The sequence below is a fragment of the Hippoglossus hippoglossus genome, chromosome 12, assembly GCF_009819705.1.
Source record: "Hippoglossus hippoglossus isolate fHipHip1 chromosome 12, fHipHip1.pri, whole genome shotgun sequence".
NCBI lineage: Eukaryota > Metazoa > Chordata > Actinopteri > Pleuronectiformes > Pleuronectidae > Hippoglossus > Hippoglossus hippoglossus.
This window is the reverse complement of record NC_047162.1, coordinates 16223033-16452339: the sequence shown is the minus strand read 5'-3', so window position 1 is coordinate 16452339 and position 229307 is coordinate 16223033. Positions and strand designations below refer to the sequence as shown.

At 42.5% G+C, this 229307-nt stretch overlaps 2 protein-coding genes across 6 annotated transcripts; both read right to left on the bottom strand.

Annotated features, from left to right (window-relative positions):
• Positions 1–1115: 1115 nt before the first annotated feature.
• On the bottom strand, positions 1116–5923 carry tmem267 (transmembrane protein 267). 2 transcript variants are annotated; one of them, XM_034601835.1, is made up of 3 exons: positions 5883–5923; positions 3840–4304; positions 1116–3574 (listed from the first exon to the last, which is right to left on the bottom strand). In XM_034601835.1, exons 2-3 carry the CDS (start codon positions 4245–4247, stop codon positions 3239–3241), a joined length of 744 nt encoding a protein of 247 aa, XP_034457726.1. In that variant the 5' UTR covers positions 4248–4304; positions 5883–5923; the 3' UTR covers positions 1116–3238. The 2 variants fall into 2 exon arrangements, with proteins under 2 accessions (XP_034457726.1, XP_034457727.1); XM_034601836.1 differs by lacking the exon at positions 5883–5923 and adding an exon at positions 4471–4578.
• A 3983-nt stretch (positions 5924–9906) lies between these two features.
• Positions 9907–210835, bottom strand: cntfr (ciliary neurotrophic factor receptor). 4 transcript variants are annotated; one of them, XM_034601828.1, is made up of 11 exons: positions 210555–210835; positions 172687–172727; positions 127027–127108; positions 94064–94297; positions 40239–40356; positions 38564–38730; positions 32467–32630; positions 18876–18944; positions 18434–18554; positions 12775–12901; positions 9907–11561 (listed from the first exon to the last, which is right to left on the bottom strand). In XM_034601828.1, coding segments are annotated over exons 3-11 (1083 nt in total). In that variant the 5' UTR covers positions 172687–172727; positions 210555–210835; the 3' UTR covers positions 9907–11560. The 4 variants fall into 4 exon arrangements, with proteins under 4 accessions (XP_034457719.1, XP_034457720.1, XP_034457717.1 ...); XM_034601829.1 differs by lacking the exons at positions 172687–172727; positions 210555–210835 and adding an exon at positions 138451–138456; XM_034601826.1 differs by lacking the exons at positions 172687–172727; positions 210555–210835 and adding an exon at positions 127202–127451.
• Positions 210836–229307: the final 18472 nt, after the last annotated feature.

The following is a 229307-nucleotide window of genomic DNA, read 5'->3' as shown; positions in this document are numbered from 1 at the left end:
ACTGTGACAGAGTCTGATGAATCCCAAATGCTCAAGCTGCCTTTTGTTGTCTTTGTCAAAGAGGCCTTTAAGACGCACAACTGGTCGGAAATTGCTCTGGCGTTCGGGGCTCCACTTCCCATATTGCAAACATGTTGTCATGCAGGGTTCAGCTAATGAAGTCCAGGGTCCTCGGCTGTTCCCTTGGCCGTCGTTGATGTCAGGTGGACGACTTCTGTGTCTTTGTAGAACAGGAAATCTTTGGCTCCTTCTTTTTCTGGATAACATTTGATGTACAACAATCCTTTGTCCCGTGGAGAAAACATCCAGACAAACACAAGCAGAGTGATTTGGTTAGTTATGGACATTTTTCATGGATCTGTACATGTAGATTCATTTTCTAGAGCTTTCAAATTACGTACAGATATTTACTTGGACTCGCTGGTTAGATTTTGGTGGTCAAAGGTCAAAGGGGCCTCAAAAAACATGATTTTGGCCTCTTGAATGTGACACCAACACAGACGTGAGGGGATTTCTTCAACTTTTGATCAGTGTGATTTGGACTTGAAGATGACGTGATTTGCTTTCAGTGCTCCAAGGTCAATGGTCACAGTGACCTAAAATGAATCTGGGAAAAAATGTCCAAAAATTAGTAAGTTCAATCCAACTTGAACTTCCTCACTGAAAAGTTTCTTCTATTTTTAAACAGAAAACACACACACATGAAGAACGAGATAAACAGCCCGTCATCACAATGACTCACGCAGCTTATCACTGTTGCTTGAACTTCATGTTCTTTACAAACTGATAAGAACATGTTATTATTGTGTGCAGGGTGTGGTGGGGCTGGAGAGAGCAACACATCTGAAGTAATAAACCTGAACTTACATTTTGCAAGACCTTTAACATGTAACTTTGAATTTAAACATTTGGTTTTGGTTTTATTCACAATTTCCTGCCAATAACATGTTTGTTGTGTTGGTGAAAAGACAAACATGAGATTATTATTACACCGCAGCATCTTTTCAACTTATAGCAAAAATATTTACTCGTAGAAACATGATTGAAAGTCTAATTTTGATTGATTATACGAGTTTAAATGTGCGACATGTATTAACGCAAACCCACAGAATATATACATGATAGATTTTATTGAGATAAAAAGAACACAGCGTGAAATCTTCAAGCTATTCACATTTTCTCCAGATGAAAAGACAAAACTGGAAAAAACCCAACAACAATAAATAACATAAAATGTGCAAAATCCAACATAATATTGCATCAATGAAGGTCACATGGTAAAAAAATAAGCAGCAGCGAATGAGATTGTGTTTGACAGTAAATGACACAGGTGAGGATGAGACCACAGCCTCCGTGTACCTTCTGTTCGGTACAGGTCAGAGCTACAGATGGTGAAAGTAGATTAAATAAATAGTTTCCATGTCACTAACTTCTGCTTTGAACTGTGTTTGCATAATTCCACTGTAACACGATGATTCAAATTAGTCGGAACATAATTTAAATAAAGATTAAAGTGCGAAACAATAAGAAAAGAAAAACCTAAAAACACCCAAACAACAAAATATATAATTAAATTAATCTCATGTACCATTTCACGACTCTTTGAGCAAAGACTCCACAGAGAGAAAATATATTTAGTTATCAAAAGTGAAAGTAATCGAGAATCACTACAGCTCACTGCCGCCACCTAGCGAACAAAAAGCACCACTACAACAGCTTCACGAGAAAAAAAATCTGATGGAAATTGAAAAATTGTTTTCGTCTCAGATTTGAGAAGTTTTCAACATAAAACTAAAATCTGTCTCAGTTGAAAAAAGATTGGCCATTTTATAATTCAATCATGTACATTCAAATAGTACAAGCCTCTAAAACCCATTAAATACACTGGATTACATATTATTGTGTACTAATTAAAAAGCAGTATTAACAATACTGTGTGTGTGTGATCAGTCTACATCTAGAAGAGTGTGTAATGATTTCAGCTGTGTCTTAGTGATTTATAATATTTATGAATGACATCACTGAAAAGCCAATTAAGAATTCCGACTACTGTACATTATCATTTAAGTACAGTAGCATAAGAAGAAAATAGCAACAGGTCACATACAGCAAGTTAACATGTAATATGTAGATATTACTTTCAATGAACACACTATTGTAAAAGTTACTCCCTTGAATGTTTATAATAATTACACAAGAACCTGCCGAGTTGAACTTTGAATTATCTTAAGAGCTTTTGTTGCAGCAACTGAGCCAAATCCGTATATACACACACAACGATGATGGAGCTTCCTGTTTACAACGTAAGAATCTAGAAAAAAGCCTAAGAAAGAAATGTACAGCATCTTCAACAGAGCATCTTTTAAAAGTGGAATAATTCTCCCTCCTCTCCCTTGAAATGAGGACGTGTGTTTCCAGCTAAATCAAACAAAGTCAATTCAAGGTCAAGATGCTGTAAACGTCATAAACAAACAAGGAGTCAAGAAACTCCACAATCATCGTCCATCTGTGAGGCTCAAAAGTTTGGCACTGAAAACCGGTGCTGCAACTCAGAGGTGCAGAAACCGGTTCCTGTTAAAGCTTGATCGGAGATTAAGTGAAAGTCGCAGATGATTGTTGTTGTTTTGTGGTGGTTTATCAATGTACTTTTAAAGTATATTGACTTTCACTACTATGGCAGACGAAGAAGTTTAAAAGCACAGTGGAGTAAATGTGGTCAGCGTGACACTGCTGACCACGTGCCGGTGTCCAGCAGCCTGTGGTTGACCTTTGGTTGACCTTTCCTCGAGTAAGGACGAGGGCGGCTCGTGGTAGTGGAGGTGATTAAGAGTTCAGGGCCACAAGACGTGATGTGAACACTTGTGAGTTCGAGTCCCTCGTGTTGGTGACGATGAGCAGCCATCGACAAGTCTCTGCTGAACGATGTGTCAAAGCTTTAAAGGTCAGAGACAGTTATTGAAGAACAGCAGAGAAAAAAGAAAAATGTGATTGACACCTGATTTTGAAAAGCTAATCTGTTTCAATCTTTTTTCTTCTTCATCTCATAGCAACCGTTTCTTCATCCAACAAATAAATCAGAAAAAGATCGATTTGTCTTTCCACCAAAATCGTTCAAATACAATTTCCACGAAACTTCAGTCACGAACATCCTCCAGTTATTTCAAGTAGGTAAAAGTTGTTTCTCACATTTCTATCCACAGGGGATCAACACCAGACGACACTGGTGAGTCACTGGCCTCTAAACGTCAATGGCCACCCCGTGTTTGGTGGAGATCACATCCCTGGTTCCCGTCAGATACATGAGCACTGAACACAGGTGAGGGAGCGTCGCCGTGGTGCTGATGTACAGCCAGTAGGGGATCGGCGCCGTGTGGCCGAAGGGGCACATCCACAGCCCGTGGCGCACGGCATCCCGGACGTGGTGCGTCGCCATGGAGATGAAAATCATCCACGGCAGGGAGCACCAAGCGTCTTTGAGGCGTCCGATCCACATGAGGAAGCGGAGGGAGAGACAGAGCACGGGGATGAGGGAGGAGCAGTGGAGAGGAGGGCGCTGAGGGAGAGACACGGCAGCCTGGAAGGAAACAGGGAGAAGGAATCAGCCCTAAATACTTTGAAACTTGTTCTTTGGTCTGAGGAAATCAATCCTTAATATACAAATATCAATACTTCAAACCATTTATTGCAAGAGATCTGCAGAAATGTAAGAAACTTCTGAAATAACGATCAAGACTTGATTTTCATGACATTTCTTCTGGCACTTATTCGGTAAACGGTTTCACATGTAAAAAACACATTGAATATACAGGAGAACCATGATTACAAGGTGCCGCTCTTACCTTGAGTGACAGGGATCCAGCCATGTAGAAGTGGTCCAGGTCTATGATCGACGCCAGCAGACCAGCCAGGAGCACCTCGTACAGATCGCTCTTTTTCCTCAGTCCAATAACAACCGCCCACGACCACAGCCCTACTAATCCGTGTGTGGCGTTGTCCAGGGCGGCGCGCAGCCACAGGTGGTTCTGGATGACCGACATTTGGAGGGCGTGGTCGGCCACCACGCAGAACATCCCGAGTCCCGCAGATGCCAGCAGGGAGGCGGAGCTGAAAGTCTGTAGGAGGGCCTGAGCTTTCTCTGTCTCCACAGCCAGGCTGAGGGGTACAGGGGCCCCTTCGCCCCTGAGGCCCAGACCCAACAGCGGGGACGAGGAGGGGGAGGAGTCGAGCTTGGAGTAGAATCCTTGCATGTTGACAGACGGCTGTGGGGGCCAATCGCCACTGACGGTCAAAAAGATTCAGGTAGACTGGAGAAGGAAGGAAGGAGAGGGATTAATGAGGGTGTCACCCTCTTTCCTCTGCCGCCATTCACACATTTGAAAAGAAGTTGTGTTGGAGTTCCCTTCACTTCTGCTATGAGGCCAAGATGGCGATAGTCGAGGGTGAGAATCAATCACCCTGTTTTACTCTCACCTTGACAGTTCGAGGGAAATCCAGATTTGTTATGCACTCAAAATACCAAGTGGGTATTGAAGTACATAAATTGAGACACAGCTTCCAGGGATATTAGACACCTGCAGCCACAGGAGGGCAGTAAATTACACCATGAATGAAAGGAGGCATTTTTACATCCTATGAAGGGACTGAGATGAGATGAGAGGAAATATATCACCTCCACGTTGGAATCATTCTAATGAATTGTCTGAATTAAGATAAATTGAAGACAGGGATATAAACCATGGACTTGACTCTGTATTGTTGCATAGATGATTTATTTCTGGACACATTTTCCCAAGAAAGATTAATTTTAATTCCTGAGTGAATGTGTTAACGATCTACTAAAGTAGAGAAGCTGCTGATTGTATTTAAAATATGAAATCAATGCTATTGCCAATAACTACAGCTCTTCCATGAGGTTATGACAAAGCACATTATCTTATCTCATATTCACTGATGTGCCTCTGCTACATCAAGAATAGACAGATAGATAGATATTTATATAGATTGATAGAGAGATAGACAGATGGATAGATGGATAGATGGATAGATAGATAGCTAGATAGATAGACAGATAGATAGATTGATAGAGAGATAGACATATAGACAGATGGATAGCTAGATAGATGGATAGATAGATATATAGATAGACAGATGGATAGATATATAGATATTTATATCGATATATAGATAGATAGACAGATGGATTTATTTCTGGTCTAGAGGTTTAAGATGCAGCTGGTTGACTCCTTGTTTAACCTGGTGGAGAAGACTCAGTGTTTTCTTGTGAATCCACAGATGAAGTTAAATCAGATTCTGTTTCTCACGCAACACTATGAAATGTAGGACAGAGTCACGTGACATCTGAATCCACACCAACTCCTCCATCTCCTGAAGGAAGAAACGTTTTGTTTCCTCAGTATGAAACATGGATTAGCTGCTGGTTGAAGTCTGCACCTGCTCACAGCTCCAGGTGAACGTTAGCATGCTAACTGGGGTTAGCGCCGTTTTCATTCAATTCATTATTCTTCATCGCTCATCTTCTCAAACAACACCAGCATCACTGGGGCTAATAGCTAGCTCAAAGCTAACCGGCTAACAGTGACAGATGGGGCTAACGGCTAGCTCAAAGCTAACCGGCTAACAGTGACAGATGGGGCTAACAGCTAGCTCAAAGCTAACCGGCTAACCGGCTAGCAGTGACAGATGCTGTTGCTGCTGCTGCTTTGTGTTGGCGGACAGCAGCTAATTAGCAGCTAGCTAAGCTAACACCGCTAAATTCCACTGCACGACACGCGTCGCGTTACGTTAAAACACGTTATTAACTAGTTTTCTGGTTAATTCTCGTGTTGTTGTAGTTTTTTATGAATAAACACAAAGACACTCACCACATCTCCCTGCATCCGCTGTCGCCCACACTTCTTCTCTGGTGTTTTGTGGTCGGGTTAGCGGGTGAAGGCTTTGCTGCCACCCTCAGGTCAAGAGAGGAACAGCCGGGAATATCAACAATAAGAAACACAATGAATTTCAGTTTCATGTTTTATTTGTCATGTGCAAGTTAACACAGGGTCAACAGAGCGAGAGTTCAGTTACAATAGAAGCAAGGTAGAAAGGGCTACTTTAATAAAAGTCAAATACAATACAGAACTAAAGCTATATACATTCAATTAACTGTATGGAGTGTGTATGTTGTTATTGCACCGTGTGTGTATCAGTTGTTTCACATTTTTTCAAAATAAAATGCAAATAGGCAGGTAAACAGACATGCAGAGGGTTGTAAGTCTTGACACTGCACGAAAAGCCGAATTTTCGCGCCTGCAAACGCCCCTAATTCCTGACAGTTAGTGCCTGTTTGCTGCTGCAAGTTTAGGAACCTGATGTCCTGATGGTAGAAACCGTTCTTCAGTCTGGTGTTGCTGCTCCTGCTCCTCCTGCCAGATGGTAACACAGTGAACAGTCACTGTGCTGAATGGCTGTGGTCCTTAATGATGATGGAGGTAAACGTCCAGGATGGCTGGGAGACTGTTTCCATTTCTTTGTCTTTGAGCCGGTTCGAGTGTGATGACGGGAAATAGGAAACATTTCTATAATTAAAAATGACGAATTTCATCCTAAGAATAATGTTCCACAAAATCAAATGGGTAAATACAGCCTGAGTGGGAGAGAGGGCGGTTTTCAACATGTTTTCAATTTTTAAACTAGTTTTTAGTGTGTATAATTTAGTGACATCTAGTGGTGAAGTGTCATGTTGCAGCTGAATACCTCTCACCTCACCCTCTCCTTCCAAACATGAAAGAGAACCTGTGGGAACCTTCAGTTTTCAATAGATCCATTTCACCTAAATCTTACACACTGAACCTTTAATGACACATTTTTATTCCTTATTATTCTATGAATCCAGAGCTGGCCCTTCCTATAAGCCAACAAAACAGGTGCTTAAATTATAACCACTGACTGGGCTAAATCATGAAGCGATACATTTTAAAATAGATTTGGCCTTATTTAATTATTCTGATATACACAACTACTGACTGAAAAACCCTGTTGAAAATAAGGTAGATGTAAATAAGGAGTCTGTTGGGCCTTTGAGAGCTGACAGAGATAAGAGATCTTCCCTGAGAAGTTGATGAATCGTCAACAAGACCGACACATAGAGCAAAAGGCAGAGTAAACATCAGAATAATGACTTGTGGCCTTGATTGATTTGTGGGTCACATGATGATTTTAGAGAAGTGGGATAACTTTGAATAATTCAGCACCATGGACAGACACAGTGACAATAACTGTGTTCGAACGTTTCAGCACCACAGACAGTGCACAGTATCTGCTGCCCTCCAGTGGCCACAGGCAGGACCTGCATTTCTCTATGACATTTGTGCAACAAGTTTGTGTGACAGAAGATTAAAAAATAAGATAAAGTTGCACGAGTTAATAAACTCATGGGTCTGAAGGTTCATCTCGACTGTGGTTTTCTGGCGTTAGTTAAAAATCTGTAAAATTCAAAGGGAGAATCAGAATGACCCTTGAGTTGCCATGAAAAACAAATTAACAAATTAAAAAATTAAGGAAATTAATTTGTTTTGAAAAGTAAACAACACATTGCTGCCAAAATTAAAAGCTCAAGTGGCTTAATGAGCTGCTGGAGCTGAAATGGTATGAACAAATGAATTGGGGAAATAATGGCCAGAGCAGGGAATACAATAAAACGGTATAATTGTAGTAGAAATGAGAAAACTAATAATGTAAGATAAAAAATGTAAATTGAGGTGGGTCTGTCACTGGGAGAGGCCCAACATGAAGCCCAGGACAGATGGAAGCAGATCGCCGAGGCCTTATGCCCCCGAATGGATGAGGAGGATGAAGGAAGCAAGTGAAAACAGGACATAAACGATGGAGAGTAAGAGCGAGAGCGAGAGAGAGAGAGAGAGAGAGAGAGAGAGAGAGAGAGGGGGGGGGGTACGCTGAGGAGAGAGCGAAAAGCCGGGAAGCAGAGATTGTGTCATTCATCCAGTTATCAGTGAAAGGTCAAACCAGTCATTAGAGCAGAGCAGGGCTGTTAGAACTGACAGGCTCTGGATGAGACACACACACACACACACACACACACACACACACACAGGAGGTTAATGCGGATCACATTGTGGCTGCACACAAAGAGAGCGTGTCTGAACATTTCCGCTGCCGTTTAATTAAAGCTCAGTTGGGGTGAAAAATTCTAAATCGTCACCTATTAACTCGTTTTCATTAGACGCAGAAAATGTGATTTTCTCCAACACAAAAACAAGGAGGACAATAACAGAGCCGCCCTCCTCTTCACCCCCTTTCTTCACGTCATGCTCCGTCATTATAAATATTAATTGGGTTCTCATAGGCGCCACAATCTAAACAGAAAAGGAAAAAGAAAGGAGGAAAGAGTAATGAATTAAACACCCACACGAGCAGATACACGCAGGAGTTGGGCTGACAGCTGTTAGATGGTGTATTGACTCGTCCTGGGTCTCGGGATTGCTCTGCCAGAGCTCGTCAGAATAATGACAGAAAGAGAGCTGGAGAGAGACAGTATTGGGGGGGGAGAGAGAGAGAGAGAGAGAGAGAGAGAGAGAGAGAGAGAGAGAGAGAGAGAGAGGTCAAAAAGGAAATTTGGCCAAATGAATCTCCTATTTCATTCTCCTCCCATTTTTCTGTTGAATATATCTGTTGTTATTGTAAGAGTCTGAACAGTGTTATGGTTAATGTGGTTTTAGTTAAAGTTTTACTTGTTGTTTTGGCAGTTTTAACATCATAGTCACTAAATTAACTTCTCGCAGCAAATGATTGTAAAAGAGTCAGACAGGACAAAAGCGTTCAGTTTTATGTCGAATCACTTTCTGTCCCAAAAGTTGTCTCCACTTTTATTTTAAATGTGGTTTTCATATTGAGGTAAGATGGAGGAGGCCCCGACATCAGCTGTGTGCAACCAGCCGGTACTTCATGATGTCGGACAGGAAAATGATAAACTGGCCCACAAACAGAGGCTGGTGGTGAGTCCGGAGACTGGTGTCGAAGGTTAGTAAATGGAATAAATGAAGGATTACAGACCACACATCTGATTTCCCTGTGCCTCACATCCTGCACTGGCCACATTCAGCGAGCAATGATTCGTGATCTACCTCGTCAGGTGATTATCATTCGTCTGCATATGTGTAACCTTTGTTAGGGGGCGTATCAGAACAGCCGTGGACGATACTTTCATGGTTCCCTGTTCCACCAACGTGTCGACCATCAACTGACCAAGTGTTTCAGGAGCTTCAGTGGTTTCTGTGGCGGAGACGAGCTCCACATACTCTTTAAACTTTGCAGAACTTTAACAATAAAGGAAATAAAGTGAGAGAGCATCATAAGTTCGACTTTGAAGTCTTCGTTCAGATTGTTGCTTCAACCGATGAAGAGGATGCAACTGGTTTGATCTTTCTTTAACAAACAGCCGTTGTGTGAGCTCAACATGATGCATCTGAAACACTTAATATCAAACATATCGAGCATAAGGTTATAAAAAGTTTATAAAAATAATAAAGGCCACAAATCCTCAGCGGTGACAAAACCAACTGAAAGATACATTTTAAATGTCAAGAAAAAAACCGATGACCTATGAAACACCAATTTAATAAATCTGAAGCTGTAAATATACTTTGGCCCGGAAGCCAAATTGAGAGAAAATGTTGTTGTGACGAGTATTGATCTGTAAAACTTGAAATGAGGCGATGTTTGTTTATGGCTCTGGGAGCTAAGATGCATCAACTCGGGTTATTACACTGAAATATTATCTCGGCTGTGTTTAAAGGTTGATTTATTTTCTCCCCCCTCTCACCTCCATCTTGTAAATATCAGGTTCTGATACTTCGTGTTTGAAAAAAGGCGAAATGAGCACAAGGCCTCAGTGTCGTCATTCATTGTGAAATGGTCACATTTAATGGTTGAAACCTGTCATTGTATATACATCTATAAAAAAGACCCCAGGTACAGGTTACGACATTCTACTGCTAATACATACATTATTATTATTATTAAATAATAAACTTTTTGTTCAATGTTAAAGTTACATATCATAGTTTACAAAATAGGATCAAGGAGAATTAAGCCATTATGAATGTCTGAAAAAAAGAAAAAAAAAACTAAAGTCCTATATGTGTGTTTTTATTATTTGTCCATAAAATCAAAAAAATACAATAAAACACATCAATATTCCTTTGAATAACATAATATTAACTGGTGATATTGGCTACTGAAATGTAAACTGCAAAGAGACTCTTGTAAAGGCGTCAGAATCGGGAAAGCAAACAGTATTTTTGAGTTATTGTATTTTACAGCACAGAGCAGAATGGACCAAACCAACGTAGCTCGTTCTTAATGCTTCACTTTGTGGCCGTCATTACAAAGTCGAAATCAAAAACAAAAAATGTGTCGGGGAAAGAATAAAAGAAAAGAATAGTTCAGTCTCAAATCCACTTAATTCTTTTTGTTTTGTTTTACAATCCAGGTCCTCGTCGCCAGGCGCTGAAAGCAGAATGTAAAGCTAATCGTCTAAACAAGCCAGACTACAGATACCGAAATTTTCAAAGTGTTAGTCCTTGTATCGAAAAAAACGACCCGCCGCCGCCGCCGCTCCTGACTCGGCCGTCGGAGGCGAACGGATTCAGAGTCTGATTGAGTATAGGCTAGTTTTGTGGCGTCTTTGTTAAATGGTTGGTTTATACAAACAGGAGCTGCAGGGTTCCTCCGATTCATCCCAAAGTTTGATTCCTGTACCGTTTAATGCAGGACACACACACACACACACACAGACAATCACACGCACACACACACATACACACGCATTCAATTTTCTGGGGTGTTGAACCCATGACGAAGGCAGGCACAGGCTTCAGGAAGCTCGATGAATCGTTTGGGAGCCGTTTAGTTGGGGGTGAAGTTGAGTCTTTGGCATGATGGTTTAGCTGTATGGGGACTGCTGTGGGAACTATACACACAAACACACAGGCTCGATATATGTGTGTGTGTTTGTCTGTGCAGCGCTACGATTTTAGCGGAGGGGTTAAAATTAAGACTAAATCAATCGATCGATCAATGAAAATAAAAAATAAAAAGAACAGAAAAAGGTTTTGTTCTCTTCCTGGAGTTGATTTTCTTGCTCTGAAGAGGAGATTCCCTCAGTCAGTCGGCTGTGGCCCATCAGAGCCACCAGGGGGCAATATAAGACTATTGGTGCTGATGTGGTGCTTCTTGCTGCTCCTGTTGCTGTTGCTGCTGTTGATGATGATGATGATGATGATGTCACTTTCAGAAGCTCCTCTGAAGATCTTCCTTGTCACCATTTAATCCCAAAAAATGCGGAGTCGCATTATCATTGTCTGATTTCACGTCTGTGTAACCTTGGTGAGTGAGTGTGTGATGGACAGAAACGATCAATGCACTGAATCCTCGAAACATGTGCAAAATAGAAAAAAGACCAGCCGCCTCCTCCTCCTCTTCATCTTCCTCCTCCTCCTCCTCTGACTTCTCGTCTCCCTTCTGGAATAAGACGTTTGAATCTGGAGAAAGAGACAGAGGCACAAATTAGGAAGGTCAGTGGAGGATTTAGTGACCTCTGGTGGCGTGTTTGCAGATTGCAACGAACTGGATAAACCCCTCCCTTTAGAAGTGTTTATAGGAGATACAAAGGTTTCCCTCATGTAGAGGATCCTCTCTAGAGCCAGTGTTTGAGTAGTTTATGTGTAATATTGTTAACAAATGCAGACAAAACCATAACCTGATTCTTGGCAGAGATTTTTCATAGTCTTTATCCACCGACAGATTTCTGCACACTGGATCTTTGAATAGAAACTTCCTTGTCAAAAAGACCGAACGACTAGTTTCCTGTATTCTTATCACATTTTTATTTATCTGTAAAGTGACTGTAACTAACTTTGTTGTGGAGTAGAGTGCAATATTTTCCTCTTTAATGTGATGGAGTATAAAGTAGCCTTACTTTGAAATACTTGCATGAACCAAACATTTAACCCTCGCAAAGTATTTGAGTAAATGCACCTTGTTCCTTTCCACCTTCGCTGCCTGTGTGTTCATCTCCCTGTTTCTCTCTATCTGCCTTCGGTGTGTGTTCACATTTATAAAAAACGCTGTGGGCCCACATTACGAAAACAAATCATAAATCTGTCGTTCTCCTTCCACGATGTGTGAAGTGCACCTGACAGATTTATCCACCGGACTCGCTTCACCCTCCAGTGGTTCAACCCATCAGCTGCCGCTCTCTCTTCCAGGTGCGGCCATGTTTATATGTCCCGTGGTTAAAGGTGTCGGTACGGTCGCGCAAAAGCCATTTCCTGTTTGCCTTCATCGTCAACATAACCGCCGAGCACGACATTCACCATCTCAGCACTGGTTGTATCTACGTCCTCCACGGGTCTTGTGATATCACCACATGATTTACAGGGTGAAACCTTTCAAATGAATGAAATGGGGCAGCTTCAGTCCCTGTAGTGGTTCTTCAGAAAAATATGAAGACCCCCCCCCCCCCCCCCCCCCCCCACTCCCACTCTCACCTGGGTCATAAAGCGAACCCAATTGTTATTGCTCCTGACATCAATAGACATGCATCGACCTGCAGATATGTGACTGAAGTTCCAAGATCAATTCCAAGATGAGGGGTTGTCGACTCATTACAAGAGGCGTGTGTGTGTGTGTGTGTGTGTGTGTGTGTGTGTGTGTGTGTGTGTGTGTGTGTGTGTGTGTGTGTGTGTGTCTCACCACATGAGCAGCAGCAGCATTCCTAACAGCAAAGGGGAGAAGAACGTGAGGAGCCTGGCAGCTCTGCCCACTGGAGGTTCAGCCTTTTGTGGTGCGTTGGAAGATGGGATGGGAGATGTCTTGGTCTCTGGAAAAAAGAAAAATATAATAATGAGAAAACACAATAATCTTTGGGGCATATTTTTAAATTAACTCAAAAACTCGACTAAACCCTCGTTCTAATTCGTCCTTTATATAATTCCTGATGCTAAATCTTCCCCCGAACATCATTTTGATGAATGGACACTGAAAGATGCTCAAACCTACCAGGAAGAAGCAAACAGAAAAAGAAAATACAGTACGGAACCAAATCAATTCTAATCTGCAAGCTCAATCAATACGGGACTTGTCAAGGCAGTTATGAAGTGAACTGGACAGAAGAAGAACAAATTTCACTCACAGGGAAGCCGTGGGGAAAGTGAAGGACAGAGAGAGAGAGAGAGAGAGAGAGAGAGAGAGAGAGAAAAACAGATGATATATGGAGACGGAAAGAAAAGATAGCGAAGCACAGGATGAGGTAAAAACCCTGAGGTGAAGAGCAGGAGGTGGAAAGATGGAGAAGAAAATGGGGTAACGTGGAAATTAATAAATCGTTAGGGAAACAGATTAATACACACAATGAAAACGTATCCTTCTACACACCCATGATAGACTGTAGATCTGGATTTTACAGCCCATAATGAGACTGGTTTCACATTCAGGTCACAGAAATGAGGATTTTTTACTTTTTATGCTGTTGTCCATCTGTCCGTCCCAATCTCGTGAACGTTATTTTACTCTCTGTACCATCAGTGATGCCAAAATTCCCATAATGTACAATGATTTAGGAGTTAATAATAATCAATACAGTAAAATATGGATTCTATATGTGTTTAAATTTGTTGTACATGAAAACTGTTCATCTCTTCTCGTGTGACGTCTTTTCGCTAATCACAGTTGGAGGATGAAGACGACAGCGAATCAGAGCTTGAACTTTAAAACCCAGCTTATTTATGTGTAACAAGTTGTTTTAATTTGGCAAGATGTGAAGGTCAAATACTTCAAATACTTAAATACTTTGTCTAAACATTAGCTGTGTATTGATTTATTGATATTTCTTTTCTAGAATATGACTCACAGATGTTAATTTCGCACCAAAGTAATGTGCACATTTTAAGCCTCTGTTACTTGAACATCTCCTGCTTGGACTCAAAGTTGAGCTGTTAAATTTATTGACTATATTTACATATAAAATTAGAAAAGAGTTATGATTTCACTCTCCTGCATTTTCCAGTCGGTACAATTAAAAAGCTTGTGGCAAAAACACCAACGTGCGGAATAAGACGGTTTTAGAGCTTCACTTTGGTTTTTACACGGCGTGACAAATAAAAATATCACAGTTTAATGGTTTAATGTTTTCCAAAACGCGGCAACTGCTACAGCTGCAGGCAGCACAATACATATTAACTTGTGTGCACTGTTTGCTGCCTGGTCTAGAACCCAGAGCATTTCTTTCTCTAACTGGAGAGAGAATATGATTTCCCTCTTCTTCCAATTAATGACTGTTGTGTGGTGTCGGGGGTGGGGAGTCGGGAGATATTAGGAGGAAGCAGCCAGGTGTGAAATAGAGAGAGAGAGAGAGAGAGAGAGAGAGAGAGAGAGAGAGAGAGAGAGAGAGAGAGAGAGAGAGAGAGGGGGGGGGGGGGGTTCCGGTGTTCAGTGCAAAACTTCCAGCCCGCAGCAAAACATTGTGCTTCTGAAGTGGTGAGGAAAATAAAACTTATGCAGAAATGACGTGACGGCGGCGTGAAGAGACAGTTATGGGAAGTGTGTTGATGTAACGAGCTGGTCGAGGACGGGGAGACGAGACAAAGTGAGGAAGACACATCTGTGTGGACGCTGAAGAACAAGGTGGAGTTGTAAGATATTGGTTTATTACTGGAGTCAAAGTAAATTTCTATGTACACACATTTGATTTGTTATAACCAGACTGATTTGAGAGATTCTTGATTAAGTCGGGTTCTTTTCTTTAACATTTAAACCTTGGAAGAGCTGCAGTTGTCACTTATTCTACATCACCGATGGATAAACTGAACTTTTACTCCTTAACGATCCTGGATCCCAAAAACAACATCACCTAAATGTTAAGTTTTATAGCTTTTCTGCGCTTATCGATCAACTCAAATCGCTTTATAGTATTTATATTTCTGCTGGCACCATTCAGGGTTCTGAATCTTGCCCAAGGACACAGACTGGAGGAGCCGGGGATCAAACCAGCGACCTTATGCTAAGTGGACGACCCGCTCTATCTCCTGAGCCACATCTGCCCACCGGCCACTTTGCAGCTTGATATATATATAAAGTGGATTTCCTGTTCCTATTCTTTGGAAGCGGTGGTTGCTTATTAAACACTTGCATTCACATAATCTTGCTCCACGACATTTGTAGGATCAGGAACTACGTGTTTATCAATATTTCTGGACGTGAAGGATATAAGAAGTGAAGCATCTTTTACGAGTTTAGTGCTTGACAGCGTCTGAGACAGTGTCCAAGACAGTGTCCAAGAAACAGAGATGGTTTCAACTTTTTTAAAGCTGAAGACGATCTGCTCTTCACTTCCTGGAATGTGGTTGCTAGGCGATGGTCCACTCGCTCATGTGACGGGCTGAGCGTCACCGGACAGAACAAAAACTGAAATGCAACGATCTACTATTCTTCACGAAGCGTGCGTCACCTCATGGACACAAATTAACAGTAACAAGGGAGGTGGAGGAAACAAGGCAGAGGCAAGTGGACAGAAAAGAGAAGAGAGGAAATGGAGAAAGTGTAAATGTGTGTTCAGATGGCACACTACGCAATAATGAGTCATTTAATTTCCTTTTTGGCTGAGAGGACAGGAAATATTGGTCAGAGTGTAGATGTTAACAAGCTGAGTTGTCCCTGACTGAACCTTTTGTGTTTATTGGTCCAGTCATCGAAAGGCAATCAGATATTTTCCTTGTTTCCCTGCAGATGTGACTCTGCCTCATGTACATTGACAGACCGGTGGGTGCAAATTAAATAATTAGTTGATTCACATCCCAAAGTCGCATTTCTAGTAAATAGTTTTTAAGTAAACACGTGTTTTGTTTGTGCTTTTCCATCAAATCTGGCTTTTGCTCTCAGCTTTTTTGACAAACTGAAAATGTGCATAAAAACAGGCAGATTAAATTTCTTACTCCTCCACTGCCTTTATTTTAAAGACCCGAGGGGATACAAAAAAAACAGAGAGATTTTATACATCAGTGGGGAAAAAGCAAGCTGCCCACTAAACAGATGCAATCAGTCATTCAGGAAGAAGCATCTGTAAATAAAGTGGAGGGAGGCCAGAAAAACAGATGAAGTGTGACGTAGGAAGGAGGAGAGGGAGAAAGAGAGGGAGTGAGAAAGAGATAGAGACCTTCAGGCAAAAAGAGGGTGAAAGAGAGAAGAGAAAATGGAGAGAGGGACGGGAAGCAGGGAAGCAGCAGCTGGATCGAGAGGAGGCATGAGGAGAATCCCAATAACCTCCTGTTCTGTCCCTGAGAACAAGAATAACACAACGTGTACCGAGTGTTTGTGTGTGTGTGTCTGTGTGTGTGTCAGAGGGCGACACTGTGCATGTGTGTGTGTGGTGCTGTTTAAACATGTCTGAGTTAGAGCAGCATGTTCTGTGTGTACCGTGTAACACGTGTTTTTCTAAACATGCTCCTTCAGTGACGACCGTGGTGACGCTCAGCGTGTGATGCCGCCTGCGTCCAACAGGAGTCACTGTTGTATTGCAAAAACATGAGAGTTGAGAAGTTCCAATGGACAGAGACAGACAGACCAAACATTTTGTACTGAAAGGAATGAAGGAAGATTTCAGACTGCGTCGTATTTCACTGTTTTGCCCTGAAAATTGAATATTGTTTATCAATATGTTGACATTGAAGGGAGAAGCTTTAGATCCATGAAGTGAGAGATTAATGATGGTGGAAAACAATGAGGAACACAGTGTACATGTGCTGTTTACAGGTGGATCCCTCTCAGGTCCAACCTTTCCCAGAATTCACTGCACAGAGCTAAAGAGCTAGATACTGTTCATGGGTGAGCGATGCAAGGCCAACAGCGGGAGAAGCTGGTGACACAAACAGGATTGGTTTGGCTTTTTACGTTGGACTCGACAGACCGAGTCCTCCGAAAGGATGTGGCTTGGGGATTGGGAGAGAGTTTATATCTTGGAAAGGTGATGTTACTTCCTGGAGTCTCAAAATATTGCCCCATGAAAACACTTGGCTTTTTGTACTGGGCCTTTTTCACATACATATTTATACACAGTTTTCTAGGAACTAATGTAGTTTTGGATATCGTAGCGGCCTGGGATGCATCTGGGGACGGTGCAAATGAATCTGCAATTTTAGAAAGTTTCAATCAGCCACATGCACGATGAAACCTGTCAACTCTCATTAAGTGTTCATACAGTGGCTGCAGAGACGTGCACGGCGCTGCGCTCAGACTCGGGAATGTACATCTCGTTGTTCGGGGATCATCGGCGCGTTGAGGGATTTGGATTTGACGAGCGAGCAAGCCATCTTTGATCTGTGCCGCACGCTGAAGGGACGATGCCAACTGGATAATACCCACAGACAGTTGTTGTCCTTGTGTGTGTTAGAGGGCGTCAGGGCACGCGCAGAATATAACAAACTACAATGATCTTCATGTTAAAGGATCATTTATAATGCATTAAAAAAACTAGAACGTGCAGTTTTGTTATTCTGTAAGTTAAGTCAAATTGAAATAGGAGTAAGAGACGTGAGAGTTTTTTTTAAATATGTCAGCGTCTTTTCCTCGGAGGCGGCGAGCAGAGGCTCTCAGGCTGATGTGTGCTGATTTGTCTGGAGGTGGCTGGATCTTGTAACTTAAGCTGCGATAAAAGTTCAAGGCTATCAAACGCTTACAGTGTACTCAATTTAATGATAAAGGAAGTTATTAACCGAACTTAATTTCATACCTAACTGGCTCAGGAAATTTACTGTGTGACAGCCGCGAGCACAAAGAACAACATTAAATGGGGATCCAGCATTATCTCCCTCACGATGGTAATTCCACAGCTCATGGACTTCAACACTGATAAAAAACCAAACAGCATTAAATAAAAATGCAGAATATCTCTACAAACTGTCAGAGTCACACTCAATGTAAGTCTTTGCATTATTATTCTATATTAATCTTCAATCCACTTGCTGTGTGACTTGTGGAAAATACAGTCATGATCTCCAGAGGATAAACCGTATGAAATTTTCTATAAATGTTCCCTATAGTGCCGAGATAAGAAAACAAAATTTGGTTTATCATCACGCTGCTGTTTTCCCACCGAGCTACGAGCCTTGAACTTTTAGATCCGTTTCATTGAATTTCATTTTTATTTTCCTATTTTATTTCCGTCTCTTGTGTTTTTCAACAAAGAGGCATTGTCATGTTGAATCAGCTCAGTTGACTGGTTTTGTTTTAGAGCAGCAGAGAGATGTTTGTTTTGAAGTCAACTGGTTCCGGTACTTGACTCAACCACTGAGACTTTCTCCCTGGGGAAGGAACAGAGAGTTTAAGCTTTAGCGGGGGGTCGGGGGGGGTTAAAACTCACCGGTGGGAAAGTCTCCTTCAGTTGTGGAGGTGATGGGCAGAGGATCTTCAATCCAGGGCGTGGCGTGGACGGCGACGCTCCAGTCGCTCCATGTTCCGATCTCTGTGTCCTTGGCCGCCACCTGTGGATCACAACATATTCGGTTAATTCATTAAGACACAAGTTACACACATAAAATATTAGCAAATTTAAACAGTAGTTATTGTGGTAAATGGATGAAAGGCATTTTTTCTGGAATCAAACCACTAACCCTCTGATGACTGGATGACCCGCTCTACCTCCAGAGCCACAAATCTATAACTTTTAACATTGGTGAATTCTTAACCCCAGTCCAGGCTTTATGTTGTGGTAAGATAATTTCAAATGACCAGGCTATAACTATATTTACTGTGTGTAAAACAGTTTTTACTTGTTCACATTAGCAGTGAGATGGAGGCGTTACCTGGATGATGTATTCCTTCCCCACGTAGGCATCAGTGATGGTGTGGGAGGTGCTGTCCGATAACTCCACCTAAACAAAGGGAGGAGAGCAGGTTAGCGATTAACTAAATAAATCTTATTCAAGAATAAAGGTCTCATTTATATGAAATCATACACAGATTTCTGAATGTGTTATTTGACCCCAGGGATATGGAATTTCTCCAACATCAATTCCCCACTAAAAATAGGAAGTTATGAGTTCCTAAGTCAACTTTGGGTCTGGACGTCCTTCTCCTTCCAACCAGAGCTCTACCCATAAATTATGTGCTCAGTATAGAAATCCAGGCCCGAGCCTTTAATGTTTTATGGTGGGTAGATTCGGCTGTGCCATAGAGTAACCATGTTTTATTCAACGTCATTTATTGACAACACACCTTTCATCATTATTCCGTGCATAGGTCAAGTCTGTTGCTTTATTCTCACTGGGTTTTACATTTTCTCTGTGGAAGTGATTGAACCTCCACGTCCCTGCGGCCTCCACACGCAGGCACATACCAGCACACACACACACACACACACACACACACACACACACACACACACACACACACACACACACACACACACACACACGCACGCACGCACGCACGCACGCACGCACGCACGCACGCACACGCACACGCACGCACGCACGCACGCACACGCACGCAAAATACCAGCAGTGTAATTGATGATTACAGCAGATAGCTCTGGCATCAATGCCACATAATTTGGTAACATAATATGACGCACGGCGAAATTTAAAAAGTCCTTTGCTGCAGACTTTAATTTGCAAAGCACAGCGGAGAATGAACTGCATGTTTGAGTCACTGGGGAGTGCATGAGAGAATGATTTGCTGCTGCCCTGTAATTTATGGTTAGTGGTGTGTGTGTGCATGTGGGTGCATGTGTGTGCATGTGTGTGTATGTGCGTTTGTTTGCCTTTGGCCAGTGTCTGACGGACCGAAAGAAAAATAGGGAGAAGGAGGAGGGCGCTGCTTTTTCTACTCCTGAAGTCAAATTGAATGATTTAGTGACGTGTCGGTTGCTTTCTGCTGTCTGCCAGTGCAGCAACACACACACACACCCACACACACTCAGACACACAATCAAACCGACTCAAGAGCTGCAGGTTATTTGCAATCCTTCATTTTAACAAGTAGATATTTTACAGTATTATGTAAAATAGACAACAGACAACAAAAACTCCAATTAACATAATTTAACCAATTCTAAGGAATAATCCAGGGGATTTAATGTTTAGAAGAAAGTACATCATACTGTCTTATTAGAGATTTTAAAGAATTACAAACTAAATTGACTTTTATATCTCATTATGCTGCAGATATTTTGCAAATTTAACTTTTTTCCTCCATGTTGGGCTTCTCGCCAACATGCTAACAGCGATATCTCCAGTCTGCAATTTGGTCAGAAAGCCCCTCACACCAGTTCATCATTTTAACAACTCTCCGTACCCGAACCTCCGACTGGGGGTTTTCTCTCCTCAGTTCTTCAGGATGTGCAAATGTGGAGTTGATCTGACAAATAACCCCCTTGTACATCCCCAGCATCTGTGCCCCGTCTCTCTTCCTGTAATCTCCCTCTCATCGCTCAACCTCTCCGGAAAGTTGACCGCTCAGTTTTCAACATCGCCTTGATCTTCACAGCCTCCATTTATCTGCTCTAATTCTCCGTCTCTCTCTCTTGCTCCGCGGCCCCACCCTCGCCCTCACCCTCTGTTTGGAAGGAAAAGTTCAGGCTTTATCTGTCCAACCGAGCGCTACATTTACAGGCTTAATTTCATTAGCGGAATGCAATAACAACGTCATCCGAGTGTGCATGTGTTACATGTTCCCGCTGAGTGCTGTGTGCATGCGCGGGTGTACTTGAGTACATTGTATACAGTGTGCGTGCATGTGTGCGCTAACAGACATGTGTGCGGTGTCTTCCGCTGTTTACATGTGCACCAACCAGCGTATCCAACCGTAGCTTCTATCGGCATTCCTTCCCGACTCTAATGTGCACGTGTGTGTGTGTGTTTGCATACAAACGTCTATGTTTTGTGAAAGTTCAGCTCGAGTCTGCGTTTCATGTAAATCTGTGCAAGAGTCTTCATATTTTTTTCTTGCCAAGTGTTATGAGAAAATATCCCTCTCTCCATTTGTTTCTCTTTGTACTCGCATGTTTAGACTCATGTCAGTGTACCCCCGTTGCTTTGCTATTGGTGTTTACGAGGCCAAAGTGGAAGTAGTGCTTGTACAGGCAAGAGTGTACATGTGCACGGACTGTGTACTGTACGTGTGTGTGTGTGTGTGTGTGTGTGTGTGTGTGTGGAGGAGAAAGTAGCGTAAACAGCTTAGAGATAAACATTTCCAAAGAGATGGATGTGTTGCTGCGTTGCCAAGTGGCTAAACAGGGAGCAGCGAGAGCAGCACTTAATATCACGTAGTATAGGGAGCGGGGGGGAGAGGCAGCGATGACGAAAGATGAGGGGATGTGGTGGTGGTGGTGGGGGGGTAGATGGAAGGAAGATATGTTTTTTTGGAGAGGCTGTCGCTATCGCTGCCAAAGAAGAAACCACAGTTCACACTGCGAGACCGAGCATGTGAGCTGCCCAACCCTCAACGTTAAGATATGTAGACGTGAACTGCCAGAGCCGACGTACGACCTCTGACGCCTCCACGACCTGGAGGACTGAGACTGGTGTTCGGTGCTGATTGTTTGCGACCCTCCAGTGGATGCGTTGCTTAACAACCCCCGGCCAACGTAAAGAACAGTGAAGGTTATGTCATTTGAAATTGATATTTCTCTTTTCGTTTGTAAAGGCAGCACAAATGATCCTTAAGCTGTTTTGGGAGCTGCAATTAAAACAAAGTCTTCATATTCACTCAAATTGTTTTTGCAATTGTGTGTGACTCACCCCCCCCCCACACACAAACACCCAAATATTTACGTTCCCATAATCATGTCCCCTTGACTCAGGGTAAATATTCAGAAGACCACAGATATAATACGATAATGATAATAATAAAGCCAAATGGACTGGCCACAAAATGGACAATTTTGAGAGTAATGATCCCTAAATGTCGTCACTCAGGAAATAAATCTCATGCGTAAACACCTTATGTCTGTTTTGTGTAAAGAGGGAATGTGAGCATGAATGTTTGATGATGAACCTGAGAACTCGTGGAGCTCGGCCCGGTCTGACGGCAGAAATCCACCTGAGACGCGGCGCACCTGGATTTCCTGACCTCCTTCAAGGTGAAGAACCCAAATGCATTTCTGCCTGCTCCCTGAACCAGGGTTCAATCGCTTTGCGGTGGAATAAATCACACACGCACACCACACGCACACACACACAGCTACAATGCAGACACACTTCAAGAGCTTCTGCACAAATCCAGACAATGAGAGGGTCAGAGAGAGAAGATGTGAACATTCCTCAGGGATTGCATAAGGAACTGTGAGGAAAAGAAGTGACCCTTTACTTTTCACACATCCTCTCCTCTCCTGCCGTCTTCAACAACTTTTCAAGTGGGATCTATAAAGTTTGGATTCATCCAATCTCCTGCAAATACGCACGTGCACACGAGGTCTTATTATGGGCCCGGTAAGTCCAATAAAATCACATCAAACATTTGGAATCTGTGGAATGAATCGTACATATAGCCTGATATATTTTATGGTCCCAACTGAAGCGGCAGGTCAGAGGTGGAAAGGACAATAAAACAAGCACAACAGGAAGAGGAAAACACAGATAAAGGCAGGAAAAGAGTGAGAAATTAGGAGGATAAGAGGAGAGAGGGAACAGGGAAATGCAAAAAAAAAGTGAGCGTCAACAGAGAGAAGGAGAAGCAGAGAGAGGGAGGAGAAGGAGAGAATTGGCGTCGGTGGTCAGATCTAATCCAGTGAGCATGTCTGTTGTCCTGGAAAGGAAACCCAATTATATGGCACTTCTACTGGCCCGATGGCACTCTGTGTGTGTATGTGTGTGCGCGCACTGAGAAGGTTGGTCTCATTAGGTTGACTGACAGCTCCCATTTTTCCACCAAGCTCTCCTCCCCATTTGAGAACACACACACACACACACACACACACACACACACACACACACACACACACACACACACACACACACACACACACACACACACACACACACACACACACACACACACACACACACAGAATATGCCAGGTCCGGGGGTAATTTCTCAGACAGTATTTCTCTCTTTGAAGCCCCGATCGCCGCAGCGGCAATTACTGTAAAAGGAAGTTAACCCCACCCCCCCCTTCGGGAGGAACCCGGTTGCAAAATCCCGAACTAGACCTTGCACTCTTAAAAAGGCTGGCGGTAGCTCGAATAGCGCGGCGGCGGCGGCGAGCATTAACTCTGGTTTACGCTGTAACGCTGGCATGTCAAAAATGTCCAACGCGAACGCATCATGAGAGATAAAACTGAATTCAGAATTGATCCCCTGCTTCCTCCTGTATCAGCTCTAAAACCACTCCTGTCAATGTCAGCAGGTTTTTCTCCGCCAGCAGCTTTTGGATCCTGAACAAATGAGGCCTGCAGCGTTTTCCCGCAGTTTTCAGACGGACGTCGTCAAATGTCACGAGTGGCACGAATGAATGAACGTTAGCTGATGGAACCGAGGTCTATAACCGACCTTATGAGGGGCCTGAGGTCATGCACGTAGAGATAATGCATGTATGTATTCCTTATATATGTGATAAATATATTTTCCAAGTGGATTCCTACATTGCAAAGTCGTGACTTTGATTTTATAAGTGAGGTACAGGGCCTTACTAAAGACAAAGAAAAACACGGTTTACCCTCCACCACGACTCAATCTGAGCCGTCACCATTTCAACGTTTCCCTAATGGATAATTTAACTCTGGATTACAGATCAATTTTCTTGGCTGCCTGTTTGAAATCACAACACATTTGTCTGAAACAGATTATCTTTGAATAAACCGATCAGACTCAGACATGGGGGCAAATTCAGATCTGGGGTTTTTGCCAAAATACTGAATTAGAGCAAAATGAAGTCCAATAAAAACAAGTGTCGTGCTGCTGCTGACTGAGCTCACGCTGCTCATTTCTGCTCAAGAAATCTCGAGAACATTTGTCAAAAACCCTCAAACTGAACAACCCCCCCCCCCAAAAAAATGTCCCCCATGTGCGCCTGTCTGATGCAATGATGAAAGCCGAAGCTGACAGCACATGATGAGCTGTGAAACTGCTGTACGCTCGACCACCGCTCTCCCAAGACGACCGTGTTGCCAAACGGCAGCTGGCATCGCTCACTGGAAGTTGTAGCTTTTAGCAAAAACATTTTCAGTTTCTGTAAAATGTCCATAAATATCTAAAAAGACGGGGAATAGGCTGCACACAGAGATTATTTAGTGTTTACATCAATTTCAATGCAATCAACAGGATATTCTAATTCATCCATCAGAAAATGATGGATTAGAGGCTAGAAGCTGGAGCCAAACTTGGATGACAGTGGGAGACAGGGGGGGGAAACCCTGCACATAGGCCCTGGCAGAACCCAGGATTCGAACCTGTGTAACAGCTTAGGAGGTGCATCCGTTTCAAACAATGTAACTGTCGCTAACTAGAGGTCAACGCAGAGTCGAGAGTTTCTGACAACAACAAACACGGCGATGGTTGGAGGAGGTTGTGATAATGTAGCGGCAAAATTGTCCACGTTGAAAACTAAACGCAAGAATTAACGCAAAGTACGGCCAGAGGGCTCCGTCACTTTACATATTCTAATGTGACGTTAAGCAAAAATGAGCTTTAAGGCATCGGTACTATACTCAACCACTGGGGAGCCTTTATTTTATTCCTTTCTTTGCTGTGTTCATCTTCCTGAGCATGAAAAATCCCCCCTCGTGTGTCAGATATTAACAAGCTTTGTTGACTTCCTTGTGTCTTTCTATCAGAACTTTATTGGCCATGAGACACCAGCTCCCAGGACGAGGTCAACACAGTGTGTATATATGTGTGTGTGTGTGTGTGTGTGTGTGTGTGTGTGTGTGTGTGTGTGTGTGTGTGTGTGTGTGTGTGTGTGTGTGTGTGTGTGCTGACATATCAACAGAAGATCACAGTGTGTGCGTTTGAAAGCCCGAGGATTGACATGGTGATCTAGAAATCAATAGAGGCAGAGGAGAGGGCAGTGGTCCCCATTCGTCTTCATTCACCCTTACACAGTAAGTTCTCCAAAGAGCCGTGAATAGAAAACACTGAAATATCCCAAGTGCAATCTGGGTAACACGCTCGAGATAAGAGCGCTCGTTCTCCGATGCTTGATCTACGTGACACCTCTTTATATAATAGTGCTTAACGAAGAGAGCAACCGCCTCCATGTTGCACGTCTGCTTTACTTTTTATACTTTCCTCTACTGCCTGTGCCCCCTCTCTCTCCTTCCCTTATACATTATATAGTTTTCGATTACTAACAGAATGAGAACTGGTTTAAATTAAAGGAGATATTGTTGAGTTGAACTGTTGATAAGCTCATCACAGATTCACAGTATTTATCCCCGTGTGGATTTTGGTAAAGAACACAATTTGAGTTTAATGTAATTCGACAGCGGAGGCGAATGGTGATGACTTTCATACGTGGCAGCGCCGAATCTGTTACTGTGTGTGTGTGTGTGTGTGTGTTAAAAAGATGGGGTTTGATAAATGGTCTGTCTGTGGCAGTGTCCTTTAGATGGGATGTTTTCCCCAAACAAGGTCTAAACATTTATCATGTGCACCTATGGATACAAATGGATGGCTTGAGGGACGGATGGTTAGATAGCTGGCTTAATGCACGGATGGAGGGATAGAGGGAAAGATGAGTGGGGTGATGGTGAAACCCTGGAATTGCTGAGGGAGGGGAAACGGCGGTGGGAAGGTGAAAATGAAAACAGGGACTGAAAAACGCAGAAAATGAGGGAGAGGGAATCTGAAGCACTCATTACCTTCAGTGTCAGACTGGATGGAATAACCTCGTATTCAGTGTCAATACCTCTGTCATAATAATAATGTTACCATGCACCATCACATACAAAGAGTGTATCTACTCTCTGCGACGTACTTAGCATCACACAACACACACACAGACACACACATCTCCTGGCTCCCTATCGATTCATCTAAGTGCTCGCACGGACGGGAGTGACTTTTGGCAAAGATACAAAGACCATTACTACGTGGACGAGCTGGTGGAGGAGACGACCCGCAGCAAGGTGGAATGACACCGACGAGGAGAGGTGGGGAAAAAGAGGAGGGAATGATGGAGGGAGACAAAGTGACAAAGGAAGTGAGAGGGGGAGATGGATGGGCGGATGCAGCGTGTCAGGCAAAGGACGATGGAAGAAAATAAATGTAGGATAAATAAATGAATGAAGCTGCGTCGGTCGAGCGGATACAGATTAGACTAAAGAAGAGTTTTAAGTGCACCTCTCTGCTCCAGCTGCTTCAGTTAGTAGCTCTGTCTGTTGCTCTGAGCCTCTAATCTCATTTTCTACTGTTTGCACTGTTCTTTCCAATGTCTGATATATGGAGAGCCTGTAAATCTGTAACACTGCTGCATTTTTTACACTACACATGCCTGTAAACGAGGAAAACATCGGCTTCGGGTCGGGACACAAAAAAACAGAATATCCTTTTGGTTTGGGTCGGATTTGGTTTGTTTCCTCTCAGGCTCGGTCGGGTTCGGACAGAAAAATTGTGGCCTGAGACAAACTATTTGTTATTTCTTTGGCCTGGTCTGAATTGTTAGCAAGAGGCTGTTTAAACGCAACAAGTTCTGCACACACAAAAAGTTCTGCAGCTCAGGAACTTCATCAGAAAAATGTGATCTTTGACTTTCTTGTGTGAGTATTGTGTTCTTCTTGAGAACTGTGGGGATCAGTGTGTAACTTCCCTATGTGTTGACTGTCTGTCAGAATAACACTGATTATCTGGGACTGTGTGTTTGTTGTTATTATTGGATGTAAACTCATGTATATGAATGTAACAGAGCTCGGATTGCATTTGCATATATATTAATCTTTTTAATTACAAGAGCTAGTCTACAGTTGTTTGTGCGTGTTCATTTATTCATATGCACACCAGCATTCATGAGTGTAACTGCTCTGTGAACAGCATGCATGGCTTCGTGCATGAGAGTGTCTGCATGGAAACGCGTGTTCTCAGCAGACTGGAGTTCAGCCACGTCCCCAAAGGGCAATTACCGCAGAGCAGATGCAGTTTCATACCATGAAGATGATATTGAGCAATCTGAAATTGTTCTTATCACAGTCGCTGGACCATTGCTTTAATTGCTGTGAGAGTTCGAGTTCACGTCTCAGCGAAGGGAGCGTGGGGTAGGAATGGAAACAATGCAACATGAGGCCATGGGAAACAGAACAATGTACTGAACTCTTGCAGGCATGCAGATGAGGCGTAGCTTCATCCGTCAATTCTGTTTGACGATTAGCTCTCAGTTACAGATTGAAGTGCAGGAAAAGGTGCAGGAGTGAAGCGTCGTGCAAGAATACGCTGACAAACACCCGCACCTCAAGCCAATAAGTCACCGTTTTAGGGTTTTAGACTTTTTGATGGCTCACTTAAGTGCAAAGCTCGGAAGCTGTGGCACATATTGAAGTGTCATTTGATTTGTGTCATTCAAAGTCTGCAGCACACACACACAGAAGTAGTAGTCGAGGTACAGCCGGGCCTGTCGCGGCAGCAAATGTGATGAAATTGCCACTTTTCCGGAGCGCTGATGCACGCAGGGAATGAGACATTGGCGTCTCAACTGTTGATGTGTGTCAACAAGCAATAATGCAAGAATTCAACAGTAACCATGTGCGCTGCCCTGTGGAGGAAATGTCCTGAAACGGAGCTTGTTGCACCTGAGTGACTGTTTCTGTACCAGCCTGAGGACAATGCATCTTAAAGTAGTTTATCATAAACACGCAAAATCACATGTATACTATTTTCAACAATATCTCAACAATCTTGATTGTTTCTCAAGCTTTACAATTCTGTCGGAATTATTCTCCTGCAAAAACACAACATGGCTTGGTCTTTGTGCGCAAGACAGTTAAAGTAATAAAAGGTCTGCACCACTTGCAAAGCTGTAATTTGTTTTGGGCATATTCAAGAAAAGACAAGAAAAACATCCATCGACAACTGGTACAGCAGACGGGTTAAATACTGTAAGTATATAATAATCAGTTTACGCCCGAATAATAATAATATATGATTAACTTTATCTACATGGCACTTTTCCTGTGAGTGGTACAAAGTGCTTTACAAGGACGTAAACCCTCCAGACAGATACAATGAACAGAGAAGAAACATGAAACAACAGTAATTCACCCGCTGCTGCTGCTGCTGCTCCTGCCTCTCGACAGCTGTGGACAGTTAGTGAGGTGGTGCTGCAGCTACACGGCAGAGACCTGCGCACTGTTCGGTGAACTCCCGCGGCTTCACCTCTCATGACCACAGACGAGAACCCGGAGCTGGGATCAGTGTGCAGTCGACCTCTGCAGACGTACGCGATCGTTTGATTCGCTGGGAGATAGTTAAAAGTCCGGGAGCCACCTCGTGAGTTGTGTACTGATGCAGGGGGGGGTGAACGTAGTGACGCATTAACTTTGCAGTTTTTAGGACTTTAGCGAGAGAAAGTCACTGAAGCCTTTTTTTGGGGGAGATTGAAAAAAATCTACAGACCTAGAAGCTCCTGTTAAAGGATTGAATTTGCCCTCGTGACATTTTTTCAAACTGTCAATAATATGTTTTAAATCCAGCACCCATCTTTTTAAAAAACTTTTTTTTATAAGAACTAAAACTTTTCGGGCACTTTGTGTGTTTGAATTTTACATAAATTCAAAATAAGCAAATCAAATTCAGGTTGGAGTGTAGTCTGCAAAGCTTATGTCCACCACTCTAATTTAATTATTCTTACACCATCCTTTTAAATTCCTTGTATGTGAACACAATAAAGTCGACTCTGAATCTGTTTTCCAGTTTTCCTGCCTTGTGTCGTCTCTAACGTGTTGTTTTCTGCAGTTTTATCAGTTTGCAAATCATCCGGCTGCTTATTATAATGATCTTTTACTTTTTTTTAAAACATACTACTGTTACTTCTACAGGTAAAATCCACCAACATTTAAGGTTTCACTCTTTTATTGGTTTATCACAGTCAAGCCAAAGTTCTCTTGTTCGATTCTTCCGCCTCCGCCCACTTTTTTTCTGGCCTAACATATTCCAGAAGTTTTTCCATTCCTCCTCCTTTTCATCTCCCAAACCATTCATCTATCTTCCTCTAACTTGAAACACCTTGTAACTGATAGCTTATAAAACTTCCCTTTCAAAGTAGCCTCTCGTGCTCCCTTCTCCCTCTCGTCTGCGCCACTCTCATCCATTTATCTATCTGAGGCCGACGTCTCTCCATACATTTTATCACGCTCCCGTCCGCATGCCAGTTTCTCTTTTTCGCCTCACGCATCATCCATTTTTCTTCCCGTGTTCTGCAGTGTCGGACTCATGTGCTTTATTGAACATATTCAATAAGCACAACATTCTTTGCCCGTCGGCCCTGGACATGTGTGCATTTTAATCACCTTCCACACTCGGAGCCTGTTATTCATTCTAACTACATGTGAAAGCCGTTCTCTCTCACCTCTGCTGTCAAAGTAAATTGCTCAGCAACACTTTAATTAGCATTCAACCTCTGAGGCTATAATTAATGATGTATATAAACGGGGTATCTTATTTTGACAGCCTCGTTAGACGCCGCTTAATGATTTATGTGAAGGGATGACAATTTAAAATCTAAATGTTTTTATGATACTATTACCCAGTTTTCTTTTTAAACTAAGACTGGAGATGGTCGAGAGTCAAATTTAATGGAAAAGACGTAACAATACATTTTTATGTGCTGGTTGTTTCTCATTTCTATCACAAACTGACCTGTTGCAAGAACGTTCTTGAATTAATTTGGGCTAATTTATGCACATGCAAATTCCAAGAGCAGAGATCACTTAATTATCTATTAACTACATCACACACTTTCTTGTAGCACCGCCGACACTGTTTCCCCTCAGCACTTCATAAAATGGGCAGAGGTGCAACAGTAAAAAATGTCCAGAGGTGACGGGTTCAGACATCTCCCATCTGAAAACCAGACTAAGTGCTGCAAAACATTAAAAAACCACGACCACGGAGACATTCATCAAACGGCACGGTGCGAAAAAAAAGAAAAGGAATACTCGCAGTTTTCAGCTGTCATCGACTGTATTTGTGTAATTTCCAAATTATGTGTTCGTACCCAATCCAAATATTGACTTAAGGTTTCCCGCCCCTCACGTTACGCATTAGTTCACATATTGATTGATTAGTGGTGAGCGGGAGGAAGAAAAGAAACTGAGTGTGTGTCAGGTTTAATCAGCAGTTTGAACCGTGGAGATCTGAGGCGTTGTCACACGTTACTTCAGTTCAACTGCTGCGTGCACGTGTGTGTGCGTGTGTGTGAGAGAGAGACATATGGGGGAAAGAAGAGAGAGTGAACTTATATCTTTATGTGTGTAACTGTGCTGAGTGTGTATGCAACATGTGTTTTCTTGCACAAACGCAAACTGTGAATAACTAGTTAACTATCTCTAACCAGTCTGAACGGGATCATTGGGTCTGAAAACAAACTTCAGCTGCAGGTCTGTCTTATACCTTCAGAAACCCCCCCCGGCTGCCGTCGGGTTCACACCAACAACCTTCCAGCTGTGAGGTGACCAGTGCATCACCATGCCCCCCCCTCAGCATTTAGTCTTTCAACCACCAGAAACCTACAACAAGTTCCCAGAGGATAAAAGTTACATGTTCCATTTCCTCATTTTGTTTAGACAATTAACCCAAAACTAATTCAGTGGTCGAGAACTTAATAATGAACAAATCTTTACATGTGAGAGGCAGGATCCACTTAATACTTGTCCACTTTATAAATCACTCGAATCGGTGATTTTAACGGCTGTGATTCATTTGCTGTTGATCGATTCCAAAGTGTAAGCTCCCAGTTTATCTCGGTGAAGGAGCTGAAAGCAGCTTATTTAGGAGGAGGATTCAGATCAAGGATGCCTCGGGGGGGTGACTCATCTCAGGTGCATTTACTTTAGTTCAGGTTGTTTGAACCTGGTGAAAACAAGTAATTACACTGAGCGTGAAAATGATTTTTACACTGCTACACTGATGTTTTACATTCATTTCTTATGTATATAATGTACAGAGTACTAGAGCCATATGGAGATTTCTTTGAATTTAGAAGAAAGTCGTAATATTACAAGAATAAAGCAAAAATGTAATTAGTGAAATGTCACAATACAGCAGGAATAAAGTCCCAATGAAAAGAAAGGTGTAATATTACAAAATAAAGTCGTAATTTAGAGAAAAGTTGTGATATTACTAGAATAAAGTTAAATTAATAAAGAAAAAAGAACAAAAACATGTTAAGTGGCTCTAACACTTTGTTGTACTGATGTATTATACTGAACAAATTGTACAGAATATCACCAAGTTAACCCAAAACCAAAGAAAGTTACCTTACTTAACTTGAGAAAAGACACGTGAAAGATTGATGGAACAGAAGAATATAGAAAAAAGAGGATAAATGATACAAACAGGTGTGGAAATAGAGAAAAAGACATAAGACAAAATGCATATTGGTCTATCAATCATATACGTGTGCACCTGTGTTTCCATGTGCAGATCTGTAACCTGAGTTCTTGGAACAACACCTCTGCGAACCATTGACGTGCATGATAATAGCGCTGCAACGTAAGAACCCCTGAGCAGAAAGAGCTTTCATCCCTGGAATTCTACAGTGGACAGATTTGCTTTTGCCCTCAGGGAACCGGACCCACAAGAAACAGTGGGATACAGTAACATAAGCAGGTGAGCGATTATGTCTGTCTGACCACAGATCAAACTTGAACTGCTGCGGGTCGGGCCAGAGGCGTTTCTCTGGGTCACGACTCTTTTTGTCCTTCCTGTGTCTCTGAGATCCTGTTCAATTTACTACCGTTACTCAAAAAAATGCACAAAAAAAGCTTATTTATTGCAAAAGAAGCTCATTCTCAGAAAGACATTTATCAGCTTCTAAAAAATCTGCATTGAATTGAAACTGTAATACGTAGGAGGGCAGATCGGTTTCTTTAAAGCAGCACTTTCCAGAAACGAAACAATAACCAGAGGTTTTCATGTATTAAATAACGCTCCAACAGGTGTTTTCCAGTGTTGACTTACAGCTCTTGGTTATGGAGATCTGAACACTGATCATTTATAACCCCCTTTGTTTTTGGCTCGGAGAAACGATTCCGTTGGCTCCTGTGGATTCAACCTTTTTCCAGACTGTATTCCTTTTGCCACCTCGACTTATTGTCAATGACGATACGTGAATATCACACACACACACACACACACACACACACACACACACACACACACACACACACACACACACACACACACACACACACACACACACACACACACACACACACACACACACACACACACACACAAAGAACTCACATGCTGCCACTGGTCCCGGATGAGCGGTCGGTACCGGAGGAAGTACTTCAGGGGGAAGTTGTCGATGTCGGGCCAGGTGGCCGGGCTGTGCCAGGATACCTCCAGCCTCCGAGGGTTGAGACGGATCGGGGTGGCCGTCACTCGCTCTGGAGGATCTGGTTTGACTGTGGGGGGGGGGGAACAAACAGCTCAGATAAGGAGATTTCCAAACACGAAGTTTAACGACTATATTAAAGCAACAGATTGCCACATTTCAAAGTCGCAAGAGTGATTTGTTACAAACCGCACGTTGATATTCCTTCACACAAATGTGTTGTTTTTGATTAGAAAGACGCTTTATTATTGTGCGGTTCTGGAAATCGAGAAAAAAACCCATCCTTCGGTTGAAGCAGTGGCCAACAGAGATTGGAAGCATCCCCCGAAGATCAGAGCAGCTTGGCTCAAGGTTCAACACATTTGTCTCAACCCATCACAGCACAGCACACATTAACTAATGGACGGGGAAGTGTGGAAAATCTTTCTTTCTTTTGATTCCCTTTAATATTCACTAACTTTGGGGCTCAAGGCTTCAAATAGTTGACAGAAAATCTGAGTTCTGAACAAACCTGGGGCAGCGAGTTTAAACAATGAGGTAGGAGAAGGAAAAAACTTGAGTTTTTGAAGCTCTGCAGAAACCTTTCCTTGTGTTGCTGTACATTTTCCTGTGTCGTGGGTTCAATCTCTCGGTCTCATTAAACTCACGGTTCAAGAACCTCGGCTGAGCTTAACCTCATCATAACATTCTTCAGACTATAATGTCGTAGATATCCATGTGCCTGTTCCTCGTGCCTGTTCCTAACCAGTATTTCCTTTTCCTGCCTTCAGCCAGCTGTGGACGTTCGGCTGCCTCAGCTGTGAACCTCCCTGAATTCACTCAAGCTGCAATTAATGGAGCGAAGCTTACGAGCTAGTTCAGGAAGCCGACTCGAGCTGCACTGCTCCAATCATGGGATATATCTCATTCTCCACAATCCTCTATAATACAAACCCTCCCAATTTGTCAGTAAGCTGCAGAAATATCCCATCAATCCCTTTGCTTGCAGCTTCAACTCTTTCTTCACGATTTATGTTGACCTGCATTGTAGCATAAGATTCAGGAGGTGTTATCACTGCACAGTCTACAAACATAAAATTTGGTGCTGTACCCAAATATATTAGATGCAACGTTGCACAGAGCGATTTGCAATAAACCTATTATTATTAAAATCGCTCTTTCTGCGGAGAGAGAAAAGTGGATCCAGGCAGAGCGAAGCCAAAGTGAAGTCCGAGGAGACCACGGAGCAGAAATACTGCTCTTTGTTCACATCAAGCTTTGTCCAACACATGCAAGCAGAGAACAAAACTGAGGGAAATCTGTATGGGCGGGATTTCCCCAAGGCTTTTAAAGCATTCATCTGACTTGAAACACAGAGCATTAGCTTTGTGTTGCATGAGCAATGGACACATCCTCCTCTTTTGATGACCTCTGGGAAGGCACCTGAAATCTGACCAAGCACAACTAATAACACTAAAACAAGAAAAAGACCTTCTCCTGCACCGAGAGTTTGAAATCTACAGAGACAACGGGAGTTTAACTTCACTGACCGGCGCAGCTTTTAAAAGGAAACAGTTGGACGACGGTTCAAATGTACAACTGATGATTCAAAACAGGAGAGACTTTCAAAGTATCTACAAAACTTTAAGGAAATACTGCACGAACATAGACTTTCGCCATCTTTTGGATTAATTAAAAACATGGGGATAAAAGTTAAAAGATGTTTTAGCCCAGGTAAAAATAGAAAAAAATTATAAATAATACAAGAAAGTTGTGTGATCATAAGAGTCTCATTTTATCAGATCCCAGATCTATTCATGCTTTGGTCTAAAAACGTCTGTCATGCCTCCCATGGCACTGTTTATTCTAATTTGCGTCCACATCACTGCGGCTCTTTCGTGGTTTAAGCGTCACGTTGCAAACAGTCCCCGTGACCTGTCCTTCTCTTGGCTGGAGATGTAAGTGAGCAGGTTTACTTTATCTTTCAAATGTTTTATGCACCGTCTGCTGAAAATGGAACAAGACACAAGGAGGCGGAGCGACTAATCTTTCTTCCCAAAAAGGAAAAAGAAAAGTGGTGCAAACTTGTCTCATAGTGGCTGAGATTATGCAGCAGAAAAGCGATAAAACATTGTGAGATCTGCAAAAGCTTAATCTGCATGTGGAGCTCAATGTACCAATGCGTGTCTGAGCTCATCCAGGTTTTTCCTTCTCTCTGGTTGTAGTGTTTCTAAATCCATTATTAGCTGCCATCGAGTTCTTTTACTTAATGCATCCAGGTGTGACTGCATGACAAAAAAAAAGGATAAAACTCTGTAGCTCCTCTCTCACACCTGACCGTCAATGCTCTGTAATAAATAGCTTTTTCAAAAAGAACCAAAAAATACTGGATGATGACGTCCATCAGTGCACTTGAACAAATGGGAAAAATGGGTAGAAACAGAGTGTCAGGATCCACGGAGATACCTCACAGAATTACTCAAAAAGGACAATGGAACAAAAAGGTTTTCAAAATAAAAAGTCTGCTCTTTAAGAAAAAGCTGTAATATGTGATGTAAGAGCAGCATATTAATGCTCCTCCATTCACAATGCCCATGGTTTGTGAACAAAGCTGATATATATATAATTTAAAGTGTTAAAATCTTCACTATGTTTACATGGACACAAATATACTTATATGAACTGAATTAAAACATTTTCTAATTACCTCAACCTGTTCGAGGTCATACTTGGAATAAGCAATAATCATATTTAGACAAATAATATTCAATTATCAACCCATTTAAACACCATAATCAAAATAATGAACATTTTCCAGGTCTCCAGCCAAATTCAGTGCAGTTTTCTAATGGACGAATGTGAATTAACGTGATTCCATCAACTTTCTTCATGTAAATATTGAGTCTTAGGAAATCACAACAACAGCATGAAGCATGAAGCACTTATTAATGATCATAATTACTGAACTTCTACTTCTCATGGCAAATATAGATATTACGCAACTAGTTTAGATCAATTTACCACAAACAATCGCTTGACATCCCTGGAAATGAAACATTACACAATCTTACTCTGTGTTTTCAAGCAGCATCTTGAAACTCTGACAACAATCTGACCTCCAGCTTGTGTCGTTCATTCCCTTGAAGCAGCTCTGCAGGATTTGGGTTCTCTTGGGTTCTATGTAATTGCACTACTGCTCTTCAGAAACCTTCTGCTCTCCTAGAGACATTTGCACTTGTTAGGTTTTATACATGGCAGCAATTAAGTTAGAATGACTCCACACCTCCGCCAGGTCCAGGAGGGCTTTTTTTTTTCTGCCGATCTCTGACCTCCTTTTGCGGGGAGAGTCTGCGGGAGTCAGCAAAATATCACAACATGCTCATTTTCTTTTTTCTTCTGCTAAATGAATAGACCTGAATAACAGATCAGCTCGTAAGTGAAGCCTGGAGATTTGGTTGCGTGAGGAAAACAAACTTTTAAAATCTGCTTTTTACTGACTCCTCCAGAGGCCGGGCTCTTCTTTGTTGTTTTCCCACAAAGTAAACCTCAAATGAACACAATCACTTTTTCAGTGTGAATTAAAAGGTTGAAATTCAATCGAGGTAATGATGCTGCTTCACCCTTTTCTGGAATTAGGTTACACTCTATTCATTAAATCCCAGTGAATGTGAAACACGGCACCAAATGACAGCCGGTGCCCAGGTGGTGTAAAAGTTTTTCTTTGTCGTGTGTATAAATGGTTTAACTGCAGCAGCCTTTACACTTCAGTTGTCGTTTGATCACTGTGACACTCGAAAGTTTTAATCAATCATTTGATGAGTCTGGAGCTTCCTTCAGGGATCTCTTTGTAACTGTACCCGCACACACACACACACACACACACACACACACACACGCTCACACACATGCACACACATGCACGCACAATCTCATCTCATCTAATTTCATCCCAGCTTTGGTCGGATGAACAAGGACAGTTGAGAATTGTCTTACTCCCACTCAGAATTCAGAAGTGCACCAGGAAGCATGAAATTGTTTTATTTATTTACGATCTGCCTCGTTGTCCCCGAAAATGAATGTGACTTACAACCTAGAATGGCATGAGAGAGACTTTTAACAAGGAGGCGATGAAGAGGAGGATGAATAATACGACGCGGAAAAGCAAAGAAACAGAAGGGAAACGTGGGAATGATGAAGGAGAGACCAGTTTGAAAACATGTTTTTATGAAGTTTTGCCCTTTTCAAACTGTGTTTTCTTTGACAATAACAGGTCTTTTCGTTCTTTTTGACCAATTACAGCAGCTGTGTTGATTTATCAGTTATACTAAAAGTGTTCTTACCTTGCTAAAACAAACCACAGTATTTAAAGCCTGAAGATCCAGATCAGGTTACGGATCCAGGAACGTCTTAACTTTTGTTAAGTTTTAAAACAGTTTTGTTGATTGTCAATTTGTTGCAGATCCAAATAAAAATCCAGAGGTAGTGAATTTAAATGTTAAATAAAAAGCTGATTTCTTATTTCTTTGTGGTAATGCAACATTTTATTGTTTTCTAACTGCAAAATTAAGAAGTTTGACAAAGTAAGTGTGAGACATTTATGCCAAAAATATGACATTTTCAAACTTAACCCGAGAACATTTGGTTGATGGCAGCAGAGGGATAGAGAAGGGAAAGAGTCAGAGGGGAAGAACCAGGAGGGAAGAGAATAATAAAAAGTACAAAGTCAGGAGAAGGGCGTGCAGGGATGAATGGGAGAGCAGAGGCAAAGAAAGGAGCAGTGGGGTATTTTGCTATCACCAATAGTTGTGGGATATTTCCTCAGCCAAGGCGCTAATCCGGCTAGCATTAGCATTTTCATGAGTCCTGTGTCCGGCGCTTGGCAGAGCATGTCACTGCCTCATTTGGTTACTTATATGTACACACACACCCACACATGCACGCACACACACACACACACTCACTCTTTCCTTTTTCAATACACCCTCTCAACCGACTCGCTCGCCACAGTCGTGTTTGTGCGTCATGCACACCCGTATCGCACTCGGGGCAATACAACGGCGCTGAGGACTGCCGGCAGTAACTTCCCTTATCTGCCAAAGTCTTCCTCATTCCTTCTTTAAAATGAATTTCTCCTCTCCGCTGCTTTCCGGGCCTGAGCCGCTTATGAATTCTAAGAGTCTTGCTGGTATTATGTGGCCCTGTGCAGCCTATGAGGGAACAAAAACTTCACAATCTCAACCTGCAGTTTTCTTTACAAGTACTTACCGGGCAACTTTAAAGGGGAAATGTAATAGTCAATCAAAGCACTACGTTTTAAGGTTAATTTTGAGCATTGATTACTGTCACATCCCGTCCGAGCCTGAATTAAAAACGTTCTGCTGCAGGAACAGGTTCAGAGGTGGCCTGGTTATTATCTAGTGCCTCTGGTAATGACCTGGGTGCACAGTCAGTGGGTTTCTCGCTAATGGACAACGCTGCTGTGCTCTTTCAGCCCGTCGACATTTATTTGGCCGTTGAAATTTTGTACCTTTCTTTGTCTTTCTGGCATCAAGCAGAGCTATGTGTGTGCTCAACGAATCTCCAGAGAGGGAACCAGGAGTGAATTAAATCAGTCATCTGTCGTGCAACAAATTTCAAAATTGCTCAGGGGTTGGAATCCTCACAGAGATGCCGTGACACTCGGTATTTTAGTCCATTCCGTGTAGGAGATGGGTCTTAAATTTGTCCCTGACCGTAAAAACCCAAAATCGTTAACTTTAATGAAAAAGGTTTTTATTATTCTGCAGGTTGAATCAGTGAGAAAGAAATATCTCAGAAATATTCAAAATACATTTTTTTCTTTTGAACCTTCGGAACTTTAATTAAACCATTTCACTGTGATTCACTCTGAATCACATTCGGTCCTGAGTGTTACAAGTGTCTAATACAACACCTGTCACTTTATATGGGCCCTCACACGAGAAAGAATAAAGTTGCGGCAAAGGAGAATGAAAGGGAAAACCACATGACACAATAAAAACGTACCTATACTGGACTCCTCGAAGGAGGTGGTGGCGGAGGCTTTCCCCAAGGGGTTGACCGCCGTCACGTTCACTTTGTAAGGGAAGCTGGAGAAGACCTCAGGAAACCGTACGTGGCAGCGGTTCTTGTGGACGGAGTCTTTCTGCACCTCCAGTGAACGCTGGTTGTGTCTGGAGAGGAGAAGGGGAATCAAGGGCAGGGTTACGCAAAAAACTACTTGACAGATTTCTACGAAACTTGGTGGAGGAATTGAACGTGGGCCGAGAAACAATCCATCACACAGTGGTGGATGAATTATTTTGTTTTTAAGATAGGGCAGATATATACGAGGAAATGATTTATGGATCTTGATGAATAAATGTTCGGCCCTGGCTCTACTCTTCTAGCTCAAGTCAATCGTCCAAACTTTGTATTCAAACATTAAAACGTGCTGATTCTACCTCCTGCTACACAGACAGTTGTAGCCAGACTTGACTTTTACTATCTTACTTTGCTTTGTGTACATTGTCTTTACAGTTTTACTTCTTTATTGTACATTTACAAGTCGGCTACATGTTGTCATAATGTTAATCTACATTATGTTAGCATTAATTGTTATTGCAGAACAAAGTGAGATATCAGCGACTTACAACAGAGCTCACAATCACAACTAAAGCATCATTACACTGATCAGGACACACGTGTTTGGTACATGAACTGGACTTCTAACAGCTTACTTTGGTTTTTGTACGTGCTTTTACATATTATAATTCATATTACACATGTTTATCGGCTAAATCTTGTCCAACTTCAAACAGATTTAAATTCGGTCAATAGTGAGTCAGTTGTCTCAAGGGAACAGTTTATCTATCGCAAATAAATGCCAGCAACAGAGCACACACAAGGACAGAGACAGTTCTCTTTTGTTAGGATCTTGAGGAAGAAAAAAAAAACATACAAGGCTTTTGCTCATGGCAAGAAAAACATCAAAATAAGTATCTCTCCACCTGTTGAATGCTTCTTTCCTCCGTGCACAAAAAACAAGCGACCAGGACACTCACGCTGCCACTCTCCCTGCTAATCTCTTTATAGTCCTCTTCCTTTGTGCCTCTCTCTCTCTCTCTCCCTCTGTCCCCCCTGCTTCACTCCTCATTATTATTCACACAGAATAATGCTGCTGTTACAACATTAATGAATCCACCTGCTGCGGCGGGCGATGTGGGACGCTGTGATCTGGGAATATCAGAGGGAACATGACAGAGACAGACTCACTGGGTTTCCATCCACACAGCGTGAATATCTGAGATCTGCCCACTGTCCTGTTACAACGCGCCTGCACCCCCGGTGACACCGAGGGGTTTAATGCAGAGAAAATCCAAACTGATGATATTTTTTAGTTTTTAACTTAAACTGTAAATCATCTTGTTCACATGTTAGGTTGGATTTTTTAGTTTCAATGCAGTGTTTTTCTCTCTGTTCTGTGTGTTTTTTAAATGAATTGGGCCTAAAACATTTTAAAATTTATATCTAATACAGTGTAAAATCCAAGTGAATCATAGTCATCTGTGATTTAACTTTCTACCTAGTATCAAAAAGACTTAAGTCGTAAGGTCATAGGTCGCAGGTGACACCAACATATGGAGAGGACGAAAAGACGACTAAATCCACAAGTTGCACCCGGACACGTTGATAAACTTACTGTACGTCCACTTCGAACGTGGTGGGGATGTACGTTGCGTAGAGCTGGTGCCAGCTGCAGTAGAAGCCTTTAGGGTAAGTGTTGGATCGACAGGTGACCGTGGGCTCCCGAGGCGAAACTACAGAGAGAGAGAGAGAGAGAGAGAGAGAGAGAGAGAGAGAGAGAGAGAGAGCAAATACAAGGAACTGTTAAATTCTGAGTTTCACAAGTATTTCATATAAAACTCAAAGTCAGACAAACAGAAAAGTGACAGTTACACTGATGAATGAGTCAAATTAGTTTGTTTTGACACCATCTTGCTTCCAAAGTTATCAGGTCGGGTCCAACATCACTCAATCAATCAATCTGAGTAAAGTCTGCTTTTAATTAATGTTGGAAATGTAGGAAATGTCGTAAAAGTTCTGTTCACATACTATTGTGTGTATATAAAACTGCTATGACTCAATATCTTCTCTTAAGGATTTTGAACCAAGCAAATCTATTAAATAATCTAATATACTGAAAATATGAAAACAGACGGAGCAGGGGGGGGGGGACAAAGAGACAATTTAAGCAGCATGTGGAAGTGGAAAACGTAAAGGAGACAGGAGGAGGAGGAGGAGGAGGAGGAGGAGGAGGGAGGATGCTGTGTTGAGAAAGGAAGGATATTGGAGTGGTGGAGCAAAAGAAGAATAAAAGAGGTTGGCCGGAGAAAAAAAAAAAAAAAGGAGCGATGTGATGTTATGCCAACTCTGGCCTCCTCCAAGATTAGTGTCTTTTCTTCACAGCTAGTCAACCGCATACTTGTCTACCACTCCCTCTTTCTCCCAGCAGCTTCCTACCCTCTTACCCTTCCTACCCCAATCACACACTCCTCATGTACAGTATGTGTACAGCTGCACTATCAGACAGTCAAGTTCCAAATTTATTATTAAACTAAACAAGATTTATATAAATACTCTATAACTTGTCTTTTCTGTTCCTCCATTTACTCTCCTGTCGTCTTCTTTTATTTTTCTTTGAAGGTTTTTCATTTCACATGCGGTGCTTCATTGTTAAGGGCTCTTTCAGGTAATTTCTTTGCTCTCCGGAGATTAATTCAAGTCTTAAAACTTAACTTTCTACCTTTTATATGACATATTTATACATTTTATCCATCCCCCCCCCAAAAAAAAAATCCCTTCCTGACCTTACAATGTCTTTACCTCATTTAGTTTTTAAAGATCTATGAAAAGCTAATTATCCTCTGTCTCTCGCTTCCTGTTTGGCTACTGTTCGCTTTAGCAAGTCATGTTATAGGAGTGAATCAGCTGCACAAATAGAACAGACTAAAAACAGAAAGCCAAGGGATGTCTTATTTATATATATATATATATGTATCGCTCCCTATACCCATGAATGTAAAGGTAAAAGATAAGACGAGCCAACAGGCTTGACTACGTTATCTAACAGCTAATAACGTGCTGCTAATGTTAGATAAACTTCCCCCGTTGCCTGCTCTGACTCAACGATAATACAGATAATTAAACCTGACTCTGCTTCTGATTCGCCTCACGGTGAAATGAGAGGAATCAGAAGTTTCCTACGGTGAAGTGATGGAAAGCTCCACCCATCTATGTGACTGAGGTGAAATTATTCAGCTCTAAATGTTTAGTTCACTCTCAATATGTCATTATATGTATAATACAATAATAAAAGAAAAACACTTCACAAGGTTTGTTAACTTTCATTGAACAGGCTACATGGGTTTTCACTGGCCCCAATGGAAAGCAGCCAATGAGTAATGTATACTCCTGATATGACCAGTTCACTGATAACGGCTCCATTCAAACAATTTTATTCTTCCTTTCATTTACAGTCGGTAACACACACCGGGGTCGACCCGTCTTTAGGAGCCACTAACCCCGTCATTGTTGCAGACATGGGAAAAAACGACATGAGCCGCTGGGTCGGACAGGATTCGTGTCCCATGTGGGGGAAAACGATATCGGAGCGTGTTTGCACAGCTCACAGCTTCCAGGGTGTGTCCAGGAAAAAGAGGAATCAGTCAACAGAACAATGTTACAGAGACGGGTGTTAGATACGTTTTTGTTTCCAGCTACTTCCAATAGTTTGATATGAGTTAAGAGTGAGAGTCAGAGGTCAGGGGGGGGGATTTCCAAGTTTGTGGTTTTTGGGGATTTCTAAAGTTTAGATTCGAAGCTTGTGTTTTGGAATTTTACTCCGAATTGTTAATCATCAATCGCCTGAATGTCAATGTGGATTTATCTTGGGATGTTTGAAAGTGATTACATTTGCACACATGTTATAAAGTACGAAAATAACAGATAAAATGTAGGAATATACAGTTTGTAGGCAAGTATTTTATTTTTCTACATCAAAAGAAACCACTTGGAGTATATTATCACTTTCCAAAGACTAAAACAAATGTATTTAATAAAACAATATGTGTAGGTTAATGTAAATAATTAAAAGAATCCAATATACACTGTGAAGAAGATATTTCACAGAATTTAACAGTAAATTACTTTTATTAAAAATATGAACTCACAGTTGTAATCCGTAAATTAATAAAAATAGATTTTCCACAAGATTTTTCAACTGATTAATGGTCTTGAATGTTAAATAAGGTATAATTCTATGTAAAACATATTTAGGTTACTGTAAATGTTAAGCATCTTCTGCTGTCACAGTTTTTTTTACCATTTTCTTTTACAATTCTATAAAATTCTAGTCTATAAAATAAAGTGAGTGTCCTGATATTCAATCAGTATCCAGAGTATTTCCAGTGGCGACCAAGTGTCTCCAAAATAAACGTTGAAGAAAACCAGCACAAGAGGAAAGACAATCCTTCGGGGGGGGGGGGAGACTTACAAAGAGCAGACGGACATTTCACTGCAGCATCACGTCTAAGAACCGCTTCTACTTCTGCATGTGTTTTCTATCTGTAACTCTAGGAGAGAAAAATGCGACGCCAGCGGTGCTAAGTCTGATTCACCCACTGTATCTCAAGCATTTCATTCATCACCGATACTTATTCAAATAAGTACTTCGCAGCCTCAGTTTTGGAAAAGCTTATATTCTGTCACTTTTTGTAGTTGCAGCACTTCGTAAATGTGGCGCTTCTTCTTTTCTATCTCTGCCTCTGTCGGTTTAACCTTGGCTTCTGAAATTCTTCTTTTGGATCAATAGTCCTGACCTTAATTTGAGGAATCCTATTTCTTTTTTTTAATTTATGGCTCTATGAAGATGAATTCCCAATAAAAACATTTCTGCAGCAGCTTTCTGTCTAATTAATTCATGATGTGAATACGATATTGCTGCTGTGTCTTTTGTCCACGGATCCTCTCAGTGTGTATTTGGTCAAACACACACACACAAGCCTACAAATATAAGGCGTGGGCGTCACTGGCTGCCGTGGGGTCACTTCACTGTCACACACAGCTGCGTGTAAGCGGTCACCCGGGCAACTAATTAGCCTGTCAATACAGCCCACAATGAGATGCCAGAGACGACGTCCAATCACACTCAATTAATCACAGAGAGTAATTGGGGCCATCTCAATCAACCGGCTCCTCATCTGAGAGTGTCAGTTAAAGAAGTCACGAACGCACAATTTAGAGCACAACACACACTGGCACACGCACAATGGGAGCTGCAGGGACCCCGGTTTAGGCTTCGTGGAATTAGCAGTAATCAATCAAATGAGCTTATTAGCTACTTGGAGGAGTTCAAAGATGAAAACAAAGGCTGGAGGAAAAACTAAAAACTGAAGCAGTGCAGGCGGGAGGAGGATGAGGGTAAGTATTCGCTCACGTCAGCCATGTTTGGAGCGGATTATTCAAACTCTGGGGTGTTTACTCCTTTAATTGAACTAATTTCGCCCTGAGTGAGTGGCGTCAATCAAAGCAGCGCAGCTCACACTATAAGAGATGTGGTTTGTTACGAGAGAGTGAGAGAGTGAGGTCTGAAGCATCGATGCTAGATGACCGCACGGCATAAAGGTTGAGTACGTACAAGGAGACAGATGTTTAATGCCAGCTGCTCAACATAGGTTTGCAAGGGCGAATCAAAAACTGGACTATTTCTGACAAAGTAGGTGAGAAAAACTTTTTCCAATGCAAACGCTGCTTCTAAAAACAGTTTGATTAACATTTAAAAGACCTCGATTACTCATTAAACTTAAGGCTGAACACTTCAACAGAGACGTGGCTCTCTTCTCTTAGGCCGTCCGTCCTGAGAGATCCAATCGCAAGTGGTCAGCGCCAAGTTCTCACTTCCCTGCTCGATGTGCAAATAATCACGTGCGTCATTTGTGTTTGCAAAGACAGAATGATGTTGTTTGACAGAGTTTACAGATGTGTTGATGGCAGTGTTTGTGTATAAACCGCTATTTAGGGCACCTGTGCACTGTTTTCAACATTTAGCCTTGGTGTGTAGTTCCTGATTTCAACTTGGTGATCTTAATACCAAATCACAGTCATAAACAAAAGTGACTTGTTGGCTCAGTGGCAGAGTACGAACAATGCCACAGGATGTAGAAACATTCAGTGTTTGAACATCGAAGACAAGAAAACAGAAGGAGGGAAATGAGGACGTGATGGGAAAGGACGGGTGTAACCAGAGGCGGGGATGAAAGAAGAAGAAGAAGAAGAAGAAGAAGAAGACGGGACAGTGACAAGAAGAGAAGAAGAGAAAGCACATGAACAGAAGACAGGAGATGAAACCGGACATGATTCTTTCATCAGATTCTACTAAAGCGGCCTTAAAAAAAAGAAATCAAACCACATCAAGTACACATGCACATGAAGCTGCAGCTCACTCGCTTTACAGACAACAAAACATCAAAAGCTTCCTATGCATTAATGAAAATTGATTGAAGGAGAACGGAGCGGAGAGGACGAGGGATAATGCAGCTGTAGGAGAAAACAAATCAAAGATGAGTATAAATATTAAAGACAATAAAACAGTGATTCTAATTAAAATGACATTGTGCATGTTGTCCCCTTTTTCTCCGTGAACCACCCGGTGAGACGACACCTGAGTCGGTGGCAGACAGGACACAACTCATGAATAAATGTTATTTGAATTAGGGCGCTTTCATCATCTGGTTTTGAATTGCTAAATGTTGCATGGGATTTGGCGGACGCCCTTTGTTCGCCCCACGAAACGCACACCTGCACGTGCACGTGCACGTGAGGTGGCTGAGGCTACTTTTGAATGATAATAGGTCACAGACTCAACTTACTGTGGCTCATAAATCATAATGAGAAAAATAGAGTAAAAGAGAGGAAGAGAGACACCATCTATTCTTTCTGAGCCTCTCTAAGCCGCACTCCTTTCGTTTTATCAATCAATATCCAAGATTCTATCAATTATTCATTTCAAGTTTAACCAGGACTCGGCCTCTGGCTCTAATGCGGAACTCTTGCAACCACACACGTTAAAAAAACATCTCTGATTTCAAGTTTCAGACACGGATTTGAAATTCAACATTTTTTCTGTTTCAATATGTCATGTTATGCCCTGTTTTTAGATCCTTTATGTTACAGTTAAACAGCAGAGAAAAGCATTTTCTACCTCAAGAAAGTTATGATGAAGTGTCTTAAGGGATTTCATCAATTAAAAGGGGGCGATCGCTTAAATGACACATGCAACAATATACAAGGAACCTCCATTTTTAATCCTTGAGATCACACGGTACAAATCGTGATGGAGTCTCGGTCTCACACTCTCTTCTTCTTCTTTTACTATTCTAAACCTGTCACACAAAAATTCTGGGTTTTACACACACCCCCACACACACACACCCAGACCTAAGTTCAAGCATCATCTCTATCTTCGTAAGGACAGTCACATGTCGACCCCATCCCTAACACTAAACCTAAACTCTAACCTAAACCTTTAAGCCAAGTCGTAACGCTCCCACCGCCCTTTGAAGATGAGAGGACCGACCACCACGTCCCTTCTTTCCCCAACATGTCCTCACTCCACAACACTCACACTGGTCCCCACAAAGATGGAAATAGAAATAGAGAGAGACAAAAAAAAAATGTGATGAGGGACAATGACATCCAGTGGCCTGGTTGCTGGGCTGCAGACCCTGTGGTAATTGGTATTTGCTTGTGTTGGTCGCCTTCCTGTCGCTTTGTGTGTGCGGCTGTGTTCGTGTGTGTGTGCACGCGCCCTCCTGTGACAAAGATCCTCTTTCGCGAGACCCAGAATTTTTGTGTGACAGGTTTAGAATAGTGGAGGAGAAGAAGGGAGAGTTTCGGCTTAGAGGGAGTATGAGAGAGAGAGAGAGAGAGAGAGAGAGAGAGGACTACAATGACACACCGATTATACACCGACATTCTGCTCTGTCTTTGGCCTTGGTGAAAAAACAAAATCATCAACTTTCCTGGCACGGAGCATCTATTAACCATTTTCTACTTTCACGGAGTCAACTCGACAAAGTCTTTTCTGAGCACAGCTAACAAATCCATCTTTCTCTCCATCCATTTATTAGTCCGTTTATCTATAATGCACATCTCGTTTGGTTTAAAAAATCACGTTTTTCACATTAGGAATCCTTCTGGGACAAACCACATCCTCTTGGAGCCTGTGCTGCTCTGAATGGCAAAACTTGTTTGGGCAGATGGTTTTGGTCTCTGCTTGCATCGGCCTGCCAACGCCGGGCTCCCTGCATTTTAGATTAGCTCGGCCCGTGTGTCGTGGGGGAAAGATTAATGTAAATAAGACTGTGAGGACAAATCTTCGAGAGACAGAGCTGGTGCCTTTTTGTCCAGACCGGCTTTCATGGCGAACGGTAATGTAATTGTGGTGTAATATTTTTATCCCGGGGCTCTGAGGCTATCCTGATGTATGCACATGTCGGTGTGTACGTGGCTGTATGCAATTATATGCGGTAAAGTGAATATGCAATTCTATGTATATGTAATTGAATTCAATGTGCCTGCGTTTTCCCGTAAATGATGTGCACTTGAATGTCTCTTTTAAAGTGTGTGTGTGTCTTGTGTATGCATGCAGCAATATTTTTTGTATTTCTGAAAACTTTACGAATTCGGTAAATAAGAAATAAAGTTAGGTAAAAACAAAGTAATAAAAAAACGAGTGTGTTCCGCATTTGTGTATATTTCTGAGTGGGAGTGCCCCTTATTGCACTTCTATTTGATTACACAGCGCCTCCAGTGTAGTTTCATACAATCGCTGAGATTAACTTACTGACTCAGTGCATGAGAACTGAAACACATGCACCAAGCATTCCTTCCTTTCCTTTGATTCTTTTCTCCCCTCGCTCACAGTCCCTGGGCCAGAGCGGCTCCGAAACACGAGGGAGCGAGCTGCACAAAACAATGATGCCCTGGCATTCCAGGAATGTCTGTGGGCCAATTGGAAACAGCCATGTGTGAGAGATGAATGAATGAAAGGAGCATGAATACCTTATGAGAGCATCAGGAGCTGATAAGTGAAAGAGAGAGAGCGAGACAAAGAGAAACCCTGAGGTGTGTAGGATGACATAAAAGAGGTTGGACTAGATCAATGATCTGTTGAATTGTTTTTCTTGTCCTGAACAATGTTCCCAAAATATACAAATATAAGACCCAAGCTGTTGTAAAGTTGAATCGCCCTTTAAAGAACACTTGAGGAGAAGGAGTTAAGGAGGGAAGGAGGTGTTGAAAGGTTCGTATTGACCTCTGCAGCTCTGCGGGTCAGACACAGGAAGACGACCATTATACCTGGACACTTAAATTCGCCACCGCCCCCTCGTCTGTCTCGCTCTCTCAGACACACACACACACACACACACACACACACACACACACACACACACACACACACACACACACACACACACACACACACACACACACACACACACACACACACACACACACACACTCACTCACTCACTCAGCCACCTGACATCACAAATCTCATCTTGCTCAAAAAAGCTCGGGAATAACGGCTTAAATTTCACAGGAAATAAAACCAGAATCTCCTGCAGCTTCACACTTATAAACACGATCTCACGTCAAACACTTCCTATGGAATCGTTCTGACACTTCTCGGCTGCCGAAGCCTCGGATGGTGAAGGCTGCAGATGTTATGGGAAAGATAGAGTCATCAAGTCACTCAATGCTTCAGAGAATGTGGGTGTGTTCTGATGAGATAGCCCCACTGCGCAATGGAAAGTTTTCAAGTCCCCCAACGCTCAATGAATAATCATTACCTAATGCTCATTGTTTAATATTTCAGGAAAAGAACAAAGTTGCAAAGCTCAAACTGTGAGTTTGACTTTAGGTTCGCTTGTTTTTTTTAAAAGACAACTATTACCTCACAGCGGGAGATCAAATTCCTTCACCGCACAGTATATCCTTTCCAGTTGTTTCTCTTTCCTCTCAATTTTCTACTTCGCTTTCCTCTTTCTCTCTTCCTCTTCCAGTCAGCAGACATGATAATGGTTGATTTGCATCCTCCCGCAACCGGAGAAGGCTACGGTGTCGAATAAAGGAAAAGAAAAAACATCTGAAAGCCGAAAGGCCCTGAAGAAGTATGACGGATTTGGCCTTTTACACAAGTAAACACATTTACTGTGTAGTCAAATTCTTACTTTTCATTCAGACTCTTCTTCTGAGTGTATTTAGTTTAACCTCGGACCTCTGCACAAACTAGTAGCATTGAATCCAGAAGCCTCCGAGAGGCCGGCATTCCTTTCATGCTACTTCATTCTTACCATGTTTCATTATTATTTATCCTGACAGAGCAGTGGAGATAGCCATGGAAAGTTTCGGGGGAACAGTGCCGTGCCACTCATGAGTGATTTGTTCATTTAAAAGTAATCTTCTTAGCGAAACCGGGATTTTAACTTTTCAAGCTGTAGCCTCACATGCCTGGACATTTATCCACACTCTTTTCTAATTCCTTTTTTGGGGGGGGAATCGATGCATTACTGCCGCAACAAAGGCTCGGTCAAGACAAAAGCAGCAAAATAAGATTTATCTGAAAAGTTATGGACTTTAAGAGATGGCTGAGTTGAAATCCATGTTTTGACGTAAGGGATAGAACAGTCTTCTGCTCCATCAGAGCATGGGCTGGTTCAGGATTAATTGTCTTTGTTTGAGGCACCACAGCAGGTCAAGCACTAACAGGATGGGGTCTAGCACCGTGTCATACTTTACTTATTATAGGGTGACACTTAAAAACTTCAGTATCAATCGTAATCATCCTTCACTTTCCGGAAAGGGGTTGTTTCAAGTTATAACCTCTGCCAAGGAGTTCATATTTCTGTTGGTTCATTTGTTGGTTGGTTGGTTTGTATGTCAGGGAGATTACACATCAATGGATTTCCATGAATATTGTTGGGAGGATAGGAGATGGGCCAAGAAGAAACCTGGCGTTGACACAGCAAAAAAGGGCGGATCCAGGGACCTTTTTTAATCTTTCTTTTACATCTGTGTTTTTTTTTTGACCAATTTCCCAGGAAATAAAGTCAGGAATATAAAGGGGACTGACATCCACAAGTGTTCACAATTTCTTGCAGCTTGACTGAACTTAAGGGAACTGTTGGACCTTGGAGAAGCTCTTTGCTCTACACAGGTATGGGTCAAATCCTTAAAAGTCAAATTCCCTATGTTGCACTCAAGGAAAGACATATTCTCATGGGACTTTCCTTCTGCCTCTATTCCACTTGTATAACAACCTCAGCCTTCTTCCTTTTGCTGAAACATAGTGATAGCCAAAGTACGAGTACATCATACTGATGCTGGACAAGCTACTTGAAGAAAGTTGCAGGTGAAGTGAAGGAATACGTAGGAAAGTTGCTGAGGTCGATGCGGTGCCAGCACAATGATGAAAGTAGAAATTGCCACTCCATCAGAATCCAGGCAGTTCCACTAAGCAGTATTCAGTATTAAACCTCGCAAAATTGAAATTTGAGTGTGTTAAAGCTGTTGAGTTGAGATGTCTCTAGCACCGCTAAGAGGTAAAGCTCGATGTCACCGTGGCAATAATAGCCTGAGGCTCTGTCAGAGACGTGTGCCTCTCAGCCGCAGTGGTTGGTGATGGTGACATGAGTGACAGGCTGGGATTGACCAATCCGAGGTGTCAGTCTGCCAAATGCAGAAACGGCTAACTGCCATCACTCACGGAGGCAGAGGAGCGAAACAGGCAGGTACCACCAGGGTCCCCGATGTTTGAGTGGAAACAGCTGACTCTGGTAAATTCAGCTGTCAGACCCGGAGCAGGACGAGACGGACAGAAACAAAGACAGGCAGGGAGACAGATATTAGAAGTGTCTGGCCGGTAAAGCTTGAGGCCTTCGTTGTGAATTCAGCCAGCTGCTGTGCGGTGTGCTGTCTTCTCACATACACCGTATTCTCTTCATGGGGTTATGAGAGGTGTCACGTTACTGTGGAGACACAGAGGGTCGTTCTGCACAGTCTGAGTAGAAACCTTTAGATACGAGTAGAGAGCTATAGATAAAGGCCAACAGGTAGCAGCAGACACGCTGCGACAGCCTGAAAGCCAGCGAGCAAGACGAGAGCACACACTCAAACCAACAAAACTGAGAAACAAAGAAGGAGGCACAGTATTTCATTCAGTTCTCCGCACCTCGGGGCTACTATAACACTGATTCTTGGTAATACTGTAATGCTATTCTAATGGAATGTTTGCACAGAGACTTTACGCCTCATGGTTTCAATCAGGTCCTCCACACACCAGCTGTGCTCTCGCCGATCGAGCCCCGGCTCCAGCCAAGCTGGGAGATCTCAGCTCTTGGCAACTTCGGCTGAGAATAGACATTTTATCTCAGTACGTATCCACAAGGAAAAACAAAAAAGGCGATTATCAGTGCAGCTCACATAATGGTCGTGTCAGTTAGTTAGCTGATGATACAGTAGGTGTGGTGTTGGGGCAGAAATGTCCCATGTGTTAGGCCAATGGACTTATTGTTGTTTATTGCTGTCTCAACTTCCTGTAATTGGTCTGAAAGCCCAAACTATCCAATTCAAACACCGCAAATCATCCGAACTGTGGTTCAGTTTGATCCGGAGTACATTTTGCTCCTTTGGTCTGAGGCACCTTTAACACATTAATATATTTTGGTTCAGACCAAACCTAAAAGTTTGAAGGTTTGTACCAAACAAGGTAAGTTTGAAAGAGCTACTGAAGAATTTGTAAGTAATGAAAAACCAGAGTAAAGAAACCAAAGTACTTCCTTAAAACCTGCTAATGATCGAGTCATCATAGAGTATAGTAACTGTTAAGATTGTGCAACCTGTGTGATGTTGAAATTGGATGCGACCTTTTCCCCTCGGCCGTTGCTAAGTTCACTTCTGCTCAGAGTAGAATGACCTGGTCACTGTGCATCCCCGAGGTGATTTATTGCTCTTCAACAAAGATCAGGCGTCACAGCGAGGATACGACGGCCCGAGGAATTAAGGACATATCCCTCGTAATGCTCCCTAACGTGTCCTTCTGTGACGGTTCCCAAGCAAATAAAGTGTAATTATAAAATTCGATACCCTCGTCCTTGGGGGTTGATGTTCCCCTAAGTTGCCAGTTGTGGAGGACAAGCTGGAGAGCTACAGTAAATTTTGGTAATAAAGCGAGTGGGAGTGGGTCTGCACGGTTCAGTGGAGGAGCAAACGCTGATCTCATTCTCTCAGCAGCGCTCTGGAACAGGCACAAGTGCAACAGGATGCTCTTATCGCACCTTTTCTCATTCCTTTTGAGGCTTGTTTGGATTTGACAGCAAAGACACACAAACACACGGGCCCGAGCCTCGAGTGAGGAGTGTTACCCTGAATCAAGAGTGATGCGTTGAAGCGGTGCAATCTTTCCCTCCTTTCTCCTCCCTTCTCTTATTCCTCCCTGGCTTTGGCCAACTCCACCTCCTGAAGTTGATTGCGTGATATGACAAAATGGAAAAATTTTTGGGGGTCCAAAAGGGATCAATATAGAAAAAAAAATAAATGTAAAACACATTGTTATTTTCTTTGAGGGATTTCTGACACGATAAAGTGAACTTTGCAGAATCCCCAAGACGTTGTTCTGAACCTTCATGGCTTTTGGTCCTTTGAAATGAAATTTACTCAAAAACCCTTCGTCGCAGGCTGAGGTTCAACCCGAGTGTTGTGCGATGAAAATGTTGGTGAAAAAGAACAGAAACACAACCTCCGCGGAGTTGGATTTGCGCTGTATTTGTGTGCTTGTTAGCAGGATTACACAAAAACTACATGACGGATTACCACAGAAGTTGGTGGAAGGATTTGGTGTGGGTCAGGGAAGCACCGATTCAATGTTGGCAGAGAACTCGGATCAGGGGGCGGATTCAGGGATTTCTTTAACATTGCCAGAGGCCTATTTTGATGTTTACAGCAAATTCCTACAGGGGTTAATTAATGGATCTTGATGAAATAAGCATCAGGCATATTTAGGTGACTGATATTGTAGCTTATGTATGTATTTTAATTTTCTTACAATCGTCTTGTGCCCCATCGAATTTACCTTGAAAGGTCACAAGCTGCCTCACACCCTTTGAGAGTAAAGTTGTATATGTATCTCAATCTTTTCGCTCATAGGCTGTAAAATGGGGCTCGAGCTGATCATTTCCACTCAGGGAGTTTTGTAACCCCTATTTTGAAAGATCACTGCTGAAAAGTTTAAATGTAAAAAAAGTTTTTTAATGCCTATAATGCTGGGAGTATCACATGAAGATCAATAGTATCTCGGAGAGAAAAAGGCTGGAGGCAGAGGGAGAGAACGCTGTGCATCTTCTCTTTCATTTTATCTTTTCACTCTCTGTCCCTTTTATATCAATTTCTCCTGCACTTATTCTTCTCAATGCTTCCTTTCTCTATCTCCTTTTTTTTGTGGTGATTTTAAATTACGGGTATCAACCAGCCTCAACCCTCGTGACCTATCATTAGTTGATTACAAACAGCTTTACTGGAACTCGGTACCTCGGCTGTATTACAGGGCCTGGAGCGATACGGCAACCTGTCATTATACAGTATGTTATCAGCCGCTGCCGCTTCCACAGTGTTGGGTTGCTGAATCATGTGCGTATAAAACGGTTAGAGGGGGGAGGCAGGCAGACGGCGAGGGAGACGACGGAGAGAGGTGTGTGGGGTGGGTGGGGTGGGGTGGTGGGGTCAGAGATTAAAAGCAACAGGGGGAACAGAGGGGTGGGGGGGGGGGGGGGGTGAAAAAAAAGAAAGTGAGTGGGCAAGAGACAGAAAAAGAGGATAAATGACGCTCATTGTTCCTTCCTCTCGCTGTCAGTTCTCAGTAATGCTAATCATTAGACTAATCTGACAGGATGGTACACACACACACACACACACACACACACACACACACACACACACACACACACACACACACACACACACACACACACACACACACACACACACACACACACACACACACACACACACACACACACGGTGTCCCCAAGTCCCCCGCCCCGTGTTGCATTCCAGTGCCCAGTGTCAATGAGAGGGAACCGCCACATTACATGGCTGTTTGTTCCCTTTGTAAGCTCGCCTGCAATGCTAGTAAGACCAGGGAGTGTGTCCGAGTGTGTGTGTGTGTGTGTGTGTGTGTGTGTGTGTGTGTGTGTGTGTGTGTGTGTGTGTGTGTGACCAAGTTGTCTCTACTTTTAAGATTAATTTCACCTCGCTGCTAATTTACAATGAAACCACGGTGTTAAAAACACATTCTTGGAAGAGAACGGACCAAATTTGTCAGGTTTACTTAAAACATCTACTTTGTGTTGCCATGCGGAATCAGCAGCCGCAGTAACTCCATCCTGAGAATTTGATTAAAAGCAGGCTGGAGTTAAAAAAAATATATAAATAAAAAAATATCGCTCCACTTCTGGCTTCGCTTTAATGAAGGAAGTTGTTTGATTTAAAACATATTTCACCCCGAGATTTACTGTCATATTTTTTTACACTCAGTCTGGCAGAGTCATATAAGTGTGATTAGTTTTTTATTTTTTTATTCCTTCACAGTCATGGTTTATAAACATAAACATAAAATGAGCCTTGATTTCAATTATATTGGGCTGTAATCCATCCGTCGTTCCCCGGGAGACGAGCGGGTTCTGCCCCGGCCTTGAAGGGGCGCTCTCCACGCGGTGTTTATCTTTGGAAGCAAATAAATGACAGGAGGACTTGATCCAGTAGCTGTTTTGACTGTTCGCTATATTCTAATTTAATCAACTTGCTCTTCTACAACTTTATACGATCCAGCTTTCCCGACATCTAAACATTCTGCAGAGAGCAAAGTGAAAAAAGAAAGAAAAAAAAGATTCCTCTCACTTCAGGGAAAGTTGAGGAGGCCACACAATCCTGGGCTTAAGTGCGATGCAGTACCGTTTGTTAAGTGTGTACGTGTGTGTGTGTGTGTGTGTGTGTGTGTGTGTGTGAGTGTGTGTGTGTGTGTCTGGAGGGAAAAGAGGGATCTTGGTTTAGAATAGGTAACAGTGGAATGTAATTGAGCTGAAAATTGAAAAGCGGAGCCGTGGCAAAGCCAAGCTGCTTGTGCGCGTTTGCGTGAGAGTGTGTGTGTGTGTGTGTGTGTGGGTTGTGCGGACTTCACAACATGTGTACTTGCGTGCACGATTTTGTGTGCAAGTAGCTGTGTTTGTTTGTGTTTTAAAACCAGAGTGGGATGCCAGTGTAATCCTCGCACAGCCGGACCCCCAAGGATAACAGAATTTACTGCTGAGTGGGTGAGCCACACAGGCATGCATATAAGAGCACGCCCACACACACACACACAGACACACGCACAGGTACACTCAGCCCCATGCCAACTACCTGAGAGGGTAAAAAAAAAAAAAGAGCAGAGGATGAGAGCGTGCTGAGTCTCGCTTCCCTTCTCCCCAGACACACTCTGGAAAATTGGAAAGAGCTCGGTCGTCTCCTGCAGGCGTCACTCATGAAGGTTCATTTTACACAGTGTTTACATAATACGACATACAGGATACGCTGCTACTTTACAGTATAAAGTCATCTTTAGCTAAACTCAAGAGTGCCGAGTTTCATTCCAGGTCAAACTGTAACCCTGAGTCCATGATTAACATGAGGCGCAGAGCCACAGATGTAAACAAGGACACAGTGTGTGATGGAGGTGAAGCTCCCTGCAGCGCTGCGAAGATGAGGTTATACAGGTTTAATGCCTCATCTATGAGCGGCGCCGTGACGACTCGCTCTGCCTCGAGGTGGAGAGAGAGAGAGAAGTGGTGGAACCAAAAATCCACATATTCAAAGTCTGGAAAATACAGGCAGGACTTGCGGTGGATTGCTGTGTGCACCTGTGTGTCTGATACACCCCCTGATCGTACAGTGTGAGGAGCCTTCAGCACCGTGGACGGCACAGATCTGCAATTACACAGCTGGGCTCTCGCCTCAAATCTGCGGAAAGACCAATTTATAAAAAAATACTAGAAATGAAGTGTGACACTTTAAGACTGGTCCTATCCCATTTAATACAAGTCACAGATAAATGCTTCCGGTGTCATTTTAAAGCTCTTCTCCATCTCCATATTTATCTGAGCACTAAAATGCTCCGTGTCATCTTAAAGCTCTTCTCCATCTCCATATTTATCTGAGCACTACGCTATCCCTAATATACAAATAACAGCATTTTGAGTGATTATAACTGTTGAATTGGAAAACAATATAATTTTAATAGAGAGACCCTAATATTTAAGTTAACTATACAACTTCTATTGTCAAAGGCAACTGACTCTAGGGTGTTGTTCTCTCTTTTTGAAGAACATTACGTGGGATCAGCTCAGAGAGCTCAAAGAGAAGATGAGTTTCTTTCTCCATCTCTTCTTACATTTACTCTCTCTCTCTCTCTCTCTCTCTCTCTCTCTCTCTCTCTCTCTCTCTCTCTCTCTCTCCAGCTTCCTCAGTTCTTCACCTTCTATCTATTCTGCTATTCCATCCTCTCTATGAGCATCTGAGTGCACGCTTGTGTGTCTTTTCGTGTGTGTGTGTGTGTGTGTGTGTGTGTGTGTGTGTGTGTGTGGTCTACAGTGAGGGCTGTTTGACTGCTTGATAAGCGAGACACCCAGGCACTGACAGCTTCATCCATCAGCGTGTCTGTCTGACGGACAGGCCTCTGTAGAGAGGTCACACTTCACACGCATATGTCTGTCTGTCCCAGTGTGTGATTGTGTGTGTGAGTGTGTCTGTGGTCAGATATAAATATTCCTCTGTGGGGACACACGCATTGACTTTGCCTCAGTCAGAATATCAATGTGAATCTCTGCTCTCCTCTGAAGTGACCTTTTTCTTTCTTCCTGTCTTTCAGTCGGTCTGTTATTTTTCTTTTCCTGTTTACATCATTGTGTTCTCATCCCTTCTTTCTTTCCCAAACCTTCGTCCCATTCCTCACACGAGTTGAAGTTCGGATCAAGGGAAACACCCGCAACATGTTCCTGTGTTTATTTCACCCATTAATCACACGCTGGCATGTGGGTTTATTCACTCAGCGGCTTGACAACCTTGGGAACTCTGCAATGTTCCATATGCATCCATTCACTCGCACACATGAATGACAATATCGGCATGTGAGAAGGTTCATACCAGACCGGTGCAGGAAGAAAGAGCGCTGTCACTCATTTCCCCAGAGGATCAAAATAGTTCCCAAACACCCGACAAGGAAGTCGCTCCTCGGCAACAGACGCAGCTAAAGGAAGTGAAGAGGAAACTGACCCCTAATTTCTGGACTAATTGACCCCAACATTTTTCCTTATTCAGGGACAACTTTGTTATGGGAACATGATGCATTCATACCAGTGTCGTCATTGTCTTTGTCATTGTGAGATAAGCTGAGATGGGGGGGGGGCGCATCGATTACTAGTCCCATTGTAACTTAACAGAGTCACAATTACCTCTCGGGACATTTAGTTAAACTACTGAGGTATTTTTGTGTAATCTGTTTGGTTTTGGTTAATTTTTAGAGTTATCTGACATTACTGTGACTTCGTTTGTTAGATGAGCTGTTTAATCTTCTTTTTTCATAATCTCATTCTACTTTAAACAAATTAAAATATGTTTCTAATAAGTGGGACATTCACAGTTTGATTAATATCTAACTCACTCTAATCCATCTATTACTTTTTATGCAGCCCATTCATTCTATTACTTGTCATTATACTATACTTACAATTTCATGATAACAGAGAGGAGAACAAAATGCATATATTAATAATCTGTAGTTTACGAAATGTCTAATGACTGAATATATGTTATATGATACATTAATTCATTGCCTTGATTTGTTTAACACATCTGAAAAGACGGCACGGCAAACTTTAGTGCGTCCAACAGGGATTCTGAATGATGATGTTTACCTGAGCTGGAATCTAATCAACCTGCTTGTGGGAATATTCTAAACAAAATACAAATACATCCTCGTGGGTTTCCAATGTTATTCGGTGGATAATTACAACTCCAAGTAATTACGCTCCAAGTTATGCTTTGTATAATGTTACCAGTGGGTCTGTGAGTTACAACCGGAGCGCTGAGATTCCTTAAAGCTGAATTAAAAGCACACAGACGAGGCTAATAGCATCTCCTGTTTGTCTTGTACCTGCGGATTTCCAGATAACTATCAGTGAGTAACTTTGATACTGTAGGAAAACTATCAAAGTGATATTTAAGGGGATTCGTGGATGGTTTTCTATGATGCACATCCGACATAATGGTACTTCTAGAACGTTTAAATCACAGCGAATCTAATAAAAACACTGTGTGTCATGATTCGTCCATGTTCTGACACAAACTGCAGCGATGGGGCGTTAAGGGATTTTAAATACCTTAACCGCCATGAGCTGTCTGTCTCTCTTCTACAGTTTCATGAAACCAAACACCTGTTGCATATATTTCAAATTGAGGATATTTTACATAGTTTAGATGTAAAAAAAAAACAAAAAACACATTCTATCCGTGTCATACGATTCACTGTGTTGACATTTTTGTGACATCTGACATTTTATCTCCCAGTTTTTCACCTCTCTCTCTCTCTCCTCGACTCTTTCCCAACCATCCTCTCTCGCCCTCTCACTCGAGCGCGCGGTCGCTCTCTCTCTCAGTCAGTCTCACATTCCAGACAAGCTTGGCTCCTTTGTCCTGAATGACATCACAGACACAAGGCCGTGACAGGCAGGACAGGAGGAATGCAGGGCGAGAGACGGAGCGAAACCATAAAAGAGATATATGATATATGGAGGGAGAGGGAGAGAGGGAGAGAGAGAGGGAGGGTAAGCAGATGATGGAGAGAGAGAGAGAGAGAGAGAGAGAGAGAGAGAGAGAGAGAGAGGGTAAGCAGATGATGGAGAGAGAGAGAGAGAGAGAGAGAGAGAGAGAGAGAGAGAGAGAGGGTAAGCAGATGATGGAGAGAGAGAGAGAGAGAGAGAGGGAGGGTAAGCAGATGATGGAAAGAGAGAGAGAGAGAGAGAGAGAGAGAGAGAGAGAGAGAGAGAGAGAGTCTATGAGGGAATGAGAAAATGTGAAAGAAAAAGGGAAAACCAGAGAGAGGGAGAAAGAATTCCATTGATTCAGCAGGGCATGAATGGACTTCACAGAGGACTCCTCAACCAACACACACACACACACACAGACACACACACTACTGCCCTCCTATACCCGTCCACTCCCTCCCGCTCAGTCTCTCTCTCTCATCCCTCCGTCTGTCCCCTCCTCCTCCGTTTGTAGGCCTTTCATTAATCTCCTTTAGAGGAATCAAACAACAGCGCCCCCGCCACAAACCCACAGGGAGAAAGTTTCCACACAGGAGCCACTCAGTTACACAGCTTAAGACAACAAGGTTTCACCAAATCAGTCAGATGGGGCAGATAAAAGCTTCGCTGAGGGAGGTTTTATTAGGAGGAAGCATTTGTCGTAGAGTTTGACGAGAGACTATAAACTCTCCTGATGGATGAAGTTTAGAAATGTTTACCTGCTTCAACGACAACTTTGCTGATCGTCCTTAGAGATTTGTACTTATACATGAATGAAGGTTGTTTTATTTCATTCCAGGTTTAAGTGCCAGCCACATGGACAACACATGACAACTCTTGCATTTACAGTCTGTTGATCAATGAGCCCCGTCCCTGTCAAATACAATAAACTAATGACTAAAGTAAAAATGTTACCATGAATTGCAGCAATCCTAATAAGTACTTCAGAAAAGTACATGCTCAAGGTGGTGACTTGCCAGCATAAGGTCAAATCCACTTATTTATAAAGGGCCTTCAACACAAACAAGTTTGTTAGAAAGCACTTCATGATATTAAGAGAGAAGTTAAAATATGATGACATGAAATAAAGAAGACCACTCGTATAAAAATGCAGCAAATCAGTCGCACCGAGAGACAACGAAATGAGAGGATTTAAGAAGTTTTCAATATGGAAATGGCCTTAATTTTCACAAAGTGCCTCATTTAATGTGATCCTTGCCACCTCCCCCGTGCTTCACCCTCGCGAGGACCCGTTTGGAAGCAGCTCCGGTAATCACAGCGGATGGCTGCGGGACACCGTGGCCTTCCACAGCCGTTACGGTAGAGAGCAGAAAAGTGGGACTGACACAGGATGTGGGGACGACGAGCTAGAACGCTACGTGAAACTTTAACTCCGTGGGCCACAAAATCACACCCGACAGATCGCTTCCCCTCGGACGTCTCAGCGCAACCACATCACAGGCAAAGAGTCTGTCATTGTGTCGGGGGGGAAAGTAAGGGAGGATTACAGGGGAAAAAAGCAAAAGAAAGAAAGTCAGAAGAGTGAAAAGTGAGACAAAAGAAAGAAAGTCAGAAGAGTGAAAAGTGAGACAAAAGAAGAGTGAAAAGTGAGACAAAAGAAAAGTGAAAGAGAGAAAGACTCCACGCACTGACCGCCAGGCCACCACGGTGACACAATCATTTGCCGTCGGATCGATAAGTCATTATCGCATTCAACGACAAAACTGCGCACACATTTATGCAAAAAGACACACACACACACACACAGACTCAATACAGTTGCACACAGTTATCTACACACCCATACACACAGTCAGAGATTTGAGATATCGAGTGGTTGGATGAACTTTTGCACAAAACCTCTTTGCTGATGCGGTGAAATAATTTCACCCCATTAAAAGCAGCAGAGCGGCCTCGGCCAAACTAATTATGGAGAATTCTGTCAAATTGAAGCGAAGGGGGGAGTGGTAAATAAGACAGTGTGTGTCTGTGTGTGTGCAGATGAGGTACACAAACCCACAGTGAGCACTGTGCCATCTGCGGATGAAATTAAGAACCAATGCGGCGCATGAAATCCAGAATCTGCTGCAATAATCTAAACCAGATCCCCCTTCATTTTCCAATCAATATCCCTCTGAGTCCATGATAATCTCCACGAACGCTTGAGTGACACGAAACAAAAAGACTCGTGGACGCAGCTGTCAGATGGCGTATTGACGGGAGGCTAATCGAATCCATAACGGCAACGATAATTACTGTAGGTAGGAAATAAGAACGACAATAGCGAACGCTCCATCAAGACGTAGGTTATTATTAGATTAGACGTGCTAAATGGAGCCGCCTCTGGAGTATTTTAGAAGCTTAGGATTCGCAGATAAGAGGTTTTCGAGATTTATCTTTTTCTTCACGTTTTTTCCGTATTAGCGCAGTAAAAAGACGAAGAGAAAGGAAAGATCATCTTGCAACTGTGCGAAACACAAAAGCTTAATCTGGTTCAACGGTCCCAATTAACATTTAAATGAAAGCGCAATCTCTCTTTTCACTTAGTTCGACAATGAAGCTGATTAACAAACATTCATTTTCCCGGAATTGGTCTTTGTAAGTACAAGAAGAAGAAGAAGAGAAAAACAACACAAAAAAAAGAATAAAGAAAAAGACACATTCTACACACGGAACTGCATCTGACGACCGCTGTGCCCTGCGAGGAGATTAAAATCAAGCGCACACACTTACACACACACACAGCGAAACACTGAGCCAGCGAGTCATTAGTGTGTGAGTGATGGTGTGTTGGGTTTGAGCTGACTCCGGTCTGCATCGGGCCCGAGATACAATAACAGCAACAAGAGCTGATCACCGAGACAATTACTAATAACCCAGGTTTTTCCTCCATTTTCTGCTTTTCCATCTTTTTTCGCTTAAATACAAAATCCACACGTGTTTTGCTTTGTAAAAACCTTCATGACCCCGTTGATCTCACTCTTGTTTTTTCTGCTGTCTTCTCCTTTATTTCCCCCTCTCTCCTCTTAACGCCGTCATCTTTCTCTCTTTCTCCCCTTTCCCTCCTTCTGGCTTTTTATATCTCCCTCGGTTTTCTTAATATCTTTCTCTCAATTCTCCCCCCGTGGACAAACAGCTGTTCCATTTAGGGCTTTTGATTAATTTCATAAACTAAAACACCCCCCCCGCTGCACGTTTCCTTGTGTGACAAGATGGAGGGAGAGGAAGAGGAAGAGAAAGAGGAGAGGAGAGGAGAGGAAGAGGACTGATGGCACCCTCGCTGGACAAGAAGAGCTTGTCTGTTTGTTTTAGTTTATGGTTTGAAATATTAAATATTTGGTTTACAATAACGTTAAGTGGCCTGGGCCTGAGTTATGGTGCCGCGGTGGCTTCTCTGTTTGTTTTGTTGTTTATGGCTCTGAAATATTAATCTTTTCTTGTAGACTAATAAGGCTAAGTGGTCTGGGGGGTCGAGTGAATTACGGCCTGTGCATCGGCTGCCTTTTGGAGCATTGAGCACATCTACCAGCTTGCACAGCTCGCGTCCCATTAGCGGCCGTGCATATGTCAATCTATGCAAACACACAGCCGTGTTCTCACGATTTCAAAAACACTGACACATGTTTTCCGATATGGCCATTATTTTAATATCTATTCCGATTTTTCACAGAGGTTTTACTAAATTCACCTTCTCTGAGAGTAAACTCTATGGCTGCTTTAAGAATAATTATACATACAGTGTAGAAAAGTATCAACAAAACCCTGGAGGAAAAACTTTTTAAAAATCTGTGCTCAAAGCTGCTCCTCTGTTTTTTAAAAAGAGCGTCTTAGTATTAACCAAAGTACAAAGAAGTTAATCTTATTTGTCAGAATCATTAACGGATAATAAGAGAAACCCTCTGTGTGCTCGTCTCCACATCAGAACCATGAGCTCACAGCGTCCTTCACAGAGAAGAACACAACTCATGTTGATAAAGCGAGTGTGTGTGAGTCGCTTTTGTCAGCTCAGAATCATTGGGCGGTTGGTAAATAAGAACTTTTATCCTGGTTAATGGGAAGTAAAATAACCAAAATAACTTTTACTCTTTCAGCGTCACTACCTCGCTGACTGACACACGTTCCCCTCTCTGGATTTCACCAGGTTCAGACGAGGAACTTGCATCTTTGAACGTCACCTCTCGAACTCTGTGAGCCTTCGCGATCCCTCCGCACTTTCAAAATCAAATCTTATGTGTTGTTTTCTCCAAATGATGCAATTCCAAATACTGCTGTCGATTTGGCTTGTTTCCAGCGGATCCTCTGCTCTGTGAGAGGAGCCGCGGGGTAAAATCAAAACTTTTCAATTGAACTTTTAGAGCAAAGACAAATATAGACAACACGTTTTCTCCAATCAGAGCAAAAAGGTCGAGACTTATTTCTTAGTGTCGGGCAGCTCTGTTGATGCCCTTTACACTTGGCATTTTCTCTAAACAAAAACAGCAGTTTAAATAGTTTTAATCACTTTCATATGCATGTGTGTGTTTGTGCAGACTGGCACGCGTTGCTTCCTGACTGTATATGTGTGGTGCGGGTCTCTGGGGGGGGATTATGACTGCATAGAATAATGGCTGTGTGATAATTAATGGGATTAACAGATTAGACAGAAGATTACGGGCTGTTTCCATCGCGACTCCATGGACAGACAGAGAGATGGAAAAGAGGTGAAGGAAAAGGAGGAGGATGAATCAGTGAGATGTGAAAGGAAAGAAGAGCGAGAGAGAACTAACTGTTCCAAGGTCAGAAAGTTATTAGTCACAAACTGACTGAAGTTGAAAATGGTCATGTACTGATTTTATTACTTAGATTTTTTAGATATTGATAAATAGATCTTGATTTAAAGTTTTGTTTTGTATAAGTTGACATTTGCTTGTATTGAAACAACATTTAACAATTGAGAATTGTGGCTTTTTTGCTTAACAAAAAATGTGATCTTCATTCTTCTTCTAAAAACAAATTGTGCAATTCAACTGATTGTTATTTCCAGTATTTATGTAAGTTTGGTACAAAAGAAAACCAAATTATAAACCTCCACCAAGGAGGTTTCCCCCCCTGTCCGTTGTTTCGTTGGTTGGATTGTTTGAAAGCAATTACACAAGAACGACTGAATGTTTTTCCATGAAACTTCTTTTTTGTGATCTATTGAATTTAAATGTGGTTTCGTGAGACTGAGGCGATGGCGGAGGTATGCAGTCCACTGAGAACCAAGTCTCTTATTGTTTTTGACCTCTTTCTTCTGCTCTAAATAATAATGGACAGCGTGAATGTGAAGCCGTCACTGACTCATGCTACTAAACTTTAAATAAGTGCAGGGTTGGTGTTCCACACCTGGCGTGAACCCCGGGGGACTTCACCGGAGTCGGACTGAATGGTGAAGCCCGGATCACTGCTTCTCTGCGCTGCACCTGGATCTGACAACAGCTGTCACACTTCACCAGATGTACCAAACCCTCAGTGCAAACAGTAACGGTCTGGGCGGAAGAAAAAGAGAAATCCTCAGAGACTTAGTGGGAGACAGTCACCTCCAGTCTCTTCACATTGGTCTCAGCAACCGGTAATGTTGTTGGACCGATTCTTTCTGAGAAACCTCCACTTCCATCTTCCTTGGCTGCTTGTAACAGCAAATATTATATCCTGGCAATAACATCCAGCAGGATGTGTCCTGGTGTATTTTAATCATGCAAACCCCTTATTAGATTGTTATTTCTGTGTTGCTCAAGTGCCGTGCGCCGCTGTTTGGGAAACAACAATATAACCGATTCCCAACGTCCGCTCTGTATTTGGAATATATTGAGGTTTTCGGTTTTGTGCGCCCCTGTGTCTAAACACTACCTGCTACCATCAACAACCACCGAGGCTGACGTCACGTTTCCTCACACAAACACACACATGCAGACACAGAAACATGATGAACACTATGTCCAGTCTTCGGCCCACACAGAGGCAGACTGGACAAGGCCATGGTCAGACCCAGCCGAGGCCACAGGTCTGCAGATTTCTTGTCATAACATCACAACCTCCTGTCTGGCTTCACACAGGAAACCTTGGGTCAGGTTGTTTTTTTTCAGTCTAAACACATAATAAGCTGTAGTGGAGAAACATGTATATTCACTTTACACCAGACTTCAGTAACTGCCGTCTCCAGAGTATCCAGACTTCAGTAACTGCATTAATTACTTTAAATTTAAGTTTCTTGTAAATATTTAATCAAGGTGAACCTGGAAGATATGAAACAAAATGTACTTTAAATTCAAATAGCATTTTACCAAGAAAAAAAACAACTCACAAACAGTTCTTCTCCATTTATTTTCCTTGCTATTGAACTAAATTAAAATTCCAAAGGTAAAACTAGAAAAAATTACTGCCTTGCTCCGTCACAACCAAATTAAATATTTAGTCCACTTCATTATGAAGACTCCTTTGCAAACCGTCATGCGTGGGAGCCACAAAAAAGAAAGCGGAAAGAAGTGCATTAAGAGCAGACATCGGTAATGATTCACTTTGAAATTCATTCATTGTGACATTAGTCATAATACACTTGTTGCTCATTATAAACACATTAGTGTGCTGCTGGCAGGTTGAGAGCTGCTCCGCGCCTGCTCTCCATTACACCCAAACTACACGGAAAAAGAGAAGAGCTCATTGTTCTCCAGTCCACTCGAACCCAGAGAGGGAACACATTCGAGGAGGATTGATATTCCAAATTTATTCCTGCAGAGCCTCAATCTGACAGTGAGAAAAAGAGCCGCGCAAAGTGGAAGGCGCTGAGAGACTTTGGGGAGGAGAAGCACGGTCCAAACCAAAAGCATGGATCACATTATAATTGTTAGTCCAGGGGAAGTGGAGCTTTACTTATTAAAAGTAATTTACAGTCAAGAAGGCAAAAGAGAAATAAGAGAAAAAATCTTGAGCGCAATCGCTTGTAATATGCATATGTGTGTGTGTGTGTGTGCGCGCGTGTGCTCTTGTATCAAAGGGCAGGCTACGGTGTTAGCTGGATGTGGATGGAATGTGACACGGCTAACCGCTCCGTGCTGGGACACACAAATACCACCAACGTCACCTACGAAAGGTCCTTCTCTCGCTCCCCCATCTGCAGACACACAAACGCACATCGGCAGAGTAACACACACACACACTCACATCAGGACATGCACTGCACTGAGATCACAGAGAAACAATCTGAGAGCTGCGGAGAGTCCTCGGTCAGAAACCGCGCTGCTGCTGATTGTGCGGTTACTTTGAAGGGCAATTTCATCTGGCTGACAGAAATGTGTGTGTGCGGGAGGAGTGTGTGTTTTTTCAGCCCCGGGGGGTCAGTCACCTGGGGTGTTGGGGGAATTTTCTATCAAAATATCCCTGTGTAATAGTAGAACTCCTCACCTAGAGCCATACGTGTGCACGTGAGTGCGTTCATTCATGTATGCGCTCAGCTTTTCTTTTTTTTCTTCTGCATATCCTGCAAGAGCAAGTCTGTGAAGCTCTGTGGTTTCTCTGTGCGTGTGCATGCATGTGTTTGGGTATCTATATATATGTACATGTGTGTGTGTGTGTGTGTGTGTGTGTGTGTGTGTGTGTGTGTGTGTGTGTCAGGCTGGCATGAGGCCAAAGTGAATATAATTCTTGTTAGTGCTCTTTGGATCTGACAGGACATGTAGAGGCACATAGGCACGCCAGGGAGGTGTGTGTGTGTGTGTGTGTGTGTGTGTGTGTGTGTGTGTGTGTGTGTGTGTGTGTGTGTGTGAGAGTGTGTGTTTGAATTAACAGCAGAGACATGAAGGAAGCCAGTCCATCATCTACGAGGTCTCTTTTTCTCTCAGTATTTGCGTTTGTGTGTGTGCGCAACATGCGATATGTTGAGAGGAGAGTGGCAGAAAAGAGCCTCACACACTAACTCCTAAATCTCCTCATCACGTTTCTCAAAAGACGACACTATGACTCCAAAAATGTTGTTTGAAGTGCTGCTCACAAATTAAGCATTGAGGGAGTGCTGTCGTATCATAATCACAAAAATGTGCGAAAACTCCCAGAGTGAAATACGCTGAGGGAAATATTGGTACATCTCCGAAAGGCTGTGTAGTTAATAGGATTGACCTTTAATCAAATCTAAAATAAACCCATTTCAAGGTTCCTCCAGGACCTGAGAGTTAAATAAACTCTTTAAAACCTGCAAGAATAATTTGTCCAATTATTTCCTTCCCGTCTCTGTCCAGGTTTTGAATATGCGGTGCAGTTTTCTGTTGTGAAAAGAGGTTTTGTCCTGTGTCTTGTTGTGGTGATGTAGACGGAGCATGTTGTTTGTCACAACAGCAAAAGTGGGATGCAAGAGTGTGTTTTCTGTGTTGAGAGTGCTTGTGCCGAAAAAAAAGGCGAGTGTCAAAACAAATCAGATGTCAGTGCAAAAAACTAAATGGAATTTTTGGCATCAGAAACATCGGTGAGTGCGGCTGCGCGGAGTCGGAGTAATCTCATGTGGTCTTGGCACAGATGCAGGTGTCCCTTAGAACTACTGAGGCCCCCAATCATATACAATTCTCTTCACATAGGTTTCAATTCGATATAAGTTCTTCAGCCATCGGAAAATGTTTGCATGCAACAGCAGAAATGCAGTTTCGTTGGAAATGGGGTAATAAATTGAGTATGACACAGTCCGTACCGGCGGAGGTTGAGAGGTTATTTTTCCAATATCCGTCATCCAAAAGTGTTTGCTGGACGTATGGAAGCTTTTGCCTTTTCCTTGATTGCATCCCCTTAGTCGTCTGATGGCAGCAGAAATGCTACCCTTCATCTGCAGCATTTAATTAAAGGGATGAGGTGCATACGCGTGTTCAACAGCTCAATGGCTCATTCACTGTTTGTACTGTGACTGCACTTGTTGGTGCAACCATCAGCGAGCTGTTGCACAAAAGGTACAGACGTTTCTCGATGGTGCATTTGTGCACAGTAAACTGGTCACTTCCATAAAGTTTACAAGCTGGAAAAAAAACCTATAATATCACATATTAAAATGGTATCTTCTAATTTGCAATAAACAGGAAACAGTTTTAAGTAGAAAGGACAAAATGCATGTGAATCTATTCAAAAGGAGTTTTATGCTTTTTCTTTCCTGTTGTGTGTTCTGTAGGTTTCTGTGTATGTAAATAGTCTGAATAGTGAAAATGCCAAAAGTCTGCAAATGTCTTCAGCAAATACTTACAGATCCAAATACTGCACAATGTATTCACTCTAGTGGCTGCTCTGGCACGCTCCCTAAAAAGAGTCAGGTATACCAAAGTGGAGGCCAATGTTTCCTACACACATTGGAAGCAGTTGACTGATCACAACGGACTGGGCCTGTCAGATCAAGTGTTTCAGACAGATGCTGAAAAGAGGAGCTGCAGCAATGGACAGGTGACATGCTGTGAAAAAGTCCCGTAAGCTTTTCACAAAGTCCAGAAGCTTGAATTCAGTGTTTTGGAAACTTCAAACTTCTCTGTTAGTCAAGTTTGTCTGAATTACTTCCAGATGAAAAAGTCGGTAGCTCCTTCATTTCACTGATTGGCCGTGATTGACATGAGCCCAAACCACACACACTAGTTATCTTTCCCTAATGCGACCTCCGTTATGACTGAGCCTCAGCTGCACAGACACTTCTGGTCGATGAAAATTACACATAATGATAATCCAATGGTCACACACAAGCGAGTCGCTGAACACTCTGCCTTTTGCATTCGCCTCTTGATTCCAGGGTCCTGTGGTGTCTTAAATCGAAGCGCTGCAAAATACTCCTAATAATACATCTGCCGAACCCCTGCCCCTGCATCATTTCACAGAGGGAGAGAGAGACTGACCAGAGGAGACAGAGGAGGTGAAGACAGGAAGCAGACAGAGGTACGGGGAGAACGAGATGAAGCATTTTAGACAAAAGAGTTGACAGCAGGAGAAAAAAACGATGGAGAATGGAGATAAAAACAAACAAGAGCGTGAGGAGATAAGTGTAAAATTTACACATGAGAGAAAGGATAAGAAAGAGGGAGAATATTAAAGGCTGGAGGACATAGAGAGGAAAACACTGGAGCAAGCTGCAGGAGAGATGTGAAAGAAGAGAGGGAGCATGGGAAAGAAGCAAAGTGTTTGAGGGAGCTTTATGTGGCGCTTGGGTTGATGAAATCTTGAATGACCCCCTGCCGTGGACCGCTCATTGAGGGTGCGTCCCCACTCACACACACACACGGAAACAGACTTTCACACAAACAAACACAGACACAAAACGTGGGCTTAAACTTGTGGAATTCACATTCACAAAAATGTATACATCTCGTCTTTTTGTGCGAATGTGGTGACACACGCCCCTTACACACACACACACACACACACACACACACACACACACACCAAACCCCGTCTCTACCGCCGTCCCAAGCTTTCATACCGTTGTCCTGCTTCTGTCCCCTTCCCCTCTCCTCACGCTGAGCTCCCTGCTCTGCTTCCCCTCCACTTTCTTCTCCTCTCCATCACTCCTCACGCTAAACGTGAGGTGACAGTCCGTAGCCAGGGACGAATAGATCAACACAGAGACGATAGAAAGAGCGAGACGGGGGAAAACCAGAGGGTGAGCAACCTCTCGACAGGAGGAGAGGGGATGGGATAAAGAATAAAATGAAAAGGTTTTAGTTGGTGAAATATGGAGGCAGATAAGGGAGAGTGTTGTAAATTTTCCAGCTACAATTTCACTTGTTTCTCACATTATATTTCAAAGTTATACAGGATAAAAACTAAATGCAAAGTGTTGATGCCTGATTCAATCCATCGAACTATTTTTCTGTGATTTGAGAAGGATAATACAAATAAATACATTTAAAAAAAAAGGCAAAGTGGGACAAAGGCACAAAGTGAACAGTAAATATGAGGCTTATAATATATGTGCAAAGTATTGTTGCCTTAAACCGTTGAAATCCTCTTATCAGACGCACGCAGAGGACACAACTGCTCTTTATGATGTACAAACAGGCGCCTCTGAGGTTAAAAGAAAACTTAACACACGCCGCAGTGGCTCTGAAGTTTGGTCTGGATTTTTCTTTTGTTCTCAGGGTGACTACAAATATTTCAGCTCATATTCCGTTTTATTTCCCTGCAGGATGAAATCTCTCTTAAAATAAAAGCTGCTTGCTTATGATTTGACCTTTAAAAAAGTAAGTCTGAAATGTATTGTCCAGTGAAGTGCGGCCGCCTCATTCCATTTCATACAGGACGTAAATAACCTTCATTACACACAAATAACTAAGAAAATAACACAATGACAACAAATACTCACTTTCTGTTAATGTCTCCTGCTAACGATCAGGTGAGGAACTCAAACAGGCAAAGAAATACGTACGTAAGGAAAAATCATTTTAATGTCAACTCAAACAAACTATCCCCCCCCCCATTAAACAGCATTAAACACAGCCGCCGGGTCCGCTTTAATGTGCCGCTTCTCCTTTGTGCCATTAAAAAGAAACAAGTGCATAATTCAGCTGCTATGAGTGTGTTTGAGGCCAATGTTTATTTCAGGAATTCAAAGGATATGTTTTCAGCTTTGCTCATTATTTGGAGATGATGACGGTAAACAAAATACTGTGGCGCCATTTCAAGGTGTCTGAACCTTAATTACATTTTTAATAAACTCCCTGGCATCCGTGTGTGTGTGTGTGTGTGTGTGTGCAAATTACCCACGAGAAAAGCATTTTGTGTGTGTCTGTGTGCTTCTTGTGTATTTTCTAAAGGGTAATTTGTGGACAAAGGCACAGGAACACACACACACACACACAAAGTTAATGTACTGTACACATACGAACACACACACACACACACAGACGCACATGGATGGCCAGATGCTACATGGGCCATATCTGGTGAACTCCAAGACACGTTGATATTGAAGCTTCTAATGGCCATCATTAATCACATGATACTAAATCACTTTAGAGATAGAGAGGGAGGGAGGGAGGGAGGGAGGGAGGGGAGAGAGAGAGAGAAGGCGGGGAGAGAGGGAATAAAATGGAAAATGTGATAGAGGACAAAGGTAAGAGAGAGTGAGGATGGATCTGAGGAAGAGGCAATCGGAAAGGACGAGAGAAAAGGAGAGCGATTTGAGGGATCAATAATTTACTATGATGACATCGATTTTTCAGAACACACACACACACACACACACACACACACACACACACACACACACACACACACACACACACACACACACACACACACACACACACACACACACACACACACACACACACAATTTTGCCAGTGATATTCGCAGCAGCCCTAATGGTAGTGTTACACTTTGTGTTATATTAAAGATCATTTGATAAACCCCTTCTAGTTTCTTAAATTTCAGGGTGACCTTGCCTTAACATAATTAATTAAGATTTGATAAAATGCAGAAACATATCACATGATCTGCAGAAGATAGTGTAGCTTTAGTTCTACCTGATGTTTTAGGGGCGGTTGTGGCTCAGGGGGTGGAGCGGGTCGTCCACTAACCTGACGGCAGTATCGGCAGCGTGTGATAGAAGAAGTGCAGCATATGAATGTGGTGTGTGATGTAAAGCACTTTGATACGACTACAAAAGTGCTAGGCTTTACATAAATAGTCCATTTACCAATTCTGGGGAAACTGTCTTTGAAATATACTGGATCTTTCTTAGGGGGTGTCTAAAAAGTATTTTTTAATTAAAATTTGGATATATTGGAATGGCACTACAGTTCTTGGCATCTTTCAAAAACCGTTAAATTCTACCATGAACTGTTTTTTCTGTCCTTGAGCAGTGGAACTTGGATACGATGAAGTTAAGCTACAACAAACACAAGCTGGTGCATCTCTGTGTTGTTTAGCCCACACATCTGCAGCTTCATGTTTCTGGCTGTTCCTTTAATCCACTGCTTGTTTCTATTCGTGATGGTTTTAATTTGCTGTGTTGCCACCGCCGCCGCTACTGTTGACTTCTTCCTCCGATTACCATGGTTACTTGTGAATCTGACCTTTTTAATTAACACTTCCACTCTGTTGAAGTTACTTTGTCTGCAGCATTGTTCGTAGTTTATCTATCCAGCTGCATTACGTAATAATGAAATAAACAACTCGGGAACAAAATATTCTTTAACACCTCATTACCAATTTTATGACGGGTGTTATCGTGAGCCATGAGATGTGATACTGCAAACCCCCCCCACCCCCCCCTAAGAACAGGAGAGAGAAACCAGAGGGTGAGATGTTCTCCGTTTCCTGCCTCTGGCTTGTGGTTTGCTGTTCGTGTGGCGAGACCAAAGGCGGCACCCATATCATTAGCTGTGCAGACGTATGAACACGTCCCGTCTATAAACAGTCAACAACACTGAGGCAAAACACTTCAGCCTTGAACGTGACCCAAAAGCCAAAAAGCACACATCAGTGAGGCTGCCATCAGAATGACTGGCCTCACTGATGTGTGTGTGTGTGTGTGTGTGTGTGTGTGTGTGTGTGTGTGTGTGTGTGTGTGTGTGTGTGTGAGAGCACATCACATAACCACTGTGTGAAGGGTAAATAACCGGGTTTGATGCTGCCAGGGGAAATTCCCCAGTCAGATTATATACAGATCAATTTTCATGTGGGTTTAGGGGTAGACAGATGTTGCTATGCATTTATCACTACTTGCGCCCAAGTACACACACACACACACACAGAGACACACACACACACATAAGCAGATGCCATGACTTCATCCGCAACACCCCGGACATCAACACTGAGACACACACAACTAATTAAATGGATTACTTTCACCGTGACAGTTAATGAACTTGTTCTTGTTGTGACATTGGATACTGTTATCATTTGACCCACTGCTCTGGAGAGAAAACCCACATATTTCCATGCTTGGCTCCGCTCACAGTCACAAATGTTCGTATGGGCACAGAAGACATGGTAAAGCATCTGTTCACTGCAAGACTACAAGTCCTCGTTCTAGCTGGCAGTCGCCTGCTTTACGTTTTTCATTAGCACTGTTTGCATTGAGCAGATGTTGTTTAAAATGAGTGCAACATAGAGGCCAGGTGGGAATAGCTATTTTTTTCAATGCAAAACAAAATTAAGTTAAGGTGCAGTGAGCAAATGATGATAGTTGAGAAGAACATGAAGTGATTCTTCAAGATCTGCATTTCTATTCACGAGAAAAGACACGGAGCGCCACAGTCGGTCGGACCGGAGCGAGACGACTGTCGGTCCCCTGGTGGAGAACAGACACTGAGGAGAGGTGGAGCAGTGACACCTTCGCTACAAGGAAGAGGAACACAGGTGTACACAGGCTGCTCGGTCGAGCTTCAGTGCATCACACCGGAGCAGAACAGAAAGCGATAAGCCGAAACAAGGACACTGAATCCGACACTAGAGAGCTGGTGGCAGCCATTGGAGGGAGGGAAGGTTGATAAGGTTGCTGGATGGATGGTTGGATGGATGGATGAATTACCTACGCCACAAGAGCTCACTGTGGCAAAGTGAGGCTTGTTGCAAGGTTTTCTCATCTGCAAACCAAGATAGGGCCCACAAAACATTTTTTTTTTTAAATAGAACATTAAGAAAATTGCTTCTTTGAAAGAGTTGAAAGGAAACTTCAAAGGGATAATTACTCCCCATTAGGAATTTTCAACCATACAGATTTAATAGTTCATGGCCAGGGGCCGTGTTTTTTGGACTGCGCAATGAGGATGCAAAACAATACGAGGAATTCTGTTTTTAGAGAATTAGCGGTCACGTATCTGGATTTTAATCCAGAACTTTAGCTTTTAATTCTTGGGAAACATCCATGGTTACAACAACAAGACGGCTGAGAGGGAGTGAACAGTTGTCTCCTTGCTCTAGGTCATGAAACGCATCTTCTTACGTCCTACTAAGCTTTGCCAAAAGGTAAAGTTGATCTAACCTCGACCACATTAGCACTAAAAGAAAAAAACCCAGTGGCTCAGCCAGTGCACAGCGGTTCACTGGCTAAGCCTCGCCTCGGTTTATGTAAACTACTTTTAGAGGGAAACACAAGCACACTGAACCACTGCCGTGTTCGAGGAAAGTCTGAAGAGCCATTAAACCAAAGATCAAATCAATAATGACATCCTGCATCACATTACTCTGCTGCCTTCAGCCTATGACACCAGTATGTAATCGAATAAATTATGTTCCATTTACCCATGAGGCCATTAATCCCAATCTAATGGCTAAGCTTTGGATCTGAATTGACTTTCAATAGCCTGTAATACCTTCAAAAATCTAAGGACAGGAGGGTAAGTGAGGTTCTACCAAAAGCTTGATTCTCCCCCCTTACCCTTGACATTGCTCTATCCTGTAGTTTGAATTTCATAATAGGCAGCCGTCCGGTTTCCTATATCTAAAGGATTTCTGAAGATATGAAAAAATTGTTGTGATGTAAAAACCTCAAATGAATAATTCAGTTTTTCCACTACAATGGACAGCAGACATAGTCTCCCAGGAAATGTGTCTTGAGCCCTGGAAATAAAAAAAACACGAGATTGAATTCTGTAATGACAATAGAGGCCAGATCTAATAAGCTGTGCTAATACCTCTTTTAAAAGGGGTATTTGATGCTCGCCGTGTTTGACGTTAGCCCGTCATTAACCTGGAGGTCACGGTATCGAGACAGACGAGGACAAAGACGGAATTTTTAGCACATAGGCGGGTTCGGTTTAACATGGACAAAGTGATGATAGAGAAAACTTCACAGCATTTATTTCAACGCTGTAGTATGAAAAATGTAGGATGAGCTGTACATGTTGATGCAATATCTATGATATTAATAATATAGAGCTCTTTAAGGTGTAGAATACCTGTATGATATTTGCTATTTAAGTAAAAATATTTAACGTAATAGCAGCAAAATGTATTTTAACAAAAAAATCTGTTTTTCACATGTATTATATATACACAATAATATATATAATAATGCCAATAGATGATTAATACTTAATAATCAGTGTGTGAGAAGCATGTTACTTATAGTTATAGTTACATATATATAGTTATTAGTTAGTTGTAGTTACTGTTGTAGCTGCAGCAGATAAAACTACTTTTTACTACTACTTTACACATGGAAATACTTAAGTAAAGAGTGAATATACTCACTTTCTGACACTGGTACTGTATGTACACACACGTGAACCATGCACATACTCTCCAACCAACTTCTAGGAGTGAGCAATGGCTGGAACAGGTTCATTTTCAAAAAAAAGTATCATATCTCAAAGACAAATATTCACATAGCCTCCATTCAGCCTCCGATGAAAGACTATTTAGTTTCAGAATCTGACTCGGAGAGAGCTGCGATAACACACATGCTTGAGAGTGTGCACACAGCGGAGTCTGGCTGTGGATGGATGAGTTCATTAATGTGGGGCTACATGTGCCAAAAACAATCTTTCTGTCCGTGTAAAAATGTGTATATGCTTTGCGTTCATGCATCTTACATAGTGTGTGTCCACTCTCAGTTGTGTGTGCACTGTAAGGGTGAGTGAGTGTCTCTGTGGGAGTGTTATGTATCTAATTGCTGTACGCTTTAATAATTTACATTCTCTACTCTCTGATGCCCATCATTAAGAAATGAGGGAATTACACCCAGCTGCATGAGTGCATGTCAATGTGAGTGTGTCTGCGCACATATGCTTGTGTCTGTGCAGCTTTGTGTGTGTGTGTGTTTACATTGTTGAGTGTATAATCGAGGAAGTTTGCATTTGTGCACATACAGTATATGTGTGTACATCTGAGTGTATCCCTGCCTGCTCATGAAAGTGTGTGTGTGTGTGTGCATGCATGGCCCTGCCGTTTGTGTGTGTGTGCGTGTCTGTGTGTGTGTGTGTCTTCTCTGAACCTCTTCCGACCATTACGGTAAATGTACATTATTCATTGTGACCTGCCAAGATCATTATCAACAGAGAGCAGAGACGGACAGAAGGAAATGAAAGGCTGGTCGGGGGAGCAATGGAAGCGTGTTTTGTCCTGTTGGATAAATAACATTTTACCTTTTGTCACTGACTCCGGCTTGATCACACAATATGTTATCTGATTTATCTGAACCCTGATGCGTTTGTCTTTTTATATTCCCCTTGTATCACCTCTCAAGAGGCTTCATAGTGAGATCAAACATGTTCCCACTGTTTGTTTTCATTGTGATCGTGCAATACCATAAGTAGGGACTCTGAAGTTTTACTTTATTCGACTAATATGTATACTCTTATCTAGAATAGGCTTTAAAATAAATATTTGCATGAGCCCGATGATGTACCTGGACCTCATCACGGTGGCTAATGAGGGCTGTATAAGCATATTAACCTCTAATCTATTGTCCTCCTATTTTAGCCGTTGCCTGGATAATAGCTTCTTATTTATTTGTGCAGTAACGAGCCATGAATGCTGAGTAATTCTTGAATATTTTCCGAGAGGCTTCATAGAAGGAAATCTGTAATTTGGTCATATTTATCAGGGGAAATGAAGGAAGCCTGATTGATACAGTAAATTATTTCCAAATAAGTCCATGTGCTACACACAGAATCACAACAGCTGAATATGCAACGTGTCCAAAGGCAAACACATATTCATACACATCCAATTATCCCATAATAAGCACATACGACATAATTTCCAGTAACTAGGGGAAAATAAAGTCAGTTAATATGCAATTTGCTTTTGCTATTTCAATATGATTTCCCAGTAATAGTTTAAAAAAATATGTTTGATAAGTGACATATAATCACACACACACACGTCCTGAATAATTCTGTAGTCATGCTCAGAGCAGCGGTGCAATCTTATTATTAATTCTGCCTTCATTTCCCAGAAGCATTTTCACAATGTCAACCATCTCTTTTCATTGAAAGTCAGCACTGTAACAAAATACCATCGGGAAACCGCCCGCAGCCAAAAGTGAATTAGGTTAATTATCTCTTAATAAGCTTTACAGAGATAATACAACAGCAGCCACAGAGAGAGAGACATACATGACGAACCCGAGGCCAACAAATCCAATTTTTATTCCGAGTCTAATCACAAAACGCTGAATGTCAACACTGCAATTTACAAAATGACCACAGCGGATGTAAGTGGACCTCTGCTGCCATTACAACATCGGTTATCACAGAAACAACTGGAGCGTGAAAATGCTGAGTAAGGACGTTCAGTCCTGTGTCTCCATCAGTGTGGGCGTTCTACTGTTCTTTTTCTGACGCCATTTTGTGCCATGGGAAACCACGTCGTACAAAACAATGTCAAACAACAACAAACCTAAATTTATATGTGGAGGAAAACTGCCCAAAAAACTGGTGAACTTTAGTATTTTCAAATCAATTTCATTTAATTTCTCTTATTGTCTGAATTTACATTTTATAGTTGTCTACATTATGTGCTCCGTCCTATGTCGAGCTGATATATGACACAGTTAAAGTGCCATACATTGTTTTAAAAATTAAACTTCAATAGAGAGAAAGAACAACACGCTGCTATGGTTTAATTTACATAAACTACAAACTGTAAAAGTATGATCTGAAACAAATTGCAGTTTATTTCTCTTCTCGGATGTTAGAAAAAAGGTAAATGAGCGAAAAAGTAAAAGATAAATCAGAGAATCCAAAGCAAATTGAAATTAAAACAATATGACAGAAAGGACAATGAGGAGAATGAAAATGAGGAGAGTGTCAAACAGAAAAAAAAGAAGAAAGGACAAAAACAAAGAGGGAGAAGATGGAGAGAAAGTGGATGGAGGGAGGGTGGAAGAGAAAAGAGAGTCAGTCGAGTGTAGTATTGTTTTGATGATTTCATCTCTCTCTCCGATTAGCAGACAATAACTTTTTCCATCCAGACATGCAGAGAGAGAAATATGAAATTATTTCTTTTCTCCTCTCGACTCTTCTGATACCGTTAATCTCACTTCCTCACCCAGCTGCTGACACACACACACACACACACACACACACACACACACACACACACAGCTGTTTGCTGAGAGAAGCCTCTGAACATATACACGATTTATTGCTCTCGTTCTCTGTTAAAAAAAGAAAATACTGAAGCAAACTGCTGAACGAGTCTGTTATTCACCACAAACATCTTTCATCGCCTAACAGATTCTTCTCAACACTAAAAAGAGATGGAGGTTAAGTAAATACAAAAACATCATCTGTCTCTGATAATGATTCACATCACAGCAGATGATTTCGTTGTGGATGGATGCAAAACTAAAATAACTCCAGCTCGATATATAACGAGCTACGTCACCTACAGAGCATCCGAAGAGCAAACAGCTGCTTCGCCATGGCAACAATATTCTAAATGTGATAAGATGATAACAGAGAAGTTTCAGAAGTCTTAATTTAGCATCTGAATGCACAATTGCATTAGAATACACAATACAGAAAGATATATGTGCAGTTTTTGGCAAATAACTAAATAATGGGAGCATCTGCAGCATTGCACAGATTCATATATGGATGTTCCATCACAATAGTTCACTATTTCTTAATGGTGAATATTGCTTATATGTTCCATAGTGTGAATGTTTCTCCTCCTGCACCTCCAGCAGATGCAGATCCTCCTGCACCTCAATCTGACACTCGGTCGAAGACTAGTTTGACACCTGCGATTAGAGACAATCAAAGGTGTGGCAACACACAGGAAAGCAGAAATATGTGTGATCATGATGTGTCTGAATAACTGGGAAAAAAATGTATTTCCAGACTGGGATTATTCCCGTGAACTCCGTCTCAAGTCTGAACGACAACTTAGAAGGTGGGAACATTTAGTCACAAAAGTTGCAGAGCGGCTAAAGTCATAGCTTATCAATCAATTAACATAATTAACTTTCATTTGAATGTCTCAAATGTTTCACTTTTGTCACCAGACTGTTCAGCCCACACAGACATTGTTAATGATTAATGTGCATATCATTGAAATGAAGTATTAACCTGTCACATCTGATTCTTTTACTTTTTCGGTCTGATGGAAAAATATGGAGGCGTGTGAAAGTGCCTATTTACATTCATTATACATTCATGATTCCCCGTCCCTGTATTGTATAAGATTGCATATTGTTCTATGGGAAGAGCAAATAACTTCGTACTGCTCAAACCTAAATACTCTTTAGTATTGTTCACATTTAAATTGGGGTCTCTTTATATATACCTCACATATGCATCTGTATCAGTAACTCAACTGTCTCTCAAAGACACAGATCGTCACAGTAAAGCTCCCACACGATATATAACAGAAAATGAAGCCATGTCGAGTTGAACGATTTTCACATTCAAATCAAAGGCGAAAACAGTGAGTAAATGTTTTGCAGTTCATGGAGGATTTGTTGAAAAAGAAAGAAATGCAGAAGGAGACATACACAGACACACAGACACACACACACACACCATTAGATGCACAACTAAAAATCTGCCAAAAACATCCAGTTTCAAACTGTAAAATACATAATTAGACTTGTGGTTGTCTGTTTGTGTTTGCACGCTGACCGTTTGATGGGAAGCCTGCACAAATAACTAGCGAGCTTGAGCTTTAGTTTGTGCACACACACACACACACTCACACACAGACACACACACCAATACAGCCCACATTCTTGTCCAGCCAAAACTAACATCTCTGTATTTTTCCACAATAAGAGCAGCTCATTCGACACAGGAGCTATGTTTGTTTGAGACTCCTTTCATCCGCCCACCCCGACAAGTGTGTGTGTGTGTGTGTGTGTGTGTGTGTGTGTGTGTGTGTGTGTGTGTATGTGTGTGTGTGTGTGTGTGTGAACATCCAGAAGGCAGTGTTTGTTTACCCTGAACACAAGTGGAGTTCCTGTTTCCCATATCCCTTTCTCTACAGCTTCTTTTTTCCATATCCGGCGACTAAGTTTTACCTCTTTTTTTTTTTTTTTTTAAATCAACCACTTCTGGAAGGTATATTTCTGTAGATTGAGCTCCAGTGTGCTCCAAAGAACGAATCTTAATATTAACACCTTCTTTAAGCTGTAACATTGATCGCACTGTTGCCTTCTATACGATCTTACATTTCCTGTCCCTGCCGTCTCCCTGTCTTTTCCCAAGCTGTTGTGTTCTGTGAGTATATGTGTCCTCTGGGACCGTCCCATTTAGCCACACTCCAGGCTCACAGCTGCCAGGTCCCCAGAGAGTGGACCAACAGGCTGGTGTAATTGAGACATCTCCAGTGCTGCCGCTACAGTGTGTCTCACACTTGGGTTCCTGCAAAACACAGCAGTCGTCCATTCATCAGAGACACACATCACTGTGCCACTGCTGCTCCTTAAACTTTGACACTTCTCTCTAGTCCTACAACTTTCACTATCAGCTTTTAACTGCTGCTCTTGCTACACCTTCTCCAAACACTACACGCCGTGCATCCTGTCATTTTAGTTTAAAGTGTGATAATTACTTCTATTCATAGTTATGCTCTAAATAGTTTATTTTAGCACAACTACTGTAATTCACGAATTTTATAGCTACCAGTCCTCAATTTGCTTCTACAACCACCCACTACACCTACTTTAACTATAGCCGATGACAGACACTGCCCTCCAAAGGAGAAATGCTGTTTAAAGAGGAACCCCCAAAGAATGACGTACAGAGGAACCACATTATGGAAGTATCCTGACCAAATAACACAGAGCCCAAGGTCCAATGCCCTGAAGATGGGATTCTTCAGGTGGTTAGAACAGCAGCTCAATGACGCTACTAACAAGTAGAAGGGCGCCTCCAGAGTTCATGTGTCCGCCACGGCTAACGCCCAAATTCGTCCACGTTAAAGACGGTGAAATAAAATCCTGGATCCACCCGTTTATCCGAATTCGGCATAATCCAGAGTTTATTATCTTTGTGTAATCCTGCAAACACACTGATGAAAACATAACCTTCTCGGCGTGTAGGTCATAACATCGTGTGGAAGCGCAGTTACAGCAACACTAAACAAACACCGTCTTCTCCAACTTTGTCTCGACAAACAGCTTTTCATTGACAATACCAACAATTTCTTGGAAAATGCCGCAGAAGATTTCTCTCTTTGTGTCTGTGCAGCAGAAAAAAAACACTCCTGCAGCATCTTAAAGGGCGACGCTGTCCGCCTGTATATTATCATCACTTTAATAAGTCACTGAGTAAGTGGGAAACAATCTTCTCTGGAAGTGCAGATTAGTTTGAAATGGCCCAAACAGACTAAATGGAGAAGTCACTTTTATCCTTAGGCATGAAATTATGTTAGAGGATGGTCCATTACACACACACACACACACAACACACACACACACACACACTTAGAGAATATAGGCAGACAAAAATATAGTGAGCATGCACACTCTTCGGAGATGCATGATTACACATTATGCATGTTGGATTCTACATTCAGACTTCACCCATACGTGCACTCTTTGTACGCTCTCTTGACTTACATCAATGCGTTAATTTTCTTTCCTCCTCTTTCATTTGTTTTCCCTGACTTTCATCCACAGACGCGTTGTCTCATTGTGTCTCTTTGCGTTACTCTCATCCTCGTCGCACGACCAACTCCGCACACATCACAGTTAGTTGAAACCCCTTTATCTGAGCAGATGAGAGTCGAGGGGACGCTTGCTAATTCTCTCACTTCTCCGTGTCAGAGCTTTAGAGCAGCAATGGAAGGCTAGAGAATATAGATGAAACATTTTGGAGAACCTTAATAAAAATGCACAGTGAAACCTTTACGTCATGTATGGAATGGATTTTCATACCATTTTGATATGCTTGTAAAACTGAACCCTGTCTGCAGGAGTCATATGTGCAATATATTTTATAGTAAAAGTTGCCGATGGCTGCAGTGGAATTTAAAATTCCATAACGATGAGCCGGGAAAATCTATTTTTGATGAGTTGCCCTGGTCCTGAAATGTCATCGAGAATATTAAGACAGTTTCAAGAGACAAGGTTATTAAGTCGTAGCTTCACTTTAACAGGCATGAACCAGTTCTCACTTATTTTCAAGGATAATAATTGACTTTAAAGCTTCAATGGTGAACTACTCACAATCTGCTTGGGGGGGGCAGCTTTCCAAAATGCACGGTACATTAAAAAACAGATTATCTATGTGTTTAAAGAACATTATCACTCAGTGTATGGGTATCACACCAACTTGAAACACCGAGACGTATGAGTCTTCCTCTACTTTTCTTGTTGAAGTGTTTGTTTCCACCTGTGAGGCAACAGTGTGCGACTGTTTCTAAAAGAGCAGAACACTGAGGAAAGTGTTTGTAACACTGAGCAGTTTCTCTGTCTGAGCTAAGACCTTTTTGCCTGGGTTTCGGTTTTAGGTGTGGGACACGTTGGACTGAGTGGATGTGACAGAGCTGCCTGCACGGGTCATCGGGATCGGACAGTTTTACCTCTCGGAACATTTGACATTTGGACAGAGACACACACACACAGACAGAGACAGAGAGAGAGATGGAGAGATAAATGGCCGATGAGCATGTTTTCATGGATATCTGACCATTCCGGAGTCGCTTGACGTCAATGGAGCAACCTCACGGCTGGACACTGAGCCAGGAGGAATAGTTTCTGGTCAAAGCCTCTCCTTTCTCTCTCTCATGCACACACACACGCACAATTACCAACACACGGACACACACAAAATTGTAAAAAGGGCCGAGACAGCCTAGAAATTTCAGTTTCACTGGATACTAATCAAGAGGGAACAGGCATTTACCTTCCTGGCACAGAAACAAAACACACAGTGACAGCCACAGAAGCACACACACAGGCACACACACAGGCACACACACACACACGCACACACACACACACACACACACACACACACACACACACACAAATGCGTGCACAGACACACACACTGACAAAACCGCAGCTTTGAATTTTGGCAAAAACAAAGATGCACACCCACAAAGACAGTGACAAATTAATATGAAGCGCACAACAAGGCGCCCACAAGCAGCAACACCTAGATATACAAACCACAAACACACAGACACACACAATTCACTGACATTTGTGTTTTGCTGCATGTCAACTGCAGGAGAGCAGAGCGAATAAAAGAGACAAGATAATAATACAGTCGCTTTATTCCACTACCTATGGATGGGTAATTAATGAGAGAGAGAGAGAAGCAGAGAGAGAGAGAGAGAGAGAGAGAGAGAGAGAGAGAGAGAGAGAGAGAGAGAGAGAGAAAACACAATGAACCCTGACTCACCTCAATTTACAGATGAGCCCTATTTTTTTTTATTGTGAGTCGGCGGTGGATCAAAACTTACTTTTGAATCAAATATATGATTTTGAACCCCAGAGCCATTTTATACCTGTTAATGAAACAGTCAGTGATCTAAGAAAATCTGGAGAGTAGAGGAGAGGAAGAGAGAAGGAGAGGAAGAGAGGGGGAAGATGAAGGGGAGAGGAGAGGAAGAGGAAGACGAAGACGAATATGTGAGGCGAGGAAGGGGAAGAGGAGAGGAGGAAGAGAAGAGAAGAGAGAAAGAGGAGAGGCGAGGAAAGGAAAGGCGTGATTCGATAGAGAGAGACAGATGAGGAGAGGAGAGGATGAAGAGAGGACAGAAAAAGGAGCGAAAGAGGAGAGGCGAGGAAGAGGAGAGGAGAGGAAGAGGAGACAATGTGATTGGATAGAGGGCCCATTGAGGAATCAAGAGTCAATATTCTCAGTTCCAGGAGAAAAGAAATTCAACAGGTGATGACGAATGGAAAAACTGAATAAAGTTGTACCTTCTTGAGATTGATATAACAAGAGGAGGTGCAGGGTTATTAAAAGGGAGCAAAGAACAAGGAGGCGAGAGGACCCTCTGTATCTCGCACTGCCAATTACCAGACGTATTTCCACGGTTTTGTTTCATGCAGAGCATCCGAGTGGAACGGAGCTGGAGCAGTGAGAGTTTAATTGGAGCGAGGATCAGCGTTTTAGAAGATTCAACGTGACGCTCCGGCCGAGTTCAGCCTCCAGTTTGCGGCAATTGGCTTTTTGTCTGCATACTATTTATCCATGTGCCCATTAAGCTGTTTACCAGCAATGTTCGACTGTGCTTCAAAATCCCATTGGCTGCAAAACCATAATACTTATTATTCTATTTTAATATGGGAACACATTATATATTCTCATCAAATATTGAGTTTCCTCCTGTTTTACCATTTATAAGAGGAAACCCAGATGGCATTTCACTGTGTTCTGTCTTTTTCCTCTTTTAGAATTCACAGCAGCTATTTTACTTTCTCTCATCGCTGCATTCACGTGTTTTGGTCTAATACGAACAAAGATCCTGGTTTCTTCCCTGCACTGTTTTCTGTGTTGGCTCCTGGTCCACGTCTGCATCCACCTGGTTTTTAACTAACTTAGTTTCTCTCCATTATTTCTTCTGAAACTTCTACTAGATCTGGACGAGTTGATCCACAAGCCCTTGTTTTTTTAATTGGCATTTGCAGTGTTGCTCTTCTTCTACTCGTCTTATTACAACATAGCTCAAACTCTCTCTGTACTTTGGTTTAATCTGACACATCACATTTTAGTCAGGCAATGTCCAGCTATCACCAGGAAATCACTACTTACTCTTTCATGTAATTAATTGATATACTTGCTGCACTTTGAATGAAACATTTATTTTTTCTACAATATTTTTTACTGTGATTTTCATGCAGAAGAAAAAAGAATATTAACTAAATCAGTCAAACTGAATTTTTCCTTCTCGCAATGCACATGTTTATCAATTCTATAGAATAGATTTGCAGATGGGACAACACAATATAAAATTTGTATTAAATGGTAAAAGTCAATAGGCAATTTCTGCAAGGATTAAAAAAATATGTTTGTGCCCTTTCAGGATCTGCAGATCATGTTTAAAAGTTAAAAACTTACAGGCATTGAGAAGAAAAGGAGGACGGCGCACTTTGCCTCGCTACACAAACACACACAGAGACCACCCCCCCCCCCGGTCAAATCGCCTGTGAACCCCTGGTGAGGACAGCGGGAGCCGAAACATCCCCGTATTAGAATTTCAGCAGAAGCTTTTATACACCAAACAAGTGAGAGAAAGACGACAAGGGAAGGAGAAAGTAATGGGTGATGCGGGGAGAGACTAGGAGGCGGCATAAGAGGATTAGCGAGAGAAACAGAACGAGATAGAAACCACAGGATCCGGCCGGAATTCAAAAAATATGAGGAAGCAAAACAAGAAATAAAAGTAGTAATTGTAGTCAGAGGGAGTTTGAGGAGAAATGAAAAATACTGAAAAAGCACAGAAGACACGACGTGACTACTGGACTCGAGTTTTTGAGAAAAAGAAAAAAACCTTTGTTGAGCTGAAGAGCCGGAGAAAATGTGTTTTTCTTGCTTTTTTCCGCCCGAGCTGCGCGAGTGTATAACCTGACACACAGATGCAGTTAAACCTCCGTAAGGACAAAACACCTTGTTACATTATCAGGAGCAAAGAAAAGCAGCGTTTTCCTGAGGCCTTAGTGATTTTTCCCCACATTGCGTCTCCTTGAAACAGTAACACTGAGAGGGACGTGCAGGGAAAACAATCCATCTCGCCAGATTACTGCTGATACCCAGCGGATACACAGAGGCCAAAGCACACAGTGAATCCCTCTCTCTCTCTCTTTTTTTTTTAATATGTCTGCGTTTCCCTCGTGGCTTCCCATTGACTTCTTAAACTGGGCCCATTTTCCTATTTGTTATGGTTGTCTGCTACAATAAAGTGATGGGAGATCCTGTTGTCCTGCAAATAGAGCAAAAAATCGAGAGGGGGGAGAAATTGGCGATGTGGAGCGGAACAAAAAAAGAGGAGAAACTGAAACTGGAGGGCGGAAAAAAAGGAGAAGAGGGAGAAAGATGCTGATGCTGGGGATGAATATTCAGATGTTTACTGCGACAAACCCAAACCGAATGTTTAAATACAGATAATAATGGGGAAAAATTGAAGGAAATTAATTAGAAACTTCCTTCAGATCAATTTATGATTTTGAATTTTTCCTGTTATTGTTTCAGTCCAGTCAGAGGTCAGCTGGAGTACAGCTCACTCATGCTCTAGCTCAGGAACACTTGGTGGCACTGCTGACTTAGACCAAGCATAAATCTAAAACTCATATGATACAGTTCTCTTTCTGGAGATCAATATTTACGCAGATTCTCTTCCCACGTTAAAACAGGACGAGAAAAAAACTAAATCAATTTCCTTTAGCTCTTGAAACATTATGAAAAAATTCCTTTCCACCAGGGTGTCATCAAGATTTACTTCCCTGACACTGTGGCTTGTATTTGTCGCTCTTCCAGGTGTTACCTTCCAAACATGCATATGAATTTTTAAAATTCTCGTTCCAGCACACTTCTCACGCTGACAGAAACAAGACCCCCGAGACCGGCCGGGCTTTACAAACTGTTGAATTCAATTCCACAGCCGTGTAAATCCTCCACGCGAGTATTTTTCTATTTATTATGATTGACTGGGACAAGCAGGGGGGGGGGGGGGGAGTAATTAAAATGGAGGCTGAGTGGCTCCAGCAGTGGCCTTGCATGTGGGGCCAAACACTTCCCAGTTTAAGCAGGAGGTCCCAGAGGAGGAGGCTCTACCAGTTCACCCTCCTCCGTAGCGATCTGTCTGCAAGGAGACAAGACAATTCCATTACCCAGCAATGTAGCACGGGTCCCCTGAGTGTGTGTCTGTGTGTGTGTGTGTGTGTGGATGCTGGGGTCTACACACAAACAAGCTGCCCAGAGAAAGGGAAGAGACCAATTGGTGTCTGTGTGAGAGAAAAAGTTGCCTGAGGGTAAGAGATGCACATCAATTTAACAAGAGAACTCACTCCTCCTTCAAGTCATCTGCGGAGAGGCTGACGGGCCTGCGCGTGTGTGTGTGTGTGTGTGTGTGTGTGTGTGTGTGTGTGTGTGTGTGTGATCTTCCATACACTTAAAAATTTGATTTAAGCAATTCATCAGGAATGGATTATGTCAACTTTTTTAGTTAACTTTTCTTAAATTATGTTCTTGGGTAAAGAAAAGTTACAGGGCTACAACAGTTCCTTAACAAGTTCATTTAAATTCACTAGATCCTGATTATTATTTAGAGTTTTTGCATAATCCTGCAAACTAACGATCAAAACAAACCCTCCTTCATCAGTGGAGCACCTACGTCTACCGAGGCCCCACAGTTCCCTTAAATTCAATCAAACTGCACCAAATTACACACACTCACTTATCAGTCTACTAAATATGCCTGATTATTTTTCAAGATCCATGAATTATTCCCTGGGAAATTGGGGGAAATGCCAAAAAACACAATATCTCACGTTGTTAAAACAAACAATTCCTTCGTGTGCCCCTCTGTCCAGATCTGTGCCAGAATTTAACGGGTTCTCTCTTGGCTCACGTCCCATCCCTCCATCACGTTTCATTAAAATCACAGACTGGGGTGAAAACATAACCTCCTGGTACAACTGCAAACCATCCTGCCTTTGTGTTTCAAATAAAACATTTTATAATAACTACTTTGTTATTATTCACAGTGTTGTTGATGCATCTTGTTTATTCTTATTTTAGAGCGAAACAGAGAGAAATGGAGACAGAAAGAATAGATTTTGTTTCATATGTGGCCACAGTGAGCTTCTCCTGCTCGAGACTTTAAACATACTAACCACATGCACACAAACAAACACATGTGTGTACACACGCTTCAAACCGAGCCAAATGGACTTGGCCTCGTGACCCAACCCACACACCGACAATACTGGTGGTTAAGACTTCAGTCATCATTTGTCGTCTGCACCGCAAGTGCGTTTCCATATTGGCACCGCTGTGATCCGAGAGCGGCTCAGCCTGGATTTGTTTACAAGAAGGACTCCGTGCCAAAGCTGGAAGCCCCCCCCCCCACCCCTCTCATGTGTGATGATTTATGGTATAAATTCATTACAACCCTCGCTCAAAATATAAATGTTTTTTCCTTGGTTACAGCTGTTTAAAATCTTGTCATTACGGTAATCTGAGTGCTTTGTCTGGAGTGGCCTGATTGCCCCGTGAATTGTCTGTCAAGAATTTCGAGAGAACAAAAAAAAAAGAGACGAGGAGAGAAAGAGAGAGAATGGGTTCTCGTCTCGTGTGAGCTGGCCGCCTGAGTGAAAGGCTGGCACACTGACGGGCTGAGTAACTGGCTAATGGGCTCTAAGGACGGGGAGTGATCAGCGATGGAGCTTTTAGATATGCACGTCCTGATGTTTGGAGGTGCCATCGCAATTTCACAGCTCTATATGGCAAATCATCACGTTTAGGAGCTGGTGCTAACAGCTGGAGGAGAGCGGCCCACGTGCAGCAGCAACCGGACGATTTAACGAGAATAGGAAAAGGTGTGCATGAGTGAAAAGGGACTGAAACTGAGAAATACATCAGTGTAGGCTCTTTAGTGTTTTCTGGTGTTTTATCCTCAATATTGGTCATTGAGTTTTCACAGTACACACAGGTATACACATGGACACACTCTTAACAAATACCTGTTGTGTTCATCATGAGTTTATTTGGCTAATTCAAACCCAGGATTTAAGATTTAACCTATGTAGGCCTTATTTTTTATATAAAACTTTCTCCGTATTGTCTACACATCTACTTTGTGGACTGCACTAGCATAAAAAACAGATTATTCACAATAGCGCCAATGTTACATCATTAAAATGCTAATGTGTCAGTGTCTTGGAGCAAGGGAGCGATAAAGCCCCCCCATCAGACGGACGTTTGTCTTCAAAGGTTCAATTCAATCGGACATTAAAACGTCAGCACGGACAATAACGTTAAAATGTATGTTTCTGGCAACTCTTTCTAATTGCATCGCTACAACAATGCTTTTCATCTAGAGCAGCTTTCACATGCAACTTAGATGACATATGATTAAAACATTCGTCCATCTGACATCACCAGGAATCACTTTTATTTACAAGTGTAGAGGTTTACTGAGCGGACGTCATTTCAACGTATCCGAGAACAGATTCCACTGATGTGTTGTTAGGCATCTTTCCAATCATTTCACTATGGAAACAGTTGATTAGAAATAATAAATTACCTTATATCTGCTTAAGTGTAACTCCCACATCATACCAACATTAGTACAATTGATTTTAACACCTGAAGCTACTGCACCAGCGAACAGCCGGTCCGTCTACAAGCAGTACATGTGTCTTGCAGGCCGACGGTGTGACAGGTCATCAGGGTGACTGGCGGGTTATATACTTTATGAGCATCTGCTGTTGATGTTAGCTACGAGTCACAATAACTGGTCAGGTGCAGTCCTGATGCTATAAATTGTTTAGCTGACGGCCAGTGAAGACAACGATAGATGGAAAGATGGAAGAAAAACAAGCAATAACACCCGTGTTGTGACAGCGAAGGAAAGAGGACGCCGTATTTCACCAAAGGGCTTCAGAGCTTTATCACCTCTTGCTTATTAAACCATAATGAACTTTCACTGTCCACCCTTTTTTTTTTCTCCATCAGTCTGCAACCTGGTGTTTCTCCACCTGCGCACATCACTTCTCTTTGTGCAGACAGGCATCGAGTTGTTCAGTGATGAAGTGGACGTGTTTGTGTGTGTGTGTCCCCGAGTGTTTGATTACGGAGGAGATGGACACTTTTTATCCAGTAAACATTGTGGGACTACAACACCCGGTCATGTGCACACAAGTGCTCACACACATGCCAACACACGTCTGAATTTGTATAGTGTTGAATACAGAGTCCGACCGATACCGATTCTTGAGGGTGAATGCAGATACAATTATGAATATGAGGGAGAACTAAATAAACGACGTATGAATGCTCTGAGGAATAATGACAGAATAAGGCAGATTTTTTCTAATAATACAGAAATGTATTTATAAAGAAGAGATGAGGAGAGAAAGTGAGACGGACAAGAAACAATCACAAAGTTTGAGAGAAACTGAGACAAGGTGTAAAGACTGAGGAATTAATAAACACAGACAGATGGCTCCGTGCTATTCTCCTGATAACAACGCTATCTGTGCAAAACATAACAAGCCCCCGGTGCAAGTCGTAAACACTGCATAAAATCAAACTATCATCGCGATGGTAATCACAACAAGTGTAGCCTGTCATCGCGTCACTATCACTGTATCTGCACAACACTTTGCTTTCCTAGGTGACAGGTAATGTAATGAAACTGTGCAGATAAAAAAAAAAAAAAAGAAAAGTGTTTAATGAGAGGATATAAAAAACAGAAAAAGGAGATCGTTGCTCTTCTAAAGGGTGAACTTGCGTGATTATGATGTAATATCATTATATCAGTGGAATGAAATGGTCTCAAAATTATATATCATATTATTTATCAACAAAATTTGTTATTGTCATATAGTTAATATTAATAATATTTTTAATAATGCACCAAGTGAGATGTTTCCTTGCACATCTTATGAATTTCTCTCATATCCAAGCAAAATTGGTATCGTACAATTAAATATCCTCAACTGAATGGACGAGTATATACTGTATGTACAGCAACAACAAAGACCACATCGCCCCCCCGCCGCGCCAAACCTCTTGATCCATAGGGAAACACTGCAGTGAAACTTCCTGTAGCTGTTTCAAAGTAAAAGCACTCCAGCGTGTCTGTTGATTGAATCACTTGATTTGATTTAACAAGGTTTCTATTGCTGATGCAGGACCAGAAGACGCGTGGCTTCATAGCGTAGTGTCACCACATTTAGCTGAGTACATAGGCTACTTTCATTCAAGGGAAATATAGTAATCAAACCAGAAACCTCACGTAGCAGCACCACAACAGACACACAACAGACACACAACAGACACGCTGCCTGTGTGAGGAGACGCCTGTTCGACGCAGCAGATCAGCGACGCAGCCGTCAGGTGCTCCTCGCGGCCCCAGTGTGGCACAGGTGTGATTTTAGTTTGAAATGCAGGAATTAAAGTCGACGTGGCCCGAGCTCGCGAGTCCCGAACATGTCGTAAAATCACCAACTGTTATCAGGGTAATTATATTCACTGCCAGGCTTCTCCACTGGGGTACTGTTCCAGCAAACGTGTAATTCTCCCCTCGTGAGTAGTTACGCCATGTACGCTCTCCCGCACACAAACACACCCACACACACACACAATGTGAGACCACCAAAGTGTCATTATGATGCAGACAATCCCCACAGGTAACAACAACACATGCACACACACACTCCCTTTGTGCACATGCAGTATACACTTCTCTATCTCAATCTTCACCCACACACACACACACACATTGTGGTCTTTTCTGTTTGTGCCTTGCATCACTCACCCTGCTGACACAATCCTCCAAACATAAAACCCTCATTAATTCGGTATTATTTCAGCATTCGGTAATTCATCATTGCCGATATGATTAACCAAACTGTCACACTCACGTACAGTCTCATTCATCAAACGTTTGAATGGAAATGTTACGTTTGCCGAGAGCCTGGGAGGAAATCTTGATAGGTGATGAGGTGACGCGCTTGGCTTTCTATTGGCTCTGATGAAAGGTTGATGGGATCATACACTGGAGGTGGGGTTTCCTGTTTAAGCGATAAGGGCATGTGCCGGCCAGATTTTCTGAATTCTGTCCCAACGTGACTTGGTTTTACGTCGAATTGGCATAAATAAGATCATTTATTTAGGGCGTTTAGCAGATTTACAGTAAAGCAATTTACTGTAATGACATATTAACTCAGCACAGGCGAAGTAACAGAACCAACCTTTTCTTTCTTTCTCTTTTTGACTTTGACCTGAGTTGCTACGCCATCATATTTTTCATAGCCCTGGGAGTGATAACTTCTCCCCATATATCAAAACTTGTCACTTTTTGGCATCGTGCTGAAGTGGTCTGCCACGACTGATACCGAAGAAATATTAAATTTTACCTGCGACAATCAAACGACAGCTTCAGTATGATTCCCGTGGGAATTTAATTTTGAAGTATTGCCTGTTCCTCATTATACGAACAAAAACAATCACTGTTGAGTAGAAAACGTATGTCTCAAGTTTGTTATTTAATGTGCAACATCAATCGTGGAGCATTACTGCAGCGACAGATGTGTTTTAACAGGGAAAACTGAGGGAGAGAGGAGGGGGTCAGATGCAGTTGTCAATATAAATCTGAGTTGTTAGTAGACGTAAATGGAATAAAACTAAAACCACGCTTCAACACTTTTTTGATATTTTTTGATTTAGTAGCCTATTAGTTATTTGTAATACCATTTAATCATAATATGCAAGAACAATGAGGAGATTTATTTGATGTTTTGCTGTTTATTGAGTGTTTGTCATTCTCTGGTGATAAAGACGAGTATAAAACATTCACTCTGCAGGTCTTTAAACTTGAAAGAAATAAAGACAAGACATATTTCGTGGTATTTATCGATATGGACGATTAGGAAAATGTTTTATCTTGAAACATTTGTTGGCCATATGGTTCAGCCCTTGTAAGAATTCAGTATTAAATGAATAATATCCATGAGAAAACATTCAATAAAGATAAGGACTTCCAGCGCTCTTGTTAATTTGGTTTTAACTTGGCCGTTTTAAAAAGTTGACACACGGACGAATGGAGATTGAGCTAAATATCACATTTACCAAAAGGTGTTTTCAGTCCAATTACCCTCAGGGGCGCTTGTCATTTACATCTCCATCCCATCTTAACACCATTATTATGCACAGGCCCAGTGAATAAAACCGTCACCATCAGAATAATGGATCTCGAAGGAGGCCATTGCCAACTCACAGGCCACCGTGACATGCTGTTAAATTGACACTCATTTAGCTTTTGTATGATTATTAAAATGCACGGCACTAACAGCAAAATGACCGAATGTCAGCTGGCAGTGGCTGGTTACCATAAGAATTCAAGTTTTATATTCGCATTTAAAATTTAAATGAAACACCCTTTCAAATATTATAACTTACTATTAAAATTGTCATTTACCTAAAGGCTTTTTAATATCCAAGCAACAAGAGTATGAACTCGTGCAAATTAAGTGCATTAATATTACAAGGTCTGTGACACAAAGTCATAATGTCAGCACTTGAAATTATGTGTAAATGTATTCAGCTCCATTGTGGCAGTAATAGAGCGACTGTTATTGCTCAGATCGTGTTCCTCGACGTGGCTTCTTTTTAACAACGGTGCTGTTTGAGCTCCACAAACTTCAGCTGCAATCAACAACCTGCGAAACGGCTTCTCTGTCATTTAAGAACTCGGTGATTGTGAGTGGTTGGTTTCACCCATAGTGCGTCATTTGGGAAATCAGGCACAAAAACCCACAACTGTGAAGATACCACCAACAGGCAGTTTTACATGTAAATTGGCCAAAGTAGTATATATCTAAGTATATATATCTAAGCAGTAATTCCACAGTTGCTCTTTTTGTGCATGAATATGGCCAGAAATGGTAAAAAATGTCTTTGACTAACTTTCATCTCATCAAAAGCACTTTTCCATAGTTAGCAACTAAACGTTTACAAGTTTGTGTAAAAGCTAAATAGCAAAAATAACTATATCAACATAAAACCCCACTTTGTCAGCGTTAGTATAAATGACTGTAGTGTTTTATAGGTTATGCTGAATCACTGACATTTTCAAATCTCTTCTGATTCTAGACACGAAAAACAATTCAAATTAATTAAAATATTCAACCAAATCAACCACTACTGTCATTTGGCAACTAAATCCTTCTTTAAATAAAATAAAATCTGCCCTTTAGAGATGTACCTGTTGAGAGATATAACCACATGTCACCATTGACACACTTACACACATTAGTCCCACCATAGAGTACCACCATAAAACATGAAAGAAGAAAGTGACCACAACCGGAGTTGAGTGGTGCGAGTATGAGGAGAAAAGTTCAGCACAAGGTGAACAGGTCAAAAGCAGAACGTGAGAAACAGCAGATAAACAGCAGAGTAATAATCGGTTGTCACCCTGCTGAGGAAAGACAGTCGGTGTAGAACCAAATCCAAGCGGCTACATTTCAGCCTGCGATGCTGCGGGTTCAGATGTTTCTGGTCACAGTAATCACATTAGCCGTATGCTGACTTGACATGAGCGGACAGCACAATTGCCGGTTTGCATTGAAATGATGTACGAGACGATTCGTGGGCCAACAGAATTTAATGCACCAGGATCCTGTAATTACCAGTTTGCCAGTAAATTGCATGGTGCAGCGTCGTTTTTAGTCAATGCCAGAACTACGTCGAAACTGAGCAACCTTTGAACTCACCCGCAGCTTGTGCAACATTCTGTGTATTATATAACAGATCCAGGATTATTGTAAATGATCCATATATTTGTTTTTGCTTTTGCGCATACACATAAGACTGAAGTGAAATACAAGTGAAGGCCCTGAAAGCCTTTTTTCCTTTCACTTTTTACTGCAGCAATGACCCAGTTCCCCTGTGGGATGATTAAAGATTCATCACATCTTATTAGACCTGATATTTGGTCGGCGATTGCCTGGGAACTTACTGCCGATGTGGAGGAGAATGGTGTCGCGCCTCTCGCCGTGCGGGTTCTGAAAGCAGCTGTAGAGTCCGTTGTGGCCCAGGTTCACTTGGGTCAGGATCAGTCTGGGACCTTCTAGATGGTGCTGGGCCTTCACATCTGTCCCGTTCACCTTCCATGACACCGACGCGTCATTGTCCAGGGAGCCGCACTGCATGGTGACATCACTGCCCATTCGCTCATACTGGTTCCTGGCAACTGAAAGCACACAGAGGCCAGGACGAAGGGTTAGAAACATCAACGGTGAATAACAAGTGAAATATGTGCACGGTGAAATCACTGCGATTTGTGCGACTGGAAAAAGGGGTAAAAAAAAAAGCATGGACTGGAAAATTGAGGACATTCCTGTTTATTCTGTTAAACTAGAAACTATCAAAAAGAAACAGCCACAAGCTGTTTGAGAAAATATGATTTATTAACAGTTTTTAACCGGCATATTGAACTGAATATTCCAAATATCATTTTTGGGGTTATATATTTTTAAGTACTGCTCTGCCTATTTGCTTACTCACTGATTTATATTGACAGTTTTTAGATAATGTAAAATCATTTATATATGAATGAAGAATAGCAAAAGAAAGTCATATTCTGTTCCATACATTAAACAATATGTCACTCCCTCCGAAACCTTAAGAGGAGGCCCTGTACAGGACGATGCTACTTGAGTTTTCTCTGTTGCCTCTATCCTTGGTTCAGTAAAGTCGTGGGGACCATGACCACAAGGGGTCGAGAGACAGTAGAGCCTTATGGGCGTTTCATCCCGGACATGGGGGTTCGTAGCCCTGCTTTGTGGATAAATCCCTACAGGGCCTGTCATGAACACACTGGGTGAACACTTAAACACAAAAGGATCAACAGCACAACAAGATACAACAATACATTATTGATCCCCATCTTAGGAGAGGCCCCTTTTTCTGATGTGGGATCAAATGCCGTCCTGAATCCTCGTCTTTCTTTTTGTCCTGCGTGTCCCCTCCCTCATTTATTTTTCACCACAGTGCCTCTCAACTCGCTGTTTTTCGCCGGAGCCCTCTTCCTGCTCTCCATTTCTTCAGACGTGCCTCTAAAACGCAGCCCGACACAGATGTCAACCTAGTGTTTCATGTATATTTCATGCCCCATAACAGAGCCATCTATATTTAATAGGACAAGATCCCTGTCCCCATTAACATTAACCTGACACTGTTTGTTCTCTCTGTCCTCCTCTGCCTGTCGCTCAATCCCTCTTAACCTCGCCAGCCCTCGCTCGTCCTCGCACACATGCCATCTCTCCTTTTCTTTCCTTTTATCGCTGTTCTTTTCTGACCCGTCCCTCCCCATCATCTCCGCGTTTTCTCCTCGTCCAAATAATATGCGTGCAATGTGCATGTCAGTGGCAAGAAATGCAATGTTTGTTTGATCTCCTCTTCTGTCAAGTTACTTTGAGCAGATGTGTGACTTTATTTACATAAAAAGTTATCCGCATCTTAGTGGGGGGAAAGAAAAACCCATACAGTTTGACTTTGATGTTAGCTTTGATGATGTGCTTGGTGCCTCTCGTGCTTTCTGTGGCGACTAAATGTGCGGAGAGAAGAGACGACACACTTTCCCTTACCATTGTATAGTCTTAACTTTGATGTGGTTTCTGGAAAAATTATAATTCTACAGGATATCCTGTACAGTCTTATTAAATCTACTTCTTTTTATCAAAGTGAGAGAGAATATCATCTAAAATGTAATACCATTAGAAAAGGTCCTTGCCCAGTCCTTTCACGGCCTTTAGGTGGCAGTTAACTGTTATCCAAGTATGAGAGGGAAATCATAATCCTCCCCTAACTGATGTCATCAGAAAGGGATGTTTACAAGTCTGAAAAATATTTTATAAAATGGCGAGGAGCATGCCCCATGAAACATTATGCTGAAATGACCTTTTTTGTGGATTTTTCTTGTGAGTGTCCTTGAGTCTCTAACACAGAACCGATTGCTTGACCTCCTCTCTCCTGCCACATCCCATTCTTCTTATCCTCTCAGGTTACATCAATCTCTTTCTACCTCTGTCCTTTCCAATATCCATTCATCTCTCTAACCTTTGCTTCTCTCCCCCCCCATGCCTATCGGTTCAATTTCTGCTCTTCTCTTGTATTTCTAAAAAACAAACTTCTTACTCTCCTCCTCCTCCACAGTCAGTGTCCGGGCTCCATTTGAACAATCTAAGCTGATGGTGCAACTGCATTCAGGGCATGTCCTAATCCATTTTTGCTGGTTTAAAGGTGGTAAAAAAAGGTTGCCGCACCATGTGCAGGGTTCAAAAGATTTGTACTTTCTAGAATGTCTTTTCAACATGTCCCGGTCGCTGATTAGCTGAAGTTTCCGCTACAAAGCTACAAAGAGGAGTCGACATCTTGGTGAGACTTGAATTACGTCTTTGAAGAGGTCACACATAAGGAGCGGCAACTACCGATTGAACGACATTTTGACTCAGATCTTGGCGAGGTCCTAAATTTGGCTGCAAGTGGACGTATCGGTATTAAAATCATCCAGCGTGACCTCACATAATTCTCACTGTCTCTTTCCCTTGTCTCGTCCTCCCCTCCCTGCTCCTCTCCCTCTCACCTTGAACCCCGCTCCCTCTGAATCCAGCATTCATCACCGATAATGAACACCCTGCACACGGGCCACACACAACGCAACGCTCGTAATGGCATCAGTGGAAACACAAGCAGAAACACTTGTGAGTACACTCATGTCCTCCCTCACACATATGCAGAGGCCCTCACCGTGCCCTGCATAATGTCCTTGTGCTTCATCAGCATACAGACAAGCAGGCCTAATAACCATAATGACATTCAGCTCAAGTGCTATTGATCTTTTGGTAATAGACGGGTTGCTGTAAGAAGCTCTAGGACAACGTTATGTTGTACCAATGAGATTTAAACCATCAATGTCCTTCAAGAAGCTTAGTTTTTTACAGTATTTACTCATTATTTACGTGTGTATGTTGATGCCAGATCATTGGCTCCTTCAGGAACAAAGTCTTTGACCCTCCTAGAGGCAAAGCAGTACAGATAACTCCAGTTATTAGCTTTTGTGTGCTGCAATAAATAAGTCAGGTTTTATTGATACTAAAATAATGATTAAAAACACGAGGTGAAAAACAAAAAACAGAACCAAGGGCACTGCAGGTTGGAACAATATTTTGATGAATCAGAACGAAACATGTTCACTGAACTTTTGGGATTCAATGAGGTCAAACATAAGAGTGCATGCTTTGGACTTGTAGGATATATGTGGGTATTTTTATAGGAATGTGCCAGGGTATCTATAACTACATTCACCTAACCTAAAAATAACTATTTTAAAATTCAATCTGCAGTTTCAAGGTTTGGAAAAATACACATTATACTTTGCCTGAAACTCAAAGAAGTGTGAACAACTTGTATATTTCACACACGTTCCTGGTATAGGGCTATTTTCATGTTCTTCAGTTTGTTGGAACAAGCCGGGTACAGTTTGTGCAGTTGTCTTACAATGTGGAAAAATAACAGGGAGCTCGAGGGGTTACTGGGAAGACGCAACTCGTTTCTCGCCATTAAGGGAAAGTTGAACTTTTTTTTATTTATAGCAGAATTCCACTGGGCGCTGAGAATATTGTAGTTCTCATGCATTCTCCTGATGTTTTCCCAGAGCAGTGCATTATCATATCATGTTGTGTTGAGAGGTCAATGATGCTAAGACCTGCAGGACCTGTCACACACAGTGAACGTAGGTTCTAGTCCATGTCATGTATACCATGACATATACATTTTTTAATCATGCAAAAAAACTAAAAGGTTATGAAATCAGTAGACCAGTTATTGTCGAGACCGCAGCAAGTGAGATTATACATGTGTTGGTGGTGGAGAAACAGAAAGAAATAAAAACCAATATGGAGAAGGAGAAGAAAGAGGAAGGAAAAATAAGATAATGGTACAAAAACGAATGGACAGACTGAGATCCAGTGAAAAGACGGATGTGGAAACACAGAATGTGCATTGTGTTGTCTGCTTTAAATGAACAGAGTGACACTGACACATTTACATATCATCCTGTTCACCTTGATTAACTGTAATTCAACCAGAGAGATCAATTAAGGTCAAAATATCATTAGCCGGGTATCAGAGATGATTTTCATGAGCTCAAGTAGCTCCGCTGTTTGATGAGCTGATTAAACAGCCTCTAGGTTGACTTGTTCAAACATCGAGTGCCGTCGGGCAGGACATTGTTCTACCTTCCCTCCGCAGCATCATCAAATGTCTGTTGATGAAGTGAGGACATCGACATAGGAGGAAGATGTCAGCTCAAGGCTTAGCGGCGTGAAAGAAAGGCTTTAAATGATTCGAGGCGGCGGCTGTGATTCAGCGTTAACAGGCCAAACGACACACACATCGATGCTTCAAAGAAAGAGCCCAGGCAAACGTCTCACACAGAGCGAGATCACTTCACACGCATGGACACGTTTAACACCAAATTAAGGGTTTTAGGGAACTTGGGGGAAAAAAAGGAAAGCTGCTGTTTATATGTGAAAGTAATTTCTACCAATTTTGCAAATAACATATAATAGAACAGGGGCATGACTTTAAATACCTTAAGAGAAAAACTGTGGCTTCAGCTAATACTTTATCATATGTAAACAATCTGTTCTTCACTGCCATAAATTCAATTGTTTTGAATAAAATATATTGTGGATTAAATATATTATCATAGAGAAACTTGCAGAGGAGTTTAGACTATTCCTGAAGCCCTGAGCAGTGACTGCCGGCTGAACTGAAACTCCACCAATCTGAGTTTAGTCTAAGAAGCAGAACATGGGGCAAAAACTAAATGTGAAATCACTTCTCGCTGCATATGGAGCCTAGTTACTATAATCGCTACCTGTGTGAACGTCAACGGCGTTTCACTCCTCTGGATTTTGGCACCGGGACAATAAGAAGATTCTGTTCGGTTCAAAAGAAGTGAGTCATCCTCGATTTTTGTCGCCGTGTGAGATTAAAGTTCCTCCTTCTCATAATGCCGAGTAAAACCTCAGAGGTGGCAGAACACAACACTCGTCAAAATAATTATTTTCTACAGCAGCCGTATGCATTGTTCTGAAAGGTACTGACTGTTCAAACCGTTTTCTACAAACGGGGGCGTTTTGTTGCAAAAACACACACATGGGTAATTCCGAGGAACCAATGGTTCTTAACATGTAAGATCTTCTAAATTGTCAAAATAAGCATGTGTGCACAAATACACAAACAACTATAGATGCATCTAGCAAGCACACAACCCACAAAACACACACACACACACACACACACACACACACACACACACACACACAACGCCCTCTTGACTAGAGTACTGCTGGATTTAGATTATGGAGAACCAGTTGTGTGTCACTGTGTGTGCATGCCTGCATTTCAATTCACAGAATAGCTGCCCCCCCTCACATGTGCAAGAGTGCGACTCCATCATTCTGCATCGCTGACTTCACTCAGCCATGCATATGTGTGTGTGTGTGTGTGTTTTTAAAGTGTGTGTCTGCGAGTAACTGGCTGTAAGTTATGATCCGGGTCCACGGCAGCGGCGTGAAATGAAATTGAAGTTCAGTTCAGGCATGATTTACTATCTCAAAATGTTATATTCTCTGTGTTTGTGCGCCTGAACATGCTTCCATGCGTGTTTCAGAGTGATTGTGCACGTGTGTTCCTCTGTGACTATTTCTAGCAAACCGTGTGTGTGTGTGTGTGTGTGTGTGTGTGTGTGTCTGCGTGTGTGTGTGTAGACCTGCTTGTGAATTCATTGGCATGTGCGTATCTGACCGTGTCGCTTTCCAGCCGGGCTGTAACTCACTAGAACATTTATCAGTGAATCGCATTTGTATGCCTAAGGGGAGCCGTGCCTTTTGAAAGTCCAACAGTAAAATATTGGATTGGCTGACACACTGAGATAGAGCCCAGGAGAATTATCAGTTTAGGTTTAGAAGGATCAAATTTGTTGCACTGTGTGGCTGCGCATTCCAATGCTGCTTCTGTTTTTCTTTTATTCCGTGTTTTCATTTTAATTGGAAATTCAAAGCCTGGATTTTTATTGAAAAATATTCTTTATTCAACACGGTATTTTAATAAAATATAGTAGCTCAAAAGCGGAGTACTTTGCTCAGTGACTGTGCTGAAACCTCTGAAACTTTTTGAATATATAGGCTACACTTCAGAAATAACGTTTTTTAATCCATTTTTGATTCTAAAGGTTGTTTTATCTTCATTCCTTCAATCCACTTGGTCACTAAGTACAGAAACACAACATCTGTGTTTAGTCAGAGCAGCAGTTGTAAGCAGAAGATACAGAATATTAACGGGGGTCACACGTGGGTTATTTACACCTGATTGGTCTGTTGCTCTGGGCCCCTAATCCACCATCTCTCCTCCGGCGTCGGCCTTCACTTGTCTTCTCATCGACCCCACGTGAATACAGACGCTCGGCCATGAAAAGCAGTTAACAAGAATATTTCCTATCGTTATGCAGCCTTTCTTTGTCGACTGGCTAACAAGCACAAATATGACTTTGTTTGAATGAGGAAAGTGAAGCCCAGACGCTGAAATAATCCTGCAGAAGGTTTATAGCTTGAATGAGGTTGTTTCAGAAACAAAGCAAACAAATACTGACTCTATACTGAGGGTATTTTTACATGTGCAAGTATAAGCACCATTAGACGTTATTGTGCATTCAGGCTCATCATCCCTGGAACACTTGAACAGAGCCGAGTCACAGTACATGTTACCGCTGATATCTGTGCTGTTTCTACTGAACGAGTCAAAATGACAGATATGAAAGATGCTGTTTATCAAAGTAACAACAAAAAAACTAAAACATTCACTGATTTCAACAGGATTTGCTGCGATTGCCTGTTTGAAATCACTGTAAACTGATTATTTGGCTTGTTGAGAAGGACAGTTTCCTATTTTTGTTGAAAACTTTAGATTTCAATCGATCTTTATTTGTCAGGTGAAACTGTTACGGATGCATATGACTAATTCCTGGTAGGTTATAGACAAAACAAATACTCAATTTATCAGTAATAACTCAGAGATTCATCAGGGATGAAAAGTAATCAGGACCTGCAAGCCTCGTAATGAGCTTTCATAAAATATTGGTTTGAAATATGTGCACATTCTGCTTCAGTGGACCATATTTCAAACAGGTAGTGTTTTTCTAATCATTTTTAAAGCCACAGAGACGCGTTTTCTTGCCTCAGTCAGCATGAGCCACAGCTGGTTAGGCAGGTTCCTCAGATGTGTCTGAGAGGTACGACACGGAAAAATGCTAAATGCTCCCAGCGATTCATGAGACACAGATCCGATTAACTACTGTAAGTATCGGCACCAAAGTGCTGTTGACACGTTCACAGCCGTGCACATATTAATGTACTGCAGACACACACACACACACACACACACATGCAAGCCACCCAGTCACCAAAATAACAAGCAGACTTGGATTAAGCTATGCACGAACATGGCACACTTCTGTACCCACCCACCCACCCACACACACACCCACACACACACACACACACACACACACACACACACACACACACACACACACACACACACACACACACACACACACACACACTCTCTCACACACTCTCCCTCTCTCACACACACACACACACACACACACACACACACACACACACACACACACACACACACACACACACACACACACACACACACACACACACACACACACACACACACACTTCCTCTGCAAATATCTCGGAATTAAGTTATCACTATATCCTCCCCTGTCTCTTTCTTTCCAACAGAGAGATTAACATCCACTCTCTCTGCTTCTGCGTCTCCTTTCATGTGAGCACTGAGGCAGCTGCAGCTGTGTAAGTGTTTGTGTGTGTCTGTTTTCTGTGCATGTGTGTGTGTGTGTATGAGTCAGGGCTTCAATGCTCAAATAAATCCACTTCCTGTTTCCTGCCATCTTATCTTGGCCCCACCGCACATGTAGATATACAGTGTTCTGTGTGTGTGTGTGTGTGTGTGTGTGTGTGTGTGTGTGTGTGTGTGTGTCAGTCTGATCATTGCCCTCATCATCTGGCTTGCGGAAGCCAGTGGAGAAGACAGAAACGGGGTTAATTGATACTTCACATTTTAGATGTCTGTGTTCTGGGAGGAATACGGGAGAGCACAAGATAACAGGCGGCGTGAAGGAGTGGAGGAGAAGAGAGATGGAGTGGAAAGATGAAGTGGAGAGAGCAGTTAGAGGAAAAAGGGGGACAGCACAGGAGGGAGGAGGAATTGTTGAGAGCGAGTAGGGCAGTTAATATTTTACAAGCCTGGATTAGAGAGGTCATGAAATGAGGAATGGGAGAAGGATTCCTGAGAGCCGGCTACAGGGAGAAGGAGTGAAAAGGATCGGGACAGCTGGATAACACCGCTTTGATCTGAAACATCTGTAGGTTTTTGCGCCCGGGAGAGAAAAACAGAGAGTGGTGGGAAAAGAGACGACTGCATCCTGCTTCATCTGTTTGTCTGGACAGGTTTCACTCTGACTTCCCATCCTCCGCCCTGCTGCTTTTTGCTCGTATTCGGGTTGAGATTAACGGATCAAACTTGTGAGATTTCCGTTGAATAAATATCATAAGTCACACTGGTTAATAGGCCTATGGTTCACTGATATAAAAGTACAGTAATATTCAAGATTTGTAGTATGAAAAACTAGATTTTGGAGTCGACAATCACAGGAGAAATGCTGGGTTCATTTTCTAATGTAATCTGTATGAACAGATTAGATCAGAGCTCTAATGTGTCACACATGCAAACGCAGATGAGTTCTGAGATTGTTGTTCCGACTGCTGCGGCTCAACATTAAAGGCATTTAGCCGATTTATTGCAACCACTCATCAAATGTGCGTCTACGAGACAAGATGACATTTCCGGCTCGGGCCAGCAGCAGATCAGTTGGAAGCATTTCAGGGCAGCGAAGGAATAAGAGGCAGCAGCTGCAGCGAGATGAAGAGCTGCACACCTCCCAGCTCTCGGCGAGGTAACCCGCTCCCCTCGCTGTGCCCTGCTGCTCTCACACTCTCACACTCGTGCACGGCATAAAATCAGATCACGGCTGCTCACAGGACGGTGGGAAACAAACACAAAAAAAAGCCAGTTGTTGAATGACTTCTTTATTAAAAGAATATTTTTTTTGCTGCCTCCAGAATTCTGTGACCTGAAGTGCCAAACCACATTTGCCGTCTCCACACGGAACTGCAGATGTCGCCAAATCAAGGATTGAAATCGTATCAAAATGAATCAATACGGCTTAAATACAGCGTGCACAGTGGAGAAGAGTGCACGTGTACTCCCTGCTGACCTTTTGCCAAATTGCACAATACTTTTTAATGAAAGATTTACCATGTGGGTTTCCACTGTGTTATCAGGCACGACTTGCAGAGACCTGAGTTCTGCTTGACATGAGCAATCCATCACGGTGGGCACTTCATCAACATTACTTTCTGTCAGATCGGCAAAAGAAGAAACGTAAACATCCAACACTGTGATGTCAGCGACGCCGTCTCTAACCAGACCGGCTGTCTCAGATCACAACAGACTGTAGCTGTTTGGTTTCTTGGAGGCAACACAGAAGCCGACACGTCCTCGGGATTAAGACACAAATGAATTTTCCAGCTCATAATCATCCTGGTGCATTTCCAGAGGGAAAGAGATATGTTGATATGGTTCTTGTGAAAGAGAAAAAAAAGAAGTGCAATATCAGAGGGGGTTGTTATCTGCTTTTATAAAATATCATCTACCTAATAAATATGTTGTCTGGTTCCACTTTGGCAAGACTGTATAAGAATGATAATCACACATAAGCCTACAGAAACCTCCCTCCCAGCCCTAATCTTATTGGTTAATAACACGGCTAACATCACCCTAAGCCTTCCCAGAGAGCCAAACTCTGAAGGTCAGCGCTAATACCAGACCGCTCCTTTATTAAACCAAATGGGGGGGGGGGGGGGGGGGGGAACAGAGGAAACATAAAGAGATAAAGAGCAGGGGAAAATAAAAAGGTGTAGGAAAGGTAAAACTATGCATACTGAGAGACTGGGACGAAAATAACAGCAGAGCAATGAAAAGCAAAAGAGTAAAGGGCGAATGAGGGTGAACACGGAGGAAATTTAACAAGAGGAAGAGGCGAAGTATGAAGTGATGAGTGGGTGGAAGGGGAGATAGAGGAGAGAAGGGTTTCAGAGGGAGAGATGAGAAGGAGGGGGCCGGGCAGAGAAACGGCGACTTAATTAATGGACTGTAATATATGACGATATTCTCTGGCTTCCAAGATAATATCGGCGAAAATTACTGCCTTCATCAGGGGGCTTCACTGTGCAAATATACCACGACCTTGACAGAGGAGCCGAAGTGACAGGGAACTTTGAAAGGAAAACTCTTGACAGGAGCTGAACGTGTCCTGCTCGCGATAAAAAGTTATGATAGCTCCAATTAAGAAAGAGGCTGATGAAAAAAGCTGAGTATTTCCCTCCCCCCCCCTTTAAATATCGGCTGCAGGAGCCAGGCCAGCTCATATACGCTTAAAATTTTGACTTGGCAAGTTGACTTTGTTGACACATTATACAGCCATTAATCTTTTAACTTATAGGATGAGGTCATTTTCTCAACTGCAAAATAGCTCTTCACTTGATTCAGGTGACTTCAGGTTTCATTTTTAGTTGAATGGAAATATTTACAGAAACACACAGTGAACTCGTGTCCACGTTGCACGGAAGGTTTGCGATTGTTTGATGAAACCCAGACTGCAAATTATTATGTTTAAATTAGAACGTAGCAGCAAAGCAGTGTTAGCTCACTAAGGATTAAGAGGTAAATAGTGAAGAGAAAACATTTCTGATAACTACAAATTCAACTTTAAAGCCTGATCTTATCATTCAATTACTGCAGCAGGTGCAGGTTGAAGAAGTTTCAGTTAAAATCATGAGAAAATGTTGGAACTGAAAAAGTGAGAGAACAGAAGCACATCTCTGCATGAGTGAGGTTATTTCTGTCCTGCTGCTGAACTCCAGCGTTCACTAACTGCCACAGAGCGATCAATCACCCATCAGGCCGCTTCGTCAGGCTGTTGCCACGGCAGCTAAATGGAGTGCCGGCGCGTCACGACCGCACAACAGCGGAGCTCCCGGCATTATTTTCATTGTTATTTGAGTCGGCGATCAAAAGGACCACCGTTCCAAGTGGGACTCGAGGCTATTTCCCTGAACCACAGAGGCTCGGTGAAATTCAACAATGATTTTTTCTGCGGCCGTGCGCTTCCAGTGTCGGCTGTGTGACAGCTTTTTTTCAAGTGGTGGTGGCCACCGAGGGACGGGAGGAGCTCTGAAGATGCAATCAACTATGTGCGACTGTGAAAATGTAACAAACACAGTATGTGCACAGAATCAAAGATACACACACACACAAGCACATATACACATCTATATGCTTAGATGTGTGCATGCCCACCTGCTCACTCTGTCCCTTGTCCCTGACATGAATGCACTCGGGCACAAGGCGAGCGCAGAGTGAAGGGAAAGTACAGCCCTGTCAGGTTCAGCCGCAGCAAAGCACAGCATCACATCTGTAATCCGAGCGGCAGAATACGCACAGATTATCGCTGCGTCCCCCGAGCTTCGGCTGGCGTGCCACGAAGGGCCAGACACACAAAAAACAAGGTGTTGAACAAATAACTTTTGGAGGAGCCCAGTGGTCCATGCACGGAGATTTATTTGAACTGCTGCAGAGCCGTCTGTGCTGCTGCTCCGTCCTTGATGCTACAGTTTACTCGCAGTTTCGCGCTCGTCCTTTTATCAGAGGGAGATTAGCGATGCGTTTGCGTGGATGAAAATCCCAATCAGCGAATCGCTTACCCTGCGAGCTCATGCAAGTAGCCCTCGTTAATACATATTGTTGTTATGAGTTTAAAGGAATGTGGGGTAATCAACGCAGTAGGTTGAAGCCATGATTATAAATAATGTCCATTACCATAGCAGCCATGTGATTATGGAGTCAGAGCCCGAAAACAACAGAGGAGGAGCATTGATCACTTCTCAAAATCTGAATAGAACATGATGGGAAAAAGACTGTGAAACATAGGCTACGTCTGTGGGTGTTAATATACAGCATGTGAGCTTGTTTGTGTGTGTGTGTTTTAGCAAAGTCCTGCAGTTCAGGTCTTTCTCTCTCACACACACACATACACCACCAGAAAAGAAAGCAGCTCTAAGCCCAAGGCACACACAGCCCACACGCACTGTGAGGGGGAAAACAGACATCACGGGAAAAAAGTGTTTGTTAACTATGTGATATCTCTATATGTGTAACCAGTGTGTCCATGTATGAATTAGTTTATGTAATAAGTTTGTGTTTCCATATCTGCACAAATAAAAGCCCAGAAACAGACATTCACTGGATCACACACAAACAGGGTTTCAGGAAAATATTAAGAATTGAACTAGGTGCTTTTTTCCTCTTTTCATATTTAATCTCTTCCTCTCTATGAAGATATATGATAAATAATTGAAATATTCTGTCAGATGCACTGAATACAAACTGCACAGTGCGGGACATGGCCAGCAGCTCTCCTTAGTGAAACAGCACAGAACCGACAGTCAATAACAAGCAGAAAGAACCAGCCGAGTCGACACAGCCAGAATCAATACACCTCTACCTTAAAGATCCAAAATCACTTCTTTCTTTCTTTCTTCCTAAAGCAGGAGGCTTGATACTGAACACGGGTCACAGCCAGTGCGGCTCGGCCCTGTCCCTCCTTTGTGTGTTGGCTGTTAGAACTGCAGGGAGCAGGGAGGCAATGGCACCATCATCATCATCATCATCATTACTTCCATCACTATCATCATCCTCATCATCATTACTGGCTCAGGATCCAAAATACATACTCGTACTGCGTGTTAAAAGACCTCTCACTCAAATTAACCTTCATTTGTGTTCTCTCTCTCTCTCTCTCTCTCTGTGTCGGATAGACACACACTCACACACACGTAACCACAGACAGCTCGGCCTGTTTCCCGCAGACTGTGAAACCGCAGATATGCAAGAGATGTCAGAGCTGTAACAACAGGACGTCCAAATGGGAGAAATTAAGGGGCTTTGTTGGTGGAATGTCAAAACACATGTTATGGATGAGTGAGAGGAGCGAGGGCTCTTTGAGGGGGAGAGAGAGAGGAAAGAGGGAGAAAGAAGGGAGAGAAAGTAAGTGAAAGAAAGTTAAAGAAAGAAAAGCTTTGTTTGATTAATTCAGTTTTGAGTAAAGTTTGAGGGAGAAAGACAGAAAGGAACCGGCTAAATATACTGAAAGATAATTAACAGAAACACCAGCTCGCTCGTCAACTGGAGCACAAAGGTGCAAAGACACAAAGTGTGTGTGTGGAAACTTACAGAGATAAAAAACATATGCACACAGACACACACACGGTTAGTCATTGGCCTCTCTATCCAGCAATAAGCCGGTCTGAAGTCGAGCTATAACGACATCCAGGTATGTTTGCTCTTCATTTTACACGGCTCATCGCAGCTCCAAACATGGTATCAGCCCCGTTTGTGTGTGTGTGTCAGATGTCCGTGTTATTGTATACACACGAGGATTGCTTTGTCCTTGTGTACATCTGCGTGGCAGCGTATTTGTGTTGCTTTGTCCATGTTTGCCATATTTGTTGGAATGCGTATGAGCTCATGCAATCAAACGTGCATTAGTGTGTGTGTGTGTGTGTGTGAGAGAGTCGGCAGAACTTTGCCCACATGCGTAGACTGAGTCCTCTCCCTGCAGCTTGTTGACATTCCAGTAGCTTGGCCTCTTTGTCTGCACCAAACTCTCCTCTCACACACACACGATGTCTGTATCCACCACACTGTCCAGTTTATTGTTACGAAGACAGATTTCCAAATGTTTACAAAATCTGTCACAGTAGACAGTATATTTAAACTTATCAAAAACTAACAAGCACGTCCACCTTTCATCCGCGGGGGTGAGTAATAAAGATTAAGCACGGTTTACGCATTTTTGGCATCAACAACGTAATTGTAAACGTGTGGAAAATTTGATCAAGAGGCCGTTTAAATCGGATGAAAAGCTTTACCGCCGCTCTGGGCTGTGTTCGGCGCGGTACAGAGCACAGTCAGGTGCACCCGGCCCTGTGTGCAGAAAAGTGCCAGGGGTGCCCAGTGAATCAGCATTGCACCGGGATGGGATCAGGAAAAAAATAAATACATTATCATACATTACAGTTGGCCAAGCGAGAGGTTGAGAGAAGCAGTCGCTACATGAAGCAGTGACAGGCTGGGAATCCTGCAGAGTGTTTTTCTCAGAGATCTTGAGAGTTTCAAATATGAATACACTTGCTCAAATATACAGCCAGTGGACTTTTGGATTCTCCCTGACCCCCGAGAAACGTACAAAAAAACAAGCTATTTTCCACACGTCCGTTTCAGGTGCACAGACGCCCGGGCACGCACGTCCCACTGTTGAAAGGCATTTGCTCGCTGCATTTTGATTTTGTTTGGAGGCATGAGTCTACATGTGTAAACTCCATGGTCGAGGACAGGAGCATTCATGTCTCATGTGCTCTGTTGAAGGAAGGTTTATTCAACATGTACATTCTCTGCAGCACACATGAGCCTGCATGTTTTACCGCCACACTTCTGGCAGGAGTGTTGATGAAAGGATGAGTCCTGACTAATGGTGTCTTTCAAAAGTGAGAAATACATGACAACCAGATGTAACGCAAAATAAGTGAAATGTAAGCAGTCTAATAAAAATGTGTTATGTTAAGAATATTCCACCTGTGTTACGTTTGGAATGAAATAAAGCAAGTTTAAAAAAAATGTTAGCTTTATCTTTAACTTTAAGGATAAGCTTGTACTGAAACAAGCCTGGAAACATGGAAATAAAAAGACAGTTGTGTTAGTAGTACTGAATGTGGTAGTTTTTTGCCAGTAATTTGTTTTATTATAGCTGCAGAGAGAGATTATTGTTCTGCAAACTAACCAAGCCCGACCCAAACCCAACAGGCATGTGGGAATGTGGTCCGACCCCCATGTTTTCCCCAATTACAGTGTCTTTTTCTGTTTTTGTATTTCAGACTTTTGTGAGTATGCGTGAAAGTCAGGGATCAAACCCGTGACCTTTCTAGTGAAGCCCCCCCCCAGCCCCGTGACCTCCGCACAGAAAGAAATATGCTGCATGAGAGGAAAAGAAAGAAGGATGAAGGAAGTGGCGAAGGTGGAAGCAGATGTAGTGCATGTTGATATGCGGGAGGGGGGGAGAAATATTTTATGGCTGCGTTTGTGCATGAAAGAGGCGGAAATTGTTGCCCTCTTGTGCCACATACCTGATTCTCCAAACAGCTGTCGAGCTGGCAGAGAAAAGGCAGCAACTGATACAAGACTAGATGGAGCTTGAAATCATATTCAATATCCTAATGATAACTAAAATTATTCGAGGAGCATTTTATAATGGTGAGGATGTTCCCATGCATGTATTGATGAAATGTATTCCTAGCTGACTCAATGTAACAGCTTTTCAGCTCTTTTGGATTCAGAAATGTGTGATAAAAAGAACATGTATAGTATTTTAGTGTGAAATTGATCTTTATGGGAATGATGCGGTGCAAGTTTTGACATGTTTTATTATTATAACGCAAAATATTGGCAGATATGAGACGTTTCTTATGCTGAAGTCAAACTATACAAGATATTTTTGTCTGTTAAACAAACATATAGTTCCAATGTATTTATGTGCATTTTGCTAACGGGGAATCGTAACAGTATATAAAAGATAATCCACTCTGGACCCATGCTGCTGTCTGTCCTCACTTACAAAACTGTGAAACTTAAGACTTTGCCAGTGAGTTTTTAACACCCTCTCACTGACCTTCTCCTAAACACATGCACTCTGTAAAATGCACCTCATGCCGCACAGACATGCAGGGTCACACAGCACAGAAGTCGAGGAAGCAAAACGAGTGGCCAGACCACGAGCAGAGCAGACAAACAACAGCAGACAGTGGGCAGACTGACAAAAAGAGAAAAATCGATGGGAAAGAGTTAAGCTGGAGCCACGTTAATATTGTTCCCCGTCGACTGAGATGTGACTGACAATGAAAATCCTTGACTGTGTCTCTTGTATCAACACATGCAGACACACACCGAACGATCCGGGCTTCTTATCGCAGTGAGATAAAAAACAAACAGTGCAGAAGCAGTAAGACTTTAACTGGGAACAAATGAGAAAATAACTTATTTGTGTGGAGCATGTTTTGTATCCGTCACTATTTTTGACAAAAAAGTATTTGTAATAATGATACTCAATGCATACAGATTCATAAATTGATTGACAAGAGAAATCATATCATATACAGTCCAGATATCCACGCACATGCTCCTTGTTCTCAATTTCTCTCCCACACAGAAATTCCCATGTATGAGATGTGCCTTGTGCCTTCAAGGACAACACTCGTGCACACTCCAATTTAATACCATGCTGAATGCTCTCTTCACCATCACGAACGTGTTGCATTCCCGTGCATGTGTGTGTGTGTGTGTGGGTGATGGGTGCAAGACACAGTGATATGGAGGATTTCAGCAATGCCGGCTGGAGACGATAAGAAGCCTAAGTCCCCTACGCATTCTCACATGGATAACCAGGACTATAGGCTCCATCTATAGAAACCGCAGAGGGCACATGGAGAGGAATAGTAAGGGTGAAATAGAAGAATTATTTTTCTTTTGCAAGCCTTGAAATCTGCGAAAAGAGCTCAAGCACATTTTCCAACTAGCAATCAGTGATTTATTATGCAGCGACGTTTCGGTACTAGACCCTCATCGGGCAAAACCAGCCTTAAAATCAAATTCCACTTAGCTAAATCACGCAGAGCCACCACACCTCACCAGTACCAATAAGTTCCACTTGTTCTATTTGTGCAAACATGCTCCTGCAGACAGGTGTGAACTGGGTTTCGTATTGTCTCATTGAACACGTGCCTAACAACAAAGCACAATGCATTTTGATCCGTTATTGGTTTAAGATTAGACTCAACCTTTCAGAAAGCGTGCTGAGGCGAGTGAGAAACAAGAGCAAAACAACATGGTGCGAAGCTGTGTGGTGCGCACACACACACAGACACACACACAGAAACACAAACTCTTGCAAGATTAGAAAAGCAGCTTTGTGTGTGTGAGTGATGGAACAGCTTCAATTCATCACTGTGTGTACGGCCACATGTCCTGACATACAGGTCTTTCTTTGGTGTGCGTCAATGTATGCTTGTGTGTGTGTGTGTGTGTGTGTGTGTGTGTGTGTGTGTGTGTGTGTGTGTGTGTCGATGAGGTGCAGAAAACTTCAGCCAGAAGGATAATGCTACCTCTACTAGATTACCTGCACAGTGTGTGTGTCCTTGTGTGTGTGTGTGTAGGCCGCTGTGATAAATGGGTTGCGTTACAAATTTGACAGATCAGACTTCATGTTACTCTGCTAGAGTGCTATGTCAGACACACACTCACTGCGTGTTGCATTGTGCAGGAGTTGAAAATGTGTTGTTGAGTCAACACGTTGGATTTTTATTCATTTCTTAGCTTACGTTTTGTGTCATATTGTGTTTTGTTGGTTTCAAATGCCACATTGAAATATAAAGGGGCTAAGTATTATTGGAGAGTCAGTGCCAGCCTGACCTTTTACTGTGACACCTACCAAAGTAATTACCTCTACAAAGGGGGGGGATGTTTTCACCTCTCTTCGTCGGTAGGTTGTTTAGGAGGATAACGCACAAATCACACAATAGATTCTCGCGAAACTGGGATGTGGACCAAGAAAGAAATCATTAAACTTTGGGTGGGATTCAGGATCTTTGTTTTTTCTGTTTCGTTTTGAGTATTTCTTTTCAGTGTCATTATGATTATTGTTAACAATATTATCATTTATTGGGATTCAAGTAATTCCAGCATTGTTGTAATTGCTCAGCAGTCAGTGTAGAGCAGGTTCACACTCCCCTGCCTCGACACTAACCTCCCCGGCACTTTATCCTGCAGATGTTATTACCCAGTTTCTGGCGTCTAAATGAGATACCTCATCACGGTGCCATGGCAGGCCACCCAGACTATGACAGCACATTACACTGCATAATGACCTGTTAGTCCTGCTGGATTATGCGATGCGTCGTCCCAAGGCACTGCCTCGGTTTGCAGGTCTGACAGTGATGGAGCAAGCTGGGCTTCAGTGTCTTGCTTAAGGGCATGTGGTTATTGTACAGAGCCAGCCTGTTATCTATTAATAATGGAACAATCTCCCAAACCATTAGGCCATCATGCCGCCCACAAGACCTACAAGGGGCACTGAAAACTCAGCAAACACTTTTATGTCCAAAGTCCCATCACGTGTCTGAAGTTGTAAAGCACTTGTGCTTTACAACTTCTGCACAAGTGCAACTTCTGCACTGGCGGCTCTGCATTTTTCAATGCAGAGCCGCCTGCAGAAGAGAATGTTTTTTTTTTGTTTGTTTGTTTGTTTGGGATGAAAACCCTGAAACTAAAGCACATTAAAAGCTGTTAGTGCTTAACTGTAGGCTATGAGAAATCAAAGAGGATGAAACAAAGTAATTAACTTGAGTGTTGAGAGCATAAATCCATCAAGGCTCATCAGTCCCTAAAATATGAGATAAATATTTTATTTTCCCATTAAAGGTCCAGAAATTATTACCAGAAATTTTCGAAAATACGCAATCTAAAAGAAAGTGAAATAAAGAAAAAGATTCTACTTTTTGCAAAATCCTACAGACAAACAATTGACAGGGGTGAAAACATAATTTCTCATGTGACATATGTATCAGTCTTTATCTTTATTAATCTTTGACGTTAAAAATATGAATCTGTGCTGAGTCATACCCATTAGGTTGGTTGAGAAATGTCCGTAGTGGATTTCCTTCCTATGCCAATTTGTGATGAAGAGGCACACTAAAGTATTTCATCTCAAATACGGTGAAGGACAACAACTCTGCATGTTTTCTGGTTTTACTGCTGGATTTGACCTCCAAAGATCACACAAACACAGTACAACACAAGCTGGTGCAGCAAGGGAGCATGAGAACCTGTGTGTGTATTTGTGTAGGAGTTGGTGTGGTTTCCTATAGAGTATGTGCATATTTTCTTACATGTGAACAAAGTGTTGGATGTCACCACCACACATTGTTTTCCTTTCAGCTTATCAGAGCTACAGTCAGGTTTCTGTGAGCGTGATGGACAAGAGAGCTTTGAGAATTTAAAATCTGAAAGAGCTGCACAGAGACTATTGTGCTGAGGATTGAGGGTTTGGAGAGCGAATACTTTTTTTTTTTTCTGTGTGAATCCAATTCCTCACCAGGAAATCACACCTCGGCTAAAAGGAGAGAGAACTGTCCTTGGACAAAGACACGGGCGATAAATACACAAACGCATGTACACACAGAAGAAACGGAAAAAAGACTAACACACACTCTTGAAGATGGACGCGCACACAAATAAGTACAGACTTCCTCCCTCTGCCCGGCTCTCTTTTGTTGCCTCTCCTCTAAGGACAAACAGCTCTCACACAGACGTCCTAATGTTTTTTTGAAGTCCCGTCAATGTTGATTCTTTCTTCGCTACACATGTACTGGCTCAAGGCGCTGCCGTACACAGAGACGCTGTCTTTTCAAGAAAGTTTTACAAAGAGATACAAAGTGACAGAGACACAAACGCCAACTGACAGCAAAAGACAAACCTTTGTTTTCATCCCACTGCAAAGAAATACTATCAAAACGGATCAAAGCTAAAAAAGACTGCAGGAAAAATAGCTTTTAAAAATAGTGTTTTATGTGTATTTTTTTATTACTGTAAATGCAGGATGCTCCTATAGCACAAGAAGTGTTTAGTTTTGGTGTAAACACCTAACTTGAAGTCATGTGTCCTACTTTAAAAAAGGTCAGTTGTCTGGTCTCGTTGCCGTGGGAAGCAGAAAAGCTGGAGTGTGGTAGCTCTAAACTCACACAGTGCAAAACTCTGAGAGGTTAAACGAGGTTAGGACAATGTCCTTTTTCTCAATATTGCTTTTTTAATATGTCAAATGAGTTTCCCGAGGCTTTATTTCCCCTATGCACTGTTATCTGCTTCATTTTTCATTTTCCAATCACAATACACACGCAGTTTGAATTCCAATCTATTTCAGACCAGTTTATTTTTTGGGGCCTTTTCATAGATTGTATTAAATGCAACATTTAAATTCTGTGCACCCAAAACCTTAATAGGTATATGCAGGATGTGCATGGGATTAATAAATCCTATATGCAACAGTTCCTCCTGCTGGTATTGGGCTCCATTGTTTTGTCTCTCTTTTCCTGAGTTCCTGTCTTTTTTCATTCCGCTCGTCTTTGCCTCACTGCACTCAGAAAGCTGTTCTAGTTTCTTCTTGCACTTGATTAGAGGCAGAATGACATAAGTTGAGAGGAATGGCAATTAAGTTGAGCTGAACTAAATTAAACCGAATTTCAATGTGATAAATAGTGATCTTTCCCCCGCTATCGCTCTCCTACTTCCCTCCCACAATACGTCACACTGAAGACTTCCCTGTTCACGATAGATCAAATTAAATGTGTATATTTAGACGTGTTGCACCACTGAAGGGTCCGAGACCCTTTTAAGCCTCTGGTGATTCACTTCCAACGTCTTGCAAGAAAGTTTTATTGCGAAGCCACATTAGCCAGAACCCTAGCTCACGCTGGCTAGAATTACATTAGCTTCTTGGCAACATTAACTTACTGAACAGTCTATCAGGAGGAATTGGGGGAGCTATTGGGGCCGCAGTGATTTTAACAGCACGGGAAAACACAACTTGAGATTTAATGGGATAGAATAAACAGAAACAGAAAATCTATCCTGCAAATGGTCACCCTAATCAATACGGGCGGCCGCATTGTGTTCATCCACAAATGAAATGCTATTTTGAATAACTAGAATCAATTAATTTGTTAAGTTGATTTTCTTTGAAAACACAGGAGGCTCTTTTGTGTCCAAAATTGGCTTTTTTCCTCTTTTGAACACCAGGATTGTTGGATTCTTATGTAATCTAAAAAAAGAATCACACGCTATTCTGAACCTTCTGAATCATTTAAACACATCTTTCTTTCTGTCTCCGTCACACCGGGGACAATTGTCAAACAGCCCGATGCATAAAGAACACAGAGATACTTCTTTTTTTAAACACAGCAAGAGGCAGAACAAAGACATCTCATGAGCAGCAATTTTAGATTTAAAACATTCAGCTATAACTTCAAATATAAGATTTGCTGCCCCATGAAAGCAAAAGAGCAACACAATAAATCAAGTATAAATAAACCATCCAAAAATGTTTCCTTATCTGTATTCATGAGTGACCTGAATATACAGATAAGCAAAGGAGCTGAGGTTTTTATTTGTATTGTGTTGTACTTAGAAAAAATGCATTTAAACACCTATGAGCCAATCACAAAAGGTTAAGAGACACCCCTTCATATATATCATAACAATTTAGGTTATTAAAGTCTACTGAAAATATCACTAGGATTATTTTATATTAAATTTCTGTTCATAGATCCCTTTCACCTAATTTTTACACACTGAACTTTTAATCACTAGAAAATTCTTAATCTCCCCAAATATTTACCTGGACTTTACTTCTACTTGCGTTCCCCCGTGTTACGATTATCCTCCACGCAGACGCCCACACACTCAATTAGCCGCACGACGGGGGGGGGGGGGGGGGGGGGGGGGGGGGTAATCAGAGCATTACAACAGCCACATGTAAAAAGTCACTGAACCACACGCGTGTATATCCACACACACAGCAGAGCGTGCACTCATCCGGACGCACATCCATGTTCACCGAATCTGCCCGACACATCTGCACTGGCACACACAGAGGAAGAAACACCTGAGTGTTGGGTGTCACGTGAGATTGTTGACAAATCTCATCCACACACACAGGTTTGTTGTGTGCAAACATGTTTGGTGAATTATGGTGGAGCATCATCCCCACGTTAAAATAAACACACCTCTGTGTAGAAAGCTGCATATGTGTCCACTTAAATGTTCGTAGGTGTGAGTAAAATACTCTCTGGCTAAATGTATTGCTTTAGCTCTAAAATGCTAAATGCCGTCTGACCCTGAAGCCGTCGCGGCACCATTTATTTGTCATTAAACACTGGCTGGCTGTGACCTGCTGCTAGCCTCATTAGAATACACTAAAGTAAATGACTCACATTAGGCAACAGGCTCACACACACACACACACACACACACACACACACACACACACACACACACACACACACACACACACACACACACACACACACACACACACACACACACACACACACACACACACACACACACACACACACCAGTGCTCTGATGTAGTTCCCTCTTTTGATTAACTGTTCAAGCCCAAATAAGCATATACACTGACTGATGCAGGATAATGCTGCTCAATAACAGTTGCACCTGCGCGTCCTCCTTGTCCTCCATCCGCTTTTTTAATCTCTGGAATGCGTTTGAAAGCGAGGAGCGCAGGCAGAGAGAGAGAGACGAAGAAAACGACAGAAAACAGGAACTCTGCGACTTACACTTTCCGTTCTTGAATGTCATATTTCAAGGAAGCCCGTATCTTTCTGTTGGATGTCGTTAATGGAAAGGATTCTTAGAGAGGAAGGGAGAGTAGTGTGCAGAGATAAAACACGGCCGCGGAAAGAGGGAGCGAAGAAAACTCGCTGCTCAATTGTGTTCCTGTGAACATCTCTCATAATGTTCCTTTTCAGTTTTGGAAGGTCATGTCAGAGGAAGGACTCAGGTGAAATGAGAGAGGGTGGATTTGTAGGGGATCAGGACTCTCGGCCTTCGATGTGTTGATGAGTAATATAATGGTTTGGATTCGGTTTTGCTCGCTGTCACGTTGAGAGCTCAGAGGTCACATTTTCAGAACTGTAGCTTTGTTAGTCCTGTCGAATGAAACCTAGTTTCAAAGTCTGTCATTTTAACGACAACTCATTTTATACTTATTGACTGATGCTCCAAATTGAATTTTTTGGTTCTTTGATGCACGTTTAAAAAAAAATACAATTTACTAATATTGGTGTAGTGGAGATGGACACGTTTGGGCCATCCCTCTGCAATTTTAGAACAGTCCTCCTGATAGAACTGTACAAACAAGGTCTTAAAAACAGTGTATGCAAAGCGAGAGAGCGCGAGACTTGATCAAAGCTATACTGGGAATCCCTACTAAAAGATTAATGAGTTAAAGGAGTTGGACAACACACAGACACACAAACACACACTCGCCAACACGCAGACATTAAGCATCAAACACACGGCTCAGACAGTGAGATTCCGAGATTCCATATCTTAGCATATAGGGCCGCGATTGGTTGGAAATGGTCCATTACCAGACAGATTTTATCGGACAGTCGGGAACCCTGTGTCTATACTGGACCAATTACAGGACATTCACGACTAAACAACAATGGATTCTACAAATATTTGTTATGCCTTTTTAAAAAGGACCAACAGAAGACTGAGCCCTCTCTTCTAAAACAATCCCATCGGTTACACGTTGTTTCATAGTCCCGGATAAATATCTTATTCGTCTATACGTCAAACCTTACTTCAAAAGGTATCAATCTTGATACCTGACCTAGGTGCTCTGGCAAAAAACGGTGGATTCCTTCTTCCAAGCTGAGTTGACGTCCTAAGTGAAAGACTTCAACCATCTCAGAATCGTGTTAAATGAAATAGATCAAATGTAGCGCAAGACTGACAGGTAGGAGTTGTACTGGACAATTATTACTGGACAGAGCTGAGCTGGAAGGCAATACTTCAAAAACTATGAGTCAATCTATTCTCCAATCCCCCCCCCCCTCCACCCTCTGGCCATGAGCCTGGAGTTAGTGACCAAGAGAGAGAGAATACAAATGCAAGACGAAGGAATGACTTTCTTCCACAAGGTGGTCGAGCTCACCCTTCGAGACAGGTTATGGAGCTCGGACATGTGGAAGCAGTTCGGTGTAAAGTCGCGGCTTCTTGGCATCAAGTAGAGCTGGTCGAGATGCTTCAAGCTGCTGATAGAATTACCTCCTGGGCACCTTCCATTGGACCAAGACCTTTTTAATACGATCTTAAATTCTTCCCAGTCTCTCTCTGTAGGTTTTATTGCGACTGCTTCCTCCCTCCTCTCGAACACGACACTTAAGGCAGCATGCATTAGCCCACATATATATATATATAAACATATTCTTAAACCCCTTTCAAAATACCCACAACCACTCTTCTCTTAAACGCCCAGTGCCATAATCTGGCCAGCCAATCACGAGGCAACAACACAACCTATGTATCAGTGTCAATTATCAACTCTATCTGCTGCTGTATCTTCTCAGACTCTGCAATCAGACAGGCACTCAGCTGGACAGCTTGATTCCTGCCTGCTTGTATTTCAGTAGGGATGCAATCCTGTTGCATTGTCCAACTAGTTGCCCACCAATCTAATCAACTGGTCGATTGGTGTAAGTATCAAGTCCATTTGTAGTAAGCTATGCACACGTGGGCGAGGGTTAATAGGACAATGATCAAGCAATTCCTTTTTCTTGGTGGTTTTCCCTACTTCTCTTGAAGGATAAGGACAAATTATGTTGTACCTTGCTAAGCCCTATCAGGCTAATTGTGATGTGTGAATATGGGCTATACTATTGATCGATTGCATATAGATATTTGCCAAACTAAATATCTTTAAAATGTCAGCATTGTGGTTAATCTCGGTTTCTTTAGAGGCACAAAGTTCTGCTAAACAAGTAAAGGTTTATATGCAATGCTTCAGTTGCAAATAACACATTTCTGCTAATGTTATTCTTTGCTTTTTACTTTAAAAATGCAATTATTTGGGGCCTTCTTTCTTTGTTTCTGTTTCTGCTCTTTCCTAATGGCAACATCATTCACACGTTGTCTTTATTTTCTGCATTTGAAAGCAACGGGATTACCTCACCCCGCCTCCCTGCCAGTCACCCAGTCAGTCAGTCAGACTGTAATCCGTCTGCCAATCCAGTCAGTCAATCAATTGGTTGAGCTCCAGCTTGAATTTAATACCAAACAGGAAACACTGATTACACTGAGTGCTACTCAGGATAATGAGCGCAAACAAGGTTCCCTGCCAGCACATACAGGCAAACAGACACACTACACACAGACATCCATTTTTGTGTTTATTTAATTATTTACAGCAGCTGTCTGTTTTCTCTGATGGCACATCAGAGTTTGGTTGAATCCCATGAATAATGGATCACATTTAGTTGTCTGGATTTGTCTTTTTGCACTTGTGCAAAAGTGTCCTTGCTCACAAATGACAAACAGCCCTTTTTTTTCTGAGTCCTTCAAGTCATGAGAGCTTTTGAGTTTTGCTGACATGTTACAAATTACATCTCTGAACTTGACAGTCCAGCCTGTTTCATTGTGTTGTCATCACAGCCCAATGATTTTTCATTATCCTGCATAACTTTTCTTACTCCACAGACTTCTGGGCCTTGTAAATCTACTGTATATGGCCATATAAGAATCTTATGAAAATCCAAATGGTGTCAAATCTGTATGTAAAATTCTCTCTGTCTGTGGCTCGTTCATCTTATGGGCTTCACACTTGGCATGTGTATTGTTAAGGGCCCCGGGAAGTGCAGTGTTCAATTTGGTGGTATTTGGACACCTGGTATGTTCAATTTGAATAAAACTTTGATTAAACAGGCAACCAGCGCTCTGTTGCAGCCTCAACTGGGACTAATCAACGAAAGTGACGTTGATGATCCCGACAACAAATCATTCACGACAACAGCAATGACAGTTCTCCTCGTCGCGGTTCTGCGTCCTGATTAGAGTTCCATCAAACTGATGGTCTTTACTTGTCGTGGCTCAATTACTGCAGGTCACTTGTACAGTTTCTGAGAGAAAAGCTGCAACCGGGATCTCCACAGGACAAACAGACGCATTTCAAACAAGAACCGCACGAGTAATTGAAAAGCCGAATAATCACAGTCAGGATAGTATCTGCAATTACACTAGTTTCCCTATTGATATACAACATTAACATGTAGTCTACAATCTAGACTAAATTAAATACTCATGTAAAGATTGGGTTTAATTAGTGCATAGAGAAATAATTACCTGTATTACATAATACTGTGTATTTTCCATCAGATTTTTGTTGGGGGGGGGAAGGGGGGAGGTCTAAGCTATTAATGCTAATTACATCCTCCCATGTGCATGTTGTCATCATGCATGAAAGGGGGGTTAAATCACATGGATTACTTTCATTTGAACATTTAACAAGGGTGTGGATAAACACGGGTGTGTTGAATCCCGGGGTTCAGGACCAGACATGTCGGAGTCCATGCAGCACGCGCAGAATCCTCACATATAAATACAGCTCTGACAGCCGTAATACCACAGAATTAGTGTAGGAGTTAACCACTTACTCTCCTCTGCTGCTCTGTTTCCTGATCTCTGTCTCTCTTCCGCTCTCCCTGCTCTGTCCACAGTAATTAGATGGAATCAATGTGAGGTAAAGAAGCTCCGCGAGGGGCAGAGAGGAAACACAAAAAACATTTAGTGACGGCGGTGCAGCGTCAGCAGCGAGGTGATGTCATGGCCGATAAATCCTCTGTCGACCATTTGGGTGATTGATTGAGGGACGGGAGAGGATGTGGAGATAAAAAATGGAGGGAAGAAACGTCCCTCGAGAGGAAGTAATAGAAAGAATTAGGAGATGAGAAAAGGAAAGAAGGTTGACTGTAATATTTTTTTTTAAACGTCAGGGCAACAAGTGTGGATGATGGGGACGGTGAAGGATGGAGTGATGGAGAGAGCCATAGGGGAGACAGATGGAAGGAGAGCGAGAGATGGAGGGAATAAATATACGCTAGTCTCTCAATCAGGATATGGACTCTAATAAATAACGTGCTCTCTCAGCGAACAGCATGATGTCACCACATTCACTCACACACACACACACACACACACACACACACACACACACACACACACACACACACACACACACACACACACACACACACACACACACACACACACACCACAAAACTCACTTAAACTCAGAATCTGTCTCACTTGCACCATATTTCCTTTATCCTGTATTTAATGTTAATTTATTTTGCTCGGCGTCTCTTTCTATTGAGCGTTCTAGGACTTTGCTCATTTATATTCTTGCTGTGCTCGTTCTCAGTATTTACTGTGGCACCCCCATTAACGGCATTGCAGGACGTTCTGGCGCATCTCCGGATTAAAGTAAGATACAGCGAAAGATGCAGAAGGAGAAGGGTAAAAAAAAAAAAAGAAAAGAAAAAGAGATTGAGACAAACGGTGAGAGAAAATACAGCAATTTTTTGTCCACGCAAACGATCAATCTTCAGGTCGTCCACGCACGGGAGGATTCACTGTATGTAATGTGAGTGATGGTATCATTGAGGAAATAGAACAAAGTGGGAAAAACGGAGACGTCCACAGCAACCAAGAGTAATGTGTTGAGTTTCATTTGAAAATTCAGTTTTTTACCTTATGTGTGTGAAGATGGACCATACACAGGTATATTAAACCATTATCCAATCATCAGCCATTGCTTGCCGGCCTAATTTTACAGTTTTGCAATCGGCAGCGAGCGTAAATGTGTTTTAAAAGTCTTCACAAGTCATAAATGTTGGACATCATCCCAACTACATGAGTGGAAAACCCTGAATGAATGTGCAAAATGAACAGATCTGCAAGGGGACAGTCAGAACTGGTCCATAAGGAGGTAGATCTCTGTTATCAGCATGTTGAGCCATGTAAATAATCATTAGACACTAATATTCTGATATTTACCTGATTAAAACATCAGTCTGTAAAGGCATTTTAGAATTATGTGACATCAACATGTGGCAATTACCAATTCATGAGGACACATGCCCTGGATTCCAGAGTAAACAATGTGTTGATGTGAGTCACAATCAGACTACATGCTCTGTGACGTGCAAATGGGAATATGAATGGAATATTTCATTAGCAACATCATAACAGAAATACTTTCTTATTCAGAATAAGGTCAATAGTGGGATTATTGTCGTCCACTTCAACGTCGTCAGTGTCAGGTCAGAGAAACAAATTAAGAAAAGCGAAGCAAGAAATGATCAGAGAAGGGAATCAATAAGACATGAGGCCACAGGAACCCGTGGGCAAGAGAATGTGGTTCTATAAATACATGTTTGTCCTTTTACAGCTATTATTTGCTAGTCCTCTTGCTACAGAGCGATCCAGATGTTGAGAAACTGCATATTCATACAGAGTAGTGATACTTTCATGTAGTTCCAGTGAACTTGCACACACAATGTTCTTTTCTTTTGTTCTGCTGGCAGTGAGTTCCACTGTCTATCTGCTGAATAAAATAAAGTTATTAATCCTTGAAATCCTGGCTTCTCCTCCTCCTGGACCACAGGGGGGGTCAGAGGTCAGCTGCAGTGGAGCAGAACAGCATGTCTGCTCCTAGTTGACATTCAATGTCTTGCTTAAGGACAGCAAGGGAAATAGTTGTTAACACAGACGCTGTAAAAGCCGTAAATATTCCAGGAGATTCATGGCGACGGCTGCTCCCTTCGTTATTGGTTTGTTCTGAGGTTGAAGCAATATTTTTACATTTGCTCACGGATGTTTGTGTGAAGGTAGAAACAGGTCTGATCACCTGACTGTTAGGATTTCCCCTCTCTGACTCCACATCGCCCACGTCCTCTCTTCATCTGTCATCTGTTCCATATCCTCACGTCTTTCCCACCCACGCCATCTCTTTCTACCCTTTTTAACTATCTCATCATCTATTTTTCACCGGCAGTCCAAAAAAAAAATCAAATTCACGTTCAAAGAAGCTTGATTGGCGTGATCTCCGAGGCTCACTCCCTCTTCTCTCCGCGGGTTAGCTTTCAATTATTTTCTGCTTCCCTTTGTTGATTCGAGAGATGTTTCGTGGAGGAATTGTCGTTTCCTTTGCTTTGGTTTCCATTAAAGTTTTTCTCCCTCCAGTCAACACAAGTCACTTAACAAAAAGCTGAGTGGAAATGGCACAACTCACTTCACTTTGCTCAGAATCACAAAGAAAATGTTTTTTATTTGGGGGCAAAAGTCTTAAAATTTACATTATAGGTGGAAATATGTTATAAATGACATATTGCCTGTTATACACCATCTCGGCATTTACATGTCAGATATAAGGCATCACGCTGATTTTAATAACTAACCAATTATTTTCGGAAATTTATATAATTTGTTTTATAAAAAAAATAAAAAAACGTATTTTTCCTACTTGACAAACTTAATTTGCATGAGAGGAAAACAGTTTTTTGTGTGTTTATTTTCCTGAGTCACATGGTTTCTGTGGCTCAGGAGGTAAAGAGGGTTGCCTATTACCCAGGGTGGTTGGTGGTTCGATCCCTGGCACTGGTCTGCATTCTACAGTGTCGTTGAGCAGGATACTAAACCCCAAATTTGACCTAGAAAACCATTTTATACGTACAGTCCATTTATATCAGCGTCTATAATGATTTTTGACGATTTTATCAACACATTTGGTTTTTAAAAAATAATTTTGTTGGAGCATGTGATATATATATATACTTAACAGTTTTCTAAGTATCGATTAATTAATTTGTGTGTGTGCCATCTAATGCCGTTTTCTTGCCATGTTTGCTGCTCTTCAGTCTCGTCTTCCTCCGTCCTCCTGTCTTTCCGTCTCTCTCTCCTCGGTCTGCCTCTCTTTCACTTCCTGTCTCTCCATCATCCAGACAACATCGACGTGGAGCTCGTTTCTAACCGACTGACTCAGTCTCTGTATGTGTTTACTACCAGTGTCTCTGATTATCTTTGTTCAGCAACACACTATTGTCATTAGTTATGAAGTCTCGGATGGATTTCCAATACGCACACTCACAGACACACACACTCACGCGTACACATACAGTGTGTGCCTTCAGTGCATTCTGTACAAATTGAGTCAGACCTATAACAAGAGAGTTACTTCCCCTTCAAATCCCTTTGTACTCGATATGTGTGTGCACAGGCATTAGTCACTGTGTGAGTGTGTGAGTGTGTGTGTGTTACTCTCTGCCAAGTGGGGCGTACCCCAGGGATTCCTGTCAATCAAACCGGCTTGCAATTTGTCAGAGAAATAAGGCACTTTCCAAGACAGACAGATGTGTGTGTGTGTGTGTGTGTGTGTGTGTGTGTGTGTGTGTGTGTGTGTGTGTGTGTGTGTGTGTGTGTGTGTGTGTGTGTGTGTGGGTGTGTGTGTGTCTCAGAGTGAGTGTGTTTATTTGCGCATCTGTGTTGTGCATATGACATACGGGGCAAAAGCACATCTGGAAATACTCGGACCGTTGTGTGTTTATGCATTTGTCTTGTGATGGCTTTACAGATGTGTTAGACAGTATGTGTAAGTATGTGCGTTCATGTTGTGTGTGTGTGTGTGTGTGTGTGTGTGTGTGTGTGTAGCTGATTCTGTGTAGCATGAAAAACAAAAGGGAGTGATAAGCAGTGACAGATCCACTACAGTGCACACTCACGCACTCTACCTCTCTCTCTCACACACATACACACACACACGCACGCACGCACGCACGCACGCACAGACAGACACACACACTTCTTCTGAGAGACAGAACTGTCAGCTCTCTTTCTTCTGTTCGTGTTATTCATTCCTCCCTCTCTCCATATCTCTTATTCCCTGAAGCGCTGCCTTTTCACCCTTTTCCTCTCTTTGCTTCACTCGCTCTCTTTCCTACATTCTTTCTCCTTTTTTTTCAGAACACCACAAAAACAAAAAAAATGACTTTAGACTGATGAGCACAATGCAGCTACATTTTATTCATAATGCATAAAGTCATACATTGACTCACTGGAGTCATCTTTCAGTTGATTTCCAAAAAGGAAAATTAAGTTGTTTTACTTTCCACACATATAGAACAGTTGGAGGCACAGCGCCCACTGTCGCCGTCTCATTCTATCAAACATCAATTGTTATTCCTCCGGAGTTTCATTTTCAATTTGTCTTCCTGTCTGTTTCCATCCTCCTCCCATCATCTCTCCATTTTCACAAATCCTTCCACTCTTTGTTCTATTTTCTGTTTTTCTTTCCATCTCCCTCTTTCACTTCACTTCCATGCTGCCTTTCACCTAATCTCCAAAGACAACATTCCCATTCCCTAAGCCATTTCTGCCCAGTTGGTGCATGCATGTGTGCGCTTGTTTGTGTGTGTGTGTGTCTGTTTCTCTGTGTGTGTGTGTGACACCTCGTGACACGGTGATCTGCGTCACTCGAGACTTATTGACTTCCTTTGACTCTTTCTTTGGGTGAGCTGGGTGAACTTTAACAGCCCGACCTCATTGGCTAATAAGCCAAGGCCACTCTTCACTAAAAGTCAAGTGACAAATTGTCTCCCCTGTTCTACACACACACACAAACACACAAACACACAGACACACACACAGACACAGTCTAATTTATGGTCATGCATCCTCTGTGAACTCGCAGAAGAGCTGCACTATGTGGCTCTTTTCAGCTTCTCTTTTCTCCCTCGAGAAACCTCAGCTCGCAAATCATTTGAAACATGCTCATGATCATCAGTTGACATGACTGGCTTCTTTGTTAAACCCTTATTTGTGATGGGGGTAGCCTTGGCAATGTGGGCCAAAATATTAGCACCGTGCACCGGGGGGGGATGACGAGCAGATCGGCTATTGTTGCTGTGTTTGTGAACGAAGTGGATTCCACCTACGCTTTCTCACAGGTACATGTTGCTTTTGACTCCTGCTTCTTTGACTCATTGCTAATAAACAGTGACTGTAGCCATTCTCTCACACACACACACACACACACACACACACACACACACACACACACACACACACACACACACACACACACACACACACACACACACACACACACACACACACACACACACACACACCTAAGTAACAGCAAGAAGCCAGGACCATACCCCCTTAAAGGAAAACAAGCTTAACAGCTAAGGCCACATTCGGTTTCTCAGCTTCACATTGGTGGTAGTTTTCAGTCCTATTTGCCATATAGTAGCTGAAAAAACCCTACACCCCAATAAAACTACATTTTAATTGCTGTTATGATTTATTTTTAATTTAAATATCCAAACAATCGATGCAAACCCCCTAAATATGTCTGAATTTTCTCAAGATGTGGAGAAACGCTCTATCTCGTGAATAATACATTTATGGATCAGCACCACAATTGAGCCGATTCCTCCCTGACCCACAATGCATCCCTCCACCACGTTTCATGGGAATGTGTCCAGAAGTTTTTGTGTAATCCTGCAAACTAGCAAACAAACGCAGATGAAAACACAACCTGCTTGGCAGAGGTAATAAGCTCTGCAGTCCCAAGCGGCAGAAAATCTTTGTGGCCATATATAAAACAAGATATCTTATAGCAGCAGAAACGATTCAATAACAGCAGAGAGAAAACTGATTATAGAGATTTAAGTTGAGTAAAATAGTCGAGAGAAGTTGGAAAAAAGTCGAGCATCAGTACTGAAGCAGTGCATCCAAGAGGACGAGAAAGTGGAAATAATGTACTCGAGTGGAGCTCAGAGGAGAACAGTGAAGAGGAAGAGAAGAGCACAGCAGAATACATTAAAGTCAAACAGGCCCATTTGGGTCCGAGCAGACAAAATAAAATCAGGAGGGGAAGCGGAGGCAGGGGGGGGGGGCCTCGGCGCGGAGCGGGGACAGTGTAATGAAGATAAAGTGCATACTCACCAAGCTGACTGCGTCTCTGAGCGTAGGCTACCACCACCGCGGCCAGAACTACACAGCACAGCGATGTCACACGGTTTGCCATCTGTAGACACACACACAGCAAAGTCATCAGCGTGAGCGCGTGCACCGAGAGTGAGTGTCCCCCTGACTGACAGACAGACCCATAGACACCTACAACACCATGGAAGAGATGGAGAGATAGCTGCTTCCTGTCCTCCCTCCCTCTCTCTCTCTCTCTCTTTCTCTCCCCCTCAATCTCACACTGTCTCTCTCTCTCTCTCCTTTCACTATTGTAGTCCCTGAAGTGGCTTTTCTCTCTATCCGTTTCCCTCTGACTCATCAAACTCGCTTATTTTAAGAAGGGATTTCCTTTTTTCCCACTGTTGTTATCCCTTTGACTGTAAAACACCCCCCACTCTGTCTCTGTCTCTCTCTCTCTATTTCTGTTCATCAGCCTAATGGGTCCATCCTCTCTGGGATGGGCCATGGCCAGCAGCTCTTAAAGGTATAGCACACCACAAACAAACACACAGCTTTCATGGAAAACAACAAGACTTCGAGGAAAAAACACTTTCTCATTGTTGCCATGGAAAAACTTTATAATTTCAATTTTGACCGTCAAGTATTTCTTATTTACAAAAGGTGAAGTTGGATGGAGGCGCAGAAAAGTTCTCTCCTTTCTGACTTTCTCTTTTTTGATTTCTTCATTCCTTTCTTTTATCTTCTTGCTGTTAAAACATTTATTCCTTTGTTGAAATTTCTTTGACAAATGATCCAATTAAAACCAATCCATGTATTTTATTTAAAGACCGTATCTCAAAAGTTTCTTGCCCAGAGTTAGAAAAGATACCACGCTCACATCTGCAAGCTACTGGATAATTTATTCTTATATATATATATATATATATATATATATATATATATATATATATATATATATATATATATATATATATATATATATATATATAATCCTAATAACACTAATCAACAATACAAATATGTGACGCTTGTCTAATCTGTACTGAAATCAAAATCTAAAAATGAGAAATCACTATTCTACAGGGGTTTGTTAGATAGTTGGACTGATATAGTAGAAGTCGTCCTATACTAAGCGAACAGGAGATTGGTATCAACTTGGGATCTTAACTTTGCATCTCGAGTGTCAAACTAGCAGGCATGACTCCACACTGCTGTTCAACAAGAAATAATGCAATCATGCAAATCTCCCTTTTGAATTTCTGCATCCGTTTTGCCTTAGACAGATGCGATATGAGGTCAGAGGTCGACAGAACTACACCACTAAAGCGTGCATGAATCCAGCGTCCTGTTCAAGGACACGAGCAGGATGGATGACAGCCAACGAGGGGGCCTGAACCCAGATCCCCCCGCCATCCATTAAAACATGGCCTCCTCTCCTCTCTTAGCAGAGGACAAGGGAAAGAGAGGAGAGGAGGCCGGCTCTCCTGCAGGCCGAGGTTGTCTGAGGGTCTGCTTGCTGCTGAGTAGGTACGATGTGTGCGGAGAACAGAGTGAGCACTCCAAACAGAGGCAAAGAAAGGAAAGTGAATTTCCTTGTTCTTTTAATGCAGGACTCCAGCTGTTACAAACCACTGTCATCTCCCATTACATCTTCCCCTTTGTTTAGCTTTAGCTGTTTTTTTTCTTCTTCTTCCTCTTACTCATCCTCTTGACTCTCTTTTCCACTCATCTTCTTTTACCGTCGTTCTCACCCACTTCACGATGTATCTATCACATTCCATCCTTCGCACCGTGCCCTTCACTCGGCTCTGTCTCTCTTTGTTAAAGCCGGACATAAACACCACTACACCGCGTTTGAGCATCTCGGGAAAATAAAAGAGACATAGCTGCGAGCGCTGCCGAGTGACGCTCGAGAACATGCAAAAGCTTTTACAGTCGGACTGAGACGTCAAAAGGCAATAAACCAGTCAAAGACATGAAACACACGGGGGAATGTTTTCATGAACGGCCAAACTAATGGGGTTTGCAAAGAAAAAGCTTTTACACTCAAACAGCTTTTTTTGAATGGTGAGGATCAAGGTTTACTTTAACTACAAAACTCATTTTGTTGACAAAAAAGAAAGAAAAGAAATAACTCTCACACCTGAATTATTTATTCACAAAAGAAGACTGCATTTTTCTTTTCTTGTCAAAGGAACAATTTGCGTGGGAGCTTGTTCTTTTCATTTGGAAAAGAGGGCGAATTCACCTTGTTTGGTTTGGACCTTCTGACTTTTCAGTTTAGTCCGAACCGAATGAACGGGTGTGAAAGGTGCTTCGGACCAAAGTCTGGACCAATGGACCAAATTTACTGCATGAATCAGTTTAACTCTACACACACACCAATAACCTTGAGTGTGAGACATGCAGTTCATTCCAGCTGCGAGCCTCAACTCCTCGCTCACAGATTGTATAGGATCGACTATGTTTTGTTAAATATCAGCGCTGCATTTTCACCATTCAAATGGAAATTGTACTTATTTTCTATGTACTATATTCAAAAAAAGTTACTTTCTACATCAGCCAACACTCCAACGTCAGACGCACGCCAGTCCACGAACCAATCAAAGCCCACGACAAAATTCGGATCAAATGTAAATATCGTAGCAATGACAAGAACCTTGGTTGAGACCAAGATCCAGACTTTCACATGTGAAAACGAGCTAAAATAAGGTCACTGAAGAAACTCCCTGCAACACACATTCACCCACATATCTGTGACCGTGACCACAATCCAAACTGGATCCACGACCACTTTACTCCAGAGCAGTGTGAGTAAGACAATAACTTGCTTTTGCGTTACATATATTAAAGGATCAGCTTGTCTGTGAACCTGTGACTTTGAAAGAGTCACTGAAAGTTTGTGTCTTTGTGTGTGCACGCTTGTGTGTGTGTGTCTATTTGCATGTGTGAGTGATTGGCAGTTCATATGTTTTTCATCTGAGCAGATATTGAGGAGATTGACAGGGGGTGAAATTAAAATTGCATCCCTTGTCAGAGCATCACAATCCCCATCTCTGCTCTTCATTTTTCTAAGTGCTGGTTCGCCCATCAAAACCCAAATGATGTGCGCCTGTGTGTGTGTGTGTGTGTGTGTGTGTGTGTGTGTGTGTGTGTGTGTGTGTGTGTGTGTGTGTGTGTGTGGAACTGTGGGGGTATTTAGCCCGTCTATCAGCAAACAATACAGTTTTGAAATGTGACAGCCTCAGATCGCTCACATAATGACAGCCCACAGGCGGTTAGCGCTGCAATCACACAAACTCAATACGAAACCCTCCTCCCTTTATCCATCCATCCATCCTTCCCTCCCTCCCTCCCTTCCCGGACCCTTTATTCCCTTCTTCTCCCCATCTTCCATATTTATTTATTCATTTCTTATTGGAGGGGAAAGGGCTGAATAGGCGTGATTCTTTTTGGCTGCTTAATTAAAATATATAATTCATGGCTGCGTCAAATGATTTTTTTGCCTCTGCGTCTTTGTGGAGTCCGATTTGGGAACATTTGCATTTAAATTGGAAAGCCAGAAGGGAAATACACTAGGCGGGCCAGGGTGCTTGTGTGTATGTGTGTGTGAAGATATAAGGCGTCCCTCTTTTAAATAAATGCTCATACTGTACAAACTCTTGCTTGTTCTTTCTTTGGTCTTTTTTCACTCATAATGTGAAAATCACACAGGTACACCGGTCGGCCAAATGGCACAAAAACACATTGTGTAATGAAAATTATGGAGGTTTGTCCTTTGAAATAACAACTTTGTCCACAAGTTAATTATTAGACTGATATTCCACATTTCAGAAAATCCCTTACACATTAAAGTCGTATAACAAACACAGGTTTAATTTTAGTCGTTCTCTTTCCGTCTCCACCTCTCAAAGATGAAACCGCCAAATTCCCCCCTGTCAGCACACTGTCACAAACTGAATAGTTCATTACGAACGTGTTTGCAGAGAAAATAAAGGAAAGCGTTCTCCTGGGTTACAAATGAGCTTCGTGATTTATCGCAAGAGTGTTGCGTTCACAGCCCTGAGGAACATCAACCATATGGATGACTGGGATTCAGAAAACCATCAGCGGGGAAACTGCAGGTGAGGGTATTTCTTTCAGAGCGAGGAATCCATCATGTAAGAGAACATGACACAAAAGCTGAGAGATAGGATTGTGTACTAAATTGATATTTATGGATAAATCAGGCAATTAAGACATATATAAAGTCGGCTGTTTTTAAGATGCTAAAACCAGCGTGTCCGGCCCCATCGAGCGCATTAAAAGTATAAACTGTCACAGGACTGCAACTTTCTGCACACAAGCAGGAAAATCTGCCTAATATAACAACCAGAGGGAGTAAAACAAAAACACACAACTCTTCTTGGAGCTTGAACAGGCATCGTCCCTTTAATTCCAAAAGTTTTTAAAGGATACGCAGAGTCATGAAAAAGTCTGAAATGATGGTGATTCACCAGAAGAAAGAAAATACAACTTGCCTACAACAAGGAGAAAGGGTGAAAAACTCCATATACTTTCTGGTAGAATATTCTAATTTCATCATCATGGAAAATAAAACCTTTCCATCTCTGAGGCATCTCATCCAGCGGCTGCACATTAGAAGAATCCTCACTGTAGAAATAAGAGCCCTGTTCTGTGCGCCACCCGGTGAACTGAAGGTACGTTTGTCCTACCCTGGGGCGATGATAGGCAGGTAACTGTTTTTTTTCTTTACAAGGTGACGAAGACAACCGGTTCTTATTTGGTATTTTGTACAAAAATGAAGAACAAGAGCGACTATCAGTTGGAAAGTTTAGTTTAAGACAGCAGCCTGAAGTCAAGATGCCTGCTGGGTAAATGCAATCCCAATGTTCAGTACATTGAGTTTTACTACAAAACTAAATGTTGTAAGAATTCAATGAAAAACAACCATTTCAACACATTTGAACCTTTGGCTTAACAAGGTTCATATCAAGAGTCTTCAGAAGTTCTCAAGTTGTAAATAACAACCCCAAAAAGTCAGTAATTTCGAGTTAAGAACTTTTTCCAATTTCTCCTAAGAAATAGGGAACAACCAAGTTTTTAAAGGTGCATTTGTTGCAGATTGATTTGACAGCTTCCAGATTTTCTAACCACACCAACAGAATTTATTCTGACAGCGTCCTGCAATGGCCACTTCTGCCTACAGAGGCCACTGTTTCCACTGCTCAGCAGAAGTTACGAGGTGCATAAGTCATATTTTCATCTGTTCATAATTTGAGGAAAAGTGAAATGTCTTGTTTTAAGTAATTAAATATGAAAAATACCTCCAGCTTTCTCTGTAAAAACAAAAACAGACTTTTCCTTTAGTGCTTAAGGAGAGAATTAACATTTGTCTAAGCCCCGGCAGTGACTGTAAACCAACTGACAAGTGTTTATTCACACAGGATTCAAGCGTTAATTATCTCAAATGTTAATGAGTTTACTGAGCCTGTGACCCTGGCGACCATAATCACAGGGAAAAAATGGATTTATGGCACCTCATCCATCAATAACTGTACACATACACAAACACCTAATGGCAACACACTGGTCCCTGTGTAACCCTTAATGTCGTGCTCCACATCCAATAATAGAACGTCTTCATTCCCATAATGCTTTACTTTGCTTGGCAACACTAATTCTCTCATCAATCATGCAGGATTTCTGCAGATTAGCAGCGCTGTTCGAGGGGGATCCTGATAGTTTGGCTGCCGGCATTTTGGGTACAACACACACACACACACACACACACACACACACACACACACACACACACACACACACACACACACACACACACACACACACACACACACACACACACACACACACACACACCGATGTGCACTGCTGGCATTTGGGGCTGAAGTGTTGATAGCTGCATGACTGTGACCTGTATTTACATTCTGGCTGTAATTGCTCGCTAAAGACAGCGTTGATTGTGTTTCTAGAGGTAGCAGGGGTCGAGCTCATAAACACGCGCTCGTGCACGTGGATGATGGCACTCGGCTCAGAGTGATAAATTTGGCCATTGATCACATGTGACTGCTCTCAGCTGGCTGAGATCTGGAGGAGCTGAACACGTCAGCTAACGTGTATCATGTATCCCACAGCACCGGCGCTGCTGCCGCGGTGCCGCTGGTGGACGTCTCGCGTCACATAACTGCAGCATCTAAAGTGTTAGAGTCTGACACAGCAGCAGAAACTGCACACCTCACGGGGCAGTGGAATGAGCCGATGATTTACGACCAGTATTTGTGTACCAAGTTAAATTATCATCTGAGCCTAATATCATTACACACGGTGGGCTGCAGCTCAGGGCTGTGTGTGAATAAACAGCACAAAGCTGCAAGTAACAGATCTCTGATGTGCACGTATGAATGCTTCCCATGTGGGATTTCTGCACTTGTATTTTTGCTTGAATGTGTGTGTGTGTCAGTGTGTGTGTGTGTGTGTGCGTGTGTGTGTGAGAGAGAGAGAGTGTTTTTGTCTCCACCCAGCCATCTGGACCTCCTTGTGTGTGTAGCAGCAGATTTAGGTAGTTAGAAAGCTCTGGAAAAACACGGTGTTACCTCCAGCCCTCTCACCTCTGAACTCTATAAGTGTATCAAAGCTAAGAAAACAGAGCACTTTGTGTGTCTGCGAGTGTGTGTGTGTCTGTGAGTGTGATCGAGCGTGTGTGTGTCAGCATTCTTAAGGCCTATAAGGCTTTGAATGATGGGTGTAGACTCCCCTTTGTGAACAGGGAGCCTCCAGGAGCTGCGCAGCATGTGTGTGTGTGTCGGTGTGTGGGTGTCTCTGTGTGTGTGTGTGTGTGTGTGTGTGTGTGTGTGTGTGTGTGTGTGTGTGTGTGTATTAAGGAGAGTGTGATGTACGGTCTGTGATGTTCTGAACAGAGGTGTTTTTACAGGGAGTTAATCAGAACCAGAGCTGAAGCCTCGCCCACAGAGGATGAAATGCGTGCACATGCATTCACACACACACACAAATGCACACACACGCACACACACACACACACACGAGAAAGTCACCTACCTTTCCCAGCTTCACTACCACTAAACTGCAGTCTGATAATCACCTTAAAGTACCTTTTAAAAAATGATCGGTTTCTAACAAACGTTACTCTCTTTCCTCTTTACACGTATAGAGCAACAGAACATATACATGTGGACAAAACTGCAAACTCATCTATTAATATTCAAATTTTTTAAAAATCAATTAATTAATTTATAGCAGGTTTGAATTTGCTTTCTTGTGACTGACAAACAGGCAAAAAGACCAATAATCAATTACCAATACTTCCAATCAAGGTTAAAACTTTTAAAAGCCAAAAACTAACCGAACTAACAGAAAGAGAAGAAGATAGATGTCTTATTCCAGTGTGTGTGTGTGTGTGTGTGTGTGTGTGTGTGTGTGTGTGTCTGATGGGCTGGAAAACTAAAAACAGTATATTTACTCAACCTGGTTGCCAAGCCTCTTCAGTAAATACAGCGGATACAGTAGCGGCATAGACGACGTTCGCACACACTCAAACACACTCGTACACATCGCACACAATCACGCACACATGCACCGCACAAATACTATGTGTTCATCTGCCCGCTAGCCTTTACCACAGGGGGCTATTTGCAGAGTTGATTCCCATGGCTGTCATGTAGGTCGGTCTATTACTCTGACATACAGCTCACACACAGACACACACACACACACACACACACACACACATAACGTTTACCCAATAGACAGACGCACAAGAAAACACGTACATGCACATTACGGCAAAAACAATACGAGTTGTGGATGAACCAGGACACACTTTTGCAGTTATTTACACACACGGAACACACACACACATACTTATGCATCCACGTAAGTTCACACAAACACACACGCTTGGGTGGCCAAGAACCTCGGTTACCAGATAAACACACTAAATATGCTTCTGCATTCACCTAAGTACAGTTGAGTGTCTGTTGCTTCTCTACGAGCAAACACGCGACTGAAAATAGTTTTGTGTGTGTGTGGACATTTGAAACCTCGTCTCACCTTCTCGGTACAAAAGAGCCGAAGAAGAAAATGAGAGAAATGAATATGTTGCCTGTTTATATTGTGCAATTTACTCTTGTTGTGCAAATATCAAGATTGTATGTGTATTTATTATTTAGCGAGATTAATGATTGAGGATAATTCAGTTAACGTGTATAATTTGCTTTTCTCCTGGACCGATACTTTGGTTGAACGATTTAAGTCGACCAAGATTTGCTTTAGTTGACTATACAACCTGAGTAAATGTTAGTGTCCTTTTTGTAAAGACAATCTGTATGAATATGTGTATATAACAAGTATAAATTTGGTACATTAATATAAAATATTCCAAAAATGTTCATTTGCTGAGCCTCAGTAGGACCGAACCTTTGTTTTATTTAATTTTATGATGATAAATATCATATGTATATTGTTCAAGAAGAGGGTAAATAACAAAACACTAATTATCAAACACAAATTGTGTCCAAAGTAGTATATTTCCGGGGAATATTTGCAGACAAATGTACTTTACTCTTGCACTACATTGACCTGTCAGGGTAATTCAGTCAAATCTATATATACAAACTGTTTTTTTCTCATGAATCATTATTTGTATGTGTGAATAACCGTAGATCATGTGACTAAGATACGACCCTGTGATATGAAGACATCGTGACATGTTATCAAAGTCATCTGTGAGACTTTCACCACGGGATGTAATGAGCGGACTGCATGCATCTAAACCTGATGATCTCACACTCTGCGGCCCCGAGAAGAACAGCACTTACTCATCGCTGACTTAACACTGATGTCATTATCTAAGCTCAGCCTGTGTCTCTACGTGTGTGTGTGTGTGTGTGTGTGTGTGTGTCAGACAGTGAGAGAATCATTCATTATCTCAGCCGACTGTCTCTGTTCACCACGAGCCCTATCGGCACACATCACGTCAGCCGCTCTCTTTCTCTCCGTCTCTCCCACTGACGCGATAATTCAACATTTTAACTCAAGCTGTCCGTCTCGTCCCCCCCCCACCACCCTCGATCCACGTCTCTCATTCCACCTGCCGCTCTCATATCTGTCATCCTCTCTACACCTTTCCCTCTGCCCTTCTCTATTCACCTCCCGCGTACACGCTCTCACCTCTGTCAGTCACAATCTCGCTGTCTGGTCTTTCCATCTTTTCTCTCACTGCACCTCTCTCCATACACTGAACCTCTCTCTCTCTCTCTCTCTCTCTCTCTCTCTCTCTCCAACTCTTGTGTCCTCCAGTAAATGCTGATGACAGCATTTCCCTATTTCCACGCGGCAGAGAGCCCTGAAGTTCCTGGAGGAATTGCAGTGATGATGATACACCAATGAGTAAGCAGGGACAGTGACAACCTCTGAATGTAAATCTGCTCCACAGTCCATTCGTCTCCATATCCACTGACTTAGCTTGGCCTTCAGCAAGTGAGTTTTGGTTCAATGAGTCAGAGTTTTAATTCCCTTGAAGCATCATTGTTTGAGGTTTTAGAAATACAAATTTAAGCATGTTGGACAGAAAAGAGAGCTTGTGTATAAACAGCTCATTCCTTCAGATGTGGGTGGGAAACATGAATCAGCAACAGCTCCGAGGCAAACTGTTGCTAAGATGCCTTTGAGCAAAGAATCGAACCTCCACCTGCTCCATTGGGGCCTCCCTGCACTCCACAACGGAAACTAATCTATAAAACAAGTCCCTGTTGTTGATAAACACAGCAGCATGAAGGTGAATCAGAGCTGAAATGAACGTCTACATTACCTTTACACATAAAGGTTAAAACATTTTAATCTACAGGAGCCTGCGGAGGGTTTTCATCTTAATCATCTTCTATTATACTGTTGAAATGAGCTGATTTGCAGAAAGTAACAACTTTATTTATCTTTTCATTCCGAGCGCCACGAGTAGCTGGCTGTGTAATTTAAAAGAAGCAGCAATTTTCATGAATGTCAATACCCATACAAAGAGAGGCGATGAGAATTCAACGTAAAAGGTGAAAAGAAGAAACACGACGCAAAAGAGTAAATCTCAAAAGGTAAAAATCTAAAAACACCACTTTGGATGCAGGTCTGATTGAAGCTACATATACAGTGTGTGTGTGTGTGTGTGTGTGTGTGTGTGTGTGTGACTTTAAATAAACATTTGAGTCATCAAGGTCTTGACAGGACTATTAGCATTCTCTTCCCATTTGTCCCACACACACACACACACTGTCACACCCCCCACTGCTTTGCTCCTGCCCTTTCATTGTTTATTAGCGAGGCAATCCGTTATAAAGATTTCGGCCAAGCATCGGCGCTGCCTGGTCCCCGTGCTCACACCTTGAGTCCGACCCCAGCTGCATCTAAATGACCTGCTGCGGGGAAATAACCCATGAGCGGCGTCTCGAAGGTTGCGGTCACGCCCGTCAGAACGAAATAAATCCCAAAACATAACAGCAAAAAAAAGAAAAAAGGAGCGGTAGGGACATTAACAGGAAAACAGAAGAGGTAGTGCTCAAAAAATGAAGACGTAGATGAAGTTGGACAAAGGAGAAGATGAGGAAAGGGGCTGAAAAAACACAGGGAAGAATGAGGAGGGTGTGAAGAATTGCTAAGAAAACAATAGGAAGAGGAGCGAGAGAGAGAAGAGGCGAAGAATAGCACAATATAAAAGGAAAGTGAAAGAGAGAAGGACACGAAAACTCCCGTCTCCTCACGCCTCACCATACTGAGGACAACGCTTGTTCTGCTCCACGCTCAAATACACACGGATGGTCGCTCGTGTGCAGTTTATGTAACTGTGTTTGTCCACCGATTATCATGAACTCATTTAAGACTCTTATGCAACAGCACTTTATATTCAACATGCAAAATCATATTTCTCACACGGGATTTGGGAAACTCCAAATAGCCAAATATCTAAAACCGCCCGAGCTGAAAGAAGTTCTCAGACTAAACCGGCTGAAAGAATAAAATATGAGCGAGAAAGAGTGAAATATACTTGAACCCTGCATTGTGATCATATAAGTCACAGCAGGAGTTTGAACACATGTGGTCGTCACCAACCAGTGGGAAATACGGAATGACAGTGGAAGAGAGACAAAATTATGATGTGCATTGAGGACAAACTCAAGAAATCAGCCCACGCCCAGACTCCAGGATCAATCAGTTCACGCGAGGGAGCGTGTGTTAGGGTTCAAGCTCAAGTGGAAACCTCTACTGCTGCTTCCTCTTCTTTACCCATGGATACGGAGGTGAACGTGCAGCTCTTCAGTCTTTGGCTATGCTTTCATCCACCTGGAGGTGAAGCAACAAACGTCCCTTAAGTGGAAGGCCGGTGGCCCGATCCCTGGCTCCTCAAATCCGCAAAGTAACCTTGTGCAGGACACTTGACCCACATTGTCCCTGATGTCTAATCTGTCAAATGCTGGACAATGTGTGATAGAGAAAGCACTTTAAATAGAAGCGCTGCATGAATATGTGGTAGAAAGTGTCAAGTGCTCTGAGAGGTCAATAAGACTGGAAACAATATAAATAGAGTCCCTTCCATTTACCTCTGCAACCTGCAGACGTATTGAAACATGTGTTAGAATAACCAGGTCTGGTTAAAGATGAGGACATGAATATGTGAGTAGCCTCAGTGACGACAAAGGGCCCAGTCACACATGCACATACGTGTCAGTGGCCAACCTTCGCCTCTTGGTTCACTTTCAATCAGCGCCAGTGAGAGGGGGGGGGAATGAAACGTTAGCTTCCTGTGGCTCAGCAAATCCGCAGCGTGTCTTTGCTTGGACTTCAACTTTGGTGACTTTGCAATTGTCTTTGTGTGACTGTCCCCCCCCCCGTGATGACAAAGCGTGATGTTTAGGTCTTAAGCAGTCTTTGGCATTGAAGGCAGCTTAAAACATAAACAATGAATAAACAATGATATTAAATGTTTAAACAAATGTTGAGGAAGTTGCTGTTCCAAGCCGAGAATGTAGGTTATTGGTCTTGTACGTAGGAATTGAAATGAGGTTTTATTACTTTTGTACCAGAACTCGAAAAGTCGAATTCAATCAAATTTGATGCAAAAATGTTGCTTGTATCACAACAATGTGCACAGAGGCTTTGCTATTAAGAACAGGAATATGTTCATTGACAGATACACAATACATCATTGTAATCATACCGTGGATGAAGTTGAACACAGTTTTCTTTTAAGTGGCTTCAAAACAGCCTGTTTCCTTTCTTGAAATAAGCTAATTGTTGCCATTTTTCTTGTAAATGGTGAAAAGAATCCACTAGAAAATGACACACACACATTTTGATCCATCACATCACAAAGACAATAGAAACATTGGGTTTTGTCCAATTTCTGGATTCCGTGCTATTTAGCTGGTGCCAGGTTGAGTGATGTTTTTATCTGATCTCTCCTCCAGATGATTCTGGCACTCTGATTGGGTGAGCGACGCCAAAGGGCACAAGTTAATGATGCAATAATGGTTTTCTACATAAATAAGAAACCCTCAATTGTAATCTCGTCTCGCACCCCTTGGGCGAGAGCTTGTGCGCTCTGTGCACACAAACGTGAACGCGGCTCCCGGCTAGGAGGATCACAGAGGACATTTAGGCTAAAACACTTTAGTAAACAACGCTGTTTCCAGTGGAATTTGGCTGTTGGGGCTTGTGGACACTTGGATGACACCACAGGAGCAGTATGGAGGCATTTTATGTTTGACTTCTGTTGTTATTTTACGTTTGAAGAAATATTGGATTTGGCTGCTACGCTGTTTACCCCTGAAACTCCAGAAGTGTTTTTTGGACTCAAACACTTCCCCCACCCTCCATCGGCATAGTGGTGAGTAGATAATGAGTGAATTCCCATTTTTGGGTGAACTCTCCCTTTAAATAAGAATATTTTACATTTAACGACATAATGACACATGCTGCACATGATGCAGTGGCTGTAATACAGGCTTATGAAGTAAATAAGCTGAAGCTGTAAATGACGTCAGTGTTCTGTGTTTAACGTGCTGCTCGATTCAGAAAAAAAACACCCAAGAAAACAAACGTGCAAATTGGGCTTTAAAAATGGCCTGGAAACACAAACACACAAATAGGATTCTAGTTCATGAAACATGAGTTACAAGGCAATTCTTCAGAAAGAGTGGAAACAAAAGGATGAATAATGACTGAACAAAAGTAATCTCGCAGTGTTGTTATCCGGCACAATGGGATGACAAACGTTCAGTGGTGTACGGCAAAGTGGCTATAATGGTTTTTATTGTTTGGAGGGGCCTCAGAAAAGAAGTGATGCAGAGATGGATGTTAATCAAATGCTTTCTAGCTCCCGTACGCATACATATAAATGAGTGGGAGCATATGCACAGCTTTTTGGAGCTCAATTTTAGATTCGGTTTCGCCGCCCGTGTGAGATGACTGACAGTCGCTGTCAGATTCCACTCCATTACTTGCACGCACACTGAGACGCGCATATATATTGATTACTGAAGTCTGCAGCCTGTGGAGTGGAGCCAATGTAAGGTGGGCGAGCGAGGGAGGAGGAATATGCACGTGCATGCACCGGAGAATGAAAGGGTTTGTGCAAGGACACATTTTCTTTTTAGCGTCTATCTCTCACGGACAGACACACACATGTCACAGAGATTAAACCAAGGCAATTCCACCTGCTCGCCATTGTCTCACTTTATTTTTCACTTGAGAGGAGCAGCGAGGAGAGGAATTATTCTATTAAACTTTTATAGGCTAAGATTAAGATTATTATTGACTGAATATTATTCCTCTGAGAGGCAAAGGGCTGCTGTAAGAGCACTAATACTCTTGACTCGTGTGTTTCCTATTTTGGGAGTTGCTTGTAATGTTGGTGAACTACAGCCAGACTTGAGGCTTAATCCGCTGTTGCATTTATTGTAAGCTGCAGATGCATAAAAACTGTCAGCTTAATGTCTGAAATGTGAGGAGGAGAGGAGAGGAGAGGAGAGGAGAGGAAGAGAGAGGAGGAGGAGAGACAAGGAGAAGAGAGGGGAGAGGTAGAGGAGAGACAAGGAGGGGAGACGAGATGATGAGAGAGACAAAGAGTGGAGGACAAGGAGAGGAGAGGAAGATGATAGACAAGGAGAGGAGAGGAAAGAAGAGAAGAGGAAAGAAGAGACAGGGAGAGGAGAGGAAGAGGAGAGACGGGAACAGGATAGGAGAGGAAGAGGATAGACAAGGAGAGGAGAGAAGAGGAGAGGAAAGAAGAGACAGGGAGAGGAGAGGAGAGGAGAGGAGAAAAACATATAGGGGAGGCAATTTAGAACCAGATCAATGTCAATGCAGGACTCAGGGTAAGAGACGAGTCTGTTTTGAACTCAAAACACTTGTCTGATCATTCACACTCCAAATAACACACACACCCACACAACCATTTAGCCAGGAGCCAAAAAGCACCTGCCACCCAGACATGCAGGTTTCGCTCTCCCTCTTTCATTGCCTCGGCTTTCCATTTATACCTCGTTTCTGACACTTTGGCTTGCACCTCTCCCTCCATCTCTCTCTCGCTCTGTGTCAGCCCACCTCTCTGCGTCTGACTATCTATGTCGGCCTGTGTTTTGCTGACCTGCAATGGAGAACTTTGGTTGCACAAGGTGTGAAATGAGACTGCATCGATCCGTCTGCCTGTGTGGATGTGTGTCTCAGAACGTGTTAACGTGGGGGTGAGTGACTTTGGTGTGTGTGTTTGTGTGCGACAGAATGAGAGAGAGAGAAAGAGAGAGCTGCCCCCCCCCCCGTGTCATTTTCGGCTAAGTCGGTTTTTCATCTTATTAAAGTGAATGTGCCGCGTGCGCACAAAACCAAAATGAGTCAGATAATGGCATCATCATGGGATCGCACGTGTCATTGTCCTTCAGTGACATATAGCTCACATTTACTCTATAGCCTCGTTCACCAGTATGATGTTATATAGGCCTGTAGTTATCTGTATGAGTGTGTAACTGTGCATATTGTATTGCTGCAGAGTTTATTGAATGTCTAGACGCATAAATATTTTTTTGTCATACCAGTGTGGGTTGATTAATCCTAATTCACTCAACCCTAATAAAATGAATTGATATAACTGCACTGCCTTAAAAATGTAATGTGATGCAAAGAAGATAATAGATTTTTTGGGAAACGATGCCGACACAGATATTGGGGAGAAAAATAGGCATTTATTTTTCAGCTGAAATGTAGAGACAGATTTACTTTTCTCTGCATTGTTTACTCTGTTAGGGATAAGTTGTTATATCGGCAAACACAGCAGATGTCCACACGTCTGTCGGACGACTTTTTATTGACGACCGATAAATCATTCAGGCTGTAAAAAGTCCTGGAAATGGCTTCAATGAGGCAGCGAGGTAAGAATTTCTCCTTCTCATCTCCTGAGACGCAAAGATGCTCAACAGCAGACCACACATTTTAATGTTCACCATGTGGTTCGAGAAAAGGCCAAAAGATAACATTAAATTATAGATGAAGCAAACGTTGGCCACCTTCCTGAACAGCTGGGCTTATTTCAATCACTCCCCACATCATTATTGCTGAAACTTTTGCATTCCTGTCGTCTCTGGCTGCTCATCTGCTCGGTACATAACTCTGAGGGAACCAACCCTCCGACATCCAGGCCCCCAGCTCCTGTTTCCCGGCATTAGGGAACTGTCACAAATCCCCTGTGCTGTCATACTGGCTTTGACTCTACTTCCATGTACAGTATTAGCTATACACCAAAGAAACGCATTTATAAATCATCACATTTAATTTTATTTTCAGCGTGTGGGAGGATCAGGTACAGGAAAAAATATAATTCTGGTTGATTCAGACGTATAAAAATAGCTATAGCATCCAGCTACTCCTTGCATCTCTCTTAATTCCAAGTAAATTAAAATCCATTTAACACCCTCAGCATTTCACTTGATTTCCTTCTGCTTAATTCTCTCTTTTACAATCCTTAATGTCTACCACAATATTTTTTCTAGCTCCTCTCTTGTTCGCCTCCGCCTTCCTTCCCTCTCCGGCCTCATTTTCTACAATTTGATCATTCTCATGCTTGATCCATCTAGCCTCCACAAGCTCTTTCACCCTATTTACCCCGTATCCTTCACTTCCTCTACTTTCTCTTCATCTCGCCTTCCAGTCTCCGGCATGCAGCCTCCCTCCATCATCTTCACCTCCTCTGCCCTGCTTCTATATCCCCTCTCTCCATCCACTCCCCCCTTCTTCCTTCCTCCTCCCTTCCATCCCCCTTTCCTTTGTAAGATAATACATTTGCAGCCTGAGTGATCTATTGATTCTACGAACCCCAGCGGCCTTCAGAAAGGTAATTTTTTAAAGGAGGAAAGACGATTAGACAGAAATGCAGCACATTTCAAGGTGAAAGGGGCTTTCCCCGCTTTACTCATCGATGGAAGTATCTCTGCTTTTCATTTAAAGAGGGTCACGTTTGATGAGTAACAGTGCAAAGTGCTCCACGGTCGTGCCCTGCCAGTCTATCCTCTCTTCTTTCTACAACTCACATGCTCGTTCTCCTCTTTCTGCAGAATCTGTGACGAGTTTGACAGAAGACCGAAGCCAAACTTTGTGGCTCATTGCTGTACATTGCATTTTGGAATTTGCTCGGTGTCTGGGTTCATGAAAAAGTGCCTGGCAAAGCTGGGATCCAAGCTTATTTACACAACTTAACTATGTCAAGCAAACCCATAAACCAGGGGAAAAGCAGGGTATTGGGCCAAATTCTGGCTTAACCACAGTTGACTGATGCTGCTGATACGTTCTTCTAAACAACCGAGATGACACATTGCTGAGATAAGCTAAAGATATCGATTACGCAAGCTCCTCAGTGAAGTGAGACCACAGTCACTCCCTGAGTCCACCAAGAATCCGGTGATGTCACAGAATCTGGCTTCAGGATACAGTTTATGAAAGAACCGGTGATTGTGTGCGTTTCAGTCCATTAACTCCCTTGTTCCCCTTTGTTCCTGGTTTGCTCTTGCGTTCAGCGCCTTCTGACAATATCAGCTGTGGAAGAGATGAAAACCGAAGCCACTGCAAAACGTCAAACATTATTATCAAATGATTACTCTGGTGTGGAGACCTGTTCACAATGTACACTGCCTCTCGGCCAATGGCGGCTTGGATTGCCTCCATCCCCCAAGCGACCCTCAAAGGATAAGCAGTATAGATAATGGATGTATGGATGGAAAAGAGGTTTGCTTTCTTCTTCTCGTTCGGTTTATTGGCGAGTGGCAACCAACTTCAAAGTGCATTACCGCAATCTACGGTTGTTGGTGCACCTTTCCTGGAGGTACAGCGATACCAGGTCGATGCGTGGAGTGGAAGGAGCAAGCCCCTCTTCCCTCCAACCATAGGTTTAAGCATCTGCTGCACCTTTAAACTATGATGGATTTACATATAGACAATCTAAAAAGTAAGACATCATTCATTGAAGAAATTTAAAAACTTGAAGAGTCATTAAAGAGTTAAACCAAGCAACTCCTGTCTTTTAAAGGTTATTGGAAAACCAGTCTATTTCTGTTTGCTCCATTCTACACAGGGGATTATTTTGAATTCAGATTTAGTTGTGTTTGCGGCCACCAGAAGGTCACAGGGGAACGGTCTGACTGCGTCTCACTTCCACTACAGCACTTCTACGATGGGGCAGATTTATATGAAGGACCTCATGATGACGGGCACAGCCAAGTCATTTCAGGTGACGACTTCATATCAGCAGCAGCCCTTTTCCACTCGAGGTCCGCACCGATCTCCTAAATTTTGACGCGACCTCACGATCCCCGAGTTTGTCATCCGATCAGTGGATGTCAAGTCTGTGACGGGCCATCAGCAATCACTCTCCATCCTCTCAGGAGGAGTGGCTCAGGGAAGTCTGTCTCACGCTCAGCCATGAATGAGTCGGTTTAAATGGAGTGACCCAAGGGGACAAAGACAGCCGTTCCAGTGGAAGCGAGTGGCTCAGTGACCGGAGACTAACGCAGGTTATCGTCAATGGTAATTAGCCATCATGTTGCTTTTATGTAATGGCTGGGACGGACGCTGGGGCATTATTCCGCACCATCAATCAGAGATTAATTTTTATATGTTAATTTATTTACTATTTACGGAGAAAGACTTTGATATATCCAGTGTTCATGCGGCAGTTGAGTAAACTCATTATTATTCATTACATGAACCATATCATTATCATGCCACTGATTTGCATTCAGCTCGTTCACTTACCTTCATAAACAAGTACACTCATGAGATTAAATAATTTATTCCGACAAGGCATGATGACTGCTCGAGCGTCATGTTCGGTGTTTATCTTTTTAATGAAAAATTGCCTGTATTGACGACGTTTCCATTTGTCCCTTGGGTCCAGAACTGTCTGTACTCGAACTCGAAACTTTCCCAGCATAACCTCAAGGTCACCCAAGGTCTGGAGAAGTGTAGTGGTGCAGAACAAACAGCACAACTCAGTTTCATTATGTGAAGAAAGCCACAGGTAAAGCACCGCTGCTGCTGCTGCTTCGGGATTTCTGAAAGTCTCATTATCCAAACATTTTGATGAGATTAGATGCTCCCCCCGTTTTCGTTGAGCTTGACAAGAAAGAGGTTTGACTGTGCAAGATTAACTTTGGGGAAATGGGCCGATTGAAAAGGAAGGATGGAAAACTTTGTTGATGCCCTAACAATTAGGCTGCCAAGGTGGGTTGTTACATGCAAATCTTGGCTGGTGCAGATAGGTACAGGAGAGAAAAATGGAGGTCGAGACAGCCGCCTCTATCCCTGCCAAGAGTCTGATTAAGTTTGGGGTTTAAGAGGTACGTAGGAAGCGGAAGGTGGAAGTAAATAATAGAAAGTAGAGCTTTGAGTGGGAAAATTAATGATAAAAATGACTAACAAGCAATTTGGGAGAGAGAAAAGCCGCAGACACATGAGATGGGGAATAACTTAACATCAACAGATCTCATACCAGAGAGTCCTCCCTCACCCTCCTCCTCCTCATCCTCTTTTCACTTCTCTCTTGTGGAGGGGGGGTGGGGGGGGGGGGGGGTGGTAAGTCTTTATCAAAACAAATGGGCCTCTGTGAAAGTACTGCACTTGTGTAATTGCATGCAATCAAAGCAACTCTGATGGATTCTGTCAAGGGCCTGATAGCGACCATCTTGGCTACTTCTGCTCTCTAGTAAGTACAGCTCAACTGAACTCTTCTTCTATTCTCCAGTTTTCTGCTCTGGTCTTCTTTTCTTCCTCAACTTTTCCCCCTTTCTCCCATTTATCCATTCTTCTTCATTGCCGTTTGGCCTCCGTGCATCTCACCATCCTCTCACTGCATAACCTCCCATCCTCCAGAACAATCTCTCTGTGATCGATATTACTGCTTAGCCGCTCCATAAAAGGTGGTGTAATGGATGTCATAGCTCACTGATATTGTTGCTGCGCGTCACCATAACCATATGTTCAGATCTACCCAGGAAAATGGAGCCATTTCACCATGTGTTTGTGTGTTTATGTGGAAAAGGAAACATTATGCAGGAAAACACTTCACTCCTGAGTAAGTGCATGAAATTTCCAACTCAAACAGAAAGTCAGGTTTTGTAAAACAGTTTTTACTGAATTTACGCTCTGTTTGGGCATTGGATTTTTTAGATGTCGGGAATTTCTGCCTTCGCCATAAAACAACAGATATGATTGGGCTGCAGCTCCAAGGTGATGCAGTGGTTAGCACGGTCATCTCACTGCAAGAAGGTTCCTTGTTTAAATCCTGACTCATACAAGGTTTGTGGAGATGCATAATGTTTTCTCGTGGTACTCTGGCTTCCTTCCATAGTCCAAAGACATACAACTGGGGTTTGGATAGTTGGAGATTCTAAATTAGACTAGAATAGGCAACATAGAAAATGGATTGATTTTTACTCGAGTCTTTCTAATAAACCGTCCCTCATTGTGAAAACCTTTCCAAGCATATGGACGCACAATCCAAAGTTTGAATATAAGCATACGAAGCAGACAAATGTAAGTACCCTGAGCCTGCAGAGAGGAAGGTTGGCAGACAGGACAAATACATGAAAGAAAGAAAAGAAATGCAGCAGGGAATGTTGACTAACAGCAGGGGGATGCACAGAAGCACTTATAGGAAAAGGGACAAAGACAAAACAGAGCAATATGGCTGAGAGCACAGTGTATGCATTCAGCAGATGGGCGATGATAATTAGCTACTGAGTGAGATCTAGAGCGCACCGCTGAGCTCTCCTAATTCACAATATGCTAGATTCAATGCGCAAGGTCAGTTCACCTCCATGTGCCTGGTGGAGCTCGTACAGGAGTGTAGACGCTGGGGACATTTTCTCCAGTTCCTGGTTTTAGCAGCCACACCTTCTGCTTGCGTCTCCCCTGTTACTCAGCTACTCAGGTGGAGCTGCTCCTTTCCGACTGACAACATATCTCAGAGTCAAAGTGACACGTTCAATCTCTTCTGACGAAGTAGAACTTGTTGCCTTAACAGCTTCGACCTCAGCCTCCTAACTTCTTACACAGAGCCGAGCAGAGAGGTGGCCCGATGTGTTTCCTCCCTGAGCGTGAAGATGGCTTGGGAGGTTTTAGTTTACTCTTACTTTTCTGCTCCACTGCTCATATTTCACGCTCACTTTGAAATTCAGGGGACATCTCCTTCCCGGCTCGCGACTACCCGTGTGGCAGCCAATCCCTATTCGGCGTGCTCTTTATTAATCCAATCAGCTGCTTCTGTGACAATCTGCTTCCAGCTCATTACACCCATGCCAAAATTGAACTCCCTCCCCGACCACCACTGCCAACATAAAGACTCGATGTGGAAACAGTGGCAAGGCGGCCAAGCTGGGGGTAATGTTACTCAGCAATTATAGGGTTTATCTCAGTAATCTGGGATTGACTCCAACTGGACTCTCCCAACAGCCTTGTCTAATCTACGCCTCATCAACGATATTTTATCTTCACGAATTAGTTAAATTATTCAGTGACTGAAGTTGAGCCGATAAAAGTCCACAACTCACAGACTTGGATTCAAGCTTATGGCTGAACTGATTTAAAATCCTTGGAGACCACAGACACGAGGACATGTAACCAGTCTTTATCATGAGAATGCCAGGGCGAGCCAGTCAAGACACGCCAGAGCCGATTTCCAGAGACTTGGGAACTCAAAGGAAACTTGTGTAATCAAACTTGACTTCAGAATAAAAACAAACAGAGGTGGACAGCCGACGTTGGACACAACAAGCTGCCGCACTGTTGCCAAAAGAGATACACAAACCCCTGAGTTTGTGTATCTTCTATTTGTAAAAAGAACAGCAATTAACCCACAATAGCCGATGAGAGGGAGCTGAACGAGAAGCGTCACCAACAGGATGTAGCGGATGAGGCTACTGTGATGAAGTCTGTAAACTCCTCTTACTACAGGGTCATTTGTTCAGATCAGCCTTAAATCGTCAACACCCCCGGGATCGTGGAGACGGCTGAATCAGACCCAAAATCTGCTCCCATGTTTTTCCCCTTTTCATTGAACACAATAGTCACTAATTATCCTAAAGGACTGTTCATTTGTAGTCTAGTATTCTGAGTCATAATTTCTTCTATAATTACTATAATTACTTGATGGGCTTAAGACTAGTGGAGGACCATTCTTGTGTGTTATCTGGACTCTTTCCATTGTGAACCATCTAATTAAACAGACATTTCAGAAATGTAAAATAATAATTTAATTAGTGCACTGAATATATTCATATCTGACCAATAAACCTCTAATTTCCTCTGAAACATCCACTGTGGATAACTTGCATATCTATAAAAATCTTGAATGTCTTGTTTTTTGCATCGGCAGCACTTTTAAAGTTCACAGTTTTGGTATAGGGGAGCTCCACTGGTATTTAGAGATAGAGAGGTATTAGAAAGGAGGAAATGAAAAGATGGTAAGACGAAGAAGCTGATGAAGATGAGCTCAGTCAGAGGCAGCACGGAGCTGCCTGTGGAGAGAGGGAGTTTGAAAGTGAGCACCAGAGATACAGAGGCAATAGAATCAATTGTTGTATTATAACAGTGGGAAGCAGAGAAGTTGAAAGCCATGGCTTGACTGACAGAAGAGGCGAGCCGTGTGATCCACAGGGAGAACATAAGACATTTCTTTGGCCCCTGCTCATATTCCTCCACCTCCTTCTCCTCCTTCTCCTTCACGGTAAGTGATAGGAGTTAGTCCTAAATCCCCGAGCCTGCAGGCCGACGGGTGGATTAGCTCCCCTGCTCTTCCGCTATTCTCTCTGCTTGATTCTACCGCGGTTTTACACCAGAGGCGGGAGGCGAGGAGCAGCGGAGCTGATTTCATGGCGGCTTCGCTCAGATTAGACAGGAAGCTGGAGAGGGTTGCCAAGAGAGGTGGGGACACCTTTCACCCCTTTACCTCTGTGGGTCCCTGGGGTTAACGCTCCCCGTGTCTGTGGGCTTGTGGCTCCCGCTGTTCTCTGTTTGTCTGCACCGACCTTTTTGTCTCAACTCCCTTCGATTGTCTCCTTCTCACGAGTCCTGCTCTCTTCCCTTCACTCACACGGCTTTAATCTTTTGTTGGCGTCCTCCAATTTTCAAGCTTTCGGGAAGAATGAAGAATTTTATTTGTTTGGCTGTTGTAAAGTTATATATCTTTGCTGCTAATCAGTTTCTCAGCAGGATTCTTCCACGCACAGGGTAAAATTTCATTTTTGAACTCTCAACACAAAATCAGTTACAGCGACTCTTCTCTCTGTGGTCTGTGAGTGTTGAGAAAACAGAAGGCTCCTTAGATGCCTCAAAGGATGAGACGGTTTGAAGCCTTGTATTTCTAGTGATCACACACACTCTCACACACACATACACACATTTATTCGCTGCCTCTACACACCCTTTATGAATCAGAGGAGTCTTGCCTGAGACATTGTAAGCCGAAAAATCTCCCTTGGCAGGGCTGGATTTCACCTTTGGCTGACTTGTACACATTTAACTTCCCACAAGAGAGAATCTGGTTTGAAATATGCTCTTCTACATTTACAGGGAGCACAACAAAGGGTGATGGGTTAGAGCAGAGAAGCTTGAGACAAAAGAGATCAGGTGAAATTGTTATATTTAAAACACGAAGTGCACGAAGAGAGTACTTACTAAATCACTGGTTTAACTTCGAATGCTATATATTCTCGGAAAGGAAACCATTACCTACAGAGACTGATTTAGCATTGATGGATCTGGGACAGGGCTGTAAACATCAGATTATTGATGTTGACAAGAGACTTGTTCAATTGCTGCTGTTCTTTAAAATGTACTATTTATTATAATATATTTTCTTTCCCGTGCTTAAAAATGCGAGTAGGTCTCACTTATTTTTCCAAATATCTCATTTTCAAGAACAACAATCTGAAGAACTCATCTGTCTAGCATTTGTCACTTTATGTGCCTGAGTTTCAGCCCCTGGGGACACAATACAACGTCTAGTCTCAGTGTACACTCTTCAAAACTGTAATTTCTCGAACATAAACTTGATATACGTCTGCACCAGTGTCACAAATAAAACCCTGAGTTGTTTTGTCACTTGAAACTTTCTCAACGACAATTAGGACAATATGAAGAATACGTTATTCAGCACGTAGAGGTTGTTTTTTGTCTCGTCTCACTTTAGTCAGTAATTGCGAATCCTTCTCCGTTGTTAAATGTGAGCGCTAATTAACCTGCTCAAGCTCCGTCTGTGCCGGTTGTACATGCATAATTAGGATTTAGATTCTAGTCTTTACATTTCCAAAGTACAATGTAGGTTGTTTTTTTTTAAATAGACCCAGTGGAAATTGATATATACAAGACTTTTCATAGACTAAGTGCATTTTATTATATTGTAGTAAAAAAACATCCCTGTTCTGATCTAACTAAGAATTTTCAGACCACTATCACTAACCATTGAAATCCCCATATTACCATTATGTTGCTACTTTGCCATTTCCTTTATCACTACTGGCTACAAGCAGTGACAAATATTTGCTTCAGACAGATGGTTCACATTAAAAACATCCTTCCATCCTGCTCAGGTTTTATTGTGAAACATCTGCAGGATTTGTTGAGTTCCATCAACAAGGAGCTTAGTATTAAATCATAAAAATAGAAGTGGTGTGATTGGTTATCAAAAAGAGTATTTGGGTTCAAAAAGAAACTCAAAGCAGTGGAGTGAGTATAGTATGTTGTTGTACCGATAGGCTACCAGCTTTTTATCGTACACTTATACTTTTGTTGTAAATTAATCATGTATTCACAAACTGGTTAAAAAAGCGTTTTCAGTGTGGTTACTCTGTTTTTGTATCGACTGCTCAGGGTTTGTGTTCCTGCTGCCATTGCGCTCTCACCTCCCTGCTCCTCCACAAATCCAATTACCTTTGTTTCCCAAAACAAAACTCCTCACAGGAAATATGTTTCTACTCTGTCACAGACAACATCTGAACTCATCTCGGGGAAGTTTCTACACAACTGAAACAATTTAACCTCGGAGTCGCACTCGCAGCTGAAAATGTGCAAGGCCTGACACAGCTCTCCCCTGTTGATAAACACACACTTGTGTTTGGTTACGTTTTGTCATGATTTATTGAACTAACTCTATAAACAGGCAAGATAATGACTGCAAAATATTACAAACACTGTCAGAATTGTGTAAGACCCAGCTCTTAAATACACAACTGGCTATGCACATACACACACACACCCAGTAAAGCAACCCTCCCATGTGCATTCACTCTTTCTCACACACACACACACACACACACACACACAGTAGTTGCTCCTCCCAGACACACACCATCACATGACGATCTAAAGTCAATGATGCTGTGCTGCCTGCAGCGAGCACAGGAAGATGGTAGAAGGAAGAAAAAAATGAAATCAATATATGAAACACAATGCAGCACATGCCACATTTATCATGTGCACGTATTTCTGACAGACTGCTCCACATTACCAAGGCACATTGACTAAAACATTTGCATGTCTGTTATTGGGACACGAAGTATCACAATGTCAATATGAGCTATTAACGTTGCAGGGCCGGCTGGTGCAAGAGGATGACTGAGATCACACGAGGTCACTGTCGGCCCCGTATTGGCGCAGTCATTTGAGGATGAGCCCGTGCGCTGCCTGGACGCAGTTATGGATATGAGTGATGACGATGAGGTAGAAGATGATGTGCTTCGGCCTTTATGTAGGTGTCAGGGTCAGTGTGCCGCTGTAGCGACAGCGTATGCGAGTGGAGGTCAGATCAATGCCGACAGCAGTTCAGGGATGCAAAGATTTACTGTTGAGCCTTGCAGAGAAGCTGAAGGTCTAATTTATCCAAACATATATAGTGGTCGCACACAGTGACCTTCATGACATCATGCTTCCTGGCGCTTCATTTTTAAGCCAGGGCTTTTTTCCAAGTCGCCATCCATTTGGAAACTGATTTATCTCTTAGCAAACTTTTTTGCCTAGAGCTACAACATGCAGCAAACCATAACACTTGCTGAAAGCAGATGAGCGTCTATGGCGAGTTATTGTCACGAGCAATGCCCTTGAAATTTGACGATCCAAGTCATTTTTTAAGTCATAGTGCAAATTTTGAAATAATTACAGGCATTTTTTTTGGGGCATTTGATTGATTATCATTAGCAAAGAGGCGGACAGGAAACGACGTGGGAGAGAGAAAGAGACATTCAGCACAAAATCCACAGCTAGAATCAAAAATACAGAGCACTATCTGTATTTTTATTGGTGGTTGGACTTGAAAGTTTGGTCAATTGAACAGTCTACTGAAATCTGTCAGTACGTACAGTTCTATACTTTTTGTTTAAGTTTATTAATATGCAGAGAATTTCATCCACTGGTGCAATGACATTGTTAGATTGGCAACTTCACTAAATATGACCCATCTTAATGAGCTGTCAATGATAATAATGTGTAGCCTCAGGCTCACAGACAAAAAGTCCATAAATCCATATCAGGCCACAAAGATTGAAGAATCTGGAGACAGAAACTCAGCAGTAATCACTAATGCTGCTGCCGAGCATGATTCAAACATAAATGCAGGTATGACTTTCAGATGTTGCACCCAGTTCAACCAATTACATGTCACCATCATCCTTAGGTAACTGAAAAGTTCAGTTTCACAACACCACAGTTGAGAAGGGATTGAATTCTGAGAATTGGAGGAAAAATGTGTTTGTCCGTCATGAACAACATTTCAGTGTTAATATTAATATGCCTGAGTGACAATATACAAAGAGACACAGAGAGAACAATGGAGAAGACGCACTAAACCAGAGGACATATGGGGTCGTCTCATTGTGTGTGTGTGTGTGTGTGAGAGAGAGACTTCTCTTTAAGAAGCATTTACAAAGCAGAGAAAGACACATTTATTTTCAGCAAAATCACATTATTTTCCAAGGAGGCTGTGATACGTGAAAGTGTGTGAGTGTTGGTGCGTGTGTGTGTTTGTGCGTTTGTGCATGTGTGTGTGCGAGCGTCCACGAGGGCTGAGGTAAGAGGCTGCTGTGCTGTGGAGTGAGACGGAGGGCATTAGTCAGATTTGACCAACAAAGAGGCTGTGAGCACACAGCCAGGGGATTAGACCAACACCACAGACTTTCATTAGTCTACAGAGAGGAAGAGGAAAAGAAAGAGCAACAGAACGGTGGAGAGAGAGAGTGAGACACTGGATTACAAAGATAGTTGGAGACTTTCATGAGTCGAGGGAGAAATGTACAGATGGAGGATGAGCGGTGAGATAAAGAGAAGTAAAGCGAGGCAGACACTGAGAACACTCCACCGCTGGATTAGTCCAATACCGGGGACTTTCATTAAATGGGATAAAGGGAGATGGATGGATGGAGTGTGAGAACAGGACAGTGAGGGAGTGAGGGCAAATAAAATAAGAGAAATAAATAAAATAAAAAATATGCAAGCATGGCAGGAAGAAGGGGGGACATGCAAGAGTTGGAAAGGAAGTGAACGAGGAGTAAAGAGATTAGGTTTTAAATGGAATAAAACAGATGAGTGGACGGGGCGGAGACCAAACGCATGAAGGGAGGAAGATAGAGAGGGGGGGGGGGGAGAGAGAATGAGAGAGGGGTGACACACAGACAGAGAAAACAAAAAAAGGAATAGTGGAAAAAAGAGGAAAGGAAACAGAAAGGGTGAGAAGACAGACGAAGAGGGAGGAGGAGGAGGGAGAAGAACAACAAGTAGCAAGGATTAGCCCCTCCACTGCACACACACGCACACAAACAGACACAAACAGACACACACACACACACACACACACGGCCTGGGAAGAATGCTGCGGTGCCAAACTAATTAGCTACAAACTCAACTATAGCTCATGAACTGCAGCATAACCAGTGGAGACCCAGGCCTGGTCTCACTGGTGTGGATGCACTTCTTTCCATATCTTCATGTGTCTTTATGGCCGCCACCGTGTGCGGTTGTGTCTGTCTGTCTGTGTCTGTGTGTGTGTGTGTGTGTGTGTGTGTGTGTGTGTGTGTGTGTGTGTGTGTGTGTGTGTGTGTGTGTGTGTGTGTGTGTGTGTGTGTGTGTGCGTGTGGGATGTGCTTACACTTCAATGAGACCATGACAAATTAAACGTCTCCACTCAGCAAGATAATCAATCAACTCCCGGGCGATTGCAGTTTATTTTTCTTCCGTTTTTGTCCGATTTGCATATCCCCCTGCCCTTAATCTCCCGAAGCTGACTTAAACATTCATTACAGGCTTTATATTACTTTCTCAGCCTAATTTATAACGGCTGCCACGCTCGCTCATAAAAGACATGATTGCTTTTGATTAATCAATTGGATTTTTACGGACAATAAAATGTCAGGAGATATTCGAAAAGAGTCCTATCGCAGTTTCCCAGAATCCAAAGTGATGTCTTAAAATCACTTGTTTGGTCCAACTAACAGTCCAAAGCTCAACGGCATTCAAAGACAAACTGATCTCAGACAGATTGATGGAGCGACTGATCATTAACTTATCGGCACGAACAGATTTTCAAGCTTGTTGCTTAAGTCAGCTCAAGGCTAATTGCATTCCAGCTTCAACTGAAGAATTTGACCACATCTGGATTAGAGAGGCCTTGTGGAGTTTCCTGGTAAACAAACATAAGTCGTCCTTAAACTCACTGTTGCACTGTGTGTATCCTTGAGCTTTCATAAAGGTTGGGTACTTTCCATTCCCAGTAAAACTTCGGCAAAGTACTTTAAGTACAAAACTTTTTTACATCCTTGTGTAGTAGCAGTCTTCTTCTTCAATGCACTGCAGTCTAACCCGACAAGTTACTTCCACCTGTTCATCAGTGACCGAAAACAATTGTTCGAATTTACAAACTCATAAACCTCTACATGGATACACAGTATGACACTGATGGTTTTGATTGACATATTTCACATTTGAAACTCTGAAAGTTATAGACAACCAAATGTGAGTATACACACGGTGTCAAAGAGCATTTGAAATACCTATAGCACCTCAGAGAGAAGCATCTGGATCTGTGCACATGAGCCAGGGTAAGTTTGAGTTATGGACGTTATAACGACAACATATCATTGAAACGTTCATATCCTGAAACATTACTGATATTGTTTGCTAATAGCGACAGCTGGCATCAGTCACAGCAACGCTACACAGACGTCTTATGTAATCTTGTTTAGGCTAATGGGTCAACAGCTCATAACCGCATTAGTATTAGTCGACTGTCCAACTGTAACAGCCGACATTTTAAATGAGCACTTTCACACCATTGATCTGTCACCTTGGTAGTCAATTAAAACTCCTGCTTGCACACAGACTGTCTGTGTATGTGCACAAGTGCATGTGTCTTCGCCTTTGTTGCTTTTTATCATTTGCTGTGGTATTAAACCTAACATTATTATTAGTATTATGGAATTTCAAAAGGTATTGGCAACTACCGAATTCCCAGTATTGGTACATCCCTTCTTAAAGTAACTCAACTATAAGTCACCTACATCAAAATTGTACAATCTTTTACATTACTTGGTCTTTTACAAAGAGAAATTTGTGCAGTGTAAATTTCTAATCTTTGAATCACATTTATTTCCATAGTTCATTAGCACAAACATGAACTTGGTCCCCTTCACGTCTCCATTTCTGTTGGAAGTCTTTCTGAATCTTGCGTCATCCAACACGTCTGATCACCAAAGCTTTCTTAAAGATTCGCAACTTCAACAAAAGCCGAGGGAATCGCCGTGGTCACATCAATAAGTGGACGTTTGCCTTGGAAGAATTCATCTCACTGGCTTTGCTTTGCATGCGGAGAAAGGACTGCAGGGTTTCAAGTAAACCCTGTTTTAATTTGACTCAGTGGGAAGTGACAGTCTCCCGCTGACAAGTCAAAAATATTTCAAGCTTGAAAAAGGATAGAAATGCCACTTTTTCCTGCCTCTCCTTTTTTTGAGTTGCACTGGCAGAAGTGTCAGTGAATTTCTTGAGGATTTTTGATAAGCACTGCGAATGACAAACACAAATTTAATAGTAGGATGGCGTGATGTGTTCCTCTTGGTAAGTGACAGAGTTTTACTAGTGTTTATATGGTCTTCTATATACCTACAAGAAGATTATTTAATATACAGAATCTGATTCCACTATTCTTCATGCTATATGAGAGAATATCAACTGTGAAGGACGGACATCAGAAACAGGGGGGAACATCTGCAACAATTGAATCATAATTTCGAAACATTTAATTGTTGTTGACATTATTGTGTTCATGCGTGTCAGGAACAATCAGACTTGACGTTGCGACCCTCCCTCAGAGGCACGGCGTTGATTGACCTTGACGAAAAGTCATCTGGTCCGGAGTAAAACTCGCCCTGACAATACACGCGCTGCTGAGATCTGCACCGAGCTGACAGCCCGGCAGTGTCGACGCCAGAACAGATGTTGTCTTTTGTGATCAGCCATCAAAGAAAAACCAGTCCCCGTTTGTCATTGTATTGTTTGATTTCAATTAACTATTTAAAGTAACTGATGAGTGATGCAAGCTTTTATCTCGGGAACAAAGCAAACCAAATCAAAGCTCTTATGTACATGAAGAAGAAAAATCCTATTTGTCAAGTGCACATTGTATACCCAAGTTCCCAAATTGCGTATTGTTCCAGAATTGAGAGACACCAGGCAAATGGTTCATTTGCCAAGTAATATAATCAAGTTTCATTTATTTTAAAAATAGTTTCATTGTAGAACACACAGAACACTGGAGATCAGAAAATATAACAGTGACTGTAATTACTCTGATTGTTTCCTCAAAGCACCATCGAGCAGCGAAACCCGTTTGGAATTGAGTTTGGAGTTTAGCGGCGCACCTTTCATCTTCTGTGCATGTTCTGTCGGGTTAATGTCGCACTTCACTACTGTTCGACTGACGCTTTGAATGCACCACCAGATGTTGTCTTTGTCATAATGTGTTTTTAATCACCATTCCTGAAGTCAGATGCCAGCAGGCGGTTTCCAATCCGATTTGCATCACTTGTTTCCCCTCATCACTCTTTAACAGCTGAGAGGGATGCAGGCATCCATCACTCTTAACTAGCCGGGCTGTCAAACATCTGCAGCCCCACAGACTCTAACTGGACGTGCACCAGGACCACGCAGGACATGACAGCGCCACGATCCGATCCCCATGTTTTAGACATGACACAAGTCAATTACTCTCATTTTTTAAATTGTCACTCATTGAGGTTTTTTACAAAAATGGGGTATGACCTCATGATTGACAGAAGTGAGATTGACTCGTGATTGGTTAAGGTGTATCAGCGTAACCTCCACATCATGGCTCCATTCCCCAATCACCAGGGTAGCGAGACTCTAGCTCCGATTGCAGCACCAGAATCCAGGATAATGTGGCATAATTTGGAAACAGTAGAAGAAAGTAGAGACGCATCGTCCATTTTTGTATACAGACGTTAATGTGGACAGATAAATGTCTCCTGGTTACTATGTGTATATACTGTACTAGTGTGATGAATATAAACAAACACATACAGTTTTTCTCCTTTTTTCTTAGATTGCATTATAGAGGCTGCTGGGTCTGTCCTCGATGTATTAGTATGCATGTATCACTCCATATTTCATTTAGTTGTTTTAAGGTCACTGTCCAACAAACTTCCATGCGTCCTTTACGTTGTTGTTGTTGTTGTCGAGGGCAGCACAGAGTCAAGAGCGTTTCTGACGTCAACAAACATGTCAGGAGTTAGAGGTAAGGTCACTTTTAAGAAAGAGGACAAAAGGAGCCGTTTGTCCTTCTGCTCGGGAGAAGTAACATCATACAGACGTCTGCGGTTTCTTACTAACTTGCCAACTTTCTCCTCAAAAAGTTCAGCCACTCTTAAAATTTCTTTTGCGTTTTATTGTCTGTAGTCGTAAGCTTTCAGAAGACGTGTACAAATATGGACGAAATGAAAGCAGAGTATGGACCAATTACAATCTATGCCAACCATATTCCATAGAGGAGCTGTGGGGGTTCAGTGATAGACAGCTTGCTTCATCAGACCACAGAAGCCAGACTGGTTTTTGAAAACCAGTCTGGCTTCACACATAAGGTTGAAGAGAAAGAAGAAACCATCTTGAGGTTTCCATCTTGATCATTTCACCAAAGAGTTTGTTTTTTTTCTGTTGAAGATCCATCTTTCGAGGCACACAAACCCAAACCGCATCCCCCACTGTTCTCATCCAGTTTCAGACAAACACCTCCGTCTGATGTCTGGAGGAGGAAAAAGACAATACATAGAAGCACTGTAGAAATGTTATTATCACCACGATACCGTCAGTGTGTGTCGGCACAGAGAAAATACAGTCCATAAGAAATTAGATCACTGAGGGAGCCTTACAAATGTAAACAACCTCCCAGGAAACGGAGAGGCCTCCCAGGCATGGCGTGAATCCTCCAACCAACGATGGGTATCTTGAGTAGTGACAAAGGAGGCACATTCCACTTCTCTCTCCTCCATCTCAACTTCAAATCCTCTATGTGACACTTCAATAACTTTTCCAGCCTAAAAACCATTCAACACACACGTCTTTCATTTTCATACCATAAGATTATCTTGTCAATAACGACACAGCATCAAAAGATTGTGACCAAACCAAACCTGCTGCGTCTATTTTGTACAAGGCCACTGCTTTTTGTCGCGAGAGAAACAAATGATCTCTTCAAACCACAGCCATCAAAGGCCTCAAGCTTTAGAAACTGACTTCTGGAAGGACAGAGCGTGTTTTATTCTGAAAGCATCGAGAGGATCCACTTAACCTTCCTCAGACGAGCTCTGTGTCGACGTATTAAATATGCTTAACCTTTTAATTGTTGAAGATATTCACGAGTATTTTGATGATGAGTTGAATAGTGTTGGACGGTTGTTTTGAGAGGAAATGAGTGATGGGCTTTGGTACATATCTCATTTTTAGAATTTGAAATGTTTTTATGTTCAGCAAGGTTCCCTCTACCATCAGTTTTTTGAAAATGCCAACATGCTGCTATTAACAGCTTGGAGATCGACTAAATATTCATCCTACAACTATTCTCCTTCAGTATTTTCTTCCTTTCTCCTCTTTTTGGTCCTGCGCTCCTCTATTTTGTTTGCCCTCCTTTTCCTCCCCTCCCCTCCTCGCCGGCCTCTTCAAAGGTAAGAGGCCGTCGGCAGGATTTCAGCAGGAGAACCACACCACGATCAGAAATGTCAGCACCTCTGTCACACACACACGCGTCAGCACTTCAAACACACGGAGACACACACACACACCCATGTCATTAGGGGGTCCACATGGCTCATATAAACGCTTGTCCAGCAGGAAGGGAGCTCGGCACAGAGGAAGGCGAGTGGAGGGTGAAAGAAGAAAGTGTCGGAGCAAAGAAAGAAGAAGGGAAGGGGAGAAGGTGAAGACAGAATTGCTGCAGCAGGTATAAGGAGGGAGGGAGGGAGTGACAGAGATGAGGAGGGATGTGCTGCGCTCAGAGGGTGAACTCTGAGGATTACCAGTCACCAGAGGGTTGTTCGACCATCGCTGAAGGAGCTACAGTGTGTGTGTGTGTGTGTGTGTGTGTGTGTGTCACTAAATCACTCCCTCCTGTTCAGCTCTCTGCCTGTTTTCACTGGAACAGCTCCAACACCTTTTAACAAACAAACTACCTGTCATTGCTTTCCGTCACTGCGCTCTACTGCTTTCCTCCTTTTCCTGCATTTTTTTTGCCATCCTTCCCTCCTTTTAATTTCCCACATTTCCTCCGCACGACCCTAATTTTCACACTTCTCTTATTATTTTTGTTCAATTTTCACTCCTTTGGTCTTGGTACCTTATTCATTCTTCCAACACTCCCCTCTTCTTGGTTGCTTCATCATTTCATTCCCTACACTCCATCTTCTAGGTTCCTCCACCCCATCATTCACTCCCACCTCCGTCTTTTAGTTTTTTTGCCTGTTCTCAACTACAGTCATGCACCAAGTACCGTGAGCGAGAGAATGGGAAGTGAAAAATAAAAGCCATTTGAGAGACAGACAGGAAGCGAAAGAGAAGTGAAGGGAATAGCAAAGAGAAGGAGGAAGGATGGATGATTTTTGGCAGATGGAGATAATAGAGAGAGATGTGGTACCAGGAACGCAGACGGGAGAGTGCAGAGAACGCAGGGTTGCCAGATACAAGCAGACAGAATGAGAGAGAGAAAGAGAGGAAGCTGAAATGGCCCAGAGAGGGAAGGAAGGATAATATAGAGAAAGAGACGAGGGAGACAAAAACTGCATGTAGGGGGCGTAGAGTGCAGATAACACAAAGGGCAGCAAATGCAAGAGGTTGAGGCAGACAGTGTGGGATTGCAGCAAGAGAGAAAAGGCGAAGAGAAGCTGAGAGAGGAGAGGAGTCTATACTCAGATCAATGGATGGCCTGTCCTCTGCTGCGTCTGCATTTCCTCTGGTTCACACAACAAGGCCCTCTCACTACATCCAGCAGAGAGAGAGAGAGAGAGAGAGAGAGAGAGAGAGAGAGAGAGAGAGAGAGAGAGAGAGAGAGAGAGAGAGCAAGGCCGAGTGTGTACATGTGTGCATGTTTTTGCAGTCATGTGTGAGGGAGAGGATTTCATTCAGGACTGAAAATGACCCCTCTGCACTCTGGGCTTTTCTTAATGTTGGAAGTCAACGGTCGGCGATGGAAATTTCAATCTGTGGCCTCTCGCACGGCCCCCTGGAAGTAAATCTACTCCGTACAGGCAGGCCTTTATTTATAGCAGTGTGAATGTCCGTAGATTTTGTATCTGCTGGATGCGAGCGTCAAAGTGTTTGTGTGTCAGAGAGACTACAGGCGGTGCTTCCTCGTCTTTCACCCCCTGCTTCGTGGGACGGGCTTCACCTCTCACTGGATGCATAAAACAGATGGATGGAAGGTGGCGTGATCATTTTAAGACAAATCAATGACTAATTTATCTACAGGATGTCGAAAACAGTGACTCCAGAAGCCGTCAAATTGGTGATAAACAGTCCAAAATCCAATGAAACGAGAATCAACAATTTTGTTAATTGACCAGCCATTTCAGAACTAATGGACAAATTGCTAAATGGATGCATGACGGACGCACAGACGGAGATTGAGACTGGCTGCAAGGAAAATAGCGAGCACATACTGGTGGTGGATGATCTGACAAGCAGCTGCAATCTCTGCACATTGTGGCGAACACTGCAACGAGAGGACGAATGCTGCATCAGCGTGGCCTCGATTATGACACATCAGCGTCTCCTCTCATCCTGAATTAACCGTTGTTTGACGAAAGCCTCAGGTCAAGACAACATGCCTCAAATCCAGCCTTGCAGACACAAGTATTAAATTAATATAAACTGTCTACATTTTGGGTTTAAAGAATTAAATTAACTTTTTAATATGATTTTAATTGGGAAAACACAAGATTAAAGGTTTCTGGGTTGAATATTATGGTAAACACATCAACACACTGTTTCAAAAGGCTCAAAATAACAGTATATTATGCTTAAATCACTGAATAGTCTTGGATTTTAAATTCTCAAAATGAACCTACCCACTGCCAATCAATTTTCAAGCTTGATATTTCCTAACACGCGGAGCTTAAATTGAAATTTACTGCTCAGCTATACGTCTCAACCTCGGTCAGGCCTTTTAGCGATTGTACACGATTTCCGTTTATTTTCGGAGACAAGTGATTTGCCCAGAGACAGACAGCAGACTGCTCGCAGGTTGCAAGGGCACAATAACACGAGGCCACGCGTTAGACCTGCACAAGGGTATCAGCTCTCAGGGGTGTGTGCGCGAGTGTGAGAGTGCATGCGTGTGTGTGTGTGAGAGAGAGAGAGAGAGAGAGAGAGAGAGAGAGAGAGAGAGAGAGAGAGAGAGAGATGGGATGAGACAGTGTGTGACGAGGCGTGTGCATGTGTGTCCTCCAGCAGCCATGATGCATTAGTGTAACCTGATCCCTCTCCTCCCCTGCGAGCCCTAACCTTGAGACAGACAGGGAAATGCAGGTTGCAGAGCCGCGTTCTGTTATAAATGAGGCTGTTGGTCTTCATCACCCATTCTGTCTAGAATTAGATAACCGGGGAACGCGAGAATGTTAATGATCCATTATCCCTGCAGCTTGATGTCAGGAGGCAATTTGGGCGAATCCATTCTTTTTTTGTTATTGTTGTTTTTTCAAGGGGGATTTCTGACATAAGGATTTAACACATTACTTCGACAAGGAGGATTCACCGCGAGCTAGAGGGTGTGTTTGTGACATTTCTAACACGGGACGGAAGCAAAACTGATAAAAACAATCAAAACCAATAAAAAATATCTCATACATATGGGAAAATATGTTTTCATGGAAAGACAGATTCTAGAGCTTTTGGTGATGAGGGCCGACGCCGGTGTTGTTGTGCTATAAACAAAAACACACGATCTCCACAGCTGAAATTCATACATCCAGCCGCCCCTCACCAGAACAATCCAGAGATTTCCCTGTTGTTGTGAACGCATCTGATCGATAATCTCCTGCTGCGTTCTTCATATGTGAAAAAACAAACTCCAAAGAAAGTCTGGTCAAAAGTGTGTGGAAATCTAGTTCCTCTCTGAAAACGTCTGTAGGAGTGAAAGCAAAGCGAATACTATTGCAGTACAATGTCATGACCTTGCTGCATCTTCCCCCACGCTAGGAGTAATATAGTAATGTTTTCTACTCTTTATCTTTAACTTTATCATCCTGCACTGATTAATATCTGAAAATCATTAAGTGAAACTCTGTACTAAAGCATAAAATCCTGCTTTCCTGTCACACCACAAACTTAATGGGGGGAGAGATGTTTCATTATATCCTCTTCCTTCATTGTAAAAAACTGTTATGCCTCAGAGTCATTTCTTTCATTAAGGAACCTGCGCCATTACTGGCGCAAGTATAACGAAACCCACAATTGAAATTCTTCATCTCAAATACATTTAATAATAATGGGGTATTATTCCTCATCTTATTCCCCTACATTAAATAATACTATTCCGAGAGCCCATTAGGAAACTTAATCATCGGAGGCTGCGATCCACTGCGGAGAGATAATTACACTTGATGATATTCACAGATAATTCACAGATGATCACATGATTCGGCCTCTCTTTGTTTCTCTGTAGTTTCACTTTCTGCTTTTCTTCTGCAGCCCGTCACACCGACATGTCACTGTGATCTGTCAAACTCGAGTATTTTAAAATTACCAAGGGAGCCAGATGAAAAAAGTGTCAAATCAGAAAGAGAAGATAAAAGAAAAAGAGGTGAAATGGGAATTTTAATCAAAAAAAAGACAGAAGGTATAAAAATAGAAATGTGGAAGGGCGGAACAATACATAATTTACATACATACGTTGGGGTAAGGTCATCAAGGTTTAAATATTCATTATGGGTGTCAAGTCGAAGCTTTTATATCTTGTAGGATTCAATTTCACTTCTCTGCTCATTCAAGGTTTATGTTTGTTGAATTATGCATCAAAATAAATGTTATAAATACACTTGTACTTTTTGTTGTTTCCTTCAGAAGAAGCTTTTGTGTGGCAACAGCGATGCCAGAGTTCGAGGTTTGAATTCCCAGCAGAGTCGCTCCTTGTAAAAGTGAATGAACCTCGGGTCACTGCGAGACACGCCGAGGAGAAAACATAAAACATGTTCCGAGCTGCAGATAAATTCATGCTAGGTTAGATACTGCACCCGGGGGAGAGACAGGAAATGCATAGAAGTGCAGGTTGACATTTTACATCTGAGGCATTTGTCCGCCACAATGCACATCGGCTGCACTCTAACCGGACAGCTGACATTTTGACGGACACGTTGTCCATCGCAGAGATCAAATCTGAGAACTTCCGATTTCAGGACGACTTTTCTCTCTGATTTCACAATTACACTCAAGGCCTCTTGAGTCGTCATTTGCAGAGATCAGCAGGTCGGAGGTTTATCGTCCGGCTCAAAGACACTTTAACTTGATTCAGACGTCACACTGATGGTTCAGAGTAATGGAAAGGTTACATTTCTCAACTATGGAAATGTCATGTATCCAAAAACTGTGATTAAATGTTGGATGGGTAATTATTATCTATACCGCTAATCCTTATCACAAGAGGGCTGGAGCCAATCCCAGCTGGCATTGGGCGAAGGTTGGAGTTCCCCCTGGACGGGTCACCAGCGTAACTCACGACTGACATATAACAACCATTCACACCCATGGACAATTTAGAGCGTCCAGTTAAACTTGGAAGAAACCATGTACCCAGAGGAAATCCACGGAGAAACAAGGAGAACATGCAAAGGCCGTCAGGTTCGAACCCAGAACCTTCTTCCCACTGCACCACCATGTCATTAACGATGCCAATTAAGCCATGGTTAACCTTAGCACACTTTGGGAAAACAAAACTGAAACCAAACTTCAACAGTTTCACTTCTATTTGCAGCAGATATACATGTTGAGCTCTTCAGTAGAGTTAATAAATAAGTGGGTGAACACAACAGAGGATACAGAATGCCGTGCAGTCACTTCTGATCAATAGTCTTTTAATTTAACATCTTGATCGTATCATTTCTTTCTTCTAGTTTGCTGCTGCCGTTGTATTGTTGCTACATATTGTTTATTGCACCTGATCTTCTGAAGAGGCCAAGATGTGAGGAGCACTTTGTCTAACATCATATTATAGTGTTGGACATATTTTTAATACATTTTCACCTTACATATTCTCCAGACCTCTCACTGCCATCCTCCCGCTTTCTTCACCTCCTCTTTCACTCTGTTCTTCATCTGCTCTTATTCTTTTTCCTCCCTGTACTTCCTGTTCCCTTCTATCTGTTCATTTATCACCGGCCACATCTTCTCTCCCTCCCCATCTCCATCCCCATCTATCTCTCCTTCCTGTTCCTTTTCCACTGTCCACTCAGCCCCCCCCCTCCTCTTTTTTCTTGTTCTTCCTTCTTCTCTTCCTCTTCACTCTTTTTGTCTCTCTATTACCCCCCCCCACCTCCCTTCCACTCTCTGATGGGTGTCCTGTTCCCTCTCTCTCTCTGGGAGTAGCAGACCTCCTGACGGCTAAGTATTGATCGTCCCATCCCCTCTTCTCTCTCTCCGTCTTACACTCACACACACACACTCACACACACACACACACACACATGCATTAGGGTGACAAGATAAAAGGGTTTGTATGCCCCAAGGCAAATGCAGCTAAACATGAGACCAGGGGCTCTCAGCCTCCAGCTTACGTATCAAGAACAGAAATATTTAACAAACCCAAGGCTGCGAACTCACTCCCATATCTCGAACTGTCCGAAAATTACCATTACATATATTTACAACGAGCTTATTTTTATCTGCACGTTAAGCTCGGCACGAAATAACATGAATCTTGTAGAATCGCTGCAGTCGAAACATTCTTCCGCTGTTGCCTCAGAAGGCTCAGGGCAACCAGCATGCTCTTGTCTGTGTGAGGGAAAATTTCCGGATAATAATACTATTTATAATCTTTGCCTCGGGGCCAACACTTGACTCTAACGGGAAGAAGTTTCCTTGTTTTTCTGTAAAAAGACAGTTCCAGCACAGCTGTCTTAGAGGCATGTTTAGGGTCCAGTGTCTATTACATATGTAAACAAATTGAAAATGACAAAAAGCAAAGTTTGGGTCTGTGTTTGATCCCTTCCATGTATCTCCATTGTATTCAAAGGAGGGTAGTTCTGTAGAGCGGAAGATGCAAACGGACACTTCACTTCCTCCAGGTCAATACCATTCAGCTGCAGAGCCACAAAAACATAGTAACGTAGAAAGTTTAGATAAAATCTTTCAAGATAATTATAGAAAAACTATTAATTGTCTCTAAATCTCATCTCTGGAATCACACACATTTTAATTGTAACGAGATTTGTAACAAATTCAAATTTTGCAGTTACATCCCGCAGCCACTTGGAGACGGAGCACAGTTGTATTGAGTAAGATTGGCAAATATATCAAAAATAAAAATCAATACACAACGTAAAACAAATTCTGTGCAATGCAACTGTCGAATATAATCAGTTTATGAGGCTTTCTCCTTTTCCAGTTGCTTTGCTCAGAATTTATAGTGAGATGCTTTTGTCAACAGCACCGTTCAGCTGGGAATACAACCCCTAACTGTGGCGGTGTTAGTGTCCCATCCACTGCACCCCAGAGCTAATAAGGGGTTGTGAGGAATCGATACCTGGCACGAAAAAACAATGTGACTTTCAGCCGCCGTGGCCACATCAATCACTCTCATTGCCATTAGCTCATCGCTCGACACCAACTTGGACTTCTCTCGCCTGCTACCTCACAGCCTCTCTCCGCCCACGATGGTCGCCGGTTTCCCTCCCATCCTCCACCTCTTCCCCTCTCCTCCATTCTCTGTCTCCCTCCCTCTCTCTCTCTGCCAGCTCAGCGGATGCCCCTTGTCACAGCTCCTATTTCAACCTTCTGAAGTTTCCTAATTGATCGCAATTAGAGCCGCTATAGAGAAAAGGGGTGGGGGTGTGGGGGGGGGGCAGACAAACGGAGATGGTGAGGCAAAGTGTATGTGTGTGTGTGTGTGTGTGTGTGTGTGTGTGTGTGTGTGTCTCTCACAGTGAGAGAGGGAGAGCGAGAGAGATTAAAATCAATGAGTCTGTTTTGAAAGTGGCTATATTAGCAACTGGACTACATTCGACCACAGGCTGCTGAGGTAATAACACAAGAGACGGGGGGGGGGGGGGGGGTGGGGGGTGACAGAGAGACACAAAGAGACTGTGACTCACAGCAAGAGGCAAAAACAAAAGAGACTACTGATGGAGGGAGTTAAGTGACGCTGAGTGAACGATATTAAAACAGTGACTGGGAAAAGGGAACCTGTCCAACGCTGACACAAGTGTTAAGCTTTCTTTCTTTCTTTCTTTCTTTTTTTAACACTGTCACATCTTACACCTATTTACGAGAAAGAATGTGTAACAGTCAGATTAGATTTGGTGCATGAGTTTAGATTTTTGTCTCCATAAAGACACAGTGGTACCAAACCTGGAAAACATCTACAGTTTGGAATGCTGTGCAGTACAATGTGGATGCCCAACCCGATCCCATTGGGACCAGTGAGGACACAGATTTCAAAATTATGTATGTGTCCTGGTCGGTGACATTGGCTGGGTCACATAAGCCAGATTTTGTCCACTGCAAATTTCTGTAGGTGGAGAAAACAAGTAATAAACATGTGTGTCAGGGACGAGGTTGGGTCAGGTTTTGACACAAATAAAAAAGATTTCCCATCAGGTCTGGTTTAGTTTTCTTTCTGGCTTCAGTGCACAGTCACAGTTTGTGCTGCTAACTTCTCCATATACAGATTGCGGTTAACAAGTGCAGCTGTGATATCAAGGAAGATAGTAAGTCATCCAGTTGAGCTCTGGCAAGAGTTTGAATCAGAAAAATCCTGATTCTTAAGAAGAAGAAGAGGAGGATAAAACCCCAGAATAAGAGATGTATTAAGGGTGAATAGACATATGTAGAGAAAAACAGATACAGGGATAAGTTGGGATAAAATCAAATGAGGCAGACAGAGAGTTTTGCGAGAAATGTAGTTGCCAAGAGAGAGCGACGGATAGCAAGGGATTTGTAATAGAGAGATAGAGAGGCAGAATGACAAAGAGGAAGAATAACAATGGTGCCAAAGCCTCTTCCATCCTCCTTGCAAACGTCCCTGATCCCCTTTTTTCTCTCATTTAAATTCCTCTCCATTGTCATTGCAATCCGGGCCTAACCCCCCACAGCCTGGCAAATACACACTCATTGACACACACACAAACACTCATGGACATTAGAACACACATGCGTTGACCTCCAGCAGAAACCACGGCCGTCCCAGGGAGCCGGGCTCACACATCTTCGCTAATCCCCATCAATGGGCACACACATGTACACACTCACAATGTTTGCTGGAAAGATAGGCTTGAGTTTCCCCAGACTGCAGATGTCAACGTGACCCTCGCCGTGCTAACATGGGTGAGGAATAGCAAGCAGCTTGTCACCAAGCATCCGGTGTCTTGTCGGCAACACAAGGCCGGGCAGGGCTGGTGCCGAGCTCACTTAGGCCTTGTCAACATGCATAGACGATACAGCTATAGCTTTAATTCAGCTCCTCGCCTTACCATCTCCTGGTCAGCAGGGCTTACAACCACAGCACCCTGGATTGTCAGCAGCGGTATCTCAGAGCAGACACCCGCGGCTCTCTGTAGCATTAGCCTCCGATGTCCTCAAAGCTGTCCAACAGGAGCAGCAGGGCTAGGAAATAACGTCCTGTCAGCATTGGGCAGGACATGGCTGGGTTAATAGAATCTCTTGGCTTATCACTCCCTTGTCAGCAGTTCTAGGTCACGGAGATGGCACCCGGAGCTGATCTTAATATTGCCTTGTCAATGTGCACAGGCTAAATCTGGACTGCCAACAAAGCCCGGGATCACGCAAGAGAGAGCGAGCCACACTGAAATGAAGCCTTGTCTGCAATTTCACCGGTGTTGTGTTATTCCTTATCACTCTCATGTCAACAATGATAGAGCAGAGATGGTAACTGCTGCTTCCAGGACGGTTGTCTGGCCTTCCTCCAGGATCATAAGAACAAAATGCCCATCTTACCTCTGGACTATTATATGATATTACCTTCTAATAAACATGAAGCAGCAACAGCCTCAAAGAAAACAAAAGCCTCGGATGGAAACTTTAACTGTTGTATTGCCGTAATATTTCCCTAGTGTGGTCTTATTTTGCTTGTTTACAATCACTCTGGGATAAACATGTGAGTAATTGAATTATAGTTTTCTTACAATCGCTCTGTAGCCTCCTCCACAAGTAATGAACTTTATTAAGAGCTGCTCTGGGCGAAATGAAAGAATATTGGATGTTCCAAAAAGGAACAAACACACATCCGGATGCTTGAGATAATGAGTGAAACTAGAACGGCTCTCAGGTAATTTTTAATCCATTAGGCCGGGACAGATTCACACACACACAAACACTCAAGGCTAGAATGGCTGATACGAACGTGTACACGCAAACAGACAAGGTATTGTGTAGACAGATCAGTCCATATGTTTATATGCACATCAATTTCCCACTATTACTCAAAATATGACGATATTATGAATTTGATACCAGGGATATTAACAGAATTTTCTGTTTGCATTATCTGAAATTGACCTTATTCAACCTTTAGAATTTTCTGATTGAGATGTGGGATATGCAGATATACAGGTTTTAAGAGACGTAAAGCAGGTATTCAGAATATGCGTCTCAGCTTAGTTATCTGCAAAAACAAAAGCCCATATTTGTGGACAGACGGTGACAACAACCAACAGTACCTGACTGACTGAAATGAGTGAGTGATCCCAACTGTTCATGAGTGAGTGAGTTAGAACTGGAGTCAGTCAGCCAAGTCTCCCCATTGGCCATTTCTCTTTCCAAATGAATTGGTGCAAACAGCCTCTACTGGCTCAACCCCTTTTTGTGGAAAGCAAAGCGACAGATCTCGCTTCTATCAGCTTGTTGGATAATCCCTCGCTTCTTTCCATGGATGACAGTCATCAGCACAACCTGTGAGAGGCACAGCTCTCTCCTTTCATCTGCGCTGTTCAGTGAGTGGCAGACAATCGGAGCAGCTGTTTGCTACTCAGACGGAGGCCGGGCACGAGTAGTAAGACGGAAGCTCACCCAGAGGAGCTGTATGTGTGAACTCAAATGACCAAATCAGTTCCACACGACATTAAACTGCAAACTTTCCCCAGCCAGCTCCCTGGTACAAAGTCTGTGAAGTGTGCAAACAGATAAACCGCTGCAAGAAGCCAATACTGGGCAGAAAGACATTTTGACATGTCACTGTAGAAAAGCCGCCAGAATAATTGAACTGAACTGAACTGTTTTCTGTACCTCATGTGCTTTTCTTACTAAGACATGTTGAACATCTAAAGGGAAACACATCGTCAACTTCACACATTGACCACAACATGCCTGGTCAGATAGTAGGTTTTGACCTCTTGATAAGACTTAGGGTCAGGGTTGTGTGCTGCATGCGTCAAAGTCAGGAGAATCAGGTCTAGACATCCAGACCCTCTCGTGTAGGCTCCATCCCTTTAGAGCTGCATGAGGCTACAGGGCTTTCTTGCAAACCTCTTAGTAAAGTAGCCAAGCTTCACACATTAAATCAAATCCATGGAAAAATGGCAAATAACTCAGCTCCTTTATGCAGACTTCTGTGGAAGTGTGTAAAATATGGAGCCAATAGTGTTGTTGCACATGTTGAACTCTTCACAGAAAGATGGATGCTCACATTAATAAATGTAGAGTCCAACGTTTTTGCAATAATACAATCAAAAGCAAAACAACTTCATAACAAATGTGAGAATAAAGAGATTATATATCACGGCTGGAGAAACCTGACTAAACTGTTAACAGGTTTAACATGCATCAGACCTTCAGAGTTTGAATCTCCTGCGTTCCGTCTTTCCGAGTCATTTTGATGTGTTTCTGAATGTCAGCTCTTTGTTTATCATCGTTATGCAACATGACATATGACTTGCTGCGAGGCCAAGCGCCCCGATGGGAAGGAAAATAAATTCTTGAACTTGAACTCAATTACGGTTAAGGCGAAAACAGAGTCGCAGAGTAATTGCGTTGCACTGCACCTGGCTGTCAGCGGTACCCTAAAGCGCCTGCAAGCTCGTGTCCTCGGTTCAAATCCCTGCGCCAGCATATAGGGAAAACATGGAGCAAATGAGTAATGCTCCCACGTCCCTCATTGACTGCAGTCAAGCTGCCCTTAAGCAAGGCCCGCAACCCCCAATTTCTCCACTGCTGCCGCCGAGTGAGCAACAATTTGCATTTGGTAAATCTGTATGCAAACATCATCGGTCAGTCATGTGTAAAAATAAATATGTCTGCTTTCGACAGCAGCTTTTCCTTGTAAAGTTTAAATGAGTGGCATTAAACTTTATCCTCAGGTTCCAATGAGTGAATAAAAGTGTGTACACATACTATTAATGTTCAAAGCGTTGCGGCAGGCATGGACTTCCCTGTAGGTAACCTTATAGCCCGGAGCTGTCAGTATGAATGCATGGCTGTGGCCTGTGTGGAATCTGGGTATCTGTGTGTGTGTCCACCCCGTCTGCGTATTTCCTGTTCCAGTTTGTGTCCGTGCATGTCCCTGTGTGCCTGCGTGCCGGCAACTAGAACGTCTGCGTGCCCACATTTCCGAAGGTTCCCCCATCCGACCGTCGACATGTGTATGCGTTTGTCGCTGGCATTTTGCGCACAGGGCAACTCTATCCGCCTCCATGGAGTCCTTTCAACGCCCGCCACCACACACACAAACATACATCACACATCCTATCGCTGACACACACGTCACCACGGCAACCAGATACAGCGGAGGACCTGCTACTGACAGAGAAGCACAGACCACCATACTGGCAGGCCAAAGGTTTTCAACATGAGGAGAGCGCAGCTGCTGCGGTTGCTTGTTGAATCATGACACACACGTTTTTCCAACAATATCCTGGAACTGAGACACAACTAAATGCAGTTCATTCAACACGAAGCTTTCACCTCATAGACAGTCCGCCGTGTTCCCACATGTGCTGAACAGGTTCACAGTGTTTCTCTTCACACATGTGGTTCCCGTTGTCAGTTTGATTTCGCACAAAGCACCCGGTTCGTAAACTATCATCCTGAAAAGTGGCGATGGGCAAATTTCACGTGACGGCAGAGCAAATTTACAAGATGATGCAGATCCACTGCCGATGTGGTCGGCTGGGAAAACAAAGAACGATCGCAACACTTCTATCTATTTATAAAGCGAGTGAAATTGGTTTCACGGACCCCTGGCTCATAAAACTTACTCAGCACAAAATAGCGAAAGCACCACATAAAAGTCTAAATTCAACGAGATAAAAACAGTCGAGCAGAAAAAACAAACAAAGTCCCAGTGAGCTCAACCTACAGCAAAGGCATCTACAGTATATATGCAGGAGAAAAAAAAAAAAAAAAAGATCTTACCTTGGACAGGACGAAACGTCAGCACAATCCTCCTCTTCACCCTGTTAAAAAACAACACTGTCATTAATCTGATCTGGAGTCAGTCAAAAACGGATTTAAGTTTGCAAAAGTAAAAGTTATTGTGCCTTTAAAATATTTCATTATTTGACTGAGAGTCCAAGGAAAGCACATCCAATATTTAGGAATATTAAACTTGGAATTAGTGATGTATAAAAGGGTTAATATCCGGCTTAAAAGCAACCAAAGGACTGGAAAATGGAATAAATTGTTTTAATAGCTTGCAAAGATTTTACCGGACCCCGACCATGCAGAGAAAACAGAAATAGCACAGTTCTGCAAAAAGATTTTGTATGAATTAGAGCACTTGAATTTCGAAGCAAGAAACAACATGAATGTCTTTGCACTTTCTTCCCTTCCATCCTCCCAGCAATGTGTCATCAATGATTTTCCTCGAATCTACTCTCTCCACTCCTCCTGTTATAAATGGCGTTTAATCAGACAGTATTTAAACAGTAAATGAAAAATATGAATGTATATGTATCCAGAGTTACGAGTTCATCGTAGTCTTATCTACTCTGTGCACCAACTTCTCCTCCTTTCCATCTGGTTTCCGTTCTGTCCACCTGCCCATCAGTCTGCAGCGAGGGACAGGTGAGCCTATTACACGCTTCCCACACTGTCTGCTACACACTCACTCTCACACACACGGACACACACACACAAAGCCACACCAGCTCTACTTCATGGTAGCTTAGAGCGCCACGCACATCAGCCAGATCTGCTGTGCTGTAAAACGGCTGTTACCGCAGCCACGTCACGCTCCTGATGAAGTGGTCCAGTGTCGAATATGAGTGCTGCAAAGAAAAATGCCATCACCGGAGGATGGAGGGAAAAGAGGCGAGAACGGCCGTAATGGAATAAAGAAGGTCGAGCCCTGAAATTGAGCTTCAACAGGCAACAGCCAAATTTAATTAGAAGTTAAAGTGTTAAGTGTAACCGAGGCAAAGACTGAAGAGGATTTAAATATTAACGAGACAGAATCTGTAAAACAAAGGAGTTACATTTTAATCACTGTTATTGACAATGAGATGGAGCAGATAGGGATTTTATTTCCCCAACAGCAGAATATATTCACACCCCGAGACAACAACCGAATAAATGAGTGTGTTAAATGAAACTCACAGCGAAAGATAAGCTGCTTTCAGACATGTACTGGACTGTTTTTTACTTTCTCCAGAGGAGGTGCATGTGTGAACCCGCTCCGTGGTCCGCCTGGCCTCCTCTACTTGTTATTTACAGAATTACCCCAAACTGACAGTAGTATACTTGATCTGTGGGGGATTTAAAGCAGTGGGTGGGGTTGGGGGGGGGACGTCTGTCCTTCAGACCCCCAAAATATTTTACTCCAAAAGACAATTAGTGTTTTATTCAAAATAAAAATACAGAAAATCCAATATTTCTTTTGACAATAAAGGAAAAAACAGAAACTAGAAGACTAATATGTTCACGGGGTTGTTCCTTCTGACATAAATGTTACATGTCAGCGCTGACCAGCATGATGGTAGTTGCGGAACACCATGTTCTCCAAGAGAAATGGAAAAGGCCACAGGGTGGAGATAGAGCGGGTCGCCCACTAACGGGCAGTACGGTGGTTCAGTGTCCGGCTCCTCCACTTCTCATGTTGAAGTACCCTTGGGTTATGTGAATGTGATGTATGAGTGATAGAGAAGTGGTATATATATAGAAATATATAGAAGCGCTGTATGAATGTATGACCTGTAGTGTAAAGCGCTGTGAGTGGTCGTTACGGTCAGAAAAGCTCTACATAAATTCAGTCCATTTGCAAAAGTAGATTTTTTTGTAGGAATAAAAGAAAAGCCAGTGTTGCTAGTTTGCAGGGTGATGAGGGGGTTAACTTATTTGACTTGAATCTCAATATTAGAACTTCCCAGTATGACTTTGTCTTTAAAAATAAAAATAGAAAACTGCATTTATCGATCTTTTTGTACTTTAATGACACAACAGTTTGCTGACTCATTAGAAAGGGATTATGTACTCTCGGAGCCTGGAGGTGATAATCAGCACACAGTCGCTCGTCCCTACGGCATAAGGTGAGGGCATTACAGCCAGAGAGGGTCTCAGTAGTGTTCCTTAATATGGATGACAGGAAAACACATTATGGCTGCTGTGCATCTTTTAAATCGTCTTGTAATCACAGCAATTACTTGTAATGGACTGGTTTCCCCTTGTGCATACTCCAATTTAAAAAAACAAGTTGAACTTCTGAGGCCTACATGTGTTGTGTCAGTTCAACAGTTGTCATGTCCCTCTTACATCTTCTGCCACAGATCCCTCTGACTATAGTATCACAGCTCGGACATGTTTAGGCTGTTTTTCTACTTTGTTGAGTCGAGTCAGTGACTCTCGGTTCCTCTACATCCATCAGTGGCGGAAAGGCTATTTACTTATTTATCTATTTCCAGAAAAACTTGACTGGAGGAGAGGGGGAGAGGGAGAGAGGGGGAGAGGAGACGGAGTTGGCAGTGAGGGGGGTGAGTTTGTGTACTGTTGATGCCGTGCGGCAACATGGCAGAACGTGCTATCGTGTGAGACATCGCCTTTTAGACAACTGCTCGCTGTCTCTCTTCTCGTTTGTTCTTCCTCTACCTGCATCTCCCTCGCTCTCCCTTTCTCCCTCTCTCTGTGCTTCTCCCCAAACACACACCTTTCTTTATGTTATCCTTATTTTCTCCTTCTTCCAGACCTTGACACCAGCTGCACATTTCCAACTCAGCAGTTCCACAACTCTCCGGATGACGCAGTGGGATTTCACGCCAGCTAAGAACATACGAGTAATAATAACACTAAACCAAAAAGAGAAAAAAACAACAACAAAACAGGCAAGGAAATCAGCAGAAAACAAATCCCACAGGCCTCAGTGCAGATAGGGACCTTGACGGTATTAAGGAGGCCAGACTAAATTTATTTATGATGAGTGGAAGAAATATCACGCAAGAAAGAAAGACGAGGCGAGAATAAGAGGAAGAGCTAAATATACAGAGGCTACTACAGAGAGACGGATTAAAATAGATGAGATGTGAATGCGAACAGTGGGAGAAAACCCTCGGAGATAATTACGCACTCAGCGTGTGTCTTTTCAACACCCCCGTAACAGCAGATCACCCCAATTCCACAGCCACGGATATGCAAACGCCGTACTCTTTAATAATATTGTTCGATCGCAGCTCTAGAACGTCGGGTTTTCTTTCCAAGCGGGCAGCCGAAGCCTGGTGAAATCTGAAAAATCCTGCCTGTTCATCCTGATTCAGGGGATGTGAATGCTACAGGCAAGAGATCGGACATGGAAACTATTGCCTGCAGTCAGGGTTTCATTTTGTAGACTTTTGTTGCCGCCCAACGGAAAATGTTTTCAAATGATGTTAAATCCGGGGCTGAGGTGTTAAACCGAACCGATTGTTCGCCTCAAAGCCGGCATTTCCACCCTTTTTGATCCCGGGCCGACTAATGCAGAGCAGACAACCTGGAGGGTCTTTAATTTGCAACACAAAGGGCCGCTCTTAATGGGTTTTGTGACCAACACTGGATTAACTTTTGTAACCGGAGCACATGCACTGAAACTAAATGCTAATCAGGATATTTATTTACCCTTTTGTGGTCAATTTGAATTACTGTATCCTAAGGTTTATTGTTACCAAGCTTGCTCAGTGAGTGACAGTTTGCCGTGTCCACTGGCCACACATAATGCACTTTACAAACAGATGTCTTCACTGCATTGTGAGTTTATTGCAGGGATAAGGGATTACAGAGAGAAAAAACAAAAAAACTGGGGGGGGGGGGGGGGGGGATTCACCGCATTCACCAGCCAAATGCAGGGATTGCATTTATTCATTTGTCTGTTTTCTGTTAGTCTGTGACTTCAGTACCAAGGAGCTTTCAGGAATGAGGTCGAATTGTATTCTTCACTTTTCTGTAACACAATTCTGCACGTCATGTTTGAAGAATTTCATCCAAATGTATTTTTTTACCCGTCACTCTGCACTGGAGGAATAAACATGCTTCTCTCATTGCAGAACATATTGTAACTGAAGAGAGATATAGTTGATTCTACGCAGACAAAAACCTGCAATATTATTTCTCTGTCAAACATTTTTATCTTTTAATTCTAAAGTCTACGACAGCCAAACGTGGATGAACTTTGGAGTAAAAAAAAAAAAAACACCACCCTTCACAAATAAAAACTAAAAATACAGACAGTGGATTAAAAGGTTACCCTGGCAGAGTTACTACTATAAATCAATGGGCTAAAAGGAGACCTAGAAGCCACTGAACTGCACACTGCACAAAATCCAATGTGAACCCAACCGACTGTCCCCCAATTCTTCCCTTCTGCTCTGTTTGTCTGCCCGTTTTTTAAAGCCAGGGCTATTATTAGCAGCCAAGGGGATCAGGTTAAGAAGATGAAGGCTCAAAGAGCATGGAGGGACAGCGAATTTCAACATGAGCATAGTGAGGGGTAAACCGGCAGGAAACAGGCCGACCTGCAGACCAGGTTTACAAAGACAGTGAATGAGAGGAATCTTGAGAAACTATGTGTCGCAGCATAGCTTGAATCTACTGGCAGCGAAGGTGTCTTCAGATAAATATAGCGATACATGTTTTAGGAGTGCAGTTTAGTTTGAATGTCTCATTTATGTCTTTAAATAGAAGAGCATTCAAAGCGTGCACACCTTCCCTAAGGCCCAACATTCCCCTAATGAAAGCACATTTAAATCCCTGAGATCTGCATCAAATTGCACATACTTAAATAATAATTAGTCCAATTAAACATGCGCCAATGTTTCGGTCAATCAATGAAAATGTTAAAGAAAGTGAAAAAAGATTCCTGAATCTGCCCCCTGATCCAGATTCACACCGAAATATGATGGGTTCTTATCTTATTTATTTTCACACGGCTTCCTCAAAGACAGACGAACAAGCGGAGACCAAAACATAACCTCTTTGGCAAAGATAATAAGATAATGTTGGGGTGATGCTGCGGACATTGGAAAACAAAAAGATGCTAAGAGGGACAGGTAAGGTAGGAAAGGTCAAATGGGAATCAGGTAAACTTAATAAATGTGTCAGAAATCATGAAACTTTAAAGCAGCAAAGCTTCAATAAGTAAATACTCCATAAAATAAGAAAGAGTGTGACATCAGTCCCACCCTGACCCCAATTTAAGTGCCCAAATCTTTCTCTGAAAGTCACAACCGCAACCAAGGACAGACAAAATCCAAACTAATCATAAAAACTTTGATTCTCTCTTTAAACAGGTCTCAAGTTGAGCACTTTGTGCCGGCTGAGCAATGGCATCAACCTGAACCCACACAAAAATAAACCTCAACAGATAACGGCGGAAAAAAATCAATAGAAAATGTGGCAGTGAGTGGGAAAGGATCGCACAGTGGAGATGTCAGAGGTTAAGCGAGCAAACTGGAGGCAGATAGTTCAGACTATAAGCCTCGTAATCTGCCTCATAACTGTCATCTGACATCACTGCAGCAGATGCTTCATCTTGGATCCTGCTCTATTCTAACGTAGTGGGTGGGGGTCTCTCTGTCACACTGTAATGCAATGAAAACAGAGAGGATGGTAGGGAGATGGTCTGGTGCTCTCGGCTTCAGTATGTACGGCCATGCACAGAGGCAGCGACAGACAGCGGGTGAACAAAGTGATGTTAGGGTGTGTGTACGTGTTAATATGCAACCAGCTAAGTATGGAGCCTTTAAGTGACACTTACGGAGCAAACGCACCGTAAAGCGAATATATAATGTGTTGATTTTTATGTTTATGGCCCCAGATGTTTTGCATACATTTGATGGTTTGCCTCGCGTACAGTCGGGACAACCTGTGCAACTACTGACCTGGTTCTAATTAAGTTGTTAAAGGCGAATGAGGCAGCTAAGAGAGGGCGGTTAAAATCAAAATTGGCTACATGTGCAGTCGGTACAGTACAGGAGCACAGATGATGAATAATATCTCAACTTGAGATGTTCACCAGGTAGAAAACACCACACCGACTCTCCACGGCTCTGAAATTAAAATAAAAAGCTTAATATCTACTAGTGTTGATACGTTTTCCATGAATTTCCATGACAAAGTGGGTAATTGATAATAATTGAGTATGTGATAAAGTTATAATGAGGATCAGCCAAATATCCCACCATTGGTTGGCTGGCTGAGTGTTGGGGTTTCCTCAATGGCTGTTTAAAATGTCAAAAGAAAATATTTTTAAAATATGTTATAGAAGTTGTTATTGTTCTAAATGCACTGGTGTCACATAAGTAGGCTACTCGACATCAGACAATACACAAAGTCCATGCATCAGAATAGGTGTCGGAACATCATTACATCATCAGGCTGCAGTTTAAAGTCCAGGTTGCCAACTTTGTTGCGTAATTTTCTGCTTCTTCACGCCCACTTAGCAATTCCAAAAAGCACCATGTGACAAATCTAGCAACTCTCTGCAGAGACCTTAGCTACTTTCCATAGAAGAGTTACCAGCACTGCTGCGACTGCAAATACTGCAGGAGCCTCTCCTCCACTATACTGCAAATGATGTGAAGCAAGCTCGTTACAAAACGTCCAAAGTGTTTTGGGGGGGGGGGGGGTGTTTCATCTTAACAGCTCAGAGAGAGAGACAAACAAAGAATCGCAAAGAGAGGGGAAAAAAAAATAATGAACCCTAGAGCCCTGTGAGAAGGACGAAGAGAGGAGAGTGAAACCCCAGAGGGACGTTCAGGAGATTCAAACTCCTCTCATCACTGCGTCCGCCTCTGTGCCACAAGATGTAAAGGCAGTCAAAGCAGGAGAGAGGGAGGAAGAGACAGATGAGAAGGGAAGGAAGAAAAAGAAAAACGAGGGAGGGTGGTTAAAACATTTAATTGTGTTCTCTCCTCTGGCAGACTGATAACAACTGTCTGACTCTCGCCTGGAGATGGGAGTGAAGGGCAGAGAGAGGAGAGGGGGGAGAGATATATAAGGCAACGTGGATGGAAAGGGTTTATTTAACAGATTGGGGGGCAGAGAGTTTGAGTTCATCTCTGGTGGGAGATAAACTGGGAGCGCTCAGAGGGACTAAACATTATTCTGCATTGCCTATGGTAGATTAAGCAGAGTGGGAAACCAGCTATCTGACGTTACTGAGGAAGGAAGTTAAATTGTTTATGATGCGATCTCCAGAGTTTTATGACAATAAAACCTAAAATATCAGGGGGAAGATATGGTTCAAAGCTAATGTTTGACCAGCCGACAAATTACACGTCGCCTGTTGTGCTGTGATGAGAGCAGGGGATCAGATTAGCATTTTAAATCATGCAGGAGATGAAATAATGTGTTGCTCCTAAGTTTTGCTCCAAGTTTTCAACATTTTCAACACGACTATTTCTTCCCCCGAGGTGAGACGAATAAATCTCTATAATCTTCGGGGCCCCATTTCTGTGGCAGTGCAAAGACTAGAGGAAGCAGCTCAGAGCATTTTGTAATTTCTTGACTTTGACATTTGCTCTCCCCCCATCAAAGTAGAATTTTGATAACAAATGCACAGTGAAAAAAAGGAGAGCGGAGGCGGGTGGTTCATTCAAATAAGGATTGAATGGATTGAAAGTCAAATTTTGGTTTGGGTGTTTTGCTCTGAGAATTTCCATCTCAGAACCTATTTAAATCTATTTTTTTTTTATTTTTTTTACAACAAACTGCCAGAAAACAACCCCACACACACCGATTCACTTAACTCGCTGGTTAAAACTTGGTATTCATTGGTCTCTTCAGGACACGACAGATTAATCTGATTCATCATTCCAATGTGTCACTCCCTCATTTCCAACTTTCTTATTTGGCAAAAGTTAATGGTTTACTCCTAAACTGCATTATGGTGCAAGCTGTTGCTTTAGATCTTAAGATTTGACAAGACGATAAAACATGATATACGGTAGAATTAAACCTCAAATAGTGTTTTTTTTTTTTTTTACTTCTAATTTGCTTCTATCTTCATAAATCAAACCGGTAAAAAAAAAACACCCACATCATCTGCCTCTCGCTGCAGATTTGTGTGGCTGTGCGTTGACGTTGCGTCGCTCTGCACCTTCCAGACAACAACATGATTTGTTGAGCGGCTGTCGCCATGCGTCACTGTGATTGGCACAGCTGTTTCAGAGAGATGAGACCAGTGATGTGTGTGTACTCATTAATCAGCTCAGTATTCAGTTCCCATTCACCTTCACCCATCCTTTTTGCACTTTGCACTGCTGCACATACAGGTGCACTTACACAAGGTGTGCACGGTGATGCCCGAACAGTCCATGCACCAACTGCTCCGTCCTTCTGCCAATGAAATAGGGCCCTCAATGTAAAATGCCTAGTTCGATAACTTGTTCTTAAAGGTTAGCAACTGACAGATGTAAATCACCACCCGAGTGAAATAAATTTCGGTGCACAGCGCGCCCCACAGCTCAGTTTGGCAGTCAGAAGAGTGACTAAAGAGTGTCAGCATCCCCAGGCAAAGCAGGAGGAAGAAATACAGAGATAGAGAGGAGTTAGGAGAAAAAAGAGGGGGAAATGACTGGCAGATTGATAAAAAGACTGTCATCTCTGCTGGGACGTGAATAAATGGATGATGGTGTGGTGGAGGAAGGATCAGAAAGTGGAACGGGGGAAGTGAGGAAAACGAGTGAGGTGGTTTATGCCAAAGTGAACCTCCTCTCCTGGACGACTGCGAGTGGAGTCAGCCATAAAGAGAAAATAAAAAATGGGAAGAGCAAGAAAGGGAGGGATGAAAAAAACAAAACGAAAAACGACAGAGTCACGGGAAAAGCAGGTTATAAGCAGGATAGGACACGCTGTCAAACTCGGCCAAAGACGGCGGAGACTGATCGCCCAGGCCATGTGGATGGGTACCAAGAAAGATCAAAAGGGGTGGAGGGAGAAGAACAGAGGGATGAAGGGAGAACAAAGAGGCAAAACCGGACTAAAACGGGCTTAACTGCCGTTCAAAAGGACGGAGGGAGCGAAACGAGGGATGGAGGCAGAGGGGGAGCGAGGGCAGAGACTGAGGGAGCAAAATGGTGTGAAATTGACATGAAAATGAGGGGATGCTTGGGGAGAAGCCAGCCCAATGCAACACCTGAGGTTTGCGCGGGTTTAGGTTGGGTTGGCTCTGCGCGATAAGATAAGTGCCACCTTATCTGTGGCCGTCAGACTGTAAGCACACCAACTGACATATACACACAGTTTCTTTTGGCCGGAGGAGACGCAGACGTGGACAAAAAACACTATTACAAGATTGGCAGATAGGTATTTGGGGCTGTTGTTGGAATTGACTCAGATGGTTATTTGTGTGTGTGGCCATCTGTGTGTTGTTTTGTGCTTATACTGCATGTGTGTGTGTGTGTGCAAGCAACAGGGGGCTTAACTCTGTGCAAAGGGGTGGGGGAGCATCATTGACACTGATCATGGGGTCCAATTATGAACTAATGGTCCATGCCCATCATACATAAGAGGAAAATTCACATACAGTGTGGTTCAAAAGACCGAGACCAGTGGAAAGTGTTGGATTATTGCCTCAATTTCAATGTAATGCGTCGATGTGTCACATGTTTCATCCCCTCAAGCTGCCACACAGGCTGGAAATTACACTTTATCCCAAAAAGCCCCAAACTCATTGTCAAAATTGTGGGAATAAAACCCTGATAAAATGGTGCACTCCACTGGTGTTGGGTGAATCATCTCCATGCTACACTCACTTTCTGTCTCCACTGTCCATTCACTTAGAGTTCAAGCGGAGATTTTCATTCAAAACCACGAAATATGAAAATCAAGTAGGTTAAGAAACCAACATGTTCTGTCTTTCTATGAAGAATCAGCATTACAACCTGCAGAGTTGGAGTTGTAAGAGTTGGGACATATGTGGGAGATGCAGACGTATAATCTGGGAAATTGGATTTAATATTAATTCAATACGACTACTACTATTACTACTATGAATAATAATCATTAAATAATATATGGTATAATATATGGTATCATTACATCAAAGTTAAGCATTGAAATGGTTCCTTCATTCACAGATTTCCTTTTAAAATATGTTGCCGGTTCTATTTTGTGTGTCTTTAGTGAGAGAAAAGCAGGAAATAACCACTAGATTAGTCGAATAAGTCACTTTTAGGGTAAATAAGTCAGGACGTAATGAAATGCAAGTGTCTATTCTTGGACTACATGTGTGAAAGTCGAGGTTTTCTTTGTGTCTATCTGTATCCATGTTAAATATCATTGTGGTTTCCTATTGCATCGCCTCGGTGCATGTTTTGTGTGTTGTAAGCCACACACTGTCTCCCACATTGGGATGTATATGCAATCAATGTCTCAGGGAGGCAGGCTGGTCAGCGGGGGGGTATATATATAGTACAGACTTAGTCCTTTGTGAGATGAAAAAGGTTAGAGGATGTAATCAATGAGCGAGTGAGTGTCATAAAAGGAAAGAAAGAGGAGAGAGAAGCTGGTGACTGTGTTTTTGTATTGCATCACAATATTGAGGTTTTAAGTGCTGGATTGAGAAACTATAGAGATAAAGAACAAAAATAAGCGATTAAAGCAGTAATTTACTCATCAGCTCTAAAACATAAAGATACTCCACGTTTTTTTTATGTATTAATTAAAACATTATGTAGTTTCTCTCGATGAAGCGACTTTAAAGATATGAGTGGAAATGGCAACATGGATTTTCAACTCTGCCATCGACCTTGTGTTTTCACCTGTTTGTTTATTTGTAAGAAGGATTATGCAAAAGAGCAGCGAACCAATCTGCTCCGAGCTTGGTGGAGCGGTGGGGCTTTGAATCTTGGTGTGGATCCAGTCAGAGAGGAGGATCCAAGAGTTGTTTTTTACACTTTCTGTTGCATTTTCATCAGTTCCTCTGGATCTCGATGTGTTTAGAATTGTCATTATTGTTTATTAGTTTTTTTCCTGCAATGTAAATAGCTGTGACGACTGTGAATCTTGATGGAAAGAAATGTCGGAATCTACTGAATACACAAATATACCCTCAAATGAAATATGAAATCCCAAATGCTATTATATCTCCACAAACACACTCACAGATTCATATGGCCCGGGAGGACAAACAATTACCAAATGTGTAAATATATATGATAAATACCTAAAAGGAATCTGTACCGTTTAGATTCATATTAAGAAAGGGATCAACATCATGAAGCAGCATCATTACTTTGGCGGAGAGTCAGGGGCAGAGATTGGATTTTTATACTCGGGTTGCTCTGATGTGATGGTGCGAGATCCAGTCGGTCATCTGCAGCCATAAATGTTAATTAACAGCCTTAGCTGCTGGACATTATTTCCTGCAATAGCCAAAAGGGAGGACCCATAAAAATAGGGTGCATGTGCATGCGAGCACCTCACATGTGTGTATATACACATGTCCTTATATATGAGGTTCTGTATGTGTGTGTCCGCAGTGTCGTGTGTGACAACGTGTGAACGTCTGCGTGGTCCAAGGACACGCGCTGATGGAAACTGTCCCAAAGGCTCCTCTGTCCTTTCCTAATACGTCTAATAAGCCGTCAGCACAAACCATAACTAGCGACAACATAATAAAGCTGTACAGGGACAAAGTCAGGTAAAAGTCACACCGTGGCCACATATTACAGGAGCACACACACACACACACACACTAGGTCGGGTGAATTACACTCCGACATCACAAAGAGCAATAAAAGACGTGGGAAAAGTAAAAACGACGCTGTGGACTCGTATTACAGCTCAGTGTGGTCGGTGTAAGTCGAAGGTCAGGCTCTGTAACAAGGTAACACTATGACCTCACAGCACGGCTATAAAACGACCATATTAAGGCGAGTCATTGTGTGATGTCATGGTTTGAAGACCGCAGTGAGTCAGAAGTATCGCAACGACGCCGTAAAAATCACTCTACATTTCATAGCCGGGTATCAGGCGGCCAAAGTAAAGTCTCCATCACTTACTGTTCATTTCTGTACTGAAAAAGTGTTTAGTGATGCTTCAGTGCTTCAGACTCAGACCTGAGCAGAGGTGACGGGATAAAGGCAGATTTTCAGTTCATAGAGAGCGAGAGTTGGCCCCAGTTGGCTCCATATAATAATTGGAGCCTGATTGTTTTTTACGTGGACTTTGGATCCAAAAGAACAAGATGCCAGCGTTCTTATCTGGGATATTTTAGCTGTATTTAAAAAATTATCTTATTTTTAAAAACCCTGGTCTTGTTTGGTGAATCTGGCTTATTAATGAAGATGGAACCCCAACCACGAACCCACCAGTGTCTGTGGAAAACCCAGCTAATGGAGACGAGCCATAACTCTCTCTTTCCATCTCACTGTCGACGCCTGTCTTCCTCCCCTCTCCCTTTCTCCCTCATGCCCCATCAATCAATCCATTTATCCCTTCTTCCCCATCCACCAGCTCCCCCCTTATCTATCCAAATGTATTGTAGGATGCCACCATTTCAGGCCAGGGTAGTATTCCTGACCATGAAGATGTTTTACAGCTACCCCCCACCATCAACGCCACCCTCCCTCACTCTTGAACCTCACCTTCCCTAAACAGATAGGAGAAAAGCCCCCGTGTTGGAGTCACGGTTCAGTGGTTTCTAATTATGTGTTCGCTGTAGGAGGCTGGTCAGAATATTTCATATGGACCCGGGAGAGTGCGAGAGATAAAAGAGACGGGGAGGGGAGTGAAAAGATAGAGAGGCGTGAGAGAGAGACAGAGGGAGATGGAGAGAGGAAGGAGAAAAGCAACACACGCGGCACAGTGCATAAATACAGCGGATCTATTGTTTGTGTTGTCCAGGGATGACATTAGACAACCATAAGGCGGAGAGTGAGAGGAGGAGAGGGAGAAAGGGCAGGGAGGAAAATGTCAGGGTTTGTAGGAAACTTAATCTACGATATATTTAAATGCACGTCTTCCATCAAAAGGGTGGCATGATGGTGCCATGTCTGGGTCGCCCAGGGTGTTTCCGTGCGTCTGTGTGGGTTTTCTCCAGGTATGCAGACTTCCTGCCACTGTTCAAAGACATGCTGCTTGGTTAATTGGCACCTTATATTGTCCATAGGTTGAATGTGAGCCCGGGAGCATGAAGAGTGGTTTGTATCTTTACGTCTTTAAGCTCTATGGCAGATTGACGAGCTGTCCAGGGAGAATCCCACCACTCGCCCAAACGTCTGCAGGGATTGTTATATATCTGCTGGATGAATGGATTCTAAAAAGAGATTGAATATTTACGGTGCTCTCAAAACACATGTTTTCCACAACAACGTAGGCGATGGTTAAGAGTTTAGTTCCGCATCCGATACACTTGTGCTACCTTGAGGGGATGTATCACGAGCCAGTAAAGCGATAAAAACACTTTAAATCACACGTGTTGCTCATTAACGTTTTCCTGCATCTCCTCCAATGGCTCGCATCCCACAGGAAAACAAATGCCTCCCGGCGTTAAATGAATGCTAGCTGGAGCTGATGGTGTAAAAGTAGAGCTAACTTTTAGAAATTGGAAAAGCAGCACTGCACATCTTTAGAGTCCAGTTTCATTTGTACCATAAAGTGTCATATCTGTTTGCAAACTATTCTTTTGTGAAGCATTGGATGCTGCGAAACCGCTAATGAGAGCGCCGTCCATTTTGAACTTTTAGCCTCGCCGTTCCCTCAATAGACTGTCAAGATGGCTTCCTGTTGATCAGCACGACAAATCTACAAAATAAAGGTTCGCCTGATTTGGACTCACTGCACTGATTGTACTGCATATGATTTATTATACCGTGTTAAATGCTGGTGTGACCACGCATTAAAGCTTAATTGGTCTTGGCAATCTAGACCAAATAGCATGAAGAAATCCACATGAACATTCAAAAACCTACACAACTGCATACATTAGCCCTGCATAACCCCTGAGGCGTCTTCACCGCACAATAAAAAGGTTAAAACATCCACAGACGATGCCTTTTAGTGATTATACAATAATTAGAAAGGACTCCTTGACCTTGCACATTCAGCCTCAGGAAGACACGCACACACGCACAGATCGGCTCTTCTCAGAGCTCTTAAATGACTGGTGTCATTAATGTTTGTGTGCGGTTGCCAGCTGTAATATTTCCTGTGGTCATTAGACCATCTGGTGGCCTGACTCGTATCTCTATCCGTCTCTCTCTTCTGCTGCTGCCGGTTTGCCTACATGTACGACTCAGTCCACGTCTTAGTCTCTCCCTCCAACACATCCCTCAGTGGTTGTTCTCTATCTTCACCTCTCCTCGTACCTCTTTCAGCCGCACCTTCCCTCTTGGATTTACACGACATGTCTGCCATACTGATTCTTTGAAATTATTTTTACTCACACACTTATCCTTTTAAACCCCATCCATGCCTCTTGCCCCTGGCCACTTCACCCACGTCTCTGTAATGGCAACCCGCTGATGTATGCAGCCGTTTCTCCACTTCAATATGTTAATTTAAGAGATCTTGTGTCTCGTCTATGCAGGAGGGGTCAACATCCCTTGAAATTATAACTTCATCATTGCTGTAATTGCGACGTCTTGGCGAATATGACAGCACTAGTTCAACTAACACTGCTAAGATGTATTTGCATAAAGCTATTTTTCAAAACTTTTTCAATTAGATTGGATAAATGGACATTTTAACAGAAATGTACATTTTTGTACTAAGCACAGAAACGTTTACAGATATAACAGACATGGTAGCTTTCTCGTGAAGTGACCTCCAATAGAATAACAAAGTGTTACTCCCACGTCATCATTTACAATGTAAAACATGGTGGTTTGCAAATACAGAAAACATCAATATGGAGTTAGAAGAAGATTAATACTGCAGAATTAACACTTCCCTCGTGTCTCCGCTGACAACTAAAGCTAAAGTATCATCAAAAAAACATAAATACACTAATGTGATCCATTGTAATGGAGCAGTCTCATTTAATGCACAGTTCCATGAGTAAGGGTCTCCATTAACTCATGTGCAAACATCGATTCAAAAGGCAGTATCAGCCATATGTTAGTAACATGACAGGCGAGTCCTTAGCAATCCACACACCCACCCACAATCTGTGTGAACATACACAATCTCACAGAAACGTCTGTTATCGCGCTGCCTCAATCCCTGAATTGCTCTCTTTGCTTTTTATGTTTCAATGGATCAATAAAAACCTTGAGGAATTTTAACTCTCTTCCCCGCAGCACATTGAAAAGCTCGGTGTGCCAAATGCAATCTGAAATTCACCTTAACATGCACACTGAGTTACCAAGTTTTAACACGTACACATTTAGGATTTTCACAGTCTGTAAATTCTGCTCTTCTATCCACCAACACATGAAGGTAAGATATGAATGTGTCATTTAGTGGCATCCCATCATGACTGGACACATGGCAATTTAATATGTAACATATCTCAAAATTACATATGAATTACTATGCAGAGAAGTAGAATTGTTAAATAAATGATTTTGATGAACACAAAAAATTCAATTTTCTCTCACATTTTTGGTCTCGAGGTTAACGGTGATGACGGTTCAACTAAAGAATGAAGCTTTTATTTCAATATTGGTGTCAGTGCTTAGAAATTAATTTGACTATCCTCACTATACTATAATTAAAGAGCTCTTGCGCTCACTACTGATGTCAGAGTCAAAAGAACAAAACAATAACTGTAATAAAATAATCCTACTCAGGCGAGGGCTTTCACAATGTGGACACTTCTCTATCAAGGAGGCGGCAGATTGCTCTGGTTCTCATGTCGATCAAAAATAGAAAAAGAAAATGACTGAACCATTACCAGAGAAAGATCGTACACGTTTGTCTTTGCAACACCGTGTGGGGCAGTTCTTCCCTTTCGCTTTTATCACTTAAATCTTTAGCAGAGAAGAGTGGGTCCGTGCTCCATTCACCTCTGAGACAGCAGTGACAATCACATGTCTGCTATTGTCAGGTTCAAATACAACAAGAGTGGCCTTTTTGTATTTTCCTTTTCCACCAGGAGGGCTGAGAAAGAGGCAGTCGCTGAGTCCAATAGAAATCAATGGATACTTAAAAGCCACCAGATGAATGTTCCTACAAATTGGCTTCATAATTAATAAATTAGTTTAAAAGCATTGATTAAATTTGATGTAAAATGACCAGATGTGTTGTATTCCACTGCAGTGCACATTCAATCAAAACTTAACAGTCTAATTGAAAAATGCTATTTAAACTGGAGTAAACAAAGTTCTATCACAAGACACTGCGGCTTCTGTGAAGTCTATTTCTGCTCAATAAAAGTCATCAGTGAAGCCGGTCATGCCACAGTTTCATGACTTAAACCAATGGGAAAGTCAACTGAGCACAATTTAAATTTTAGGCAGCATCCTTTGTGTTCATGGACAAAAGGAAACTATGTGGTAAGAAAATACATAAATATGCATACAGGTGTTTTTTAGAAATTGGCTCAGTGCCATGAAAAGTATCCAAGGTTGGTCTTTTTTGCCTTTAATATTTTACCTTCGTCCAAATTCTAATAATCTAAGTTAGAATTAAGTGTCAAAACTGAGTTGCACATGGTGACCAGACTTTCAATGTTCGCTTAATCATTTCAACAACGAAAAAAAGAGACGTCATCTGCCCTTGGAGGCATATTTACAGTCTTAAATATTCATAGGGTATTATTCTTTTCTTTTCTTTTGCCTCGCAACTCTGCACCTCCAACAAGACAGTACCCAGACCTTGTTCTATTCCTCTTAAAAGAACGAAGCCAGGACACTGCAGAATAAAACTGTCATTGCCTCATGGCAGAGAGTGCACTGCTTTTGAAGGGAATTGGACGAGCTGATTTGATTGGCCACTGACTGATGCCAGCCTCCCACACACACACACTGATCATATTGTTCTCCTAAATACACAAGTGTGTAATGTACAGATCCCCATTTCTCCCATGTAGGCCTTGTTCTTTTCAAATTAGATTAGGGGGATTGTGGGGAGTCAAGAAACATATATCGTTCAGTCTATTGTGTTATTGGAAATCTATTTAAAAACCTGGTTTACATATTGTAGAACAAATCAAAGGAGGACAGTGCCACGACCATCCCAATCCATGTTGATGAAGGGAAGCTGAGAGCAAGTACAGGCATTTGCATTGAAAATGAGACGGGGCTCTTCGCCGCTTCCTTGACCACTAAGCCGCCATAAATTGGGGTTTTCTACGATGAGAAGCCGTGACACAAAATCCAGTTTAGAAGTTTAACTGCGAGAACGATGTGGAGTCAGAGCTCCACAGCATCTCCGGGTCCAATGTAAGCACAGTCTGTGAATGCTGCTGCGGGCGGGGGGGACTTCGGAGCCGGTGTATGTTTCTGAGGTAAAGTGTGCGCTCCATTGTGGAAATCGTATTCCTAATGGGGGTGTCACAGCCCCGTGAGAATCCCTTATGCCAGTCTTCTGAACATAAAGCCTTCTAAAAGCCTCCTGCAAGTGAAAAACAATTCGAGGAGCTAAGTCAAGTCCCAGTAATATTCATAATTCCAGGTTATCTGCTGTTTATGTGCGTGTGAGAGTGTATATACACATTATGTTAAAACAGCACTACCACGTACTTTACATGAAAGGGTGATTGCTGGAGCCTTGGGTGCTGCCCAATATGAACGATGTCAACCAACTGGGAGCAGAATGTGCTCAAAAGTGAACTTGTTATCTCTGCTGATTTCAAAGGTCTGTTCTCTTTCCTGCTGCAAGTTTGACCCATTTCTTCGGGGGCAGCTTTTTATATATTTTTGTTCCTTTTTGCGATTGCTTATTATACAAATTACCAAATTAAGTTAAAATGGCAGTATTCATCTAAGGGCGCTTTCACACCTCCCTTGTTTGGTCTGGACCCTTTTCAGTTTAGTCTGAACCATAATAACAGGTGAAAGGTGCCTCCAGCCACAGTCTGGACCAGTGGGCCAAAACTTAGTCCAAACAAAAGAGGTGGTCTCGTTTCGGAACAAACTGTTTAGAGAAGGTTGAGACAGCATCAAACTATAGAAGAAGAGAATGAAGTGGAAGAGGTTTGCTCATCGTCTTCACCTCTGACGATATTTGAATGACATGACGTGATAGCAATACCATAGTGATATTACAGTGGCAACAGAATAAACCAAATAAACCGATTCAATCCCTTTTTCCATTTGAACAGATTAGAAGACACATTTTTTCGAAAGCAATTCGACATGAGTCACACGCCCTAAGATCGGTTTGTCTCGTAGTGAATCAGAAGCTGGTTTGTTGTGACCAGGGATCGTGAGTTAGACGCTGGAGATGGAACATTGTCGAGTAGGAATGATGTGGTGATCATTTCACGATTTGAAATTCATGCTTAGTCAATTAAACTGCTGCCCATAAGCCTCACTCACAGCCATTTATCAGTGAAATGAAGCCGCAGCAAGAGCCACTCAGGAAGTCTGACTCAGCAGAAAGTTTGTTCATGCGCTCTGGTATCAAGACTATAGCACGGAAGAGTTGGGATTCTTTTAAAACTAATTAACACTCCTCCGGCCGGTTAGAGCCGGGTGCACGCCGAGGCCTTAGTGCTATTTAGGAAACATCCCTGAGAGGATATACAGAACTTCACTGTGACTGTGATGCAAGCAGTTGCAGCCATGTACCAGTTTGTATGATCAAAGTATTCATAGTTGCAACAAATCATGTGACAGCAGCGCAAAACACACAAAATCACACAGATACAGATCAGAAGCTTCAGTTGTGTTGACATCAAACATCAGAATGGGGGGGGGGGGGGGGGGAATTATCTTTGTGAATTTGACCATGGCGTGCTTGTTGGTGCCAGATGGGCTGATGGGAGTATTCCCCAAACAACTGATCTCCTGGGATTTTAACACACACAACAGTCTCTAGAGTTTAAAGGGAAAAAACAACATCAATTGACAGTAAGGGAACAGCACCTCAGACATCCAGTCTTTTCAAAATGTTGTCAGCAGCAACCTTGAGGTGGACGGGCTACAATAGGAAAAAGGCCACAGCAACTTCCACGCCATTCAGCCGAGATCAGAAGTCAGAGGCTGCAGTGAGCACAGGTTCACCAGAAGTGGGCAGCTGGAGACTGAAAAAACAAACAGGCCTGGTCTATTGAATTTCACTTTCTGCTGAGGTTGCAGACGGCAGGGTCAGACTTTACCATCAGCTTCCTGTATTAACACTGCAGGCTGGTGTTGGTGGCGGTGTGTTGAGGGGAAAGTGTGTTTGGCACATTTTGGGTCCCTTAATGCCGATCAATCATTTGAATGCCACAGCCTATGAATATTGCTGCTGATCATGTGCGTCCCTTTACTGCCACAATTTACCATCATCTCATGGCTACTTCCAACATGATGAGGCACCAGGTCACAAACCAGTGTGGTACAATGGGAGATTTGCAGGGATTCTGTGATGCAATCATGTCAACATGGCACCAATCATGGGGGCTGTTTTGAAGAAAGGAGGTTCTACCCACTTTAAAGTACGCTGCCCCTAATAAAGTGTATCTATCAATCATATACTCATTTTTCAATTTTCTGCTAAAGGATCTCTGTGGAAGCAATCAACTTGGACCCACCAATTATAGCCTAAGCAGGTGGAAATGTATACAGCTAGGTCCTAATTCACTGTATTGGGGGATTTAAGTGGGAAAATTTGACACAAAAACCCACCATGTAACCGTAACCTGACTTCCTGACACACCCACAGACTCACACACACAGAGACACACAAACACGTAGCATATGCTGTGTAACTACCATCTAAAAGGAGGCTTTCCAGTCTTGACAACTCAATTTTCTGATTATTATAACATAATCACGGCAGTTAATAGGCATTCTCATATTTCATTTAGGTTTTTATGGAAAAAAAAAATGCTAGTTTGAGGCCATATTACTTCTAAGTAGGCAATTAAAACAAATTGCTCCTAGTAACAGAGAAATATGGCCGCTTAAGATAAGTTCCATATGGACGTTTTTTCCTACATTTCTGTGTTTTTGAGCTACCAGTCGATGGATTAATGCCACAGTGGAAGGTCGTGAATTATATCACAGACGCACACATTTAAATGGAAATGCCAGTGAGATACACTCATGCGAGTGCACGGTCGTATATTCTGTGACAAAACTGTCATTACAACAGAATCGTGCGTGTGCATACATGTGCGGGCAGATGCTAACACACACACGCTCGCGCTTTTCACACATACACTCGCAACCCGTCAAGTTGAGCATAACCGAAGGGCCTGAATATGGATTTCACACTCGAGCTAAACCTCCTTAACTTTCCTCAACAATATGGACGCCTCAAGCAATGTCAGCCCCCCCCCACTGCCACTACAAACATTCACTCCTTCTTTACAGATAATGTTCTCCCTCTGGTTTAAAACCTCATTAAAGAACATTGTTTTTGTGGAGGAAAGTCGGCAGAATCTTTTAATGTCTTTCATGTATCTGCTTAAATGGACTGAGACGGGATACTACATGTTCTGTTATTACAAGCTGCGTTCAGTTCCACTGTGTTACGAGTGCGGGCCGACAGCGTCAATGGATCTTTTGTAGGCAGCACCACTATTTAAACAGTGGTGGCTTTGTAACCGCAGCCAAACAGCGTAAGGTGCATCATATGTGTATAAATAATGAAATAAGAAGAGGGTAAATGTAGCATGACTTCCGATCATAAAGTGGTTCCACGTCTAAATATTACGAAACAAGAAAACCCATGGAATGTAAATAAAACAGGCAGAAACCGTGAACGAGACACTACGTCTTCGAGTGGATGCAACGTTGTTGGCTTGCACGTTGCTCTTGCCTTCTTTCTTTTTTCCTTGCTTGCGTGAACTCCCATGCAATCCGACACTTCCCAGAGTCTGAGAGACAGAATATGTGGGACCATATAATGTCCATGACCAATAATGCATCAGGAATGTGTTGCGAGGAAATCGAGGAATTTGTCATGGGGAGGGAAAAACTGGACGCGCGGCAGGAAATTGAGCGACTGTTCAACATGCCTTCACAGTGAAATCTAATCTACTTCTAAAGCATGCACGCGCATTCACATGCAGGCTTTCACTTTCTGGCTCTGTCTCTGACTCTCAAACACATACAGACTCTACTTACAAATTGTGTAATCAGAGAAATGCCTAATTACAATCTCGGCAATCAGAAGGGAGCGGATTTATTTAATTCAATTGTCGGCCAGAATTAAAAGTCACATTTGGACAAAGTCTCATTTAGCTAAAATGCTCAACTCCATCATATGTGTATAATCGGAAAATGGCATGTAATCAACATGGAGGCGAGACACTACAGGAAAAAAACATTTCTGCAGTAGTTTATTTTAAAACCCTCTACAGATTTCCATCTGTAGATTTAAATGAAAATACATATATTTAACAGTATTTCTTTCCAAATAAGTATATTCTCTTACTTTCAGAGCCCCAGGACTTGCACACAAACTTTCCAGTTGTATTCCTACATCCTCTTTTAAGTTAGTGTTTGTTCATGTATCATTCATAGCTTGAATTATAGAATATTTTCTCCCTAAAAACATGATCAAAAGAGATTTTTTTTTCCACGGCTGATGAATATCCTATTTATAGAGTAAATAAATTATGGAGTATAGAAGTGTTTGTCTCTAATGTGTCGACAAAATGAAACAAGAATTAAGAACCTGGCTTTATCCAATCGGCTAATCAGCACATATTTAATTAGATAAAGCCTCAATGTCTGCAAGTAATCAACTGGTGATTTCTATAACCCTGTTCACCCGGAGTGTCCTGTCTAACACTGAGGTGGATGGGACCAGTTCTGGTTGCGCCCATCAGCACTGGCACCACTGCAGGAGGCTGTTGAGAGCAATGAGAGCCACAGATGGAGCATGTAAAGGTTGCATCTGGAGGGAGACGTGGCAGAAGGCGAGCATGACTGCAGCCTCTGGGCTTTCTGGTCTCTGGTTCCATTGGTTTTCAAATGAGTCGTCTCCAGGAAAAAGGAAAAAGAGGAGATAATGGATGCAGCAGTGGCAGAAATCACCTTAAGGGTTTCGGGTGTGATTTTGAATTGTTTTATGTGGTGAAGTTTAAGGAAATATGGTAAATTGAGGCATTGGACCATGTGTCGAGAACTTTGTTGCTCATATGCCCCCCTCGTGCTATAAAGGCTGGTTTTAAAAACACAGGATCAAACAATAAGCGGGAAATAAGCAGACGGAATCCAATCAACAATCTGTGATGGAGCCATAAATAAGCACCAACAACAAGATGGCAAGCTCCGACGCCGCGTTGAAAAAAGCCGAACGACAATAGGAACACGATGGCAGGAAGTAGTGGGGTGATGGTGATGCCCACAAAATGACAAGGGAAATAAAAACAAATTAAAATACCTATCCCTAATGAGCGGGATCGCAGAGAAACAGATGGTGTGTTCAGCTGGTGTTTGGAGCGAGGGTTTTTATCCACCAGGCATCGATTTGTTGGCCGTAGAACTGTGGCGCTTCAGGCAGCCAGTTTACATGGTCTGACCGGTTCTGTTTTTGCCAGGGCTGCTTCCAATATTTACAACATTGGGCTTTTGGAGACGGGTTGATGCGAGCGAGTGTCGACGCTCCTACACGGCAACCTCTTCGTGATTTTATAGGAGCTGTGATTGCGAAAAAAACAACCCATTTCAATCTCTATTTCTGGAACAGGATGTAACATTTTAAGTTATGTAAAAGGCTCCAATCACACAGATTAAAACTAAATTTAAACTGTGACAATGAACAGACATAAGATACACACATGCTCAGGGTGGCACATAAATACACAGTGTAACACAACATATGGTAGATGCAATTAAAGAAAGAGAACACACACACACACACACACACACACACACACACACACACACACACACACACACACACACACACACACACACACACACACACACACACACACACACACACACACACACACACACACACACACACACACACACAACCTGAAGTCATTTACAGTGTGGGAGGTTATTCTCCATTTTTTTTTCCTATCCCTCCTGATAAGGGGCTATTTTCTGCTCTGGCTCCATGTCAAAGATAAGTCGGCGTTATCTCTCTCTTTCTCGCTCTATCTCATGCACACACAACAAACACACACAAACAAACACACACACACAACAAACACACACAAACAAACACAGACAGATATACACATAGAAATGGAGAGCAGTCACATTCAACCTGGGGGGAAAATCCTGGGAAAAGAATGATATCCTAACCCTGACAGACCAGCGGGTCTCTCTCTCTCTCTCTCAATGTGCGTCTGTCATTACGTGTCACTGCATGTGACTCCACTGTGAACACATGTGTCTGCGTGAACAGCAGCGTTTGTGTAAAAGTGTTTGTTTACGGTGACATGTACTGTGTTTGTATGTTGTCACTGCATTTAGTTCACGCATGTGCTGTATTTTTGTGGTTACTTGTGTGCTCTCTGATATTATGTGGGTGAGTGTGTGTGTGTGTGTGTCTCTCTGATACGTCTCCTTAGCCACAGGTGCAGAGAGATGCTGACACGGCTTACAGAGAGACACAGTGCAGGGGAATGAGTTTATTTATCGGTCTCTGTCTAGTTCTCTCTCTCACACACACACACACACACACACACACACACACACACACACACACACACACACACACACACACACACACACACACACACACACACACACACACACACACACACACACACACACACACACACACACACACACACACACACACACACAAATGCAGGAACTCAGAAAGACAAACATAAATGCCACAGTGCTACACAGACACACAAACACTTGAACGGAGAAGAACATGCCTGCACACACACAAGATTCCTGCACACAATAACACACATCTGGGATGAGTACGGGACCTCAGGCACCTCGCCAAGGTAAATAGAGGAAATTGCCAGCCTTGACATTTTTGGGTGCCGAGCGAGGCTTCTCAAGGTGACAGCTTTCGCTGGGTGTTAGTGGGAGATGAGGATTGGTGCTGCCTCACAATCAACGCCCTGTCAATTGGTGTCTGTGTGCAAGTGTGTGTGTGTGTGTGTGTGTGTGTGTGTGTGTGTGTGAACAGGAACATGCATGTGTGATAGTTCACTATGTGTTTATGTGAGTGTTTGCAATAGTGTCAGACACGGTCCTGTGGTTGCATCTGTTAACATATGTTGTTCCATGTATGGTTTTCTCTACAGACTAAAAAGTTACTTTTTGTGCTTCGTTAAATACAACAGCTTGTTAAAGATTAAAAAAAGTGTTTTGTTTAATATGATGTGCTTGAGGAGAGTTCATAATTACAAGTGATAACAGGATTTGGTGCCATGAAGGAATGATTTGTAAGAGCAAAACAAGTTCCAGGATTGAGCAACGGCAGAATTATGAATGCAACTGATGTGTTTATGATGCAAGACAAATTAACTTTTCAATGAAATTAACATTTCAGAGAGCGGTGAGGCCTTCCATCTTCAAAGATGCACACTCCCTGACTTAAGAGAGTTATGGCATTCGATTGGATTTTAAAATTCAGGTTAGCTCACGAATTTGACCCCTGTGCGTCTAAACGATCGGCACGTACCCGCTCTCATTCAGAGTTCTCCCTGGTTTCTGGGGGCTTAGGCACTGAGGTGGGAATGGGCATTTTTATATCATTACATTATTCATAAACAACACAATGCAGGTTGTTGTTTTTCACACTAAACTCCAGACACCGATGAAGTTTGTGCTCTGAGCTGAACTAAGACGTCGCTGCAACACAAAATAACCCTCAAACCAGACATATCGAATATGATTGATTTGAAATGCAATTTTCTCATCCGCCCATAACAATCTAACAGCGTATACGTATCTGTAGACAGACAACTCGTCAGCTGACTGAGGTGATGTTCACCTTTTTGCAGACGTCAGTATTTTTGAGCTCATCATCATCAATGACGGACGTCATTTTTGGCCTTTTCGTCGATTTGCTTTGTTTCATTTCTGCCGTAAAGACGCCAGGAGATGCTAAGAACTAATTTTCACTCATGAATTTATTTCCTAGGTGGAAGCAAACTCCTGCAGGTTAAACTGGACTAACCAAACACTTGCGAGCTGAACAACATTAAACTATTATTCAAAGAAGGAATATATCTTGTAATGAATGAATATGTAATCCTTTAGTCCTGAAATATAAGAGAATATACACTTTTTAAAGCTAAGGTGTAGAAGCATTATATTTTCTTTTGTTAGAGTGTGTATGGAATCCTCTCTTTCCAAAGCAATGGAGAAATCTCATCATAGACTGATTATAGCTCAGTCCTTCTTTGTCCCCATTCAGTAGTTTTCTCTTTAATCAACTCCAATACAGTAATAATGTGTATTTCTCTGTAAGTGGCATGTGGATGTGACTATCTCATTATGTCTTTCAACAACACAAGGGAACATAAACTGGTTATGTAAATAACCCCCACTCCATTCACGACAACACAGCTCCTGTGCACAAGTGTTTATGACCCAGTGTGCATGATGCTTATTCCTGTCACCTTGACTCCCTTTGTGTGAAGCTGAATACATTATGGATAAAAAAACATGTTTCTGTATGGATGTGAGCAAATGAAGATATGAAAGGAGGTCAAACATTTCACATTCATGGGCACACACAAACACTGGCCCATACCCTAGAATAATGGTTAACATGGTTATCACTGCAGTACCCCCCCCAATCATAACTCAGCCATACTTCTTCCCACTGACTTATTGCGTTTGGACCCATGGCGACCAGTGCAAACCACCAGCCTCACATTCCCCGACAGCCTTCGACCCACAGTTGCTCCAATCAGATCCAGTTGTCAGGTTCAATAAGGGAGCCAATCACTTCAGTTAATCAAGGCCTCTCCCCGAGGTTTTTGCATCAGGCTGTGATGCTGGCGTATAGCTGTTGTGTTTGCTATTGCAATTTAGTTGTATGCAATCCCCTCCATCCATCCACCTACAGCTCTCATTCTGTGTGTGTCCTCACATTAAATACTCTGAGCAACTCCAGCTGCCATTAAACGTATTATTTGCAATTTCGGCCATTAAACGGTCTCTCAATCAAAATGATGACAAAAGACCTAAATCGATGACGTTGAGAAGTTGCGTGGGATCATGGGAGTTGTTAGTCTTCGCCAACGTTGCTGATGAGAATCTACCTGACGCGACTCATGTGAACAAATCATGTTCACGGATCAGGTAATGTAGTAAAGTCGTAGTCACGTTACGCAGCCAACGGCAATGAACAATCGTGAACCATTAAGAGTGACTAATACAAACAGTGGAAGGAGAAATCAGCCGACTGGCAAACTGGCTGGCGGCTGGTTGTTCCTTCGCCAAATGTCCTCCGCCCAAGAAGGTAAAGCAGAGATGGACATAGTTCTAAATTGGTGGATTGTTCTTTTTAGACATTTTAAAAAGAGGAAAATTGCATATTATATTTTCAATTTGCTGCTTGAACACTGAACGCCTAAAAGCATTTTGACCACAGGCACATTCAGCAAATCCTAATTCTGTTATCCTTATAAATAGAAGCTTAAAATGATAAATAGAGGAAAACATCTTAATCTAATTAGAACAAAACACTCAAGTGCTGTCCCTGAGGTGTCGGGTATTGCATTGTTAGCCACAGCACCTGCCTAGATAACCATTACAGTCCGGTGAGCACAGACTTTTCAGATCATCGCTGATACTTGACATTACTAAACCAGACTTAAATCAGCATCACAACGTATTTTTTGAGGTATCTCTGGTTTTCCAGCTGTTAAGCACTGTGCCGTTATTTACAGGCAGCTAATCCCCCGGTGGATGTCCATGATGGAGCGAGGCGGGGTTGCTAGGCAATTTGTGATGCGACTGCAAAGTTTCTATTAGCCGGGCACAGAGGGACTGACGGTTCTGTGTAATATATTAAGACAGAGTGAGTCTACCAACCACTGTAGTACTGGGGTCAGGGTCACTTGTGTCGGGGATCATAATTTCTCTCTGGGTTTTTTCCTGTCCTGTCTATTGACCCCTTCCTTATTTTGCTTCTTGCTTAATCCCCAGACAAGGTAACCAGCTCCTGCACCCCACCCCCCACCTTCCCTCCACACAATGTTTCTTTGATTCACCCTAAATTCTTTCCCCCCCATTTCCCTTTTTCTTTCCAGCTCCCTTCTCCCCGTCTCTTTCGGCCTATCCCCCCCCCCCCCCCTCCCCTGGTCCCTGCCCATGTACTCCCTCCGTCGGCAGTAGCTACCCAATAAAGGATGTTGTTAATATCATTAGGCAGACTTCCTCTCCGGCCCAGCGCCCGGCCCACTCCCTTTCAGCCATAATCAAGCGTGCACACCAACTATCAAAGGAGACATTGCTAATAAACTACCACAGTGAAGCGGAGAAGAAAAAAAAACACTCCTGCATTACTGTTGGCTTCGCACGGTGAAATAAATGTGTTTGTGTGCATGTTGAATTCGAGGGCACGGGTGGGGTGGCAGGGAATGGCGGCGGGGGTGCGCGTAACCCAGACAACACTAATAAAGTATATTCCAAGGGGCTAGCGCAGTCTGATGCAAATCCGCCACTTAAGTATAGTAAATTAATTGGGGTTGAGGGACATGTACACAAGCGGACGTTGCTATTAAAGTGCGCTGTGGGAGGAGACAAATACCGTCAGTTTAGTGGGTTTAAATGGGGGAAAAAGCAGGGGGGTAGGGGGGGGGGCAAGTGTGGCTTCTTGTTGCACTGCAGTCATTTGCTGTAAATTATCCCTAAAACGGGAGGGCATGCCGTCAGCTGCACGGCTTGGAAATGTTGTCTCCCGACAGCTGAATGATACAGTGTGCATTTATCACCAGTGAAATGTGGTCTGAAGGGAATATGTGATGCAACACTGCAAGCAAGGAGCGCGCTAGGTTTTAAAAAAAGGGGAGACAGAGGGGTGGGAGGCCAGTGACAGGAGTCGGCTAATAGAGTGCGGCGCATTTAAAAAAAGCACATATTCTAATGCAGGCACAGGCAATTATCTGTTTAAACGTAAGTAGGAGGTGTCAAGTACACACATTCATCATCCTTTTAATTGTAAAAGACACAGATGAGACAGCCCCGGCTTTGCCTCCATTCTTTGAGCCTCCTGATAAAGAGAGGACTTTCTTTTCTTAAATCAAAGAAATGCTCATTATTCTGTTTACCAGTTGGCTGAGAGGAATAGGAATTTCCTTTGAGCGGTGAACTATAATTCCAGTTTATTAAATCTTGGCTCTGGTTTCTGCAGCATTTGGCAATTTGCCCCTCGCCAAACTAATTGCCCAGAGCTGGGAGAAGGGGAGAGTGTCAGGTTGGGGAAGAAATGTGCTCAGTGCAACGATCATACAGGTTTTAAACAAACCCCCGAGGTGAACAACGTGATCCGAACAACTAAACGATTACCGCCACTAATGGAGGTTATGTTTTTGTTTTGTCTGCCTGTTAGTTAGCAGGATTAAGAGTGACAGAGACACAGATTTAAGTGTAGTAGAAAAGTTCTCAGAGACCCCTTCTGGTTACGCATGATGCTGCTGTTAAAGACCACCTTCTTTTTCCTTTTGGCATTTCAGTCCAGCATATTTTCACATTTGTGTTTTAAAGTTTTACTGTTGCCTTGTTTACAACCGGTGTGACAGCTCATTTCTTACCCTGTCAGACGGTGGAGTGCAGGCACCACGTCTCTCCAGCTCAGGGACTGTTTCCGTGGGTACAATATTAACTTAGCCAATTGAAACAATGACCAAAACTATCAAAATAAGACCTAAAGTGTCAGGAACTGGAAATATAATAACATACTATAATATATAATTGAAAATCAGCCAACCTTGCAGAGGGACTCGACTTGCAGCATTAATACATAAAAATGGGACAGTGAATTCTGGCAAAAAAAAATAATCATAGCATACATTTCTAGAGACACACTGTCAGTCAAGGGAACAGGAAGTTCATTAGCATTCATTCACACCACCGATGAAGGAAATAGTCCCAGAAAACAACATTTCAGAACGACAATAAGTACGCGAGTGTCAAAAATAATGATGGAGAAGAATCTACCACCACAGAGCACTGCAACCTGTTTTTGACACAATTAAGTCGAGCCTCTCTGTGTCTGTTTGAACAACCGTGGGGATCTTTCATTGTTATGTGGCCGCCACTGAGCTCCACGGTCATGCTTTATTTATCCCTTTCCCTCTGCACTGTAATGGAAATATAAAAGGCTGCATTGATTAGTGTTTAAGGATCAGGCTTTAATAGATTAAAAGCCTCCAGCTCTGAGAGAGGCACTCACTCATACACGCTTGTGCATAAAGGCAAGTGTGCGTCGTATACACGCCCAAAATGCAAACCTATGGACGGTTATGGAAAGAGCTTGACGTGAGCAACAACAGACGTGTACAGGCAGCGGCTTCTCACACTTGAGTGGACACAGACATTAGAAAGACATAAGGATACACAACCATAAACACACAAACAAACACACACATACACACGTACAGTTAGCAGTGCCAGAAACAGAGCACGAAGGCTTTTAATAGCCTATATGCATTCGTTAATGTAATAAATATTAAATAAATATCTTGCAGGACCAACAGGATGTAGCCATCTGCATGTCATTATCATGTAGAGAAAAAAAAAAGTGCCCTAATGTTCATTTTCCAATTGATGGAAAATTCATGCATTTTTAACGCGGTGCATTATTAATAATACGGCACCATCCCAGAGCCGTTTTCTACACACAGGGACGATGATGTCATGTCTCAGCTTGAGTTTGATACAAAAAGTAAACGTGCAAATTAACGAAGACGGCGGTGTTGCAGCTTTCCATACGGCTCGTGAAGGAAAAATCTAATTTACTAATTTTTTCAGGTTATTTTGGTAAAAAAACAAAATTCCAAATTGTGACTGCAACTGCATTTGAAACACTTTTCCCTCTTTTCCCATTTTCTCTAATCTTAGCACCTCTTCTTCTCTGTCTCAATCAATAGAGGCCATAATGGTGTTGAGCTCCCTCCTGCTCACCATCCTTTCTTCTCCAGTAACACAGATTACAGTCGTACGTGTTAGTCATCATTCTCTCCCTCTAATTTCCTCCCATCACCCACACACCTCCTACATTTGCCGTCACACTCAGCGAGGTCTATCCTCTCATTGCCACTTTCCTTCTGGTCCCAATCACGCCTGATGGCATCCTGTTGTAAAACTGCGCCACGATTGAATCTCCAGTGTTTGTCTCCTTTTTCCTACCACAAATCACTCTTGTTGTTAGCCTCCCGCTCACCTCTCCAGTCTTCTTTACAGTCATCTCGTCTCTCTTAATCTCTCCCTCAAGGATTCACAGCCTCCTCCTGTAAGGTCTTCCTCGTCTCCTGTATTCCCTCATGCCGTCTCAGGTGAGAACATCCTTTCTCTTTGTTAGACTCAACTGTTCGTGGCACTTCGGTCGACCTCCCAGTGTCTCCTCTCCCACAAGAAGTGACCACACGTCTTGTCTGCAGTTAGCGATACCCGACCTCCCTTCTTTAGCTTTTCTCATATTTCTGAACTGTTCATCTTATCGCATTCACACTTCCATAAGGGGGCAAAGAAGTGCAGAGTCTGTGTCATTGTGATGCACTCAGTATTAAAAAAAAACTGAAGTGACGACAACGACTTCTCTAGTTGGGGGTTCTGCTCACTGAGTCCAGCTTCACCAGACTGGGAATAACCAGGTGAGAAGCTCTTTGTGCAGCAGTGGCTCGGCTTCAGAGTTCTGTGGACTGAGTCCTGCAGCTGGTCTTTACTTCGCGGCTCAACTACTTTTACAGTTTCAAGAAGAAAGCTGCAACCGTTCCAAACAAGCATATTTGGAACAGGCATTGGACTTGTACATTAAAAGACATATGAGAGTAACAACTGAAAAAAATTGCTATTTAAATAAAAGTGGTGGCTTTATTATAATATATTTTTTTACAGCACATACAGGATCAAAGATTACCCCTCAGCTTTTCCTTTAAATGATTAATGTATACATCAAACTATACATGTCTGCTCACATATGCATTTCTTCAAAAGGAGGTAGTGATGGCAGGCGTATAACTGATGACAGCAGATATGTTGCAGGCAGGCTAATGCTGCATTTATCAGAACTCGTCATAAATGCAGTGAAAGGGAGAAAGGTCACAGACATAAGTAGCTTTTGATCAATGGCCTACAAACCCATGGCAGAGCAGATGAAAAGCCTCCACAGATGGCAGATACATCTAGATGCAATTGATTTAACCAATTTAAAAAAGGTGCTACATGCTGTTTTTATTAACATGGCAATGTGATAACAAACAGGCTTTATTTGCTTTTATCTAGTGGGACCACAAGTGAACACCAGGGGTAATCGTTCAGCCAATATAGAAAAAAAAAAACATGTGCTGAGCTAATTTGCCAATATTATTTCCAGTATTTAAAGGATCAAACACGTTAGCAGGTCTATGGGACTGGATGCTAAACAGAGGATGGATGAAAAACCAATCGCACATCTACAGCTCAGAGATGTGCTCAATGACTCCCTCACAAGTTTCATCATGTATTCCTGCACTGGATACATACTGTACTATATTGCGCCGTTGCCTGGAGGCATATTTACTCTGCTCTGCTTGTCCTCAAGATGCATTTAAATATACAATGTGCTCGTGTCTGAGGAAATTATGTTGAATGCGAGCACTTAATGTGTCTCAATGCAAAGATGGGTGTGTATGTTTCTGGCATATGCACGCACTCGAGTTTGCAGCGCACATGTCGTGTAGCGTGTTAGTCTGTGAACTGCCTTCAGATGGCAGGAGACAGAAATTCAAACATTCATTTGAAAGTTAATATTCTAATACAATCTTTACAGATAAGCACTGAGGACAGTTTGGAATAGTTTGCCTTGTGATCTAGGAGAAAAGTTTGCTGAGGCCAACAAGTGCACAACCGTGCGTCAAGATTTATCTGCAAGAATATGCAGCCCATTGTTGACGAGGGGGGGATCATTTGAATGCATTCGGACCAATTGTGTGTCATTGCAAATTAGTTTTCATTTCTGGAAAAATGTGACAGGCCTAGAGGAAACTTTGGAGTGTGTGTATGTGGATGGGTATGGATGGCGGCGGGTTGGGGCGTACAGAGTCATTAACAGTTTTCTCAGTTTCCCTCCTTTCATCCCTCGTTAGCTTTGATCAGAAAGTTAGGAGTCAAAATCTTCTATCGTCCGCGCTGCAAGAATGCTACAGGGGCTGAGTGGAGAAAGTACAGCTGAGACTCACACATGTACGCACACAAACTGACACGCACACTGACCCACTGGCACACACAAGAGTTGACAGATGAAAAGACAAACTGACAGACCCTGACTCGGAGGCACAAAAAAAAAAAAAGCAGAAGCAAATAGAACAAAAAGGCAGCAGAAATATACAAGTTTAGAAAAATATCAATTTACAAACCAAGCACGGAGATTCACAACCACAGAAAGAGACTTTTCTTTCTTTACATATATTTCACAACTTTCTATAATTTAAAAGGTTCTGATCCAATGTTGGAGGGCATGTTATGAGCTGTGGCATTAGAGAGGGGTTTAATATCTTCATGTTCTCGCCATATTAAAAATGTACAAAGAAAGCACACGAGTCGTTTTGGATTACCGAAATAATTACACACCCAAGTCCCCCTCTGAGCCAGATCTTCCAGCTCGGGGTGCAGAGAGGAAACAGTCGTTAAACTTGGATCTCTGAGACACGTGTGAAGCTGCTTAATTGGGGCCAAATCTTAACAAAATCTTGTCATGTTCTCAAAGCCTCAGGTGTATTTAGATAAAAGCACACAGCAAGCGGCACATCTAACTAAAGAGAGACACAGGGTCGACGGGGGAGAGTGGGAGCTCGCAACCGCATTTGTTTCAACAGAGGCATGTGATACGTCTCTGTTGGCACACACACACACACACACACACACACACACACACACACACACACACACACACACACACACACACACACACACACACACACACACACACACACACACACACACACACACACACACAGACACACACACACACACACACACACAGCAACACGCTTACCAAAATCTACCATTCAATTCTTCCCTTACGACTCTAGATTCTCACTCTTATCAGACCCAAATCCTTTCGACGCCCTTTTTAAATCAAATGAGGTTCAGCTTTGAACATTTCTATCGCTTTTCTTTGGTTGAGAAGAAGATTCCAACCGGTTGACGTGTGAGAGTGTTTCCTAAGAAACAGACACATTATCTGGCATAAATTTAATGTTTTTCGTGCCAACAAGTTTTAGCAATGAATCTGTCCATTGATCAAAGTTGACCTGAAAGTTTCCTGTAACGCCCTTTGCTACCAAAAAGAAAGTTTCAGGACTAATCTCCCTCCAGAAAAACCTTTTGTTTTCAAGGTGACTAACTCTCCATACCTCCCTACCTCTCAGTCCGCTCACACACATCTCCACACCGGCTTCCAATTTGTTGGCTTTGTGTATGTTACAGCAGTGAGATTCGCGGCCCCTGCGCTGCTCTGATCAGACCCGCACTCGGACATCTGTCGGAGGATGTTTACCCAGGCAGTAAGTATGTTAGGGGAAATATTATCCTAGTTTTACCTTACCTTTCTTCTGTCTGAAGCATAAACACCAGCATTGCAAGCCAGGGATGGGAGAGGAGAGGAGAGGAGGAAAAAAAGAGGAGTGTAGAGGAGGTAAGACAGAGTGGACCTAAGGGAGTAACAGTGCGTTCACACATGTGGATAAAAGTAGTTGGCGGTATCTGGCCGGTCATGAATCAGTTGTATTGCGGGTGTATTTAATCTCCGATGCCTGCACACACCAACAATCCACAAACTATTTTTTATATTCTGCTAACTTGAAGACAGGTCACAGAGAATAACAATTTTTAAAAGTTCCTTTGCATAATGTAGCAGTAAATAACTCTGAGCTTCCGTTTCCACTGAAATCAAGATGAATGTCACTGGCTGTCGCTCCGACTGTGTCTGAGCCTCTAAACTTCTCCCTGTAGTGCGGCCGGGCTCTTTTGAGTCTGTCAAGCTGAGCGAGGGCGGGGGGGGAGGCACAGGGCGTCAAAGCCGCGACTCATTCACAATGACAGCAGCCGACGCTGTCCCAGCTTTTATGAATCCATGCGTGTGAACAGCCCATAAGAGCAGGAGTGAAAGAGGGATGAAGGGGTAAAGGATGAGTCAGTGAGAGGGTGAGCGATGGAGGTAAAGACAAGTAAGTAAATGGATTAGTGATGATATATCAGGCGAGAAAGAGTTGAAAGGAAAGAATGAGAGGAAGGAAAGGAGAGGATAGAGGGAAAGTAAAGTTCAGAAGTATATAAAAACTTTTATGTAACCCTGACACTGAATATAAACTAGTGTCACTAGTTTAGTGATTCATTCATTCTGCTGTTGGTAGAATTTTTACATTCCAGTTCTTTGAGCATCTTTTTAAAAGGCCATCACTCTTTTTCAGCATAGACTCCTTAACTCCACTGGGACAAAAGACGCCTCCTAAAACCTTGACATTCACGGAAACCTTTATTTATTTTCAGCCTCTGACGCTGGTGGAAGCGTGAAATAAAATTATTTGAGGTCTCGAAACTTTCACCGTGGTTCATTGCATTTACCCTACTAACTGGATACGGTTGGAAACGAGCACAATTGTTGTGATTTCCAGTTGTATTTCATGTTGTGTTCTGTTTGTATCACACGCTTCTATCAGCGTCAGAGGAAAATTAAAGGTTTAAGAGACCCTGTAACCGATTTTGTCAGCCACTCACTAAACCTTGACGAAGTGCGACTTGAAAAACTTTTTCTCTGGTTGAAACTGCATGGAAATAAAAAAATTCACATAACGCATTTCATCGAATTTTCGGAAAATCGGTCACACATCTTGAAAACAACAAAACCAATGACAAACACACATCGCAGAGGGAGATGCATATGTTGCATCTGGTCTTGATGGGTTAATCAGATGCAAGTTTCCAATTGTAGGACTTTTTTTCACATATCAACAAACTGCAACTTTTTATTCGTGCTCTACTGAGAACATTCCTTTTAAACTAAAAATCTGTCAATGAGGAGTCAAACTTCCAATTTCAGGGTCAACGTGCAAAGAAGTCTTAGTTTTTATCGTCAGTGAAAAATCTATATATGTAGACTTCACGTGAATGTATGTCTGCTGCTTGGCATAAAGGGACACAGACGGGCACACAGATGCTTAACACACACACTCTGTCACACACACACACACACGCACGCACGCACACACGCTCACGCTCCCGTGTAGTGTTGTTTCCAGCCCAAAACCAAACCATGTGTGGAAGCTATCCTGTGCCGGGCTACACTGTATATGCCCTGTTGGTAATCGGTCCCTCCACTAGAAAAAAAGAAAGTACACTGGGAAGTCATGTACAGCCTGACTCTCCTCAGCTCTGAGCTCCTCTGTCTGCTCCTGACAGCCACTGTCTCTGCTCTCGTCTGCATTTCTTCACCTTTTCCTTGTTTTGTTAATCATTACCATCTCTCACTCCTTTCGCCTCGTCTCTTCTCGCCTGTACCATTCATATTTGAACCCATTTCTCCATCTGCCTGCCCTGCATAGCTGCCTTTTCCTCCCTTGAACTCTTTCTGTCAGTCTTTCTACTTGCACCCCCTTTCTCTCACCCCCCCCCCTACCACCTCCCATCTCTCCCACCCGTTCCACCACCAACTAGGCATGAAAACGGTGCTCCATTAGGAGTGCCTGGGCTAAGCCCGGTCTGACACACACTGCTTTGATCAGCCGTGAGCTGGGCTAAACACCCCGCTAAACTCCCCAGTCTGAGGAGGCGGGGGGGGGTGTTGAGGGAGGGCAAAAAGTAGCGAGGGATGGGACTGGGGAGGATCAAAACCGAGGAATGAGATGGAGATGCAGGCACAATAAAGGGAAAACACACAGTCTGAGGAGAGAAGCTCAATTTCCCAAGCTGTCCACTAGTATATTTCTCCCCACTATTCTTCTCTTTTACTATATTTTCCTTCACATCTCTTTTTTATAAGTTATCCATCTCTCTCGCACCTCCACTCCCCTTCTCCCTCGACAACTTCCAGGAGGTCTCGACAAAACACACGCAGCGTCTGCAGGTGCACACCTCACAGAAGCCGAAACACGTGCACGTGGAAAACGCAATCAGATCGGATGTCTGACTATGGAGAAGTCTCAGAGCAAATCTTTGCAGAATCTCTCTCAGAGGAAAACTGTGTTGTGGTTAAATAAATATTGTGCCCACTCAAACACACACACACACAGAAAAGTTGTCTGGGAGAAAGAAGTGAGGGAGAGAGAGAAAGAGAGAGGGGAGATATATGGAGACCAGACCTCCATAACTGACAACAGTAGGAAAGAAAAAAGAAAAAGAGCCAGAGCTTTGCACATTCATGCCGGCAGATACTAAACCAGCAGCAGCAAAAGGACAAAAAGCTCCCGTCTTTTTCTCCCAAGGAGTGAAGAGAAAAGGGATTTCCGCTCAGTGCTAATCAATCAGGCTGTGATAATGGCTCCCATGCCTAGCTGTCGACTGGGGGGGTCAAGGCATCCCGTGACCCAGCGCCCAGGGCCCAGGGGCCAAAGCCCCTCTCAGAATAGCACCCCAGGACGGACTCCCCTGGCTAATTGTCCAAGCCAGTGTCAGCCTTTTCAATGCCCCCCCACCTCCCCTCCCTCCTCTCCTTCCACTTTCTCCTTCATTCCTCTCTCTTTCTTCTCCCCTTTCCCTCCCCTCCTTCCCTCTTCACAACTCTGCGATTCTCTCCCTTTCTACGCAACTGAGCAATCTCCACCAGCATGTACCAGCGTGGGGTTTGTGAGGTGGTGGTGGTGGAGGGGGATGCAGATAGAGTGGAAGCTGGATGAAATAAAGAGCGTGTAGAGCTTAGGAGACACACAGAAACAGAGGGGGGATATGCAAACAGGGAGAAAAGTTAATGAAAAGACGTGACAGAGACGAGGAGGGACAGTGTCAGAGAGGAGAGATCAGTGGCGGCAGCGGCAGCACGCAGGGAGGGAAATGGGAGGCGAGGCAGGAGGACAAGAGAGGGACAGGCAGAGAAGAGGCAGGCGAGAGACTCCCTGTCCTCTCCCCCCACCGACACATCACTCATATCGCTGCAACAGAGTACTGTGACGGGTCCATCATCTCCCATCTGCATATCAATACATTTCTATAAATCACAGCCGAAGCAGCGTGCGTCTCGGGGAGTCCGCTAAGCATCCGCTCGGCCGTCCTCCACAATGCAGCCAGCATACAAAACACAAGAGGACAGGGAGGACATGGGACACACAGACACACAGACACACACAGAAAAGAGTCGAGAGCCAACCCCACTCCAGCTCCGTGCAGTGGCATTCCTCTCATTCCAAGCGCACGCTGCTAATTAACAGCATTAGATCCCACAGACAGAGGGAGAGATTGATGGAGAGGTATTCCGCTGTTGCACTAGCCCCACATCACTATCCTCTGCCACCTCTCCTTTGCTCCTGGCTATTCCTTCCTTCCCTTTTTTTGTGTCACAGTCCCTCAGTCCCTTCCATCCAACTCTCTTTCCCTGTCAGGTCCTGGTCAGGCAGCGCTGAAGAAGACCAAAGTCCCCCCAAAAAAATGCAACAAAATAAAATAAATTCAAATCAAATGAATGAAAATCAATGGGCTACTCACTGTGAACCTCCTCTTTTTCTGTATTTCAGTTTTTTCCTGATATGTCACTTCTTATCCTCTTCTCCACTGTAGCAAAGGGGAGTGTGTCTATCCCAGCGTGTGTGGTGTGTCAGTCCGATAGAGGACAGTTGCCGTCTGCGTGCATGAGCATGTGTGTGTGTGCATGAAAGAGAGCGGGGAGAGAGGGAGAACGTGTGCGTCTGTCTCTGCGTCTCGCACTGCTCTGAGAGAGCAAGCCGAGGCTGTTTTAAACAGGCTGCTCTCCCCATGTGACCAGCCCAGCCACAGGCAGGAATACATTACAAAGACACACACACACACACACACACACACACGCACACACGCACACACTCTCACTCTCTGTCTGTTGCTCTCTCTCTCCCTCTCCCTCTCTCACCCATCCACACACCGTGTCCATAGTGCACCCCCTAGCCACCGCTCAGGGTAGTGGAGGGAACAGCCCACACACATAATAGATGTGCACACACACACACATGCACGGACACACAGCATGTACACACACATTTATAAAGAGTGAGAACGAGAGGAGCAATGGGTATTCAGATGCATGTGTGCAAGACACGCACACACACATACAGTATAAACACTAATACTTAGAGAGGATGTTTGGCTTTTGGTCAGGTTCGGTCCCAGTGGCCGAACAATATGCAGCAAACATTTGATTTTGTGAGTTAAAACAATTAACCTAAAGCCTTGTTATTGATTAATTGAAACAATTTGATGCATCAACTCAGAGCTTGAGCTTACAATAATTATAAATGTAAAACAAGACAAACTTTAATGTGCATCGTATTGTTGCCTATTACCAAATGTAAAGAGCAACCAAGTGAACAGAGTCACACAGAAAACAAAAGAATAATAGATCTAGTGCAATTAGAGACAATTCGCCCAATTACATGTTTTGTTCAATGTTTTTGACGTTTCCCTCTCTGGTGTGCTGGTGCAGCTTCACACCTGGAAGCACTGACCTTTTCAGTAATGGAAACCTTTTAAAGCTGACCTTCTGTTGCAAGGCTGATACAATTGCATAACAGCTATTACACCTTGAAGAACAACAATGGAAAACACCACAGATGAAGTGCATCAAGTGAAATATATAGTGGTCGCCCCGAAGAAGTACATTTTCAAAATGCCACAGCCATATATATTATTTAAAGCCACAGCACGATAGGATGGTGCGAGTTGAGGTGATGACAAACTGTCTCTCGAGAGAAAAGATTCTCGGGAAATAAATCCGACAGCTCGCCAAGACCACAAATCATATCATTATTCATCATAACTAATGCAGCCAGTGCAGCATTCAGACTACATGCATACCAATGGATGGTTGATCAGCTCCTGACACATTTATCATGTAACGTTCAGGAACGTTCAGCGTCACGCCGCTGCTCTGGAGAACCTCAGGACAGAAATGAATCACCGCTGAAAGTCATTTATTATCACAATAATACCCAGGAGGATATTTTCTATGATTACGAGCACAATTCAAAACGCCAGTTAAACACATCAAGGCCTGAAGGTGTGACTGTGCCAGAGCGCCCATACAAAGACATCTGACTTGGCCTCTACTCACAAAGCCAGACTCATTCAGCATTGTGGAGGTAGGTCTGGCTGCACAAATTATTACTTCATAGGGGAACAAAAGGTGCAACTTTTCTACCCTGAAACCTCTTCTCAACCACTTCAGTACTCGAGATATGGGCACGTGAACATTTTGCTAACAATCTGTCAGACACGCAAAGAAACCACGAGCAGTCATACAACCACACGGGTGAAAAACAAACCCAAACCTGAGCCAAACCTCTTAATGGATAAGCAGTAATGATAATTAATGAATGGATGGACGCTCTCCTTAAAAGGGCCGTGGGGGGGGGGGGGGGGGGTGGGACAACCATTAACTTGGTCAAGGCCATATGATGAGGAATGTGAATGTTTGGCATTTTAACGTAAGATCATTATTCAGCAATGCAATAATCAACATTTAAAAAACTTTGCGCACACTAATATAAAAACTTCTGTGAAAATATAATACTGCAGTTTTACATTGTACATACATAAGTAGATAAACAACCCATTTACCTTCCATCAGGATGCAAATTATCTGCCTTTTTTGCTGCATCTTCACAAATCAATCTCTATAAAAAACAAAAACAATTCCCTGATGTGCTCACACTCCCTGAAATATTCCATTAGAAAAATAAACCTGCTTTGCAACTCACTATTGTGTTGAAATCAATCCCATGCGTGTACCCTTGGCTTTTGAAAAAGGATTTATTTATTAATCATGTGATGTTGGCACAGTGTCGGTGAAGTCACACTGTTTATTACCAACCACTGTGCCGCTTGCAGACACTTGGCTTTTGTCCACGTGTGGCATCATACCACTAATTTTGATCTAGTACAAATCTTGTGTAGCTGCAGCTCAAGCACAATCCGCCTGAACAAAACAGATGCAGACAAAATCTCATGCAAACAAACTTTTACAAAAGACAACACAACACAGCAAAAACAAAACACATACTCACGCTAACGTGGTAACTGTTACATTGGTTCTATGGACAATGCAATGACAGGAGTATTGAGGTTCAGTAAAATACTACACAACAATTCCACTGCTTCGCTTCTCCTCTTTATATTGTGCAATTATACAATTTTCATATGTTCCTCCCTTGTTTGCCAATTTCTGCATTGCCATGTCATGTATTTTCCCCTTAGTGTTGTGTAGTATTAGGTAGTCGGCCATTTCTGGGCAGTCTCAGCTGTGGCTGCACAGGCTCCCTCTCCATCACTGCAGGTGAACTAATAACTGTGACTAGTGGAGCTGGTTTATCAGCTCTAGTCTCTGTTAAACGGCTGCGATCAGCTGCTGCCAAGGCTGATTGAGACAGGCTGTGATTTTGACTACATGGCACGATGCCGTCACTGATACTGTGGCTGTGCTCTGGCTGTTAGGAACCACATTGGTCGATAATGGGTTTTAACACTACATGCTTGTTGCATGTGTGCAGTGAACTGACATGTGCTGGCTGTTGTAGTGGAAGTACTGTCCCCCTGCACTCCTTCATACCTGATGGAAGCAGTGCAGCTTCAGATCCCTGGAGAATTCATCGTTCCCTAATGTTAATATAATAAAAGCAGTAATGAGTAATAACTGTAATTACTGTACAGCGACAGTAGTGTTACTATAGCTTTATATATTCACCCATTAATGTAGTTCCCTGATTTGACCTCAATTTATCACAGTGCCCTTCATGGCAATTAGTAATAACTGACACAAAGGCCACAAATTATATAGATGTCCCTGAGAGAAATAAACTTGCTTCTAAAATAAAAAATGAAAATCAGCTGTGTAATCACATTCTGCCTCAGCTTTAATGAGATTGCATGAAAACAAAGATGTAAGGACAGATTTTTGGTATTAATCACTTACTTTTATCAAGTTATGTCTTACTTTAATATGAAATGGTTGCCCAATTTAATTTGGAAGCTGAATAAATCCCAAAGTTCAGAGGACTCTCCTTAAAAGGAACTCGGTTGATGATATAACTTTCCATCACATTCAATAAACATCTTTATCGTTGAATCCTTAATGTCAAATTATTGTATTAAATCTATAAAAGCTTTACAACTATATTTTGACTGCAGTTGGACACAGTACCCTACAAGTGGTGTTTACAAATCAGAGGAGCTGTGATTGGAAGAAGACAGGATAACACTCTGAGCAGTTGCCATCACCGACCCCCCAGGAGGAGGAGACAGTCGCCCAATTACCACCATGATAGACAGCCGGTGACAGAAGATGAGACAGGAATGGAAAGGTGAGCCAATGAGGATAGAGGCAGAAGTCTGGTGCCGTGCTGTGTGTAATGTAAGGTATAAGGTGGAAAACAGACAATAACCACAACTCTCTGTTCCTACACCTCTAGATTTGCTGTTTGCGGAAAGTTCCCAAATGTTCTGGGAACACAAAGAAACATTTCCTGAACTACATTAGGGGAACATTGACTTTTGGGTTCAGTGAACGTTAAAAAAATACACCCAAACCAAACAAATGTTGGCGGAGAACTGGGTGACAGTGAATATAATGCAGGAGTACACCTCCGTGAGAGTTTTGCTCCTTTTTGATCCCAGGCATGAAACTACAGCTTTGCCTCGAAGCCAGAAACTAAGTGGATTGACTGATTTCAAATGCCCTCTTCAGGGCACGTCACCAGATTATCACAGGGATCCACCTGACAGACAAACACCTTCAGTCAATTTCCAAATATCCACAGCTCAGTGCAGATGCGGGGACTGATGGTAGGCATCAAATGAAACTTGCCACCGTTAGAATCAATTTAGGCAAGTAGGTCAGATATTCTCTAAAGAGCCATCTCTTAATACAAGGCAGCCGTCCATGTGTTATATTTGGGTTTGTTAAGCGGGTTAAATGTTAGTTAATGGGTTTTTTTTTAGGCATTGCTTCTAGCACCTTGACCTCATTACTCCTTTTTTTTGGGCCAAATGTTCCAGTCAGTACTTTTACTGGCTCTAGTGCTATAGAGGGAGAAAAATTCAGTGGGGAAGAACTGCAGTTTAGGTACCTTTACTGTATGAAGTATGCAAGTATAGTATCTGCCAAACAATTGTTTCCTTGAATCCCACATCAACTCCGTCCTCTCACTGACCATGAACTCCTGAGCCAAACTAAAATAAAACTCGCTTCATCATTAGCACCATAGTAATTACAGGCGACCCTCGTGTGCTCAGGTTCATCTTTCGTATATTTCTTTGCTAGGAATAACTTCTTAGAACAAAGTATGGAAATACACGTCCCCTGGGATTGCAAAAGGCATTAGTCTGAGCAAGGGCATCAATGCGGAGCAGCGTACACTTGCCTACAGCCAGAAATCATAAACAATATAAGGGTCAACAACTTCTTGAAATGTTGAAAGTCCCAAATTGGGTAGAAATAAATGAAATTATTAAATCATAATATTATTTATAAGCCGCCACGGAGACTTTTTTTGTTGGAGCCCAGTAGGAGTAGTTGTTACCAAGGCAACATTCAATAGGGATTCAAATAGGGAATAAATAAAAAGATAAAACAGTCGCGCACCACCACTGTGTTATTCTCTCTCATAACACATTATATTATATAGACTTCGGCGCATTAATAAAAGCAACTCGAGTTGAAGAAGAGGAAGAATCTGTCACTGACATTGTTGAAGGGCAAATGGATAACAGGGACAATATTCAATGCATACTAGAAATACAACAAACAGTATTTGTTCCCATTACCCAACACAGTACATAATGAGAATCACTCTGCTATTTGGGCTTAATGGGGAAACAGTAAAACATCATATGAAACCAGCTTAAAATAAAAAAATATACAGTTGTGTGACATCACAATGTGCATCACAAAGTTTATGTGGCTGCACATTCAAACCCTGAAAAAGAGTTGTTGCAGGCGTTGGGCTATTTTTACAAAACGTTGAATAGAGCAGATGACACTAAAACATCTCACTGCAGTCTCTGCAGGGCTGCAGATAGTGAGAGCATTTGCATAGGGTCAGCTGCAGCAGGATTAAATACTCGATGCAGCAAAGTGGCTGATCAAGACTTGATGAGGCCACAAGAATCCTCCTTGGATATAGGAAGTGGTACAATTTGTTCTGACTTTCAGGAACTTTGCAATTAAGGACTTCAAAACCACATTTTACAACGTGGCACGAGGCCAAGGAGCTGCCATTTCAAGATTAATAAGGAGGTTTAGCCAGTTTGAGTATTTTGATCTCCTTCATCTGATTCTGCATTAGGCTCATGTGAAGCTTGTTATGACTGACTTCAGGTTCTATATGCAGTTTTTAACAGACAAAGGTTTTTTTGGCCCATTTACAGTAGCACTACACAGACTGCAGGTTTTCTTGTCGTAATTCCTTGCTCACCCACAAGAGACCCGATTTCCACAGTTGTCATGTAATGGGTTTTAATGGATCAGTTTTTATAAACTGGTCGAAAAAAATTTTTTGTAGCTATCATTAGAATGTGAGGGGGACTCATATTGAGATTATTTTTTTACCATTCACCTATCAAAATCACCTGTGGATTTACTAATATTGATGTGTCCTGGACCTTTTCTGTGAGAAGAAGTTGCTGTGAGAGGTATTATTGATTATTCTGTTGATATCATCTTCCCTTTTGAAGCCATTAGTGATCATAGCACTCAGGAGCCTGAATGAGGCAGCTGGTTCTGTTTAATTGAGCTTTAAAAGCCTTTGAAATGTGCAGACTAATTGAAGTGCTGTGAGTAGTTGAGGTGTTGCAGCACGAGACTGATGATGAGCCCATAGGTTAGCAATAGGCCTATTACCTACCACAGGTAAATGTCATTGTTAAGTGACCCCTTATGATGGCAGGTGATAGACAAAGTCTGCGTTAGGAGGAGGTTTGGGTGTGTGGTTGTTTTTTACATCCACACAATCCAACCAACACCCTCCCGGAGTTTCACACTTGGGTCACCTTTTTGTTTCCTTTCTATTCAAAACCATGCCATGTTTTTTTATTGAAATCATGACGAAGGGCCTGTCACCAGAACGGGCCGAGAACGAGCCAAGCCTGACTGAGTGTTTATTATTGTAAGCATGACGATGAAGGTTTCCGGAGATGCTTCAATGGAGCGTGGAAGAAGAAGAAAGGGGCCTAAGGCGTTGTTACGCCAGGGCGTCCGAGGCCACAGCCCTGAATGTTTTATGAATAGCCCTGGATCTAAAACAAAAGAAAAACAACTATTGAAAAAACCCAAGTAGATGTTAAGTCCTCTGTGTCATTCAAGCAGCTGATCTACTTCCTTCTACTTGGCATGTGCACATTTTGTGTTTACTCCAGAGACAGAAAGGGAGAGCACCTCTTGCAGGGCTTTCCATTGTTGGCATCTGGTGGCAACTAGTGAGGTTATTCACTAAGAAAAGACTTGACTGCTGTGGATATAAGAATCTCTTTCAAAAAAGAAAGGATGAAGGCAAAGAGGCGCTGGTGAGGCTGGAGGAGATGGAGGAGGTGTAATCTCCTGTTACTTTGGCAGCAGGTGAGTCAGGATGCGAGCGTTCCTCTGACTCATCTACAAGCTCGGGTTGGTGAGGAAGAGGGCTCTTTAGCTAGCTATGGTGGCTTAGTGGTTTTCAAACGTTAGCGTATAGCTTTGTAAATCATCATGAATAACACAATAGGGACAGGGAACTTGAAAGGGCAACGAGAGCAGAAGGAGGAAGGGATACGGTTCTGATGCTAGGGAAAATAGATGTTATCAGAGCAGAGTTTCCATCGACTACAATGCAGCAAGTAAAAAGTGTTATGGAGAATTTTAGGTGTTAGATCTGCTTTGGTAAATTTGATTCCCTTTCACTTAGTATGCATGGTCTGATTTTGTGTTGGCCTCTCTTACCCAGGATGACACAGTACATAGAGGAAGGTCAGAAGAAGATTCATCACGTATTTGTGTGAAAAGAAGTATCCGTAGGACCCAAGGCTGAGTACTGAGGCCAAATAAATACAGGAAAGTACAAAAAATCTCTGCAAGAATGCACTCTGATGTTCTTGGATACAGATGAGAAGACAGAAGTAGCGTTAGACCAGATGAGCCAATGTTTTAAAAATATTTGTCCAACAGAGAAACTCTACAAAATGGAATAGTTTGTGAACACTTTGACTTTGTTGGCACCTTTATGAAAGGACAGCTCAGATTTAGTGAAAGTTATACAACCCTTAACTTCTTAACATATGGCTCATCTACCAAGTCTGCCTGATTATTGAGAATACTTCTGCTTAAGACATCACCTTCTCCAGTAAGTCCCTGAGGGACGGACACATTAGAATAACAGGAACTGATACCTAATGTTGCATTGCGTCTCTGGAATCAGCAGCGCTGCCAAATCTGTCCCTTTACAATATCTAAGCAGTATCTTGAGCCCAAATTCTACCAGATGAATTAATCATTTAACATGTACAATACAGTTACTATCATCAAAAAGTACAAGATAATCAAATCAATCTTGCACTTGTCCACTAAATGTCATCCCAATAGGTTTGTACTCAAATTAAAAAGGATAATTCACGTTCACAGAATGTGCTGAACAAAGTCCCCAGGACTGTCGCAAAGAATTCTCGAGTTTGAAATTCAATACCGTGAATTACAGGTCATGAGTTTATTCTCTGCCATACACTAATCCTATTATATCCCCATGCAGAGATAACAGAGCACAATGAGTGTTTGAAGCAAAACTGATTGTCATTTTCTAAAAGGTTTTAATTATCAGCAGATGCCAAACTCTGCCTCAGGACTGGGATCGCATTGAATATAATCACCTTAATCAAAGCATTGTGACTATGTGTTAAAATACATGGACATTTTTACCAAGAAATTGGCTTATTAAGTGTAATTATTGGGAGAGGAAGGAAATTATCACAGAGATTACGAAATATTAATCAGGCAAAATGACGACTGGCCTGGAAGAAAAAAAAGGTATAATATTATTTGTGACATTGCCGTCATTGAATCTCATTGAGCAGAAATGTTTATTTTATCGACTCCTCAGGCTGAACAACGTCCAAATGGCTTCGCATCAACCATCCAGACCAATACAGTTCAAATACCACCGGCAACTTCAGCTACTAAAAAAAAAGTACAATACGGAGAAGCACAAACTAAATGAGCCAACACTGATACAACTCTTAAAAAGGAGATAGAAAATATTACAAAATGGTCATTGCATCACCATGTACAGCCTGTCATGAATTATGGGATACATTTTACTGTGCAAGCTCCAAAGCAACACATGAACTTCAGGCAATTTTCAAGCTACTAACTTCATCGATGACATTTTTTTGCCGTGAGCGTTTTAAATCAGTCTTACATTTGTAATGAAAATGCAGCAGGGTCTCAATATCATCTCTAACAACCTGGACACTAAACCATTAGTCTAGAAAATGGTGGCACATTCAAAATCCTGATGGTTTGAATTAAATCAAATTTTTTTTATGCAATAGATGATATTAATTTGCTCCCAGGTGCATACTGGGGGTCAAAACTGTGCAAAAGGTAAGACTACACAAAATGCACAAGGTAAAATAATGACAATTTCTAAATGGAACAGTGCTGGAGAAAAGCTAGAGACTGAACATAATAACCTCAAAGCAACGCTTAAAACTGAACTGAACGATTTTAAGTGTGTAAAATATTCTTTATAATCTCATCATGACAAATACAGTTTCTTGTGGACAGTGACATGACCACATTTGCCTTTTCTGGGAAAATGTTATAAATTACATTAAATATTTTTTTGCAGCCAGTTAAGAAGATTCAAATTTCTCAATTGGACTCAATTTCTAGAATAAATGACATTTTAAAGTGGCAATCATTTGAGTGGAGCTGAGTAATTCCATGTGAGCAGCCAACTGATGGCGTGTGTGGTTTCATCAGAACACGAGAGGATTAATGTCCATCTTTTGTTGCCCTCCTGAAGGGTTTCAACACACTGACATCATCTTTTCCTAAATATTAAATGTCCCTGCTATGTGTGTGTGTGTGTGTGTGTGTGTTGATAGAGGGGGCATATTTGTGCATAGGTAACACTGTTTACGTTTCTTTTCTTTGACAACGTGTGTGAGATAAGGAGCGTGTGTGAGTGAGAGAGTGAACATATGTGTGTATTCAGATTTTCTTTGTAGAGGTACATCTAGACAGTGCGAGTGTGTGTGTTTGTTTGTGTGTGAAAGAGAGAGACAAGGGAGTGTATGATAAATATTCAGTGTTTATCAGCATGTCTGGGCGTGTTGGCTGAGGTCAGGGAGATAGATTTCTCCTCACTGGGAGACGGCAACAGCATTGCACTTGATTCCCGGAATCATAAACAGCATCTGGCCCACAAGCCTCCATCAGCGCTAAGCTAATATTTATTTGCGCTGATAAGATGAACACAAAATGTCATTGTTCGCCTTGCAGGGTATTATGTATTAGGAGGGCAAACAGACCAATAGGTCTGTTTGCCCTCCTAAAATTGGAACGCTTTAGCAGTGATATCGCCGCAGGTTGTGTTGGTGTCATAATGTCAAACGCCCGCGCGCATCTTCCTGTCGACTTAGGTGCGAGTTAACACACAATGGCGACGCAGGGAGAAGGGATACATGACAAATAACACAACAGATATTTCGTTAGGTTGTTTTTTAAGTCTTTGGTTGTTTGGATTGGGTTTATCATTAGTTCGATATTTCAGAGCTTGTTTACTTGTTTTTGTTCAGTTTGTACTTTGAGTGTCAAGACTAATCTGTATGGTTATGTTTGTATACCATTACTGTTTATACTCATCTACAAAATACATTTCAATACCATTTATTTGGCTGAGTTGTACCACTTCTTTGAAGTGAGTTATCTTAACTGGTGGAAAGCTGCTTTAAATACAGAAAATCAAACTTAGGTGCAGAGGCTTTAAACTGTTGGAAAGGAAAGCAATGCAGCGAATTGCTTATGCTATTGAGTAGTTACTAGTAAAATTTTTGTAATATACAATCAGTAGTTGACTGCCCTATCGGTGTTGATACTGCCCTTATCTGTCCAAGCTTTGAAATGACAATGGTAAAATTGCGATCACAACCACGCTAATCTTAAGAATTCAAAGGCAACTTGACCTGCTCTGTGGTAATGAAACAGCCGAGGGTCTGCAGTCGAATACTGTGAATTCAAACATTAGGTTTACTGTGTGTGGACACGGAGGAGGCTCAGGACACGGAGGAGGCTCAGGACACGGAGGAGGCTCAGGGAACCTCCAGGTGAACCAGAGGGGATTGGCACAGCTGAGACTAGTTGGCCAATCAACTCACCCTGGATTCAAAAAGGCAGCAGCTGAGCCTCCAGAGGGAGACGGACTGAGACACACACATGAGAGACACACATGGGAGAGACTCACATGGGTGAGACTCACATGGGAGAGACTCACATGGGTGAGACTGAGAGAACGAGCCGAGCCGGGCTGAGCTAAAAAGAAAGCAACATGAATTAGGTTATGTGTTGCACACTTGAAGTTGAGTTCTGACTGTAAGTTTGCTCACATGTGTGTTGTGGAGAAAACGGAGATGCTAAAAAGCAACAGTTTCGACCCCGGTGGTATCTGACCGTGAATCTACTTAACCAAATGTCACAACTGTTTCCTTCCCACCTGTTGAATTCAAATGAGGACACTCTTGCTAAAATCAGTCTTGGTGTGTCATTCTGCTTTTATGATTCTATTTCCCTGTCAGTGAAACTGGGCCAGGTTACATTCGTCATTCGGGAGCTGTAATAAAACATTAGTTTTACTTTTACATAACCAAAAACTATTGTTCCTGCAACGTGGCGTTCTTGACGTTTCCCTTGGTTCATAAATACATTGAATGCACCAAACATAGATTGACATCATAGCTCTTGAATCTGAGAAAAAATAGACTTTAAGGTTCAATCATTGTTTTTGCCTTCCTTCTCTTTTGCAATGTCATCACCCCCCCCCCCCCCCCCCCCCCCCCCCCCCCCCGCCCCTTTATTCCAGTTTTCTGTCTCTCCCACCTCTTCTCTTTATCGCCTTCACCCTTATCATCTTTCCCGCCCTCTCTCTTCCCTCTGTTGCATAACAACATAAAACAGAGTAACCTGACCCACTTTATGTTTTACTATGTGTTCATATAGTCCAATAGATATGAGGCTCAGGGTTTATTAGAGATACAGTGAGGAGAGGAGGTATATGATAGGAGCTCCTAACAATTAAAATGTTAACGGGATCCAAATCAAGATATTTGTGATAGTGCCGAGAGCTGTAAGGAGGTAGTATTTGGTTCAGGGTTACATCACATCTAAGGTCCTCTCATCAGGGCTGTTGGGTTGTACCTTGCTTCAGGCCGAAAAGGAGACGGTGACTTTGAGGTTTTGGTTTCTGAACCTTGGAACTCGCTCCCTTTGGACTCTGCAGATCTGTGTAGACACTGGACACCCACAAAACCCTAACTCAACACCATTCCCTGCCAATCTCTCTTTGTTTTCGCCTCATACAGTATCATGTAGGCTGATGAAGCAGCCTTCTATGAGTTAAATAAACACATTTGCTATGAGATGATGTAACATGTTTTCTAGCTGTGGCTCTTTCTGCCTGTTCATTTCGTGCGGACGCGTCACTTCGTCATGACGAGCGTTGACACATTTCTCCTGACAGCCACATGCAGGGATGCTCCTAGTTTGACACAAGTCTAATCATCAGCCTGTTAAATATTAGCTGGATTAAGATCGTGTTGGACTGTGGTGCCATTTTTTTTAAAAACCACCATCGCATGCAGCAGTGTTGGACTTGACCCCTAAAGTCGTCAGTCAAGCCCGTTACCCAGAGGATTTACATGCAGTCACGTTGCCTCTCCGCTGACAGCACCAGTCAAATACATCACAACAGGGCGTTGAAAAGCTGCAGGCAATGCAGCACAGTCTGAGGCTTATCAGGGAGTTAAAATCCTCACGCAAGACATTCAAAAAAGTTCACTTCACATGACACTGCTGTGCACTTTGGCAGCAAATCAGACCCCCTGCTGTGTGCCTTGTAAATTAGGAAGGCACTGACTGGGCAGATAGCTTTGACTCAAGTCAGTAAAAACGGGATGTGAGTGACAGAAGCCCTGAGGACGGAGTTAATTACGTCTCAAGCTGAATAACTAACGGGAATTTTTTTGTCTACAAAGATCTGTTTGATGACTAAGATGATTAGTGCCAATCACAGCACTGGCAGCCACACATTCTCATAACGGGTACAGTGAGGATTCTGCAATGCGAGAAGATCATTTCACAATGAAAATCAAGTACTGCTTTTACTACGCAGAAAGTGTATTCATTGTACCAAACACTAAGTCTTCTTGACCACCTGTCGAGCAGCAGGACGATCTCAGCACTGTTTAAATCAGATGTCAAAGTAGCTGCAGGAAGTTTTCTTGTTTTGATATGTGATGTGCTGATTTTCTGTACATGTCAAATAGAAGATTATTTCAAGGATACATTTATGTGGAGATGTGAAAGAAAGGTTAGCAGCATTTCAATGAGAGGCAACAAGACGTTTTTCATATCAAGAGCCATTTCAGTTTTCATAACACGCTTTACAGGTTTTACTCACGATATCCCATTGACCTCTGCGATGGGCTGAGAGCAGCATGCATGACTTGCCCTGGTAACAAACTTTGTGGTGACGCCACACACATAAAATGTTGTTTCATTGCAGCCCAGAGAGAAAATAAGTTGATAAATAAGTTGTTTGCACAGAGTTGTGGCCGGTGTTTTTAAGACAACACTAATTTGCATTTATAGCTTTTAAAAGTTTCTTAATTTCTCATGTACTATGATTGAAACATGTTCCTTCCGTCGGCTGAGCCCATTTCCTACAGTATGAGCAGCAACTGATTCCTGATAATCCTGGGTCTCCTTAAGAAGTTAAGAAGTTTTTACAACTTCTTAAGGCTTTGAGTGGTAAATAAATACAGACCATTTACCATTTGAAACTGTTGATGGTCTCAGGGTGGTTCCAGAGGGTGGGGGCCATGACACAAACTGCCAAGTCATCTTTAGGTTTAAATCAATAACTTGTGCTCACAAGATTAAAAATATCTTTTGGGACTTTAGAGGGTCCGTGAATCAGATATACAACAACTCTGAGAAGACTTCTTAATGACAAAAGAATTTAACTTTCTAAAGGTACAGCTCTAAACTGACGCGTCAGCTCTCTCACCTGTAAACTGGCGCTGGTCCTCATCGTGTTTCCCGCTGTGGATGCGAACTTGTCCTTCCTTGTCCTCATCGTTTCGTTCCTTCCTCTTGGAAAAACCCGCATCATCCCGCATCCTCCCGCACCTGGTTCCTCTGACGTTGTTAATTATCATCACGTGTACCTGCAGCGCGTGCTTCCTTCTCCCTGCACGCGCCCTGACAGGTGCGCAGCCGGAAGGAACCACTGTCTCCTTGTTCCAGGTTGTTCTAGTTTGTTTATTTGTGTGTGTGTGTGTTTTGTTTGTGTTGCAGTCTGGCTCTGCCCTAGAGGTCCCTACCCTCATTTGGACTAAACCATTAAGATGGATGACATCACTGCCCCCCCCCCCCCAAAAGTGAAGTCAAATTTGTCCCGATCGCCACCTGGTGGTTGGCTGGTGCATCGATCATAACTTCCGCCGTCTCCATGTTAGTGGAGAGACCCAAATGGACCAATAACAAAAATCTAATTACATACACGTCAAATTGTGTATTACATATTATGTATTAGGGTCAGAGTATCACTTTATATCAGAACATACTTTGTAGGTATACATTTCAATGAATGATGGGGCACTTATTAAAGGGAAGGTGACAGGCATATTTTAAACTGCAAGTAGGAGGAGCCACCAACCAGATATTCCAACAGATATTTATATGTAGTTCTTTTCATACTGAAGTATGTCCAGGTGTTCATTTTTCTGGTAAGCTTGGTTTTTAATTATTTAATGCTATAAAAAATAGGGTGAAATGTTGTGATTGGCAGCTGAGACCAGCTCATCGTTCATATTAGGGATTATCTTCATTTCTGGACGGAGGGAGGAGGTGGAGATTCGGGCGTCCATCCTTTTATTTGGTTTATTGACTAAACTGTGACATCCTCCTGACTTTAAAACACTAGAGACTAAATCACATGCAGCCAAATAAGCTCTCATTGCACCCATGACTGCTGCAAATAATAATGAAGCTCCTCCAAAATGCCTCTTAAATAAATATAAGCAAATGAAATTCAGCGAGAGACAGTTATGTCATCATCGCTTATAGAAAATGATGATACAGCCGTGTTTGGTAGAAAAAAATACGGATTTGCTCTGCAACAAGGATTCTGCTGGGAGAACTAATCCCCAATTAACCACATACATAAACATTAGATGTGAGTAAGTTCAACAATACTTAGCGCATAAGGAGGAGGATGTGGGGGGAGGGAGGGGGCAGATGATGCTGGTTTGAAGGAGTCTGGTCACAGTCGCTGCTCTGATGTGATTGGATGTTTCTGATGAGCTAATGAAAAGTGCAACTTCAGCAAACTGTCGACTCTGTAACAGGATTATAATATAGTCTAATGCAAGTATAATTAAGGATGCAAAGCAAATGGCAAATTAAAACTGACTGAACAGAAGCTATTTAACTGACTTTCTATTTGCAATGTCACACCACTGTGACAAAAACCCTATAATAAACTGAAATCTAGTGTTTTGTCTCAAAGTTTCAGAGTTTGATTATTGTTTCACTTTTTATTGCTGCATTTCAATCTCTCCAGTCTCTCACCTTCTGCAGCCAGTGGAGGAAATGCTGCAGACCCAGAAAATGAACCCTGCATTGAAAAATAAGTGAATCCTGAGGAATCCAATCACATATATTCCACGTGGAGCAGAGGTAGATATGTAACTGTTGCTGAGAGGCTAAAGATTAAGTTTGTGTTAAATCAGATGGTAAAACTCATTTGGGTTCAACTATCATTACAGGTATTAATTGGTGATGCAACCAATACAGGAGCAGTTTCTCCAGTAGGACAACAAGGGGGACAAAGTGGTTCCGTGCACTTTGCTGAATCAAGACTTGCAGGAAACCAACGCGAGCTTGAATTTAAATCATCTCTGAAATTGAACTTGTGGCACAGTCTCATCGATTTGCCATTTAGTTTGTCCTCAGGATCCTCTCCGCACCCAATTATTCCCGTGTTTCAGGAGGGAACTCAAAGTGCAGTCCTATTCTGAACCGGCGATATAACGAGGAGCCTTTCCACCATCTCCATCTCCATCCCCACCGCCGCTAAACCATTGAAGATTAAAAGCTCTTATTAGCCCTAAATACTCAATATGTCTCCATAAAAGAGGCCCATTGAAGTTGAAGCAAAACAGGGAACAAGATTAGTCCGGCGTGCGTCGCCTGCCGCATGCTCTGTTTGTCGGCTTCAATTATCCACAACACTCTGCCTTAATCCTTATTGCAATTAAAATTCCAACTAGAATTGGAAAAACATATCCAGACACAGAGAGGCAGGAAGAGGGCTCAGTAAATATTAACCTTCCACACTCCCAGACACAGTAGGAGGACGTCAACCAAAAACTCTGTGTGTACAATAGCTGAGGGAGACTCGGAATTTAAACCGCTCCATGCATATGCGATCGCCATTAGCAGAATAATGTTGGCTAAATAACGGCACATTGATTTCACAAATGAAGTAATTGGATAAGGATGATTGCATTAGCATATTTAAATAGCAAAGCGATCGCTGCAAATTTCATTTTCATCTCATTATCTGGCATTGATAACTACTCTGATACAGAAACAGTGAATATTCCACCATTTTTCGGGGTTTGGCTTTTTTTTCTTTGCTCAGCATAAAAACTGGGGTTATGATGAAATATAGGAATGTGGCTCACACACATCACATTATGTACCTGTTGCAATAAGTCAAATACTGCAGAGTATAGTGAGTATATATACATATAATTTGTTTATTGGTCTTATGTGACTGTTCACTTGACCTTACAATTTTTTCCAACCACACAAAATGACGACAGAATCTGAATTTTAATCAAATCTCCAATAAAACTGTGACTTACGATCTGATTAAATGTGCAAGCCGCAATAAAGAACTCACATTATGAGGCTATGAGCAAAACACAACAGCACAGTGCTATCAGCTGTCGAAATCCAAGCCCATCTACTTCAAAGCCCTCTTGTTCTTATAAACTTTCACAGTTTGGGGCCTAAGACAAGTGTCTGTTTTCTATATTTATCCCAGATGAATATCAGTTTGCCTTCTCTCTAAGCCAGCAACACAGTCCAATATCCTGCTGTGTGTTAAGGGACGTATCAGAGGCTAAGAGAACACAGAAGTTCTTCTGAGAGAAAGAAATGTAAGATATATATTGCTCACACACACGCACACACATTGTGCATACGGAGCCTTACCAACACTCATGAAGACACACAATGAGATTCACTTGAGAGATGCAGATGAAACGCTCAAGAGAAAAAAGAGCGGCCCCTTTTATTCAAGAAAAAGACGGGTTCTAAAATAAAAGGTGGGAAAAAATGCAGAAAAAGCCCAGAGTCAACCGCAACTTCAGAGCTTCACACATGCCAGGGTGAGAACTTGGCTGCTGGGGGAATGTGTCAAAGCGAGGCCCCTGTCTGAGGAGATTTAGGCCTCAGCCAGAGATGAAACGAAGCCTAACCTCAACACAGAGCCTTGCGGTCTTCTGCCTCACTCTGCATGTGTGTGTGTGTGTGTGTGTGTGTGTGTGTGTTAACACATTTGTCCCTGCATGTCTCTGGGACACTATAACAGTGTGTGCGTGCAATGTGTGAGTCCATGTGCATATTCTGGATTCTTTCATGTATGTATATGTGTGTTAGTGCGTGTGCGTGCGTGCGGGTGTCTCACCACACTTTCCTCGCTCAGATCCCTCAGCCTCGGTTCTGCGGCACAGATTTCATTAGCAGCCCTCTGGCTTCCCCTCCGCCATCTGAATCTAATCCTCTGGCTTCCTTTGACATGCATCTGACTAATGAACGTCAATATTTTGGTTAGAGCGACCAGGATGTAAAGACAGAGGGTCTTGGTTAGGGTGAGAAGAGTGAAAAGAGTGATGAAAGGCGTGTGTGTGTGTGTGCGCATGTGTGTGTGTGTTTGTGTGAAAAATGGCTCGGTTATTGTGAAACCAATGTCACCAGCCTAAAATTAACGCAGGCTTGAAGAGCGAGGACTTTTGTGCCATTTGTGTGGTCTTGAAAGCTTCAGGTTCCACTTGTGGTTTAAGGGTTTAAGTCAAAAGCAAATTACCAGCTGTTTATCAAATTAATCCATATGGACTCGCCCGTCTCCTCTACATCTGGACGCGTGTCCCTCCACTGAGGCGATACTGCAGCGTTCCATGTTGTGTGTGTTTGTGTGTGCGGCTTCAGGTAAAGCGAAGAAGAGACTCTTGACACTTGTAAGTGAGAGAAGACGGAGGAAGTGTGTGCATGTCCTCTCTTTCCCTTTTTCACTTCTCCTCGCCCTCCGAGAAGATGAGCCGAGTTCATATGCTCCCCCCCTTTTCAGCCGCTTCTTCACAATCACTCACTTACACACTTTCCACACCTGGGAGCTACCGAGTACAACACACAGTATTATACTGTTGGCTGTGAATGGCTCCACTCGGAGTATTTAGGGATTAAGCACTTCCCTCAAGAGCAGCTCAGTGGTAAGAATGAAGGAAGAAAAGTCTTTCGCTCCCCCTTATTCCCAGATTCCCTCAGACACCCGGGGGGATTAGAAACACTGACCATCTTTTCAATAAGCCAGTTTCTCACCTGTTTTTTTTCCTCTTTCCTCTCAATGCAGACTCCCCCCTCCCTGTGTGTGTCTAAGGGAGGCAGAGAGCATGGGTAAAGACACAGAGACGCAGTAATTACAAATACAAATGTTTCCCTGGAAGAGCAAGTTCAGACTAAATTTGCAGAAAAGTAAATACATTCAGTGAGCGAGGGCAGAGCCAAGATCACACACACATGAAGGTGAAACTTCCTGCACTAATAAATAGTCTCATTAAATCCATTTCCCAGGACGTCATGGTTACGGCCTCACTGGGATTCGGGCATATTTGTATTTCCAGACGGTGAGTTTGGTTTGGGTTTGGGCCTAAAACTTTAAATGTGGATGTTTCGCGCTCGGAAAG

Coding starts and splice junctions, on each gene's coding strand:
- cntfr (XM_034601826.1), bottom strand. CDS start 127,366: ATGAGTCAGAGGGAAACGGATAGAGAGAAAAGCCACTTCAGGGACTAC. Junction 18,945..32,466: donor TCCGGGACCAGTGGCAGCAT/GTGAGTTCTTTG, acceptor CCCTTTGTTTAG/GTGGAGTTATCGGACAGCAC. Junction 12,902..18,433: donor TGAAGGAGACTTTCCCACCG/GTGAGTTTTAAC, acceptor TCTTTTTTCCAG/AGACCAAGACATCTCCCATC.
- tmem267 (XM_034601835.1), bottom strand. CDS start 4,247: ATGCAAGGATTCTACTCCAAGCTCGACTCCTCCCCCTCCTCGTCCCCG. Junction 3,575..3,839: donor CTGGATCCCTGTCACTCAAG/GTAAGAGCGGCA, acceptor GTTTCCTTCCAG/GCTGCCGTGTCTCTCCCTCA.